The sequence below is a fragment of the Pongo abelii genome, chromosome 3, assembly GCF_028885655.2.
Source record: "Pongo abelii isolate AG06213 chromosome 3, NHGRI_mPonAbe1-v2.0_pri, whole genome shotgun sequence".
Classification (NCBI taxonomy): domain Eukaryota; kingdom Metazoa; phylum Chordata; class Mammalia; order Primates; family Hominidae; genus Pongo; species Pongo abelii.
Window position 1 is genome coordinate 191,259,604 of NC_071988.2, and position 211,938 is coordinate 191,471,541.

Consider the following 211,938-nt stretch of genomic DNA (forward strand, 5'->3'; position numbering starts at 1 on the left):
TAATGACATAGTTTAATTGATTCAAAACACATTTTTAAAAATTTGATGAATACATACAAAGAGTTGTTAGTCAAACATCTATTAAACTTAGTCAAACATCTATTAAACACAATTTCCAAAGCTGAATTCTAATGTTGTTTATAGCTCTGGATTGAAATATTCAGAGAATTGAATGTTCTTCTGGAGGTATGCAAATATGTTCTATTATAGGAACAGAAAGTTAAATGCATAGAAGTTGGAAACATCACCTTAATTTGTTCCTTCTAAAACCAATTAGACCCTGAAAAGCATTATATCATATACTCCAAGAGAGTGAGATGAAATATTTGAAACCAGAGATAAACTTAATGCCACACGTTAAAATAGCACTTTCCAAAAACAGTGAGATTATCTCCTTTGCTCCTCATCCTCACCCAGTGGGGTAGATGGGACACCAAAAGGAGGAAACTAAGTAATAATCAACTTGCCCAGGTGGCTACAGAGGTAGTTTTTGGAAAAGCTACAATACAACCTAGAATTCCTGATTTTCAATTCTGATAAGTCATTTGACGGTAGCCAAAAGTTAATAAGAAAATAGTTTTTAACATGACTTACATGGCCCTTTCATTTCATGGGAGATTAAAACCATGGTGAATCTGAAGATTTTGTCCCCAAGCCATGCTGAGACTTACAGGTTATCATATCGTTGGTTATAGGTCTGCTATTCCTTCTATGGCTAAGACAACTTCTAGCACTCACCAGATTATTTTGGTAACCGGAAGAGGAAGAGGGGAACACAAGTGCCATACACGGCCTTGTGTGACTCCACCAACTCTTTTTAAGCTTCTTGGAGAAATAAACAAGGTTTGTTAGTTGCAGAGGTAAAATGTGTCATTATCACCAAATTGATTCCTGTCGACATCTTCCGCTTGAGATGTATGCAAAGAATTTTTGTGAGGTACAAATTAGGTCATATGTGTCCTGGGTTTTTTGTTTTGTTTTGTTTTTTTAAAAAGCAAAATTTTAAGGACTGACACAAGGGACATACAAAGGTTGAACATCAAATTTTAATCTTGAAACATTTTATCCAGTCCTCAAATTATTAACATGAAAAGGAGTGATAAATTGCAATTTTATCATTACCATATCGCTGTGTAACAAGCCCTTGTTACAAAATCTCCCTCTACTGTCTCAAAAAACCAATAGAAAACTCATACATTATATTACCTAATGATCTATTAACAGATGAAATTTTAACCAACTTTATACCAGGAAACTATGAACAGAGGTACTTCAATCACATAGCTTAAAATATGGAGAAAAGACAGGTAAAAAAATTATCTTAACCTGTAGTAGTCTTTTTTCTTTTTAAAATTTTTATAAAATACACTAATTTCCCAAAATAAAGAATATTATGACACATTGGTGTCAACTTACACAGATGAAAGCTGATGCCAGCTTTTTCCTAACTAAAGTTCATTTCACCAAACCTTTATATATTACATGAATATCCAAGTAAAGTATTTTTTTAAAAATTCAACACACAGGAACATAATATACAGTGTTTTTTTTTTTTTAAAAAAAGGTTAATTTAGGAATGAGTTCATCTTCAACCACATAACGTATCTTTTGAAGACCATGAAACCTCTTGTCATTGCAAGACTTTCCAGTTCATGTTTCTATTTCCCAGTTTTAATTCTTAAAAGAAAAAAAAAAGATGAAAGGGTTTAATTATGTATTTCCCATGAGAAAACTGTGGTAAGGATCTTATTCATTACCAGGCTGTCTTCCCTCCTTTTGTTTTCCGGACTACCCAGATCCACGACTGCGTGGCACCGTAATGAAATCGGTGGGAGAGGCCAATGACATCAAAGAATGGATATAAAAAGACAGGCTCGTCTGGATCCCGCCACAATTGTAACGTGTGGGCAAATTCACCCCCACCAAGCCTTCCAGAGCTCCACAGTCACAGGAGTAGTCTCCTGGTTAACTCATCCTTGATGTCTGTCTGCTGGGAGGACATGAAAGACCATTTTCACTAATGACTTGTGTAGTGGCTAATGCGTGCCTTAGCCAGAGAGGGAGCGAGTGCACTGAAGAGACCTCGGTCAGTAGCGGCTTTGGGGTAGAGAAGAGAACACTGTTTCTTTTTACACCTCCTGAATTGGTCAATTCTGAGTACAAACTCACCTTAACAGGAAATCGCAATGAAATATACACACCATGCACGGTCTATATTACTGTGGGAATCCAGTAATACATGCAAGACGTGGGGAAAGAATCACAATGGATGAATATGAACTTTTCACAGTGTTTCTTATAGCCTTTGACTTAACACGAGTGCATCACTTACCACCACTATCTCACAAATGTTTTACTTGTGTCCTGGGCATGCAGGTCAGTTGGGGTAAAATGTGAAATGACGCTTCATAGCCATTCTCAGACAGTGAGTACAACTTCAATTTCCCCTACTTTCCAACCAAACAACTGAGCTGCTTCTGCTACAAAACTAAATATATTTCTAAATACATTTTGTTCAAGGGTTGTGCTGTATTCTTTCTCATTGTTTCAGTCACTTCATTCTAGGAAAATTAAAAACCCACACAATTAAATTGAGGACTAGGTCTTCAGGGTGATTCCTACCAAACTAGAAAGAGAGGGAATCACTAACTTCTCTTCTCTCAAGTTTCTGTCTCTCTACCCCAGGCCCTAATTGATACGGATTCATTTGTATGTTTGGTTTCCCAAAGAAGAAAACCAAATTAGAGAACTGGGATTTCTATCTTAAAGAAGCAAAACATAACCCCAAAATATAATGGTAGCAGGGAGAAGGAGAGGGGAAAATGCATTCACTCTATGTCAAAACGAATCTCTTGCTCTCAACAGGAGATAATCCAGCTTCTCCTTACCTATCATTTCATAAATTAATAATTTCTTAAAATCATAATCCAAAGAACGTATCTATTATACGAAAAGTTCAAGTTTAAAAAAGCAAATAAATTAGTTAAGCCTTGTAAACAATTGTCCATTTTAGTTATATATCTTAAAAAAAAAAAAGGTTTCTCTGTGTAGTAAATCAGACAGTACAAGGCACACCTTATACATCCGAATCCAGACTAACAAAACCCACACAAACATCTTCTTCACTCTGCTTGCTGGGGTAACTGTGCTGGGGCATCGGAGTCACATACCAATCCTTTGCCCATCTCCTGACCATCCGGAAGTCCACAAATGTGCTCTTTCTGTTAAACTGCTTTGTGCTATTTTGTTGTGTGAAATGATTTTAAGCCTCTTCAGCGTCAGTCTCCTCATATGTTTTCCACAAAGCTTCCTGGGAAAAGGCCAGTTTTCCCATTACGTTGTAACGTGCCTTTGAACCAGCCATCCTCTCGTTTTTTATGAACAAACACAATATCTCCTTCTTTAAGTTCAAGTTCTGCCTCACTCTGAGGAGGATAGGAAACCACCACCCTGTGCCTAGAAAAGAAAGAGATTTTGGTTAAGGCGATTCAAAGCAGTGATTTTAAAAAATGGTGTACTGTTAGTCTGCATGAACCTTCAACATAAATAGGAAATAACATTAATTCGTTCATGATCGTAAAACAACTCAAAATGCTGCTATTTTCTGTTTATAGAGACTTGGTACTAACAAAGACCGGATTTGGATATGTGTGTCAACCCACTACTGATGGCCCAGACTGGTTCATCCGAGTGACCTTAACAAGGACAGCCATCCTTGTTCCCTACCAGTGTTTGTATCTTGGCAACAAAGGAGAGTTTCATTGCATTTCCCGGGAGGGGTATCATTTCTATCCCTCCCTCTTCCCCAAGGAAACAGGAGTGAATTTATTTGATTGGTGAGGCTGGGAGAAGTAGCTGAGCGGGGTGGGGTTCAGTCCTCTCTGAACTGCCTGCCCACAGGCTGAGGAGGCTCTACTCCACCTCTATGTTGTAAGCACACAGAGGTCAGGAAGGTGAGTCTGGAAGTCTGTCTCTGTGTCCCTGTGTCCCTTACACTGGGGTTTGACATGGGCGAGGCAGCAATTCTGAGGAAGGTAATCTGCCCCACACACCCAGATTATCCATTGGGAAGGTAGTTCCAAGGTCCAGACATGGAGGGGAGGGCTGTGGCCACAAATTCAATCCAACATTACCAGTAATGAGGTTGACATTCTCATCTCCATTATTCTGACATTTGGGTCTGTTTCTCCTTGGTTCAGAATTTGGAGTTAGTGGGAAAGGTGTCATTATTGCTTAAAAATGGCAGAAGCCTAGTTGGTTTAATATTATCTATGCCCCTGCCTCCATGCTCCTTAGCTTTCCTATGCAGAATTACAGCTTGTAGGAAGCTAGAGAGAGGTGACTTGTTTTACATTCTATATCCTTTTATCTTTCTCTATTTTTCCAGCATTATTTGCATTACTCCTCTTCTCAACAAAAGGGGGAAAAGAATGGTGGTGTATGGTAGCCAACCTCCAAGATGGCCCTAGTGATCTTTGCTTCCTGGTATTCACACTCTTGTGTAGTCTCCTCCAAGGATGCATAGGGATGACCTGTGTGGCCAATAAAATGTTGCGGAAATGACAGTTGGTGATTTCTGAGGCTAGATCTTAAAAGGCATTGCGGTTTCCACTTTACTTTCTCTTGGATCAGTCACTCAGGAAAACTGGCTGCCATGTTGTGAGGACACTCAACATCTCTATGGAGAGGAAACACATGGTAAGGCACTGAGGCCTCTTTCCAAAAGTCTAAACTAACCAGAAAAAGTGATGTGAATAAGCCACCTTAGAAGTGGATCCTCCAGCCCCACTTGAGCATCAGCTCAGGCTGATGTCTTGACTACAATCTCAAGAAATACTCTAAGCCAGAATCACCCAGATAAGCTGTTCCATAATTACGTGACCCACAGAAACTGTGAAATAACACATGCTTATTATTGTTTTAAGCCACTGAGTTTTGGGGGTAACTGGTTACATGGCAACAGATAACTAATAAATATATCTTTCACTGTTTGATGCTAAGTAATGAGTAGTCAGTCATAAAGTTGATTTTGGGTTTCTACTTTCACTTGGTTCTCAAAGTCAGAAAATGAGTTTATAGCCTCATGGGACCCACTCCTGACTGAAAGTGAAGAATGTTATGGCTTCAAAATGATAGGCAGAACAAATTCTATACAACTGTCCCCAAACTTCTGAAACCCATTACAGCCTGCTCCTTTCACCAATTCCCATTCCATATAAACCAAAATCCATTTAAGAAAGACCACAGCAAGAGTCCCAGACAATTACACTAAAAAATCTCTGCAAAAGGTAAGTGGCTGCTTGAACAACCTGAGCTCCTTTGGCACAGGGACCAAATTACTATCCAAGATCTGAAGCAAAAACACAGCACAGAAGCTGGCTTATCATATCTGAGAAAGGTTCAGCTAATTCAAACACGAATATTCATAGACCACAAGGCTGGGGTTCGATCAAGCATGGAATGCGGGAGGAAGCATGACACTGTGGGAGAAACACTGGCCTAAGGATTGACACAGTCTTTAAGGTCAGTTAGAGCAGCTTAACTTTGGGCCAGTTATCTCAGCTCTCAGTCTGTTTCCTCATCTGTAGAATAGGAATGTAATGAGTTAAACAAGTATGATGCTCTTCGTATGGTGTCTGACAAAGAGTTCAACCTGAAAATATTAGCTCCTATTATGATCATATGGCTTAGACAAGAGTAGGCAGAGGCCTGGCACTTTAAGGAGGTGAAGAATGGGCCAGTCAGGGGCTGGACATCTCTAACTAGGTAATGAACTCAGGCCACAACCTAAAGCATTTCCTGAAAATGAGATTTGACAAACTTTAGATCAACACAGTTAGGGTTTTGGAATCCCTTCTTTGATATCTTTATTTTATTTTGAGACGGTCTTGCTTTGTTGCCCAGGCTGGTGTGCAGTGATGCAATCACAGCTCACTGTAGCCTTGACCTCCCAGGCTTAACTGATCTTCCTACCTCAGCCTTCCAGCTGGGACTACAGGTGTGTGCCACCAAACCTGGTTAATCTTTTTACTTTTTGTAGAGATGGCATCTCACTATATTGCCCAGGCTGGTCTTGAACTCCTCGGCTCAAGCAATCCTCCAGCCTCAGCCCCAGAAAGTGCTGGGATTATAGACATAAGCCACTACGCTCAGCCCTCTGACACCTTTAAAAGCAAGACAAATAATTTCATCACGAATTTATCTGAAAGAAAGATCCAGATGACATTTCTCAAGTCTAATGTCAACATGCTAAAAATCCATGGAAAAAGCAATGATGTAGTTGCCACGTGGGGCAAGTTAAACATTTAAGGCAAAGCTTTATAATTCTGGGAAAAAATGTACAAGTGACTCAAAACATATTCAGAGTAGATTTCTCATGAGATATATTCCCTACTTGTTCTCTGTGAGCTGCCTTAAAGGTAAAATGGAATAAAAATGGTTATTGAAAAACTCAAAGGGAATTAGATTAATATATGCATTTTATAAAATGCACTAAACCAATTTTGTCAAAAAAAAATTTTGAACTAGAACTGCTGGGCTAAGAACATACTCTTCTTGCCAAGTTCCCAGTGGGAGCAAATTTTCATTGCTAAGTTTTATAAACCTCTGGGGGGGCGGGTGGAATGAGAAACTATGTGCATAATGGAAACTGTGACACAGTCTTGATCGTATGAAGACTATCAGATGCAGGAGTAATAGACTCTACTTAGAAATCTTCCAGCTCAGGTCCTGATCTTGAGCCTTGTGAGGTGGTTTGCACAGTTTTCTAATACAGATTTGTAAGGCCAAATACTGGGCATAACTGGCCAACTATTTCAGGCATTGAAAGGCTTTGCCAAGTAGAACATTTACAGACCAACAAACAGATGTAAGGCACAGCTGCAGAGGCCCTTTACATCTGCTGCTCCACCCTCTGCCTCACTCAGATTATGCTTTTCTTTATATGAACAGGGGTTTGGGGAAGTTCTGAACCTCTCCTATGAACCTCTCCTATGACCTACATGGGACCTGGTGATCTACCTTCAAAATCTGCACCCCATCCACTCCTCTTCATTGTCACTGTCACTATCCTGGTTGATGACTTCATTACCTTCCATCTGGTCAAATATCTATTTTTTTTTTTTTTTTTTAAGACGGAGTTTCGCTCTTGTCACCCAGGCTGGAGTGCAATGGCATAATCTCGGCTCACCGCAACCTTCGCCTCCTGGGTTCAAGCTATTTTCCTGCCTCAGCCTCCTGTGTAGCTGGGATTGTAGGCGTGTGCCACCATGCCCGACTAATTTTTGTATTTTTAATAGACACAGGGTTTCAATATATTGGCCAGGCTGGTCTCTAACTCCTTACTTGGTGATCCATCTGCCTTGGCCTCCCAAAATGCTGGGATTACAGGCGTAAGACATGGGGTGGGCCCTGCATCCACCTGGTCAAATATCTACCTTTCTTGCTTCAAGTCTCTTCCTGTCCCCAGTCTATGCAGAGCTCACATACTAATATTCTTAAGTGGCAACTCTATTTGCAGCTACCCACTGCCAAAAAATCATTAACAGCTTTACAAAGCCTGTGAGCAAGGTTAATCCTCAGCCTGGTATGCGAAGCCCTTGGTGAGCAGGCCCTAATCTCTTTTTACACAGCTGTAGCTACTATTATCACCACAAAAGTCCCAAACACTCCCCTAAGCCTGAACATGTCCCCTATTCAGGGCCTTTACTTCCCTCACGCCACACCTTGGCTCATGCAGTTCCTTCCAGTGGGAGTCTCCTTTGACACTATCTCTCCCACCCATACCCTATCACTCTCTCAAAGCCTGGCTCCAGCTCCCCTGTGAAATCTCCAGCGCCACGGCTGGAGGCAATTTCATGCTTGACTAAATCCCAGAGGCCTCCATGTATATGTCTTACAGCACTTAGCACAGTCTACATTGTATTATTACCATCTGTGTCCCTGTCTCGTTTATTCTACCAAACCATAAGCTGCTTGAAGGGTGAGATGATGCTAAATTCACTTTATATGCCTCATAGTACTTAGCATAGTATGTTTAATTCTTAATAAGCAAGTCAAGCGGCAAAAAGAAAAAGCCTAGTTGTATAGAAAAACTATTTTTTAAAATGTACAAAACTCCTTAAAAAGGAATGAAATTCTGACACGTGCTACAAGAGGGATGAACCTTGCAATCGTTATGCTAAGTGAAATAAGCTGCATGCACACAGAAGGATGACTATTGCATGATTCCACTTATGAGATGCCCAGAAGTCACTTACGGGGAGAGAAAGTAGAAGGGCGGTTGCACTGCCTGGAGGAGGGGGAATGAAGAGTTCGTGCTTAATGAGTACAGATTCAGTTTAGGATGAGAAAAAGTTCTAGAAACGGATAGCAGTGAATGGTTGTATGACAACATGAATGTACTTAATGCCATCGAATTGTACACTTGAAAAAATAGTACATTTTCATGTATACTTTACCACAATTTAAAAAATAAGATATATGAACGAATAAAATTTTTTGTTTTAAAAAAAGGCAAAAAAGGAAAAATGTATAAAGCTGACTGGCACCTCGGTTGGAAAGCACCCCTTGTTCCCTTTGAACAAAGCGCTGTGGAGGCATTACGGGGTGACCAGAGTGGCTCACAGACCGGTCCCTGAATGGCCTCTGCCTCTTGGTGGCCGTGTGACCTTAATTCAACTTTTGGTGATAACTGCAAGGTAGAATTCAAGAAACAGAGTCTTGCAATACAAAGAAGCTCCACAGACTTCCAGTGCCATGGTATTTTAACTTCCATCTGAATGGGCATTTACAATCTTTTATTAGTATACATTTCCTGTTTCCTTTATTTTTCAAGCCTCTCTGGTGTTCTCTGTAGTTCATACATTTTCATTTCTAATCGCCCCTGGTATAGCCCAAATTGGCTCCCATGTTGCTCTGGGAGGCACTCAGTTCATCACTCTGACCTGGGTGAGTAACCACTTACTGCTTTCTGCCAGTTGCCACAGCAATCTAATATTCAATTAAATATTTCACTGGCATAACCATACTAGTTCCCTTTGTAGCTTGCTCCAAGTCCAAGTAAATTACGTCCATTGCTTCACCCAGTGGGTTCATTGTCACTGATTCAAAGAAATTAATCATGCTGGTTAAGCCCAGCTGCCTTTCTGTAAATCTATCTCTATCCAATTTGTATGTTTCCAAGTGTTCTAGCTTAATCCCTGATCAAAGATCATACATACGTTTTTTTTTTTTTTTCCCCCAATTTAGGAGATGAGCATGTAGGTATGTGGTTCTCAGTTTAATTCCTACATTTAAAAATACACACAGATAAAGATGACTTGCTGTGTCTCCCTGAACTCTTTATATATATATTTATTTTTTTTCTTTGGAAGAAAAAATAAACCTGTCATATACTTTCTTTTATTTGCCATCCCTTCTGAAATATTTTCTTTCCACTTTCTCTTTGCAATTTCCTAATTATTTTTTCTCAATCCCTCTAAAATACAGCCTAAAATATTTGTTCTATTGTTTCTGCTGTCATCAATTATACATTTTCTGCCTCTAGGATATAGCACTATTTCTTGCTTGTTTTCTTCAGTCTCTCTAACAAACGCAGAAGAATCCTTTTGTTCCTAAGAGACTTCTCTCTGCTGACACCAAGACCTGTCAACACACTTCAAGGTTCATCCTTTCTTATTATGAGATTGCTTAAGTCTTTATACCACGTGGTTGCTTCTTTCCATTGACAGCACTGGCTGCCCTAGTCACATTCTTTTTTTTTTTTTTTTTTTTTTGAGATGGAGTCTCACTCTGTCACCCAGGCTGGATGGAGTGCAGTGGTGCGACTGCGGCTCACTGCAACCTTTGCCTCCTGGGTTCAAGCATTTCTCTGCCTCAGCCTCCTGAGTAGCTGGGATTACAGGTGCCCACCACCACGCCTGGCTATTTTTTTTTTGTATTTTTAGTAGAGATGGGGTTTCACCATCTTGGTCAGGCTGGTCTTGAACTCCTGACCCCGTGATCCACCCACCTTGGTCTCCCAAAGTGCTGGGATTACAGGTGTGAGCCACCATGCCTGGCACATTCTTTTACTTTAGATGTATGAGATAGGGTCATGGTTTGAGAGGAAATTTTATGCTTGTTCTCATTATAATCTGTAGATGAATCCTATCTCATAGTGTCCCAATAATATAAATTGAATACTTCTATGAAATTCTACCAGTCAGTAGAATTTTTACCAAAAGAACCCTGGGCTCCTTCTGCATTTTGCCAGGGCAAGAGTTGTTGATGCTTGTATTGTAAATCAAGGATTATTCCTAGATCCTGAAATGTTTTCTCAATCATACTGATATAAAAGTTAATCTTTCCTTCATTTTCAGCATTGAGCACTTTTTATTGTGTTGAAATGTTTAAAATATGAACACAAGTAATCCCTAAATTCTATACTTGGTGGCTTTTAATTAACCAAAAAATTTCATTCCCAGTGAATAATATAACATTTTCCTATATATTACCGCACATATTTCCTGTTATTTTTACTGTGAGACAGATCTAAGAATCCAAGCTAAATAAATACTATCACCATCACTGTATGAAAGCAAGGGCTGTGGAAAGTTGGTCAGGTTGGCTATTATATTTAATATTCCATTGAACATATGGATTATAAAAATATAAACTTGGGTAGAAATCTTCTCCAAAGACCCCTTTCCCACTTGTAAAAATTTAAATGGTTATACAAAAAAACCTGTCAAAGAATTCCAGCATGCCCGGGCCCATCTGTCCTGTCATTACATTCTCCATGTTCCCTATCTGATGTGCATCCCCCGCTCCCTGAAATGCCATCACCTGTCTGCGCTAGCAATTCCTTCTTTTCAGATGAACTGAACAGCAGGAGCCTGCTGTTAGAAAGGAGCTCCTCTAAGAGGAAGGGACTGGAATGCAGAAGCCGCAGAGACTAAGGACATCTGGCAACTGAAAAGGAATGCACTGGGGGAGGGAGGCTGCAGTGCCCATGCCAGTGCCTAGGGAGAGTCTGGGCAAAGTGAACCATCACTCAAAAGAGTCACACAAATACCACAAATGAGGGGGAACACAGGAGAGATGCCCTCAGGGCTTGAAGGAAAAACTGCAGATCAATGCCTGGAGGGAAGGAGGGAGGCTTTGTGACCAAGAGAAAGCAAACAAGTAACTGGACCAACTCCAGGGACAGAAGGTGCTATCCCTGGAAAGCAGACCAATACAGCAGGAAAAAGGTTGACTCTCAGAATAAGAGATTCAGTGAATTCTGGACAAAATTTCAAAGCTTTACTAAGAGCACAACAGATGAGAGGAAAGATAAAATGATTTCATTTGTAGGGAGAGAACACTTTTTTAGGGTAATGGCTCATTTTAAAACTGGTTTTATGGGGATTAGAACTATAGAAAATTATTGTACAGCACTATAAAAATAAATATCATAAATTGTGGCTGGGCTCCGTGGCTCACGCCTCTAATCCCAGCACTTTGAGAGGCCGAGGCAGGTGGATTGCCTGAGCTCAGGAGTTCGAGACCAGCCTGGCCAACATGGCAAAACCCCGTCTCTACTAAAAATACAAAAAAAAAATAGCCAGGCGTGGTGTGCACCTGCAGTCCCAGCTACTCGGAAAGCAGAGGCAGAAGAATCACTTGAACCCGGGAAGTGGAGGTTGCAGTGAGCCGATATTGTACCAGTGCACTCCAGCCTGGGCAACAGAGTGAGACTCCCATCTCAAAAAAAAAAAAAAAATCATAAATTGTGAGCTTTGTACTTAATGTAAGTAGGTTTGAAATTTATTCTTTTCCATTTTTCCTAGTTTATTTTTAAGTAAAAAAGTGTGCCAAAAATATGAATGCAGGCCTCAGGTTTTGGTGGATACAAATATACCTATGGCTTCATCTGAAATACAGAGGTAAGGTGAATTTAAGGCATTTAAAAACATAACACTTTACAGTAAGATTTCAAGTCGGCAACACAGAAAATGCTACCAAAAAAGCAATACCTCCACAAAGCAGAAATCTGCTTTATTTATGAAATGCAGGCACAGACGAAATGAAGCTTACGGAAACAATAAAACACATGATACTTAAGACAAATACTATATATTTATATGAGATATAAAAAGAGTCCACTATTTTGAGTATACTTCATGATGCTTTCCTATGTAATGAATAGTGCTTCACTGTTGAGTTTAAATAATCCTAGTAGCTATTTGTCTCAGTAAATAATACATTTTCTTTCCTAACACATTCCTAGAACCCCAGTGGGGTATCAAACAGAACTGCTCCCTTTTGTAATAATTATTCAAGGCTGGCATCACTAAAACAGGGCTTATTACTCTGAGTGTAACTGAATCAAGTCACTTGGTCAGGAGGAGAGTCAGAACTGAGACTGAGAACTTAGCCATACCCTTCTGGCTCAGGAAGAAGAAGAGAGTTCTTCGCTAGACATCATGGCTCATGCCTGTAATCCCAGCACTTTGGGAGGCCGGGGCAGGAGAATGGCTTGAGTCCAGGAGTTCAAGACTAGCCTGGGCAACATGGGAGACACCGTCTTTACAAAAAAATTAGCTGGGAATGGTGGTATAGGCTTGTGGTCCCAGCCACTCAGGAAGCTGAGGTGGGAGGATCACTTGAGCCCAGGATGTTAAGGCTTCAGTGAGCTGTGATTGCACCACTGCACTGAAGCCTGTGCAACAGAGCAAGACCCTGTCTCAAAAAAAGAAGAGAGTTCTCTTAGCTGACAGAATTCTCTAATTCAAGCTTGTCCAACCCGTGGGCACGCAGTGCAACACAAATTCATAAACTTTCTTAAAATATTGTGAATTTTTTTTTTGCGATTTTTTTTTTTAGCTCATCAGCTATCATTAATGTTAGTGTGTATATACATGTAATGTAAAATATTTTTTAACAGTGTGTGTGTGTGTGTGTGTGTGTGTGTATATATTTATTATTATTATTATTTTTTTGAGATGGAGTCCTGCTCTGTCACCCAGGCTGGAGTGCAGCGGCATGATCTCCACTCACTGTAACCTCTGCCTCCTGGGTTCAAGCGATTCTCCTGCCTCAGCCTCCCAAGTAGCTGGGAATACAGGGACTCGCCACCATGCCTACTTCTTTGTATTTTAGTAGAGACAGGGTTTTACCATGTTGCTGGGATTACAGGCGTGAGCCACCGTGCCTGGCCATATGAATATATTTTATGTGTGGCCCAAGACAATTCTTCCTTCAGTGTGGCCCAGGGAAGCCAAAAGATTGGACACACCTGCTCTAGTTGCTTCATAACTAGCAGGAAACGATGTAAACTTTTAATAAAAGAGGCAAAAAATTAAAAAAAAAAGACAGCAATTAGTGGCAACGGAATAGAAATAAGACAGAAGTAAATCCACGGACAAGTTCCCAGTGATTGACAGTTTTTACCTGGACACAATTCAGGCGTGGCCGAGTAGAGAAAATAAAGGAAAAGGAAGGCTGGGGACCAACCCATTAAGAAACACGGAAGGAAAAAGGAAAACAGAGTATGTCGTGTCAAGTGGGAAAAGAAATTCAGTGCTTATTTTCATAAGCTCAGTTTCAAAACATTTAGGAAGATGTGGCAAAACATCTTAAATATCACAATAATGTTCCAGCCTAAAGCCTGTTGTTCATTTTTTAGTTTTTTCCTGGAACGAAGTTGAACTCACCTTTCACAAACAACAGGTCTAGACTCATTCAAGACAGGACCCAGGGAGGAACAGGCCTGGCGAGGAGGTGGAGCGATGGGGACAGCGGAGTCCAGGGAACTTGCCTTCCTATGAAAAGCATCCTGGGCCAGGGCTGCTCCTGCCACTGCAGTCGTGACCGGTCCGTCCCCGTCCACAGGGCAGGAGCCTGCCCTGCCGTGGCCACCTCCTGGTGGCAGTTCGGGCCCCACCGCTCCGTGGAGAGGAAGCTCTGCACTGCCCAGCTCCACTTCTAGGGTGGGCGATGCTGGAGGAGACACGCGGGGCTTCCGTTTAGTGGAGGCGCCAGAAAGCAACTTCAATAAACCCTTTTTTTCTTTCTGGAAAAAAAAAATAATGAGCCTTAGTTGGAGAATGACAGTACTATTGCTGGTGTAATCTAAAGGGCCCTATAGTTCATTACTACTTTTTAATTTTTAATTTTAACTTTTGTGGGTACATAGTAGGTATATGGGGCCTTATGGTTTCAATGTTCGGTTTGATCTTTTTACATTATTTCTGTTGATAACTGGTTATTCATAACCTGGCCACCAAGTTTTGTGTGGTGCTAACCTGACCTTTTGCTTCTCCTCCTTCTCCCTTTCTGCTATATATTTTTTTGTTGGGTTTTGGACATTCCGTTGAAGTAGGATAAACCTATAAAAAAGATGTAAGACAATAAAACTCACCCAACTCACATCCCAGGTTTGGTAAAAGCATTAGTACATATTTTAGGATAAAATGGAAATTTCAGATTATGGATTTAATTTCCTGAACTTCTGCCTATCCTATCTCTAATCACTGTAAGAGAGCTGACTGTATGCAGAATTAAATGTAAACCTGACAGCACTTTATTCCACAGGCATGGACGTGAGCCTTATCATTTCCAGGCAGTGATCAGAGTTAAGAGCTAAACCACTTCTCACATGTCGCCACCTTGATTAAATGTAACAAGCCAATAAAACAGAAGTCAACCACATCTCCCTTGCAAGTACCTCCTTGATTAGACATCCATTTTAAGGAAAGCTTCAGTATATTTATAAACAAGTTGATTTCTCTTTTTGCAAGCAAATATACAAATAAGCGTGTTTTTGTTTGTTTGTTTTTTCAACTATCTCAATTCCACAGAAGCCATCTCTTGAATTTTTGTCTCTTGATACTTTCTCTCTTTGGTCTGCTAGGAAAATCAGATGTCAAGAGAGTGTTCCTTCATTCTGAAACCTTAAGCATGAATGTTCTTTCTGATGACCAAGCTTAACATGATCCTTTTAAATTGTTTTACCAAGACGTCAACTATATCATTAAGTTCTCTGAATGGAAGCACTGCTTGAAAATGAAACACTTCATAGAGAACTATTTCTTTAGAAAATCCTGTAGGCATATTGGAATTATTAAGGCCCATTAACCGGGAAACAGAAATTATAAGGGACCTGCTGAGGAATTTTTCTTGAGAAAAATAGCTTAGGCTCAGTAAAAACTCCTTGGGAAAATGAATCTAAATCCCTAACAACATTGTTCCATTAGAGACAGTATGGCAGAAAAAAGGAGACAAAAGCAATCATTTATCAGACTATGAGGAAGCACCCCAGGGACAGTGCACCATAGTCCCCAGTTACCTAATGCTGCTCAAGGACATGTGAACCCATGGGCTAGAAATGGGAAGAGAGAGTGGGAGTGGGTGCTAAGGTCATTTCTGTACTTGCTTGACCTGGGCTATAGATGAGCAGAGCCAGCTGATCCCCGCCACCCTGCAACTCTCCCTGGTAGAGGAAGATCCTTTTGCATTTCTCTTTATAGCCTGTCCTCAGCTGATCTTACGCGCTTTCGCTTCACTCATTCAATGCCACATTTTCCGTGGGGCTACTATGTGCATTCTAATGAATGTCCTCACAAACTTGGACTGCCTGCATAAGTGCAGTGGCAGTGCTGTATATACCTCTCTATCTCACCCAGTGCCTAGTGCAGGGCCCTACACCTACTAAAGTTTAGAGGCTGAGAAAATACTGGAAGAGGATGAGACCAGTGGAAGGAAGGAAAAATATAGCTAGTGCCAGGCCTAAGGAAATAAAGGATATGTTGGATTCCCCAGATGCAGAGGCAATAAAGCCTTTCAACGAGCCTTTCAATAAAGCCTATAGTCAATGAAGTGGTCTGACTAAACACCTGCCAGTGCTGCTCTGTACTTATTGTAGACAGCCTGAGGTCTGGAAGGCCAAGAGATGACATGCAAAAGAATAACAGCCAGTAGCTTCCACTTCTAAGGTAGCAGTCAGCTGCAACTTCCAGCTATTCTTGCCATGATGTAAGAAAGCACACACTAGTCCACGGACTCCCAAAGGTCCAGAGAGAACATCAAGTCCATTGATAAATTACAATCCCAGCAAGCCACAGCTAAAGCCGTTTCTTAAAAGCTCAGTTCTGAGCACTCAGTAAAATATCAGATAACTCAACAGCACTCAGGGAACAGCCTCTAAAGTGATTAAGAAGTAAGATGACTTAATTCATCTAAAATGATTAAACACATTAAATACAGCTTGCTTTAATGACTTCTAAGGGATGTCTTATCATCATTAACTGATGCTGACTACCCACAGAACAGAAGGCAGAGGAACGGGAATCATGGCAGGGTATAAGGTGTAAGGGTTGGGGGGGTGATAATACAGAAAAGATGCTGTCCTAGTTCCAAGCAACCATGATTTTTTCTATGTTAGCAGAACAATGTTCCACTTGAGAGAGATCATTTTGCAAACTGAGACACTAGCATCTATGAGCACCATTATTTTTTCAAAAACCAACAGCAGAAATGAAAACTAAATGAATTAATAAAGACTACATTCAGGCTGGGCACAGTGGCTAACACCTGTAATTCTAGCACTTTGGGAGGCTGAGGCAGGAGGATCACTTGAGCCCAGGAGTTCAAGACCAGCCTGGGCAACATAGGGAAACCCTGTCTTTACAAAAATAAAAATAAAAAAATTAGCCAGGTGTGGTGGTGCATGCCTGTGGTCCCATCTACTCCAGAGCCTGAGGTGGGAGGGAGGGTTGCTTGAGCCTAGAGGTTGAAGTTGCAGTGAGCTATGACCATGCCACTGCACTCCAGCCTGGGTGATAGAGGGATACCCTGTAGCAAAACAAAACAAAACAATATCAAAAAAAAAAAAAAACACCTGGGAGGAGGAAGAAAAATCATTTGAACAAAGAAAATGATCACTAGAGGCCGGGCACAGTGGCTTACACCTGTAATCCCAGCACTTTGGGAGGCCAAGGCAGGAGGATTGCTTGAGCCCAGGAGTTTGAGAGCAGCCTGGGCAACATAGCAAGACCCCATCTCTACCAAAAAAAAAAGAACCTAGGTATGATGGCTCGTGCCTTTAGTCCCAGCTGGGAGGATCACTTCAGACTGGGAGTTCGGGCTGCAGTGAGGTATGATTGCGCCACTGCACTGCACTCCAGCCTGGGTGACACAGTGAGACCTCGTTTAAAAAAATAATAATAAAATAAAGGAAGGAAGAAAGAAAATGATCAGTAGAGACTTCAAGAAAAATGTTCAGAAAATAAAATGAATATTTAAAAACCAGATAGGACCTCTGCTTAAGAAAATCAAGAATAATAAGCCAGGTGCAGTGGTGTGAACCTGTAGTCCCAGCTACTTGGGAGGCTGAGGTGGAAGGATTGCTTGAGTCCAGGAGTTCAAGGCTAGCTTGGACAACATGATAAGACCCTAGCTCTTAAAATAAACAAATAATTAAATGAATAAAAGAACAATAGGAAAGGTCCTAAAACACCAAAGAAAATCTGTGGTTGGCTCCTTAAGGGAGAGTCATTGGGAATTTGGGGGCGGGGGATTTGAGACACTAAATGTTGGCCTTATGTGGCCCACCTGTAGGAATGCTGGCTTTTAGGAATGGATCTAGGATATGGCAGAGTGCATGTTGACCAACACCCACTTCTGCTGACTCATATGGAATTAATGTCAATGTCAGGTGAGACTTACAAAGCACCTCTAGAGATTCTGAAGTTATGCGTAGAAAATGGAAGCACTTGGGTAGATACCGGCATCAGAGGTGGTTCCTCCTCTTTTTCTAAAGTAAGGGTTAGAACTTAGAGAACTTAAGAACAATTACACAATTGTATTAATCAAAAATATATTTTTTCAGGCCAGGCGCAGTGGCTCATGCCTATAATCCCAGCACTTTGGGAGGCCGAGGCAGGGGGATCACTTGAGGCCAGGAGTTCAAGACCACCAATATGGTGAAACCCTGTCTCTACTAAAAATACAAAAGTTAGCTGGGTATGGTGGTGCATGCCTGTAGTCCCACTACTTGGGAGGCTGAGGTGGGAGGATTACTTGAACCCAGGAGGTAGAGGTTGCAGTGAGTCGAGATCACACCACTGCACTCCAGCCTGGGTGATCTAGTTCTGTCACCCAGGCTGGAGTGCAGTGGCATTAACATAGCTCACTGTAGCCTTGACCTCCTGGGCTCAAGCCATCCTCCCACCTCAGCCTCCCAAGTAACTAGGACTACAGGCACATACCACCATGCCCAGCTAATTAAAAAAAAAAATATATATATATATATTTTTTTTGTAGAGATAGGGTTTTGCTAAGTTGCTGAGGGTGATCTTGTACTTCTGGCCTCAAGTGATTTGCCCACCCTGGTCTCCCAAACTTTTGGGATTATAGGTGTGAGCCACTGTGCCCAGCCTTAATCTTTTTATAACAACAAAACACAATAAAACATATATACATATACATAAGTATCTCCCAAAGATTTGGAGACACATTTTCCTGGAGATTAGTTGATCAAATAATGAAGGCTTTGAACTGAATATGAAGTTAGCAATATGTCCAGATAAAGTTGTTATACTGATGACGGTGGAAAATATTAGGGATCTCATAGAAGGAAGAATAACAATGGTAGAAAAGGTCTAGGATTTCAAACAGGAAAGAACTGAGGTGAAACAAGAGTTTCAGATGCCTGTTTATCAAACCACGGAGTGCAGACACCAAAGTTAGCTAGAAATTTTAACACAAAGACAAAAATGCAGTGTCTAGAGATCCCTGAGACTTTGAGCAACAGGACTTCCAAATAAAATACTGTTCAAAGGAGTAGCTGGTTAGAAGAGAAGCTGCAACAGTCCCATCTGTACATTACAAAATTATATTTCTCTGTGGAACAGCAGCAGTAACCCACTGCAGAGCAGCTGGGTACAGAGAAAAGGAGGGGGCAATAGACATGCTATCGTGTGGGAGATGTACCATGGATTGCTGGTAGGTTTAAGTAAATGGATGATAATGCTCACAAAATGACGAAGAAAGATAGAAATAATGAGGGTGTTATCAATACCTAGATATCTGCTGTAAGTCTCAACTAAAACTAGGATCTCTAATACACTTTTTCCTTGCTGATAGTTTAATCTCACAGAAAGTTGAGCAAACTGCAACTTTGGATCTAATTCTGATCAACTAGAGGGAGGGCAGAAACCAGACAGGTGGAGATGCTCTGCTGATGAAGCAGAAATATCGAGAACTTGGAATAAAGCATGGAAAAAGAGGCTGGTGATAGTCAGGTTTGAACTTTATAGTTTAAAAGAACTGATTTTTAAATGTTCAAAGAAAATATATGCATGATCTGAAACTCAAAAGGGAAGATGCTTCAAGAGGAATAGGAAGGCTCTCAAAAATGAAATTCTAACCATGCAATTGCAAATCATCCCTGCAGATGAAAACACAGAAGCATCTAAAGGTACTGATGTGATCTCCCAGGGAGCAGCCTAATGGCTCAAATTTTTAAAGGGCACGTACAAAAAGATCAAGAGAAGAGCCCATAACAAAGAACATAACGTGGCCCATAGCAATTCAAGAAGGCTTAAAGATCAGAATGAGCTTAAACTTGCAAAAATGCTAAAGACAAAAAAAATTTTTGTAAGAGCTCTTTTAAAGTTATGTTTGAAACAAGAAGAACAAGAAAGACACGGACCTGCTGTGGAGGATGGTGGTTCTTGGATGGCAAGAAGAAAGGAAAGGATAATCTTCAGACTGGAAGGGAAGAAAAAACTTTGACGAGAGGGAAATGAGTGAAGAGTTGGGATTTAGAGATCAAATGATTACTCTTAACAGGCTGAATTAACTCCAGTGTACAGAGAAAAATAGCAGAAGAAATGCAACCAATAACCTTTGATAATCTGGTGAATCTGGGATGAGGGTCAACTGAACAGGCAAGGAAGGGCATGTGCAAGTCCCAATTTTCTTTTCTTTTTTTTTTTTTTCCCTGAGACAGAGTCTCACTCTGTTGCCCAGGCTGGAGTGCAGTGGTGTGATCTTGGCTCACTGCAACCTCTGACTCCCTGATTCAAGTGATTCTCCAGCCTCAGCCTCCTCAGCAGCTGGGATTACAGGCATGTGCCACCACACCCAGCTAATTTTTGTATTTTTAGTAGAGACAGGGTTTCACTATGTTGGCCAGGCTGGTCTCAAACTCCTGACCTCAGGTGATCCACCAGCTTTGGCCTCCCAAAGTGCTGGGATTACAGGGGTAAGCCACCGCGCCCGGCCCCAATTTTCAAACACATGACACCAAAGCACTTTGCAGACCATCTGGGAAATTCTAAACAGTATTAAACGAAAGATTTATGAACATTTAGAAAGGGAAATAAAACTCTTCCAGAAGACACTAACAATAAGTCACAGCAGAAATGATGGGGCAATGGGGAGAACTCTGTGGATGGGAGGATGATGTAAGAGGCAGGTGAATCTCAATGTGGCATCTGGCGAGTTCTCCCAGGACATCCTTGTAGATGTGATGGAGAAATGTATACTAAAGACACTCTAGTCATGAAGATTCATGATTAAGTGACAACAATCATGGAATTACTAAATTTATATCAACCAGAAGTCTCTTTAGTGGACTTGGAACACTAAATGAAGTAGGAGATTTAATAAGGGAAAATTTGAAATCTGTGATATGAGGAATAGGAAAAGAAAACTTCAAGGGTATAGCATTAGAGAAAAGACACAAGGGGACAAACCTGCAAATACCTCAGGGCACCATGTAGAAAGGAGATCTGCATTTTCTATGTGGGCCCTCAAAATGAAGAACAACGGTTGGAAGGTTGAGTTGAGTTACAGCTGTCTGAAGATGGCACAGGGCAGTCTTGGGCTAGGGCACTGCTTGATCAATGGGGCACGCACCCAGGCAGAAGCCATGGCCATTTGTCTGGGATGGGTGCTCCACAGGATGACCAGTAAGGACCTGTACTAGATGGTGCCGTAACAGGTTAACTCAAACTTTGTGGTAAAAATCGGGTCCTCAAATCAAGGTGTTGGCAGGGCTGGTTCCTTCTAGAGGCCACTGGGGAAGAATCTGTTCCCTTGTCTTTTTCAGATTCTAGAGGCTTCCTGTATTTCTTGGCCCGTGGCCTCATTTCCCTATCATTCCTACCTCTGCTTCACCATCACGTCTCCTTCTCTGGCCCTGAGCTTCCTGCCTCCCTTTTAAGAACATCCTTGTGTTTACATTGGGCCCACCTGGACAATTCAGGCAACCACCTTGTCAAAGGGCTCTTACTTTAATAAACCCTGCAAGGTCCTTTTGGCCATGTAATTAAACATCTTTAAAGGTTCCAGGGATCAGGAGGTGGACATCCTTGGGGAGTCACTATTCTGTCTATCACAAGTACCTTTCAAGCCTCAGAGATTAAGTGAATTCAACACTGGAAGGGCCCTGCTGAAGAGTCCCTGTTCTTATCGGTGGCAAGGGCTCTGAGACACATTGTCCCCGAGCCTTAAAATCTAAACCATAAAAATAATTATTTATAAATATATTAACAAAGTTGAACATGTTGGCTTGAGTGCAAGTTTAATGTAGTTAATTATAAACACTGAACAGATACCAATCTTTTTCAAAAACTCTCATGTTAACCTAACAATTAAATATTAACTTTTTAGTAGGCCATAAAGTTTATTTCCTTATAAACTGCTGTTTACAGGCTCCCTTAACCATTTAAATAGAATGACGTACATTACCACTTAACCAGGTGGCTAAAAGTCTATGATCACCCTCAAACTTCCCAGAACTGGTATAGAGCTTCAGGGGAAATGTGTAAAATATTGAGGAAAAAGTAATGATGACAATAAAATTATCCAGATCTGTTACCATCTCTTCTTTTTCTTTTTACATTTAACCACTCTCAATTTCTCTTGCCTCCAATCACCTGTCTCTAAACCCAACCATCGGTTGTTCTTTCCAATATAACTTTCCATTTATATTTTCTTTAAAATTCAGCCCCAAATGAGACATTAAAAAAAAAAAACAAAACTATGGATTTAGAAAATAATGTTTCCTTACACTTCAAGTCTTACCTCTCAAGGAACCATGCTACTTAAGGTCAGATGTACTGGGCCATGGACCAGTACTAGCCTGTGGCCTGTTAGGAACCAGGCTGCACAGCAGGAGGTGAGCTGCAGGTAAGCGAGTGAGGCTTCATCTGTATTTACAGCCGCTCCCCATCACTTGCATTACTGCCTGAGCTCCGTCTCCTGTCAGATCAGCAGGGGCATTAGATTCTCACAGAAGCATGAACCCTACTGTGAACTACACATGCGAGGGATGTAGGTTGCACACTCCTTATGAGAATCTAATGCCGGATGATCTGTCACTGTCTCCCATCACGCCCAGGTGGGACCACCTAGTTGCAAGAAAACAAACTCAGGGCTCCCACTAATTCTACATTATGGTGAGTTGTATAATGATTTCATTATATAGTACACTGTAATAATAATAGAAATAAAGCGCACAGTTAATGTAATGAGCTTGAATCATTCTGAAACCACTTCCCCGCCACCACCCCTGGGTCCATGGAAAAATTGTCTTCAATGAAACTGGTCCATGGTGCCCAGAAGGTTGGGGACCACTGTTGTAGATAAAATAAATCCATAAATAACACTTTTGATCAACAGTTTCACCCCCCTCACATATATATATTTTTAACAGAACTCTTATCAAGCAAGACTCACGGAGCAGGAAGACTTGAGGACAGCAAAATGATGAAAGAATGAGTAACTAAAGGGAAAAGGAAATTCCTCCACAAGACTGTAAGCTGCACAAGGAGGAGTGACTAAGTCTCATTCACTGTGGTCCCTCTAACATGTAGCACTAAGTCTGGCAAGTAGTGGGCGTTTAAACACAGAGAAACATGAGCTCTAGATAAGAGGATGGGGTGGTGTCTGCGTTTCTTTCCCACTCTACTCCTAGCACCTGGCATAGTGACTCACACGTAGGGAGCACCTGAGGGTTTGTTGAACAATGAGTCCTCTCATTAGCTAAAAATGACAGACACAACATAAGAAGAAAAACAGGGAAGTAAGTAAAGCAGAGAAACAGTAAGTAAGGTCTTACTTTGCTATCCTTGTCTGGTTTGGTTGCTGAACTGTTCCCACAAGCTAATGAAGCACTGTCAGGAGATGTGGGGAGTCCAGGGAGAACGGTCACTATCCGGCCACTGGGCTCAGCCTCCAGAGAAGCACTGGTGATGCTTGGGGAGGTCAGTGGAGCAGCTGCTGCACAGGCCAGAGGGGCACTGGCTCGACTGATACTGATGGCAGCAGTGTGCGTGGCTGAGCCTGGCATCAGAGGCGCAGGTTGTGGGGAGGCCAGCGAGTGATGGGGCAGGCCCACAGATGCAGGGCTGAGGCCGGCGGCATTCTGTACCTGGATGGGTGTCACTGCTGCTGTGGGGCGTTCCTGGTTGTGCGCTGCAACTAGTAGATGGAAAGAGGGAACACAGCAAAATTCAACAATCTAATAGATGCTGCTCACCAAAACATGAGTCATTTCACTGCATCAGACCATGATGAAAGGCTGCTATTGTATTTATTATAATAAAGATGGGATGGACGGTGGCCTAAAAGCACTTAATCTTAGCTGGATTCCTAGACACTATCTATTGTCCTTCCAGGTCAGCCCTTGAGTCTACTGAGTGCCTGGAAGCTCAGTTCTGACCCAAGTTCCTTTACTTAGGAGATAGCCCCTCCACAGTGTTAGAGACACTGAGCCAGTTTTTGATGGTATTCTACGGTGTCAAGCCATGTCTCCCTCTAGTCCTTTTCCTATTATTCATTCCCTTTTCTTATTAATCATTTTCCTTCTTTATGTTTTTCTGATAGAGTTCACAAGCCTTTAGTTTACCCCTCATCCCATTAGTTACCCAAGACTCTTGAGAAGGTTTTCAGTGCTACAGAACTTAGAAAGCTGTTTAAGATCCCATAGGGTCCAAAGTAGACTTGTGCTTCAGTTAATCAGAAATGATCAGCATACCCGTTAGTAGAGTATCACGCAATGTCACGTGGATGGTAGTAGTGAGATTTGAGATCATATGATTTCAACTATAGAAGTCAAAATTTCAAGTACTATTGACATTCTTAGGATCAGCCTAGTTTCTTTCAGACTTCAGATCTATCCATCAGGCTTGAAGTAATATGCAGGGCAGGCTTAGCCCAAATAAATAGATACAAGGTGCCACTGAGTAGACTGTGCCTAATGTTGTTCATTATTTTGATTACATCTACATTTCTCAACATCTGTCATAAAAGATCTACTATTAGGCAGGTAAGCCCTTTATCCTGATATGTTCTGGCCTGGGTTCCTCCTTACCTGTCCTCACAGCATTGCGGGCCTGGTTGACTGTCATTTGCCCCGTCATGTGCAACAAGACCTTGGCCTGAGGACTTGTCTGGATGTGAGCTGCTGATACCACAGCCGTGGGGACAACACTGGGACTCCCAGCCACACCATTTCCCTGGAGCTTCTGGGCAGGCCCTCCTGCCGTGGAAGGACTGACCATGGTCACCCCCCGACTTGTCTGGCCAGCCGTAGACATAGGGACTTTAGCTTGGGAAGCATTTGTCACCGCCCTGCCAAGACACAACATAGATGGAAAGCCCAGTCCATCAGCAAAATGACAGAAAGAACAATTAAATGCAAGAAAAATGACTCAAGAGCTTTAAACATAGAACATTTTAAAAAATGAATGGAATTATTTTTATAAAGTTTAAGAATAGAAAATTCAAAGTAATGATGGCTCTGAGACAGAGAAAGGTCTTGAAATATATTCTGAGTCACCAGAAACCACACGTCATACTCTGCTCAAGAATATACAGTTATTGCGTTCAGCTTTCCATAACAAGACCAAATATCTCCACTGACTTTCAAGGCCCTGGATTCTCCCTCTTCATCTATAGAACAAGCTAGGATTGCTCCCTGACAATATCCCCATTTCCATATCTTTGCTCCTGTTTCCTGGCTTCCTACTTGCCTCCAGCTCCACATCACGCATGTGCCCGTGTACATGCATGCACACACATACACGCACTAGTGGAAAGTCCTCTCCGTCTTCTCTTGACATATCGTAATCTCATTTATGTTTCAAGATCCAGCATGAACACTGTCAGTTCAAGAAGCCTTGCCTCAGATTCAGGTTTAAGATCTTATGATTCTATTGTTTCATGTGGATTTCTTCTTTCATTCTGTTTCTAAACTCCACAATTGTTTATGCTTTGGCCCTTGATTACAAAATGTGGTATATTATTAGTAGTAGTAGTAGTATTTTTTTGAGACAGAGTCTCACTGTTCCCCAGGCTGGAGTGGAGTGGTGTGATCTCAGCTCACCCCTCTGCCTCTCAGGTTCAAGTGATTCTCCTGTCTAAGTCTCCCAAGTAGCTGGGAGTACAAGCACGCGCCACCATGCCTGGCTACTTTTTTGTATTTTTAGTAGATGTTGGCCAGGCTGGTCTCGAACTCCTGACCTCAAGTGATCCACCCGCCTCAGCCTCCCAAAGTACTGGGATTATGGGTTTGAGCCAACATGCCTAGCTGGTGTATTATTTTTTAAATAAATTCTTTATCAAATATTGCTGACTTGGTAAGTTCCTTGAAGGCAGGGCCAGTGTGAAATAACTCTTCTGTATTCATCCTGTATTTGCACATGTTCAGTGTTACAGCAAACTCTAAACATCTATTTACTCACTGAATGTAATTAAGTTCAGTATAGTTTTGTGTAATGTATTTTTTTCCATATTCCAAATTCATTTAAATGATAACAATTCTGTATATAGTAACTTTCTACTAAGAAAACACTTCATTAACTTGAACATCCTTATTATTTACCATGAATGACAGAATTTACTGTAAGCACATATTCCTCTAGAGTTAAACAAACAGATTTTTTTTTTCCTTGAGATGGAGTCTTGCTCTGCCGCCCAGGCTGGAGTGCAGTGGCATGATCTCGACTCACTGCAGCCTCCGCCTCCCAGGTTCAAGTGATTATCCTGCCTCAACCTCCAAAGTAGCTGGGTCTACAGGCACATGCCACCACGCCTGGCTAATTTTTGTATTTTTTTTTTTTTTGGTAGAGATGGGGTTTCACCATGTTGGTCTGGCCTCAAGTGATCAACTCCTGACCTCAAGTGATCTGCCCACCTTGGCCTCCTGAAGTGCTGGGATTACAGGCGTGAGCCACTGCACCCAGCTATACAAGCAGAAAGACTTCTAATAATTGTTTTTTGATAAAAATGTTTGATAAAAAATTTTTTATAAAAATGTTTTCCTTCATTAACTTTATTTTTTTGTTCTTTGTTGCATTTCTCTTATCTATTACTATCATTATTTTGCACCAGGGAGGTTCTATCTGCCATTTTCTGGATGGGATGGATTCTGAATGTAGATTTTAACATACACAGAAAAGAATGTTTATATTGATTAAAAATTTGCAAGTCAAATTAAAGTTAACATTCTGTCACCATCTGCAACAATAGTGATTTTCATTTGATTAGGCTGCTGGCCAACCTATAAATCAAGGCCAACAGCTGACAAACATGTCAGTTCATTAAGCTGTTTGTTTAAAATCAGGGGGTTTGAGGAATGATTTAATGCAGTTAAACCTGGACTGTATATTAAACAGCCGGTGGTCAAAAACTAGGGCTCCCTCAGTGTTGATTTCATTACAGGTCATTTAACTGTTTCCAAGGCTTCTTTCCTCAGTGACCAAAAGCTAAACTATCTTTACATAAAATATATAAATTTTTGCATATCTAAAGCTCCTGTCACTCTATAACAGGGTTTCTTAACCTCAGTGACATTTTAGGCCAGATTATGATTATTTTTTGTGGGAGGCTGTCCTATGTATAGGATGTTTCACTCTTAGCCTCTATCCACTAAAGCCAGTAGCACCCCTAACCTCCAGCTGCGACAATCAAAAATATTTCTGGATATTGTCAAATGTTCCCTGGGGAGCAAAACTGCCCTCAGTTGAGAAAGATTTATGCTATACTTAAAATTTTTATTTCTGACTATATTATATAATTCATTGTCAGAATTCAGAGGTAATTACCAAGTTAATGAAATAAATATAAATCTAGACCACCAGGGTTTGAGTTTGAGCACTTCTTCACTATGTGATCTCAGACAAGCTGTATGATATCTCTGTGCCTCAATGTAACAGCAACTAAGAAGTAAGGTTAATCAGTGTAATGCATTTATAAATCTGCCTGCCTGGCATATAGTATGCATTATATAACACATAAGTATTAATAATATAGCTTTTCTTTGTATCAACACTATGCCTTTTCTAGTAGAAAAATGCTCAAAATGGTGTTGTTGAAACTTCTCCCATTAAAGCAAATAACTTAAAACCCAGTACATTTACTGGTAGAAACCTATAATTTCACATATATCCATGTGAAAAGTAAGCTAAAAATTTTAGAGTTAGAAGGGATTTTAGCAGATGTAGACATGGATTTTTAAAACCTTGGCTATGTAACAGGCAATTATAATGTGAAAGGAATCTGGATAGGCTGAAAACCATGGAAAAGAACAAAGCTTCTCTGTTTAGAACGTAGTAAACAATGTATTCAAAACCATACCTTGTGACTGGTGCCACATAATTGCCAGGGAAAACCCCTATCTTGCTGGTATGCATGGATGTCCCTTTGAACCAGCCATCCTGGCAGCGCTCAAACACTAAAAACATCTCCCCTTTTCTCAGCTCTAGTTCATCCTCTTTCCGAGGAGTGTATGGATATATAGCAACATACCTAGAATAGAAAATAATATTTGATTTCAGGCTGAGTAACAGACGAATCCCAAGATGCTCAAAATTCTTCCTTGGTACAAAGTGTTGAACATTTCGTACAAATGTAAACTGAAAATATAATCCTTTAATCTATAACTAGCATTGACAATTCTCCATTGAAAGAGGTTTTGCTCTCTACATTTTAAAAGTAGGCAGAGGCCTTCCTGATTAAGAACCTGTTCCTCCAAGTGTGGAAGTGACTATCCCGCCAAACAGTATTTGCATAGTGTGAAAGAATTAATGCAGTTTCCAAGAGTGCCTAACTTGCTACCAGAGATTATGTACCCACTGGGAAAACTGAGCTCTTCAAATGGCACTTGTTAGGCTTGAGAAATAGCCCCAAATGAGAACATATGGTATGAAATCCCATTGGGAAGCACAACACGCTGGCTTCTACACACAAGCTGAACCTAGAGGCTTGAGCTACACCTGCTTTTGTATGCTCAGTTCTAGGGAAAAAGACTGAATTTGAAAAAATCAAGGGAAAACAAAGTCCAGATCACAAAACGTACAAGACAACGCCAAGATGCAAGGTGACTGTGCCCGCGAACACATGGTAACTACGCAGGCAACATTAACCTATAGTTCTTACCAGTGCTCTAAACTGTTGGTATATAAAATTACACAATGCAGGATCCACAAACACCTGGCTGTATTCTGCCATAAATAAACTCTCAACAGGATAAACTTTTCTGGATACTCATTGCTGAGGACTTAAGCTTTTTACTTTCACACTCCAACTAGACCTAGATACGATTTGTGAAGAATACCTTTCTGTTATTAGTATTCTTATGCAAGAAATGAAAATAAAGATAAAAAGTTCAAACAGGAGTTGTACAAAAGAGGCAGTTTCATACACATATAATATTCTAAAGAAGCAAACTGTGTTTCCCTAAACTATGAAAGGCCTTCTTCACTAGTGGGACAGCTACCTGGCAAGCTCATGTATCAGACTCATTTTCTTTCAGCAGTTCCCTAGTTATATGCATGACCAGGTAGAAGTTTGCAGGACACAGACCGCTTGGTGAGCCATAACGCTGTCATCAGCTCATGTCACAAAGGTGTTTCTTGACCTCTGAGGTTTGGACTTAGTTTTAAATGAACACATAAGCAGTAATAGATGACACCCTCACTTACACACTGGGGCGAGTCTGAGGCCGTAAATGTGCAATCTGGTCAGTGGATCCTGCCATGGGCCTCGGTCCCATTCCAGCAGCAGCAGCAGCAGCAGCGGCGCCTGGTGGTGTGGAGGCAAGGACAGTGGCAGCCAGGAGAGGGGGTGGCGGAAGAGGAGGATTCAAAGTCTGGTATAGGAAAAACATAAAGAGAAAGGGAAAAAAGGGAACAAAATACTGATTTACATCTTCCTATGGAAGGTAGGAGAGAAAAAGAATCATAAATCCATAGAAAAAGACTTTAATGGAATCCACACAAGGCAGAATCAGCAGGCTAACTGATATGAAAGCCTGCTTCTACAAATTCATCTCTTGTTCTCCTTTAAAATCTTAAAGCCAAAGCAACCTTTTCAGCAAACAGGTAAGTAATCACCCTTGGGAGGAGGGAAAGAAAAAAAAAATGAAACAATTGCATGTAATCTTAAGATTAATAGCATTTTAAAGTATGGACTTGGACAAGGATCCAAATGCCTTTCAAGGCGGGTGGCTATGTCGTGCTGCTTGCTAGGAATTAATTTGTGATTGTTTCTGTAATCTGAATCTTAAACACAACACACAATTTAGCTGTACTATATCTCAAATCATTCCTTCAGAAGAAAATTTCCTTTGATGCCTGGTCTACAAAAAGCCCAAACAATAGTAAGCCACAGTCACTGGACCATTGTTGCTACTTTTGCTTATTCTTTTCTTAACTTTGCCAGCTTTTGAAATTTGGTACTATCAAGGCTGGTAATCTTTAACAAGTACACCAGTGAAAAGCTGCTGGTTCCTTTATGGGCACAGCCTAATGGGGTTCTGCCTACAGGATTCCATGCCTTTTGAAAATCAATGGAGCAATTGTTACCTTCTGATCTATAAACCCAGATAATTCTTTAGGGTCTGTATACGAAACTCTTGGGAAAATAGGCACACAAAGACTGCCTGAACCCCTACCTCATCCTCTCCAAATCTTTGAACCACTAGATGTAAAAACTAAGTCAAAGGAGAAATAAGAAGACTAAAGAATTTACCTAGTAAAGTGTAAATGGCTTCTATATGTCAGCATATTAACAAAATAAAGATCCAATGATTTCTAAACAGAATTTATACCAGTCATCTTATTTCTGTTTTTTGGAATAAAAATTTGAATTTCATCACCATTCACTATAATACATCTGGCTGTTAATATAGACATACATAGTTTCAGAAACATAACGAACTGAGTGGAAAAAATTTCAAATTTCTAGACATATGCTGTAACTATTCAACGCATTATGTTTAATTTTTTGCTAAAGCGACTTTCAATAAAGATTTTTCCCACACTGCAGCTAAAGTGGTTGCAGAACATTTAGTGCAGAAACAAATGAGGTGCAGAGCCACTTACAAAGTGCAAACCAGGAGAAGGCAGAGGTTAGTTCAAAAAGTTGGAACATCATGAAAATGTGCCTCACATTCTCAATTCAAAATACAGCGGCATTAAGATTTGTTATAGCTCTGGAATTTGCATGTACTGAGGCTTAGAGCCTCCAAAACCTTTAACCAGGAGAAGGGCAAGCATTTATCCTGTTAGGCTTCTTCCCAGTGACAAAGCAGAGATAAAGATAATTCTGGTCACAGCAGATGTGACCTGGACAGTTAATGGATAATAATGCATCAGCAGTTTGACAGGTGAGATAATCAGTCTACACTGTATAGAGAGTAATATACGGAGAAACTGTAAAATTACCACTTCACTGATTTCCATTTAAATCTTTCTAAGCTCAATCTCAAAACAGTGTGGCTGTGGAAAGGCAGAAAACTAATGGCATGTGCCGAAACAGAAATTAAAATAGTCTATTATAGCTTAACTTTATTAAAACAGAGGCTGTACTAATTTGACCTAAAAAGAAAAAGACAAAAATCATCTATGCACCTGACAAAAACATGTCATCTTTTGTAATACAAATAAAATTTAGTAATAAAATATAAAATCATTTCTTGTCACAAAATACACTAAGCTAAATGTTTCATGTACATTACTTTTGCAAACAGTGAGAGTTAGACATTAAGATATGGCATCAAAGGGGATATCCTGAAAGATTCCAAAGGTTCTGCCTGAGAGAAAAGAGTTCTCTCTCACTTTCTGTGGTTGAAACATAAATGGTTTAATAAAATTGGGCAGATCTTTTCCCAGGGCATGCATATTTGCATGTGTAAATTTGTGTGTATGTGAGCAAACAGATGAAGATCAAGAAACTGATTAAAATCAGATTCCTAGATGTTGCTTGCCCCTGTGGGGTTGGTAAAATGATAGGGTTCTGGTGACTCCAGAGCTGTGACAGACCAGGAAATTTTGTGGGTTGCTTTATAAACAACCTAAACCAAAATAATCTGGTGATGTGGAAGTTCAAAAGGTAATCCACTGTGTATTGTGCTTCAGGCAGTTTGCTGTCCTGCAAGACCTGAAATTTCCAGAGTAAAACCACACATAGCCTTTCATTCACCCGGAGGTGACCTGGAGTCCTGCTTATTATTTCATACTCCAGGCCAGCCCAGGCACCAGATGCCAAGTATACACTCTCCACTACAGGCAAAAAAACAGCTATGGACCTTCTAGAAAATGACACAAAATTCACATTTTGTTAACAATATTCTGCTCACCAAAACTAGGACTTAAGAATGGTGTGCTAATGGGAAATGGTCATATTTTGCCATGTCCAGGATCTCTTCTCCTGACCCAGTGATCTTGAAAGAAGAGAAAGTGTTACATCACCGAAGGAGCATGGCCTTTGGGGTCAAAAAAACATAGATTCCAACCCTGGCTCAACCTCTTGGTGCAGTCCTCAACTTCCTTCCTTTGCTAGAGTGAGCACCCAGGGAAGAAGTGTCTTCTCTCTGAGTGGGCAGCATTTCAGAACACTGGCAGGCCACATTGCTAGTGACACTGTGAAATGAAAAGTTCAAGTATATGGGTGTGAAACCTCTCCCTTCTGGCACTCTCCCCTCTGCTTGCCCTTTCATGCAACCCGCCCAGGTAGTGATTAGATCTTAGGATCTGGCTAAAGAGAGGGGAAATGGTCCAGTACGTCTCAAGCTTGGGCCAAGGGCTACAGGCCAGCTTACCAGTAAAGTGCTTTGCATTGGAGCTTTGGACACAAGTTCAACTGAAAATAAAGGGTTCATTTCCTTTCTAATTGTCCCTTATGTGTGCATCTCCCTCATACACCTCCCAGGGTAGAAAAGTGACTGGCAAGATAGACTGAGCCTTTCTGGGTCTCTTGGGCAAATATAATTAATATTATCTAATCTATCACTATTTCTTTCTAAATGTCTGATTTCCATTTAGCCCACTTTCAACCCTACATATCAACATGTCTGAACAGTCCTTGTGTGTACTGAACTCAGAGATGCATGAATACTGGTTGATGAGGGAATGGTTCAAGCTACTACGTGGAGATGCCTGTTGAAATTGGTCAACAGTGTTACCAAGTTCAGCAGCATTACCATCTACATGCATAAATTATAAATTTATTGTTCCACATTTGATCTACAAGAAACAAGAGAGATATGTATACCAGTTAAGTGACTCTGTGTAAATTCTGTAAGGTCTCTATGTTTCACTATACCAACCTGAGAGATGGACTTAATAATTAGAAATAGTTTATGTAAATTGTCTTTCCCAGTGCCCTGGAACACAGCAGAAGCTCAATAAATAGAAGCTATTGTTATGATTAATGAGATTGTGAAGTAAGGGATTGTCTCACCCGTCTTTGTATTGGTGGCACCTAGCTTTGCAGCTAGAAGATAACAGATCCTCAATGAGCATTTCATGAATGAAAATACACTATGTGCTTCTATCCCCTTCTTAGAACAATATGATATGGAATAAGAGGTCTCAGTTCCCGAGATGCTAGAATCCTTTCCTGTTGCTGCTATGAAAGTTCTGACCATATCCTACTCTTCACCCTGATTTTTAGATCTCCTGCCAATTCCAAAGGCTCTACTTCTAACTTTCAAACTACCAAGGTTGGCAGCCTCATCCTCTACTTCCAATTCCCTGAATCCACCGACAACAGTAAATTCTGCTTAGCCTCCACCATGGCTACATATTGGCTATTCTGAGAATCTGACATCATTCAACTTTGTTTAAATACACACATACAAACATGTATGTGTATAAAATTTTTATTATTTTTATTTTTGTTTTTTTTTAGGAATAGCATCTAGTCCTGGCTGGAGTGCAGTGGCACAATCATGGTTTACTGCAGTCTCAACCTCCTGGGCTCAAGTGATCCTCCTGCCTCAGCCTCCCGAGTCTCTGGGACTACAGGCATGCACCACCATGCCCAGCTAATTAAAAAAAATTTTTTTTTTTTTTGTAGAGACAGGGTCTTTCTATGTTGCTCATGCTGGTCTCGAACTCCTGGCCTCAAGTGATCCTCCTACCTCAGGCTCCCAAAGTGCTGGGATTATAGGCATGGGCCATCACACCCAGACTAAAATTTTAAAATTTGGAATGCAATCTGTTTATAAATTGGCCATGAGTGGTATTTACCTTTATTGACCTGACTACCTTATAATACCTGCAGTTAACCACCTCTTGGCTGGTCCAGAGGATCCGGGATTATTCATCACTTGTTTTTAAAGGCCTTCTGCCATTATGCAGAAGACACGAGACTAAGATCTTCAACCTCCTCCCCTACAAAGAGATTTTTAAAAAATCACTACTACTAATAGTTTGATGTCTGAATTAGATACGTGTAATACCAGTATTGCTCATAATGTTGGATATTTAAAATTTTAACTGTTACATGTGAAATGTATGGGACAATGTTTATAACTTCATTCTGCATAAAAGATTTAAAAACCTCAATTCATGAAAAAAAGCACTGGAAATAATTTTCATTTTTTATTCTACTGGTGGCATTTATTACCTATAAATCTATACCATGAAAAGCCTGCCTTCTTTTCTACCAAGCTGTGTGCCATTGCTGTAATAGTACTCACCGTCTTCGGAATCATTTCAAATTTTAAATAGAATGCTTGACACAATTAATATAAGATGCAGAGGGCGCATGCTACTGAGATTTTCTACTTAAACCTGCAATATTAAATCTAAAACATTTCTGCCAACCTACCAGGCACTCTGAGATCTAGACATCTCCTGGGATGACAGACAGGTTTGTTTATAATTAGTTTTTCATTAAATGAAATTGGCACAGTAGACATACGGTTTAATCAACCTTCCTCTTGCTTAACATGCAGGTTTTCTTATATAATCCTAAAATAAAATGGCTGAATGTAAATTAATTTTTGTATATCCATGTTCTCTTGTGATCTGTCCCATTGATTTGCCTCAGAGTGAGCCTCCAGGTAAGAGCAACTGGCCATTTACTACATTGTATAATTTTCAGCCCACAAGAGCTGAAATTAAGCCAGCCTTACGTCTTTTCTCACTACAGGTTGAATATCCCTTATCCAAATGCTTGTGACCAGAAGTGTTTCAGATTTTGAACTTTTTTAGATTTTAAAATATTTACTTCACCAGTTAAGCATCCCAAATCCAAAAATCTGAAATCCGAAATGCTCCAATGAGCACTTCCTTTGAGCTTCATGTTTGCACTCAAAATGTTTCAGATTTTGGAGCATTTTGGATTTCAGATTTGAGATGTTTAACCTGTAATTAAATTTTCTATTATCTGAAAAGTTAAGTCCTTTTCTTTCCCTTAAGAAATCAAGTTAGAATTTTATCATGCAAGGCAGTCATCTGGAAATGAAAATATCAACTCATTGTGTATGTGTACCGTGAGTGGGAAGGAAAGGAGAGAGTCCCCCCTGGAGATGAGAGGTCATGATGGTTAAGGAACTTGGCCCTGGTCAAATATCCGGGGCTAACAGAATCTCAGGGAAACCAAATTTCACTAAAAGTTAACTGAAATTCATCTTCTCCCCAGATGAATCCAGGCATCTTCTCCTTCCCCAAGCAGCTGTACTATCAAGAAAGTTGTAATTGTTCAGGAAACATTAAAAATGAAAATAAAAAAACAAACAAAGAAAAAACACCTTTAACCTCTAGCTACAGCATTATTAACTTCCATTTAAATATAAGAACATGCTTAACTCTAAGAAGTTTTCAAAAGCCTAAGTCAAGCTAGGTAATAACTCATTTATTTATATCCCACCTTGTTTCTAAATCAGTTTTCAATTATTTATAGATGTATCAAGACAAAATAAATAACAAATAGGAAAAACAAGGCAAATGGAAAATGAGAAAAATAAAACTAGCCGGAGCCAACATTTTGACTAATTATGTTGTGGAGTCTTTGCTGGAGGGGCTACAAATCTGGCCCTAAGCACTCTAGCAGAGGGAAATAAAATCTTTACAACATGTATAAAACCCACAACCTAAAAACAAACCAGCTGCTTAGAAGCCTCCCTATTCCTGGTACAGACAGCAAAGAAAACTGTAACAAAGTGAACGAGGCCCAACTTGCAACAGCCCTCAACCAAGCCCAAAAAGGAGCTCAATAATGGTCATCCCTTTCTATGATCTAACTCTGTGAAGTAGATACTTATTTTATGGCTAGGGATACTGAGGCTTAAAGAGGCAGAGTACCTTTTCCATGGTCATATAACAAATAAATGGTGGAGCTGGGCTTCAAACCCTGGCTGTTTCACCACAGGCCTGCACCCCCATCATCGGGACACACCGACGGTATTCTCTGCAAACAGCACAACTTACGACTGTGGGCAGGCAGGGTGATGCAATGGTGTAGGTACTAGGGCAATCTTTTAATTTAATGATTTATTAAATTTAATAATTTAATCATCTTTTCTATCGTAATTCAACTCAGCACTGGAGCAAATAGAAAATATAAGCCAAAGCTTTGGCCTGGATGAGAGATGTCTCACAACTGCTAGTTCCTTGCTTACAATTTTAGCAAACAAGGTCTTAAACAACAGTCTTTCTCTACTATCGAAGGTTGCATTTGCTTGCTGCTTCCCTTTTAATTTTCTTTCCAGAATGGCCCTCTTCTTTGTATCTGTATCTCCTGAGCCTAATTCTCCCTATTATTTTCCCATTTGGATGTTTTTAAGCAATTAGCCGTTTAGACTCTATCTGTAGGATGTTACGTTTTCAAAAGGGAAATCAACATAATCTAAGGGAGCCTTCCAAGACTGAAGGTGCCTTTAGATAGCCACAGCTACAGACCACATGGATATAAGACAAGAAATTAAAGAATGAATCTTTAATGTAGAGATTTGGTATCGAACTGTCATGTGACTCAAAGTAAACCATTCACCTTCAGGACCTGTTTCCTTAGTATTTCCATAAATGTGTCTATAAGAAATAAGCAGGATCTAGAAACTCAAAAGAAATAAAGGTTAAGCTTTAGAAAATCAGGTTGAACTTTAATGAAAATTAAATGTATTTTTGAGTTCTTCTAATAGCTTCAGGCCACTGATCCTCACTGTTAAAAATTTTGCAGGATGCAGACAAGGGACTTTCTAATGTTTTGTTAAGATTAACAGAGATAATAGATGAAAGAGAGACCCACCTCACCTAACAAGTATGAACATACGCTGCAGGTGTTAGGAGGTGGAGTGTGCCAGATCAACATGACTAAATACCTAAAAGAGAAATAAAAATGGGAGAAACTATACTCACTCCAAGGGTAGCTTGGTAGGGAACATCTGATGGGAAAGTAAACGAGGGGCCAGTTGTCACTGGGCTGCTTGGGGGTGGGGTCACAATTAACCCGGTGGTACTTATATGAACCTGCCAAGAAAAGAAAAGTTATTAAAAAGAAGACTATGTTTAATACAACAGAATATACTGGCTAAACCTTAGAAAGGCAAGTCATATTAAAAAAAAAAATCTGTACTTTCTGTTATTTGGGGAAGGTAGAACCCCTTTTAGTTGTTCAACCCAAATTTACCAGTGACCTAATTTGAACCAGGCATTTTACTACATGCTGGGGAGTGATGTGATAAATACTGGTCACGACAGTGTCTTACCTACAGAATTCAACTGCCATTGGCTTTCACAATAACACATTGCCTCATTTTGTATGCCACCATGAATCAAACTGGCCTTCCAATGGTCAGCCTGGTGCTCAACTAGCCTCCTAACAATTTCCCTGAAGATCCTGTTAAGGTGGGTAGTGGCTGAACACTCACCTATCAATACGTTAAATCTATGTGAAATTCTTCAGGTATTTTGCTATTTTCAGGATCATTTTTCATGACTTCTACCTTTCGGTGGGGATGCATAATTAAAATGCAGCTGCCTAGACATGCTTAGAGCGGGCAATTACTTATAAAATCTTTAAAGGAACAATGTCAAGCCAAATTAGTTGTTTTCAAAGGTGTCTTATCCATGATACAACCCAAGATTAATTTACTAGAAAGAAATTGAGTTATTCAGGTCATTTCATTGCCTGTGTTAAGTTACTTGATCAATTTCACTCAGGTTGCATAGCAGGTCCAACTGCAGAATGCAGTGGTATTATTAGAAGCTACAGAAGTAGGGGGATTGGTTCCTGCACAAATGGGAGTGTTTTTTCCCCTCCAGTGTGAACAGAAGCAATGTGGTTGGCTGGTACCTGCCTCCCTAAGAAAACAATAACCCACCCAAAATACTAGGTTTTATAATAAAAATACAATCCCAAACATAGTTTTCTCAGTTCCCATACATTGAAAAAAAGATCGTTAGGACAAAGAAAAGCTCAGAGGTTAGTTCCCAGAGGACCTAATGGAAACTTTCAGTTTCCCACTGGGGTAGGCCCGACCAAAGCCAGGGATAATCAGCATCACGGCATGTAATTTATTTTCACAAATAAATCTATGCTATACACGGAATCTGCAATCTTTTAAAATTCATCTGTATCTATTAGTCTATATATTGATTGAACTAAAGTTTGAAACTAAGTAGATCCAGGGGATGGTACTAACAAGAGTTTCTCCCCAAACCCAGTTTCTTTCTTTTCTTCTTCTCCTTCTCATTATTTTTTATTAGACAGGGTCTCACTATGTCGCACTTCTTATTATTAGACAGAGTCTCACTATGTTAAGCAGGCTGTTCTTGAACTCCAAACCCTCATTGTCTATTTTTCCTGTGAACCAAAGTCTATTTCCAACCTATTTCTAACAGGAAAGCACACTGGTTTTCCCTTCTAGGATAAAGCCGAATGACCTTTAGCTATTGTATCCAATAACTCTATATACACAGTCCAAGGACATTTGCAAATTGGCACCACACATAAGAGGTCACCTTTCTTCTAAGATACAGTGAAGCTCACTTCAAAGTGGACATTAGGCAGGAGAATAGGGTCTGAAGGCAGGGAACCTAAGGCTGTTTCACGCTGACTTCCCAGAACTAAACTGAAAAGAAAACCTTAACTTTCCATGCTTAAGTAACAAATGGACCAAAGGCTACTTTGCAAACCCCCACCTTTTCTGAACCGCAGATGGGAAATTGAAAGTACCTCTGACTGGTTGCTTTTTGTAACCAATCAGCCATTTGCATAGGAGTGTAACTTTGTAACTTCACTTCAGCCTCTGATTGGTTGCTGTCCTCAACCACTGATTGTGGGCCAAGTCTTCGTTTGTATAGAAGTGCAACTCTGTTAATTTCACTTTAGCCTCTGATTGGTTGCTTTCCCCAACTACTGATTGTGGGCCAGCACTTCATTTACATGCGGTGAATATCAAGTGGCCAATGGGAAACCTCTAGGGAGTATTTGGGCCTGAGAAGACTCTGTATCCAGGGCCCTTGAGCCGCTGCTCGGCCTACTCCCATGCTGGTGTGTACTTTCATTTTTAACAAATCTCTGTTTTTGTTGCTTCATTCTTTCCTTGCTTTGTGTGTTTTGTCCAATTCTTTGTTCAAAACGCCAAGTACATGGACACCCTCCACTGGTAACAGACATTATTATCAAGGAATCCTTGGGGCAGAAAAAAACTTACCAAAATACAACTTCCTGGGCCTGACCCTATACATACCTGAGAAAGATATCATTATTGATTGACGTTTCTCTAAAAGCCCAGAGTGGGAGACAGAATAATTAGCTGTTAATGACCTCATGGTTTTGGGATAAGTCCCTTCATGTCTCTAGACCCCTGTGAGCAAGTGGACCAGAGGCTACCTAAGGTCTCTGCCATCAGGCACTTCAGGGAAGCACTGACATGGAGAATCCTGCAAGTACCCCTTCAATACAGGGCTTTCCTAGCACTGCAGGAAAGGAAGAGACAAAGTCACCAAAGAATGACTAAACGCAGAAGGACAAGAAGTAGAAGTAAACCAGTGAAGGGTGAGCATGTCTAGAATAAATGCCCTGAATAGGGACAACATGAGTTTCTGCTGGGCTTACCCTTTTCTCATGGAACTGCAAAAATTAGTTGTCTCCTCTACAAGAAAGGCTAAGTAAAGAGGGGAAGAGTTGGGGTAAGCAAAAAGGAGGTGGGGGTTTCTTGCTTTCCCTGAGGCCACTGAATACAAAGATGCCATAGAAACACTGAATATTATGAATCACTCCTCTGGAGGCCAAAAAATATCCTAAGTGTGGTCAGAGGAGGAGACAAAACATCTTGGCTGCTTGTACCACCATGTGCTTTTACAGACACTCATGTCACAGTCACAGACACTCATGAACATCTATCTGATCTGGCGACCCACCTGGAAAGCACTGACTATAAGTAATCTTCCAATTGATGTATTTGAAATTTCAGCCATCACTCAATAGTCACTAAATACAATAGCAAGCAAGCCCTTTGGCTTCCTTCTTGTCCCTTTCACCTTCCAGCTGCCAGCATTTTGGACGTGACAGTGACATCTCTAATTGCCATACAGAAACAAGGGCATAAGGACCCACTCATATGGTGTAGACATGAGCTGGAAGGTGCTGAGGTCCCCAATAACTCTGTGGACCAGCACCCAACTGCCTATATCTAGATTTCATTGGGATGAGATAAAAATGAATACTAACATTTTTAAGCCCCTTACTTTCAATTTTCTAATCAATCCAGCCAAACTTAATCCTAACTATACTAAAAAATTACAAAAATTAGACGGGTGTGGTGGCGCATGCCTGTAATCCCAGCTACTCGGGAGGCTGAGGCAGGAGAATTGCTTGAACCTGGGAAGCGAAGGTGGCAGTGAGCCAAGATTGTGCCATTGCACTCCAGCCTGGGAGACAAAAGCAAAACTCCATCTCAAAAAAAGAAAAAAAAAAGAGGCCGTGCACGGTGGCTCACACCTGTAATCCCAGCACTTGGGGAGGCCGAAGTAGGTGGATCACCTGAGGTCAGGAGTTCGAGACCAGCCTGGCCAATATGGTGAAACCCCATCTCTACTAAAAATATAAAAACTAGCCGGGCATGGTGGTGGCACCTGTAATCCCAGCTACTCGGGAGGCTGAGGCAGGAGAACTGCTTGAACCCAGGAGACGGAGGTTGCAGTGAGCAGACACAGTGCCACTGCACTCTAGCCTTGGTGACAGAGTGAGACTCCATCTCAAAAAAAAAGAAAAGAAAAGGAAAGGAAATTGCAGGCAAAGGTTAACATGTGTAAGGAAAAGGAAGACAGCAATCAGGTCAATAGCAGGGGACAGATTCAGCAATGGGCCTCAGTTAAATCTACAGCCAGGCCCTTTGCTGGGCAGGGGAAAAGGAGAGTCCTGTTTTAAATGGTCTTACATGAGCCATTTCCCCATACACACTGATCTCCATGGTTGGAAGAGTTTTTGCACGTCACAAATGCTACACATGCTCAATGCTCTACTGTGGCCTGGGGTGCCCTCCAATGTACACAGTGCCCTAGATAAGTAGTGTTTTCTGTAAACCTCGGCTGGAGAAACCAGGCTGCACTTCAAACACCTCCCAGCCTCTTCTAGAAATAACTTCTCCCTGAGGCAACACTCTGCCACTGAAAACAGAACGAACTGGAATATGGAAGGAGGGGTGGAATGGTTGAAGGGGAAACTTTTAATGGAACACAGAAAGAGCCTTGTTTCCTAAGCTACTTGAACCAAAACAAAAAAGCTCTACTTTTATAGTCTTCATTCCCAGCTCTGGTGTGGTAACGTCAGGCATGCTCACACCTGAATGCTGAGCTCTCTGCAAAAGATGAAAATGCCCAGTATATCTTCTTTTCTCTTTTCATTTTCTCTAATGCCAAAAGATTATTGTCCACTCTTTTAAAGCTATTCCCATTCTGAGCTGTCACTATTCTTGGCAGAAGCTTGTCTTTTATTTCAAGACAACATCATTGTGCAAATGTTGCTAGGTCCCAAGATAAAAAGCACAGAATCAAAATGATTCAATTTTCTCTTAGTGAGTGGCCATCTTTACTAGCTCCCTCCTTCAGAACCTTACTCAAAAATCTTTAGTTCTGAACCTTTCCGGATTAACCTCACTTTGCCCTTCCTACTCTGATCTATGATCCACGTCTATTTCTCACACGGATATGATTAGTTACATGTAAAATGACATGGTTCCCCTCTCTACCCATTTTTCAAGTGACTCATTCATCCAACAAATACATGTTGAGTGCTTTCTGTATGTCTTATGTCTGCCATTTAGAATATAATCAGTGTACAAAACAAAGACCCTTGCCTTCACTGTACTCACGTTCTAGTTGTGCATTGTGCGTGTCTTTATTTCTCAGTAAGAGTTTCATGGCCCTACCACCTAAAAATGCCACAAAACAACAATCCCACAATCCCATTCAGAAAGTGAATGCATTTAACTTGAAACACGCAGTATAAATCTAAAGGAGCAGGGTCAAATAAATGAGGCTGAGGCTGTGGCTCATACTTGTAATCCCAGCACTTTGGGAGGCCCAGGTAGGACGTTCACTCGAGGCCAAGAGTTTGTTACCACCCTGGGCAACAAAGTGAGACCCCATCTCTATTAAAAACAAACAAACAAACATGAGGCTGAGAAAAAAATGGCAAGGGATATCAAAAACTGTATTTTACATTTTCATTCTGTGGTCCAAAATAGGCACTTAATAGAATGTAAACTTTTTGAGGACCAGGACTGGTATTTCTTTCTTTTTCTTTAAGGGGACATAATTTCATTTTAATGTTTAAAGAAAAAAAAAACCACCATAGCTATATGGTGGAGCAGAATGTAAAATCTGCATGAATTTTCAAGATGAAACATGAGACTTGAAAGAAATTCCTTCTGCTTGTGACAGGCTGCTTTGAACTAGATTCTCTGACCTTCAAGTTGAGCAAAATACAGCCATCACCTAAGTGGATAATGATAGCAGCCCCGTGGCTTGGGCAGGGTTATAATTAGGTTCTTTTTGTAGTGCAGAATTAAAGCCTAACACAGCAAATTGCTATATTTTATATATCATGGTATACACAGTACCTAGAAGGGTCTAATAGTAAAGTACTCAATAAATGTTTGCCAAATGAATTAATGAATGAATGAATGCCCCAGTCATCCCATGTATTTTTATAAACCTAAGAATAATGCATGGCTATTTTTTACATACCAGTCCAAAGTTGTAATGAACTAATGAGCTTAGAAAGTATGAGGTCAATTTCTAATTTAAATTAAATGCTTCTTTCTGTCCTTGCTCTTTCTCTCTTTTTTCTCTATAATTCTGGGAAGCCTACATATTAAGGTAAGTTACATAGATAAAAGCAACTACAAACGTTACGAGTTTGGACCATGGCATCTTAAATCTGGGTGGAGATAAAGTTTTAGTTGGCAAGATCTCCCAAAGCAGTACTGTGAGAAAGTTCTGTAAGGCTGAGTGATTGCTTGGTGAAACTGGTAAGTATTATGTAACTCATCTTGTAAGTTCTGATCTTTCCTTTGAAAATGACAGAGTAGTTAGTTCTGGGTTGATAGACTCAAGTTAGCTTTCCCTTCTCCATTTTTCCACCTACAAAATGAAGACAGGTTTTGCTTCCCAGAAAAGCTACTATCTTCAGAAGTTCAAAATAAGTAATGTTTGTCAGCCAGTGAGCAAACATGTTTGTAAGTTGATCCTTTTGTGGGTGAGCTCTTTTTATATAACACTTGTTTGAGGATTTACCTGAGAAGGGGCACTGCAGGAGAGCCCAGACAGCTCGCTGATCCGTGCAGCAGCAGTGGGGTTGCTGGAGCTGATGAGGACAGGGGGGCTGATCTCCATGGAATGGCGGTTCTGGGATGCCTGGGAGGACTTGTTGGCCATAGTGAGGGAAGTGAAGGAGTGCCGCTTTTTGGTGTTCTTCTTGGTGTCGGAGTGCTTTGGGGCAGTGCTGCTCTGGGCTGCTGCCGAGGAACATTCTCCAGCATCAACTCCTGGCACAGGAGGCTTATCCCATTCTATCAGCTGCTTAGCAGCCGAGTTAAACTGCAAAAGCAACCAACAAACCAACACAAGAAGGTTAAACAATTCCTAACAATTCCCTGAGGTTTATTTCCAACATGATTTCATCCAAAATTTTAAGTCATTACTTTAAAGTTTGCCTTGCAGTGTCTGTTTTTCCCATGTGAGATATCTTTTCTCTCAATATTGGGACTTCATTGTATCTATATCACAGGTAGATATTAAATCAAGAATAAACAATTCCATTGCAAGACTGAAAGAGTAAAAGACAATTTTATTAAGAATTTCCGTAATGTCTGATTTTAAAACTTGCCAATAACGAATGAAAATTTATTTCAGCTCACTGTGAAATTTCGAGAAGAGCAATCAAAATGGTGTATTTGTCACCCTTTTTGTGACACCCTGTTGCACAATAATGGTTGGGTATTTGCTCAAAGCACAACTGAAAAATGAATGGGCAACTTTTGGGTTTGGTAAAAATGAGCAAGAAGACAAAAAATAAAACCATTCAAAATGAACTCATGTACTTCCATGTATATTTACCTCCTGCCTTTCTTTCTGTATTCTGGGAGAACCTCACAAAAAGCTGGCAGAAATTCTTAATATGTTTTTTGACATGTCATTGTATCAGCTATCATCCTATGTGCACATACTTTAAATCATAACAGGGTAAGACATGAAATTCAAGTCCTATTGGCAAGTTAACTTCATCTATCTGAAAAGCCCCAGTGTAAGAGTACCAGGGGTCAAAATCTGTGCACTTCACTGATATTATCACCAAGAAAGGAAAGAACACAAGACTTTTGTTTTCCCTAGGGTAAAATAAAACATTTCCGGAAAGCTTCAATGACAATAAGCTGCATATAACTTACCTAGATATTACAGTAATGGGAAACATAGCTTAACCTCTCAAAAAAAAAATTGAGATGCAAAATAATAAACTTTTAAAAGGTAACTTAAATATAATATTAAGGAAAACAGTGATTTTTCCATCTAGGCATTACACATTGGGCACTTCACAAATGTCTTTATATAAAATAACATCATGTACTATTTTTCCCACTTAAATTGTTCAAGCTATGTCTTCTCATCCTATTGATAAGATCACTCTACTAGAAGAACGGAAACCCTCTCGGTCAATATTTTATGAAATGAACTTGCTTTGGAACAACTGCTTCCTCACAAAGCCGTGTTAACTGGAGCTCAGCAGTCATTGCTTCTACAGATGATTGCAAATTGACGACAATTTGTTCCTAAGGCTCCTTGGGGACTCAAATTCAGGTGGCTTGTCTAATCTATAATTAGTAAGATAAATCTTTATCAAACATGACCATATCTCTTCTTCAGACTTTAAGAAGTTTCTCCACGTGATAATTGTTCAGAAATAATAGGCAGTAATGCCAGAATAACACCTGCCAATGACTGAAGTACCAATGGCGGGAGAAGGATCATAAAGACTTCTTGTGGTATGTGTTTAGGGATGAAAATGAGGTGCTAGTAAAGGGTGGCCCTATTAAAAGCATTTTCATGGCAATTGGCCAGGAGATCCAGAATGTACAAATCCTTTATTGGTCTAGCTATCCCACCTTGAGAATAAAAAGCCCAAATGAAGCAAAGTAGTGCTTTATATTATGGTGGGTGTGGCCCGAACCTCACTGTAGAGCTCTAATAAACTGCAGTGAACCATGGAGGGGTAGGGTCCTCTTTCCTGCACAGACTGGGTGTAAGGAGCCTGGAAACAAAGCAGATTGAAAAGCTGCTTCATCTCCTCCATCCCAAACACAACACCCTCATGAAATGAAGGGCCAGCGCACCCGGCAATGCTGGAGAAAAAGGAGCCAGAGAATGTCTTCTTCCACCATAAGCTTATTTAGATACCTAGAAACAAATCTTCGAAAGCGCAAACCTAATCAGTGTGCTGGAAACTGACTGATCAACTCAGCACTCCTGTCCCAGTAAGAAGGAGAGGAGGGAGTTGAGAAGACTTTCTTCTCATTGAGGCCAAAAATATGAATAGAGGAAACTATCACATCTATTTGATATCATGTTTAGATTAATTCTGGGGTCAAACAATAGGCTCCATTAGTGGTGCCTGTTTTGAAAGGTTCTGAAAAATTACTATAGTCTCATCATGGTCATACCTGGCTGGCCAAGTGTCAGTTATATATCCAACACTGTGTTAGTATTTCAGGTTTCCATATGCTGTGCTCTGGTATAAACATCTGAGGATTAAAATATTGTTCCCGATATTTCCTGCTGTTTTCTCAACAGGGCAATACTGGGTGCTTCCTTTGTGTCTTTCTTCATATAATATATTCTCCATTAAAATAAATCCACATTGAGCATCTATTTTTGGGGGGGCTGGGGGAAAAGGTCTCACTCTGTTGCCCTGGCTGAAGTGCAGTGGCACGTTCATTGCTCAGTGCAGCCTCGAACTCCTGGGCTCAAGCGATTCTCTTGCCTCAACCTCCTGAGTAGTTGGGACTATAAGTATGCAACACCACACCCAGCTAATTTTAGTAGCGATGAGGTCTCATTATGATGTCTAGCTGGTGTCGAACTTCTGAGCTCAAGAGATCCTCCTGTCTCAACCTCTCAAAGTGCTGGGATTACAGGCGTGAGCCACTGTGCCTGGACTCTGAGCACCAATTATGTGCTGAATAATGTGCTTGGTGCTAAAGATCTACAAATGCAGAGAAATGATCTCTGCCCTTAGGGAGCTTACAAACAGGCATAAAAATAACACAGTGCTTTCCATAATTTCTTATGTCTAGCTACTTTTGCTCAACAATATGCTTTTTGAGATTTATCCATATTGCTCCATGAGTCAGTAGCTCTTTCTTTTAAATTGCTGTGTAATATTCTATTGTGTAAATATACAATAATTTATCTATCCATTCTACTGCTGATTAACATGTGGGTTTTCTTTCCTCCTTTCCTGTTTTCCTTCCTTCCAATAGACCATGGCTATTAAGAACAATGCTGCTGTGAATAATCTAGTATGTGTCTTTTGGTGGACATAAGCTCCCATCTGGATATTGGGTACATGTCCAGGAGTAGAACTGCTGGACCATAGGGTTGGATGCTTAGAAAAATTTATGCAGAATCATGTGTATGCAGGTAGACACATCCTGGAGTGGTATAACAACCCAACTGGCAAGTAGAAGACCACAGTTCTAGTCCTAGCACAGCCATTACCTAACTTTGGGGCCTTAAGGGAGCCATTTTACCTCTATTGTTCACAGCTTCCTCATCTATAAAGTAAGTTGGAGCCAATGATTTTTAGGTCTCTTTTAGCTCTCCACATGTATAATGCATAATCTCACTTTAAATGGACAAGTTTCATTTTTCTATTTCATTTCTATTCCTCTAAATAGCCTAGCATATTTTTTCTGCATTTGATTTTTATGCATGGACAGTAATATTTGTTAGCAAGATGTTGTCATACTTTAAAATTACTTGAGATTTCTTCTGAAGCAGCATATATTAGTATCAAAAAACACTGCTCCTTGCTTCCTGTATCAGTTCCAGAGAAAATCATAAAGTTAAGATTATTTGGTAGAGGCATTAAGTAAATCAGGCAGAAACATAAAACAGCTTTTGCTGTAAGTATAGCAACCTTTGGTAACAATAGGAAACCAAGAATCTGATAGCTTTTAGTAGAATTTTGATAAAATTCATGTATGAATGTTTGAGCTCAGTAGTGTGAGCTTTCTGTGACATTTATCTAACCATGACCTTTAATGTTACGAGTACACTCATCACCTGCAAAATAAATTTGTATCCTAAAATACCTTCTTCCAAGCATTTGGTAAGGAGCTTTGATAAGATCTAGGTTGGATATAAGGTAAAATTCAGTATACTGGAGATAAAAGCAGGGACTCTATTTATTACTCTTAAAATTCTTATGCCCCTTTTTGGAGAAAAGTCTAAAATGTAGAAAGAATGTGTTTTTGAGAGTTATCAGAAGTATAAACAAATATGAGATGAAATACTGACAAAAATAATATCAATAATAACAACAAGGCAGCTTAAGAAATATTAAAATAAACTTTTTTGTGTATGGTTGCCCTCTTTGCTAGAGAGAATATAGCCTTTTTTTAAAAGGCGTGACTTACAATATTTTAAAGAGAAAAAAATTTTTAATGAGAACTAAGTTGAATAGTTACTATTTTATAGGAAGCTTTACAGATGAATCAGTCTGTAGCTTCTGAGCACTACAGGATACAAACAGTAGATCTGAGAAGCAATTATTTTAATTCACAACCCACTAGAGCAAGCTTGTCCAACCCACAGTCCTCTACATGTAGCCCAACACAAATTGTAAACTTTCTTAAAACATTATGAGATTTTTTTGAGGTTTCGTTTTTTCTTTTCTTTTTTTTTTTTTAAGCTCATCAGCTATCGATAGTGTCAGTGTATTTTATGTGTGGCCCAGGACAATTCTTCTTCTTCCAATGTGATCCAGGGAAGCCAAAAGATTGGACACCCCTGGTATAGAACATTATGAAGTAAAAAGTAAAAGGCCTCAGCCAGTTCCCCACATCTGTCTCTTCCCAACCCACTTCCCAGATGGATTTCCATTTAACAATTTAAAACATATCCTTCATTTTCTATGTAGATGTTGTTATATATGTATCTACTTTATTGATTTTTAACACAAATAAAACCAAGCAATCCATTCTATTCTCTCGTAAAACAATATTTCATGAACATCTTTGCATATCAATAGGGACAGGCTGATAGCATGGTATTCCGTTTTATAGAGATGTTGCCATTTACTAAGTCTTGGCAGGCTTGTACAAGCATATCCATAGGGTAAACTCCTAAAAGTGGAATTTGCTAGATCAAAGTGTAAGTTTAAAAATCGTTTTCTGAAGTAACAAGGTGTATTATATTGTTTTAACTTGTATTTCTATTTATTAATGAGATTAAGCATCTATTTTCTTTTTTTAGGATTTGCTTATTTCCATACTCTATCCATATTTCTATTGGATTGTTAGTATTTTTCTTTTAGACTGATACAAATACTTTTTTTTTTTTTTTTTTGGAGACAGGGTCTCCCTCTGTCATCGAGGCTGGAGTGCAGTGGCACAATCTCAGCTCAGTGCAATCTCTGCCTCCCGGATTCAAGTGATTCTCCTGCCTCAGTCTCCTGAGTAGCGGAGATTATAGGCAAGTGCCACCACGGCCCAGCTAATTTTTGCATTTTTTTTTTTTTTGAGATGGAGTCTCGCTCTGTTGCCCGGGCTGGAGTGCAGTGGCGTGATGTCGGCTCACTGAAAGTTCCGCCTCCCAGGTTCACGCCATTCTCGGGCCTCAGCCTCCCGAATAGCTGGGACTACAGGTGCCTGCCACTACACCTGGCTAATTTTGTTTTTGTATTTTTTTTAGTATAGACAGGGTTTCACCATGTTAGCCAGGATGATCTCAATCTCCTGACCTCGTGATCCACCTGCCTCGGCCTCCCAAAGTGCTGGGATTACAGGTGTGAGCCACTGCGCCTAGCCTAAATTTGCAATTTTTTTAGTAGAGATGGGGTTTCACCATATTGGTCAGGCTGGTCTCGAACTCCTGACCTCAGATGATCCACCTGCCTCGGCCTCCCACAGTGCTGGGATTACAGGCGTGAGCGATTGCGCCTGGCCATAAATACTCTTTCTATATTATGTAAAGTGCTCTTTAACTTATATGTATATATGTGTGTATATATTTATGTCTATTAAATTAAAAATAATGTTCTAATTTGTTATTTATCAGTTTTTTTCCACGATTGCATCTTGATTTAACATCATGCTTTAAAAACCTTTTCATTCCACAATTGTTTTAAAGAAGAAACCTACATTTTTTCCTACTTTTTAAAATGTTTCCTTCTTTTCATTCTTTCTTTTTACATCTCCGTCTGTGAACCATATGCCCATCTGGTTTTGCATAAAGAATAAGGTTGGGAAAGCATTTAGCAGTTTGTTTTTCCACATGACTCAGCAGTTGGCCTATCATCATTTAAATAACAGTCCATCTTTTCCTCACTGGTTTGAAATGCCATGTTTTAAATGTAGCACTTCAACATTCTACTGCATCACTAAGTCCAATGTTCCTTCCCCAGATAAGTCAGTCACTTTGAAGAAAATCAGGGAATGAATGAAATGCTATGGAATGGAAATTCATGCCCATTTACATCCTCTCAGCAGACATGAAAATATTTTGCCTCACATTATAGTCCTTTGCAAAATGGTCCATAATGGCAATGAGAAACTGGTATTCCCATTTGTCTCCTATTCTTCCTTACAATTTAGGTAATAAGGTTTTTGTTTTTGGATGACCTAAATATAAAAGCAAGCTCAGTCTTCATTTGTAATACAAGACTTACCCACAGAAGAGGAATAACTAAGAGACTGAAGGGATTACTCAAGAGTCTTTTAAAATTGATATGAGAGCCTCCCTCAGGTAACAGCTCCATTAAGGTCTCTGTAAATATTTGTTGAATGAATAAAAATGTTTGTCTCTTAGAACTATCAAGGGAAGGAAGTGCTGCCTCTAGCCCAACACTACGCAACTGAAATATAATATGAGCCACACTTGGAATTTAGATTTTTTGGTAGCCACATTTTAAAAGACAGAAAGAAATAGGTAAAACTCATTTTAATAATATATTTTATTTAGCCCAATGTATCTACACTATGATCACTTCAACGTGTAATCCATGTAAAAAAGTACTGAGATAGGTACATTCTTTTTTTGTACTATGTCTTTGAAACCCGGTGCGAACGGAGTGCTTCCATCCCACTCAGTATGGATGAGTCTCGCTGCAAGTTGCTCAACAGCGACATGTGCATTGGATGGCACAGCTCTAGACTCTCCATAGCTCCTGTAGGGAAAGAAGCTGCAACACAGGGTGGCTGTGCTCCCGAGGCTCATTAAGCACAAAGAATTTGCTGAACAGAGAAAAGAAGACTGAAATGACTCCCCTGACCCCCTATGGCCCACATTTCTGAAGCCTCCTGGGTCCTGAAGCAGTGCACTGCCAGCAACTACAAGGGTTACTCATTTAAGCAGTAGGACATGGAAGAACACGGACTCCTAATACAAGCCTCACTACATCCTGCCAAGGGAAAAGGATTTTCAAAGTTAACTACCTGGCTGCACTAGGTTAGGAAGGTGAAACATCAGTTACATAGCTCTTCACTTATTTTCATTATCTTCACTTCTGTTGGCCCTAGCTGTTAAAAACAAACTAGAATTTTCTTGTTCAGGTTTCTGATTTTGAAATGTAAGGTATAAAAAGGGGGTACATGTCATTAAAAGCCTAAAAAGAATTTTAGCTGAGGTAGCTGAAAAAGGGACTGTCAGAGAAAACCACAGGAAAAGCCGTGAACTTCACGCCGAAAGGTTTAGGTTGGAGTTAGGTCTTTGTCCTCACTGGTTCAGTAACCTTAGGTGGACCATATAAATTCCATGGTTTTGGTTTCCCTAGCTGTATAAAATGGGAAGGTAACATCAATTTTACACACCCCAGGTAGAAATGGGCATGGGTTAAAGTGCTCTGTAACATGTAAAGTACTATATGAACATGGGTTGTTCTTACTACTTAGAGTCCCAGCTTGCCATTAACTTGCTTTGTTGCCTTGGGCAAGTCATTTGACCTTGGGTATGCCTCCCATTTCTCATTTGTAACATGAAGCAAGACTTAATGATCTGTAAAATTTTATGCCTAGGTAAAGTACAAATACCTATTCTCAACCCAAACAAAAATATCCCATTCAAAATATTCAATAGGCAAAGACTTCTGTGTTGGGAATAGGGTCCTCAGGTATTCAGTGACCAGAATCAAACCTAATGGAGCCTTTTACTCACCCAGATGTTTTTTGAGTGACTATTAAAAGCCAGGCACAGTACTAAATGAGGGAAATAGGGAAACAGAGACACATCTTTTCTGACTCATGATAAAAGAAGACCTAAGAAACAGCACGATGGATTAAGGATAGGAGGCACAAATTCACGTGTCTGCACAGCTTGGGCAGTTGAGGTCAATGAATGAAGAAGGCCAGACAGAGATAAACAGACAACGGCAGGCACACTATAGTGAACTATGGTCAACTGGAGAGTGTCTGCTTTCTTTCAATGGGCAACTGCTTGGCAGGGTCAACTGATTTTTTTTTTTTAAGGAAAGCTTATGTAAAACCTCCTGAGTTTACATCTTAACAACTAATTTTTAAAAACCACTAAGTCAAGCATAAAAGTCATGGGGATCGTACTAGTTGGTGATCTCTGATTTAGGGAAGAAATAATAGAGAAGAAAATAGTAGGGGTAAGAGGAAAAGCAAAAGGCCCTCAGAATCTCAGAATCTACAAGAAGACCTTGCAAAGTTTCCCAGGCCAACCACCCAACCAATGCCCCAGAAATGAAAAAGGCAAAGAGTTTCAGAGAGATTAAGAATAGTGTACTCAACCCAGCAATTCCATTACTGGGTATATACCCAAAGGAAAAGAAATCATTTTATTAAAAAGAAACCTGTACTTGTACGTTTATTGCAGCACTATTCACAATAGCAAAGTCATGAAATCAACCTCAGTGTCCATCAACGGTCTACTGGATAAAGAAAATGTGATATATATGCACCATAGGATATTATGCAGCCATAAAAAAGAAAGAAATAATGTCTTTTGTAGCAACATGGATGGAGCTGGAGGTCATTATCCTAAGTGAAATCACTCAGAAACAGAAAATCAAATACTGCATTTTCCCACTTATAAGTGAACATAAAGATGGAAATAATAGACACTGAGGATGCCAAAAGTGGGAAGATGAGAGGCAGGTGATGGTTGAAAATTTACCTATTGGGTACAATGTTCACCATGTGAGTGATAGGTACATTAAAAGCCCAAACCTCACCAATGTGCATGTAATACCAACGTAATAAACCAGCACATGTACCCCCGAATCTGTAAAAAATATATATATATTTACATATTATATATTATATATATAATAATGGTCATATTATATATAATAATTATATATACATATATATATAATAATGTTGGTCAGGCTGGTCTCGAACTCCTGACCTCGTGATCCACCTGCCTCAGCCTCCCAAAGTGCTGGGATTACAGGTGTGAGCCACCGCCCGGCCTAAAAACGATACAAAATATATAAAATATTATATATTCTATATAAAATATTATATATTCTATATATTCTATATATATTCTATATATTTTATATATAGAATATATATATTCTATATATTCTATATATATAGAATATATGAATATATATATTTTATATATTCTATATATTACATATATAATATTATATGTATATTATATATATTATATATAATATTATATATATATTTTATATATATATATATGGGTTTTTTTTTTTTTGAGACCAAGTCTTGCTCTGTAGCCCAGGCTAAAGTGCAGTGGTGCTATCTCAGCTTGCTGCAAACTCCACCTCCTGGGTTCAAGCGATTACCCTGCTTCAGCCTCCTGAGTAGCTGGGATTACAGGCGCATACCACCACGCCCAGTTAATTTTTGTATTTTTAGTAGAGACAGGGTTTCACCATGTTGGTCAGGCTGGTCTCGAACTCCTGACCTCGTGATCCACCTGCCTCAGCCTCCCAAAGTGCTAAAAAATATATTTTTAAAAAAGAATAGTGGTAGATGTTATTGAGAGGACAAAATGACAAAAACGAGCTAAGAAAAGTCAGTTCGTAGCAAACAGGAGGAAAATTTCAGAGACTGGAGTGACCAGAGGCTAACACTAACTGCAGGGAGTAAGAAACCAAAGGCTAACACTAACTGCAGGGAGTAAGAAAGCAGAGGCAGAGAGCAGGGATAAGCGATTCTCTTGAGAAGTTTAGCAGAAGTAAGAAAAGAGGTAGAGTCATAATTTGAGGGGAGTGTAGTCAAGGAATAGGTTTTTTGGGAGGGTAAAAAGCTGATCATTTTCCTATATTAAAGGATAGCCAGGAGAAAGGGAATAACTGACATGCAAAACAGTAAAGACATAATAGATGTGACCAAGTTCCTGGAGGATGAAAGGCCTGGGCAGAGAAGACAGCAACCACAAAGGAAGAAAAACCCTTCCCAACTGTGAACAGTGAATGTGCATACAAATTTAAAAGTTCAACCCTGAAAATTAAGTATAAAGAGGTACAAATACCTATTACTTTTGGAGCAACAGATGTACAGTCTATTCATGGTGCTGGGTACAGAGACCAATGGATAATTTTTAAATTGGTCTCAGTTCACTTCACTGTGTTTACTGAATCTGACAATACATGAAGTTTTATATATATGTTTCTTTCTATTACATATTTGTTCACTGAATGCACACCATAAATAAATGTCTGTTAGCCAAAAGTATCATTCCAATGACAAACTTTATTTTCTACAACCTGATTACCAGATGTAGGGATACTATAAAAGAAATATACATGTATCTCAGGAGGATATGAACATGGAATTGTCATTAATTCTAAGTGAAAATTTGTCAATGTGAAATGACACAGACAGAAATTCCACAGTGATGTGTAATCAGCTAATAAATCAGTGAACAAGTATTTCCCCTACCCTGGATACTTAAAGCACATGTGGATGTGCATGGGGGCAGGCTGGGGGAATGGTGATCGCCAAGAAGGAATCTGGCACAGAAAGAGAATACCGTACCAAGGATATTGACCATCAGGACTTTGCACGTTTGTTTGAGATCTTCCTTCTTCTCAACATATAGAGGAATTTTCGCCCCACAAATATGTGAAGCCTAATAGGTACATTATCACTAAACTTTATTTTAAAAAGCAATGTTGTTTTATAACACTTAGGAAAAAATACTTTCCTAAAACATTCCATTTCATTCTAGAGAAGCCTGTTCCCCATTGATGTAATAAAGATGTTCCTGTTCAAGCTATTTATATGCCACACATGCACACACATGCTGGACCAGTATAGAATACTCATTCAGTCTTTTTTACACGATATAAGACATGACTTAACATTTGATTAATTAAAATGAATCTATTCTGCTTATTAAAGCTTTAGTTACTAGAAAAATTTAGTGTGTATATAGCAATAATAAAATAATAAAACGTTGAAAAGACATTAAAATGTCATGGTTTTAATTAGTTTGTGATTTTTCTCATAAAAAAGGCAACCTCAGATATTTAAAATTGTTCAGTAGTGACTCATTTCTGAAAATTAACCTTTTAGGTGAGAGAAAATGAAATGTTTCATAATTTGTTATGAAACATTAAAATGCCCTATACACTTTTTAAGCAAAGTTGGATAATAATAGTGATTCTGCCCAACCATTAGAAATGCTAGTTATTGAATGTGCTCTGAGACTAGGGCAGGGCAGAAGTCTAGGGAAGCGATGAACTGCAGAGTGGAGGCCACGATTCCTTCCTCAATTCCTGGCTCTGTGTCCCCCTGAGCAAGACATTTGTCTACAAAATGGTAAAAATAATTAAATTATAGGTTAGCTACTAGAGTGTTTATTAGACAGTCATAAAAACTGATGTTTAGTAGTACTACAATTATATGGAGAGAGGCAAAATCATGTGTGTAATATCATTAAAGCATAAGGAAAAAGAATGGAAGGATATTCACCAAAATTACACACAATGAGACTTAGAATTATTCATTTCCTTTCCAAACGTTCTGGAACATGATTATATTGTAGAAATAAAATCATTAAAAATATCCTTTACATAAGATATGGCTCTAAGAAACACAGGAAAATAATAAATCATCAACAAACCTAATTATACACTTAGCATGTTCCAGGCAAGTAAGAATGGTACAAACAGGGTACTGTAGAAGTTCAAAGCAAGGAGAGGGGTTTTTTTTTTGGTTCTATTTCATAGAATTTGTTTTGTTGTATATGAAAATTAGGGAAGAAAGGCTTCATGAGGAATGAGAGTATTTATTCGGACCTTGAAGGTGAGCTTTCTATACAGACAAAGAAATATCCCTGATGAGCTGTAAAGAGAGCAATTCCAGGGTATGTTTTCCAGGAATGATCAGTAAACTTAGCTAAGGCCCTGGGTACATGTAGCAAAATATGGCCAGGTTAAAGAACTTGGCGATTCTTTAGGGAGTCATTGTGGACCTTAGATACCATTTGGTGATTAGCCTAGGCCTCTGATTAAGGCTATGCAGGAAATCTGCGTTTTTATGTTCTATGAAACTACCTAGAGTACTGGAAACTGTCCATTCGTGAAGTGAGAACTCCATAAACATTAACCGATCTTTACAATCTCAGCTCTCCCAATGTTTTCCTGATGGAAAACAAAAAGAAACTCTTAAATTAGAAAGAAGCCTCTGAATAATAGATGGAGCATAAACTACCCTAAATCCTTACCTAAACAACTCCTTTTTAGATTGAGTCTTTAGCCATATTAAACAGCTGTTCTGGAGCTCAGAGGAGACCTGCCTTTGCCTTTAGAACTTCAGGAGCCAGTGCTCATTTTTCCTTTTCCTTCTATTGTTCTGGCAGAAGGAAAAGCAATAATTACTTGTATCAAGTGGATAGCATTCAGAAGATATGAAAACCTACATCATGGGACATAGTCTACAGTGCTTAAAAAAAAAAAAAAGCTACTCAAAGGCAGATCCAATGTATTCAGTCAGTCAGAATTACAGATGAAAGTATGGTGCTAAGCAACAGAGTAATTCTCCCTTACTGACTTCTCAACAATGTCTTTAAATTTCACTTACAAAAATTTATTTACTTCAGGTTTGAAAAGGAAATTTGGATGCTAAGCAACACAGTAATTCCCTCTTCCCAACTTCCCCACAATCTCCCTAAATTTCTTTTATAAACATTGATTTAACTTTTTAATTTTAAAGGAAAATAATACATCTAAAGGAAAAAATATCCAAAAGTATAAATGACACTATCTTTTTATACAGTTCAATCAACTCTTTGATTATTAGATCAAAGGTTATTATTGTGCCCTTCTGCTATCATTATTCTCAAGAGGAAAGGCTTTTAGTTAAAAAATAAAGTTAGCATTGTTATTCTTAGCTCCTCCAGGGGTCACCTTGGCAACTTCAAACTATGTACCTACACTTCTACTTCTTATTCTTTGGAACACAGACATTACCTTCCAATTCTCTCATTCCCTAGAAGAGGAAGCTAGCACCCCTACCTTTAAGGCCACTTGTGCTCCCTGAGCCCTTTGATTTCCCATTGTTAAGGCTGATAACACACTCTATCCATAGCCAGAGAAATGTCTCCCATGATTTGTCTATGGTTGATTCTAGAAGTTGAATACAACTAATTACTCCAAATTGTACACTTTAAATATGTGTAGTTTATTGTATGTCACTTACGTCAACAAACTTATTTTAAAAATGAGGATCTTTGACAATAAGTCTATCCTACCTCAGCTCAAAGTAAGTCAAGGGAGAAATTGCAAATAGGTGAAAATTCATCTCAGAAAGAATCAGTGAGTCTTTTTTTCTTAACATTTTATTTTTTAAATTGACAAATAAAATTGTATATCTTTATCATGTATAAGATGATGTTTTAAAATATGTATACATTGTGGAATGGCTAAATTGAGCTAATTAACACATGTATTACCTCACATAGGTATCATTTTTTGTGGTGAGAACACTTAAAAATCCACTCTTAGCATTTTTCAAGAATACAATAATATACTGTTATTAACTATAGTCACCCTATAGACCTCTTGAACTTACTCCTCCTACACCCTATAGACCTCTTGAACTTACTCCTCCTACACAACTAAAATTTTATATCCTTTGACCTACACTACCCCCAGGGGGGTCTTCTCTACAAAGCTGGCCCTCTACATGCATCTTAGGGCCCCACATCCGAGGAATGGAGGACTGACTGCAGTATGCCATTTTATGTGAGGGACTTGAGCATCTGCAGATTTGGAAACCATGAGGAATCCTGAAACCAACCCCCTGTGGATACTGAGGAACAACTGTATTTAAGAAATAAGTAACCAGTAGAGATTACAAGATCTAATCCATGGAGTATTGCTACCATTAATTTGGGAAAATTCTAAACTAGGTACAACCAAATAGCCTAGTTTTTAAAAAAACAGGAAAAAAGCTCGCATTAAGGTCACACAGACCAGCTGGTCTGAAGAATGTAACATCCTGAAGTAACACCAAGATAAACCAATGATAAGATTTGGGAGAATTAGCTGAAAAATGTAGAAAGTCGGCAAAATCTACAAACATGTTTGTTTTGGGTTTAGAACCTTTCATTATAAAAGTTCATAGGTTGCTCATTCATTCAACCAATATTTATTGAAAGCCTACTACAGGCGCTGTGCAAAGACCCTGCGGAACCGGCCCTTGGGAGTTTGAATTCTAATGGGGAAATGAAGGGTGAGGGGTCAGCTAGTAACCACATCAACAAATAACTGGAAATACTCACAGAGAGAAAAAAGTGTTAATAATTTCTAGGGATAATAATAACAATGATGATAATAATCACAGCCATCACTGACACTGCTCTTGCTGGTACCAGGCACTGTTCTTAAGTATCACTGGAACTTATTATTTTACAAATGAAGAGCCAGGCCCAAAGTCACTTAGATTAGTAGTAGAGTCAAGACTTGAATCTTGGCCATCTGGCTCCAGAGTCCAAGCTTTCTCCCACTATGGCACCAGTATGTATCTGGGGTACAGCAAGTGAAGAGGAGGCACCCCCTTAGATGAGGTGAGAGAAAGTCTGTCAGAGGAAGTGACAGCTGACACGAGGTCTAAACAAATGAGAAATGCAGCCCTTGTTTCTAGCAGTAACTACCGAGTAAGAATAGTTGTCTATGAGGCCACTCCAACTTCAGGCCTTCTGCACATTACCTTTTATCATCTATAGCAGAGGAGCAAGTTGCTAAATAACTTTTTTGGTGTCGAAAAACTGAGTGGGTGATATTTCAAACAAACGACTAGAAATCAAAATAAAATGAGAAACTTCATAAAAATTTATAGTTCACCGTAAGCCTACAATACACAATTATGTTTGGGAAGCATCCAAAATTCCATATTCAGCACTTATTTCATTCAAATTTTTTGCTTGCTTAAGAATCATGTCATCCAAACTTGAATGAATGAGTCAGCTCCAAATTAATAGGGTTAAAAATCTTTCCCTCTATTTTACAGAAAACTAGTGTTTTTGAACAAAGAAAGAAGCAGATTAAAAATCTGTTTTTTTAAAACTGTATTCAGTCCTTAAAAAATACACCCTTTTATACATATCCTGGCATGGTGTCTTCAAGAACTGCTTTTAACCTTTACTATTTTCCAGCTTACACAAGTGAAGAAAGGGCCTGTCTAAATTGAATAGAACCCATAACCTCTAAGGCTCAACCAAAGAGAGGTCTGAAAGAATCTCCAGAGGGGAAGGGTGAATGTGATCAAAGCAAGAGAACACTTACCCTTATCTTAAGAGCTCAACAAGGACTCCAAGGCAAAGAATCCAGGGCCATTTATATAGCCATTCTTTCCCCTACTCACTTCTCCCAACTAGACTCTCCTCCATTCAAGCCTTGAAGAATTTTGTGTCCTACTTTAATAAGCAAAGTGTTTTGCATTATTAAAAGGAGATCTGGCTGGGTGCGGTGGCTCACACCTGTAATCCCAGCACTTTGGGAGGCAGAGGCAGGCGGATCATCTAAGGTCAGAAGTTCGAGACCAGCCTGACCAACATGGTGAAACCTCATCTCTACTAAAAGTACAAAATTAGCTGGGCGTGGTGGTGCATGCCTGTAATCCCAGCTACTTGGGAGGCTGAGGCAAGAGAATTGCTTGAACCCGGAAGGCAGAGGTTGTAGTGAGCCAAGATCGTGCCACTGCACTCCAGCCTGCGCAACAAGAGCGAAACTCTGTCTCAAAAAATAAAAAAGGAGATTTGTTTGCAAGTCACTATACCACCATCGCTATTTTATCACCTTACTCCAGTGCATGTGGAGATCACAGTCCATAGTCACAGGATGTTGAGGAAGAAAAGGATAGTTGAGGACAGGAAGGGACAGCACACTATTCCAGTAGCATTTCTCACCACCTCAATCCTCTCTTTACCCACCTCCAGTGCTCAGCTCCTTACAGTTTACCTTCCCTAATTCCACAGCTCCACATCTGAACCTCTGACCCAGAGATTCTACTCCAGGTCCACAATCTAACCCCAAAGCCCATCCTGTGCAGACTTTCTGCCATAGGCGAGTTCCTTGGGCATATCCATTACCTAAGCCGGCCAGCAGGAGTCGAGGGGGAGTTTCAGCTTCTCTCATTACACATGGTAGTTAGGTTCTTTTATTTGATTATTACCATGTTCTGGTACCCTCTGGGTGATGGTCTAATCTGAGCTCCAAACCACTATGCATAAGACATAGTGGTGTCAGACCCTTGGAGATATATCATCTCATTCAATCTTCTCAAAACTTCCGGGAGATAACAGTTTTTGGCAGGACTGTACAAAAAAAGCAAAATACCTAACACTGATGGAGACTTAAATGTCTATTTATAAGATATAAGAGAATTACTTACCAATTTTTGTGATGCAGCCTGTTTTTATACTGGGATTGTCTGGCCCCTGAAGTGGGGCAAATATGAATAGGTTTACAGAGCTAGAGGAAGACCATTACTTAAGAAAAAGCCCCAGTTTTTTATTCCCATAGTTTGCTTTACCACAGCTAAGAATGCCCTGTAAGACAATCGACATTACTGAAATAGTTGAATTTCAGTAGGTTGCGATTGAAGTCTGCCTCCACTTTATTCCCCTAAGGGCTAAACCAGGTGTCACTAATCCCTAGATGCTCTGCTCCCTACCAGGAAGTTCAATCTGATGGCTTGACATCAAAGAAACATTTATAGGCTCCTAAAGATAGACAACTTGTTTACCACATCTCAAATGGCAAGCTTCTGGTTCAAGTGAGGAAAATGCTCATTTGAAAGAAAAGAAGCAGAATGAAAATACTTTCTACTTGGGCAGAAGTTTATCTTTCCAACTTAAGTCAGAGTAAATAATCCTGATGAGTCAAGTGACTTGAAGTGACTCTGGATTTGCCATCTTTTATGCCTATCTGCACAATTCTATACTCGTCCAATAACAAAAATATAGTAATCCCTTTTCATGCATCACAAACCAAGTATCAGCATGTAATATTGATAATACCTAACAAGTAAAGACAGGCTTTCATTACTAATCATGTGCTTACCCATGCTCTTCAGTGTAACTATTCAAATGCTTGGAAGTGCTTGTAGTTTTCCATGACCCACAGTTAGAATATATACATAATATATAGGAAGGACTGCCTGTGAGTTAAGGGTTGTTTGTTTTTTTTCTGTTGTTTGCTTTCAAAGGAGGAAAAAAATATTTCAATAAACAGGAACATCTGAAGAGTATGCATAAAACTCAAGACTCATACATGGTTTGAATTACTTTCCCATGGATATACGGTAGTCAAATTGATTTTTTATGAAAACGTTGGCAATCTCACTCTCTATGGAGGAAATTGAGTGCTGGCTACAATGATACAGTTTGTCATTTCAGTTTTCAAAATCATGCCAAAACAAATGCCTCAGATAAAAAGACTGCAAAATAAGTGAAAGTGGTTTTTCAGTTTTTCATGCTTAAGATACGTGCTTTGATATTTTAAACAACCGGATTACTTTCAATTCCCCAAACAATCTTGTGCTCTCTCTTACTTTTTGGCTTTTGCACATGCTGGTCTCCCTGTCTGGATGTCCTGCCATAAAACACACCTTTTCCATGTCTCTTGGTTAACCCTTATTTATCCATCACACAGGCATCTACTAAGACCTCACTTCTTACCAGAAGCCTTCTATGGCCTCAACTAACCTTGAATGGTTGTCTGGGCCATGCTTCACTCTTTGAAAACGCCTTCCGTTTTATTTTCAGCAAGAAATTCTTATTCCCAAAGGACATTTAGTTTATGATATATGATGTAATGAAAGTCTACTATGAATTGTAACTCCTTTGTTTATGTTCAGCTTGTACTATTCTTTAAAGTAATACAACTATATGACTACACACATTCTAAAAAGACTTTACTATGTCAAGCTTGGCCACAAGCTTTCCAAGCAAAGCTGATTTAAAAAGGGAAAGGGGGCTAAGTAGTTGCTGGGATGGGATGGAGGAAGATTCATTGACTTATTTAACAAATGTTTATTGAAGCCCTACTTTGCAAATCACTATTCTGGTTCTGCTGATGCAGCAAGTAACCAAAGAAGTAAGTAAAAAATAAACAAATACACTTTTCTCCATCTTACTTAAGAACTTTATCAACTTTCTACTCCCACCAAAGCCAGCAAATGGAATAAACAGGAAATAGTGTAGGTGACTGACAATAAGCATACAGTGACATTTAACAAGACATAGGAATGCTTTTAGCAGGGAGAAAAAGTAAAGAGTTTCAAGTATCTCACTGTCTTCAATAATTGTTGGATAGGATGGAGGAATTCTTCCTGATCTGTCCAGTGATCTGTAACAGGGCATTCCTGGTGCTTTTTGTTGTGAGGACTTCTTAATACTCAAATTGCATAATTAAGATTTATTTAGTGAGCTGAATATTAACACAGTTCAAGTTTCTACAGATTAATTTACCTCAACATATGAAATTGGAAATATTCCTATTTTGTCTGCCAGCATTCCTTCAGCCCAGTTTTCATCCACTCTTCGGATCACAGTCAGAACATCATCCTGAAGAAACAGCAAATCATTAATCTACCTGATCATTAAGCTGTACCATTAAGCTTGTCATTTAACTTTCCTTTTCAATAAAGAGACTCATGTTTTGAAGAGTACATGAATAAAAATGCTATGACATATCTTTAGTACATGGATTAAATGTTTTCATGAATTAAACGGTAGCTACCAGCCCACCTGGTGTCCTTTCCAACTGTTACAAAGCTATGAACTCCTATGCAAGGGAGCTAGCTGCTAACTCTGTTAAGATCTACAAATTGCAACCTCAAATGATAGCTACCCTAGCCTCCTGAGTTTCTGTTTTAGATTGATTCTCAGATGCTCCTCATTTTCTGAAAATAAACCAAATGCCTACTCAAATGTACATCCTCCCGCTTTTCTCCACAAAAATCACAATATTCTGCTTAAAACTCCAAACCATTTTATCAATTCGGCAGATATATTCCTGTATGCTTTTAGGCAAAGAAATTTACATATAAAATATGAAAGTAATGACATTTCATTTTGTTATTCATAATTCAGTACTTTAAAATCCCTGAGTGGTGCATACACCCTTTAAAGTGGCTTAGAAATAAATTCAGACTCTAAATATGAAAATGATGCCACATAGAGCATCAACCAAAATAATCTTTCATATAAGAAGTCTGTGCATAAAATTACCTTCCTTGTGACTTAAAGACTGCTTCTAGGCATTTTCAGAAGCATAGTGAGTAGTTCACACAAAACTTGTATTTTTTTTGCAAAAGGCAACACAAGCTATATTTCTATGTATCTGGGTACAGAGGTAGAGCTGGCAAACAGAAAACAAGCGCATTCTACCTTTACCTTTGCAAATGGAAGGCAATCTTTGTCTGCTTCCTTGTCTTTCACTTCAAAGTCATAAAGTGCTTTGCACTGAGGTGGGGGCTGAGGTAACGGTTTAATAATCTGCACAAAGTTGGTGGGGAAAAAGCCATGGATTCCATTGACTTCCCCATGGTACCAATTTTCATCCACTTGTCTTCGCAAAATGATGATGTCACCTTTGCTGAATTTAAGGTCTCCAGGCTCTTTTCCTTCGTAGTTGTATAATGCTTTGGCACATGGTAACTGAGGTATACCCTTTAAAAAAAAAAAGAGGGATGAATTTTAATAAAATAATGGTCCTAAAATGTCTCTGAAAATACAGCTGCGTTGTCATTATTTTAAAGTCAAGGTCAAATCCACACTGTACCCCTTGAAGAAAATCTCACACAAAAACAATATATATGTGTTACCAATAAATAGAAAACACAAAACAATTGTCCATAGTGACGTAAGAACAGTATGACACCCATGCACCAGACATACTTTAGGTTTCTATTCTTAACCTAGTGGGTGTTTTGCCTTGTTTCTTAACTTAGTGGGTGTTTTGCCTTGTTTCTTCGAGGTTATCAGTATATGAAGGCATGACTGCCAGGTCTGCCTCTCAAGAACTCATAAAAAACAAGCTTAACTTCCTACATTAACTACTTTATTCATCAGGATAAATGATAAACACTGAGGAGAAATGATAAATACTGAGGGGAAAAATTTAAACCAAATTTATTAATTTACTAACTGCTTTTAAGCTTGGTTGATAAAAATCAGAGTTTGGCTTTTGGGCAAATCTCTTCCTGATATTGCTTTTAATGTGGGCAGTAGGTCTTACTCTTTCATGAGCTCAACGAGTATTTAATGAGGTTCTACTCTGTGCACGAGTCTGGATACAGCAGTGAGTGAGACAGTCACAGTCCCTGCCCTCCCCAAGTTTATAATCTGTAAGTGTATAGACACGTGGTCTTTTACAGTCTAAGATCATTCAACTTTGCTCTTTCCTGGAAGAGAGCACATTGTTAGGCTGATAAGCTAAGAGATGAGGAATTTAATGTTCCTGCATTGCATTACTGTTTTAAATGAGAAGTTTAAAATTGTGTACATAACCCCCAATGCAATTTAATCATCAACTGATTAATGAGATACTTTTCAACGGCATTGGGGGTGCCCAATCTTGAGCATCAGTTGTCACTTTAAGATCTTTGGCCTCTCTGAGCGCTGCTGCGTATCATTGATTCAGGAGGTAAGTGGCAAATCCAACATGTCTATAATAATTCCCTGAACAAGATTACAGGGCTCCTGCTTTTGGAGTCTTTATTTATTTATTCACTCTTCCAGAAAACATTTATCAAGCTTTTACTTTTTTTTTCTTTTTTTTTTTAAGATGGAGTCTCGCTCTATTGCCCAGGCTGGAGTGCCGTGGTGCAATCTCGGCTCACTGCAACCTCTGCCTCCGGGGTTGAGTGATTTTAACGCCTCAGCCTCCCAAGTAGCTGGGATTGCAGGCAAGCACCACCACGCCTGGCTCATTTTTGTATTTTTAAGTAGAGATGGGGTCTCACCATGTTGGCCAGGCTGGTCTCAAACTCCTGACCTCAAATGATCCACCCACCTCGGCCTCCCAAAGTGCTGGGATTACAGGCATGAGCCATCGCACCCGGCCCAAGCTTTTACTTTTTACCAGGCAATGTGCAAGTGTTGATGACTTAAAGAAGAATAAGACAGTTCTTTTCTTAAAGGATATTAATAATAACTACAATACAGTGTAATAAATGTAATGATAAAGATATGCACACCATTTATGGGGACAAAGAACATAGGTCTCTGGTGTTTGGTGAGTAGGAAAATGAAACACTTCCTGGGAGAAGTGACACATGAGCCAAGACTTAAAGGATGCACAGGAATTAGTTGTCAAGGTTGCAGTGAATGAATGAAAGAGAAAAGTAAGGGCATTCCAGGCAGAGAAGTCAGCACCAGCAAAGACCTGGAGGTAGGAAGTCACATGTGCAGCGGGACTGGGGAGCATAAAGAATGCAGTATTCCTGGATAAGAATTATGGAACATAAAGGAGAGGTAGGCAGAGGCCAGTTTATTGAGGGTCTTGTATAACATATGAAAGAGTTTTTATTGCTGCGTTCTTCTAGCAATGGTAAGTCATTTACATGTTTAATGCACAAACAGACTTAGGTCCTATGTGCTGGACAGATCAGTTTGGCAGTAGTGTGAAAAATGGACATGAAGTGGGCAGGCAGGCAGAGAGCTATGTGCAAAGCATAGGCCTCAACTAGTTGAATATTTTTCAAGTTTAATATTTCCAATGAACTAGAGCAATATAGTTAGCATTACTTATATCATTGTCTGCCCCCTGACCTGTAAAAAGTGGATCAAAGTTTTATACCCTTGATGGCAACAGAACTTCGTAACACAATTTTCAAAAATTAGTTTGGTTTCTACTTAGAGACTTACAGTCTGGACTACCTATAAGCCAAATTTGTTTTGCTAAACATTTGTTTAGGAATATTAATTATTGCTCTCAAAATACTATTGGCAATCGTCTTGCCTTGGCTTAGTCCATGTGATGTTGTAGTTGTTTAATTAGAACTTCCCTGAGAGTCCAATGTCCTGGGAAGACAGAGGTTGAGCCTTCCAGAGTAATGAAACCCTCCTGTAACCTCTGACTTTCAGACTCTGTCTTAAGATCTGGCCTCCAATGGCATCACTCCTGTTACTCTGCCTTGACCTAATCTTGTAAGCAATTCTGCTGTGCCCAGAAAGGAAATGCCCACCAAGAACTCTGGTCATTCACAATGCTGTGTACTTTGATCACATTACATTAGTGTCCAACTCTGGGGAAAGAAGAATTCTAATTTTTCTCTACCCTCACAGATGCCTCATTATATTCTCCACTATATTATGTATTTCTTCAAGGCTAGTTATCACAGCTTAACAATATTTCCAAAAATAGGTTTGAGGAAATAATAGTAAAACACAGCAATCAACAGAGAGAGAGAGAGAGAGAGAGAGAGAGAACTGGCAAGTACTGTACTAAAACTCTTGTACAATAGCTAAAGAGACTCTGATCAGGCAGTATAGGGTACTGGCTGGAAGCACAAACTCCAGAGCTAGATTGCAGGGTGTGAATCCCATTTACTAGCTCTGTGATTTGGGGCAGGTTAACTCTCTGTGCCTCTTTCTTCATTTGGGCTGTTGTGAGGATTTAGCGAATTCATGTATATAAGCCACACCTTAAATGACCCAGCAGGCAGTACATGCTACATGTGTGAACCATCATCATTGTCATCATCATCGTCATTACCCAGTGTAAAAAGCCTCTTTACCAGTGAAATGGGGCACCTGACAATGTATTTGTCTCTCCACAGCTGGATGCTTTCCCTTTTAGATGAATTCACATAGCAATTACATTTTTAATACATATTCACTGTATAACAATGCAAAGAATGTTCCTCCTAGGAAGTGTTCAGGATTTTGAAATGTGCATTTCTGAAGCACACATTTGTTTTCTGAGTAGAATCCATTCATCTTCTGGCTGAACAGAAGAAATTACAAATTCACTGACACGCACCGTTTAATAGGGGATGGCATTTTAGATGTGGCTGTAGTTCATCTTGACAGGGCTAATGTAAGGCATTGGAAGCCTGCATGAATTAATTGAAAATCCCATTACAAACTCGGTGACAAATAACTCTATTCACCATTATGGCCTGTTTTTTTCCCTACCTCAATTAGCTCTGTTTGGCCCACTCTGTCCAAATCTATGCCAGCCAAACCCATGCACCAAGATACAGATTTAGCACTCTTAGAAACCATTCTGAACTGCTCCTTGAAGAGATCTGTAAAATTCCAAATGACCCACAATATGGTTCTTTTGTGATATGCTGATGTGGGAACTGAAGGAATTGATTTCTTTACAGATCACCTCCACACACCAGTGGCCTAATGGACGTATTAACTTTTCCACAAAACAAATCTATTACGTGTTCATAAAATCATCAAGGATTCTAACAGACCAGTGGCAAGGAGAAAGCTTACTATGATAACAGTGATATGCATTATGGTTAGCCTAGGGTTACATTTCCGTGATGCAACTGAAAATTCATTAATTCATCCCAACTTGCTAAATCTTGACTGCTAAAATTGTTTCAATGATCAGTAACCACAAAGAATCGTAAAGCTTATGACAATTTAACCCATGAACAAACATTTGTGCATCTGGCTGTGTTTTTCTATGGTATTCTTTTTCAATTAAATTCTATGAGGCTAGAAAGCCAGTTTGGGTCAAGTTTCTAAAAAGAAGGCTTCCCACATTAAATAAAATGAATTCTACTCTGATTTTAAATCAAGCAAAGTCCAGTGATCTTTGAAAGACTTATTCCCACACAGACTGCAGATGATTAAGGATAAACGGTTAAACGACTTGGAAAAGCAATAAAAGAACACATTTTCCTTTTGCAACATCTGAAAGATAAAGCCAAAACAATTGGTTTGATAGCCTAGGACTACTCTGTGGATAAAATATGTCCAGAGCCCATGGAGGCACTGCCCTCTCATTCATCTCCTTTGAAAGGTCTGAGAGTCATGTCATCACTGGGCCCTCTGCCCTCCAAGCCTTCTGCAGGCTTTCCAAACTGCTGCTTTTCTTCTGTATCCTCTCATCAGGCCAAGGCCCCCAAGGATCCACAGAGCTTACGTTTCACTTGGAGACTTTCACTTGGCTACACATGAAAGGGAGGCTTAAAAGGAGAGAAAGCCAAAGAGAAACCGACTCTGCAGTCTAACCTTGGGTTTGCGGCTGTCATTCACACTGCCAGCTTTATCAAAAAGCTTGGCAATTTAGACAGGCAAACTGTTACAGTAATTCTGCATCTAAAATACATTTTGATAAACATCTACTATATTGTTCATTTAAAAAAATAAGTATGATAGTGGGCCAGCTTTACATTTCAAATAATTTTTGTTTCCAAATCATACATGCAGGTTGTTTTTTAAGATATTAAAATCCTCATGTGATCTGCATATAAATATTTTTGATTAAATGCTTTAGACTTCCATTTCCATACCATCAGCTGTATTCCAATATATCTGGCAAAATGCTACTTGATGATCTAGCTGAGATTCTAACAGGTAAATAAAACATTCACTGCCAATTTATTTTATAGACTCTAAATGCCAATGCCCAGATGTACATGCAAGACAGCCTCTCTAAATTCAAATTCCTTCATGCATTTCTTACTGCTCCATAAAGTAAAACAGATTCAGTGACCTCCTAAAAAGAAAATCTAGAAGACACTCTTGTAGTGGGAACAGCTATAAAATGTGTATAAATTTAATAACTCAGTTATATCTAAATTGGCATCAACACTGGCTGATTTTAACTTGACTTTCAGAAACTTTCCAGAAAGAACTGAGGCACAAAGAAATCATAGTAATAGGAAGTACCACACAGAGTTAAGAAGTAGAAAAATGTGTAGAAGAAACAATTTTTAAAAAATGTCTTTTGGGCCAGGCATGGTAGCTCACACCTGTAATCCCAGCACTTTGGGAGGCTGAGGCAGGCGGATCACTTGAGTCTAGGGAGTTCAAGACCAGCCTGGATGACATGGCAAAACTCATCTCTATAAAAAGTACGAAAATTAGCACGGTGGTGGTGCGCCTACAGTCCCAACTACTTGGGAGGCTGAGGCAGAAGGCAGAGGTTGCAGTGAGCCAAGATGGCACCACTGCACTCCAGCCTGGGCAACAGAGTGACTCCGTCTTAGAAAAAAAAGTAAAAAAAAAAATAGAATGTCTTTTGTACAACAAAAAACATGTTGGCTTTTCCCTACAAAGTAAAATATTTGTCAAGATATAATAACAGTATTTCATGAAAATATTGATTCTTTAACAGTTAATAACTCCTAAGTATTGTTCTCAAGATATCTACATCAGATAATCACTCAAATATGATTTGGCCATCACTTGAAATGTTTCAACTTCAATGACGGCCAATATGAATATAAAAAGTTTTATTTTTCCAAAGTAACATCAGAAGGGACTGAGAATCCCATAATTTCACAATAGTCCATCTTTCATTTGTTCTTTCCTTTAACATTTATATCTGGAAAGCACTGTGCTGGGGAATTTTTATCTGACAATCATTTTCTTAATCTTCTACCTCCCACCTACCCCAAATTCACTACATAAAATTTTCTAATCATACTAACTTTAATCAAATCTACCAGCACTTTGAGGATGGCAGCTGCAAATAAACAGAAATTAAGACAAAACGTGTTTCTTCATTCACATGTCTTCTTTTTGCCCTTATTCTACTATCCCAGTGTCCCCTTTTCTTGCATGCTCATTTTCTTCAGCTTTCTCCAGAAGTAGACTCTGCAGCCAGCCAGCCTCCCTCCTTATTCCAGACCTGGTTCCAGTTCCATACCAGCTCAAGAATGTGGGCTGACCAAGGCCAGTCTTTGGGCTTTTTTAGCACTTGGTGGCTCCTCAGCACACACTCTGTGCTGTCTGCTGCCCTGCTCACGCTCATCTGTGGGCTCCGCACCCTCCATCTTCTCCTTACCCAGCTCCTGCAATCCAATCCACCATCACTAATGGAGTGTCTAACTCAGCTCTTGACCAAACAGCAATCAGCCAATTATAGTTTCCAGCAGCCTTGCTGTTTTGTGGGGGGCATTAATGGTTTCGGGGGCAAGGTAGAGGGAGAGAAAAAAAAAAACTAGAGATAAAGGAAAGTAGATAAAGCAGCTTTCTTACCAATTTCCCTGGGCTGTACTCTCATCATTAATCATTTGCATAGTGAATTTAGCTGAAGTCAAGAGTATATTCAAACACTCAGGAAAAAAAAAAATGAACAAGAGTTTTCCAAACTTCAAAATGAAAAAACGCTATTAGACTCTTCATTAAACGTTTTTTTCTAGAAACTAAAATACAGAAAACAAACTGAAATACATTTGTCCCACCTCCTGGATTTTCCTCTCCTACAAGTACAGGAGAACCTGAGGGGGCACTCAGGAGCATGTTTAAAAGGCAATGTTGCAGGAAAAGTGGGCTAAGGGGCATTGCTTAGTAAATACCTATATTTAGGAGGCAGAAAAAAGAGAGACATAAGAAACTAGAGAGGTAGGACGAAAACCAGCAAACTATAACCACAGTAACAAGGATAATTCCTGAAACACGGTTTTGTCCACATCACCTATGTCTTTACAATCTGGAGACAGTTCCCAATTACCTCTTAAATCACATTAATGGTCTAAATCATGAGTTTTATGGCCCTCCATTTGGATTGTCCATTCCACCTCATATTTTCCACCCTCAGCAAGCAAACCAGTCTGCTGTCATCACCTCCAACTTCATACATGCCATCTCTCCTCCACCAAAATTCATCGAGAACGGTCCATTTCTCCCTCCACCTCCCCACCTTGTATGTGTATCATGTGCCTGATAATTATGCTGCATTTCTTCCACTTGGATTTTTATGTCTCTCTAGGATGACTGCTTTTGTTGTTTGGAATCAGGTGTAAATAAGGCCAAGATCAATGATCTGATTCTTGTATGGGTCAATAGGACAGTCTCTATTTCCCAGATGTGACAGCCACTACTTGTCCATCAGGACCCAGCCCAGGCATTGCCTCCTTGGGGAAGCTTCTCCCAACCTTCCTCTACCCAAGTCTAGAGAAGGTGCTGCTCTTTTTATGTACACCTAGAGTGCCTTATGAATACTGTTATCATGGCCCTTATCTTACTCAGTTTATAACCTATTTCTTCCTGCTAGACTGTAACCTCCTGGAGATCTGGGACTATGTGTTATGCATCTTTGTATCATGAGTACCTACCTCAGTGTCTGGGAAAAACTTCTTGCTGAATAAATAAATAAAAGAAAAAAAGTTATCTCCAGTGGACTGAGTGGTAAGGTGTGGACAGGTTAAGTGGAAAAAGAACACATCTAAAGGAAAAGCAACTAAAAAGATGATTCTACTGACAGGCTCAACAGCTTTACACAAATTGCAAAATATATACAAACACGTATTTATGTATCTCTGGGAACTCCTCATGAATGGTAGACTGCTAATCCATCTTTTTGAAACTGTCCTCCCAAGTACACACTAGGTGGTGGGCACTTGATTCTGAGACATGGGAGGTACAGAAATACTGAAGGAGACATTTTTATTACCATTTCCTAGGCTGCTGGGAAACCTGGGGCATGCTAAGGTGCTACAGAAAAACCTGGGGAAACATGAGCAGGCACTGCAAATTGGTATCAACTTCACTGTGTTTTAGACACTATAACTAAAGCATAGTCCATTCTGGAAATGGGCAGTTGAGTGTCTTATACTAAGCAAATGGCTGGCATTTGAAAAATATGAAACAAATTATGTAGCAAACTATAGCAAATAAATATTTTCCTTATAAACTCATTTGGTGGTTATGAGGAAATAGTCATGCAGTTGATATAGCATTTCTCTTGGATGGCCTTAGTACCCAACAGACAGATAAATCATTAAAGAAAACAAATTTTATGAATTTCTCCAAGTGAAGATAGCTATTGAGAATGCAGTCACTCAAGTAAAATGCAAGAAGTTTGTGTCACTCATTGCCCTGAATATTAGTTTTCTGTCTCATCACGTTTAATAATTACAATAGTATTTTGCAGAGAACAGGAATATTTATTGGGAAAATTCTCTGCAGTAACTTGAGTTACCATCTTGAAGACTCAACACAGGATGGGGACTATTTCCTGGGAAAAGGTCAAGTCTCTACCTATTTGAAAAACAGATTCCTGGCAAAGAATCTGCCCTTCTCTTGCCACTGCCCTGCCCTAGGCCTCCAACCTGACCCTGGGGTGTAGGGCTAAATAGGGAGGAATGATCATGTACCAGGAATTCTGCTTGCATCTTACCTAATCCTACAGAAATCCAGGAAAGTAGGGAGATTCAGAAACACAAAGGGAGAGGGGTGTGTTGAGAACATGTTTTAGTATTAAAGAGGTTGGGTAACAGCCACATGCAGTGGCTCATGCCTGCAAACCCAACACTTTGGGAGGCTAAGGCAGGCAGATCACTTGAAGCCAGGGGTTCACAACTAGTCTGGGTGATCTGGTGAAACTCCATCTCTTAAAAAACAAACAAACAAAAAGCTAGCCAAGTATGGTGGCACGTGCCAGTAGTCCAATATTGTGCCACTGCACTCCAGCCTAGGTGACAGAGCGAGACTCTGTCTCAGAGAAAAAAAAGCGGGGAAGTCAGGTAAGGCCTCAGTGAAATTCCATTGCCTATTTTTAGTTTTGTCCAGTGTTTAGATTAATATCTTGGAGCGAGGATGCCATATAATTTAAACATAAGGTTAAATGTAAAAGATAGTCCATAGTTTCAGAATTAAAGCAATATTGAAATAGACCTACACACATATGAACAACTAGACAAAACTGTCAAGGCAATTCAACTGAAGAAAATAAAGTCTTTTCAAAAGATGATTTTGGAACACTTAGAAGCCCATGGGGAATAGAGGGGGATGAATCTTGAGCCCCTACCTCACACCATATACGAAAATTAATTTAAGATGAATCCCAGACTCAAATGTAAAAGCTAAAACTATAAGTTTTATAGGGGAAACAAGAAATTACCTTAGTGATGTGTAGGGAGGGAAAAAAAGCCTAAATTAACCATAAGCTGACAAATTTGACTATATTGAAATTGAAAAATTAGGTTCAAAAACAAAAGACACATGAAGAAAATAAAAATGTAAACCACAGATTAGGAAATTCATATATATATAATATATATATTTTATATATAAAATATATTATATATATAAAATATATATAAAATATATAATATATAAAATATATATAATATATAAAATATATATAATATATAAAATATATATAATATATAATATATAATATATATAAAATATATATAATATATAATATATAATATATATAAAATATATATAATATATAATATATAATATATATAAAATATATATAATATATAATATATAATATATATAAAATATATATAATATATAATATATAATATATATAAAATATATATAATATATAATATATAATATATATAAAATATATATAATATATAATATATAATATATATAAAATATATATAATATATAATATATAATATATATAAAATATATATAACATATAATATATAATATATATAAAATATATATAATATATAATATATAATATATATAAAATATATATAATATATAATATATAATATATATAAAATATATATAATATATAATATATAATATATATATAATATATATAATATATAATATATAATATATATAAAATATATATAATATATAATATATAATATATATAAAATATATATAATATAATATATATTATATATAATATATTTTATATATAATATATATTATATATATATAAAATATATATTATATATATATGACAAAGGACTCAAATCCAGAATTAAAATGATTCCTACTAACCAACAATTTGATTTAAAAACAGGCAAAAGTTCTTTCCCATCTTGCCAGATGGCGGTGAAAAAATTGAGAAGCTGGATACTAAAGAGAAGGAACCCGAAGCCAAGAAGGCTGATGCTGGTGGTAAGGTGAAAAGGGATAACTTCAAGGCTAAAAGCCCCAAGAAGGGGAAGCCCCACTGTGGCCAAAATCCTATCCTTATTAGAGGAATTGGCAGATATTCCTCATCTGCTATATATTCCAGAAGTGCCATGTACAAGAGGAAGTACTCAGCCAATAAATCCAAGGTTGAAAAGAAAAAGAAGGAGAAAGTTCTTGCAACTGTTACAAAACCAGTTGGTGGTGAGAAGAATAGTGGTAACCTAGGTGGTTAAACTTCACAAAATGCCTAGATATTATCCTACTGAAGATGTGTCTCAAAAGCTGCTGAGCCACAGCAAAAACCTTCAGTCAGCACATGAGAAACTGCGAGCCAGCATCACCCCAGGGACCATTCTGATCATCCTCCCTAAGTGTCACAGAGGCAAGAGAATGGTTTTCCTGAAGCAGCTGGCTACTGGCTTGTTACTTGTGACTGGACCTCTGGTCCTCAATTGAGTTCCTCTAGAAGAACACACCAGAAATTTGTTATTGCCACCTCAACCAAAATTGATATCAGCAATGTAAAAATCTCAAAACATCTTACTGTTGCTTACTTCAAGAAGAGGCAGCTGCAGAAGCCCAGATACCAAGAAGGTGATATCTTCGATATGGAAAAAGAAAAATGACCAGTGCAAGGCTGATCAGAAAGCTGTGGACTCATAAATTTTAACAAAAATCAAAGCCATTCCTCAGCTCCAGGGCTACCTATAATCTGTGTTTGCCCTGACAAATAAAATTTATCCTCACAAAGTGGTGCTCTAAATTTCTTAAGAACCTAATTAAGTAACTGATAACATTAAAAAATAAAAACAAGCAAAAGATGTAAATACACATCTTGAAAAGAAGACGTTTGTATAGCCATGGAAGGGCACTCAACACCATCAGGCAACTGCAAAATAAAACCACAATGATATATTATAATGTGTTCATTAGAATGATTAAAATTTAAAGACTGACAACAGAAAATTTTCTAAAAAATGTGAAGCAACTAGAATTTACATAGATTGCTAGTGAGGGTCTAACACTGTTTGAAAAATTCTTATAAAGTTATATGTACATTTACTCTTCAATCTACCCTTCTTAGGTATTAACCCAAGATAAACGAAAACATAACTCCACACCCAGATTTGTATAAAAATGCTCATCACAGCACTATTTATAATACCAAACACTGAAAACAATGCAGATGTCCATCAACATGGGAATAAATGGAATCCTATTTAACTATTTCAAAAAATGAATTACTGACACATATGAGTAAAAAAATACTGTATGATTACATTTATAAAATATTCAAAAATAGGTGAAACGAATCTATTGTGGTAAAAATCACAGTAGTTGCCCATAGGAGATGGGCAAATGAGTGAAAGAGGGTGTGAGGGAAATTTCTGAGACTATTAATATATTCTGTATCTTGACTGAGGTGTTAGTTATCCTGGTGTAGAAAGGTATCAAAACCTATTAGATTGTACACTTAAGAACTGTAATTCACACATACAAATTTTACCTCAATACCAAAGGATATTAAGGTAACACTGGGAGGCCGAGGTGGTAGGATATCTTGAGGCTAGGAGTTCAAGATCAGCCTAGACAAAATAGTGAGTCCCTGTCTCTAAATAAAATTAAAAATAAATTAGCTGGGCATGGTGAGACAAGCCTATAGTCCCAGCTACTCAGGAGGCTAAGGTGGAAGGATCACTTGAGCCCAGGAACTCCAGGTTGCAATGAGCTACGATTGTGTCACTGCAGTCCAGCCTGGGCAACAGAGTGAGACCTCACCTCTAAAAACAAAAACAAAAGCAAAAGTATCACAATGAATAACAAGCCACACTGGCTTTCAAGAGAATGGCAAAATGAGAAAAACAAGAAATCTGAAATTCAGAGGTATGGAGATTAATGCACATAAAGATGTCTACTTTTCCAAAAGGAAGTCACAGAACAGAAATGATTGTACATAATGTACTGTCACTGCTAGAATCTGACCCTATATTAGCACCAGTCAGTCTCTCACTAGATGTCCAGGACACATTCTGAATCCCATAAACAAAAGGAACAGAGAAGTCTGGCATATTCAGTAGAGGGAGATAAAGATGATAAAAGTGTTGGAAAATATTGACAGAAAAGCTGTAGAAACTGAGATGTATTAGTACAGCAGTGTTATTCTAGAATAAGTCTTCAAATACCATGAAAAGGTCTTACACAAAAAGAGTAAGTCTGATTGGAACTCGCTGAAGAAAAAAATACAGGCTTAAACTCATGCATGCATTATTTAAGGTGGATAAAGGAATTTCCTGACAGAGAGGGTTGTTAAATATTGCAATGGATTATGATATCTTTCACTGGAGACTTTGAAAAAATGAACAGTCTCATGTATGGTTCTGCCCAAAGGCAAAGGGACAGACTATGACTGATGATCTCTAGTAATCTATGATTTCTTTGGCAATTAAATCATTTGAGAGAAAAAGTTTATTCTTATGATTTTGTCCTTTGTTTCTTAGGGGTGGAATCTCAATAATAATGATAGTGATGAGGTATGAGAGAGTGAGCAGGGAGGAGACATTTGGAAAGAAAATTAAACGAGAATATGAATTCGCCTACAGAAATCAAATCAAGCGAGCTTCAATACTCCAAAGTCTGTCACGACCTTCTACAATGTCATTAGGAAAAGCAGAAACAAGCTCAGCTGTGGTCAAACCAAGCTGCCTTTTATCTCCTTATTTTTGCTGTCGAGAGTAATACATAATATGTGTGTATTACGGTTACTGTTCTTCAAAGGAGCGTTCTTCTAGTCAATTAAATCTGAAGTTTACATAGTAAGGATTAAATAATTACTTCAGGAAAATATCTTCTTACTTTGAAATAAACTTATTACAAGGATATAAAACCAATCCTGTGAACCCTATAGGGTAGGCTCAAAGTCTTTAAAACATAATTAAGTCTTTTCATTAAAAAAATAACAAGAGACTGGGTGCAGCAGCTCACACCTGTAATCCCAGCACTTTGGGAGGCTGAGGTGGGCGGATCATATGAGGTCAGGAGTTCAAGACCAGCCTGGCTAACATGGCAAAACCCTGTCTCTACTAAAAATAAAAAAGTTAGCCAGGTGTGGTGGTGCATACCTGTAGTCCCAGCTACTTGGGAGGCTGAGGCAGGACAATCACTTGAACCTGGGAGGTGGAGGTTGCAGTGAGCTGAGACTGCACCACTGCACTCCAGCCTGGGCAACACAGCAAGACTCTGTTTCAAAAAATAAATAAAAAATAAAAAATAAAAACTCAGACATCCATGGAAAACTGGTTTTGTTTAAAGGTGAGAGAAGGAAGGAAGATCTTTGGACCACTTAAAAATTTTTTATTTAATCAAAATTTACTGTTATTTTTCACTTTTTCTTTTGAGACAGGTTCTTACTCTGTCAACCAGGCTGGAATGCAGTGGTGCGATCAGGGCTCACTGAAGCCTCAACCTCCTGGGCTCAAGCAATCCTCCTGTCTTAAGCCTCCTGAATAGCTAGGTCCATTGGAGATGAGGCTTTAAAAATACTTTGTAAATATTCTGTGGTACTAAAATGAGTGTTACTAGAAGATCCTAATTGCCTTTACGCTCTAATTTCTCCATTATTCGACTGTGCAAGAAATGCTACTGGAAAAAGTAATATCCATTTGCAATGAACAATTTTATCAATAGATAGATTAATGGGCAGTTTTATTGAGGCTTCCTTTAAAAAAAAAAAAAGTCTTCCAATTCAAATATACTGATCACCAAAAATAAGAAATGAGAGCATCTTAAAGGGAAATGGTTTACTAAGCCAGTCGCAGCAAGCCCAGATCCAAATGTTATTTTGTTCTAAATAATTAAATAGTAGAATATGAATTACAGGTGTTTTCAACCAAAATGAACCATTTATATTAAAATGACACCTTTTTTTCTGTTTCTAGGTGATTAAATATATAGCAAAGAAAATCAAGCAAGAGCCCATGCGTGCACCTGAGACTACTTTTGTTAAGCATTTCGTGTATACTGCATAAGAAGGTAACAGATCATGCTAGCTGTATTCCTACTAATGAAAAATTTAAGATGAGAAAATTAATAATCAGAATACTTTTGGTCATGGCAACAGATTAAATTACTATTTTTAAACATCTTGCCAATATATTAAAACATATGCTTTTTGAAAATTGTTTAACTAAATTTTTTTTAGGTAAAGCAACTAATTTTACATGTTCACCAGGCTGTGAGCTACGTGAGGGCAGGGCTGGAGCTCATTCATCTTCATATCCTGAGGGCGAAACACACAGCAAAAAATCAGCTCATTAGATGACTACTTTTCTGCTACTTCTTCCTTCATTCCATCCTATATAGATCTGCCAGATTCATCTTCCTGAAATACAACTTTTATCATCAGATCACCTGTATGATCTAATCTGTCTGATCTGTCTGAAATACAACTTTTACCATCAGAGCATGTGTCTGATCTGGAAAAGAAGAGCTGAAAAATGACACAAGGGTTCAGAGATACGGAAAACAGCTCTAAAAAGGTCTCTAACATTTATCTAAAGTGAGTGTTACAAAGAAGAAAGTGACAATAAGGAGGAGAACTGTAAAAGAAATACAGTAATTGAAGGAAATTTTCCTGAACTAAAAACACTTGTCTTTAAACTTAATTTTAGGCTAAAGCTGCTTCCTTATATTTAAGTTTGACCTAAAGGTTTCTCCACACATAGTGAAGTATAACCTAACCAGATTTGTAAACAAACTGTAACCTACTCTTGTAGGAATCAGAGTTCTGGCCAATCGCAGGTGGCCAACTGTTCAAACTGGGTTCAAATGAGGCAAACAGCAAGGTGTAAACAATCAGGTTGTTTCTGTACCTCACTTCTGTTTTCCGTGCATCAGAGACGATTTCTGTCCATGAATCCTCTCTGACCACACAGCAGCACCAGAGTTGCTCTGAACCTACTATGGTTGGGGGAACTGAATTGTTCTTTGCTCAATTAAATTATGTTGAGTTTAATTTGTTTCTCTTTTAACACACCCAAGATCTCAGAACAGTCTCATTAAGTGCTAAGCAGATTAATGAGGGGGAAAGAGACCGTATTCAGGCACATCTCATTACAATTCAAAACTCCAAAGATAAGTGAAAAATTCTAAAAGATTTGGGTCAGAGGAGTTTACCTGGTACTGGAATGTAAGTAGAATCTGACTTATTGATAGTAATATAGGAGAAAAGTAGACAGCAGAAAAAAGGCTTTACATTTCTAAGGGAGCATGATTTAGAGGAACTTAGCCAGCTAAACTGTTAAAAATGTGTCTGAACAAAATACTGATTATTTTTGAACACCCCAAATCTCAGAAACTTTATTACCTGTGCCTTTCAAGTGAAAACTATAACAATTATGCAAGGAAGTATCTCCCAGCCTACAATATTCCCCTCACAAAAAACCACAGAAGACTCCTAGAGAGATGAAATGTGATACAAGAAACATGGATGGCTCAATATGATCTAGAAGAGATGAAGAAAATGAAATTTTAAAAAGATCCACTGGATCTAGAGGTGGGGCAGGGTCTGGTGAAAAGGTTACATCTGCTTCTTCTCCATCCACACTGAAGTGAATCATGTTTATATAATCATAATACTGCAAATGCTATTTTTATGGGACTTGGGGAATTAATTACAGCTACAGAATAGAATGTTATAAACTCTGACAATATCAAAATAACAATACACTGAACTAAAACCAAGAGTTAGGCTTAAAGGAAGGTGGGAGGTAGAAGTACTCTAAATTTTACCACTCTGAAATTGATACTGTATGAGCCTAAGAAAGCAAGAGCTGAAAACATATTATCGAAGGCGTGGGTCACCCCACTAGGTAAAAAACCACGACCAGCTCAGTTGCTTGCTGAAGGCAAAGGGAATACAGAATGAGTAGTAGAAGAAGGCAGTTATCAATACCGCCTAAAACCATGTGTCCAGTTACAGAAAGGAGGACTGTACTGTCATGAGTAATTCCTCCTCATTTTAAGAATATGCCTGTACAAGTATACACCTGTACTCAGAAAATATCCTCGTTTTATTTCCTTTCTTTTTCCTTTATCATGTAACATAAGATTTATTGACTTCATATCAGCATTTAAATGCCATTAACTTTATGTAATAGCATTTAGGTTAAGGATTAGGGCATTTTCAGTTGTACAAAATATAGTTGTATTATGTTAGGTGTAATTATGACCTTATTGTTTTTATTTGGAGATTAAGTATGATTTAAGGAGACGTGTATGGGGCTAAGTTGACAACGGGTGAACTATTATGGTTCATATTAGGTGTCAACTTGATTGGATTGAGGGATGCCTAGATGGTTGCTAAGGTATTGTTGGCTGGCGGGGGTGAGGGTGTTGCCAGAGGAGACTGACATTTGAGTTGGTGGGCTGGGAGAGAAAGACCCACCAATTGGCTGCCAGCGCAGCTAGAACAAAGCAAGCGAAGAAGGTGGGATGTAATGGTAACCAGCAGAACTAAAGAACAGAAAACAGTAATAGCACTTACCCCTGGAAAGCAGGACTAGGGTAGGAGAGAAGAGAGAGGGACACTCTTGCTCTCTATTTTAGAATCTTCTGTGAGGTTATGTATTTTCTATCATGAAAAGGTATTACTCTAAAACTAAAATGTGTAAGAAAAATAGTGTGTAAAATTCTAATACACTTGCTATAGAGTATCTTGTTTACTAAATAATTAAGATATACAAAGAGGAGTAATAATAAAAAAGATAACCCATTGTATCCACAAACTGACTTGAGAAATAAAGCATTATAAATGCAATTGAAGCCTTCTGTATTTTTCTTCACCAACCACATAGTAGATCAGCTTTTAAAAGAAAAGAAGCAAATATAGGTGGACCCTTACTATTGTCCCTGCTCATCCACCTAGTCCCACTCCCACTTGCTCCTGACCATTCCTGATTAAGATATTCACTTGCACCAAATAATTGACTCAGGCACCTTAACAAAATATTAATAAGACATTAGTATAACTCCCACCATGCCCCCTTGTTATTCAGACTGTATGTCTTATAATAAATACAAGCTTGCTGTGATAAGTTTCTTCTGGGATTAAAAAAAAAAAAAAGTCGCAAAAGAACACAGTAAGTCCAGTGATTGAGGAAATGAAAAACAAGACATAAATTGTCACTACAATCATGCTCCCTGCTTCTGCAAGACCTTGTGATTCAATTAGTATGATTTCACCTTAAATGTTTGTGTCTGAGGAGCTGGTGATCCTGAGGCGCTGTAGATCCTGAGGTCTGGAGGGTTACACATGTTAGCTCTGGAGAAAACAATAAGAGCCTAAATACCTTCCCTTAATTCAAGAGGGGTTAGCTTACTGAGCTTGTGAAATATGTGGAAACCACTATCTAACCATTTACAAGCTACCTTTTTTTTTAATAAGCTACTTTTAAAGAGGAGGGGTAGCAAGTTGGCTATGTATGAATTCTTAGAACCTTGGTTATGAAAACTTCATTAATCAGAGACAAGATTTTTAAATGTTTAAAAGAATATGGCTATTACCTTCTTTCTCACCAAGTCTTTTAGAAAAATAAGATCACCCTACCCACACACCACCACTGCTAAATACCTGACTTTGAGGATATGGCTAATGCTAGTTCTTCAATTGTAATTTCCTGAGTCATATATATATACATGGTGACTGAATTCATACCTGAAGCAGCCCCATCCTGATAACACAATAAAAACCAGTGTTTTTCTTGAGACAGGGTCTCACTCTGTCACCCAGGCTAGAGTGCAGTGGCACAATCACGGCTCACTGCACCCCGACCTCCGGGCTGAAGCGATCCTCTCTCTTCAGCCCCTCGAAAGCTGTGACTACAGGCACGTACCAGCACACCCGGCTAATTTTTGTATGTTTTGTAGGGGTAGGGTCTCTCTATGTTGCCTAGGCTGCTCTCAAATTCTTAAGACTCAAGCAATCCTTCCACCTCAGCCTCCCAAAGTGCAGGGATTATTGGCATAAGCCATCGTGCCAGGCCAAAACTGGTGCTTGTCAAGCTTTAATAAGGGCACGAATCACCTGGAGTTCCTGTTAAATGCATACATAGTCTGATTCAGTACCTCTGGGTGGGGCAAAAGAGACTGCATTTCTAACAGCCTCAGGTGATACTGATGCTGCCCAGGGAGCCACACTTTGAGCAAAAGGGGAATCCAGTATCAATCTCCTTCCCAATCTCCTTTGGGTGTTTTTCTTTCTCAATTGCTCCATCTTCTTACCTTTGCTCTTTTCTAACTAAATTTACTCCCAAGATGATCTCATCTATTTCCTTCTTTTAAAACCATTTACACAAGCCATTCTCAACCCTGGCTGCATATTAGGATCAACTAGGGAGTCATTTTTTCTTCTTCTTTTAAAGTTTTCTAAAGCCCCACCCCAAACCAATTAAATAAAAATCTCTGGGGCTAGGTCAGAAGCATATGGATTTTTAAAAGCTCCTTAGTGACTCTCATATAAAGCGCTAAGAACTGTGGATCTACACAACAATGTCTCCCAGATCTAACCTCAGCTGTAACCTCTCCCCTGCACACCAAGGGCCTACTTCACATCTCCTGTTTAATGTCTAATAGGCGTCTACAAATCAACGTGTCCAAAACAGACCTCTTGGTTTCCACCTACCCCCACCAAAACCTGATCCTCTACCAGTTTTCCCCAATGTCGGTAAATAGCCCACTGTTCACCTCGTTGCTTGGGCCAAAAGACTGGGCTTCACCGTGATGCCTCCGTTCCCATTCTTTCACATTGCACATCCAGTTAATGCATCAGCAAGTCTGCCAGCTTTGACTTCAGAACAACCCCCAATCAGTCCACTTCTGACAATTTCTACTGCTACCAGCCCAAGCCAGGTCAACACCATCTGTATTGCCACTATTAACACCCTAGCACCTATTATCCACAGTCTTGCCTGTTAACCTCCCAACGGCTTTCCCTCCCAGTTGAAATACAAACTCCTTCCTGTGGCTCCCAAGGCTTTCTATCATCTGGCCCCGGCTAACCTCTCTGGCTCCCTCTCCAATTCTTCTCCCATCCCTACCTCCTACTGCTACACTGGCCTTGTTGCTTCTTGACCACTCCAGGCTCTTCCCTGCCTCAGGATCCTTCTCTTACTTTTCCTTCTGCTTAGAATATTCTTTACAGGCTTATTCCTAATCATCATTCAGGTCTCTGCTCTAATGTCATCTCAGAAAGCTTCCCTGATTATCCCACAATAGCCTCAACCCAACTAGCACCCACCACAACTTCCTCACCCTGAACTTTCTACCCTGCTCATTTTCTTCATGACATTTATCACTGCCTGAAGTTATACTAGGCACCGACCCACCCAAAACCACTAGACCATAAGCTCTTAAAAAACTGTCTTGTTCAACAGAGAATCACAGGCCTACATCCATACTTGGGGCAAGTTGTACGCACTTAATGCATTTTGCACTATTTGTATCATCCCTCTCCCCCCATCCCCCAATTCATAAACTGAAACCCTAACCACTGCGAGAGTATTTGGAGGTGGGACCTTTGGGAGGTGATCAGGTTTGGTTAGTATGAGAGTGGAACCACAGGGGATGAGGTCATGGGGTAGAGGCCCCATGATGGGATTGCTGCCTTTGTAAGAAAAGACACAAGAGAGATTCCTTTCTCTTCCTCTCTGTCCACATGCACACACCAAGGAAAGGCCATGGAGCACACAGTAAGAAGGTGGCAAGCCAGGATGAGAACCTTCACCAATAACAGATTCTGCCAGCTCCTTGAGCTTGGAGTTTCCAGCCTCCAGAACTGTGAGAAATAAATCTCTGTTGTTTATACTCCCCAGTCAGGTATTGTGTCTTAGCAGGCCAAGATCCCTAAGACATTGGTGAAAAGAACAAAAAAGTCAATGAGGAGTAGCCTGGATGGATCTGTCATGTGCCCCCCAAGCTCTGGGACTATCCATCCTTTGGAATATCTAGCATTTTCATCAATAATTTGAATGACGGTACATTAGGGCATATTTAATTTGCCAGTGACACAAACCTGTAAGTCATGCTAGCTACCTTACGCGTTCAACAACAGAAATATGATTTTAGAATATTTTCATGAGTGATCGATTTTAACCGAACAAATATTAATTTTAACTGAACAAAACAAATATTAATATTTACTAAGATGAACATAAATGTTGAGGGTTTTGTTTGTTTTTTTTTGAGACAGAGTCTCACTCTGTCACCCAGGTTGGAGTGCACTGGCCTAATCTCGGCTCACTGCAATCTCAGTTTCCCACGTTCAAGTGATTCTCCTGCCTCAGCCTCCCAAGTAGCTGAGATTACAGAAATGCACCACCATGCCTGGCTAACTTTTCATATTTTTAGTAGAGACAGGGTTTTACATGTTGGCTAGGCTGGTCTCGAACTCCCTGCCTCAGGCAATTCACCTGCCTCAGCCTCCCAAAGTGCTGGGATACAGGCATGAGCCACTGTACCTGGCCAATTTATACAGTTCCTTGATTAAAACCACTTGTGCTGGGCATGGTAGCTAGGATTAAAGGTGCATGTCACCGTGCCTGGTTAATTTCTGTTGTTGTTGTTGTTGTTGTAGAGACAGGATTTTGCTATGTTGCCTGGGCTGGTCTTGAACTCCTGGCCTCCAGTGATCCTTCTACCTTGGCATTCTTTAGGAGGCTGGGATTTTGGTGCTGGGATTACAGATGTGAGCCACCTCCCCCAGCCTATAACTCTTCAAAGCACTGTTGGTTACTTATATTTGATGGATAATAAGCCATCTTTAAGTACAGCACTTATATGTAATTCAATTATTACAAAGCAAACAAGGGATGGTATGGCATCCTATGTCAATCCTGCACACACAGCTGCCTGGTAAACAGAAGAATACCTGTCATTATGGTTTTGCTTATCTTTCTGCCCTTCAATTTCAAATTTTTCAGAAAACATAGATCATTTTTCTAAAGACTTCCTCAGATTGTACACTAGAGAATCTTTATAATCACCCACTTGTACCAAAGGGGACATTTTTCATTCTCTAATTAAATAAGAAGACAAATAAGCAAAGGCCAATACTTGCAAGAACAGAAACAAAGAGCTATTATAAAAGTAAGCACTAAAATTATTCCCAAGCTGATTTTAATGAGCACACAATAAATTTGTAAATGCAATAAAAATATATTAAATACACATGAAAGGACATTTGTAATCAATTCTGTATGTCCATATCACTGAAAGAATTAGTCTAAAAGAACTATGTTAGATGTCAGTTTTACAATTAGGCACATTTCAACTATGTGTTAACTGTCTGATCTACTATTTTAAAATAAACCATTCAAATGTTTTTAAATATCTATAATGCTTTCAAGTTGCTTACATATATGTAAACAAGTTTCCATAAAGTTTAGAGGTTAAAAGATAGAGGAAAGATCTTATATGTAGGTCACAGATACGGTTCCCTGTATATTTGAATGAAAACCTTCCATATGTGTATGTATTATTATATATATATATATATATGCTCACGTTATACATACGCATATATATGCACCTCATATATATGATAGTTAAAGGCCTTGGTTCTCTCAGGCAAGATCCTTGAGAGTAAAAAAGAACTTTTTTTGGCCAGGCACGGTGGCTCATGACTTTGGAAGGCTGAGGTGAGTGGATCGTTTGGGGTGAGGAGTTTGAGACCAGCCTGGCCAACATGGTGAAACCCTGTCTCTACTAAAAATACAAAAATTAGCCAGGCATGGTGGTGGGCACCTGTAACCCCAACTACTCAGGAGGCTGAGGCAGAAGAATCGCTTGAACCCAGGAGGCAGAGTTTGCAGTGAGCCGAGATTGCGCCAGCGCATTCCAGCCTGGGCGACAGAGTGAGACTCTGTCTCAAAAAAGTAAACAAATAAACAACAAAAAAATTTTTTTTAATAAGCAACTATGCTTATTTAAAAAAACAAGCATTGTTATGTTTTGAGGCACAGAATCACAGGGATTTGGGGCTAAAAAACCTTAAGAATTATTTAGCCCAACTTCCTCACATCAGGATGAGGAAGTACATTCAATGCCCAAAAGTCACACAGCTGGTTAGCAGCAAAGCCAAGACTTGGGCCCAAACCTGGGTGACAGGGCTCTGGAACACAGGTACTTTGGTTCTGACATACTGTGGGGGCAAGAGGAGTCTGAAGGTGATAAGAATGCAAATGCACTGTCCCAAAACAGGTTAGATGAGGTATAAACTGGGATCTGAGGCACCAAAATTTATGGGATTTAGGCCTTTCTCTCCTGAATGTAAAACCAGTCCAATCAGGCCTATACTATGTGTGCAATAAATTTGTGTTTCTTTGCTATTCCCTAATGTCTCAGTCTTTTCCCATTCTTAGATGCACAATCCATTAGATCTAGATCAACACAAACTGCTCTCCCCCAAAATGGGTTGTACTCTTGAAAATTACTTTGTAGTATGGAAGAGTTTTAGGTAATATCAAGTTACTTATTTTTCACTGATAGTTTAATACAAATGTAAAACTCCTGCCAAATGCTGGCAGTCCAGTGAAAAATACATTGCATAGTAGACCCTACCCATGTGTGCTAGGCATAATAATGGCCCCCAAAGTAGACCACAGCCCAATCCCTGGACCCCATGAATTTGTTACCTTACATGGCAAAAGGGATTTTACAGATGGAAAGATTATCCTGGCTTATCCAGGTGGGCTTACTGTAATCACAAGGGCCATTAAATCAGGGAACTTTCCCAGATGGGTTGACAGTCAGAGGGTAATGTGACTAAGGAAGAATGGTCAGAGATGCAACTTTGCTGGCTTTGAAGACAAAAGGAGAGGACCACAAGCCAAAGAATATTTCTTCTAGATAAAAGTGTAAATAAGGAAACATTTTGTCCTTAGAGACACCAAAAAGTAACATAGCCTTGCCTACACCTTGATTTTGGCCCAGGGAGACCTGTGTCAGACTTCTGACCTACAAAAGTATAAGTTAATAAAATTACTGTGTAGTTTTAAGGCATTGAATTTGTTGTAATCTGTTACAGCAGCAAGAGAAAACTAATACAACCATATGAACCAATATCCAAAATTCTCATCCTTCGGCCAGTCTGAGGTTCAATATCAGACACATTAACCAATACCAGCAACAGACATAGCCTTGTAACATACCTCTCTGAAGAACTTCCCACTCTCTTCAGGTTATACACAGATAACTTCAGTAGAATGGTGCACAGCTTGAAAACAGAAAAGAAGGCTCCTGAGAGCCCCATACAAAGACAACACTGTGCAAACTTTGAGTAAGTTCAATTTCACTGTTTATTTTAGCTCATTCTTTGAACTACATTTGCTTCCAAGTGAAACAAAATTTACTTTGAATAAATTTTGCAGTGCTCTACTTGAAACAGCTGGTTGGACTTTTCAAAAAGCATCTTGTCAGAATTATGTATTTTTTTTCCTAAGACATATTCCACCCACTAAGTCATACCAGAAGCCTTGGTAATCATGGTGGCTGGTGTGAACGTAAATCCCTTAGATTTCCATTCTGCAACAAGCTTTCTTGGAGGAAGGTGTGAATATATCAAACATCTTACATGTAATGCTAAAGAAACCTGCATAAACTTTGGCCACATCCACTGCATGGGGACGTAAGCAGAAACAAAAGAAAAAACTTGTAGTTCCAGTGCTGAACAGCCAAAGCCAGACCATCTGCATGACAGCAAAGGCTAAAGAAACAAATGCAGCAAAATGCAACCCAGGCTTTAACTGATTCTTTCCTTTCCAATTTCTAATACGGTATGTCCCAACTTGAAAAGGGATTACCCACGAAGAATAAAGAGGTATAGAAAAGAAAAAGAAGAGTTAAACTGAAAACCTGTACAAAAAATGCACCCAAACCAGAGAGTCTGAGGGCTCATGTTCCAAGTCCTGCTTGTATAAATACTGAGCCTCCACCTCATTGAATTGTTGACATTACATAATTAGCCAGTTACAATAATAACACTACAGCTTAACACACTGCCACAACCGGAGGAATTTTAACTACTCTAGTGAATTGCCCCTCACCAGCTACATCTGTGCTGGTCTTCAAAGCAAAAGTGGGGAAAGAAAAGAGATGGCCATTTAGTATGCAGACTAACGCAGAGTAAACAAGGGGAGTCTGGCCTATCCAGCATTTGGGTTCTTGGGGTTCCCCTACCCGCTTGTTTTTTGTTTTTATTTAATTGGTTTGGCCTTTGGTTGTTGCCTACTTAAGTAAATAATATTCAGTAAAAGCACTTCATAGACACTGTGAAATCGTTAAAAAAATTATATTTATATCAGATTACTGTGTACTTAAAACAAACTCTTATTCTTCAACTTCATAAACTTCAATATAAACAACAAAAAAATGTAAACCCACCACTTTTAGACACTTATTCTTTAGCCTTTTTAACTCTAACATAAACAAATAAGAAAATATTGTTAAATATCCTTAGAAATCTTGAGCACCTATTAGCATTCTCAGCACTAGCCGGACGAAGGGTTTGAAGGGTTTCACCTGCCAGCAACCCTTTCTTTTCTCTTTATTCACAAATTCGCTCTAGGGACCAGAGGATGCTGTATTCTCTTCTTAGTAAAATAAATGAAATCTGAAATGCAGCCTAACCCAGACACAGAAAAATCACATACAAAATTCGAATGTTCTTAGACATACTATACAGGAAGCCGTGCTGAAAATAATAGCCTTTCTGTGTAATTTATCCTATTTTTTTCCTCCCTTATTTGGTACCTCAGCTTCTCATTCCTCCCGATCTGATGTCTCATATCCAAAATTCTTTTAGCCAACACTCACTTTGGGAAAGCCCTTTTTTTTTTTTGAGACAGAGTCTCGCTCTGTTGCCCAGGCTAGTGTGCAATGGTTCCATCTCAGCTCACTGCAAGCTCCGCCTTCCAGGTTCAAGCGATTCTCCTGCCTCAGCCTCCTGACTAGCTGGGACTACAGGCTCATGCCACCATACCCGGCTAATTTTTGTATTTTTTGTAGAGACGGGGTTTCACCATGTTGGCCAGGATGGTCTCGATCTCCTGACCTTATGATCCACCCGCCTTGGCCTCCCAAAGTGCTAGGATTACAGGCGTGAGCCACCGCGCCAGCCCTGGGAAAGCCTTTTAAGTCCTCACTGCTGAAGGTTAATAAAATCTTTCAGGTCCCCAAAATCTGAGGCATCATGATGATGATATCTGAGTGTGTAAAAATCCTCCCAACCTCCTTCATCTACTTTATGTGGATAATTAATACATTCATGTCAATTTAACTCCTTATCTTGCCCAATTTTTAAAATCCATTATCTCCTTTACTCCTTTGGAACTCTTCTAAGATTATGATGCCAGAGAAGAGTGGATACTGGCCTGACAAAAATGTTCTGTTATTTATGTGCCCACCACTATGCAAATCCCCTTATCCTGCTTTATTTTTCTTCATAGTCCTTACAGTCCATCACATATCCATCTATCATATGATATTCTATTAGACCCCTCTTGGAGTTGTTATTTGTCTCTCCCACCAAAATGAAGAGAGAAACCATATTTGTTTTATTTACTGCTATATCTTCAGGGCCTGGAGCTATGCCCAGCACATAGTAGGCACTCAATTTTTGTTGCAGAAATAAATGGAGATTTTGTGACTTAAGTGGAAGAATGAAATAGAATATTTGAAATGGGGACTATTCCAGAAAATCCAAATATGCAGTTGCCATACTTAGACCACATATCCTTGATTCAATGCAATCAAATTAATAATTTTAAAGTTATTTGTGTCTTACTCTATAAATGAAAAGATAACACATTACTGCAACTGATTTGCTAAAAATAGCTGACTTTTACATGCAAATCAGGTAAAATACACTCACAAAGGAGGGTGACCCAAAAATCACTGAGCAGTTGCTTGTGTATGATGACAGAGTGTAATACAATCCATGTGTTTCAGCACATATATAATTAATTAAGAATGCCAATATATTCTTTCTTTTCAAAGCATTCTTAATTTCTTAATTGCCTAGAAAATTTAAAACTTCTTATAAATATTATGATGACCGTTTTGAGGGTATAGAAACTAAGGTAACATAAACCAACCTCTACAGACTAAAGTAAAAGAGACATTTTATTAGTCTCTCTCACAGATTAATTTGGGGATTTCAGATCCAACCTTGCTCTAATATGACTTATAAAAGGCTTACAGGAAATATGGCTGGTTTTACTGTTAATGATTCCCCTCTCCTTTCTTCCCTCTCTTCACAGCAGGCTTTATTGCAAGAAAACTTACAGGAGGCAAAGTGTTCAAATGTAAAGAACGATACATTGACTATCCAGATATTAGAATAATTTACTCTGTTTCCTTGAAGAGATTACACCACAAAATAGATACGTTAGTAGGTAAAGAACTGCTTTCTTCTAACCAAAAAAAAAGGAGAAAGGTGGTTTTTAGTAGTTTTAGTTTTGTCAAAACTACTAAAGTTGAAGACTTCCCAAAACTACTAAAGGAAGACTGAAGTGGAAGGACTGCTTGAGGCTAGGGGTTTGAGACCCGGCTGAGCAACATAGCAGGGCAGGGAGTGGAGGGGTGGTGCGGGCATGGTGGTTCATGCCTGTAATCCCAGCAGTTTGGGAGTCCAAGGTGGGAGGATCACCTGAGGTCAGGAGTTCGAGACCAGCCTCACCAACATGGTGAAACTCCATCTCTACTATAAAAATTAGCCAGGCATGGTGGAAGGCACCTGTAATCTCAATTACTAGGGAGGCTGAGGCAGGAAGATCGCTTGAACCCGGGAGGCAGAGGTTGCAATGACCCAAGATTGCATCACTGCCCTCTAGCCTGGGCAACAGAGCAAGACTTCGTCTCGGACAAAGTCTCGCTCTTGTCCCCAGGCTGGAGTGCAATGGCGTGATCCTGGCTCACTGCAACCTCCGCCTCCCGGGTTCAAGCGATTCTCCTGGCTCAGCCTCCCGAGTAGCTGGGATTACAGGCTCCTGCCACCATGCCCGACTAATCTTTGTATTTTTAGTAGAGACAGGGTTTCACCATGTTGGCCAGGCTGGTCTCGAACTCCTGACCTCAGGTGATCCAACTGACTCAGCCTCCCAAAGTGCTGGGATTACAGATGTGAGCCACCATGCCCAGCCAAAAAATTTTTTTTTAATTAGCTGGGTGTGGTGGTGCACAACTGTAGTCTCAGCTACTTGAGGGACTGTGGTGGGAGGACTGCTTGAGCCTAGGAGTTCCATGCTACAGTGAGCTATGACTGTGCCACTGCACTGCAGCCTGAGCAACAGAGTGAGACGCTGTCTCTTTAAAAAAAAAAAAAACTGGAAAAAAAAGTCAACAAGAAGCAAATGTGTTAGGACACGACTGCTTGTTGGAAGCCTTTGCTAAAATACTAGAAATGTAGGAAAGGGACTTTTTATTTCTATAAAATCATGAAGTTTATGAGACTACAAAGATAAAGCTGACAGACTGTCTCCATTAGCAGGGCTAACAGGAAGTTTTGTTTGTTTTTTAAAGCAGTAATAGCTTATGTCATTCTTTTGCCTATATCTGTTACCTGGGATATAGCAGTAAGGAGGCTGGAGGGTGTTCACAAACGATCTTTGAGGACTAATGCAAATTCACTCACATGAATGCATGGACTGCTCCGAAGGTACCAGACCTCAGGGCACTCCTACCGGCAGGCTTACTGTGAACCGACATCCCCTACTTCTGAAATCCATTTGGTATGGCAGGAGATCTCTTGCAGGATGTCTACATTTTCAGAACAAATTATCTACTGACTGCTTTGGCCAATGTGTTTTTTCACCTCTAAATTTTAAGGTGTTTTTAGCTTTATCAGCAATACCAGAGCACATCACACATGCACACATCCAAATAGATCTCAGCTTCCACACTTGAAGATTCTAGAAAGCCAGATGGCAGGGCCATGAAGCACATGTAACCAACATGGGCTGTGAAGTCAGTCAGACGTGGGCTTGCATCCAGGTGGCTTCACTTCATTGCAAGCTCCTTCACTTCCCCGAGTCTCACAGGAGGATAGCTATTCCTTTCCTTTTGAGCCAAATTTAACAATGTAATAGTATTCTGAAGAGAGCTAAACCTAAAGACCTTTAAATTCAATCCGCAGCGACCACTAATTAACTATGAGCCACTAAAAAGGAGATACCTATCACTGGATGAGGAAGGCTGGTAGAGAAAAGATTCCTGACTTCCTAATTATCTGAGGTAAGAAAGTTTTGTTTTAGGGTATTTATTTATTTATTTATTTATTTTTTGCACACTGGCTAAGAATAGAATATGCCAAGACAAAGTCTGCACCCTAGGGTGTACAATCTAAATCATATCTTGATTAGCATCACCTAAACCTAAACTGAACTAAGCAGTAGAAAACGGACAGCAGTGGGCAAGATTACACTTGCAAGGGATTGTATGAGAGATAAACGGTTTTATTTCCTGACTCCAACTCTAGGTCCCTCACCTTAGTTTTCAAATAGTGAGGTTACAGGACCACCCTCGTGGTCCTCCTCATTCCAGACTTCCTGCAAGTGTGGTCCTCATTCCAGACGTCCTGCAAGTGTGATCAGGGGTTATCTGCTTCCTAGAATGGAGTTTCCAGTGGAAAAGGACAAGGTTTAATAGGAGTGTCAAGATTTCCTTCCCTATATATTAAGATAGTTACCTAAAAACGGTTGTTCTTTCATTTTGTTCAATCATCCCACAAATATTTATTAGGTCCCTACCACATGCAAAGCACTGTGCTAAACATTGAGGATAAAATGAATGAACAAGGCAGATACGGCCTCTGCAGTCTGGGATCCCACACCTGAATGCAGGGAGAACAGCCAAGAGAGAAACAGCGGTGGGAGGCAGTGATAGCCTGCCACTACAAGCCTCACACAATTGATGAATACTAGACATAGCAGGGAAAAGGGAAGAATTCTAAAATTTTGCAAGTGAGCTGCAGTCTGAGCTGATCTCTTTAGCTGCCCAGAAAAAACAAAACAAACAAACAAAAAAACCCACAAAACATTACTCACAGGGAGCATTATTCTTTTCTTTTACGGAAGTATTTTAGTTGTTGAAAAGGGATAACTAACTGCTACACCCACAAAGCTGGCATGGATAGGAAAGTGAGATAAAGAAAGGTGAAGGCCTAGGGTGCCGAGAAGGTGGGTGTAGTTTCGGGTTGGGAGTGGAGGGAGATGAGCTGACTACAGCCACAGCCACAAGCCTGAGGAGGTTCTCAGACCCATACGAGCTTGAACTATGTTCTAATTCCACCTCCTTTACCCCCCAGCCTTCAGAAGAGTCTGTGCTAATAACAGCTTTGGGTAAATAAAGCTTTGAGGAATGAAGGAAAGGGAAATTTTCCCTGCTTGAGGCAATGAGATCCGAGAGGGGGCAGCAATCATGGGTGGAGAGAACTACACAGGGTAATCAAGAATCAAATGGGGAGGCAGGATTCCAAGACTAGAGACCAGAAAAGTGCCTGTCATAAGCTTATTCACACATACCTTCACCCATACACTCTCCAGTGCCTGCTTCCTCCCCAGGAATCCTCAGAAACACTCAGGACAGTAGACCTCCCAAAATACATGTGATGGAGACTTAAGTCATTTTATTTGACTAGTAAGGAAAGAGTAATATCACCTAGCTGAAAGATTTAAAGATCTGCAGGTTATATAGAAAAATTAGTGCAAGTAAAGGAATGATAACTTCTCCAGTAAGAGTGATGATTGCCCTGTTTTCTAAATAGAGAGTATGGTAGCTTTAAGGAGAGTGGCAGCTGGAAAATGCCTGGACTTACTGTTAACAAATTTTTGGGGCAATGAAATAATCTGTATAACAAACCCCATGACACATGTTTACCTATGTAACAAACCCCCACATACTGCACATGTACCCATGAACTTAAAAGTTAAAAAAAAATGAATTTATTTGGGCAGTATAGGTATCCCACTTTATAAAACTGGTATTATTTCTCAGAGACTAACTATAAAACACTTATTTATACCAAATCCCCTATTGTCTTTCTGATTCCATTATAAAACATCCTCTTCCTTCAAGTTCAAAAAATAGTGAGAATTACACTATTATAAAAGGACCCTTTAAGTTGACTTATGTTGTTTTAGAAAATACCTGTGTTAGTAATAAAATTTCTACAGATACCAACATTTTGACTATTAAAAGTCAAGAAAATAAACTGAACTTAAAGGAGAGATTGCCATCATATCAATAAGGAATCTCTCCTCTAAGTTCAGTTTATAGCACCATCTCCACTACAAGTCATATTAAGATCTGGGCGTGGTGGTTCATGCCTGTAATCCCACGACTTTGGGAGGCTGAGGCGGGCGGATCACGAGGTCAGGAGATCCAGACCATCCTGGCTAACACGGTGAAATCCCGTCTCTACTAAAAATACAAAAAAAAAAAAAATTAGCCGGGCGTGGTGGCGGGCAACTGTGGTCCCAGCTACTTGGGAGGCTGAGGCAGGAGAATGGCGTGAAGCCAGGAGGTGGAGCTTGCAGTGAGCAAAGATGGCACCACTGCACTCCAGCCTGGGGACAGAGCAAGACTCCATCTCAAAAAAAAAAAAAGAAAAAAAGAAAAGATTCTCTTTAAAACCTCAAGGCTTCTATTTTACACAAAAATATTCTTTTTGCTAACTCTTAAATTATTAGAGCAACCTGCAACTCTTTTCCTAGTTTCTGGTTAAAAGACTTAAATTAGCTTGCTTATATAGTGTACACACGTATATATGTATGTATGTGCTGATTGATTGAAACAGGGTCTCACCGTGTCACCCAGGCTAGAGTGCAGTGGTGTAATCTTGGCTCATTGCAGCCTCCCAGGCTCAAGTGATCCTCCCATCTCAAGCCTTCTGAGTAGCTGAGACTAAGATGCACGTCACCATGCTTGGCTAATTTTTTAACTTTTTGTGGAGATGGGGTCTCTATATTACCCAAGCTAGTCTCAAACTCTTGGGCTAAAGCAATCCTGACTCAGTCTCCCAAAGTGCTGGGATTACAGGCGTGAGCCATCATGCCCAGACTATAGCATATTTTCTTTACGACGAATTTCTGTGTGTGTGTGTGTGTGTGTGTCTGTGTGTGTGTAATTGACAAGCAACTTTTTAAGCTTATTCCCTTTTTCACTAGAATAATCTCCAATAACAACAAAGTAATGAAAGTCTGATTAAAGACAAATTATCTGACCAGGCAACTGCAATCTATAAATTAGTTCAGCAAGCTAATGTCAGATGTAAAAAGTTACCAGTAAAAGGAAGTAAGTGTGCTTTGGAACAAACAGGGAGGATATTGTTTGTGTTGGGTTGAACAACACGTTTCCGTCCCCCTGCAAATTCCTATCTACCTGGTACCTCAGAATGCAGCCTTATTAGAAATAGGGTCTAGGGTCTTTGCAGATGGAATCTGCAAAGTTAAAATGAGGTCATGCTGGATTTGTGTGGACCCTAAATCCAATGCCTGATGAAGGCCATGTGAAAACACAGAGACATCAGAGTGAAGAAGGCTGGGTGGTGAGAGGCAGACAAAATGATGCAGGCACAAGCCTAGGAATGCCAAGGATTGCTGGCAACCACCGAAAACTAGGAAGAAAGAAGAAGGGATTCTTCCTAGAGCCTTCAGAGAGTGCATGGCCCTGCCAACACCTTGATTTCAGACTTCTAGCCTCCAGAACTGAGAGAGAATAAATTTCCGTTGTTTTAATCTACAAAGTTTTTGGTAATTTGTTACAGCACCCCTAGGAAACTCATACAGAATCTTTGACCAAAAGGCATGATTGGTGAAAAACAACTTTCCCATGGCCCATTCATTCTTAAAGTGAAATACTAATGCAGCAAAGATACATAGTACTAGTGCAAATTCCTACTTCATATTAACAACCACACAATCTTTACATTTCTTTCATCACTCTCACTGTAAACAATAGTGTCCACAAATCCAGGCAGCTCTGTGCACCCTGGACTGCTGGAAGGTTGAAGCAAAACCTAACTGCAAAACTGAAAGGCCCTGTATACAGCTTGTTAGTCTAATAGTATAACCATTAAGAAATGATACACTGCTTTTCTCTAATTATTTCTGAAAACCCTCCCCTTATTTACAGTATAAAAACTAATGAAAATGTACTTGTGATCGTTGTAATTCACTGAAAATCTGACAGGAAAAAGGCCCACATGTAAAAACACTGACACATTCAAAATCTTTAAAGCTTTCTGGCTTATGTAACAATTTCAACCTGTATACGGCAGTTCAATAAATTCTAAATGAAAAGTTTTAGGCAGAAGTGGCCAAAATTGGCAAAATAATTTCTTCCATACTCCCTCTATCAATTTTGTGCGTGTGCTTCAAGCTTTCAGCAAGGAGTGTTAAACACATGCTCTTTTCTTCTATAATATTTTGGTGGTTGCGTCACTAGGAAAATAGTTTGTCAATGTACCACTTGTAACTGACTTTTTCAATGGAATTATGTAGTTACCTCAACCTCTTCAAAAAGATAAATATAGTGCAAAAGCAAAAAACAACAAGAAGAAAAAAAGAAAATGAAAACTTCCAGGGATACAATTTAACTGTCTCATTCTAGTAGAAAAAAGATAGTTTGGGCTTAAATAGTTATTCTGAAGAGATTCTTGTCAGTTCAAGTAGAAGCTTTTCTAAATGTCTAAAATGAAGCACATTGTGGTTCTCACAATTCTATTTCCATTGATGCAAAAGTGAATATTTACCACAATAAGCAAACACAATACCATTTCCCAAAACACTTAAATTCAGAAAAAACTATCTGCAATTAGTCAACTATGTCATAAAGCAGGCAGCACCTCGTGCTGACATTTTGCTGTTATTTTAGTCCCATTAAAACAATTTTTAAAAAATATCTGGTATTCTATTTTGACCAGTCCCACACAGGGCCAAGACTGGCAGAAGTCATGCTAAGTTAGCATGAGTTTTCTTACTCCTCATCACAGCTCTGGAGGTGAAAAGCCAGAACAAGATCCATGTCAGGGCAGGAAAGAACTACATGTGAAAAGAAAGCAGGTACACTGTTGCTTTCCTCTCCCCAGGACTCCTCTACAGATCTTTCAAATCATAAAGTTTCTGTTGCCACAGCTATCAGTGCAATACCACAGGTTAAAAATAAAACCAGTGGTGGCCTATGCTGTTAGAGAAAGTTGGGTGCATAGGAAAAGACAAGCTTTGGGACCAGACAGGTGTGGGCTCCTATTTCTGACCCACTGCTGGTTAGCTGTGCGCTCTTGGGCAAGTTGCTCGAATCCCCGAAGTTTAATTTCTTCATTCAAGTGTTGTAAGGCTGAAGGGAGATCAAGTATGTAAAGCACTTAATGCTACTCAAGTCTACTACACTCAATAAATGTTAGCTCCTTTTCAATTGAAATTATATCAAGCACTCTCTCAGACCACAGTGGAATAAAACTGGAAATAAACTCCAAAAGGAACTTTCAAAACCATGCAAATATATGGAAATTAAATAACCTGCTCCTGAATCATTGGGTCAAAAATGAAATCAAGATGAAAATTTAAAAATTATTCTAACTGAGTGACAATAGTGACACAAACTATCAAAACCTCTGGGACACAGCAAAAGGCAGTGCCAAGAGGAAAGTTCATAGCCCTAAACGCCCACATCGAAAAGTCTGAAACAGCACAGACATTCTAAGGTCACACCTCAAGGAACCAGAGAAACAAGAACAAACCAAACTTGAACCCAGCAGAAGAAAGGAAATAACCAAGATCAGAGCAGAACTAAATGAAACTGAAACAAACAAAAAATACAAAAGATAAATGAAACAAAAAGCTGGTTCTTTGAAAAGATAAATCAAATTGATAGACCATTAGCAAGACTAACAAAGAAAAGAAGAGAGAAAATCCAAATAAGCTCAATAAGAAACAAAATGAGAGACATTACAACTGACAACACAGAAATACAAAAGATCATTCAAGGCTACTATGAACACCTTTACATGCATAAACTAGAAAACCTAGAGGAGATGGATAAATTCCTAGAGAGATACAACCCTCCTAGCTTAATCAGGAAGAATTAGATACCCTGAACAGACAAATAACAAGCAGAGAGACTGAAACGGTCATTTTAAAATTACCAAAAAAAAAAAAAAAAAAAAAAGTCCAGGACCAGATGGATTCACAGCAGAATTCTACCAGACATTCAAAGAAGAATTGATCCCAATCCTATTGACACTATTCCACAAGATAGAGAAAGAGGGAACCCTCCCTAAATCATTCTATGAAGCCAGCATCACCCTAATACCAAAACCAGGGAAGGACATAACCAAAAAAGAAAACTACAGACCAATATCCCTGATGAACATAGATGCTAAAATCCTTAACAAAGGACTAGCTAACCAAATCCAACAACATATCAAGAAGATAATCCACCATGATCAAGTGGGTTTCATAAAAGGGATGCAGGTATGGTTTAACATACACAAGTCAATAAATGTGATACACCACATAAACAGAATTAAAAACAAAAATCACATCATCACCTCAATAGATGCAGAAAAAGCATTCGACAAAATCCAGCATCCCTTTATGATTAAAACTCTGGGCAAAATTGCCTTACAAGGGACATACCTCAATATAATAAAAGCCATCTATGACAAACCCACAGCCAACATAATACTAAATGGGGAAAAGTTGAAATAATTCCCTCTGAGAACTGGAACAAGACAAGGATGCCCACTGTCACCACTCTTCTTCAACACACAAAATTAATGTACACAAACCAGTAGCTCTTCTATACACCAACAGTGACCCAGCTGATAATCAAACCAAGAACACAACCCCTTTTACAACAGCTGCAAAACAAAAAAAACAAAAAAAACAAAAAAAACCTTAGGAATATACCTAACCAAGGAAGTGAAAGACCTCTACCAGGGAAACTACAAAACGCTGCTGAAAGAAATCGTAGATGACACAAACAAATGGAAACACATCCCATGCTCATGACTGAGTAGAATCAATAATGTGAAAATGACCACACAGCCAAAAGCAATCTACAAATTCAATGCAATCCCCATCAAAATACCACCATTATTCTTCACAGATTAGAAAAAACAATTCTATAATTCATGTGGAACCAAAAAAGAGCCAATAAAGCCAAAGCAAGACTAAGCAAAAAGAACAAGTCTGGAGGCATCACATTACCTGACTTCAAACTACACTAAAGCCATAGTCACCATAATAGCATGGTACTGGTATAAAAATAGCCACATAGACCAATGGAACAGAATAGAGGACCCAGAAATAAACCCAAATCCTTATAGCCAACTGATCTTCGACAAGGCAAACAAAAACAAAGTGGGGAAAAAAAGCCTTTTTCAACAAATGGTGCTGTGATAATTGGCTGGCCACAGGTAGGAGAATGAAAATGGATCCTCATCTCTCACCTTATACACAAATCAACTCAAGATGGATTAAGGACTTAAATCTAAGATGTGAAACTATAAAAATTCTTGAAGATAACATGGGAAAAACCCTTCTAGACATTGGCTTAGGCAAGGATTTCATGACCAAGAACCCAAAAGCAAATGCCATAAAAACAAAGGTTAAATAGCTGGGACTTAATTAAACTAAAGAGCTTTTGGACGGCAAAAGAAACAGTCAGCAGAGTAAACAGACAACCCACAGAGTGGGAGAAAATCTTCACAATCTATACATCTGACAAAGGACTAATATCCAGAATCTACAATGAACTCAAATAAATCAACAAGAAGAAAACAATCTCATCAAAAAGTGGGCTCAGGACATGAATAGACAATTCTCAAAAGAAGATATGCAAATGGCCAACAAATATGAAAAAAATGCTGAACATCACTAATGATCAGGGAAATGCAAATGAAAACCATAATGCGATACCACCTTACTCCTGCAAGAATGGCCACAATCAAAAAATCAAAAAATAGTAGATGTTGGTGTGGCTGCAGTGAACAGGGAACACTTCTACACTGCTGGTGGGAATGTAAACTAGTACAATCACTATGGAAAACAGTGTGGAGATTCCTTAAAGAACTAAAAGTAGAATTACCATTTGATCCAGCAATCCCACTACTGGGTATCTACCCAGAGGAAAAGAAGTCATTATATGAAAAAGATACTTGAACACACGTTTACAGCAGCACAATTTGCAATTGCAAAAACGTGGAACCAACCCAAATGGCCATCAACAAATGGATAAAGAAACTGTTTCATGTATATGTATGTTTCTTTTATATATATCATATATATATATGATATATATATGTGATGGAATACTACTCAGCCATAAAAAGGAATAAATTAATGGCATTTGCAGCAACCTGGATGAGACTGGAGACTATTATTCTAAGAGAAGTAACTCAGGAATGAAAAACCAAACATTGTATGTACTCACTTATAAGTGGGAGCTAAGCTATGAGGATTCAAAGGCATAAGAATGACACAATGGACTTTGGGGACTCAGGGGGAAAGAGTGGGAAGGGAGTGAGGGATAAAAGGCTACAAATAGAGCTCAGTGAATACTGCCCAAGTGATGGGTGCCCAAAATCTCACAAATCACCACTAAAGAGCTCACTTATGTAACCAAACACCACCCGTTCCCCAATAACCTATGGAAATAGTGAATGAATGAATGAATGTTAGCTCCTTTTCCTTTTCTCCTCCTTCCCCCAGGTAAGTTTAGGTTTAAATTTTAACTTTCAGCAGAAAAGCTGCAGATGTGTTAGCCTCCAACAGACAATGCACAAGGACTCCACCCCAGAGAGTTATTTGGGGGATATTTATTCTTTTAAACATAAATAAGTGCCTGCAGCTATTCCAGGGCTGTTATGTTTTACTTCAGTATATACAGATATTAAGTCTGCAAGTTAAAACTGTCATTCCAAAATTGTTCCCTCTAGGACAAATAAATAGACATTTACCCTGTTACTAAGGATGCTACGGTTTATTGTAATGGCTGAGTAATTATTACAGTGCAGGTCCTGTCAGGGAACACATCACTCCCTATGTATAATAAGGAGGTAAGGTCTCACCACACAGCCCTGCCAGTCACCTGAAGGAAAGGTCCCTCAGCCTGGGAACTGAAACTGAATATGAGTTTTCTATTTAGAAGTTAACACTCAGTGATGAAAACAGATAGGGTCTACGAGCCTTGGGAATAAATTAGCTGTTAACTTCAAAATCTGAACAAAAGGGACTGTTTCAGGTTTATGTTTCTTTGTTACTGTTATTGGTATTCTTTTCCTGCTTTTTCCCTCCTTAGATATTTGGTAAAGTCTTTTCTCAGCTGTGCTAAGGCAATCTCAAGAATAGAGTCTTTTTTCCATGTTTGTGCCAGACTTGTAAAAAGGGACTAGCCTACTACCTTCATAGTCAGCATGAAATATGCTGGAAAACTACCAAGAGAACATCCCAACATTTTTTTAGAAAATAGAGACAGAGACACATACTCAGAGTGTATGAAGTTCAGGTAGTCGTCATCTAAAAGTTTTTCTAGACCGTACTAAAATTGCATGAGTGTCTGTTTTAGGCTTTTTGTACCGCAAAATAAAGCATATAAAACTGCACAAAACCAAGATGTGCAGTTCAAATATTTGTCACAAAGGGAAACACTCATGGAACAACCATGAGGACAAGACGCAGAGCTTGCCAGAACCTAGAAGTGGGCCTTATGACCTTACTAGTAACTACCCTCTCCCTTTCCCAAAATGCAACCACAATCATGACTTTTGCCTAAGTATGCATCCTTAGACACTCTGGTTTTGTTTTGCCTTTTAAAAATGTTATTTAAATGGACCATGCAGGCTGTATTCTTCTGTGTCTGGCTTCTTTTGATCTATATTATATTTGTGAAATTTATCCATATGATTACATGTAAGTGTCCGTTTATTACTTTTCATTGATGCATACTATTCCACTATACAAATATAAAACATTTTAACCACCTAATCTTGGTGAACACTTGAGCTCTTTCCAGGTGTTAGTTATTATGAATGATGCTATTACGAATGTTCTTAAATGTGTCTGTTGTTTGCATTTCTGTTAAGTGTATTCTAAGGAGTGAAACTGCTAGATCATAGGGTATGCATTTCATAAACTGTTGTAAATTATACCAGTCTCCCAAAGTGATTGTATCAATGCATGTTCCCTACCAGCTGCATATGAATGTTCCCGCTGCCTCACATCTCTGCCACACTTTGTGGGTGTAGTGGTTTTGTCTTCATCTGTAACAAATGACATTGAGCACCTTTTCAAAAGACTATTTATCATATGTTTTAACTCTCATACGTATATTTTAAAACCCAACAAGACATTGATGTTGTTTTGTATGGTCATTAGGTATTTAGATTTTTCCACACAGTCACATTTATAGTTGCATTTTTGATCTTTCATCTGAGATAATCTTTATCCTACCTAAATAACATACTTTAACATTTCCTTTAGCTAAAGTCTGTTTGTTGGTATCAAAATTTTCCAGTTTGGCTGAAAATGTCTTTATTTCACTCTCATACTTGAAGAATATGGTTGTTGGGTATAGAACTCCAGGTTAACAACTATTTACTTTCTATACATTAAAGATGTTGTTCCATTGCCTTCTGCTGGCTACTGTTTCTTCTAAGAAGTCAGCTACTACTACTGGTTATAATTATACCTCGTAGAAAAATTTGTCTCCCCTCCCCCCGGCCTGGTTGCTTTCAAGATTTTATCTTTGTTTCTGCTTTTATTAGCATTACAGTGATATGTCTAGGTATGAGTTTCTTTTTTATTTATCATTCTTGGAGTTCATAGGATTTCTTGAGTTTGTACATAGAAGTTATTTATCAATGTTACAAAGTTCACAGCCATTTTCTATTCAAATACTGCGGTGCTCCACTTTAGTGCTCATCTACTTCTGAGATTCCATTTACAAGTATTTAGAAATCTCGTACCATATCCTTTAGGTCTCTTAACCTTTCTTCTATATTTTCCAGTCCATTTCTTCTCCATATTTTCTCTCAGCTCTTTTTCAGTTTGTCAATCTTTTCTTTAGTTGTATCTGATTTGTTATAAACCTATGCAGTGAGTTGTTTATTTTGGTTATAATAATGTGCAGTTCTAGAACTTGCATTGTTGTCTTTTATACTCACAAGTTCTCTTGAATTTTTGTCTTTGCTTGAAAACAGTAAGCACAATTATTTTATTTTATTTTTATTCTTTTAATTTTTTTTAGACAGAGTCTCACTTTGTCACCCAGGCTGAAGTGCGGCGGTGCAATCTCAGCTCACTGCAACCTCCACCTCCCCAGTTCAGTTTACAGGTGTGCACCATTATGACCAGGTAATTTTTATATTTTTAGTAGAGACAGGTTTTTGCCATGTTGGCCAGGCTGGTCTAGAACTCCTGACCTCAGGTGACCCACTCACCTTTGGCCTCCCAAAGTGTTGAGATTACAGGAGTGAGCCACCACGCCCAGCCAGCACAATAATTATAAAGTCTATTTCTATAATGCCAGTCTATGAAGCGTTAATGTATTTTTTTCTATTGCTATTGTTTCCCTAGTTTTTGCTGATATTTTCTTCCTACTTCAAGTGTGTGTTTACAGTAAGTCCTCACTTAATATCATCAATAGGTTCTTGGAAACTGTGGCTTTAAGTAAAACACCATAAAATTAAGCCAACTTTTTCTTATCAACATTACAATGAAACACATTGAACAAAACAATGTTATTGAAGGACCTGTTATATGTGCCATTTCACTTAAAATCAGTTTCTGAGAACCTATAGACAATGTTAAGTAAAGATGTACTATATTTTTTATGGTGTGATACTGCTTTTGCAAAACTGTTAGTAGAAGTAATTTGAGAACTAGGATATTATTAATATATTCTTCCAGGGAATTTAAACTTGTTCCCGCCAGATCTTGTGGGACTAGTACTCTAGAATCACCTTAATCTAATTTCAGGGCATGAGAAAATTAGAAGCTGGACTTCCTTTCTTCACGATTTTGGACCCATAATTCTTTACTATGTTATAACCTCTCCAATGCCTCCAAGCAGACTTTTTTATACTTTACCTTGCTTTTCTAGTCTCCTTCATCAGGAATGTTAATCCAAATTACTTGCTCTACCATTACAGAAAGCTCCTGGCCCTATGTTTCATTTTAATAAGCTGTTCCTTTACTATATCACCTTAAACCCTATAACTTAATCTATGAAGTAGGTCTATTATTGCTTTAGTTTTATCCAATAAGACATGTTACTCTCTGTTTTTAAGTCTGTTAATTAGTTTTGCCTATTTAAAAAATAATGAATAAAAAAGCACTCAAAAAGGTAAAAGAAAAGGTCATCCTTAATTCTATTACTTTTATTTATTATTATTATTTTTTGAGACATTGTCTCACTCTTTCATCCAGGCTGGAGTGCAGTGGCACTATCTCAGCTCACTACAACTTCCACCTCCTGGGTTCAAGCAATTATCCTGCCTCAGCCTCCCGAGTAGCTGGGATTACACATGACTGCCACCATGTCGGACTAATTTTTGTATTTTTAGTAAAGATGGGGTTTTACCGTGTTGGCTAGTCTGGTCTTGAGCTCCCAACCTCAGGTGATCCACATGCCTCGGCCCCCCAAAGTGCTAGGATTATAGACATGAGGCACCACGCCCGGCCAATTCTATAACTTGTATTTTTACTTATAAAAAAGCCCACCCAGTAGGGCGCGGAGGCTCACGACTGTAATCCCAGCACCTTGGGAGGCCGGGGCAGGTGGATCACCTGAGGTCAGGAGTTCAAAAACCAGCCTGGCCAACATTGTAAAACCCCGTCTCTACTAAAAACACAAAAATTAGCCAGTCGTGGTGGTGCCCCTGTAATCCCAGCTACTCAGGAGGCTGGGCAGGAGAATCGCTTGAACCCAGGAGGCAGATGTTACAGTGAGCCAAGATTGTGCCACTGTACTCCAGCCTGGGCGACAAAAACAAGACTCTGTCTCAAAAAAAAAAAAAAAAACAAAAAGCCCACCTTAGAATAACTGTGTTTGTATTTGTTGTATTATGTCTTATAAAACAAATTGTGTCCAGAATGATGTAATACCCCTTTTATAAGTATAAACTTACTGACACTTTTTTTATAAAATCATAAATTCAAAGACCTCATACTACTACAACTAATAAATGATGAAATTTCTTCAGCACTTTTTGGTTAGAATAATATTATATTATATCCCTTTAAAATATTACTAAAAGTGGACTCCAGATTATAATAAGACTCTGATCAAGATAAAATACACAAAGTTTCAACTGTTTTCTTTGCTGTATAAGAAAACTGTGGTTCATACATTTGCTCAGACTGCCAAATACAAAGTGACCCCTCAAAATCAGAATGTTCTCCTTTAAATGTAGAAATGTAAAGGCTTCATAATACTATTGTGCTTTAAGAAAAATCAATTGGTCCAAATTATTGCATCTAATGAGATTTTCCAGGCTTTCCGGCAATATTTGTGAGTTGGAGAAAAAGGCAAATTGCTTTTCGAAACATCTGAAACAAGGTCCTCTGTCTCCATCTTCATTTGCTTTCCATAATCACAAATTGGTTTTCAGGTTACTGTGGCTTTCAACACTTTAAACCACAAATGAAGGCCTAATTCTTAGGATACTGGCACAATGAATACTTTTAACATCCCCAGTTATGTTAATATTAGTGTTCTCCTTCTGTACTGCAAACAGTCTACAAATAGTAGAGTGAGTGTTAAATCAGCAGATTCTTCATGCTTAATATGCTGTAATTTTCCATAGGACTAGTCAATATAAATGTATACTTTAAAATATACACATTTGTGAATGTCCACAAAATACATATACTTGTTTTTGCTCCTTTTTATATTATGCTAAATATAGTATATATGTATTAATACTTGCATCCTGATTTGTATATTTTGAAACATATTTACATTATTAGAAATAATGCATTCTCTATGGAAATAAATCAAATGATCTTTTTTAGAGCATCTAATTTGTATAAATCTTTACACATGTATACATAAGTATATTAAGTAAAACGATTACTAAAGAGAATAAATAAAAAGAAATTACACCTAGACATATTATCATAAAATTGCAGAACATCAAAGACAAAGAGAAGACTTTACAAGAGAAAAAAGAGAATCTAACAAAGAATGGACAATTAAGCTGAAAACAGACTTCAACAGAAATAGAGGCCAATGGTTTGTGGAAATATCTTTACAGTGCTAAGAGAAAATACATCAGTCTAGACTTAAAACAAGAACAAGAGAAAAATAATGACCTGTGTCGACAGATAAAAACTGAGAGGATTTATTACTAGCACAGGATTTTGCCCACTGTAGCTTCTAAAGGAATACTTTAAGAAGGACAATACTTCTAGAAAGCAGGTCTGAGTTGTAAGAAGGAAAAGGAAGCAAATAAATTGGTAAAATAGTGGCAAACCTAAACAATCAATAATACAACAATAAAGTCTAGGGTTTTAAAAGGGCAGCATGTAAAGTAGGAGAGAAGCAACTGGAGTTGTATTTGAAGATCCTCATGGTATTTGGGAGGCATTTAATATCAGGTTTAGACTGCTAGGTATGCACGGACAATTTCAAAGGTACCCATAAAATAATAAAAACAGTGTACAATTTCTACATTTAGAAAAACATTAACTGCTGTTACAAACCCCCAGATTTCAGTGGCTTAACACATCATTCTCATAACAGTCTAATGTTTGGTTGGCAGGTGGTTTTCCTCTACACAGACATTCAAAGACTCAGGTCCTCACCATCTTGTGGCTTCACCAACCATTAGGGTCTTATAATCTTGTGCATCCAGAGAGCAGAAGTAAAAAGGGGCATGGATGAGGTCCAAGCACTCCCAAAAGCCTTGGCCCCAACATGGTAAAAGTCACTTCTGTTCACATCCCACTGGTTAGATCTCAGTCACACAGTAATGTATAACAGTAAATGGTCCTGGAAAATGTGGCTTAGTGTATGCGCAAAAAAAAAAACAGGAGACTAATATGTTTTTGAGAGCAGCTAGGAGGTTCTGTCACAGCTTCCAATCCACTGGGAATAAGAAAACAAACAAAATTCAAACAATTTAAAAAGAAAGACAACAAAAGAGAAAGCAAAATGGATAAAAAGGTGTGACAAATATAAATAAAGTATTAAGGTAAGGTGACAGTAACAACATCAAACATTCAGCAAGCATGACACATGTAAATTAATCTACCAGTTAAAAATTAGATATTATAATGTATTTTAAAACAATAACAAAATGAAGCAGTATGCTCTTTATAAGAGGCACACCTAAAACATAAAGACATAAAAGATCGAAAGCATGGGAAAATATTCCAGGCAAATACGAACCTAAATAAAGTTAGGTACCACATCAGTATCATTTTAAAATTGACTCCATCCAAAAAAAGGAATAAAGAGAGTACCTACATAATGGTAAATTTAACAGGAAAGTATACTAATTCCATATATTTAAACATCTATTAAAATAGCCTCAAATATGTATAGAGCAAGATTTAATAAAAACACAGAAGAAATTAACGAACCCATCATATAGTCAGAGATTCTAAAATATGTTTGATGCAGAGGACATGTGTAGTAATGCCAAATAAAAGTACACACTATTTTCACATACATATTTCCAAAACCTGTGTATATGTTAAGCCACAAAACCAGTCTCAATGGAGTTCCAACAATAAGTATTATATAGACCATGCCCCTTAATCACAAAGCAATTAAGTTAAAAATCAATTATATAAAAATAAAATCTCCACAGTTAGAAAATTTTAAAGCATTTCTAAATAACCCATGAGTCAAAGTAAACACTAGAAAATAAATATTTACTTCAGAAAAAAGAAGTATTTACTTCAGTAAGAATGAACCACAGCTCACAACAGGGATGAATCAGAAACATAATGTGAGGAAAAAAACATTATGTTACAGAAAACATAATGTGAGGAAAAAAACAAGTTTCATAACTTACATATACCTTACATAATCTTTCATATGTATCGTATGTATTACTATGTGATACACTGGCACATACGTGACCAGTTCAACTACGTGCTCCCTTTACCATTTAAAAATCTTTTTATTTAACAGAAAGTTCCACGGCTATTCACTCTTCTCTTCCCAATCACAGATTAGGAAGATACTTTAGATACCAGAGTAGTCTGGTGAGACAGGTACATCAGATTCCAGAATAATTAGTCCATCCCAACTGAGATGAGTAAACTGGTAAGTTTCTAGAGCTTAATGGGTCAGAACAGCTATGAGGTCCCTGTCTAGAATACTTGGCCCTTTCAAAGTAAAATAACAGCAGTAAGAGAACAGAAGTCTTCAGTGTGCTCTCGAGCCAGTCAGACACAATGTCAGTTAAATAAATTTTAAAAACACAACAGGATTCCAAATATAAAGAAATTAAGATGGCAAACAATAATACAGTATTGTCACCATTTCTGATTACTGGCAATCTGAAAAAAACCTTTTCTATGATAAAATTTAAAATATACAATCAATATTTTTTAAATTAACATTTATAAAAGGATTAAATTTAGTGAAAAGCAGCAGGAACAATGAAATTTGGAATTAAAGTTTCTATTAGAAAAACACCACGGCCTCTCCATCTACTGCCAGAGCTGGCTTTAATAATTAACGAATACTTATTCTGCAGGGAATTTGTTGATGCAAAAACCAGGAAACAATTTATCTCCGCTGGGAATACTTGGAAGAAGGGATTAGAACGGGGCTAGGGCAGGGAGGATCTGTAAAAAACAATATTTGCCAAACTAAAAACACATAGGCACACATGGGAATTATTTTACTTTCAACAAGTTCTGAAAGTAGTAACAAAACCAGGGAGAGTTAAAAGAATAATTTAACACTGATGTTTCAGGAATGCTAAAGCAGACTAGGCATTTAGACTTCATGTTGCTAAGTGTGTTCATCTAAAATCTAAAAGCCACTTTCATAACAACAACTTTGCTATTCCTTAGCATTTTGCCTCTTTAGGCAGCTTATTTCCCAGTCAAAGTTATAATTTTGTATTCATAATACCATAATCATTTCCATGGTAACTTCCTGTGAAGTCACAGAGAAAACACTATTGACTTCTCCTGAGGCTCTGATTTCCCAGTTGAAATCATATGTTGATTTTATTTTTTCCAATGTAAGTCAAAGATTTACTATTAAAAATCCTGGGGATGAGGTCTTAACACAGAAAACCCATCTGTCATCGCTACAGAGGCAAGTAGAAAAACCTAGTAGCACAGGATACTTGGTTCAAACTGCAAGGACCTGTACCGGAGTCAGTGAACTTGGGTTCACACCCCAGCTCTGATAGCTATGAGAGAGGAGTCTTTGGACACAGTATCTAATGTTCTCAAGTTTCCCTTTATCCATCTGTAAAATGAAAAAGTATCTCATAATGTTGTGAGAATTAAATGAGAGACAATGCTGTCAGCTTGAAAAAAAAAAAAAACTCACTCCCCCAAAATTTAAAGCTATCTCTGACCTCAGGATATAGATATAGAGTTGCAATGGAAGTACTTATTCAGCAAATATTTATTAAGGGCCTACTTTGTGTTCTTGGTGCTGGGAAGACAAGGAATAGTGTTAGTGCTTTGGCCCTAACAGAAACTGTTTCTTTATCCTGATGCTTCAGTTTAATGTTTACCTCCCTCCGTAGGAGGCTAGTTCTTGGTATGAGGTCAACCTTGACTCTCAGCCCTCTCTATTTTTCTCTTGTGCCCACATATCAAGGCAAATAGAGCACACATTTTAAAGCCTCAAACAGTGAGGCTCTGTGTGGATGAGAAATGAAGTCCAGGCTGGGCAGCACTGTTTCAATTTACCATCTCATCTGAAGGAGGGGATGTGGTTCCTTTTAAAGGACAATGTATAATGAATAAAAACCTTCAGCTTACAGCTAGCTTATAATTAGTATTTGGGTTAATAGCACAGTGACAATTGTCTGAACCTCTAAAAACACAAGGGTAGTAAATACCTACCTTCGGAAACCAAAGCATCAGTTAATTCCAAGCCTGCCTAACTCCCTATTTCTACAGAAATAACACAATAATTTTACCTAGCAACTTCAAGAAAAGTGGAGAAATAGCTTATGACAAAAAGAAAACCTAACTCCTTTGAATCCCTTAGATATGTTGTTGTCATGAGATACTTAAACTTTGTACCTAAAGTAAAGCTTAATAAATTTACCATTATAAATGCTGAGGTGGTCTTCAATAAAAGAAACTTTGAAAAACTGGCAATTGTGTGCTTTCTGAGCAGGAAAACAATTTAAAGTGTATATATCTAAAGGAAGAAGACAAAGCATTCTGTATCTAGATAGTAATGTATATCCTATCTAGGATAGGGATGTATATCCTATCTAGGATAGGGAGAGATGGCTCTTGGAGAAAAAAAGGGCTATGGTAAGCGTGGAAGGGCTCTGAGAAGTTCTGCAGCAAAGAAACCTGTTTATTGTTAAGAAAATGCTAAACAAGCATTTTCCAAAATTATTTGACCAAATGTCTCACAGAAAACACTTAAGAACATGCTGTTATTTAGTAAGCCACACATTCACATAGCTGCTAAAGTGTATCACAGAGTATCAACTCGTAACTCAAAGCATCTTGCTCTTTGTAGCTGAAAGAGCAAATAAAAATATCCAGAACTGGCCAAGCACGGTGGCTCATGCCTGTAATCCCAGCACTTTGGGAGGCTGAGATTGGTGGATCGCTTGAATCCAGGAGTTCCAGACCAGCCTGGGCAACATGGCGAAACCCCACCTCTACCAAAAATACAAGTTAGCCAGGCACGGTGGTGTGCACCTGTAATCCCAGCTACTCGGAAGGCTGAAGTGGGAGGATGGTTTGAGCCTGGGAGGCAGAGGTTGCAGTGAGCTGAGATGGCACCATTGCACTCCAGCCTGGGCAACAGAGCCAGACCCTGTCTCAAGAAAAAAAAAAAAAATCCTGGAATTCTGTTCTTATTGCTCCGCAATCCCTACCAGAAACAAGAATTTCCTTCTATAAGTGTATGGAATATTTACATGATAGAAAAGAATGTAAGCTGTTTTGCTTGTTTGGTTGAAGATACACTTATACCTAGAACAGTATCTGGTACACAAAAATAACTGTGAAATGAATGACTGAATAATCTCCATAGTTTTCTTTTCTTCTCTTCCATACTGCCTACAAGAACTAGAGATCTGTGATTCTACAAAATTATGTATTTAGAAGCACATTACAGAAAATAACACAGACGCTGGTACTAAACAGATAGGGTTTTAAAGTCTGGCTGCAGTGCTAATTAGCTATGTGACCTTCAGCAGTTACTTTTTACAAAACGGGAATTAAAACTTTTTATCCCACAGGACTACTATGAAGAAAGCACCTGGCATAATCTTGGCACATCGAAGGCATTCAAAAAATACCAGTCATCTCTCTTCACTCCCTCTAACTCTAACTTACTTTAACCTCATTTAAACTTTGAGGAAAAAGAACTCAAGGGTAAGTAAAACTTCATGGTGGATTATCAAATGAGATGAGGTAAACCAAAACAAACAAATCCCACAGAGAATATGATGAAAACAGAGTTACTTTCTAAAGACTGCAGCACTGTTCCTCAGGTGCTTCCCAAAGGTTCCCAGTACTGTAGTTTAAGTTTCAGGTGTGCATCTTCTTTTAATCAAACTAATTCAATGAAATTTCCAGCACATCATTTCATTCAATCATCCTATTCTCTGTCAAAGGTTTTATCTCCCTCGAAATCAAAACAACATATTTTTATAAGAATGTCTCTTTCTCCCAACACTCAAACAAAAAACTTAAACCAAGTTTAACACTCCACATATATTCGAAACAGCATGAAGTATTCAATACACAATTAGTTTACAGGAATTACACTCTTACCTGGTTATCACATATATTACCTTCTTTTTTTTTTTTTTTTTGAGACGGAGTCTCGTTTTGTCACCAGGCTGGAGTGCAGTGGCGTGATCTTGGCTCACTGCAATCTCTGCCTCCTGAGTTCAAGTGATTCACCTACCTCCGCCCCCTGAGTAGCTGGGACTACAGGCATGCACCATCACGCCCGGCTAATTTTTTGTATTTTAGTAGAGACAGGGTTTCACCACGTAGGCCAGGATGGTCCCGATCTCCTGACCTCGTGATCCACCCGCCTCGGCCTCCCAAAGTGTTGGGATTATAGGCATGAGCCACTGCGCCCAGCCACCTTCTCCTTTTGAAGAGTCTGAACTCATATTTTATCTTGTTTCTGACACTTGAAAAAAAAATTCTAATATTAAGAAGTTGCTTGCTGACTTTTAAAAAGGTTTTATAAGAGGACTGAAGTTTCTTTTTCTGGGTCAATCAGTCATTAGTAAACTAAGGAAAAGGAGGAATCATACATTAAAATGGAAATTTACTAGCAACATGGAGTGGAGTTACCTGATGTGCTGACAGAGTAACAAGGGAGTGAAGGGAAATAGCTTCATTAAATGAACTATTTATGTTCCAGTAAATCCAGTGTTTTAAAATTCTGACATTTGTTTTGAAACCAGATTCAGATTTTGTACATAGTATTTCTTTGTTGGCAAGAGCTGGAAGAAAGTTAATGCCAATAAGTCTAGCTTTTTTGCATATGCTTTTTGTGTGTTAGGGTATCAGAGGACCTATGAATCAGGTCAAAATTAACACCACATGTGTATGTCTTTGGAGAAACAGAAATGACTTGTCAGATTTCTATCATAAAAACTAATTTATATTTTTGTAATCCCACTGATAAGGCAGTAATAAGCACAGCAACTCTCCCAAGTGCTATCTCTTTTATATTAATAACTGGTTTTGTAAAAATAAGATCAAATCACCAAAAAATGCAGGCCAATTTCCAGGCATGTCAATATATTGCCTGCCCTGAACTCCGGAGCACAGAGCAGCACTGAGCATATCCTTCTTGGGTTCTTTTTTCCCATTTGCTCTCATTAAAGTGTTGACAAATACACACCTGTCAGAAAATCTTCAGCATATTTTTTCACTCAGAAAGGAGCCCAATGACGTTAGCAGGACTAATAAATTTCTCTTTCCCTTTCTTGAAATTTACCAACGTACCATACCAACACAATGAAATTTTTCTGACTCAAGGAAAGCAAAAGAGAACCCCAGGAATATTTAAAGAATTTCTCAACCACGGATATAGACATGTACAAAACCCATATCCTGACTTGAGAAAACAAACATGCATCCAAAGGAGATTTCAAATCCTTGGCAAAAATAGCCTCTGAAAAAAGCAATTTTTGGCTCATTAGGGACATTTACATTTTGGGCCTTTTACAACTGGTTCTCTCCTTCACTGCCAACATTACAAAAACAATATATTCATATTTTTAACTGATAGTTTTAAATGGAATACATAGTGATAAAACTGGGGAACACTGCAAATGCAAACATTAGTGACAAAGAAAAGTCAATTTCAAGATCAGTAATTTCAAGGATTTTAGAACAGTGGTGCTAAAGAGCATCTCTTGCATATCACAACTCTCAAGAGAGCATTAGGAAAATATGATAAAACCTATGAAATCTTCACTGCTATAAATGACAGCACTTCTCAATATTTGAAAATGATACCTTAGCATGCCACACATGATTCAGTCTAAAATGGATGTTTGAAGTCCCACTGGATTCATCCCCCTTTGCAATCATTTAGTGACCCACGCCCACCTAGGAGTTTGCCAACACTGCCCTAGAGTCTAATATCCATTCAAGGGGCTGGGGGAAGGGGGTGGTTCACACCCATAATTCCAGCACTTTGGGAAGCCAAGGTGGGAGGATGGCTTGAAGCCAGGAGTTTGAAACCAGCCTAAGCAACACGGTGAGATACCGTCTCCACAAAAAATGTTTTAAAATTATATAAAAACAAAAAAAGTCCATCAAGGGATTCACTTTAAATAAATGAAGTCAAGAAACATTTGGGACAAGTGCTTATTATGTGCAGTGTTCATCACTGCTGCTACAAAGATAAATTATACAGAGAATCCCTGCCCCAAGCTAACAGGATACCTTGGGTGCATCAAAGGTCTAACCTTTATAGGGTGACAGAGGAAAACACCCAAGCCATCGGAGACATAAGAAAATGACATGTAGTGTTGCATTCATTTTACCAGTGGGAAATAAAGAACCAATAAGGTCAATGACAAAATGAATGGAGAATTATCTATTACAAAAAGAAAGAAGCCAGGTTCAGTGGCTCATGCTTGTAATTCTAGCACTTTGGGAGGCAGAACTGGGATCACTTGAAGCCAAGAGTTCAAGCCTGGCATGGACAACATAGTAAGACCCCATCTCTCTTTTTTTTTGAGACAGGGTTTTCACTTGTCACCCAGGCTGGAGTGCAATAGCATGATCGTAGCTCACTGCAGCCTTGATCTCCCAGGCTCAAGCCATCCTCCCACCTCAGCCTCCCAAATAGCTGGACTACAGGTGGGTGCTACCATGCCTGGCTAACTTTTTTCTCTAAAGTAGAGATAAGGTCTTGCTAGGTTGCCCAGGCTGGTCTCAAACTCCTAAGCTCAAGCAATCCTGCTGCCTCAGCCTCCCAACAGGCTAGGATTATAGGCATCAGCCACTGAGCCTGGCCAAAAGACTCCACCTCTACAGAAAATAAAAGAATTAGTCAGGCATGGTGGCATGCTCCTGTACTCCTAGTTACTCGGGAAGCTAAGGCAAGAAGGTCACTTGAGCCCAAGAGTTTAAGGTTACAGTGAGCCATGATCGTGCCACTGTGCTCCAGTCTAGGTGACTGAGTGAGACCCCGTCTCAAATAAATAAGTAATTTTAAAATAATAAAGAGAAATGAGATCTAATTTCTGGATATTATACCATCTGCTAAACCAAAATTCCTACATTTTAAAACAAGTCATATACCAAAACCTTTTAGGATTAGACTCTGGCCTCTGAATCAACAATACCTAAGAAGAATTGCAAAGACTAGAATTCTGTCCATAGCATGTGGTCAGCTCTGCAGTGGTCTTTCTCATTCTTGAGGCAGTCCAGGTTCTGGATGCTTCCAGCTTTGCTGTGAAGATAAACCCAACTCTAGAATGTGATGGCTGGGCCAGTCCCAGTCAATCTACCCCTTGTAAGACACTTGTTTAGAAAGCTCCCTTTTTCTTAACTCCTTGTCTGCTATGTCAAAAGCCAAGACTCAGCAGAGGACAAGAGACAGTTGTTTATACAGGTGCCACTTTCTGAAGGGTCCTCACAGAAGCAAACTTTTCCCCGCAGAGCTGGACTCAGATCACAGGCTTAATGACACCATGGGGGGTGTCAGTAGGGGTGGGAGAATCCTGCACCAAAGAGAGAAGCAGGGTCCTGGGAGAAGGGGGATGGGAACCAAAACAAAATTGAATGAGCATAGACTCTACTTTGCCAGGCTTCCACATCTGGGGGTAGGATGCTATGTACTAGGTAACATGAAACATACTAAAATAAAAGCACACTTGGAAATGTAAAGATTGAGCCCAGAATTGCTTATTTAAGTCCTCAAGTTTTATTTTTTTTTTCCTAAAAGGAAACCACATTCCTTCACTAACCCTCCTTCATCCCCACCCCCACTGCCTGACCCCAAGTAATAGCCGTTTCTGTCCAGAGTTTAAATGACCTCTGCCCTTCCACCCACTTTATCTTCTATAGGAATTTCATTCATCCTTTTGTTGCCCACTGGAACACATTGTGCCCTCATTTTCCCTCTCACTTTTAATCATATGCCTAAAGAAAGTCTTGTAATAGGCAAAGGAAGCAGCAATGGGTAGGGGAGAAAAGATGAAAATTAAGTCTTACTGTGATAAAATTATACTTCTTTTTAGTAGGACAGACAAATGTTTCTTAAAAATGTGAGTGAGTGTGTGTGTATGATATAATAATAAATAATTATTTTCATTCCTAATTACTAAATTAAGAACATATAATCTAAAAGGCAATTAGTCATCTTAGTTATACCAATTTCACTCTGTCTTACTGCCCCAAGGAGAAGAGGAGATGACATACACTGAGTTTTGAATCAGGCATCAAACATCTAGTCTGAAGCTGCATCAGGCTTGCCTTATCTCTCTGCCTCCTTCATTCAGGTCCAGCTCCTGGAAAGCTACCCAACACTCATTTCAAGTCCTTTGTAATTCAAGGGAAAGCCAAGAAGTAGGCGTGGGCCTACGCAGAAACCCCTGGGCATGAATAAAGATTTGAGAACTTTTCTCAAGATAGTTACTGTGACTAAAAAAACAAGGGACTGAAAAAAAGGAAAAAAAAGAAAGAAAAAATGAGACAAAAGATGAAAAACACACCAAACAAAATAAAAAATGAGGCAGTAGGGCATGGCGTGGTGGCTCACGCCTGTAATCCCAGCACTTTGGGAGGCCGAGGCAGGTGATCACTTGAGGTCAAAAGTTCGAGACCAGCCTGGCCAACATGGTAAAACCCCATCTCTACTAAAAATACAAAAATCAGCCAGACGTGGTGGCGCGCACCTGTGATCCCAGCTACTCAGGAGGGTGAGGCAGGAGAATTGCTTGAACCCAGGAGGCGGAGGTTGCAGTGAGCTGAGATCATGCCACTGCACTCCAGCCTGGGTGACAGAACAAGAACCTGTCTAAATGCACGTTGCGCACATGTACCATAGAGCCTAAAGTATAATAATAATAATAATAATAATAATAATAATAAAAGAAAAAAAAATGAGGCAGCAAGTTATAGAAAAAGACAGTGTCCTTTCAGCCAACTTGTTCTTCAGTTCTCAGATAAGGATCCACTTCATCCGGGATGCTTTCCCTGATGCCAAATCAGTTTAAGGTATCGTCCCCCGGGAACTCTCCTACTACATTCCTCATCCTACAGCACCTATCCTCGTGCACTGTAATTAAATATTTAACAGTCCACCTTCCCTATTGGAATAACAGAGTGAGGACAGGGACCATATCTTGCTTGTAATTGTAGTATTTTCAGTATCAACATTAGCTCATGGTGACAGTCAGTAAGCACTATTAGAAAAGTAAACAATGTAAGTTCAAACCCTGGTCCCACCATTAACTCACACTGTGACATAAATATACTCAAGTTTGCTTATCTGTAAAATGAAGATAATAAGATAGACAACACTGTAATGTACTGGAAAGTGTTGGTGCAATTCATGCCATGCAATAAATGTTAACTGCTTTTTCTTCATGCCCTTTGTTTTATTTTTGGAGACAGGGTCTCACTCTGTTGCTCAGGCTGAAGTGCAATGACACAATCACGGCTCACTGCAGCCTTGACCTCTCAGGCTCAAGCGATCCTCTCTCCCTAGTCACCCAAGTAGCTAGGACTACAGGCACGCCTCACCACACCCAGTTAATTTTTGTATTTTTGTTTTTTTTGTAGAGATGGGGTTCGCCATGTTGCCCAGGCTGGTCTCAAACTCCTGAGCTCAAGCAATATGCCTGTCTTGGCCTCCCAAAATGGTGGAACCACAGGCATGAGGCACCATGCCTGGACTCTACACGCCATTTTATTAGTTCTCAAACCTCTGTTCTGATAGGTCCTTTCCTGTCTTCCTCTCTCACTAATGCATCTCCTCCTCACCTCCATCTGGAGTCTTTCTGCTATTTTACCCTTCTCTCCTCTTGCCTTTCCCTCCTACTCTCCTTTCAATATTTATTTTCCTTACATATTTGCATCATCTTATCATGAAGAATTATTTGCATTTGAAAACTGAACTTTACCTTCTAATTCACATGAAGACAAAACATCTTATATGACTACTTGGCTCATACTCCAGATATGCTTTAACCTATGATTATTTGTAGAATGATGCAAAAATTTGAGTAAATGCTAATTCTATAAATTACAGTGAAACATTATGCAGATTTTAATCTATCACTTCCAAAAGTGGTGTAAGCCTCTTTTAAAATTAAATAAAACCCTCTTTTAAAATTAAATAAATACTAAAATAGAATTACATTTACGTAAATTATGTATGCAAAATTATTTTCTTTTCATAATAACATGTTAAATTAAGTTTAGCCTAAAGTGGCCTCCTTACATATTTTAGGTTCTGCCTAAAAGTTTCTCCGTGCATAGTGAACTGTGACCTGACTGGATGTGTAAAAAGACTGTAACCTACCCTTGTGTCAATCACTGAGTTTCAGCCAATTACAGGCTATTCATATCATATTCAAATAATGTTCAAAACGTCAAGCTGTAAGGAAGACAGTTGTTTCTGTACCTCAGTTCCATTTTCTGTACATCACTTCCCTTTCTCTGTCCACAAAACTTCAACCATGCACAGTGCCGGAGTCTTTCTCAACCTATTCTGGCTCAGGGACTGCCCGATTTGCAAATTGTTCTTTACACAATTTAGTTTGTCTAAGGTTTTACTTTTAATACATGCATAATTTAGCATAATTATTACTTAATTTTTGTGATGCAGCTTTAATGCTCTCAAAAAACCCCACTTCCTCAAAACGGATTTATTTTTATGGAACAATGCAAATAAGGACAAAAGACAAAACACTTATATCCTTAAACCCAAAATCCCACAAAATATCTCTACTGTCCTTTGGTGAGCAGGATTTAGTATTAAGACCCATTCTCCAAAGAAGAAACTAGCCAAGCGCGGTGTTGAGCACGGTGGCTTATGCCTGTAATCCCAGCACTTTGGGAGGCCAAGGCGGGCAGATCACGAGGTCAGGAGATCGAGACCATCCTGGCTAACACGGTGAAACCCCATCTCTACTAAAAATACAAAAAATTAGGTGGGTGTGGTGGCAGACGCCTGTAGTCCCAGCTACTTGGGAGGCTGAGGCAGGAGAATAGCGCAAACCCAGGAGGTGGAGCGTGCAGTGAGCTGAGATTGGGCCACTGTACTCCAGCCTGGGCGACAGAGCAAGACTCCGTGTCAAAAAAAAAAAGAAGAAACTAAATCAAAGAACACCAAGCTACCACCTCTCCCTGGAGAACTCAGAATAAGCAGGTTATCACAATAGCACTTGTCTACTATGAATAAGGGACTAGTCTAAACTGTACTTAGTACAATTCAAATGAAGGCCTGTGTGCTTCTGGAGCATTTTTCATAATTAAAAGGCGGGAAGTGCTATGAATAATTAAAGCCTAGATACAGATGTGTGAATGTATGTGTGTGGTTTATGGATGAAAATATTCTCAAGTTTTATTTCAGTATATGTCAGAGAATTTGTCAGATGCCAATCAAACTGGCACATCACACTGACTCCATCCCAAGTCACCATCTGGATAACTGCACTCCTGACACCATCTCTTGGAGGGGGGCTTTTCAATGTAATGAAAATATAAGAAAACTTGCAAAAGTCACTGTTACATGTTTTTTCCCAAATGTAACTAATAATTTCACCTGTCATTCCACTACTTAGTTTTTTGTTAATAATGTTGGAAGTAATAAATAAAGGTTTCTATAAGATCTTGTTTTCTAATTTTTTTTTTTTTTTTTGAGACAGAGTTTCACTCTTGTTGCCCAGGCTGGAATGCAATGGCACGATATCAGCTCACCGCAACCCCCGCCTCCCGGATTCAAGCGATTCTCCTGCCTCAGCCTCCCGAATAGCTGGGATTACAAGCATGTGCCACCATGCCCAGCTAATTTTGTATTTTTAGTAGAGACCGGGTTTCTCCATGTTGGTCAGGCTGGTCTTAATCTCCCGACCTCAGGTGATCTGCCTGCCTCAGCCTCCCTAAGTGCTGGGATTATAGGCGTGAGCCACCGCACCTGGACTATTTTCTAATTTCTAAAAGATTCTCTGAAATATTTAATCAACTACAAAGAAAAAGTAAAACTTTCTGGCTTGATACAAGAGAATGACACAATAATCTCAGGACTTTTTAATATTTAAGCAAGTATCTATATGTTTTTTCCCTTTTCATAATTTCCTTCCATTTTTTTCCCTTTTAAAAAGACTCTTCTGCAGCGGTTTTAGGTTCACAGCAAAACTGAGCAGAAAGTACAGAGAGTTCCCATATACTCCTAAACACAGACAAACACAGCCTCTCCTACACTCAATATCCCTAACCAAAGGGGTACATTTCTTACAATCAGTGAACCTACATTGACAAGCATCATCAACCTAAGTCCACAGTTGACATCAGGGTTCCCTCTTGGTGTTCTATGCCATGGTTTTGGAAAAATGTTTAATCACATGTATCCACCATTACAGAATCATACAGCATAATTTCAGTGTTCAAAAAAATCCTCCGTGCTCAACTTATTCATTCTCCCTGCACCTTAACTTCTGGCAACCACTGATCTTTTTACTATCTCATAGTTTTGCTTTTTCCAGAATGTCATATAGTTCAAAGGACATCTTGGTTGCTTCCAAGTTTTGGCAGTTATGAGTAAAGCTGTTATAAATATCCATGTGCAGGTTTTTGTAAAGACGTAAGTTTTCAACTAACTTAGGCAAACACCAAGCAATGCACTAGATCATATAGTAAGAGTATATTTCGTTTTGTAAGAGACTGCCAAACTGTCTTCCAAAGTGACTGTACCATTCTGCATTTCCACCTGCAATGAATGAGAATTCCTGTTGATCCACATTCTCACCAGCATTTAGTGTTGCCAGTGTTCTGGATTTATGTCATTCTAATAGGTACATGGTGGTATCTCACTTTAATTTGCATTCCCTAATGACATGTGTGTGAAGCATCTTTTCATATGCCATATGTATATCTACTTTGGTGAAGTGTCTGTTCTGGTCTTTTGCCCATTTTTCAATCCAATGGTTCATTTTCTTACTATTGAGTTTTAAGAGTTCTTTGTACATTGTACATTTTAGCTTACAGTCTTTTATCAGATATATCTTTCACAAATATTTTCTCCTAGTCTGTAACTTGCCTCGTATTCTCTTGACAGTGTCTTTTGCAGAGCAGAGTTTTTAACTTTAATGAATTTCAGCTTATCGAATGTTTCTTTCATATACTGTGCCTTTAGAATGCATCTAAAAAGTCACCACCATATCTAAGTTTATCCAGATTTTCTCTTCTTGGAGTTTCATAGTTTTGTGTTTTACATTTAGGTCTGTGGTCCATTTTGAATTAATTTTTGTGACGAGTATAAAGTCTGTTTCTAGATTCATTTTTTGCATGTGAATGTCCAGTTACTCCAGCAGCATTTGTTGAAAATACTGTCTTTTCTCCATTCTATTATTTTTGCTCCTTTGACAAAAGGTCACTTGACTATATTTATGTGGGTCTATTTCTGGGCTCTCTAATCTAGTTCATTAATCTGGTTTGTCTTTCTTTCACCAACACCACACGGGCTTGATTGCTGTAGCTTTACAGTAAGTCCTGAAGTTGGATAGTGTGAGTCCTCTTAGTTTGTTTTACTCCTTCAATATCGTGTAGGCTATTATGGGGCTTTTGCCTCTTCATATAAACCTTCAGAATCAGTTTGTCAATATACACTGATATAGTTTGGATGTCTGTCCCCTCCAAATCTCATGTTGAAATGTAATCCTCAATGTTGGAGGTGGGGCCTGGAGGGAAGTGTTTGGGTCATGGGGGCGCATCTCTCATGAGTAGCTCGGTACTGTCCTTGCAATAATGAGTGAGCTCTCACGAGATCTGGCTGTTTAAAAGTGTGTGGCACCTCCTCCCTCACTCTCTTGCTTCTGCTCTTGCCATGTGAGGTACCTGCTCCCACTTCGTTGTCTGCCATGAGTGAAAGCTCCCTGAGGCCTCACCAGAAGCCAGGCAGATGCTGGCACCATGCTTCCAGTACAGCCTGCAGGACTGTGAGCCAATTAAACCTTTTTTATTTATAAATTACCCAGCCTCAGATATTCCTTTATAGTGATGCAAAAATGGACTAAAACATCCACAAAATAACTTGTTTGGATTTTGATTGGGACTGTGTTGAATGTATAGATCAAGTTGGGAAAAAAACTGACATCTTGACAATATTGAGCCTTCCTATCCATGAACATGGATTATCTCTCATTTGTTTTTTATTTCTTTCATTGGAGTTTTGTAGTTTTCCTCGCACAGATATTGCATGTTTTATTAGATTTATAGCTATAAGTATATAGGTCCATATATATGTGTGTATATATATATAAGTATTCATTCTTTTAGGTGCTAATGTAAATGGCGGTGTGTTTTTAATTTCTAGTTTCACTTGTTGATGCCATACAGAAAAGTGATTGGCTTTTCTGTATTAACCTCGTATCCTTCAACCTTGCTAATTGACTAACAAGGACTAAAAAAACTTTCAGGAGTTTTGTTGTCAATTCTTTTGGATTTTCCACGTATATTATCATGTCATCTGTAAACAAAGACATTTTTATTTCTTCCTTCCCAATCTTTATACCTTTTCTTTTCTTTGTCTTATAACATTAGCTAGGACTTCCTGTATAATGTTGAAAAAAAATGGTGAGAGGGGACATTCTTGTCTTGTTCCTGACCTTAATGAGAAAGCTTCTCTTTTCTCCATTAAGTATGTTGTTATCTGTAGGATTTGGGGTAGATTTTTTTTTATCAAGTTGAGGTAGTCCCCTCTATTGCTAGTTTACTGCCAGTTTTTATCCTGAATGGGTGTTGAATTTGGTCAAATTCTGCATCTACTGGTATGACCATACAGTTTTTCTTCTTTAGCTTGTTGCTGTGATGGATTATATTAATTGATTTTTCAATACTGAACCAGCCTTGCATACTTAGGATAAACTCCATTTGGTCATTGTGTATAATTCTTTTATAAATTGTTGCATTTCATTTGACAATATTTTGGTAAGATTTATATATATATGCTCATGACAGATATTGCAGTTCCTTTTCTTGTAATGTCTTTATCTGGTTTTGGTATTAGGTTAATGCTGGCCTCATACCGTAAGTTACAAAGTATTCCCTCTGCATCTACCTTCTGAAAGAGACTGTAGAGAGTTGGTATAATTTCTTCCTTCAGTGTTTGGTAGAATTCACCACATCTGGGCCTGGGGATTTCTGTTTTGGAAGGCTATTAATTACTGATTAAATCTCTTTAATAAATATAGACCTATACAGATTATCTCTTCACTTCTCTCAGTTTTGTTTATTATTGAAGTTTCATTATATTTCTCTCAGAAACATCAAATTCACAGATTATGTGTAAACATGTGGGATACTAATTTGTTTTCTAATAGTCAAGTAATGTATTTTTTGTTTTTTTTGTTTGTTTGTTTGCTTGTTTGTAACTCCCTGTGTGTGTGAAGTGTGAAGGATCTCACTTCATCGCACAGGCTGGGGTGCAGTGGTGCAATCATGGCTTACTGCGGCCTCAACCTCCTGAGCTCAAACAATCCTGCTGCCTCAACCCCCCCAGTGGCTGGGACCACAGGCACACACCACCACGCCTGGTTAATTTTTGTATTTTTTGTAGAGATAAAGTTTTGCCATGTTGCCCAGGCTGGTCTTGAACTCCTGTGCTCAAGAGATCTGCCCACCTTGGCCTCCCAAAGTGGTGGGATTATAGGCATGAGACACCATGCCCAGCCTAACAGTCAGGTAATGTAGTATCTGTGATATATGTTAGCTATATTTGTATCAGTAGTTTAAGGCAGGCAAAATATTACTATCGAATCTTTAGAAGTCCATATTCTTAGTTTGTTATAACACATTTGGAAATAAAGAAATAAAAATAAAAGTCTATATTCTGAAAAAGCTCCGAAAAAATTGGAAATTATAATGTTTTGGAAATTATAATTGTAAATTATGAAGTTTAAGCATTTAAAAATGTTCATCATTTGTCTTCATGAGACCTAAATTAAAGATATTCAGCTATTTTTAATTTTTTTCTAGAAGATTTTGAGATACATTTTCTGGCTAAAGTTTTCCATAACTGTTCTTGCTCCTTTTATTGTTGTTGTGAGGATAAATAAAATCTATGCAATTACTACCACGGAGCACACAAATGTCCGTTTAGAAATAAGAAATGCTTTCTACTCCAGGGATGGTTGCTCACTTCCATAATCTGAGAACTATGGGAAGCTGAGGTGGAAAAATCAATTGAGCCCAGTGGTTTGAGACCAGCCTGGGTGATGATGGGGTTGAAGTGAGACCCCATCTCACTCAAAAATCACTAATTCAAAACTAATTTTTAGAAAGCTAGTTAATTGTCTTTAGTATTTTTCCTTCTATTTATATTTTTGACAATTCGATATTTCATTTTTCAACATTATAATTTTAACAAAGCAAAATACTATCTAGTACCTTGTGCAGTACACTTCCCATGGTCTTCCATTTTTAAAAAGTGAGTTTGAGCTAGGCGCAGTGGCTCATGCCTTTAATCCTAGCACTTTGGGAGGCTGAGGCAGGCGGATCACTTGAGCTCAGGAGTTTGAGACCAGCCTGAGCAACATGGCGAAACCCCATCTCTACAAAAATTACAACAACAACAAAAAAACAGCGAGGTGTGGTAGTACATGCCTGTAGTCCCAGCTACTTGGGGAGCTGAGGTGAGAAGATCGCTTGAACCCAGGAGGTTGAGGCTGCAGTGAGCCAAGACCATGCTATTGCACTCCAGCTGGGTGACAGAGTGAGACCCTGTCTCAAAAAAAATTAAAAAGCGAGTTTGAAATTTAAAATCATGCTGTTTCTTATATAGTCAGACAAGGCTTGGTTCAACACTCTGAGCTGGGTTGGCTGGACAGGACTAGCACTAGACCTGACCCAGAAGTAAAGGCAATTGTGGGAAGAGCAGACGTACCTGGGAAGAAATCTAGAAGCCAGCAAGCAGAACACCAAAGCTTGCCACTGGGCAACAGAGAACTGGTCCAACAAAGCTGTCACCATCAGAAATGTGTGTCACCAGGTCAGAGAAACAGGAAATCAAGGCAGGTAATGGGAGACAAAATCAAGGAAAGTCAGTTGGCAAAAAGGCCCAGGACACAAGTCTGGAACTCGGGTAACTGAAAGGATAGGAAGTACTAGAGACAGAAAGAAAAGCCTAAACCTGAAAAGCGTACAAGACAAGTTACTAAACCAGGGGTTCTGGACAAAGGAATAAGGCAAAGGACTACAAGGTCCTGGCTAGCTGAGCATCAGATATGAGGAATAAAACATTGGCCTGGGAGAAGGGAATAGGGAGTTACTGTTTAATGGGTACAGAGTTTTAGCTGGGGAAGCTAAAAAACTCTAGAAATGGATTCTGGTTAGTGATGGTCGCCAACAATGTGAATGTACTTAATGCCACAGAACCATATACTTTAAAATGTTAAGTCTTATGCACATTTTACCAAAAAAACAAAAAAAAGTTTAATGAGGGAAAAAACGTTTTCCAGCTTCATTGATCGAAGCCACTGGGTCTCTTCAATTTCCCTGAGAACATTCCTATGGTTTTCCAAATCATCACAACACAAATAATACTCTTCTAGATTGAACTTCCAGCAAGAAATTAATTTAAATGTGAATGCTATTATCCCTATGGGGAATAAGCAGTAGCCAGGGTTTGCATCAGAATTGAGTTTGATATAGTCATTTTTATCTTAAATGTGTATGTATGCATGTGTGTGATATATATTAATATATTATATATTGATTATACATATATCAATGTTAATGATATGTGTAATATATGTAAATATAATATAAACATATTTATATTCTATCTATAATATAGAATATATGTTTATATATAATATAGAATATAAATATATTACATATTTTTATATATATGTATATATATAGTATATATATATATTTGCCCCCAAAACAAAAGCAAAACACTGGCCTGTTGCAAAAACTCCTTTTACTCTTTTCCTGCAGCCAGGAGAGCCTGGGGATAAGATTCAGTTACTCACAGGGAAGGGTAGCTGCAGAGCAGGGACCAAAAGTGAACACCACCATCTCAATCCAAAATGCAGATAAAGCCAAAGACTAATTTAAGAATTAGAGCAGCATTACTGCCTTTTTATAGACGGTGAAAGCTAGTACTGAAATACACATACAGGTATGCAAACTAGGTAGCGTCATACTCAATACATGAATTAACTGATTCATTAACGGAAAGAAGCATTTAAGAATAAAAAATGTTAAGTAAAAGTAATCCAGAAGTAAAATTTTGCTTTAAGTAATTAGGAGTCAATGATTCATTCAACGTACCTTCAATATATAATAATTTACAGTATTTAGCAGTCAGACTTCTTAACAGACTTTGCTCTCTAAAATACGCAAAGAATCATGATTCCTTCCTCCAAATACAACTTCCCAAAAAGTTACCAGACTCAAACTCCTTAATAACCCTTTCTTACATAACAGAGAATTCACAGTAAGCTTAATTATCTGATTTCCCAACTCACAAAAAAATTACAACGAGGAGCTGATAGACGCAAGCATAAGAACAGTGGAAGAAGGAACAACTGACCTCTACAGAAGACAGAGAAAACCCCAGAGTCTGTATTAAGACAAGGTGCAATAATGAGTATACATACTGGCAATCCTAAATCATCAGGAGAGGGTTAATTTACGCCATATCATTTCTGTTCAATCAATGTAAGGAGTACTTGATGTATTTAAGAAAATATTTAATAAAAATTACAGAAATTTAAAAAGAGCTCTGATATTTGGCATAACAAACTCCAGTTAGGTATATATTCACCCATGACAACATCTTACTTCCAATAAAGGAGTCATTACTTTATTTTCAGGTTTTTCCTCCTAAAAAACTATTTCAAAGCTATCAGAGATTATTCGCTTACAAAAAAACCCAAAAACTCCCAAAACTAATGTACTCTCCTCTGAGATCTCTAACCAAGTATTTGAGGGATGGTGTATAAGGGGCAGCTTGTGTTTGTTCTTCCTTGTCTACTGTTTTGTATTTCCTTCAGGCCTATTTGCAGGCAGAGGGCCAGTAGACAGCTGCTCTAATTACTCAAAGAACTCAAACTCAAGAACTGTGTGTTCATGCGTTCTTGCTGTTCAAACCAGGGGTTTATAAATTTTGTAGGTGAGAATACTTCTTCATTTTTATCCCTCTACTACTTTCTCTCAATTATTAGAAAATCAATTATTTACATGTCACCCTGTATGCAATCATTATTCACTTAAATGTCATGCTTTTTATTCCTAGATTTTTATTTTGTCTCAAATGACTAAAACGGTACTTGGATAGACAGTTTGTTATTAGCAATCAACTTCCAGGCAATCAGTACAAACTAGCGTGTGGTACTCTAAATTACAGGAAAGACAGAAGAGAAAAAAAGAAAAAAGAAAGGAGAAACGTGGGTTTTGCTGCAAAGAAATACCAAAATTATTTCAAATCAGTCAAAGTGAATCATCTGTCTACCAACATGCCTCATTTTTCATTGTCTATAGGTAACTTAGAAAAAAGTAACTAATGCAAGGAATAGTTTTGTTATAAAATGTGCATAATTTTGACTGCTTTAATAATGAAATTTAAATTCACATGTATTTCTTTCTTTTCTATGAACTTCTTTTAACCATAACTGGAAAAAAAATGTCAAGTGGTGTCCACAGCTAGCTGACACTTCACATGAAGACTGAAGAAGAATAAATTTCATTTTAAATACATGTTCCTTCGCAAGTTCTATGATTAAATATTTACGCTAGCTTTCCTCAGTCAAAAATGAAAGAACCCAATAACTTCTGTTTGATCCTCTCCTCTACAGGATAAATTTTCCTTTTTCTAGTACTTTTAGAGTGCATATTTTGGCAAGTGTGGACTAGGGAGTGGGGAAGGTGTTGGGGGTGGGGAACACTTGCTTTCTTCCATGAGAGCAACCCCTGCCTGGCCTTCGGAGAGATTTTAGCAATTCCCAATCCTGCCCCACTTCCAGCAGTCTGGGCACCTGGGCACCCAGCTCCAATGGGATTAGCTTTCACTGTACTGGATTCCTCTGTCAAACAACTGACCCGCAAACTCTATAGTTACCATCATGCAACACAAAGCTTGAACATACTAACAATTCGTTACTATTCACTGGTGTGTAATGTACACAGGAATGTGAAATTACATGGAAATGCAATCCGGAGTAAAAATCTAAAAATTCATACATTTTATGAGGTTAGTATTTATAATTTCGAAAAACAAAGTCATTGAAGAGGTCATGATTTTTGTTAAAATTAATGAGATTAAAGGTCAGGCACAGGTTAAATTTGCCTTCAAGGCAGAAGTTTAGCAGACAAACAATTCTGGTTTAGTTAAAAGTACACGGTCTTTGAACTCTCGTGTCGAAAGAGTTGAACACAACTAAACTTTAATGTGAAAAGGTCTCAAGTAGTTAATCAGAAATGAGAGGCACACATAGCATTTTATACTGTTTTCAATTTGCTGACACAACATCATTCTGTGCTCTCTAGTGAGCAAGAGTAATCCTCAATAGCATTAAGAAGAAAGGCTGAACACAAAACCGCAGGCAAGTCAAGTAGTGATTTTATTCTTTTTGTCATTTTTCTTTCAAGTGGAAGATCCCTAACACTCTCTGCTCCTGACAATGTTTATAAACAGAACTCTGAGAAGCATCTGAATGTAAAAAAAATAGGTCTCTCCAACAAACTGTGATAGACGATCAACCAGCTGAGTCCTCTTCCAGATGACATGGTGTTGGAAGTACTTTTAAGACCTAGTTTCCACAAAAATAAGACTCTTAAAATTACTCAACTTGCTGAGTCTGATCCCTATGAAAGAAAAATAGTGTATAACATAAGATATACCATAATCAGTTATACCAACAACTCAGTTCTGAGAAAAGTTTGAAAACATTAACATTGGAAAAGAAAGTTCAATCAAAGACATGCATTAGGCTAAAATGTTCTTTATGATAGCACTTCATTTTAACATATAAACACTATGCTCCTTATAACATACCTTGTAATCTATAAAATAAAGGCAACATATTTTATGTCTGATAATAAAAAAAAGTTAACTGTTAAATCCTAGATGACAAAACACTTCATCTTTTACCCCCTAAAATTTGCCCTGAATTTTAAAATTCATCACTTATGTAATATCTGAATTCTACAACTCTGATAGCCTTTTATTAGCAGGCTATGTAAAGATCCAAAATCATTACACAGTACAAACAGTGAACTGCTAAGCTAAAGTATAACCTTTTTGCTTAACTGGATAGACTAAAGTAATAATAGACTATGTAATACAAACTTCTCAAAGTAAGTCTTCCTCCCCTCATCCACCCAAAAAAAACACTACTAATAGTTTTTCCTTGAACATCTATACATTATCAAGTGTAGGTGTCTGCTATGTAATAATAATATACATTCAAACCATCTTTTTGGGCTTTCTTAAATGTAGGCTTATCTTCTGCCCAAGGCAAAGATACTGCAATAGAAAATCAGCAATGTGACAATTATAATATGCTCTTAAATTATAAATCATTAGGCTGGTCATGGTGGCTCATGCCTGTAATCCCAGCACTTTGGGAGGCCGAGGCAGGTAGATCACTTGAGATCAGGAGTTGGAGATCAGCCTGGCCAACATGGTGAAACCCCATCTCTACTAAAAATACAAAAAATTAGCCAGGCGTGGTGGCAGACACCTGTAGTTACAGCTACTTGGGAGGCTGACGCAGGAGAACTGCTTGAACCTGGGAGGTGGAGGTTGCAGTGAACTGAGATTGCACCACTACACTCCAGCCTGAGTGACACAGCCGAGACTCGGTCTAAAAAATACATATATATGTATTTTATATGTATATATTTTATATATATTCATATATATATATAAATCATTAACTGTTCTGTATCTTTTGACAACTACCTAAGAGGAATTTAAGATAATAGAATTTTATTCCAAATTAATAACATCGTTAGATAAATACTGTAACAAAATAATAACAGTCTCCTTCAATAAAAGTGGAATAGTAATCTGAGGACAAATTTCAGTCAGTTTATTGCTTCCCTTGTTAATCTTTCACCTTCTAAAATGCATTTTACAACTAAAACTGAGAAAGAACTTATGTTAACAACTCTCTATTTTGTGACACTTTAACTTTAATGGAACATGTTTATTCCTTCCTGCTCCCAACGACACTTCCAATACATGAGTTCAGCTAAGAAAACTCAGTTCTAAAATGGCAAGTTCTCAGCTGTCTATGAAGCCAAATGGGCGGCTATAAATGCCTGTGTGGACAGCACCCCTGTCCTCGCATGGATTTTTATGATGCACCATGTGGCACCCCTTGTGGTTTGCCCAGCTGCAGCTCTTCACAAGGTGGGAAACACATGTGACATTGCCTCCAACTTCCTCTGCCTTCCCAAGTGGCATCAGTCCTCCAACACGCAGACCCACTTTAAGGCATTGACCCTGGACCTTCCTGGGGCCTTTCTGCCAGGAAGACATAAAAGAACATCTATTCATTCCATTGACAGGTAACAGACCCTCATCAAGTGCAAGGTGCTGCGCTCAACATGTAGGGATAATAACATGCAATGGCCACTAAGCATGGATCAGAAGGGAAGATAGAAATATAAGCCACCACACCCCTCAACAAAATGCAGCACACATAATAAGAAATACACATCACGTTCTATGAGAGTTCTGAGGCACTGGCAAGATCAGAGAAGGCAATGTGAAAGGGGTGGTGGCTAAAATGGCCCTAAAAGGATGGGTAGGAATTAGAGATGCAAATAAAGTACACTATGGATAGTTAAGAAAAGAGAGGGAAACCAGAGCATGAGGCAGGCAGGGAAGAGACATCCGCTCACTCCTTCAGTCAACGAATGTTTACTGAACATATGGTCCCAGATGTAGGGGATACACCACGACACACCATGAATAAGACAGGCAGTCACTGATAGCTTGGAGCTTACTTTCTTTTTTAAAAATTATTTCCTTCTTTCCATGTTCAAAGATCTAAAGGAGCTTACTTTCTAATGAGGTGATGGGCAAACACATCAACAAATAATTATAGACGGTAATTTCAGGTTGTGATAAGCACAAACAAAAATAAACCAGGGTAAGAGCACAGTGGGTGGAGATAGGTAATCAATAAGAATGTGATATGTGAGCAGAGACTGGATTCAAGTGGGGAAGAGGTGATCCTAAGGAAGGGAGCCAAAAAAGCACAGGCAAAAACCCTGGGGCAGAACAATTGGGCATATTTAAGAACAGCTAGAAGGCCAGTGTAGCTGGAAGAAAATACGTGAATCAAAGAGGTAAGAGATGTTGCTGGAAAGATAAGTACAGGTAAGAATGAATGTTTCTCCTTAAAGGCACCATTGACATTTGGGGCAGAATACTGTGGTCTTGTTGCATTTAGCATCATGGTCCTTGTGGCACTAAATGCCAACAGTACTATCCTTGTAACAATTTAGAAGCTCCACTAATTTCTAAACACTCCTATGAGGGACAGGAAACAGGCAGTACATCCCACTGAGAACCACTGAGACAGATCCTGTATGGCCTTGTGGTCATAAATAGGATTTTGTTCCAAGTGTAATGAAGAAGCCAGTAGAGAGCTATAAACAGAGGAAATGGCATATTGCCTATTTCTATAAGGCCATAATCTAATTTCCTTTTTTTTTTGAGATGGAGTCTTGCTCTGTGGTCCATGCTGGAGTGCAGTGGTGCGATCTTGGCTCACTGCAACCTCCACCTCCCGGGTTCAAGTGATTCTCCTGCCTTAGCCTCCCAAGTAGCTGGGATTACAGGCTCGCACCACCATGCCTGGCTAATTTTTGTATTTTTAGTAGAGACGGGGTTTTGCCATGTTGGCCAGGCTGGTCTCGAACTCCTGACCTCAGGTGATCTGCCTGCCTCGGCCTCCCAAAGTGCTGGGATTACAGGCATGAGCCACCGCCCCCGACCTCTAATTTCTATCTTTAAAAAATGTCTCTGTCTACTATATGGAAAACTGGCTCCAGGGGGTAACAGTAGCTGCAGGGGTAACCAGGTACAAGACTACTGCAGTAATGCAGGAGATTATGACAGCTTGGCTTGGGGAGGTGCTCAGATGTAATAAGATGAGGGGGATCTTGAAGACTGAGCCATCAGGATTTGCCTAATGTGGCTTCACTTAGCTGGAGCAGAATATTGAAGAGGGGAAGTCAAACATGAGGTTGGAATGGAAAATTGGGGCCAGATTCCCTGAGGGCCTAGAAAGTCAGCCCAAGGGACATGGAGTCTCATTCTGTAACAGGAGTCTCGTTCTTTAACAGGGTGCCCAAGGGTTTTATACTTTAAGCAGAGTAATCCAACAGCAGTTGGGAAAGAGGAGAGACTAAAAAGAGGGAGACCAGCTCAGACAGAGAGAGACCAATTACCACATGCCTGGGAGTAAAGAGAGCAAAGCTCTGCATTGATGAATTCAAAAGGTATTACCAAGACAAGGTTAGTGCCAGTTAATGACCAGCTTACCCTGAGATTTAACCCTGGGCAACAGAGAGATGACAGGGACATGACCAAAGCTAAGCATCATGAAAGGAGAAAGGATTTGAAAAGGAAGGTAGTACGATCTGCTTCAGCTTCAGACATATTAGGTTTGAATGCTGGCCAACCTCACAGGTAGGAAAGTCAGCTGGATTTGTGCAACCAGAGCTCCATCACAAGTGAGGGCTGGAGGCAATTGTTTGGGAGTTATCAGCAAGATGGTGACCCCTAAAGTCATGAGATGGAAAGAGGATCACCACCAGAGAAAAGGCAGACCTCACAAAACACCTTAGATAGAACACTAGGGACATGAGGAAGGGAAGTCATTTCAAGAATCATGCTGTGTGCAAGAGGGTTAAAAGCGCAGATGTAAAGGAGGGTAAACTGGGTAAAAGGCCAATGGATTTTGTGACTAAGAGAGTCTGGAGACTGTCAAGACTGCAGTCTCATCAAGACAGAAAGGTGACTGCAGTGTTAAAGGAAGTGAGTCAGTCTAAGGAAATATGGATGAGCCTACACTATTTTTCAAGGATTGGTTATAAAAGGAAAGTGATAAAAGTGATGGTAGCTTGAAGGAGTAGCAGAGTTGAGGGAAGGCTGGGTGAGTGTGTGTGTCTTAAAAGTAAAAATAATTAACTTGCAGAGCTTAAAGAGCAGAATCCAGTGGAGAGATTGAAGTTGCAGGATGATATGACCCACCAACGACAAGAAAACAGAAGAGATGAGCAGAGACATGTTACCCTTAGAAAGAGGAAGGGACACCTGTTCCTCTGGCAGATAAGGGAAGATGATCAAGCAGTGGCTGCCATGTTGCTGACAGCCCCCTCAAACACAACAGAAGAGACAATGAATAAAGCTGTTATATATACAGCAACACACTTCTGATAACCACTTCTAGGAGAAACAATATTCTGACTAATGCCATTATTCTACTTAATGTCGTGACATCAGAACAACCAAATGTTGTGACTCATAGTTTGTCTCTTTTGTTTAGTGCACTTAATATGAATGAAAGAGGTAGGTGGATAAGTACCTTTGGTAAGTGAATGAAGAACCCCCCCGACAATGCAAATCACGCTATAGATAAAAGAGTATATTTTGTTTCTGAAATTAATTTAAACTCCCACTTGGTTTGTCTTTCACAGTCACTTGACATTTATAATTCAGTTGCAAATTCATAAATCAAAAGCATTCTGCTTTTCATCACAGTTGTCGTGTCTACAGATCAAGGTTTTCCTGGTCACCATAACACTACCATTCCATAGCAGTGAAAAGCAAAATACATGGAATATTATAATGAAGAAAAATTTGAGGGAGCCTAATTTAAAAAAAAAAAAAAAAAAAAGAGCAAGAAAGATCAGAATACATAAACTAAGTAATTAGTGAGATCATCAAAGCCCATGCTAATCTCATTTAACCATTCCTTATCCTGCTAGAAAGGGAGATACAGAAAGGCACACAACAGCAGCAAATGATTTTAGGTCAGTAGCTTTTTAAAAAATTGGCCACAATGCACCATCAATTTTATAGGAAACTATTGTAGATAATAAAACCTATCTTTGTAAATCTATTTTATACAGTATGCCAAAACTGTCAGTGAAGCTAAAGTCTTATAATAACTGTGATTGGGATGATGAATTGAATGTGTTAGCCTAGCATTAGTCACCTAATTCTAAATCTAAATTATACTACCTCAGTCACCTAACTGCTTTTAAAAATACATAAGAGGCCAGGCATAGTGGCTTATGCCTGTAATCCCAGCACTTTGGTAGGCTGAGGTGGGAGGATCACTTGGGGCCAAGAGTTTGAGACCAGGCTGGTCAACATAACAAGACCCTGTCTCTATAAAAAGTGAAAAACTAGCCAGGCGTGGGGGCACAAATCTCTAGTCCTAAATACTCAGGAGGCTGAGGCAGGAGGATTGCTTGAGCCCAGGAGGTTGAGGCTTCAGTAAGCTGTGATCATGCCACTGCACTCCAGCCCGGGCGACAGAGCAACACCCTGCCTTGAAAAAAAAAAACACACACACACAAGAAAGAACCAAGAGTTTAATTAATTCCAATTAGAAAATGATAAGAATGAGAAATAACAACCTATTTCCAAAAAACTCTGAATTAAACACTAAAAAATTTGACATGGCAAATAAAAAACAACTATTCTCTCTTATATGCATTTGAAAAATGTTCCTCTTGAATAAGCTGTATTTATCACCAAATATTTCATCTTTCACTGATAGGTACATGACAAAGTGATTCATGTACTATCCATGGACTACAAAAATATGTAGTTGTCTTAACAGGTATCAGGCATAGAGTTGGAATTTATGCTTTAGAACTTGTAATGGAGCCCACAGCAATAGAACGTTTAAAATCTGAATTAGCATTTGATATTCTGAAACAACATTTGGCAGGGGTAGCTGGGATCCCTGGGTGTTCCATCACATCTATGCATTATTTATTTTACTATACTACCATACTGATCTACAATTACTCTCTCTGTGTGCCCTTCTCTACCAGTGGCCTGGAAACAACTTACAGGTAGAAAGACCACATATCTCCAGCCATAGAACAGTGCCCATTGAAGCCAGACCCAGTTACTTTTAAGAGGAATGTCAAAGGGCTATGGGATAGACAGTGGAATTTCCCATAGGAAGATGTACCATCCCTGGACACAAGAACAGAGTTTATTGCATTTTTCAATTCAGGAAGAGAAACTTTTCAAAATAATGTCACAAGAGCGAATGAAGGGAACTCTACAAATCACAGTCATGAAGTGATTCAGAATCCCAAATGCCTGATCTGAATTTTATTAAGGATTTCATTTCCTATAAAAGTAACATAATACATTTTTAACTACTATTTTGTTCACGTAGTTATCTCCCTATTCTACTTTTTCAGCTGTTTCCAGGAACAGCGAGCAGACCATCATTGAATAGAATATGTATTAAGTACATATTCTAAATGTATACCTTCTGCAAGAATTAAAAATCTGCACTAGAAAATATTGCCTACACAGGCAGATAGTCTTCAAACACAAGTAGACCATCTAAACACATTTCAGTAGACATGTGTTTCCCATGGCTGCTGTAACAAATTAGCATAAACTTCATGGCTTAAGATAACACAAATTTGTTATCTTGCAGTTCTGGAGGTCAGAGTCCAAAATGGGTCTCTCTGAGCTAAAATCAAGGTGTTGGCAGTGCTGTGTTTTTTTTCTGGAGGCTCTAGGGTAAAAATCTGTTTTCTTGCCTTTTCCAGCTTCCAGAGGCTGCCTGCATCACTTGGCTTGGGGCTCCTTCCTCCGTCTTCAACAGGAGGTTGAGTTCCTCATCACACATCACTCGGACCTTGTCTTCTGCCTCCCTCTTCCACTTCTAAAAGCCCCTGTGATTACACTGGACTCATCCAAATAACCCAGGATCATCATCTCCTCTCCAGGTCAGCTGATTAGCAACCTTAACTCTTTGCCATGTAATAACACATGGCTCTGGGGATTAGGATGTAAACATCTTGAGGGGAGGGAAAGGGAATGACACATTAGTTTGCCTACTGCAGCATGTAATCATCCATCAATACACTTTCTATTTTATTTTTCATACAGACTCACAGACATATACCATACCCATACCCAAAAGTTTTTTAGATTTCCCTGCCCTAATTTGATAATTCTAGACTAATTCTAATGAATACTTCCACAAGTGTCTCCTATAATTTTGTAATGTTAGAATTTTACTTTAAAAAAACAAAAAAAATTCTGTTCTTCAAAAAACAAACAAAAAATTCCAGGTGGTTCCAAGAGTGCAAACCTGAAAACAGCTTAACCTGATTTTTTTTTTTAAAAAAGGCATGACAGTCTCACCAGGAAAGAGCTCTTTTAGTTTACAGGGTTTGATATGTACTATAATCATACTTAAGAGTTTTGTTTTGTTTTTCGTTTTCTGTTTTGAGACAGGATCTTGTTCTGCGGCCCAGGCTGGAGTGCAGTGGCTTGTGGAAAACTGAATTCATCTTTATAATTCCTGTTTTATTGAGACTTACCTAGAATAATTAACACTTGAATTTAATTAAAAACAGTTCTTTTGTCAAACTTAACCCAATTCTCCAATACTTTTGTAGATCACCTTCTTTAATAACAATCAGAGGAACAATTTTCTGACTCTTCAAAACAGCAATCTAAATATAACACTTTATTGTACAACACACGATGTCTTTTTTTTTGTTTCGCAAATTGTATTCCTTAGAACACCTGGAAACATAAATTGGTATACCACCCAAAAAAAAACCTATTCGGTGGCCATATACATTTGAAAAAGGACGTATACCATGCCTCCCTTTTAGAGGGTCACAATGCATACTAAGTGTTAAAAGTTCTCTAACTTTGCTTAACATGACTGTTTTCAGAACGTTTTCCTAACATCCCTATAAATAACCTGGGCTGAGGCAAGAAAGTGAGAAGTGAATACTAATGTAGAGCATATCTCCACAGAGTATTACTCATGAGTAAGCCCCACAGCTTACTCATCACAACTGGGAACAAAACCAACCCCACTTTATGCTCCTGAGAGTATACGACGGATGAAAGGCATTTCAAATATCAAATGTCAAATCAATGCCAAATTGCAACTACGATTAAAATCTACTTGAAACAACACAAATATGAAAAGGATCTGCTGTCTCTAATTGTATTTACATGAGTGGGTCATTTAAAAAACAATGCTTGGCCAGGTGAGGTGGCTCATGCCTGTAATCCCAACACTTTAGGAGGTGGAGACGGGTGGATCACTTGAGGTCAGGAGTTCGAGACTAGCCTGGTCAACATGGTGAAACCCCGTCTCTACTATAAATACAAAAATTAGCTGGGTGTGGTGGTGCACGCCTGTAATCCCAGCTACTCGGGAGGCCGAGGCAGGAGACTGCTTGAACCCGGGGGTGGAGGCTGCAGTGAGCCAAGATCACGCTGCTCCAGCCTGGGCCACGGAGTGAGACTCTGTCTCAAAAACAAAAACAAATAAAAATAAAATAAAAAACAATGTTTAATTCAATATGACTTTAAATGGTGCACAGCTAAATGAACCTACCCATGTTTATAAAGAACCCAAATGTATCTGATTCAAAATACTGACCCTCAAATAGAGCCGTGGATGCCCCATCCACTACACATAAGCAAGAGACAGATTTATGAAAAGCATTTCAAAATGTTTTTTCCTTCATACAGAATAATAAATACTCAATTAAAAGGAATTAAGGTTAATTCTAAAGAGATGGGAAATTTCCTTTAGTTTTTATTTGTTTTTCTATAAAATCTAGAAATGATCTAAAATAAAAATCTCAAAGCTAAAAATATTAAGTATCAATTATTCAAATATTACTGATTCCACGCTGGGCGCAGTGACTCACACCTGTATTCCCATCACTTTGGGAGGCCAAGATGGGCAGATCACCTGAGGTCAGGAGTTCAAGACCAGCCTGGCCAACATGGTGAAACCCCATCTCTACTAAAAATATACAAATTAGCTGGGCGTGGTGGCACACACCTGTAGTCCCAGCTACTCAGGAAGCTGAAGGAGAATCATTTGAACCCAGGAGGCAGAGGTTGCAGTGAGCCAAGATCGTGCCATTGCACTCCAGCGTAGATGACACAGTGAGACACCGCCTCAAAAAAAAAAAAAAAAATTACTGAGTCCCCCTCTAAAAAATTCTATTAAAATGACAATTATTTTTTAAGTTTATAGCCCTCAAGTATAAACAATAGGCTCAAAAGGTTGAAAAACAGTGTCTTGGTCCACTCCTGTGAGGTGCTAAAATGTAATGAAAAGGCCACCAGTGCTAGGGCATACGAAGGCTACTTACCTTCCCAGAGCCCAAGTTCCTTCATCTGTAAACAGAAGGTGGTCGTAATACTTACCTCATGGGGTTATTGTGAGAATTAACTGGGTTAAAGCATACAAAGCACTTAGAATAGTACTGGCACATAAGCATTCCACAAATGTGGCCCATTATTACATTATTGTTGTTCTTACTATACTTTTTCTGGTCATGTTTGTTATCCCAAATTTGTTATTCATAAATAAAAAGGAAAATAAGGTTGGGTGTGGTGGCTCATGCCTGTAATCCCAGCACTTTTGGGGGCCGAGGCAGGCAGATCACGAGGTCAGGAGTTTGAGACCAGCCTGACCAATATGGTGAAACCCTGTCTCTACTAAAAATACAAAAATTAGCCAGACATCATGGCACACGCCTGTAATCCCAGCTACTCAGGAGGCTGAGGCAGGAGAATCGCTTGAACCCAGGAGGCAGAGGTTGCAGTGAGCCGAGATAGCGCCACTGCATTCCTGTCTGGGTGACACAGCGACACTCCATCTCAAAAAAAAAATTTTTTTTTAAATAAATAAAAAGGAAAATAAATTTCTCCTACACTCAAGATTCTAAATAACTAAGATTAGTTTTTGCTCAAAGCTGCTATAGAATACTCACTCCTCCATCCAACATAACCACCCACTATGCATTACTGCTCCCTTCCAAATCACCTGGACAACTAACGCCTCTTTCTACTTCTGCGTGAACCATCTGTTTTCAATTACTGACTCATTCACCTAATAGTCATCAAATACCTACTAATGTCAGGTACTGTTTGACATTAGACATTCAAGGATATATAAATATCAGGTCCTGTCTTTAAAAACCTGTTATTCTAGCAGGAGAAGAAGGGGAAAAATATTTCAACAGTTTAAAATTTTTTCCTCTAATGGAGACATATCCCAGATATAGTATTAGTAAAAAGAAGACCTTACTGCCTCCACTGAAGGGAGAGAGCACCAGGCCAGGTTTCTGGTTAGGTAGACAGGTACTGCAGGACAGGACAGTTTGCAAAGCCAGGCATACAGGAACTGGCTTAGAGCATTTTAAACACTGGATGGCCAGGGTGGCCAGTACGAGTGCTAGTAAGCACCTGTGAGGCAAGAAAGGATATCACACCCAACAGGCTCTTGGAGACAGTGCCAAAATTTTTGGACTATTGTTAAGGAATTTTAAAAGAGAATGATGTTCAAATCCACATTTGGGAAAGACCACCATAGCAATGTGAAGAATGAAATGGAGGAAGCAGAAACTAGAAACAGGTAGACCAAGTCAGTGAGCTTCGTGTTTTTCACAGTGTCTTCGAAATTAGTTCAGTTACCATAACTCTGTGTGGAGTGAGAACTGTTATCCATTTGTAATGGATATGAAACGGAACTTCAAAAAGATCACAAGACTTGCCCAAAGTCACATAATAATGAATAAAAGGCTGAAATGGCCTCCAGAATCCAAGACTTCTCATCCCACTGGTCCTTTCTCTCCAATCCCTAGAGGTTAAAGTAAAGTACAAACTTTGGTCACATCCTATGCCCGAGCAGTAGTTTTGGCTGCAGCAAATGAATTCAAGTTTACTTGAGTTAATAATCAGATACTTTCTGTCTGTAACAGCATGGAACATATATCATAGCTAAATAAAATGGGAGTTGATTGGGTAAATTTTGATAAAATGTGCGTTAATCCTGAAAAATGGCTGCTACTAGATATGTTCTTACCCCTCTTCAGTGATACACTTCAAAGCCACAAATAAGGTTCATGCCCATCAAATAAATAAGCAAGACTTCAGTTTAATCCCTAAACTCTGAACATATAATCTACCAGTCTACTGATCAGTAGTGTGAACTGCCTGGTTGTAAATATCAAGCCTTCGTATGCAGCAGATTATATTAATAGTAAACTGGGCCAAGCGTGGTGGCTCACACCTGTAATCCCAGAACTTTGGGAGGCCGAGGCAGGCAGATCACCTAAGGTTAGGAGTTCAAGACCAGCCTGGCCAACGTGGCAAAACCCCATCTCTACTAAAAATGCAAAAATTAGCCAGGTGTGGTGGCAGGCGCCTCTAATTCCAGCTACTCAGGGGGCTGAGGGAGGGGAATCACTTGAACCCAGGAGGCAGAGGTTGCAGTGAGCCAAGGTCATGCCACTGCACTCCAGCCTGGGCAACAGAGCAAGACTCCATCTCAAAAAAAAAAAAAAAAAAAGTAAACCATGGTTTACTCAGAACAGTTGGTAAATGGGATATTCTGTTTAATTTAACATTCCGGTTATCTGGAAGTCAACATGTACAGTAGCATATATATCATAAAATAATTACCAAATGTCAAAGAATTAGAATAAAATAATTTAAACCTAAAACTACATTGAGTATGATTATTCATAGTCATCATTTCAACAGCTACTGATAACTAATGTTTATTGAAGGCTTATCACAGGACAGGTACTTTTCAAAGTGTTTTATATCTATTAACTCATTGCATTACACTTTACTTCATTTAACTCATTGATAAACACAAATTGTCATTGTAAGTCATAAAAAACAAATCTGGTTGTCTTAGATGGCTTTGGTTGTTTGGCTTCTGGAAAAATGGAAGTTATATTTGACTGCAATAATTCATTGACTGATTTTCTTCATTGCCTCCAGATAATGAGCAACTTAATCAGCAAACCACCTCCCTCTACCCTATTATTTCACAGAACCATTACTCTTTCATACTTGTCAGCTCTGCCCTTACAAGCTGACATTTCATTAAGAGATGTAATTGAAAATCTAGCTTTCAGGTATATCTGAGGGTCTTCCTTCCCCCACGATTTCTCTATTTCTGCCCCTGCCTCAAAGCAGCTATAAACCACTTTCTGTCCCTGTTAGTTACCATCTGCTTCCCCATCCTGTATTCTGAGATACCCTCCAACTGCCATTCTGATTCACAGCTGAAAAGCACTTCTGATTTTTTGTTCTTGTTTTTCCTTTCCGACGTCACTCTGTTAACTCTCAGTCTCTGTTTAGTCCACCAGAACACCCCTGAGAAAGCAGTGTCCTCATACAAATTATTCTAGAACAGTGGATCTCCACCGGGGGCAATTTTGCTCATCCCCACCTGCCAGGAACATGTGACAATGTCAATTTTTTTTTAAATTGTCCCAACTGGTGATAATTAATCGGGGATACAGAAGGAATGTACCACTGGCATCTAGTGGGTAGATACCAGGGATGCTGTTAAGTATCCTAGAATGCACAAAAGAAACACCCTCCCCACCCCGCAAAGAGAATCATTCAGTCTAAAATGTCAAGAGTGTGAGGTTGGGAAACCCTGGTTTAGAATATGATCTCAGACCAAATACCATGGTCTTCCAGTTCTCCCCTGAAGCAAATTAAAACATAACTCCTCAAATATACTGCCATAGCAACTTAAGAACATTTTGGTGAAGTTCATTTGGGTGAAGAACATTTACATCTAAACAATGATATCCTAATAGCTGCTTTCATGGGTGAGAATTAATTAACACACTTCTAACACTGGACTTGCCATTTAATAGACTTTGCTACACCTCACAGCACAGCTTTGGTAAAAAGTACTGCCTGGCATTGTTTGGAAACACCCTCATACCATTTCCAATAGATCATTACAATGATATTTACTACAAGAATCTACCTGTATTTTTTTGTACTCTAAGGGATCTTTTCTATTAAAAACAATTCACGGTAAATTGATTTCTAAGTTGGAGTTTCTCAGTCTTCGCACTACTGCCATTTGGGCCTGAGAGTTGTTTGTTGGGGAGCGTGGCTGTCCTGTGCATGGTAGGACACACAGCATTTCTGGCCTCTACACACAAGATGCCAGTAGCAACCCCCTGCCCTGCACGCCATGACAAAATGTCTCCAGACATTACCAAATGTCCCTTAAGAGGCAAGATCACTCTCTACCCTCATTGAGAATCACTGTTTTAGAGGGCTTTTTTTTAAATCAACTTCTAATTTAAGTTTACCACATCTAGATTTTGATATATTGGGTTTGCTAGGTACAAATATATTGAATAACTAAACCAACAAATTCCTGTATTTTGATATTCTTAAAACAGAATTCCTCCTATAATCCTACTGTGCAAAACAAGAATGAATACAAATGGAAATTTTAAACACTAAACAGTATCCAAGTATTATGATCATCTAGCTTACAAAACAACACAGTGACATCCTTACAGATTAAACTGGTCATCAAAGTATTTTGTTTATGGTTAAGTTTTTAGTGATGTTATTTACTCTCTGGCATGAAAAAATTCATAATAAAAAATAGTTAATACTCATTCAACATTTACTATATTAGTGTTTTATAGTGACATGCACACAATTTTTTAAGTCCCTTTCAATGATATGATAACTCTGTAAGATAGCTACTATTATTATTTCCATTTAAATATGAGCCAAGTGAAGCACAGAAAGGTTAAGTAACTTGCCCAGGGTCACACAGACAATCTATGACAGAGCTGGCATTTCAACCCAAGCAGCCTAATAACTCAATACACATTCTTACATGTTATGCTACATTGCTTCTCATATAATAATATGCCATATTAATCATTATATCAACAATAAGCATATATTATAAAGGGATTTTACTTAATTTCCTTCTTTTCTTTCTTTCTTTTTTTTTTTTTTTTTTTTTTGAGACATAGTTTTGCTCTTGTTGCCCAAGCTGGAGTGCAACGGTGCAATCTTGGCTCACTGCAACCTCCACTTCCCCAGTTCAAGCCTCAGCCTCCTGAGTAGCTGGGATTACAGGTGTGTGCCACCACGACCGGCTAATTTTTGTGTTTTTAGAAGAGACAGGGTTTCACCATGTTGGCCAGGCTGGTCTCAAACTCCTAACCTCAGGTGATCCGCCCGCCTCAGCCTCCCAAAGTGCTGGGATTACAGGCGTGAGCCATCATGCCTGACCTACTTAATTTCTTTCAATGACATTTCTTCTGCACCCTAAGTGACAAAACTGTTCTGGACAACATTTGCCTTAGGATCCTTGCAATGTGTTTTCTGACAGTTCTAGCCACTGGCACAGCATCTGTAGCCCAACCACCTAGATCCCAGTCCTGGCTCTACCATAAACATTATGATTCTTCTCTCCCTCTAGACACATGGCAGGACTGCCCTTTCCGACCTCCTTGAAATGGAATCATGGCCTAGTAACTCGCTTTGGACAACGAAATGCGGGAAGTAAAACATGTCACTTCCAGGTGGAAGCTTTAAGCCAGAGCTCGACTTGCCATTTCCCTTCCTGGAAGCATGTGCTGAGATGAAGCCTTTGTCAGCTGGGTCTCTGAGTGACTCTGATGACTATAATGAGGGGTGTCCCTCTGCCAATCCACACAACGCGTACCTTGAGTGAGAAATAAGCCTTTGCTGTATTAAGCATCTCAAATTTCAGGGTTGTTTCTTACTATTCCATAATTTAGACTAAGTGATATTGTTACTTATTAGTTGTGTGACCTTAAACAAGTTATGTAACCTCTCTGTGTCTGCTTCCTCACCTGGAAAATGGAGATAATAGTAGCAACTACTTCATAGTGTTGCTATGAGAATTAAATAAGTTAATATATATAAAGTACCTAAAACATTGCCTGGCACACAGTAAGAACCCACTACTGTCCCCAGAAATTCTCATGTAAGGTAACTCATGGATATCATCGCTCTGGTCACCAGTCTCTAACACTCTGAGATATGGATATGTAAATACATACATTGCTTCTATATTATTACTCCCATAATAAAATGCTAAATATGTAGGCTCAAAGGCTAACAAATAATTCACTGATAGACACAAAAGACTGAATAATAAAACCCAGGATATCATCTGTTACAAAACGGCATGGAAAAATATCTCCAAAAACTAGAAAGTAGAAGAGAGACGATTGTATTTAACTGACCCAACTTTTGCTTCAGTCTCATCCCCTGCCAGTAATACATACATAAACAAGCACAAGTATGCACACGCTCCCTTCTCAATGAACAGATTTAATTTGCCAGCCAACTAGAAAGAGATTCAACAGAAGGAGCCAAAAATGTGGTGCCAACTGGCTGTGTGACATGCACAGTAATGTCTCCTAATAAACCAACACCTGACGTCTAGTAAGTGGGAATACAATAAGCAGAAGAGGAGCGATGTGATGTGGGAAATCAACCTGAAATGTTCCCAGACACACGGTGAAGGTGATTTGAAAGTCATACTTAGACTCATAGATTATTCTCAAAAGCATTAATTTTCCAAAGGTGATTTTCACCAGGTGTTTATTTACCTGGGGGACATTAAAGCTGATTTCAGGCTGGGCATGGTGGCTCATGCCTGTAATCACAACACTTCGGGAGGTGGAAGTGGAAGGATGGCTTGAGGCCAGGAGTTCAAGACCAGCTTGGGCAATACAGCCCAACCCCATCTCTATTTTTAATTTTTTAAAAAAGAGAGGCTGATTTCAAGAGGGGAAATGGTTATACATACCCATAAGGTAGCTGCCTGCATTGACCACCAGCATGCTAAAAATATGAATTTGGGAATTATATCTCCAGCTGAATCACAGGTACAGTAAAGAAATCCAGGAAATTTGGCTGCAGTGAGTTCTGGACAGATTTCAAAACTTATTAAGGAGAGTGCCTTAAGACCAGAAGAATCAGCAAAAAGACACAAGACAGTAAAGATGAATACATATTACTGATAAAGAATTAGTAATAAGACTGAAGAGAGTATACCCTATAGTCTTACAAGAAATAAGAAATAAGCTTATTCAAGACCTGTAGGATCAATTTTAGCAAGAATCCTGCTAAATCAATTTATGAGTCCCCCCTCCCCCACACCCTTGAAATCTGATCACCCTTGATATATAGCTCCTCATCTGCCACCTTTGATCTATAAGTCCTTGGCCTGCCTTTAGCAAGAGTCCTATTAGGTCAGGTTAGCAAGAATCCCCCTACACTTGATGTCTCCTCTTAATAATTTTCCCTTCTTAGTGAATTTTCCTCTCCCCTCACACTCTGCCCATTGGCTATAAATTTCCAGCTGTCTTTGCTGTATTCAGAATAGAGCCCTATCTCTGTCTCCTACTATAATACTCTAATGCAATAGTCTTCAATAAAGCTTTACTTACCATCTCAACCAGCATCAGAATAATTTTTCCTTTAACATCTCCAAGCTTGGTCAGAATTAGGGTGTACCTACACCTACCTGCACTATTAATACCCCGCACAGCAGAGGAGAAAGGAACTACCTATCAGGTGTCGTGGGTATGGAAGGATGTGGGGAACGCTAGCACTGGCCAAATACAGTGGCCTCACAAGTCATCTTCACCTTCAGGAAAATGAATATTGAACTGCCACAGACACTCTGCTGCCCTCTTAATTTACCAATACCATGAATCTACAGGATGCTCTGTTCCAAACACCCAGTACATTCTTATACATCTTGTCCCGATAGATGCCTGTGAGGTAGGCAGGGCTGAGAATTATGAATTGTTGTCTATCAGGCTGAAGTGACTTTCCGAAAATTGAAGTTGACAACAATAAGGTCAAGAATCAGCTCTGTGCTGTTTTGACAGAGTGAGTCATTGCCTCCTTGAATCTGGCACATACCAGCCAACAACACTGTCAAGGTTTGTTCTTCCACATGGTCTAACTGCTAAATACAAAGTATTCTAGGTTTGTCAGCTTAGGGCATGTTTGCTTCCACTCTGAAAACATTTCAGCTGCCCTAATATATTGCTATAAAGAATTCTCTTATTATTACTGTCTTCTTCCTCATATTTAGCTCTGCCTTCCATCACTTCAAAAGAAGCATTTGTAGCTTCCCCATCCTCCTTCTTTCTAGTTGACTTTGAAGACAATCTATATAAGTATTTCTGGCATAAAACTGACAGGTAAATGAATTCAAAGCTAATTTCCGCCCCCCCCCCACCCCTTGCCCTTTTTCAGTCTCAAGATACCATGTCAGTCCTCTATTCACTCTCAAAAACGATGGCTTAACTGCACAGCGCCGTCCTGGGTCAATTCTTTAATATACTAGAATATACTAGATACATCTGGCTCATTTAAGTCATTCTTCACCAATCTTTCTTCTTATCTACCTCCTTCTTCAACTTGGAAATTTTGCCTTTTCACAATATGTGGATAGCCATTTCTGCCAAGATTGTGCCAACAAGACTGGTTATAAATCTACCTATTTTGTACAAGGGGAATATTTTTGTAACCATTGCATATCTCTATTAAAACATGAAAGATACACTGAAGGCCAAGTGCTCAAGTGACATGCATGAGAAAAAAAAGCTGATATTCAGAAAGCCAAGCATACAGAGAAATAATGAGAGGTTAATGAAGTGAGTTCTGAATCACAAGTGCTGTTCAGAAAACAAAAAACGACATCTGTGAGGGCTGACCTTGGAACTAGTCACTGTTATTCAGTCCATATGTATGTATGTTTTTATTAAAATAACTGTTCAAAGTTAACTGTCATCCAAGTTAACTTCTGAAGAAATAAAAAAGGCATCATGTAAGGTTTCAAAAATTTAACCATTCTACCTTTAGCAATGGTTAGTCCACCTTATTTTCACACATTTCCATCTTAATGAAAACAAGTACATTAATGGATACTCAGAACAGCTGCAAGGCATACCACAAGATGTACAGATTAGAAATTTTCTTTAAAAGTAATTAAGATCGCCCGGGTGCAGTGGCTGACTCCAGCAATCCCAGCATTTTGGGAGGCCGAGGCGCGTGGATCACCTGAGGTCAGGAGTTCAAGACCAGCTTGGACAACATGGTGAAACGCCACCTCTAATGAAAAAAATACAAAAATAAGCCGGGCATAGTGGTGTGCACTTATAATCCCAGCTACTGGGGAGGCTGAGGCAGGAGAATCTCTTGAACTCAGAAGTCAGAGGCTGCAGTGAGCCAAGATCACGCCACTTTACTCCAGCCTGGGCAACAGAGTGAGACTGCCTCAAAAAAAACAAAAGCAATTCACATCTACAGTGAGAATTACAAAGCACAAACACTCCAACCGGACACTGGAACATCTAAGAGTAAAGTTACCAAGGTATTTCTTAAAATAACCAACTTTTCAAAAGTCAATTAAAACTTCTCAAGGGGTGTTATAATAAATCCAGTTTTACTTAATTTTTTTTTTTTTTTTTTTTTTTTTTTTTGAGACAGGGTCTCACTCTGGCATGCAGGCTGGAGTGCAGTGGTGCAATCTCGGCTCACTGCAGCCTCAACCTCCTGGGCTCAAACAGTTCTCCCACCTCAGCCTCCTGAATTAGCTGGGACCACAGGCATGCGCCACCATGCCCACCTAATTTTTTAAATTTTTTGCAGAGAGGGGATTTCACCACGTTGCCCAGGCTGGTCTCAAACTCCTGGGCTCAAGCAATCCACCTACCTCAGCCTCCCAAAGCTCTGGGATTACAGAGCGTGAGCCACTGCATCTGGCCCCCTTCACTTAATTATTTAAGAAAGCAGTTTGAGAAACTTCAATTTAAAGATACTAACGTGTATTAAGGAGTTTTTTGAGTTTTCTTCTTTAACAAATAAATAAATTGTATCTATTTGTAGTGTACAGCATTTTAATATGTATACATTGTGAAATTATATCAAGTTCATTAACATATTCATCACCTCACACACCTGTCATTTCTTGTGAGAATATTTGAAATCTACTCGCCTAGCAGTTTGCAAGTCCATAATACATTATTACTAACCACAGTCACCACGCTGCACTTGCCTGTTTTATTCATTACCATACTTATACCGCTTGTACATGAGCCCCTCAGTAAGATGATCCATGTATTCACCAGACCAAACTAATCATCACCCAAGCATCCCCCTCATTGCAAGGAAGCCTTTTAAGTGAAGTGAAGCTTTCCTTTTTTACAACTGCCCAGGCCAGGCGTGGTGGCTCACATCTGTAATCCCAGCACTTTGGGAGGCCGAGGTGGGCGGATCACGAGGTCAGGAGATCAAGACCATCTTGGCTAACACAGTGAAACCCCGTCTCTACTAAAAATACAAAAAATTAGCCAAGCGTGGTGGCGGGCGCCTGTAGTCCCAGCTACTCGGGAGGCTGAGACAGAAGACTGGCGTGAACCCGGGAGGCAGAGATTGCAGTGAGCCAAGATCGCGCCACTGCACTCCAGCCTGGGCTGACAGAGCGAGACTCCGTCTCAAAATAAATAAATAAATAAACAAACAAATAAAATAAAACTGCCCAAGTCCATGTGAAAAGTATCCAAGTTTACACATTGAAATCAATACTGGAAGTACATGCTACATACTATTCAGAAGTGACTTGAATAGATTTTCTTCAGCAAATTCACTCTTCAGCAGAAAGGCAGTGAACTTCACCCCCAATTCTGCATAGGATTATCTGGTCTAATTTTGTAGGAGCTCTGTCTGCATTTTAATCCATCATCCATGGAAGTAAAGGCCTTAGGAAGTAAAGGCCTTAGGGTTTGAAAGCTTCTGGATGTGCTTTGGCGCAGGCCATGGCTAACATCAGCACTCCTGAACTCCACAACTCCCCCCGAGGAGACAGTGAGAAAGCCAGTGTGCCCCGGAGTAGGGCCCAAGTTCAGCTGCTCCAGAAATGCCTCTACACCAAAAGGACAATGTAGCTATCTTTCTAAAATGAAAAATAAAAAGCACAGGTTGAAATGAAATCCTGCTGAAACATCCTGTGGGCAGAACTTGACCTCGTAGCATAGTTACTGAGACACTGCACTTCTTGGGAAACGGGGACTGGTTTCCTCCTGTGAGGCCCTCAGATGCTTGGTAAAGTCAACCTTGAGATTTCCCTCTTCTCTGGCCCTTATGGCTGGAGGCCCTAAGTCTGTCACCAGACTTGCTTGTAGTTAAACAGCAGAAAGCCCAGCATTAAACACTAGATTTAAAATGTGAAATAAAATTTCAAGTCACTTGAGAGTTTTATTCAGATTTTAAATAAAATCTGAAGATTATAAACAATGAAGATTATATGTCAAAGAATATTATAAATAGGATCCTTTGGTGGGAAAGGAGGGATCTATAAATTCTTAATCAAATATTTTTCTATTTCAATTTAAAATATTTTTTTTTGTAGAGGAGTGAAAATTGTAATGCTAAATGATTCTTTCATTCTTCCCCAAAGGAGAAATACTCTGCCTAAACCCATCCCAATCATTGATCTGACGTATAATTTAATCACAAATATAAAACTGCTTTCACATGAAAACTTTTCTCCCCACAAAAATACTACTTGTGCAGCGACCCATGTTCTAACATCTTTGTAATTTTTCCTATCAAGCAATGTTTTTAAAATGAAATATCACTTCTAAAATCATCCCCAGTGGAAAAAGAGATTTGAAATATTAAATTCATATGTCCTAATAGCTAAGATTTGCACTTACTTTTTGGATGTATTTTTCTTCAAACATTAGTGTGCATAAAAATCTCCTGGGAAACTTGTTTGAAATGAAAATTTCTGGGTCCCAGCTCCAGGAAATCAAATTCTGTGGATCTGAGGTAGGGCCCAGATACTATCATTTGAATGTGTCACCCAAAATTCATGTATTGGAAACTTAATCTCCAATGCAACAGTGATGGGAGATGGGCCCAATGGGAGATGTTTAGGTCATGGGGGCTCTGCCCTCATAAATGGACTGTCCTTTATGAAGGGAGTGGGTTTGTTATAAAAGCGCATTTGGCCCCCACTGCCATCCATCTCCTGCCTGCTCTCTTGCTATATGATGCCTTCTGCCACGTGATTATGCAGCAAGGAAGCCCTCGCCAGATCTGGCCCCTCAATCTTGGACTTCCCAGCCTCCAGAACCATGAGCCAAATACATTTCTATCATTATAAATTACCCAGCCTGTTATAGCAGCACAAATGGACCAAGACACCAGGTATGTGCATTTTTAACAGGCATCTAGGTGTTTCTAATGCAGGTGGTCCTTGGACCAGACTTTGAGAAACAGCACTGCATGAAAAAGAACTCATTTCCAAGATAGCTGTCCAGTCTTCAAACCCCTTCTCTCAATTCCATACTACTTTTATTTCATTAGACAGTTTTTAAACAATCTCTCATTAGCCTAGAATAAAGAAAACCTTTCAAATGTTATTCTCATTACAACTACACAATAAAAATACCAAAAGGCAAGGCATATAAGAATAAGAGAAAACTGAAAAGCTCACTTGCTCTAAGGTATCATTTAAAGTTAGAACTGAACTTTGGGAGGTCGAAGCAGGCGGACCACCTGAGGTCAGGAGTTCAAAACCAGCCTGGCCAACATGGAGAAACCTTGTTTCTACTAAAAATACAAAAATTAGCTAGGCATTACAGCGCATGCCTGTAATCCCAGCTACTCAGGATGCTAAGGCAGAAGAATTGCTTGAACCCAGCAGGCAGAGGTTGCAGTGAGCCAAGATTGCACCACTACACTCCAGCCTGGGCGACAGAACAAGATTCCTTCTCAATAAATACATAGATAAATAAATAATAAATAATAAAATTAGAACTGGATAGAATCTTGATTATGCTAGGCTAATTCCCTCAGTTTAATCTTTAAACAGTATTTTAAGCACTCCCCTATTAGTTTTTTTATCTATATTCTCCAGTTATTTCATTCATGCCACAAGGTGAGGTAATGCCTGAAATTTAAATCTGTCCTCAACAGATTCTTGCACTGGGCGTTCAAGAAGTCTTGCTTTCATTTACTGTTTTCCTATTTGAACTTTTTAGAATCAGAATTATTTATTTCTTCTATTTATTTCACGATTTTCCAAAAGATGACTTAGAATGTCTAGAAATTCCCTCCTGACTACAAATGTAATTTGTTGCACTGACTACAGTAAACTTGTATTTTTAAGTTACAAATTCAGATACTTTTACTTAAATAACTGCAGACATGGCAAGCTACCCTGAAGTTGCCAAAGTCAATATGTGAAGTCTGTCTCTAGGGCAACAGACTAAAGAGTAGTAAATGAGGTTTTGAACTGCATTCCTGTTCATTTCTGATTTAGCAACAGGCTTCTACATGCTCCTATTATGCTCTGGCCATCCCTTTGTCTGATCTCAAAATTACATGGAGTGAGTTTTGGGTTGCTGTTCTAATATGTTTTAAGACATTCTATTTCAATCTGTCTTGCTGTTCTCATACATGTTATTTCTAATTTTCACTACCCAGCAAATCATATTTGGCTGCCCTGCACAAACACACAAATGTGCATGCACCCACCACCATTTTTAAATTTTTCCATGTGAATTGAGGACTGTAAGTATTCAGCAGCTTAATTAAAAATCTGCAAACCCCTCCACACAATGGACCAGTGCTGATTCAGTAAGTACTTCCTGCTGCTTTTGTAAAAGCTCTTCCCAGTTTTTTTTTTTTTTTTAAGCCACTGCACAGATGATCTCTTTCTACCCAATTCTAGAGTTTCACAATACTTCTTTTTTGTGGACTCAAGAACACACTACACCGTCAATGGCAGAATGTCAATCAATCTAAATTCTCCTACAACGTAAGTTAATAATTTACATTCATCTAACTATAACCAGCACTGCTTGGCAGAGAAAGACACACAAAATCCAGCATCCTGACTAACCAAAATGTAGGTAGAAAGAGTTAACCTAAACTGATATGTAAAGGACATTTTACAAAGTAACACATGACAGAATTTTTTAAAATTGCACGTGTTACCAAAACACAATGAGAACCCCACAGTGCTGCACTTTTCTAAACTTTATCAGTGTTTTTTGCTGTTGTTATAACCTGTTGATTAATCTTTAGATTATACTATTATTTAACATTTTATTAATTTAAAAGTGGTATATAAGACTGTGAAAAAAGGTAAAAGTTAACAAACCAAAAATACAAGTCATCCAGTTTTTAGAAAAGGTTTTGCAAAATAAAAGTTGCTTATTTATACAGATCACCTGACATACAGAAGTAAATATACTACAGTACATATACTCGTATTCTGTAAGCAGATATTCCATCTTAATGATAGTAGGACTGGCATCAAACATCTGCTAAAATAATATATCTATCATGCTACATTATAAACCAAAATCCTAAATTGGTCTAGATTTTGAAAGAAGTTGTTTATATTTACCACAATAAGAAGAGTAACTTGTTTCAAAGAACAAAGTAACAATCAACTTATTAAATACAACCTTAACTCTACCATCTACTAACTGTGAAGTCAGAACTGGATGGATGTTGAGTAACCTCAAAGAAGAAAATAAAATGGAACTTCCTCTTCTGAGCAAACCTACTTAGATTTAAGCCTATATCTATGGATAAAACGTGAACATCAGAAGGCCCTAATGATTGTGTATACTCAAGTCACAACAAAAGCCATGTTGACCAATAGTCTACATATTTAAATGTCCATGTTTCAATTATCCATCTAAATTTATCTATATAGTCCACTAAAATCTACTATATTTTGATAGCACATAGATGACATAAACTTATGTCCTTATAGCAGGGGTAGCAAAAACAGTCCAGAAAACAAAGCTCCAATTGGTCTAACATCATCAACTAACTGTCCTCAAGATCCCATTCTTGCCTACTTGGAGAAAACTGGATAATCCACCTATAAATATAGCAATGATAGTAAACCTCAGTTTCTGCTACAAATAATATGGCCAGAAATACAGCAAGTTCAGCAAGAAAAATCCGTATCGCGGCGGTAGGTCAGTAATAAAGACTGTAACTTTGTAACTGCAGGATATTCTATAAAATGAAATGTAATTTGTAAGTAATTTTTAATGTTACCGGAAACCAAAGGAAGGGCAATAGGGGAGTATCTGTACAAGACCACCTTCAATAGATTCTTCCAACAAAACCAAATGTACTGAAAAGTGGTCACATTAGTTTTTAATCAAAGGCAGGCAAGACAGTCATAAACATCTACACTCATTCACCTGTTCAAATATCAATTGCTTAAGTCAAACAGGAAAACAGTCTGCCAGGGGTGTCATATCCACTTTAAGTCAGAGCAATTGAAGATGTGATGGGTATAAAACTACTACAGAAGCCCAGATGATACTTTCACCGGCCCCTCTGAACCATGTGTCTGAAGTTGGCAAAGTCATTCATGCAAATGGTGTATTATTAGGCAAGGTGTTACTTCGTCAAGTTTTACTTTGAAATCAAATTATTTCAGAATATTTGAAATAAGATTCAGCTATAGTTTATTCCAAATTGAAGCATGAGACACGTATTTCATAAAGAGAGCTCAGATTTCCAAAAATAAGATTACCTAAAAAAGGAGGAGTTAACTAGACAACACAAATTTTCCCCACAAATTTTCCCCAGCATATTTTAATATTTCCACCTTGGTGTGCTATACAGATATTATCACTGAAGTATCAAACTGAGCTAGGAGTATATGCAACCCTGCTCATCTGTATTCTGTCACTTTGTTCTGCTCCACAGACACTGAAGAGGTCATGCTTAATGGCCAAAAAAATTCACTACGTGCCTAAAGGAGAAAGTAGAAAAAGATAGGCAGGCCTGAGGGTGTGACTGTCTATTTAAGCATGCAACTGTATTTTAAACATAATTAGACTAATTGCCTCCCAATCTTAGCTGATGCATCTGCACATGCAATTAATTAGAACTGGTTTTAAAAGATCTGTTTGGAATCCTTTGTTCCCCACTTCCTACAAATCAAATTACCAAGGAGCAAATTTAATTTTTCAGCTTTTATTTTAAGAAAGACACAACTTACATTAACTGGGTCTGATCCACTAATGTAAGTCATTTAACCAGCAATTATTTCATTCTGAAACTAAAATCCCATTCAAATTTTTTCATCTATAAAATAATTCCCTGGTAAATATGACAATCTTGCAAGACTGCTGTAGAAAGAAAAACTTGAATAATCTCATGGCTCTTCATCTAAAAGAGGAAGGGGGAAGCAACAAAGTTCCATTTTGCAGGAAAATTAGAAATGTACACTATTAAAGCTACCTTTTACCATGTGCTTTACTCTCCACTGATTGTTCTACCATAAATCAAAAGTAGTTAACGCATTAAAAGAGGACTTCAAGGGGCTATTTAGCAGAGTAAGACATGATGTGCTCACTGGGAAAAGGATAATGACTGAGGACAAAGGTTCAGACACCGAAACTGGAGATGGGGCCAGAAGAGGACAGTGGAGAGGGTCAAGAAGAGGCAAACCAAAAGGGAAGAGGTGGGGAAAAGAGCAAAAGTGAGCTTGATAGGTTTAGACAGAGATTGTAGTGGTAAACAGGAGAGGTAGACACACTCGCTGAGGGATCTTCCCCCAAATAAATATTTACTGAGAGAGTGAATGGTGGACGGCATCCACAGCAACATTAGGGCTATGCACCTGATCCAGGGGAGAGTGATGAACATGTGATAAGTGAAGGAAGCCACAGAGCTGCAGACAGGCCTGGTAACACGAGGCACGTACGAAGGTGTGAGCTAGAGCCTGGAGAAGACGCAGACTCCAGACTACCATGATCTGTGTCTGAGAGTCTGGAATCTAGAGAGGTGAACGAAGTAGCATCACTTGATAAATGGTAATAACACATATAGGGTGGGGGATAGGAGTACAACTATATGGGCCAGAGAGAATAGGATTACTGTTCTGAAGACAATAAAGGGGTTGTAGGCTTTGCGATCTGAGTCTGAGGCGGCACCATGACATCCCTGCACACGATAGAAACTGTGGAGCTAACAATGGGAATAGAAATAGGAAAAGGGCTAATATCCAGAATCTACAAGGAACTTAAACAAATTTACAAGAAAAAAACAACCCCATCAAAAAGTGGATGAAGGATATGAACAGATACTGCTCAAAAGAAGACATTTATGCAGCCAACAAAAATATGAAAAAAAGCACATCATCACTGATCATTAGAGAAATGCAAATCAAAGCCACAATGAGATACGCCACGCCAGTTAGAATGGCGATCATTAAAAAGTCTGGAAAAGACAGATGCTGGCGAGGATGCAGAGAAATAGAAATGCTTTTACACTGTTGGCGCGAGTGTAAATTAGTTTAACCATTATGGAAGACAGTGTGGCACTTCCTCAAGGATCTAGAGCCAGAAATACTATTTGACCCAGCAATCCTATTAGTGGATATATAACCAAAGGATTATAAATCATTCTACTATAAAAACACATGCACACGTATGTTTACTGCAGCACTATCTACAATAGCAAAGACCTGGAACCACTCCAAATGCCCATCAATGATAGACTGGATAAAGAAAATGTGGCACATATGCATCATGGAATACTATGCAGCCATAAAAAAGAATGAGTTCATGTCCTTTGCACGGACATGGATGAAGCTGAAACCATCATTCTCAGCAAACTAACACAAGAACAGAAAACCAAATACCACATGTTCTCACTCATAAGTGGGAGCTGAAAAATGAAAACACATGGATACAGGGAGGGGAACATCACACACCAGGGCCTGTTGTGGGGTGGGAGGCAAGGAAAGGGAGAACATTAGGACAAATACCTAATGCATGCCAGGCTTAAAATCTAGATGATGGGTTGATAGGTGCAGTAAACCACCATGGCACATGCATACTTATGTAATAAACCTGCACATTCTGTACATGTATCCCAGAACTTAAAGTAAAATTTTTAAAAATTTTAAAAAAGTAATAGGAAAAGGAGAAACATCCACGTGGGCAGTCCAGTTTCCCAATCTGGAACTTGGAGCTGTTCACCTGGTGGGTGTCTGTGACTGTTCAGACACAGACAACAAAGGCTACTCCAGATTGAAGTGCACTGCTTACTTTCAGTGACCTCATAGGACTACTCAACATTGTTTTTGGTGATTCCTGTGCTATGGTTTGAATGGGTCTGCTCCAAAACTCAGGTGTTGCCAATGTGATGATATTAAGAAGTAGGGCCTTTAAGAGGCAATTAGGGCCGGGCGCAGTGGCTCACGCCTGTAATCCCAGCACTTTGGGAGGCCGAGGTGGGCGGATCACAAGGTCAGGATATCGAGACCATTCTGGCTAACTTGGTGAAACCCCGTCTCTACTAAAAATACAAAAAAAGTTAGCCAGACGTGGTGGTGGGCGCCTGTAGTCCCAGCTACTCGGGAGGCTGAGGCAGGAGAATGGCGTGAACCCAGGAGGTGGAGCTTGCAGTGAGCCGAGATCGCGCCACTGCACTCCAGCCTGGGCAACAGAGCGAGACTCCGTCTCAAAAAAAGAGGCAATTAGGCCATAAGGGCTCCTCCCTTGTGAATGTGATAAAGCCCCTTATAAAAGAGGCTTCACTCACCATTAGGCTAGCTTGCCCATAGAGGGCCATGTGAGGACACAGTGTTCCTCCCCTCCAGAGGAACCATCTTGGAGGCAGAGAGTTGCCCTCACCAGATAACTGAACCTACCAGCACCTTGATCTTGGACTTCCCAGTCTCTAGAACTGTGAGAAATAAATTTGGGGTGTATTTGTTTTTACAAATTTCCCAGTCTCTAGTTACAGCAGCAGAAATGGACTAAGACACTCCACTGGAGATATAAGGGTATTCTCTAATTCTATGTGGAAAGCAGATTATGTACCAATGCATGTTAAAGCACACAATTATCTGCTGGTTAAAAAAACATACAAGGATCCAATCTCCCCGTTGGACACACACAGAGCAACAGTAGGAAGGACACATTTCCGGCAAGCTGTGACTCTTTAAGTAAATACGTAGGAGGAAGCAAGTGCAGCTTAAAGTACAGTAATTGTGAGGCATATGACTGCAGTCATGTTTATGAGTGACTATACAGAGAGATTTCAATGAGTTGTACATATAACCCATACAGCAATGATTATATTAGAAAAAGGAAATTCATCTCTGACATTAATCATCAGGCTCCAGACACTCAACAGAATCGGCCCACAATATGGTTGTATTATTTTGCAAAGGAAAAAAAATGATTATCTGAAGGCTAATTTGAATCCACACTATATCAAATGAGGAAATATGCTCAAGTCACGACACAGCCAAGATTAATAGGTGTTTCCACCCACTCCTCAAACAGTTTTAGGTACAAAAAACAATGTCACTTCTCTTCCTAAGAATATGTTAAGCATAGAAATTTGCAGAAATGCATAAAAAAGCATTCCTTTCCATGCTCTCATTTTCTGGTGTTCTGGGTAGCTTTAAAAGTATGAACACTGAAGTACACCAATGCTGTCAGTTATAAAGGATTTGTATTCATTTCTGGGAGCTAAAAACAGAGATGCTGCTATGGTTTGGAATCATACTGCTCATCTCTTGGGTTTATAAAAAAAAAAGCTTGTGACAAGATTTTTTAAAAATCATTCCACATTTATCTTCATAAAACAATACAAAGTGAATTGCCAAATAAGCATATATGACACTTTAATTTACTCATCTATTAAAACTGCTTCAATTTAAACATCTGAATGATTAACAATCATTCTCCTATTTGCAATATTTTTCAACATGAGGTGTGCTCAGTAACATCAACATACATCAAGTATAACCATTCACTGATTTATTTAAGTTAACAAATTCTTATTGAGAACCTACTATGTACTAGGCAGTGTTCTAGCTGCTGGGGATACAGACAGGAATAAATTTAATCAAAGTCCTGGTTCTCATGGAGCCTACTGCCCATTGTGGGGTAGCGGGGATGGGGGTAGGAGGGATTAAACAAATAAATGTATAATGTGATTTTAGATAGACATAAGTGCCATGAAGAAAAACAAAGCAGTGCAAGGCTAGAAGACTGGTAGTAGAATGAGGGGTGGGGCTTTTTTTGGATATGGTGGTCACAGAACACCCTTATAAGGAAGTGACATTTGAAAAGAGACCAAACTGAGGGAAAGGAGCAAGCCATGTTGAGATCTGGGTAAAAGCTGACCTTCCTTCCAGGCAGGGCAAAGACCAAATGCAAAGGCCCTAGGCCTTGGTGGTTTGATAAACAGCAAGAAAGTCTGTATGGCTGGAGCAGAATACTTAAGCTGAGGAGATAAGGTGGAGGAAAAGGGCAGGACTCAGTTATGCGACTGAAGTCTAATGGACCATTATATAACATAGTTTTGAGCAAGAGTGACATGTCACACTAACTGAGGTTCAAGGGAGCTACTCTGGGAGACACAAGTGCACAGAAGGTTAGTTAGGAGACTATGTCAATACATAGAGCTTAACCTGATATCCTCAAAATGCTTTCACCCTTTAGGTTTTACAGGGAGGGTGGAAGGTAGGAAACTACTTTTTAAATTTCGTTATATCGAAACAAATACATGTAAAGTCACGTATACACGCTGTAACACACATTCCTCTCAGTGACTTTGTTAGAAAAACTGAAGAGTATTGTTTCAAATAATCTCAGTCAAGCAGCCTTAAAATCGTGCACAAAACAAGATGACCATCCTCATCCCTTTTATTATAACTAAATGAAAGTCATGTAAGAGTGAATAGTTCTTTTGTCCTTTAAACAGGCTATCTGAAAAACAGAAGCATACTGTCTTTTATTGTCAATTCATGGTTCACAAAGCCTCTGAGGCTGGCTTTCGTCCTTCAAAAGCTTTTAATGGACAGGTACATTTAAGCCTTATTTTACGGACTGTGAGAAATGGAATGCACTGGGAGCGGTCCCCGTCTCCCTTTTATGAAAGGAGGAAGATATCAGCAATGCAGAGTGACCTCACCTATAAGGAATGCATCAGTGACATGGAACAAAGGTGGCTTCCTACTTAAGGAAACCCAATCTGTTTCAGAAAACTGCTTCATTACTTTTGAATGATTTAGGGCTGCGCAGTATGCTAGAAACAATTCCATTCTTTAACCTCTATTTTATTAACAAAACTGTGATATCATTCTTCCTTCAAACATTAAAGAAAAGCCTTGCATATTCATCAATCAAAACTATATTTTATTCAGATCACCTTTGATCATACATGTGTTTGTGCCAACTAAGTGTATTTTTCAGTTGAAGCCTATAAAGGATAGGTGGTGTGCCTACAAGAGTGAGGACTCTGTTATGTTCCGCAGAGACTCAAGAACCACGTGAGATGTGTTAGGTAAAGGCAATTCACTCTTGTTTCAGGCTGCACTTAAGAGGCCCTGCGTTTTCACATTTTATAGCATGTTGAGTCTTCCAGCTTATGAACTGTATCACAGCTTACTTTTTCAAACAGTGATATCAATGCAAAACAAGTTCTTTGAGAACAGAATGAATTCATTCATGGCTAACCCAGATGCAACAAATAGGACACAGAGTTGCTAAAATATTACTTCTCTCTTTCAAGTTTATAAAATATCTTGTTACATATTTTTCCCCAAGGTAATGTGTCAAAAATTTACTTTCTGGAGTCAGATATACAATATTCCATAGGATCAGCTCTTAAAATGTTTTCATGACCATTGAAAAGCGCTATGAAAATTGCTACTATTCTCATTCTAAAGCTACTGATAAATAAGATAGTTGTAATCTAATTACTCCCTACCATCTGTCACCTGGGTGCCAATAATTAGCAACTCTGCCTGATTGCCAGATAACAGTCAACTAACCAGGAAAGTTGGTTTTAAGTATCAAACTGTGAATCAATTTTTGCCTCAATCTATCTTTAACCAACCTATTCTATTTTTTGGCTTAATATCCCAGTATGTCTAGTAATGCTGCCAAGAAACGATGACCTTCAGTTCAGGGACAGAGAATAAATACGTGCTGATGGACTGATGTATTCATAAGCAAAACACAGGCTCTTTTTTCATACATTCTAAATTTCAACATATATCACTGAACATAAGGCATGTTAAATAAATCCTAAACTGGCAACAACCCACAGTAACAGGCAGGATGGGTGGATTATAGCAAAGGGGAAATTAAACAAAAATATGACTCTAGCTAGTTGTTAATGATAAACACCCTCTGCCCAAATACTGACCTGATACCATGAAACCGGATGGAGAAAAAAGCCCTAGGGGTGGGAGGTGGGGACGACTGAGAAATTTACATATCAGGTTAATGTGAAAAATAAACTTGCCTCTCAAGGAAAAGTTTGGATCGCAAAGAAGAAACTTAAATAAACATAGTAACACATGAGAATTTACATAATAAATATTCACATAGAATTCCCACTTCTTACACACAAAGCTCTTCATTCATAGCATACCTAGAAACCACAGCGTGGCACATTTCTAAAGTTACCAAGCCTTCCTAGCGTGTTGCTCCTCAAAATCTCCCATTCTTTTTAATCCATAAGGAAATGTTAGGTAGACCTAGTGTTACTTATTTGTAGGTATCAGATAGCTTAGTCTCCTGAGAGAAGTAATAACTCAAGGTATTTCCATGTATATAGTTAAATTGTTGATACATTAACAATCACAGAGAATCCAGCCTTGCAGCTTTCTGAGCTAGAGAGCCCATGGGCTTTTGTCATGTTTCATATCACAGCTGGCTGGCTTATGATTTGAGACTTGGAAAGGATCCCTTGGGACTAATTTATTCTTCTAACTGCCCTTTTCTTCCCTCTTTCCGCTCCATTCTCAAGAATTTTAATTTAATTTTGAATGTGCATGTTGCCTCTCATAGGATTCAAAATGTAGAGGTGCTATTGCTAACCACATTACCTGTGCTTCCTACCATCCACAGGATTACCCACCTCTGGAATTACTTAGTATAGAGATGATCTGCATCAAAAGAAGCCATTATACATGTAACATTTTGCATTCTAAAAGATTTGCAAGCAGAGAAATTATAAGGTGTTTGGTAAAGATCAACATGACAGTTGGACAGCCAATTCCTATTAGATCAATTTCATTTTCCTCTATGTCAGAATGATGTGCCTGGGGGATAGGAGATAACATATCACATATTTTAACTTTTATAAGGCTTTTGACTCAACTCAGCAGAACATTCTTTCTAATAAACTAGGAAAACATGATTTCTAGACCACCATGGTGGGTGCAACCAAAATGTTTCAAGGGCCGCTCTCAAGAGAATTGTTATTCAATATCCAATTACAGTCAAGTTTCATAAGGATTTACCTAGCATTTGAGTACTACTGTCATTGCTGACTTAAATAGTGGGAAAATGAATGTGATTAAGCTTACCAAAATATACGTGTGGTTAGACACTCAAACTTACAAGGACGTGAATGTGTTCCAATGGACCTTGGAATTCTGGAATGTGAGTAGTCATCTATCAGTTCCATCAAGAAGTACTTACTGAACTGACCACCTACTACTTTTTCCACAGTCGTGAACAGAAAAGAGGTATAAAATTCAAAAGAGCTCCTGATCTCAAGTTCCTTATAACTTGGTACAGGAGACAACACTAAAGCACAATTAATTAGAGAACAATACCAAATGGGGGCAGAGAATATTCAAAATAAATGTAATAAGCAAGGTATATACGTGTTTAAGATCAGGTATCCATATGATCACAAATATGTATTAAAGCAATTGCATTTTGGATTGGCATTTTTCAATTCCTGTTGATAGTGGCCAATTGCTGACACTATCGTAAAGATTACAGAAACAAGTTTAATCCAGAGGGTAGTAAAAACTAACCACTTGAGAGATGGCGGAAACTGAATTTATCTAAGGAAAAGAGAAAATCTGAGATCTAGGCAAAGCATGAACCAGCAACGTAGTGAGTTATTTTTAAAGGTACACAACATGAGGATGTAAAAACAAGGAGCAGGAGGGTCCCATGACAGCCCTTCCACAACTTGAAGCCCCATTCAGAACTTTATCACCACACTAAGAGCTCTTCTGGACTTGAACCCAAGCACAGCAAGCAGGGGTTGGACAGCGTCCAAAGGAGAGTGACTAAAATGATTAAAATGTTAGGAAATGGGTCCTACGAGGACATGTAAATGAAACTCGGTTATTCAGTCCAGATAAAAAGAGAGGAGGTCAGGGCTGCCCCACAGCCTGCAAGGTCAGGAAGAAGAGGTACAGGGGAGCACTTCTTTTCCATTAAGGATGGGATGAGAGGAATGAGAGCACATTGCAAGGACAGGAATTTATATTTAACAGAAAAAAAGAACCTCCTCTGGCTAGGAAGATGGTAAGGCACTGGAATAAGTTTGTATCAACAAGCTTTTGAAACGTCCTTTTGAAGAGACTTTCTAAAAACACAGTAGATGACCATTTTCAAAAAATGTTCACCCAGTGTCGTTTCTTACCCAAAACAGCACATGAATATTTTACCTACAAAATCAGTATGTGAATATTTTAACTATAAATAGAAACTCCATTAAAAAATATATACTTATTGAAATTTGAAGCATAGCAAGGCTCTTCACTGTTGCAGCATTTGCAAAATGCATCAGAAAAGTATATAAATGCATTTGTTTATATCTGTTTATATATGTCACAATTTTTTAAAAGGGAAATCAGCTGCTCTAGATATGAGCTATTAAAAAATAACCAAAACATGGACAAACTGACCAGTAATAACTACTTAAGCCACATAATCTTAATGGTATGGAAGTGAGGGGAAGGGTGGGCAAGCTTGGGGAAGGGTAAGCAAAAATCAGCCACAAAGGAATAAAACAGTACACACATATGCATATGCATGGATACGTACACACACACACACACACACACACACACACACACACACACACACACAGAGTCCAGATAGATCCACTGACCCACCCGTCCATCCATCCATCCAACAGTGCATTAAAACATCCATGTTTTAATAATGGGCATAATAATCTTTCCTAACATTATTTTTTTTTTCTTTTTGAGTCAAGAGTCTCGTTCTGTTGCCCAGGCTAGAGTGCAGTGGCGTGATCACGGCTCACTGCAGCCTCGACCTCCTGGATTCAAGCGTTCCTCCCCCCTCAGTTTCTGAAGTTGCTGAGAGAGCAGGCACAAGCCACCATGCCCAGCTAATTTTTTGTTTTTGGTAGAGATGGGGTTTCACTATGTTGCCCAGGCTGGTCTCAAATTCCTGGGCTCAAGCAACCCTCCCGCCTCAGCCATCCAAAGTTCTGAGACTATAGGCGTGAGCCACCATGCCTGGTCTCCTTAAATTTTAAAAATTAGGACTGCACTACAAAGCACATCTAGTTTCCCTTACAGAACGTCTTAGGAGTCTAAGTCTTTAGTATTATGCTAAAGAAGTAACTAAATTGAATTTTTTTTAATTACTTGAGCTATTATTTTCCCCAATCACAGGGAAGGAGGCAGAGAAGGAAGGAAGGGAGGGAGGCAGGGAGGGAGAGAGAAAGGGAGGAAGGGAGGAAGAAAGGGTGGAAGGGAGGGAGGAAGGAAGGGAGGGAGAAATGGAAGGAGGGAGGGAGGGAGGGACAATGAAAACAGTGACAGACATCTAACATACTATAATGAATTCCACTGGCTGGATGTCTTATCATAGGATAAGAGAACAGGAAGAGATACTATAGATAGTGTTGCTCGCCATTTCCTTTTACAAATGAGGCCCAGAGAAGCTGACTGACTCAAACAGTGTGACACTATAGTTGTAAAACCAGAACTATCTTCTGTAGTCACTAATTTATGAACAGCTTGGGTATCTGAAGTTTAAGCCAGCTGTTTAAAACAGAACAAAATGTTCTACGGTATTAACATATAAGTGTTAATCAATTAAATTACCAGACTACATACACACCAATAGTCTGTTTTGTTTGTTTCTTTCCTTCTTTCTTTGTTTTAGAGACAAGGTCTCATTCTGTCACCCAGGCTGGAGTGCAGTGACAAGATCACAGCTCACTGCAGCCTCAAACTCCTGGGCTCGAGCAATCCTCCAGCCTCAGCCTCCTGAGGAGCTGGGACTACAGGTGCATGCCACCATGCCCAGCTAATTAAAAAAAAAATTTAGAAGGGGGATGGGGATCCCACTATGTTGCTCAGGCTGGTCTCAAACTCCTGGCCACAACTGATCCTCCCACCTTGGCCTCCCAAAGCACTGGGATTACAGATGTGAGCCAATCCACTTGCCCCAGAGTTTATTTTACAATATAACTGTGACATGGTATTAAAAGTTCTAATTTCTAGAAAGAGGGAAAACTGAAGATACTAATGTTTATTGAGCATGTACTAGGTCTTGGGCATTTGAGATTCCTTATTTCATGTAATCCTCACAAACTTGGAAAGCAGCTCTTCATCATTCTACAAATGAAATTAGGTAAGGAAGTAACTTGCCCAAGAGCCACACAGATAACAAGGAACAGAGGAAGTTCTGCCTGATAATAAATCTCCTGCTTTTCCTATTACCAGACACTTTCTGTCCAGCAGGAATCAGAGAGCACACAAAAAGGAACATTCGGAGGAAGAAATTAATTCCTCTGCATTTCCCCTGAACACTTTTGAAAAGTTTTGTATTCTCTGGCATCTCCCCTATGCTTAATGAATCCTGTTTTCTATATCCTGTGCTCACTCACACTGCTCTCAGCTAGGGTAACCTTATGGCCCTGTTCGCCCCAGACAGTCCTGACATACTCCTGTTGACTCTGCAAAATTATCAACAACATCCTTTTCACTCTCAAAAATCTCCCAGGGTAGAGGATAAACTACATGGTCGCTCTGCCTAAACTCCTCACTACAGCTTCCCCCATCCAGGCTTGCCTGACCTCAAAGAAGCTCAGTTACCTGCCTCCCCGCTCTTTCGGCATAATAAACGCCCTGTCCATCAAAGTAGGGGTTCTCACATCAGTAAAAACTGAGAAAAGAAATATGGTTAGGTAATTCTAAATATGGTTCTAAAGTGCAGGACATTTTAATATGCAGACAATCTCTAATTATTGGAATTTCAAGCAGTGTTAACAACTTTAGATGAAGATAATAATCTGGCAGAACAGAGGTGGATAATTCTAGCAGATGAGATCTAGCAAGCAAACCAGCCCCATTTAGAGCTTAATCCAAAGTCAGGCTCCCTAAACTGTCTTTGCTTTCCTGCTCTACCTCAATTCTAAATCTAACAGTTCATCTGAAGGCTCCTGTGGCAGGCACAGTGTGGGCTTCTAAGGGAATATTAAAGGCAGATTACTGGTGTCAATGGGCAAATGTGAGAACCACATGTCACCTCAATGCACCAAGATCATATCCAGGTGCCAATCTGAGTTTGTCCTAAATGTTCAATATCAAAGTTGGCTTTTGCTAGGGTAATTATTTTTTAAATTTCAGGGCTACAAAAGAATTCAGATATCAGAAAAGCCTCATTTTATAAACGAGAAAACTATGTCCTACAGAAGAGAAAACACTGGCCTCAAATCACATAGCCAGGACTAGAAAGCAGGTCTCCTCATTCTTTCCACCATATAGGTGATTCTCAGCTTCCACACATCATATATTTTCATGCTTCATATATGGAGACCCAATACTTTTCTGCTGCCAGATTTGAACTTTCTTGGAACAGCTGCTATGTAAACATTTCAAGCTGTCACACTTTGGGGCCTTTAACCAACACTTCAGCTTCAGCAACATCACAGGCTTTGCACAACAGTGTTAACACTTCCAGTGTCTTCTTAATATTTCAGACTTGTTTTACAAAAATGAGTAGAAAAAGAAAAATAAAAGTGCTACTATAGTACAGTTAAGACAGGAATGAAAATAATAAGATCTACCAAAAATGGCAAAAATATTTAGCCTCATAGACTTCAACTGTGGCAGAAAAAAAGCATATGAAATGCTGAAAAATAATCATCACCGCGCATAAAACACAAGTTCAATAATGGGGAAAAAAACTGTTCAAAGATTTTGAAAAAAACTGAAATAACAGAGATTAGTAAACTAAATGTCACTCTGGATAAGGTGGGCAAATGAAAACTTAAGGTTTGAAATCTAGTTTTATTATATAATGTTTATTCTATGTGTTTAATGTTTTTAAAAACTTTTTAAGTTTTTTAAGGATATTTAAAAACTAAGCAGTTATGTAATTAGGAATGTAAGAATATTTTTTAGCTCTACAAGAATTGAATCTCCTTATAACATATCTAATGTTCAGCTTTTCAACATTACTGCTCACGTTTCCAGGAACTTTATACAAATGCTAGGGATATTTGTATCCCACACTGACGCTCTTACTTACATTGCTACTGTATTATTTTGGGGTACTTCACATAAATTAAAACTAGATATGAAGCATCCTATAGCTAACTTTAGCTTTCTTTCTGTATAAATGTTCATTGCCTAGGACCGCTCATTACATATTAAAATAATGAAAATTCACTCCTGTTCATTCATTCCTGAATTGATAAGTGGTGAAACTACAGTGTTTCAAAAGGATTTTTTCTGGCAAAAAAAAATAATAATAATAATTTCCTTAATCCTTAAGGAATTTATTTCCTTAGGCTAACAGAAAAATGCTCAACATTGACAGCCCTTGCCTTTCTGCACTATGTAACTTAAAAATTCATTTGCATATCCTCCTACTGCTCACTTTTTTCATGTTTCACAACGCAAATAATCTACTATTTAACTGCTCTGTCAGCCATCTGAAATGGCACCTCCATTCCCTTCCCAGCTACCCCGAAAGAGCCCACTCACACATCTATCTTTAAAATGGCTGTGTTTACAGCCACCCATATGTCACCATTCATGAAGCAACTGCTACCATCCTCTTGACTAGGCATTGGCAGACATATACACGACAAAAGGATTGCAGAGCCACGAAAAAGGGTGCCTGGGGCTCTGAATTTTTCTTTTTAAGGTTACTACCTTCAGAAGAAACTAAAAATCAAAATTTGTAAAAGAGCAGAAGATACATGCACTCTTTATAATAAAAGCTTTGGGAGAGTGAGGGAGTTGAAGTTTCTAAATGAGGGAGCCTTACCAGCAAGGCAGCCTCTAGGCATAATATTTCTATCATATGTACACCTCACTATACTATGTTGCTATGTAAATGAGGCTTGCCTGCTATCTGAGTTCCTCACTATCCATACTATGTCGCTATGTGTAGTATTTCTATCACAAGTACATCTCACTATAATATTTGTGCTAGGTTGCTAAAGTATTGTGGACCCTTAAGAAGAATCCTGCCACAACATGAATTACAAAGTCATTTGCCTTTTGACCTTAAAATTTTAAAGTCTTTTTACATATTGTCTTGGGTTTGCTTAAACTACATTAAGCAATATACTAGAGAGAGGATAGATTAATGAACGGAGTGAGCGTCTGACCAGAGTGGAAAAAAGCAGGCATTCTTCCCAATAGAGTGAGTTAAGGAATGGAGGTGTGCAAAGGAGAGCTGGGGGCTCGTGGAATGCTGAGAAAAGACCATAGGCAACAGAAAAATAGTCAGGGGCTTGAACTGACATACTGCCCCTACTCACATGCCTTTTTTGAGCCTCTGATTTTATTCTTTTGCTTTTCTGAGACCAGAGACTAATTATGGGGCAAAACAAAGCATTTTGAGAAGACAACCCAGAGAAGCAGTTTTAGGAAGGCAATGGAGAAGGACTGCTTTCCTGTCCCCCGGTCTGTTCTGCCGTCTCCCCACTGCGCCTCTTTTAGCCACTTGGAAAGAACAGACCACAGCTGCAGGCCAGGGCAGTGCAAGGTGCTGCAAGGCAGAGAAGTTAACACTCAACACAGGTTCTATAGCAGCTGATGCAAAAGCCAGGGATGAAGTGCTAAAGCCAGAGAGCCAGGGCAGAGGTGGAACTTTTCAAAGAACCTCAAGAACAAGATGGACCTCCAGCTAAAGCAAAACTAGATTTTACCTCTTTCCTCCCTTTCCCTCGGATTTTCCTTTTCCCTGCCCAGCCAGCAATAACAGAATAATTTCTCTCCTTCAGTCACCCAAAAGAGAAATGTAAATAAATAAATAAGGACTGGAGCAATAGTGATAATAAATGAAGGAAACTGGGACAGGTCGGGGATCGGGGTTGCCAAAGAGATCTGCATCAGGCTATTTTTCACACACAGGAAACCAACATAACTGAGTTCATGTCTGTATTTTATGTAGCTCTACAGCCAAACACTACATTCACTTTATAATCTTTTCTGTATCTTTTCAGTAACTTTGGTTCTCATCATCCCAAATAGAAATGAAATTAAATATACAGCTAAGGATCCCTAGAGAGGTTGGTACTCACTTCACTCACTTATTCACTTATTTATTCAACAAACCTCTTGTGAGTGTATACTCTGTGCCAGACACTACAAAGGGCTCTGAAAAGTCAAAGATGGACCAAACTCAGCCCCCTCACCACCCCCATTCCCACAACCACTCTGCATGGAGCTTAGGTCCCTATGGCTCCACATCTTTGAGCTGAAGAAATGAAGCCCAGAGAAACCCCACAACCAGCCCATGGCAGTGCTGGAACCAGAGGCCACAACTTCTGACCTCCAAACCACACTCTTCCCCATACATCAAGCTAAGGAGAGTCTGCTTTCCTGGTCCATTGTCATTGTAAAGGAGCTTTATTTGTCCTCTTTTTGTCAAAACAAAATAGGAAGCAAGGACAGTGAGGAAAGAATAACCTCTGCCAGCTGCAACTGAGAAAAGATTCCCCTGCTAAAAGCAACATGAGGTCCCAGGGAAAATGTTTGTTACTTAAGTCAACTGCAGGTAAGGGAAGGAAGCATTTGGGATCGGAAATTGGACAAGTTAAAGTCTTTCAGCCATCCCTCCTACATCCATGAAATAAGAATAATAAGAATAATAATGTATAGTGAGCCGTAAACACGCCAACTGCACTCCAACCTGGGCAGGAGTAAGACCATCTCAAAAAAAAAAAAAAAAAAAGAATGCATAATAGCTTCTTATAGATCAATGTGAGTAGATACGGAAGCTATCCAAGTTTTATCATTAAATTAAAAACCTCAAATTGCAGAACTGCATATACAATGTGATTCCATTTCTATTCAATTTTTTGTCTGAAAGAAAACACAAAAAAACCTCATGACAGTGGTTACCCCTAGAGATTAGGAACAGAGGAGTAGAGATACTGGAAGCCTTGATTTTCTCCTTTACATGGTCTTCTACTATTACATTTCTTACCATGAGCATGTATTATTTTTAATTTTTAAAACAGAAAGAAAAATACTATGAGTATTTTTCTTACACTGAGTATTTTTTAAACAGAAAGAAAAATGCTATGAGAAAAATACTATGAAGAAAAATTCTATGAGTAAAAATACTATGAGAAAAATACTATGAAAAATTCAATGAATGGTACACATAATTAGTACACTTTTCTATATGTATATTATACATCAATAAAGAATTTTTTCAAAAACTGGAGTAGGTCTATGTGCTTAAACATGAAAAGATTTCATAGATATAGTAAATGAATTAGCAAATCATTGCATCTCCAGAGTATGAAATTCTAGTTCTGCAAAAAATCAAGAAAGTATACACATACACATACAAATGTATATGAAAAAATCTGCAAGTATATACACACAATAACATATTCTTCTATACTGTTGAATTTTTTTTACAACCAGAATGCTTTTACATACATTTTGAAATCTACATTCTTTTTCATTTTAAAAATGATAACACTTTGGCTGGGTGCCGCGGCTCATGCCTGTAATCCCAGCACTTTGGGAGGCTAAGGTGGGTGGATCACTTGAGGTCAGGAGTTGGAGACCAGCCTGGCCAACATGGTGAAACCCCACCTCTACTAAAAGTACAAAAATGCCAGGCATGGTGGTAGGCGCCTGTAATCCCAGCTACTTGGGAGGCTGAGGTGGGAGAATTGTTTGAACCCAGGAGGCTGAGGTTGCAGTGAGCCGAGATCTCACCATCGCCCTCCAGCCTGGGTGACAGAGTGAGACTCTGTCTCAAAAAAATAAATAAATAAAATGATAACACTTGACCCCAGAAAGCTGTTGTGAGGTTTACATGATTATGGTTGCATAATACTTTATGTGATATAAAAAAGAATCATTACTTTTTTAAAAAAATTATCAATTAGTATGCACCACAGACCCCCTTTCCCATACCTGCCTTCTACCCCGTTCAAGATCTCATCTCCAAGCCTCACCATCAAGCCTAGCTCAGGAATGAAGTAAAGGTCAGGGACAGGGCAGACATGAAGCCTGGAGTAAGGATCAAGGATGGCTAAAATAAGAGGTCAAGCATGCAACAAACATGGTTTAGCCAAAACAAACAAACAAACAAACAAACAAAACCCACCTTTTCCGTTCTAATTCAATCATTCTGAAACACACAGAAACATTTCCCTCATCCAAACCACCACATTAAATGTCTTGCTTGGGTCTGGTATGAGTTAATACACATCCTCATCCCCATCTGTGCGAAGACAACAATTCCTTTGTCAGTCAGTGTTTGTAGTGAACCTTACACGCCAGGGGAGCATGTCCCAACCACTCTGGTCCACACTTGGTATTCTTTGACCATGCACTTAATCCAAGGACCACGAACTACAAAAAAGAACCCCATCATAGATAGAGACTTATTCTATATCTTATCCCACCCCCTGATGCTTCACTATCTGCTGCCTTATTTGTTGTTTCTTGTGTGTTACCTCCCCCAAATGTAAACTTTTTCAACAGAAACATGCATTAATATCATCTTTGACCTAGTATAGATTATTGAACATAACTGGACCTGAAAGAAGCTCTCTACAGGTGCTTGTTCATAGATGGATGTCAAAGATGTCCCACGGCACAGTTCACAGCAGGCAGTTGCTTTCCACACCAAACCTGGAGCAACTCAGTTGTCCTAACTTTCTCCCACTACTTCCTTCAATTCTTTCTGCCAATGCCATTCCTTGGAATAAAGCCTAGAATGCCTTACTAGGGTGCTACTTAGTCCTGGAAAGCACCAAGTAAGGATCTGTATTTGGTTTGTCCATCATTACCTATCCCTTGAGTAATGCCTTAGGTACTACTGAGTCCTGGAAAGCACTCTCTCCAGACTCCAGCTACAGATCAATCCAATTTGTCAGAGATAAGAAAGTAGTAGTTTTCCCCTCTCAATATTTCCTTTATTTCCTCCAGAACTTTCTGTGCATCTGGTATATTGTCACATAAACGTCAACTTCCTTATAACATGCCTGTCTATTTTAAGAAATTATGCCAGGCAATGTGGGTAGTTGAGGGAGTAGGGAGGGGCTGAACAACTTCTCAAAGATATTCCATGACAGAACACAGAAGGCTGGACCACTGCCAGTTTCTGGGGAAACCAGGACTGAAGGGATTGGCAGTGGACCGAGAGGCCACTCAAGGGGCTGACCTTTAGGAGTATGTCTACAGTCAGAGTTCAAGTCGGCTAGGGCTACCACATCCAAGTGCACAGACTGGGTGGCTTAAACAACAAAAATGTATTTCCTCACAGTTCTGGAGGCTGGAAGTCCAAGATCAAGGTGTCAGTGGGGTTGGCTTCCTTTGAAGGCAACTCTCCTTGGTTGGTAAGTGGCATCTTCTCCATGTGTCTTCACATGGTCTTCCCTGTGTGTCTGCATCCTCATCTCCTCTTCTTATAAGAACACTGTTCTTACTGGATTACGGCCCATGCATGTGACCTCATTTTACCTTAACCCCCTCTTTAAAGGTCCTATCCCCAAATATGGCCACATTGTGAGGTACTAGGAGTTAGAACTTCAACGTAGCAATGTTGGGGGACATAATTCAGCCCCTAATAGTCAGCAATAGGGAAAGAGGGAGAAAGGAGGTATGACTGTGCTATGGAGAAATGAAAGCAGACACAGCATTTACAGGGGAAAATAAATTTCATCTGTGTTCCCTCATATCTAGAATTCCCTACCTTTCTTTCCCCATCTCTCCATTCTTTGACACAAGCTCCAATCCCGTATCTGTTCTGAAGCCCTGCTAATCGTCTCAGTCCCAATGGTCCCTCTTTCTTATCCCAAATGCAGAGCACTTCCCATCTATCCTACCCATCTGACCCTTCACCCTACGTGGCCCTTGGGGCAGTTCTTGATGCCTCCTACATTATCGAATTTGAGGCCTCATCTTACACCGTCCCTGTGGCTTGCCTAGTTCACACTTACCTTCTGTCAGTTCTTCCTAGGAGGCACACCCCTTCCTGTGTAGGTCAGCCCCTTTGAAATATTCTTCCCCTCTGCCCCTTCCCTGCCCAGCCCCCATTCCCTAATTAATATCATTTCACCCTTAAGATCTCAGCTCAGATGCCTCTTCCTCAGGAAGCTTTTGAAGATCACACACACAATTCACCCTCACGCTAAATGCAGGTCTTTCTTCTATCCTCTCCCCTAGCTTTGTGTCTTAGAACTTATTTAATTACATGCCTGCATTGTTATTATTTTATTAATGTGTCTCTCCCACAAGATGGACTACACATTCAAAAGCTAAGAATGGTTTGTCTACCATTACCTATCCAGCAGCCAGTGTAGTGCCTGGCGCCTAATGAGTGCTTAAGAAGTATTTATTAAATAAAGCAACGAATAAACTAAGTATAAATTAGTATAAATCAGGGGGTCTCATGTGATCTATTTTTTGGATGAATAAATTTGCTGTGAAGTAGAGGCATCATGAAATCATTAAGTAATGATATCTAAACAGAAACATGCACAGATATTAAGAGAACTTAATGTTAAGAGATATTAAGAAAACTTAAAAGAATTTGCTTTTTTTGAGATGGAGTTTCGCTCTTTTTGGCCAGACTGGAGTGCAAGGGTGCGATCTCAGCTCACTGTAACCTCTGTCTCCTGGGTTCAAGCGATTCTCCAGCCTCGGCCTCCCAAGTAGCTGGGGTTATAGGCAAGTGCCACCACACCTGGCTAATTTTGTATTTTTAGTAGATACAGGGTTTCACCATGCTGGCCACGATGGTCTGGAACTCCTGACCTCAAGTGATCCACCCACCTCCTCAGCCTCCCAAACTGCTGGGATTATAGGCGTGAGCTACCACACCTGGCCAGCTTAAGAGAATATTAAAGAGAAGTTAATATCTATGCATGTGTCTGTTTAGATATTATTACTTAATGATTCCTTAAATCACTGGAACTGCGCATAGAAAGCAGAAACTATTAGGTCTAAATTCTATAGGAACTACTTAAAAACCATGCTTTCCTTATCTAATTTATATATATGCATTTTAACTTCTGCAGCTACATTTCTTAGGCCATTAACAGGTATCAGCAGTGTCCCTTTCCCTATGGCTCATGCCACTGCTTGATTTTGGCCTAAAACCAACAGGAATTCTTTACTTAGAGGTAAAAAACTGATGGATTCCCATGGTGATTCCAATCCCACACTCTCCTTTTCTCCTTCAAATTAGGCAGGAAACACTAAGATTTTGGGAACAAGATGTGTGTCACACATTGGAAATGTTCAAATCTGTTGATAACATTCAATATGCTTTGGCTAAATGCATGAGGAGGCCACATGGTCACAGCCTAACCAAACACAGAACATAACTAATAAACTAAAGCAACATTCCACGTTATCACTTTCAGCTTTGCACAACATATGGAAACAGGCTCACTGCACCACTTGGTTGTGTCAGAACACTTAAGGGAGGAGGATGCACATTTGGGATTTATTACAGTCACTCACCTAAGGGAAGTGTCCAAAGAAGTGCCTTACAATATCCATGTGGCTTCATGTTACAGAATTCTCACTCTTAAAAGGAGTCTTTTCTAGAAATGTATTGATCTTTCAGGTGTTTGAACTATATGTATGGCCCTGACTGTTGTGAATATTTGAAAGCAAAAGGTACTAGTAACTTATTGAGAAACCCTTTTTTAAAAAAAAAGGGGGGGGGGGGGCAGGAGATGGGGGAGGGGTAGCAGGGGGAGGGGTCTTGCTACGTTGTCTAGGCTAGACTTGAACTCCTGGGCTCAAGTGATCCTCCCGCCCCAGCCTCTGGAGCAGCTAGGACTACAGATGCAAGTAGCTAGGGGCTAGAGGCGAGTGCCACAGCAGCTGGCTCGAAAAACTATTTTAAACTAGAAAAAAGGCTGTTCTTTTTCTAAGTATTGCATCAATTGCATCAACTCAGACAACTGAATAGGTTTGTTTTTGTCCTCCATCCTCCCCCAGCAAAATAACAGACATATTTCCTCTTCCATCCACCTCAACTATTTTATCCCAGTTATAAGGCTCAAGTTTAGTTGAGTTTCTTGGCAAGTAATTTTTCTCATGCTAAAGAAGAAACAGGAAGTAACTTAGGAAAAGCATATAAACCAGAAAAATAATACTAACATGATCAAAATCTCCAAATAATTTACCTAAGAAGTTCAATTTTGGGAGCTTAGCAGTTCAGATAAATGAGAATTACATAGTCAATTTCCATGTTAGCAAGAAAACTTAAAATTCAAAAGACATTGAGTGTTTGAGCCTCTCCTTAAATTCCTCTTTATCGGTGAACAAACATTCAATGCATTCCTCGCAACAGGTAAGGCAGTGTCAACAACTAAGATACAGTATTCCAGGAAGCCATGCCTTCCCTAGTCTAATTAACAGGGAAACAAAACCTTTCCAAAGATGCAAATCTACACCTTTATTAAGCTAAACAGACCTACATCAGGTGTCTCAGAAATTATCAACTTGATCACTGGTTCTGGGATTAAAATATTCGAGTCCAAATAAGTAAACTCTATAAAAAAAAAGGAAATCTAAGAAAAGCACTGTAAGCAGATCAGTTTCACAACATGTGGGCTCCAAATAAGGAAAAGAAAACCTCCTTATCCCAAAATTCTCAATATCTTTAAATAAATAAATATGTCAAAAGAAACCTGACAGCCTTAATGATGAAACTGTTTTCTGATCAGGTTTTCTAGTGATTAAAATGGTCTATATACTTAAATACTTCCTATCATTTACAAAAGATGAGCCTGAGAAAGAAGTAGGAAAACTATTCTGTTAAAACTGCCTGGTATCCACATCTGTGAATTATGGGATCTAATGCCATCCCAATGGGCAGTTCCTGTATTAAATGAAAGATGTCACTTTTGAGTGCTTACTGAGGACATTTGAAAAAAAATTCTCACTAGATTAATTGTTCTTTAAAAGCAGATTTTACCAGTTTGGCCAATAATTTAGAATTCCTTCTTCTTACAAAAATGAAGTTGTTTTAATTACTGATGCTATTGACTACTTTTTATTTTTGCAAAAATGAGAAAGCACATTTTATCAGGAATCCATCACCTGCAACATAACTTATATTTATTAGAAATACCTATATTTCTAATAAATATAGATTATTTATATATATTTCTAATAAATACAGAAATTTTGTGTGGCAGTTGTGGTAGCTGTCCAAATAATTAGCTTCATCTAAAATTATTTCAGCCCAAACTCAAATCCCAAGAAAAATCATTTTGATGGAAATACTTCATTTCATTCACTACAAAGCCCAACATAAAGCTAGATGTTTTAGTGTAGTCCTAAGTGACATTTTGTTGCTACAGCAACGAAACTCTGCTACCTGTAGCCATGATTTGTTAAGAATTCCACCAACGAGTAAATTCTGTGCTGTGTATTCATAAAACCAATAGAATGATTCTAAGCAACATAAAAATTAAGGCTTGATTTCCTATTTATGATTTACCCACACACATATTTACAACATATATACTACATATGTACTACATACATGTAATTATGACTCTCAGCCCCATCAAAATGATAAAATACCAAATATCCATTTTAAAATGGGCACAGAACAAAAGCTGGTTTAGATTTCATTCACTAATTGCTGCTTGTTTCCCAAAATTTATCTTAAAAGATAACAGAGACTATCTAGAGATAATTTTCAAAACAATAAAATTTATTATTTATATCCAATCTCATTCCAAGATGGGGGAAAAAAATATTCAGAGGTATAATCTATCTGTTCCAATATGTGTGGTTTCCTAAGCAATAAGTTGACTTCGAAAACACCAAGCTAAAGAATAAAGAAAAAATGTGGACATCACCACCTTTATTCACCAAACTACCTCTGTAGGCTACTTACCCTCACTGGGGGGCTCCAGGCTTGCACCCGAGGCTGCTGTCCACCCTGGGAGCTCTGCAGATCTTTTGAGCTACAATTAGCCACAGTGCTGCTCTGAGACCTTAATGCATTTGTGCAGTTGGTCCCACTTCCCCCACCAGGACCAGGTTTCCAAGGCCTCTGTTTGATGCCATCCAGAAGTCTGACCAGCAAGATGTTACTGGGAAGCTCCTCGACACCCGAGCCAACGAGAGTCCTGCACTCGGGACATCTGAGTTCATTTCGAGAACCTACGATCCCCAGCAAACATCGCTTGCAAAACGTATGCTGGCAAGGCAAGACCTTCGCAGAAGCATCAAGGCGCTCTAGACACACCGGACACTCCAAAAGATCCAACAAGGCTGATTCATCCATCTTTATCTACTTTACTGAGAAAAAAGCTTCAGAAATGTTCATAGTTGTGTGCATCCCTTAAAATGACTCATGTAACATCCATTTCAGACTTTGCTCTAGAGTCATGGGGAAAAAGGGGAAAAGAGAACATGAGTGTTGTTATCTAGGGAAAAAGTTCACAAGGAGCCAAGAATCAAAAAGTACCCAAAAGTACACTATTCCCTGTCTGAATAGTGTAGCTTTGCTTTGGAATGTGGGTTCCTAAACTCCAAAGTCAACAACTGAAAACAAAACAGGCTTTCTAAACAACGCAAAATTAACCCCTGAAGATATCTAGGGATTCCTGGGCAAAAACAAGGCACAGGGTATTACATAATTCCCGCAGAAGGATTTATGAAGTGCAATAAGGAACATAATTTCTTAAGCTCTGAAAGTGATATCAGCTGCCTTAATAAAGGCTTCAACTCACAGGAGAAGCTGACAGAGGCCATTGAAAGTTTCCTCTACCTGAAATTTACTTTTATATCCAACTAAATTCCCTTTTTTAAGCCACTTTAGCGTTTAAGAAACCATGCCTCATGTGATCGCTCGTGGTAAATGATCCCAATATTAAATACATATGTTTCTTCGCTGTTCTTAAAAATAGAACTGTTTAATCTTGCCCAACCAAAAAGAGCTGAAAGTTGACAATTCTAAAAGACACAGATTTGCTTGAAAGCAGCTAAAACAGAAAAGCGCCCTTCAGGGCAGTAGTTGATAAACTCAGAAACACATTTCTGAACGGCCTGTCCTAATCCCATTCAGAAAAGCTGGCAAAATTATCACCAAAAGAATTCGACAATGGAATGTTGGACTGGAAACTGTGGGCATATGAAAATGAGGCCATTCAGGAAAAAGCAAGCCACTTACTGCGCCGCTCTCCCCCCACCGCCAAAATAAATGTAAATGTGAATGCCCAGGAGAAAGGGGGTAAAAAGATTTGGCTGGGAGCATTAACAGCTGTTCTTGACAAAGCCGGAGCGGGGGAGCCCCAGGGCTGCACCGCCGCTCCCACGGCGCCGAGCACAGGTACTCCCAAGCCCGCAGGGAGGCGCGGCGGCCGCTCGCCGCAGACACACCCCGGGGCCAGGTGTCGGCGGCCCCCGGCAGGAGCCGGTCCCGGCCTGGGGCTGCGGCCCGGCGGGTCCCGGCGTGGGGATCTCACCCTACAGCCTCCCTCATCTCCGCCTCCCTTTAGGTCAGGCCGGGGACACAAATCCCCCTACACGACTGCGGGAAGTTTTCAAGGACTTAAAAATAAATGCGCAGGCTTAAGTTGCGAAACTCAGCCCCACAGAGTGCCACGGGGAAGCAGCTTTCTAGCCCAGCCGAGATAAGGCGACAGTCCCCAGAGAGACCGCGCCATCCGGGAAGCAGGGGGTGCTGGGCTGCGCCCGGGGAGACCGCGGCACGCAGCCCTGGCAGCTTCCTGCCCGGAGAAGGCAGAGGCCGCGGGCTGCTCCGCTTCCGCAGGTCCTGATTCCCGGCCCACGGGGACCCGAGGGCGAGGGGAGAGAGAGACCGACCCAGGGCGGGGATGGGGGAATGCCCAGACCACCGCCTTCTCCCCGGCTAGGGGTCCGCCGACGCTGGGTCCCCGCCGACCCCGCGCCGGCCGCGCGCCCTACCTCGCGCCTCGGCTCCTCCTCTTTGTTCGCGGCCCCGCAGCGGCGGCGGCGGCTGATGCAGATGCGGCCCCACCGCGCTTGCCGCTCGCAATGTCTCTGACGCCGCGGCGGCACCAGGAGACTCCTCTCTGCTGCCCCCCTCACGCGCGCACACACACCACACCGCCGCCGCCGCCGCCTCCCACTTTCCCAGCCAAGGAGGGCGGAGGAAGAGGAGGAGGAGGCCGGGCCGCAGCCGGCGCCCGGGGCGCAAGGGGGCGGCCCCGCGCCACAGCGCCTTCCCCGGGAGCGGGCGCAGCACCTCTCGGAGCCACCCGCCACCGCGCCGGCCTCCCGCGCTGAGGTGACCTGCGCCCAGTACCCCGCCGGAGCCCGGGGGCGGGATTGGGGCGGCGGCCTGAGGGGGCGCTGCAAGAGCCTAGAGGATGGGGAGCGGGGCCCCCAGGGGACTACGAGGGGAAGGCTCGGGGACGGACGCCTTCTCCCTGAGGAGAACGCGCCTGAAAAATGGAGCCACCGGACGGGGAGGCTGCGGGAGTGGAGGCTGGGGAAAGCAGGAAGAAGCCCCGGGGCAGGGTCCCGCCGCCTCCTCCTCCCCTCGGCGGGGCTGGGCGCCCTGGACGGACCCTTCCTCCCCAGGCTGGGCGAGTCGCGGCACGGGAGGGGCTGGGTCCGCGGAGGCGGCGGAAGCAGTCCTGGCGGGAACCGATCCCGCTGCGCTTTGCGTCTGGTTGCCCACCCCCGACACTTACTTGGTAGAGTCGGAGCGAAGTGTTGCCCCTTAGGGCCGAGAGCGGCGTGGTGAATCGATGGGGACAGTGCCGCGGCCACCTGTCCGCACCCAGCCATCAGTCACCCCGGGACCCAAACCGGAGCAAGCCTGGAGGACCGCTGGCCCCAAAGCCCAAGGCTAGGAAAACGGTAGTACGGACTTCCAACCCATTCTCGGGGGCTCTGTTATCCCTGCCCTAAGTGGGGAGAATTGAGTCTGACCTCAGGTGGGCGGGCTGGCACCGCAAAGCACGCTGAGAGGGGCCTCTTTTATCTGAGCCTGGGCGGCTGCCCTCATCGCAGTAATTTTTGTTTTGATTGCTCCAAGCACACACCTGTAAACCGAAGTGGAGTTTTGAAAAACATCTTGTCCATAGGTTTTGAGGTTTTTCAGTCTCGATTTAGTGGAGAAGCAAGTTAAAATTTTGTCATTGATCTAAAGTTGACGTTACTATATTTGCATTTACCATCAATTTACAAAAAGTTATCCCAAATACCTTTCCTCAAAGGTGGGCAGAAACTAGGTGGTTATAAGAAGAAAGGGTTGCAACAGATGATGCAAGAAATCTCTGCCCAGCCACCAACTAGGTTTATGATTTGACGAGGAGTCTCAGTTTATCCTCTAGTCTCCAGCTAGGACCATAGCTAAACCATTCAAGACATAAGGATCACATAAGCCTGAAAAAATTATAACAGCTAACAATGATCACTCACTGTAAATCAGGCACTGTGCTGAACATTTTTCATGCATAAGTTCAATTCTTACAGCAACCCTCTATGTCATCTTGTCTCAGCCTTATTCTAAATAGATTCATATGCTGAGAGTCATAATATATGAACACCAAAAATAATAGCCCACTTCCCCTTCCATTAGAAGTGAGCAAATACATGGGCATTTGAGCTGAGAAAGACGACAGAAGGAATGAATGGAATGGAGAATTTCTAGTCCAGTTTGCAAACTGAAAGTTACTACTTAGTTCTGCATGTGGAACTGTGCAGATAGATGATGAGGCTGACCAGAAGATTACAGTCAATAAACAGATAGGGATTATTTGCGGTTATTAAAACTGAAGCTCAAATAGGTTAACTTTCCCCTGATCACACAGTAGGTAATGTTGAACCAAGACTCAGTCCCAGCTCTCTGGATTCCAAGTCCAGTTCTCTTTCCACCATTCCAAGGCCCTGTCTTTTGCACAGGACCGTCATATCCCCATCCTAGGCAAAGCAAAGCAGTGTGTCTGTTCCCAAGGGAAAGAAGAAACTGTTAATCATGTAATTACTCGAAAGCAAGGGACAATTTTTATTGTGTTCTTATTTTGGTTTCGTGTGTGTTTTTAGAGAGCAGTACACAAGGTCATAGGTAGAATGGTGCAGCTCTTGAAACTCCCGGCAAAAGAAAATCAATAGTCACACCCATTTTCTTTTCTTTTTTTTTTTTTTTGAGACGGAGTTTCACTCTTATTGCCCAGGCTGGCACCCACCACACCCGGCTAATTTTGTATTTTTAGTAGAGACGGGGTTTCTCTATATTGGTCAGGCTGGTCTCGAACTCCTGACCTCAGGTGATCTGCCCGCCTCAGCCTCCCAAAGTGCTGCGATTACAGGCGTGAGCCACGGTGCTTGGCCACACCCATTTTCAAAGAACTGAAGACAATGTGTCCCAAGACTGCAGTGGTCAAAGAATCTGGCATACCTCTCATGAATATTATCTGGGATGTGGCTGCAGTTCTTTGAATGCCCCTGGTGCATGCTATAGTTTTTAGAACGCAACACTTTTATTAGCTTCAGCTACTCCAGCTGTAAAGTGAAGTTTTAGGCAAGTTACTTTAACCTCCTGAGCCATTTTCTGTCAAATGGTGAAAAAAAAATCTCTTTCTCAGAGTGTTGTGGGATGACTAGATGAGACAACATGCTGGTTCTTTGTAATCTGTATATCTCTATTAAAGTCAGATAGCATCATTATCATAATCTGCCAAGAATCATCCAGGCAGTTATTCTGGGCAAAGTCATTTCTTCTCAGGGTCTTAAAAAAGTTTGGGACAGGCCAGGCATGGTCGCTCACACCTGTAATCCCAGCACTTTGGGAGGCCAAGGCAGGTGGATCACCTGAGGTCAGGAGTTCAAGACCAGCCTGGCCAACATGGTGAAAACCTATCTCTAGGAAGAATACAAAAAAAAATTAGCCAAGCATGGTGGCAGGCACCTGTAATCGCAGCTACTTGGGAGGCTGAGGCAGGAGAATTGCTTGAACCTGGGAGGTGGAGGTTGCAATGAGCCGAGATTGCGCCACTGCACTCCAGCCTGGGTGACAAAGCAAGACTCTGTCTCGAATAAATAAATAAGTTTGGTATAATTCTAGTAATTGCAAAGTCCTGTCAATACTATAGGGAAAGGGGCAGTTGGGGAAGAGAAGCATGTTCATCTTTTCATGTCTGGGAACTGAACATGAAGGAAGGAATGTAAGCATGTTGTGCTTAAGATCCCTGTGACTGAGTAGAACCATGAAAAACAGAAAACACACCCTGTGACATAATAATGATAGCTTGCGTTTACACAGTTCTTATCCTCCCAAGACTTCAAAGGACTTTCTTATATATTATCTCATCTATCTTCTCAGCATCCCTCAGAAGCGGTAAAGACAGATATGATTATTTCCATGTAGATGGGAAAAAACAAGATGTAGATAAGTTACTGCTCTAAGTAGTGACAAAAATCAGGTACTTAAATATCCAGTCCAGAGCACTCTTTGGTAAACTTTGGTACTATGCTTTCACACGGATATATATACATGTGTCTGATTATCATTTTCCTTCAAACCTTGTTTCTTCTCCAGTTGCCATGATATTGGTAAATGATAGCACTCTTCATTCAGTTGTTCAAACTAGAAACCTGGGGTCATCTTTGATTTCCCTTTTCCTCTCCATCAATTCTGCTAGCTTCTCCCAAAATATGTTTCAATTTATACCCACTTTCCTTTGCCTCCAGTGCAAGTTTATTTAAGCCACCATCACCCTTTGTCTCTGGCCCTCCTAAACCAGCTTCTCTGTTTCCACTCTTTTCCCCATAACCTCGCCCAGAATGTAGTAACATTCAGAGTGAGCAACAAAAAATGCATAACATATCAGTTACTACATTGCTCCAAACTCATCAATTTCTTCCCATCATGCCTGAAATTTAGAGTCAAACATAGTCTTTGTCTTACAAGACTCACTGTCACTTGGACCCTGCACCATTGCATCCCAGCATAGTACTCTTTCTGTCTTCTTTGCAGCACTTTTTGCTGTCTAATTTTTTTGATTCCTTATTTATTGCCTATCTTCTTTACCTGAATATAAGTTCCCTGAAGGCAGTGACTGGGTCTGTCTTCTTTACCATTACGTCCTTCACAGCCAACACATAGTGGGGTCTAGTAACTAATTCTCAAATAAGGAGATAATCAAGTATACAGTTATATTTCTTGCTATCCTAAATCTACATAGATATTTAGTACCTCACTGCCCTACAAATGGGAAATCAGGCAGGCAATGTTCCAAGTTCCATTGAGAGTCTTTCTTATAAACTGTCAATCAGTAAGTTTGATGTAGAAGGTGAGGACACATGATTCTTGATTCTTCCTCTTATGTTTCACAGTTAAGCTGCAGAAACAGCTAAACACCAGCTCTGTAACACAGAACATAAACGCAATGCCATTTTATCTTTATTCAAGGTCTTAGTTAATGACGTCACCATCCCCTCAGTTCCCCAGGCAAGCAAGAAAATGCAGATTATCTTCAGCTTCCCCTTCTCCCGCTGATCCCTCCCCCTCCTACCATCCAGATGGATGATCCAGAGAGCATCAGAAGTGCTTCTTACATCTCTCTTTTCCTCCCAATCCTTATTTCAGTCCTGCCTGTCTCCTACTTGGACAATAAGTACCTGCTTCCATTTCTCTCTAGTGTACCTGATTATGGAGAGAGCTTTGGAGTCAACGTTTCTACAACCTACTAACTGGGTGACCTTGGGCAACTTTCCAGTCTTCAGTGCCTGAGTTCCCCCTGTAAAATAGGCATAACAATACTACCTACCACAGAGTTTTTGTGGTGATTTTATATACGTTAATAAAAATGAAATGCTTAAAACTATGCCTGACACATGGTAAGTGCTTAATAAATGACAGTATTGTTTTTATAGATCCACTACCTAACTGAATGACTTTGCAAATTTCTTTAATTTTTTTGAATTTCAACTTCCTTATCTATACAAATGGATATAATATATACTTTGAAAGCCTGATGTAAAAAACTAGGGACAAAATGAAAAACCTAGTATAGCACCTTCCTGGCACTTAGTAGGGACCCAATAAAATGTTTGTTTCTTGCCTTTTTTACTATGTATCTGTCTGCATCTGTTTCCATATAATTAGTAAGTGGATTGGATTCTATCTAAGGTTCCTTCCAGTGTTAATTATTTCCATCCCAACTGCACAAAGGACATCTAAGGGCAATGGAATCCCCTTGTGTAAAGCCAAGTGGTCATGAAGCACCATAGTTGTCAGGAAACCGGGCTCTTAGAGTCAGGCAAGCCCAGAGAGGCTATTTTGGTCTGCAGTAGTGGGAAGGTGGTGCAAACTCCACTGTCTGGCAAAAAAATCTGAGCAGATGGAATATTTATAGGCACTCCCCAAGGATTTCAGTTCGATCAGGAAGGATGCTAGGAAGAAAGTTAGACTGATGAGTAGGAGGTAACTGAACTGCATCTTCCTCCAGCCTTCTTGAAACAGGTCTGAACATTTGAAAAGCTGTTTTTTGGGTTGGTTTGTTTTGTTTTGTTTAAGAGAGGGTCTTGCTCTGTCACCCAGGCTACAGTGCAGTGGCACAATATCACTGCAACCTCCACCTCCCGGCTCAAGCGATCCTCCCACCTCAGCCTCCCGAGTAGCTGGGACTACAGGCACACACCACCATGCCCAGCTAATTTTTTGTATTTTTGGTAGAGATGGGGTTTTGCCATGTTTGCTAGGCTGGTCTTGAACTCCTGAGCTCAAGCGATCCATCCACCTTGGCCTCCCAGAGTGCTGAGATTACAGGCGTGAGCCACCACACCAGCTAGAGAAGCTGTGTTTGACAATGAAATACCTGGGGAAAGTTAGAGTTCTCTATACGGACTAATCTAACCCAGCCTTCAGGGAGAGATTCTCAAGGTTTAACGCAATCAGAACCACCTGCAACACTGGTTTAAAATTCAGACACACTCACCTCATCCCTGGAGAGTTAGTAGGTCCAGCGTGGGTTCAAGAATCAGGTGATTCTTATGTACATGATTCTGGGACCACAAACTGAGAAACACAAACGTAGGCTTGTCCAGAGGCACATTTAAAAGGAAATAACCCAGGCACTGACCAGGGAAGCTAATTTTAAAAGGGCACTCTAGGGCTTTGTTTTTGTTGAGAAGGATCTATGAGCCAGAGCTAGTTTGCTAGGGACAATAGGAGAGGGATTGAGTGTGGCCACCTCCATTCATTCCAGTCTGTGCCCCTCTTCCCTGCCCACCCTCCATACAGTGCTCAGCCTCTCCTCTTAATAAATACTGGACAGATTTTTAAAGGGTATCAGTTTTTAAAGGGAGCTAAAATATTAGCCTGCCCAGAGAAACACACACGCTGGCCCCAGCCCACTCCAGGACCCCAAATGTGAACAGAGGTCACCCGTATTAAGCCTCAGAAGGTCCTATTGTCTAGTACTGTTAAATTTCAACAAAAACGTGCCTGAAAATTAGATGCCTCTAATATATTTCTGACCAAAGTTCAAAGATAAATTTAACCTATATGAGGAAAAAAAAATGAGTTGTTCCTTTCTATTAAAACTAATTTTTCTTATCAAATGCCATTATCATTTTAAAAGTTCAAACCTTGAAGTGGTCTTTTTGCTCACAAGCAAACTTTACCTAAACCAAAGTATTAGGGAGAGACTAGATAAATATCCATCACTTTATCTAACCATCTTCAGGAAATGAAATTCCATAATCTTCCTTGGTAACCATCTTGATATATTAAAGATTATTTATCAATTTTCAGACTTCTTTCTTTCTGATCAAATTTAAAGATAATGGTAAACTTTTCTAATGCATCTAAATAGGCCAGCTTAAAAATACACACAAAAAGAAAACGTGCATGGTTTCACTAGAAACTCAAAAATTATGACCCAGGTTTCTTTTTAAATTATAGTGTTAGGCAAAGGATGTTGGCCGCCTTTATTAGTTTATCCACCCTAGTTCATATGTGTAATCAAATACAAGCCTATATTCTGTGATTCCATAATGAGTAGAAATGATCCCATCATAACATTTTCTTCTGTTTATAGCTAACTCTTTTATTTATTTATTTATTATTATTATTATTTTTTTTTTTGAGACAGAGCCTCACTCTGTCGCCCACGCTGGAGTGCAATGGCACGATCTCAGCTCACAGCAGTCTCTGCCTTCCAGGCTCAAGTGATTCTCCTGCCTCAGCCTCCCTAGTAACTAGGATTACAGGCTCATGCCACCATGCCTGTCTAATTTTTGTATTTTTAGTAGAGACGAGGTTTCACCATGTTGGCCAGTCTGGTCTCAAACTCCTGACCTCAAGTGATCCACCTGCCTCAGCCTCCCAGAGTGTTGGGATTACAAGCATAAGCCACTGCACCCGGCCAACATAACTTTAAAAATTAAATTCCATCATCTTTTTATGCCATATAAGTTAATCTGATAGAGTATCTGATACATTTATTACAAAGCTTTCCCCATGTAAATTATACATATAATAAAAGTACTGAGTAACTCATCAAAAAATTTAGTAATGACTGATGTTACTGAATTAAACCTAAGTGTAGCAATATAGAAAATAATGTCTTAAATAATCTTCCTCGAATAATCTCTTTCCCCTGTAATTCAAATAAAAGGCTGTAGAGTGTTTAAAAAAATAGGAACCCAAGATGATATCAGTCCAGTTGACATTCTTTCTCTTTGACAAGATTGTGGAAGACTAAAGATTAAGATAATTTCCTTGTTTTCCATAATGCTTTTATGCAAAAATGATGATTTGCATAATTTCTTTTCAGTCTCAATTGAATTTCTGAAGCTATTTTTCAAGCAAACTTCCACATGTCTCCAGTGTACACCATCTGTCTCATCTCTCTTTCTCTCCTTTTTTAAAGTATTACAATTATCTTGTAACAGGAGCTGTCAAATCTTTATTCCCCAAGGATTCTTTCTTTTGATAAATGAAAAGGAACTGTATATATTGTTATGTGTAGTTGTATGAATGTGACGGGGGTTAAGGAAAGGTTAGATGTTCAAAGCTGTTATGGCTAAGTTGACATATTAGAGGAAATGTGATCAGGTAAGTTGGCCAGAGTTTTAAAATCAGATCCTTCACTATAGGAAAATGAATAAATGTTTAGTCAAAAGGTCAGGGGGAGGGAGGATCTTAAAGCAAAGAAGAATTTGAAAATAGTCTGTGGTCCATACTACAAAGCATTAAAGAAAATATGGGGAAAAAAGAGGGATGGCTTTACTCACAAGCTGCAAATTGCTTATAAAGCCTATTGGCATTTGGAAATGGTTGATACTTTTACTAGGAGAATCAAGTTTTATGTTTACATAGTAAGTATATACTCAGCAGTAACTTCCAGGAAATCACATGGATTGCCAAGAAAAAGTCCTTATTGAAGCATTATTTAGAAAAATAATCCTGCCAAAAACATTAAAGAGGCTTTTTAAAAATTGAAGTTCACAAGGAAATGCAATAGATAGAATTTATGTAGTACTCAGAATTTACAACTAATATATTTTATAGCATTTCATAAAACTTTTATTTGCAACTCAATTTCAATCAATTTGTAAAGCTCCAATTACTAAAAAGTATAGTTAAAATTTCAGCTATCCAGAATTATTAAAGAATGGTTTGCTCTAAAAAACCAACTTTTATTTGGAGGAAAACGTTTAAAATATAGTAGGTATTGGCCGGGCACAGTGGCTCATACCTGTAGTCCCAGCACTTTGGAAGGCTGAGGCAGGCAGATCAGTTGAGGTCAAGAGTTTGAGACCAGACTTGTCAACATAATGAAATTCCCTCTCTACTGAAAATACAAAAAAAATTAGCCAGGCTTGGTGGTACATGCCTGTAATCCCAGCTACTCAGGAGGCTGAGGCAAGAGAATCGTTGGAATCCGAGAGGAAGAGGTTGCAGTGAACTGAGATTGCACCACTACACTCCAGCCTGGGCAACAGAGCAAGACTCTGTCTCAAAAAACATAAATAAATAAGTAAATAAATAAAATTATATATATATAATATATATATATATAGTATGTATCACTGACTTTTGAAATAGAGGACATTGAAAAAATTAACATTTACAGATGACTGAGCCATCATTATAAACATCAGTTACTGTACAAACATAGTAGTTAAGACTGTAGAGTCAGACAGACTTGGGTTTGAGTCCTGGCTCAAAATTTCTACTTATGTGACTTTAAGAAAGATATTTAACCACCGGGCGCGGTGGCTCATGCCTGTAATCCCAGCACTTTGGGAGGCCGAGGCACGTGGATCACCTAAGGTCGGGAATTTGAGACCAGCCTGACCAACATGGGGAAACCCCGTCTCTATTAAAAATACAAAATTAGCCAGGTGTGGTTGCACATGCCGGTAAACCCAGCCACTAGGGAGGCTGAGGCAGGAGAATTACTTGAACCTGGGAGGCGGATGTTGCGGTGAGCCGAGATCGCGCCACTGCACTCCAGCCTGGGCGACAAGTGTGAAACTCCATCTCAAAACAAAAAAGAAAGAAAGATATTTAAGCCTTAGAAACTATCTTAAGAAACTAAGATATGAGCCTTAGTTTCATTGTCTGTAAAATGGAGATAATGGTACCTACCTCATAGATTGTCGTGAAGCTTAAAACAGATAATACATTTGTTTATTTTTTTTAATTTTTATTTATTTATTTTGAGACAGAGTCTTGCTCTGTCACCCAGGCTGGAGTGCAGTGGTGTGATCTCAGTTCACTGCAACCTCCGCCTCCTGGGTTCAAACAATTCTCCTGCCTCAACCTCCTAAGTAGCTGGGATTACAGGTGTGCACCACCACCCCTGGCTAATTTTTGTATCTTTAGTAGAGATGGGGTTTGACCATGTTGGCCAGGCTGGTCTCAAACTCCTGACCTCAAGTGATCTGCCCGCCTCTGCCTCCCAAAGTGCTGGGATTACAGGCGTGAGGGGATTACAGGTGTGCACCACCACCCCTGGCTAATTTTTGTATCTTTAGTAGAGATGGGGTTTGACCATGTTGGCCAGGCTGGTCTCAAACTCCTGACCTCAAGTGATCTGCCCGCCTCTGCCTCCCAAAGTGCTGGGATTACAGGCGTGAGGCACTGCACCCAGCCAAAAGAGGTAATACATTCGAAGTGCTCAGTGTATTTACATGGGACTTAGAACTCAGTAAAGCTTAACCAGTCCTAGTATTATTAGTATTAGTGTTGGTATTGCCATGATTATTTTGCATTGAGGCATTTAGTAGCAGTTTTCTCTTGATAACACTAGAAGTCTATATTTTTAAATCTTGTGCGGTCATGCCACAGAGTGACTTTTCCATCAACACACTGCATATATGATGGTGGTCTCACAGAATTATAATGGAGCTGTAAAATTCCTGTTGCCTAGTGAAGTTGTAGCCATCATAAAGTCATAATGCAATGTGATTAACACATTGCACTATGTGATGCTGGTGATTGGTGATGGTGATTCTGGTGATGCTGGTGGAAACAAGCGTATTGTGCTGCCAGTGGTATAACAGCATAGCATATACAGTTATATATGGTACACAATATTTGCTAATGGTAATAAATGATTATGTTCCTGGATTATGTATTTCCTCTACTATACTTTTTAATCATTATTTTAGAGTATACTCCTACTTATTAAAAACAAAACTAACTGTGAAACAGCTTCAGGCAGGTCCTTCAGGAGGCATTCCTGAAGAAGACATTGTTATCCTAGGAAATGACAGCTACATGTGTGCTATTATCCCTGAAAACCTTCCAGTAAGACAAGATATGGAGGTGAAAGACAGTGATACTGATGATCCTGATAGCATGTAGGCCTAGGCTAATGTGTGTGCTTATGTCTTTTTTTTTTTTTTTTTTTTTTTTGAGATGGAGTCTTGCTCTGTCGCCCAGGCTGGAGCGCAGTGGCACAATCTCGGCTCACTGCAACCTCCGCCTCCCTGGTTCAAGCGATTCTCCTGCCTCAGCCTCCTGAGTAGCTGGGACTACAGGCGTGGGCCACCACACTCAGCTAATTTTTGTATTTTTAGTAGAGACGGGGTTTCACCATGTTGGCCAGGATGGTTTCGATCTCTTGACCTCGTGATCTACCTGCCTCGGCCTCCCAAAGTGCTGGGATTACAGGCGTGAGCCACCATGCTTGGTTTTTTGTTTGTTTGTTTGTTTGTTTTGAGATGGAGTCTCACTCTCTCGTCAGGCTGGAGCGCAATGGCGCAATCTCGACTCACTGCAACCTCCACCTCCCTGGTTCAAGTGATTCTCCTGCCTCAGCCTCCTGAGTAGCTGGGACTACAGGCATGGCCACCACACCCAGCTAATTTTTGTATTTTTAGTAGAGACGGGGTTTCACCATGTTGGCCAGGATAGTCTCAATCTCTTGACCTCATGATCCACCCGCCTTGGCCTCCCAAAATTCTGGGATTACAGGCGTAAGCCACTGCACACAGCCTATGTCTTCATTTTTAACAAAAAAGTTTAAAATGAAAAAAAATTAAAGAATGAAATCATGTCTTTTGCAGCAACATGGATGGAGCTTGAGGCCATTAACCCAAGTGAACTTAGAAACAGAAAACCTAATACCACATGCTGTCATTCATAAGTGGGAGCTAAACAGTAAGTACATATGGAAATAAAGGTGGAAATTATAGACACTGGGGACTCTAAAAAGAGGGAAGGTGGATGAGGAGCAGGGATTGAAAAAGTACCTATTGAGTACAATGCTCACCATTTGGGTAATAGGTACTCTAGAAGTTTAAACTGCACCAGTACACATATACCCATGTGACAAACATGCACAGGTACTCCCTGATCTAAAATAAAATAAAAAAATTTAATAGAGAAAAGCTTGTAGAGTAAGGATATAAATAAAGAAAATATTTTTGTATAGCTGTACGATGTGTTTGTGTTTTAAGCTGTATTATTGCAAAGGAGTAAAGAGATTTTTAAAGAGTTTATAAAGTAGAAAAGTTACAGTAAACTAAGATTACTATACTATTGGAGAAATAAAATCTTTTTTTATAAACTTAGTGTAGTCTAAGTGTACAGTGTTTATAAAGTCGACAGTGGTGTACAGTAATGTCCTAGGCCTTCACACTCACTCACCACTCACTCACTGACTCACTCAGAGCAGCTCCCAATCCTGCAAGCTCCAATCACGGTAATTGTCCCTAGACAGGTGTACCACTTAAAAAATCTTTTATACCATATTTTTATTGTGTCTTTTCTGTTTAGATACACAGATATTTACCATTGTGTTACAGTTGCCTGCAGTATTGAGCACAGTAACATGCTGTACAGATTTGTAGCCTAGGAGCAATAGGCTAAACCATATAGCCTAGATGTGTAGTAGGCTATACCTTCTACATTTGTGTAAGGGTACTCTATGATGTTTGCACAAAGATGAAATCGCCAGTGACACATTTCTCAGAACATATCACTATTGTTAAGCTATGCATGACTGTACTTAGAAACTTTTCTCTTGTTTTCTCTTTCTTCTCTTTTTACAGCCATCAGAAGCTGCCCAAACCTTTAATGGTGAGGGTTTGGAAGTGCCATATAGGAGGAAGAGTTTTGGAGGGCCCATCCCAACCATACTGCTTTGCCAGCACCTTTACTTGTCTGATATCGCTGAGCTCCAGACCCAGCTTTCATTGACGTGATTCTCATTGTAAGAACCTGATCCTAAGTCTTTACACATTCTTGGCCTGTGCCATCCCCTGATGCTTGACTCTTACGTTTGGAATCCTCCTCTCCTACTCACCACCTCTTCACCCACTTTTGGTAAATAATCTTTCCCTGTAGATTTTATCTTTAATTCTTCTTGGACCTCCGTTCTCACATTTTTTTTTCTGAGCATGTTAGTCACTTGTCTTGCTTCCAACTGTTGGTTTTCTCAGATCCAGCCTTCTTACTTGAGGCTTGGCAGCAGATGATTTCTTCTCACTGTTTCCACAGTAGCAGTCTTTCTCACTTAGTTTATCCACACTGCTAGCATCTCAGTAATCAATTAACCTATATCGTAAGACTTGTGAGTAGAGTGATAGAAATTAGTCAAAATGCAACAATACCATCAAAGTTCTTCATCTCCTTTTTCTTTTCTTTTTTTTGAGATGGAGTCTCGCTCTGTTGCCCAGGCTGGAGTGCAGTGGCGCAATCTCGGCTCACTGCAAGCTCTGTCTCCTGGGTTCACACCATTCTCCTGCCTCAGCCTCCCAAGTAGCTGGGACTACAGGCGCCCGCCACCACGCCCAGCTAATTTGTTTGTATTTTTAGTAGAGATGGGGTTTCACCATGTTAGCCAGGATGGTCTCGATCTCCTGACCTTGTGATCTGCCCGCCTCGGCCTCCCAAAGTGCTGGGATTACAGGTGTGAGCCACTGCACCTGGACTTCATCTCCTTTTTCTTACCTGTATCCATCATTCCCTCCTAACCAATGTAACGGCTATGTGGCTTGCTTTCCTATCTTTCTACATGCTCATGTAACCATTTATAAAGCATATGTACATATAAAGAAAAAAAAAAGGATTCAGCTAGGCACAGTGACTCACTTCTATAATTCCCAGTGCTTTGGGAGGCTGAGGCAGGAGAATTGCTTGAGACCAGGAGTTTGAGACCAGCCTGGGCAACATAGCAAGACTCTATCTCTACAAAAAAAAATTTTTTTTAATTAGTCAGACATGGTGGTGTGCACCAGTAGTCCTAGCTACTAAGGAGGCGGAGATGGGAGGATTGCTTAAGCCCAGGAGTTTGAGGCTGCATTGAGCTATGATCACACCACTGCACTCCAGCCTGGTTGAGACAGTCTCTAAAAAAAAGAAAAAAAAAAGGATTCTGTTTTATACATATACATTTCTCTGCATCTTGCTTTTCCTCTCTAAAACTATATATTGTAAGAATCCTATTCAGTCAACTGGCGTAGAGCTAACTTATTCTAATGGCTGCATAGTTTTCCATGAGATGATTGTATCCCAATCATTTTTCTTTTCTTTTTCTTTCTTAATTTTCTTTTCTTTTTTTTCTTTCTCATTCTGTCTCCCAGGCTGGAGTGCAGTGGCACTATCACAACTCATGGCTCACTGCAGCCCTGATCTCTCAGGCTCAAGCAATCTTCCCACCTCAGTCTTTCCACCATGGGAGGTACACACCACCGTGCCCAGCTTTTTTTTTTTTTTTTTTTTTTTTTGGTAGAGATGGAGTCTCGCTACGTTGCCCAGGCTGGTCTTAAACTCCTGGGATCAAGCATCCTCCTGCCACAGCCTCCCAAAGTGCTGGGATTACAGGCATGAGCCACACCCCCAGCCCACAATCATTTTGCTATTAGTAGTCATTCATTATTTTGGTTTTTGCTATGAAAAACAAAGCTGCAATAAACATTCTTGTTTCTATATCCTTATGTAGAGAATAGATTCTTCAGGATGGAATTTGCTGGTCAAGGGGAATGCGTATTTCTAATGGATATTGCCACATTTCATACCACAAAAATGGAACATTCAGATATCTATCATGAAAGCATGAAAATATCCATTCCACATTCCCAAATGACCCTTGCTGGCTGTTGTGCTTTTACATTTGTATTACTTTGGTAGGTGCCTCATGATATCTGATATGCATATATATACGGATTATATATATGTGTATATATGTATGTATGTATGTATGTGTGGTTATATATGTGCGTGTGTGTGTGTGTGTGTGTGTGTGTATTAATTAATTAATTTATTTATTTATTTTTTTTTTGAGACAGAGTTTTGCTCTTTTTCCCCGGGTTGGGGTGCAATGGCGTGATCTTGGCTCGCTGTAACCTCTGCCTCCCAGGTTCAAGTGATTCTCCTGCCTCAGCCTCCTGAGTAGCTGGGATTATAGGCATGCGCCACCATGCCCAGCTAATTTTGTATTTTTAGTAGATACGGGGTTTCACCATGTTGGCCAGGCTGGTCTCGAACTCCTGACCTCAGGTGATCTGCCTGCCTCAGCCTCCCAAAGTGTTGGGATTACAGATGTGAGCCACCGCGCCTGGCCAATATTTATATTGGGGCAGAGTCTTGCTCTGTCACCCAGGCTGGAGTCCAGTGGCATGATCTCTGCTCAGTGCAACCTCCTGGGTTCAAGCAATTCTCCTGCCTCGGCCTCCCAAGTAGCTGGGATTACAGGCGTGCACTACTGCCTGGCTAATTTTTGTAATCTTAGTAGAGACGGAGTTTCACCGTGTTGCCCAGGCTGGTCTCAACTCCTGGCCTCCAGCGATCCGCCCATCTCAGCCTCCCAAAGTGCTGGGATTACAGGCATGAGCCACCATGCTTGGCCAGTATTTTAAATTGCATTTTTTCCTGACTACTAGTAATCTCTTTTAATTAGTTTATTTGTCAGTTGGGTTTTCTCTTAGTTGAATTGATTAGCCTTTTTTTTTTTTTTTTTTTTTTTTGAGACAGGGTCTCGCTCTGTCACCCAGGCTGGAGTTCAGTGGCATGATCTCAGCTCACTGCACCCTCTGCCTCCTGGGCTCAAGCGATCCTCTGACCTCAGCCTCCCAAGTAGCTGGGACCACAGGCCGTGCTACCATGCTGCCTGGCCAATTTTGTGTGTGTGTATTTTTGGTAGAGATGGGGGTTGCCATGTTGCCCAGGTTGGTCTGGAACTCCTAGGCTTAAGTGTTCTGCCCACTTTGGCCTCCCAAAGTGCTGGAATTACAGGCATGAGCCACTGTGCCCACCCATGAATTGATTAGTGTTTATCTCCTCAGTTTAATAAGGGCTTTTTGTATGTTAAAAATTTAACCACTTATCTGATATTTGCATTGCTAATACTTTTCCCAGTTGGTAAATAGTCTTTTCAAAACTTTCTCTATAACTTTTTAATTTTAAACAATTTTGAAACACTTTCAAACTTACAGAAAAGTTGCTAGTACAATATAAAGAACTTTTATTTTCCTAAGCCATCTCAGAATAATTTGCCAATGTGATGCCCTGGCATCTCACAGACATTCTCCTACATAACCACAATACAACCATCAAAATTGGGACATTAACATTCATATATTGCCATCAGTAAATTTTGCTAATAATAATAATAATCCTCAATAATATCCTCTAGATCAGTAGTCCCCAAACTTTTTGGCACCAGGGACTGGTTTCATGGAAAACAATTTTTCCACAGACCGGGGTGAGGGGGTGGTTTCAGGATGATTCAAGTGCATTATATTTATCATGCACTCTATTTCTATTATTATTACATTGTAATATATGATGAAATAATTATGCAACTCACCATAAGAATCAGTAGGAGAAATAATTATGCAACTCACCATAAGAATCAGTGGGAGCCCTGAACCTGTTTTCCTGCAACTGGACAGTTCCATCTGTGGGTGATGGGAGATAGTGACAGATCATCAGGCATTAGATTCTCGTAACCTAGTGCACAACCTAGATCCTTCGCATGCACAGTTCACAATAGGGTTCATGCTCCTATGAGAATCTCATGTCACTGCTGATCTGGCAGGAGGTGGAGCTCAGGAGGTAATGCGAGTGATGGGGAGCATCTGTAAATACAGAAGAAGTTTAGCTTGCTTGCCCGCCACTCAACTCCTGCTGTGTGACACAGTACCAGTGATGGCCCCCAGGGGTTGGGGACCCCTGCTTTAAGAGAAAAAAGCCATCCCATTCAGAAGCACACGTTGCATTTCTTTCTCATGTGTCTTTAATTTTCTTCAACTTGGAAATTATTTCTCATTCTTGAATTCTTTTTAAGTTTATAGGCCAGATATATTGTAGAATTTGGGTTTGAAAATATTCCTCATTATTAGATTCAAATTATGCACCTTTGGAAAAAAATTCAATGAAGCAAGAAGCAACGTTGTATTCCTCGTGTCAGATGGCACATGCCTTGGATTTGTTGTCCAATTTGATAGCTTATTTAAGATGTTGTCTTTTCTTCTTCTCCACCATGAATTTATGTTTTCTTTCTCTAGTATTCTTTCAGGAAGTACTTTGAAACTAAGTAAATACTCTCTTATCAACCTTTTAATTTATTCGTATATTTATATGTATCAATATGTACTCATGGTTCTTAATTTCCTTCAAAGGACTGTATGTGTTACTATCATTAATTCATAATTTTGATGCTTAATTTCTCCCAGTCCAGTGAAGGAAAATGATAGCCAGAAACACAAGTGTAACAACAGGCTTATTGACTTAGCCGGGCTTAATAGGGTGTAGTCAGGGAACAGCTTTGTTTTCTTCCACTCTTGCCTCAAGCATTTTTTGTCAGAAACATTTTCCTTGCTCTTGGTGACTTTTCCGATAGATCCCGTGAGTTTTTCAGTCACTTCAGATTCTAACAACACTACCATTTTTAGATTATGTAGTTCCATCCAACCTAAACTAAAACCTCAGTATCTCATCCAATTCAAAGTTCATCCTCTCTCCCTAGCTCAGGCCTGATTCACTACCTTCCATGCCGCTGGCTAGGAGGGGTCTGATCGCTCCTGTTACCTACCTGCCCCCCGTATTAGTCTGTTTTCACACTGCTATAAAGATACTACCCGAGACTGGGTAATTTATAAAGGAAAGAAGTTTAATTGACTCACAGTTCTGCATGGCTGGGGAGGCCTCAGGAAACTTACAATCATGGTGGAAGGGGAAGCAGACACCTTCTTCACAAGGTGGCAGAAGAGAGAAAGCGAAGGGGGAAGAGCCCCTTGTAAAACCACCAGATCACATGAGAACTCACTCAGTATCATGAGAATAGCATGGGGAAACTGCCCTCCTGATCCAGTCACCTCCCTCCCTCTACACACGGGGATTACAAATTAGAGATGAGATTTGGGTTGGGACACAGAACCAAACCGTATCACCCCCACAAGGCTCCTCCAGAGTTGGGGTGGGCAGTGTGTAGGGGGGAAGAAGGCACGCCAGCAGCGCTCTTTGCACTTTTCCCTTGCCACTTTTCCATATGACCTCTCTCATGTCACATTTTCAAATTCTAGCTCTTTCTTGGCGTGTGGCAGTTGAGCCTTTGGAGATTTCCCTGAAATTTTCTCTCTTTGGGGGAGTCTTACATAAGAATCAGCTTTTAGATTTATTTCCCCTTTATACTTTGTTTTCTGTTCATTAATTTTCATCTTTATTCTCTCTTCCAACTTTATGTTTTGTTTATTTTGGTGTTCTTGTTCTAAATTTTTTAAATGGACCTTAAATTTTTTTTAATTTTTTTCCTTTTTTTTTGAGACAGAGTCTCACTCTGTTGCCCAGACTGGAGTGCAGTGGCACAATCTCAACTCACTACAACCTCTGACTCCTGGTTCAACCATCATGCCTGGCTAATTTTTGTATTTTTTGAAGAGACAGGATTTCACCATACTGGCCAAGCTGGTCTCAAACTCCTGACCTCAAGTGATCTGCCTGCCTTGGCCTCCCAAACTGCTGGGATTACAGGGGTGAGCCACTGTGCCTGGCCTAAATTTTTTCCCTAATAATAAAATATTTAAGGCTATGAATTCCCATAGGAATAATTTGAACTATGTTGTGTATATTTTGGTATGAACCTTTTCCTCATTGCTTTGTATATGGTTTGTAATTGCAGTTTTGTTTACATTTTGATAAGAGTTATTTAGAATATTGTTTCTTTCTTTTTTTTTTTTTTTTTGAGACAGAGTCTCGCTCTGTCACCCAGGTTGGAGTATAGTGGCACAATCTCAGCTCACTGCAACCTCTGCCTCCTGGGTTCCAGCTATTCTTATGCCTCAGCCTCCCAAGTAGCTGGGACTGCAAGCACATACGACCACACACAGCTATTTTTTTTTTTCTTTTTTTCTTTCTGTATTAGTAAAGATGCGGTTTCACTATGTTGCCCAGGCTGGTCTCAAACTCCTGGCCTCAAGTGATCCATCCACCTCGGCCTCCCAAAGTGCTGGGATAATAGGTGTGAGCCACCGCACCTGGCCTAGAATATTGTTTCTTAGTTTCCAAGTAATTAGAGGGTTTTTGGAGGGCTACCCCTTTTCATTATTTACTCCTTTTATTTTCTTTTTTGGATTATAATCAGGGAATGTGGCCTATAAAATCTCTACTCCTGTATATTGACTTAGATACCCTTTGGAAACAAAAACAAGATCAACTTTTGTAAATGTTCCATTAAAACGCAAAAGAAATATAGTTATGAAATGTAACGTTCCATACATGTTTTAGGTCAAATTTGTTGTTTGTTTTATTCTATTCTTCTGTTTCTATTTATTTTGTCTGTTAGATATATGTGAGTCTGAAAAAGGTGTGTTAAAATCTCCTAACATAAAGATTATGCTTTATATGTTTAGCTACTACAATGATTGGTGAACATGATTTATGATTGTTATACCTCTGTTATCAATTTGCCTTTTGTCATTACATATTAATATGTATGCTGTTTGGTCCAATAATAGGACCGCTAGACTTGGCTTCTTTTGATTTATATTTATCTGGTAGATCTTTTTTTTTTTGAGATGGAGTCTCGCTCTGTTGCCCAGGCTGGAGTGCAGTGGTGTGATCTCAGCTCACTGCAACGTCTGCCTTCAAGCGATTCTCCTGCTTCAGCCTCCCAAGGAGCTGGGATTACAGGTGCCTGCCACCACGCCCAGATAATTTTTTTGTATTTTTAGTAGAGAAGGGGTTTCACCATGCTGGCCAAGCTGGTTTCAAACTCCTAACCTCAAGTGATCCACCCGCCTTGGCCTCCCAAAATGCTAGGATTACAGGCGTGAGCCACCGCGCCCGGCACTATCTTTTTACATATCCTCTGAAGTTTAACTTTTCTTTCTCACTTTGTTTAAAGTGAGTTTCTTTTGTTTGTTTGTTTGAGGCAGAGTCTCCCTCTATCACCCAGGCTGGAGTGCAATGACATGATCTGGGCTCACTGCAACCTCTGCCTCCTGGGTTCAAGTGATTCTCCTGCCTCAACCTCCTGAGTAGCTGGGATTACAGGCATGTGCCACCACGCCCAGCTAATTTTTGCATTTTTAGTAGAGAAAGGGTTTTGCCATGTTGGCCAAGCTGGTCTCGAACTCCTGATCTCCAGTGATCCATCTGCCTCAGCCTCCCAAAATGCTACGACTACAGGTGTGAGCCACAGTGCCTGGCTTAACGTGGGTTTCTTAAGTAATATGTGTTTGGGTTTTTATTTTTAAACCACACTGTCAGTTGCCACAGTTATTATCCTACTACCTTCTGATATTGAAGTTGTAGTTAGAAATCTAAAGCCAGTCTTAATCTTTTTCTATGTAAACAATTTGTTCTTTCTATCTAGAAGACTGTAGAACTTTGTCATTACCCTTGGAATTACAACACAGTAATGGAATCTCTAGTGTGTTCCAGTTTTCATCCCCTGTTCCTTGAAACTCAAAGAATTCTGAGGATAAAACTCTTTCTGTAGCTCTGTAAAATTTTCTTCACCTGTTTGTTTAAATATTGTCTCTCCTCCTTTGATTGCTTAACTCTTCTGAAATTCCTATTTATTTACAAGTTACAACTTCTAGATCCATCTTCTGGTTCTTTCATATTTGCTTTTTTGATGTCTGACTTTAAATGTTTGCTTTTTTGGGAGATTTCTTTCCCTTGTACTTCCAGACCTCTGTTCACTTCTCAGTAGTTACCATACACTTTTTCAGTACATCTGCTATATTTTTAAACTTAAAAAATCATGTTCTTGAGTTCCAGTTTAACGCTCTAATTGAAGCTCCTCAATTGCACTAATTACTTTTTCTGTTCAAGTTGCCATGCCCTTTTTCAGCAGTTCTATTTTGTTGGCAACCGCCATTTCTGGATGCTCTGCTCACTCTTCCCCATTCTGGCTTTGTTGTTCCTTTGCCTACGTTATTCACCTGGGGCCAGGTCTTCAGCAGCAGCTATCTCTTGAGTACAGGAGGCTCCATGGTCTCTGATCCTGTAGACAGACAAGGCTTCAGCTGGAAAATGCTTATCTTGTCTTCTCTGCTCCCCAGTTTCCTTAGCTACAAAGGTTAATTTTCTCTTAGCTGTAAGGATACAAAGTCTTTTTTTTTTTTATTTAAATTTTAAAAATAATTGAGACGGAGTCTCGCCATGTTGCCCAGGCTGGTCTCAAACTCCTGAGCTCAAGCAATCTACTCGTCTCAGCCTCCTAAAGTGCTGGGATTACAGGTGTGAGCCACCAAGCTTGGCCAAAGATACAAAGTCTTATTTCATTCGCCACTCCTTGAGGGCCAGAGAGACCAGCAAGTCCTCTAGGTACAGCTGTGTCAGCTGTAGGCTGGGTTGCTGGGTAGAATATGTTACACGGGACAAACTTACATAAAAAGAATTATTCATTATTGATCTAAAATTCAATTTTTGTTTTGTTTTGTTTTTGAGACAGGGTCTCACTCTGTCACCCAGGCTGGAGTGCTGGAGTGCAATCAGAGCTCACAGCAGCCTCGACCTCTTGGGCTCAAGCAATCCCTTATCCTCAGCTCCCTGGAGTAGCTGGGATTATAGGTACGTACCACCATGCCTGGCTAATTTTTGTATTTTTTGTGGAGACGGGGTTTCCCCATGTTGCCCAGGCTGGTGAAGTTGGAATTTAGCGGTGTGTCCTTTCTTTCTCTCTTTTGGGTAAATTTGGCTGCCCTAAGGCCAGGCACGTTGGCTCACACCTGTAATCCCAGCAATTTGAGAGACTGAGGTGGGCGGATCACTTGAGGTCAGGAATTCAAGACCATCTTGGCCAACATTGTAAGACCCCCGTGTCTACTAAAAATACAAAAATTAGCCGGGCGTGACGGCAGGTGCCTGTAACCCCAGCTACTTGGGAGGCTGGCATGTGAGAATCACTTGAACCCTGGAGGCGGAGGATCAGTGAGCGCGAGAGCACACCACTGCACTCCAGCCTGGGCAACAGAGAGAGACTGTCTCAAAAAAAAGAAAAAAAAAATTGGGCTGCACTGATCAGCTGGGTTGTTCTCCTTCTTGTCTTTTCTCTTGTCTATGGATCCCATGGACCAAGCTCTCTTCAGTAACCTCAGAGCTCTGACCCTTGCCTCAAGGTACCTCTCAGGCCCCAAGCTCTCTCTGGCCTGAAGGATGCTCTGGCCCAGGTCCAGTACAGGACCTCTCTGTATTGAATCCCCACAGCACCTAAAACCCTGCATTCCCTTCCTTCCGCCTCCTAGGCTCCATTTGAGAAGCAGTTACAGTTACATGGATGTGGGAGAGGAAAAGGAGACACACAGGTGCATGTTAGGTAGCTGTGGTAGAATATGTGAGGAAAATGATTCTTAGAGCCAGCTAACGTATCATTTAAGTAGGAAGACGGGCAAACATATTTCCAGACCTGAAAACCCTCAGAAATCCTCTTTCTCAAATATTTTTATGAATAGGTAATGTGAAGATGTCCTCAAGCAAACAAGAGAGTAAAACAAGAAAGAAGAAAATGTGAGCACTAAGAAAAAGTCGATCCCGGCGGGGAGCACAGTGCGGGGCCGTTCCCAAGCATGAACGGTGCAGCTGGCCTGGAGAGGAGCCAGGCCAACCCGAGCACGCGCGCAGGACTCCAGGAGGGAGGGGGCGCAGACGAAACAGCGCACGGGAGAGAATGGAAGAACCTAAGGATGGGATCAAAGAGAGACAATCTGAGTCCTTCCAGTCAACTTTTATTTGAGATGTGATAGGATCACTCAGGGCCGATCACATCAGGGATCCCACTCAAAATGTACCGTATTTAGGTTCATATCCCCAGGGCCAAGTTGAAATCGAACCAATCTCTGAATAACGATATAGGATATATGTAAAAGGCCAATGAATGCGATACACTCTGCTCAAATTCAGACTTCTGAGGTCTCAAAATAACTCATTTCAAAACTTGGATTCCCACTTTTGTCCTGCCTCCATTCATTCTACCTAAAGAAAACCAAACTAAAAAATAGGTTTATGGTTCCAGTCTAGCTTATAAGAAGTTGCTACTCTTTCCCACCAACAAATAAAATGCAGAACAAACTGAAAAATCAACAATCTTAGATACATAAGAGAAGTGAAGTCACAGGGCAAACTTCTGCCCCCATATTGGAGCAACTGAGCGGAAACCCACAAGCTGAAACCTCTCAGGAACCTGTGTTGGGGAAGGGAAACCTGAATTGCAACTGATGAATTGCTGGAGGCTCAGTGTGGACAAGTTTGAGGGATATTAATAAATATTCCAGGGGACTGAGTCCCTCTCCAGGAGCTCAAACAGTTCCTCGCAGTGAATATTGGAGAAGAATCCCCTCCTTCTGGCATGGGGAGGAGAAAAGGAACCATTTTGAAATACACCAGAAAACTGTGTTCTTAACAATGCCTGCCCTCAGGAGAAACTATTTAACCAGAGCCTAACCTGCTGGGGTTTCATCAGACCCTAACTGACCCAAGGAAAATAAATGCCCAATTCCAACCCACTCTAGCCATTCAGTCCACCTGTGCAGGGTGGGAACTGAGACACATCTGTGAAGTTCACAGTCCAGAGGCACAGGCTGCCTAAAGGACAGATACCTAATCGTGAAATTATAGAACACTTCCCCACCCCGACACCATACGACCACATTACTAAAGGCTAATTGACAGCAGTTCTTTTACCCAGTGCCTCATGTCCAGCTATCAAGAAAAAATTACAAGACATATTGAAAGGCAAAAATGTAGTTTGAAGAGACAGAGAAAGCCTGAGAACCAGCCTAAAATATGTCAGGGATGGTGGAATTATTAGGCTGGGAATTTAAAACAACTATTATTAACATGCTTAGGGCTGTAATGGATAAAGTAGACAGCATGCAAGAACAGATGGGCAATGTAAGCAGAGGGATGGAAATCCCAAGAAAGAATCAAAAATAAATGCCAGAGCTCAAAAGTAGTGTAATCAGAATGAAGAATGCCTTTGATGGCTTATTAGCAGACTGCACACAGCTGAAAAAGAATCCGTAAACTTGAAGATACCTCAGTAGAAACCTCCCAGACTAAAGAGCAAACAGAAAAAAAAAGACAAAAAAAAAAAAAACAGAACAGAATATCCAAAAAGAGTGGGACATACACATAATGGAAACACCAGAAGGAAAAGACTGAGAGAAAGGAACAGAAGAAATATTTGAATAGTAATGGCTGAGAATTTCCCCCAAATTGTCTTCAGTCACCAAACCATAGATTGAAAAAGCTCAGAGAACACAAAACAAGATAAATTCCGAAACAAAACAAAAGAAAACTCTACCTAGGCATATCATTTTTAGACTAGAAAATCAGAGGTAAAGAAAAAATATCCTGAAAGAAGCCAGGAGAAAAAACTTTGCCTATAAAGGAGCAAAGATAAGAATTACATGTGACTTCTCAGAAACCATGCAGACAAGTAGAAAGTGGAATGAAATACTTAGTGTGGACAGAAAAAAACACCAGAAACCTAGAATTCTGTACCCTGTGAAATTATCCTTCAAAAGGTGAGGAGAAATTAAAACCTTCTCAGACAGACAGAAATTGAGGGAAACTGTTGCCAGTATACATCCTTGGCCAGAAATGTTAAAAGAAGATCTTCAGAGAGAAGAAAAATGATACAGGTCTGAAACTACCATTTGCATAAGTAAAGGAAGATTATGAAGGAAGGAGTAAGTAAGGGAAAGAAAACTTTTATTTTTCTTGTTCTTAATTATCTAACAACAGTTTGTTCAACATAATAATAGCAACAATGTATTCAATTATATATACATACAGATTCTAGAGAAATTAAAAGAATAATCAAGCAATACTTTGAATAACTCTGTGTCCACAGATTTGATAACCTAGATGAAATGGGGATAATTCCTTCAAAGATCCAGTCTGCCAAAAGTCATACAAGAAGAAACAATCTTAATAGGCCTATACCTCTTGAAGAAATTGAATTAATTAATTAATAACTTTTCAAAATAGAAAGCACCAGGGCCAGATGGGTTTATGAGTGAATTCTACCAAACATTTAAGGAGGAAATTATATCACTTCTCTACAATCTCTTTCAAAAGATAGAAGCAGAGGGATTACTTCTTAACTCATTTTATGAGGCCTGCATTACTCTAGTACCAAAACCAGACAAAAGTATTAGAAGAAAACTACAGACCAATATTTCTCAAGAATGTGGTTGCAAAAATCCTAAAATATTAGTAAATCAAATCCAATGTTATATTAAAAGAATTATATACCACACCCAAATCGGAGCTATCCCAGGTATGTAAGACTGATTCAACATTTGAAAATCAGTTAATGCAATCCATCACATCAACAAGCAAAGAAGAAAAATCATATGATTATATCAACAGATGCAGAAGAAACACTGGATAAAATCCAAGACCATTTCATGATAAAAACTCTCAATAAAGTAGGAAAGAGTGAAACTTCCTCAACTTGATAAAGAATATCTACAAAAGACCTACAGCTAACATCATACTAAGTGGTGAGAAACAAGAAGCTTTCCCACTAAGATCAGCAACAAGGCAAGGACATCTCCTCTCTCACTACTGCTTTTCAGCATCATAATGGAAGTCCCACCTAATGCAATAAGTCAAGAAAAGGAACTAAAAGTATACAAATTGGAAAAAAAGAAATAGAATTGTCTTTGTTCACAGATGACATGATTGTCTATGTAGAAAAAAAAAAATGACCAAAAAAAGCTCTCCACAAAACCCTGGAACTACTAAGTGTTTATAGCAAGGTTGCAGAATGCAAAGTTAATGAAAAATTCAATCACTTTCCTATTTACTGGCAATAAACAAGTGGAATTTCAACTAAAACAATGCAATATCATTTACTTTAGGACCCCTAAAAATGAAATACTTAGTTATAAATCTAACAAAATATGTTCAAGACCTATATGAGGAAAACTAGAAACCTCTGATGAAAAAAACAAGACCAACTGAGTAAATGGAGAGACATTTCATGTTCATGGATAGGAGAACTCAATATTGTCAAGATGTCAGTTCTTTACAACTTGATCTATAAATTCAACATAATCCCAATCAAAATCCAAATAGGTTGTTTTGTGAATATCCAACAAACTTATTCTAAAGTTTATATGGAGAGGCAAAAGTCCCAGAATAACCAACATAATATTGAAGGAGAGCAAAGTTGGAGAACTGACATTATGTAAGTTTAAGACCTACTATAAGCTACAGTAACCAAGACAGTGTGGTATTTGTGAAAGAATAAACAAATGGATGAATGGAACAGAAAAGCCCTAAAATATACACACATATAGTCAAGTGATCTTTCACAAAGGAGCAAAGATAATACAATGGAGAAAAGACAGGTTTTTCAACAAATGCTGCTGGAATGAGTAGACATACACATGCCAAAAAAAAAAAAAAAAAAAAACCTGGCCAGGTGCGGTGGCTCATACTTGTAACCCAGCACTTTGGGAGGCTGAGGCAGGTGGATCACAAGGTCAGGAGTTCAAGACCACCCTGACCAACATGGTGAAACCCTGTCTCTACTAAAAATACAAAAATTAGCTGGGCCTGGTGTCATGCACCTGTAATCCCAGCTACTCAGGAGGCAGAGGCAAGAGAATCACTTGAACCCGGGAGGTGGAGGTTGCAGTGAGCCAAGATCATGCCACTGCACTCCAGCCTAGGTGATAGAGCGAGACTCCGTCTTAAAAAAAAAAACAAACAACGAAAACAAAAACAAACAAAAAACCTAGACACAGACCTTATACCCTTTACAAAAATTAGTTCAAATTACATCACAGATCTAAATATAAAACACAGAAATGAGTGGCTGAATGGATTAAAAAAAAAAAGACCCAACAATCTCTTGCCTACAAGAAACACACTCAAAGACTGAAAATAAAGGGATGGAAAAAGATATTCCATGCAAATGTAAACCAAAAAAGAGCAGAAGCAGCTATGCTTATGTGAGACAAAATAGATTTTCAAGACAAAAACTATAAAAAGAGACAAAAGTCATTACATACTGATAAAGGGGTCAATTCAGCAAAAGGATATAACAATTTTAAATATGTATATACCCAACACTGGAGCATCCAGATATATAAAAACAAATATTATTAGAGCTAAAAAGACAAATAGACCTCAATACAATAATATCTAGAGACTTCAACACCCCACTTTCAGCACTGAATAGATCATCCAGACAGAAAATCAACAAGGAAACATCTGACTTAATCTTCAATATAGACCAAATGAACCTAATCAATATCTACAGAACACTTTATCCAATGGCTGCAGAATACACATTCTTCTCCTCAGCACATGGATCATTCTCAAGGATATATCAGATGTTAGACCACAAAACAAGTCTTTAAAAATTAAAAAAAAAATTGGCCAGGTACGGTGGCTCACGCCTGTAATCCCAGCACTTTGGGAGGCCAAGGCAGGTGGATCACAAGGTTAGGAGTTTGAGATCAGCCTGATCAACACGGTGAAACCCCATGTCTACTAATGCAAAATACAAAAATTAGCCAGGCATGGTGGCATGCACCTATAATCCCAGCTACTCAGGAGGCTGAGGCAGGAGAATCGCTTGAACCCGGGAGGTGGAGGTTGCAGTGAGCTGAGATCGTGTCACTACACTCCAGCCTGGGCGACAGAGCGAGACTCTGTCTCAAAAAAAAAAAAAAAAATTTAAAAATTGAAATTATATCAAGTATCTTTTCTGACTACAATGCAATAAGACTAGAAATAAATAACAAGAGGAATTCTGGAAACTATACAAATACATGGAAATTAAACAATATGCTCCTGAATGACCAGTGAGTCAATGAAGAAATTAAGAAAGAAATTTAAAAATTTTTTGAAATAAATGATAATGGAAACACAACATGCCAAAACCTATGGGATACAGCAAAAGCAGTACTAATAGAAAAGTTTACAACGATAAGCACCTATATCAGAAAAGTAGAAAAAAATTAAATAAACAACCTAATGGTGTATCTTGAAGAACTAGAAAAGCACAAGCAAACCAAACTCAAACTTAGTAGAAGAAATCATAAAGATAAGAACAGAAATTCATGAAATTGAAATGAAGAAAACAATACAAAAAATCAATGAAATGAAAAGTTGGCTTTTTAAAAAGATGAACAAAATTAACACCAACAAACCTTTTTTCAGACTAAGAAAAAAGAGAAGAAATCTAAAATTAAGTCAGAGATGAAAAAGGAGACACTACAACTGATACCACAGAAATTCAGAAGATCATTAGAGGCTACTGTGAGCAACTATTTGCCAATAAATTGGAAAACCTAGAAAAAATGGATAAATTCCTAGACACTTACAAACCACATAATTAAACCATAAAAAATCCAAAACCTGAACAGATTAATAACAAGTAACATGATTGAAGCTGTAATAAAAAATCTCCCAGCAAAGAAAAGCCCTGGACCAGATGGCTTCACTGCTGAATTTTACCAAACATTTAAAAAAGAACTAATACCAATCCTACTAAACTATTCCAGAAAATAGAGGATGAGGGAATACTTCCAAACTCATTCTATGAGGCCAGTTTTACCCTGATACCAAAACCAGACACAGACACATCAAAAAAAAAAACAAAAAACTGTAGGCCAAAATTCCTGACGAACATTGATGCAAACAGCCTTAACAAAATACTAGGAAACCAAATTTGACAATACATTAAAAAGATCATTCATCATGATCAAGTGGGATTTATTCCACAGATGCAAGGAAGCAACTAAAGTAATACATCATATCAAAAGAATGAAGGACAGAAACCATGATTGTTTCAATTGATGCTGAAAAAGAATTTGATAAAATTTAACATCTCTTCATAATGAAAATTTTCAAAAAAATTGCATATGGAAGGAACATACCTCCACACAATAAAAGCCATATATGACAGACCCACAGCTAGTATCATACTGAATGGGGAAAAACTGAAAGGTTTTCCTCTAAGATCTGGAATGTGAAAAGGATGCCCACCTTCACTACTGTTGTTCAACATAATACTGGAAGTTCTAACTAGAGCAATCAGATAAGAAAAAGAAATAAAGGCATCCAAACTGGAAAGGAAGAAGTCAATGATCCTTATTTGCAGATGATATGATTCCATATTGGAAAAAAACCAAAGACTCCACCAAAAAATGATTAGAACTGATAAATTTAGTAAAGTTGCGGGATACAAAATCAACATACAAAAACCAGTAGTATTTCTGCATGGCAACAGCAAACAATCTGAAAAAGTAATCAAGAAAGGAATTCCATTTAAAATAGTTACAAATAAAATAAAATACCTAGGAATTAACCAAAGAAATGAAAGATATCTACAATAAAAACTATAAAACACTGATAAAATAAATTGAAGAGGACATGCAAAAGAAGAAAAGGTATTTGATGTTCATGGATTGGAAGAATCAATATTGTTAAAATGTCCATACTACCTAAGCAATCTAGAGATTCAATGCAATCCTTATCAAAATACCAATGACATTCTTCACAGAAATACAAAAAAAAAATCCTAAAATTTACAAGGAGCCACAACAGACTCAGAACAGCCAAAACTATCCTCAGCAAAAAGAACAAAACTGGAGGAATCACATTACTTGACTTCAAATTATACTGCAGAGTTGTACTAACCAAAATAGCATGGTACTGTCATAAAAGCAGACATTCAGACCAATGGAACAGAAGAGGGAACCCAGAAGCAAATTCATACATCTACAGTGAACTCATTTTCAACAAAGGTGCCAAGAACATACACTGGCAGAAAGGACAGTCTCTTCTATAAATGGTGTGGGAAAACTGGATATCCATATGCAGAAGAATGAAATTAGACCCCTGTCTCTTGCCATATACAAAAATCAAATCAGAATGGATTGAAGACTTAAATCTAAAACCTCCAACTATGAAACTACTTAAAGAAAACATTAGAGAAAATCCCTAGGACATTGATCAGGGCACGTATTTCTTCAGTAATACCCCACAAGCACAGGTAACCAAAGCAAACATGGACCAATGGGATCACATCAAGTTAGAAAGCTTCTGCACAGCAAAGGAAACAATCAACAAGGTGAAAAAACAACCCACAAAATGGGAGAAAATATTTGCAAACTTTCCATCTGACAAGTGATTAATAACCAGCACATATAAGGAGCTCAAACCACTCAATAGGAAAAAATCTAATAACCCAATTTTTTAAATGGGCAAAGGATCTGAACAGACATTCTCAAAAGAAGACATACAAATGGCAAACAGGTATATGAAAAGGTGCTCAACATTATTGATAATCAGAGAAATGCAAATCAAAATGGCAATGAGATATCATCTCACCACAGTTAAAATGGCTTTTATTGAAAGGACAGGCAATAAAAATGCTGGTGAGGATGTGGAGAAAAGGGAACCCTCATACACTGTTGGTGGGAATGTAAATTAGTACAACCACTATGGAGACAGTTTGAACATTCCTCAAAAACTAGAAATAGAACGACCATATGATCCAGCAATCCCACTGCTAGATACATACCCAAAGAAAGGAAATCAGTATATTGAAGAGATATCTGCACTTCCACGTTTATTGCAGCACTATTTACAATAGCCAAGATTTGGAAGCAACCAAGTGTCCATCAACAGACAAATGGATAAAGAAAATGTGGGACATACACACAATGGAGTACTATTCAGCCATAAAAAAGAATGAGATCCGGCCAGGCGCAGTGGCTCATGCCTGTAATCCCAGCACTTTGGGAGGCTGAGATGGGTGGATCACGAGGTCAGGAGTTCAAGATCAGCCTGGCCAAGATGCTGAAACCCTGTCTCTACTAAAAATACAAAAATTAGCTGGGCATAGTGGCACACACCTGTAATCCCAGCTACTAGGGAGACTGAGGCAGGAGAATCACTTGAACCCGGGTGGCAGAGGTTGCAGTGAGCTGAAATCATGCCACTGCACTCCAACCTGGGTGACAGAACAAGATTCCATCTTAAAAAAAAAAAAATAAGAATGAGATCTTGTCATTTGCAACAACATGGATGGAACTGGAGGTCATTATGTTAAGTGAACTAAGCCAGGCACAGAAAAACAAAATTTGCATGTTATCACTTATTTGTGGGAGCTAAAAATATTAAAGCAATAGAACTCATGGAGATAAAGAGTAGAAAAATGATTACCAGAGGTTGGGAGGGGTAGTCGGGGGATGGAGGGGAAGTGGGGATAGTTAATGGGTAGACAAATGTAGTTAGAATGAATAAGATCTAGTGTTTGATAGCACTATAGGGTGACTACAGTGAACAATAATTTATTGTACATTTTAAAATAAGGAAAAGAGTTTAATAGGATTGTTTATAACACAAAGAAAGGATTAATTCTTGAGGTGATAGATATCCCATTTTCCCTGATGTGATTATTATGCATTGTATGCCTATATCGAAATATCTTATGAACCTCATCAATATATACACCTACTGCATACTTACAAAATTTTGTTTAATTAAAAAAATTAGAAAAACCCCACAAAACTATAAAACTCCTACAAGATAACATAGGAGAAAATTTAGATGACCTTGGGTTTGATGATGACTTTTAGATATAAAACCAAAGACATAATCCAGGAAAAAAAGAATTGATTAGCTATACTTTCCTAAAATAAAAAATTTCTGCCCTGCGAAAGACACTTTATTTTTTTTTTGAGACAGAATCTTACTCTGTCACCCACTCTGGAGTGCAGTAGCACAGTCTCAGCTCACTACAGCTTCCACCTCCTGGGTTCAAGCGATCCTCCTGCCTCAGCCTCCCGAATAGCTGGGATTACAGGCATGGATCACCACACCTGGCTAATTTTTGTATTTTTAATAGAGATGGTTTCACCATGTTGGCCAGGCTGGTGTTGAACTCTTGGCCTCAAGTGATCCACCTGCCTCAGCCTCCCAAAGTGCTGGGATTACAGGCGTGAGCCATTGCGCCTGGCTGAAAGACACTTTCAAGAGAGTAAAAGACAAACTACAGACTGAAATAAATATTTTCAAAAGTTATATCTGATAAAGGACTGTTATACAAATATACAAAGTACTCTTAAAACTCAACAATAAGAAAACAACAACCCAATTAAAAAAATAGACCACAGAACATAATAGACACTTCCAGAGAAGATCTACAGATGACGAATAAGCTTATGGAGATATGCTCATTATATGTCATTAGGCAATGCAGCAAGTGCAACTTAAAACAACAGTAAGATACCACTACATACCTATTAGAATGGCCAAAATCCACAACTCTGACAACACCAAATGCTGAATCTGCATTAGTCAGGGTTTTGCAGAGAAACAGAACCAATAGATATAAAAGAAGATTTACTATATGGACTTGGCTCACACGATTATGGAGGCTGAGAAGTCCCACATCTGTCATCTGCAGGCTGGAGACTCAGGAAAGCTGGTGGTGTAATTTACTCTTGAGTTTGAAAGCCTGAGAACAAGGGGAACTATTGATGTAAATCCCAGTCTGAAAATGATATGAGATGTCCTAGATCCAGCACTGAGGAAGGTAAAAAAGAGGAGGCAGGGAGTAAATTCCTCCCTCCTCCACCTTTGTTCTATTTAGGCCCTTAATGGATTGATTGATTGCTGTTGTGGATGACAGCCACAATGGGGAGGGCAATCAACTAAATCCATGGATAGTCAAATGGTAATCTCATCTGGAAACACCCTGACAAACACACTCAGAAACAATGTTTCATCCAGGTGCCTCTAAACCACTCAAATTGACACATAAAATTAATCTTCACAAATCCACCCCTGTCAACTTGGTACCCATGCATACCTCCCCAATCCATATTAATAAAGACAACAAAAAGGTCTTAATTCTGCCTAACATACCACAACTATCCTGCAAACCATCAAAAGCGCACAAACCTCTTCCCTAGGAAAGGAGGTAAGGTCCTTTAGTGATACTTAACTCTTCTCCTTCGTATCTCGTAACTCAGATACTATGATGTAAAGTTAACAATACTGAAATACTGTGATATAAAATCAGTACATCTAAGGTTACATGACAAGGCAATAAGAAAGGAAGGAAAACAAAGATTATATACACACATATTCATAGCAACATAGGAGAAAATAATCATGACAATTACAGTCCTAACTGATCTTGTAGTCGTGGTGGTAGCTAGTATTTTTAACTATGGGTAGAGGAAGGAGGAACCTTCTACTACATGTTCTGTATTCCCTTTGCCTTCAGCAAGCTCCTCAGCTGGTTGTGATTCTTCTTTGTCGTGGTGACCCAAAATTTTATTCCTGAAGGATTTGGGATATTAATAATCCTGGCTGGACTGGGTTTTTGTAATTTAATCACAGGATGTAGTAATACTAAGAGATGCCCCCACATGACCTCCTGTATTCCACATATGCTCTTTCTTTGGTTGTGGAATAGTAGACCAACTTTCCCTTGGGAGTCAGGATCAATCACCCCAGCCAACACCGTGACTCCCTTTCACGAGGAGACACAACAATGATTCCACTGAACTGGAAGGTAAGACCAGCCACAGTAGGAACTCTCATTCATTGCTTATGGGAATGCAAAATGGTATGGCCACTTTGGAAGACAGTTTGGTGGTTTCTTACAAAACTAAACATACTCTTCCCATACAATCCAGCAATTGTGCCCTTTGGTATTTACCCAAGGAAGTTGAAGTATTATTTCCACACAAAACCTGCATACAGATGTTTATGACAGCTTTATTCATAATTGCCAAAACTTGGAAGAAACCAAGATGTCCTTTAGTAATTGAATGGATAAATGAACTACGGTATATCCAGCCAGTGGAATATGATTCAGCAGTAGAAAGAAATAAGCTATCAAGCCAGGAAAAGACATAGAAAAGTCTTAAATATCTATTAGTAAGTGAAGGGAGCCAATCTGAAAAGACAACATACTGTATGATTCCAACTTTATGACAACCTGGAAAATGCAAATCCATGGGGACAGTAAAAAGATCAGTGGTTTCCAAGGGTTGCGGGGAGGGAAAGGTGAATAGGCAGAGCACAGAGGACTTTTAGGGCAGTGAGACTACTCTGTATATCATTACAGTGGCAGAGACATGTCACTATAAATTTGTCCAAACTCATAAAATATGCAACACTAAGAGTGAAACCTAATGTAAACTATGGACTTTGGATGAGAAGATGTGTCCGTGTAGGTTGATAATTTGTAACAGAAGTACCAC

At 39.3% G+C, this 211,938-nt stretch overlaps 1 protein-coding gene and 1 pseudogene across 4 annotated transcripts; one reads left to right on the plus strand and one right to left on the minus strand.

Annotated features, from left to right (window-relative positions):
• Nucleotides 1-1,024: 1,024 nt before the first annotated feature.
• Nucleotides 1,025-178,718, minus strand: SH3RF1 (SH3 domain containing ring finger 1). Of its 4 annotated transcripts, none has more exons than XM_009240435.4 (12): nt 178,461-178,718; nt 175,670-176,157; nt 62,841-63,116; nt 61,914-62,009; nt 43,014-43,316; nt 36,627-36,737; nt 28,962-29,128; nt 27,616-27,786; nt 24,350-24,609; nt 23,096-23,457; nt 13,680-14,038; nt 1,025-3,456 (listed from the first exon to the last, which is right to left on the minus strand). In XM_009240435.4, exons 2-12 carry the CDS (start codon nt 176,060-176,062, stop codon nt 3,288-3,290), a joined length of 2,667 nt encoding a protein of 888 aa, XP_009238710.1. In that variant the 5' UTR covers nt 176,063-176,157; nt 178,461-178,718; the 3' UTR covers nt 1,025-3,287.
• LOC134761331 (large ribosomal subunit protein eL6-like) lies at nt 67,398-74,246 on the plus strand (annotated as a pseudogene).
• Nucleotides 178,719-211,938: the final 33,220 nt, after the last annotated feature.

Excerpts from the sequence above, each read along its gene's own strand:
- SH3RF1 (XM_009240435.4), bottom strand. The coding sequence starts at position 176,062 with ATGGATGAATCAGCCTTGTTGGATCTTTTGGAGTGTCCGGTGTGTCTA. Across the intron at positions 29,129-36,626 it reads CCTACCAAGCTACCCTTGGA|ACTTTGAATCCTCCTCTTCC; the intron begins GTGAGTATAGTT and ends TTCCTATACCAG. Across the intron at positions 27,787-28,961 it reads CCTCAGACTCGCCCCAGTGT|GTATGTTGCTATATATCCAT; the intron begins GTAAGTGAGGGT and ends TTTCTATTCTAG.